The 246,793-nt window shown below is 40.5% G+C and overlaps 4 protein-coding genes across 9 annotated transcripts; 3 read left to right on the top strand and 1 right to left on the bottom strand.

The window, feature by feature from the left end:
- The first annotated feature begins 10,624 nt into the window (after positions 1 to 10,624).
- On the top strand, positions 10,625 to 70,521 carry USP28 (ubiquitin specific peptidase 28). Of its 5 annotated transcripts, none has more exons than XM_081063843.1 (26): positions 10,625 to 10,734; positions 28,834 to 28,911; positions 29,945 to 30,077; positions 34,694 to 34,799; positions 35,738 to 35,897; positions 41,015 to 41,101; positions 41,811 to 41,948; positions 42,887 to 42,960; positions 44,603 to 44,679; positions 46,478 to 46,626; positions 48,462 to 48,589; positions 51,058 to 51,153; positions 54,112 to 54,291; positions 56,225 to 56,445; positions 57,400 to 57,470; positions 58,849 to 59,077; positions 61,009 to 61,203; positions 62,032 to 62,171; positions 62,342 to 62,521; positions 63,545 to 63,640; positions 64,356 to 64,534; positions 64,650 to 64,728; positions 65,515 to 65,594; positions 66,149 to 66,272; positions 67,944 to 68,139; positions 69,124 to 70,521. In XM_081063843.1, exons 1-26 carry the CDS (start codon positions 10,678 to 10,680, stop codon positions 69,297 to 69,299), a joined length of 3,429 nt encoding a protein of 1,142 aa, XP_080919969.1. In that variant the 5' UTR covers positions 10,625 to 10,677; the 3' UTR covers positions 69,300 to 70,521. The 5 variants fall into 5 exon arrangements, with proteins under 5 accessions (XP_080919969.1, XP_080919971.1, XP_080919970.1 ...); XM_081063844.1 differs by lacking the exon at positions 10,625 to 10,734 and adding an exon at positions 26,576 to 26,663; XM_081063845.1 differs by lacking the exons at positions 62,342 to 62,521; positions 63,545 to 63,640 and having other exon boundaries at positions 10,627 to 10,734.
- A 12,817-nt stretch (positions 70,522 to 83,338) lies between these two features.
- CLDN25 (claudin 25) lies at positions 83,339 to 84,028 on the bottom strand (the record flags this gene model as incomplete). Its single annotated transcript, XM_081062784.1, is given in 3 exon segments — positions 83,339 to 83,760; positions 83,763 to 83,964; positions 83,966 to 84,028. Coding segments are annotated over 3 exon segments (687 nt in total).
- A 4,376-nt stretch (positions 84,029 to 88,404) lies between these two features.
- Positions 88,405 to 129,217, top strand: ZW10 (zw10 kinetochore protein). Of its 2 annotated transcripts, none has more exons than XR_013994201.1 (16): positions 88,405 to 88,601; positions 90,303 to 90,437; positions 95,863 to 95,964; positions 96,161 to 96,238; positions 96,640 to 96,799; positions 98,240 to 98,392; positions 98,797 to 98,988; positions 106,908 to 107,071; positions 107,649 to 107,831; positions 108,492 to 108,730; positions 110,952 to 111,023; positions 119,226 to 119,395; positions 120,707 to 120,837; positions 124,468 to 124,599; positions 125,447 to 125,600; positions 128,613 to 129,217. XR_013994201.1 is itself a non-coding variant. In XM_081062858.1 (16 exons), the coding sequence occupies exons 1-16, from the start codon at positions 88,497 to 88,499 to the stop codon at positions 128,731 to 128,733; spliced, it is 2,340 nt and encodes a 779-aa protein (XP_080918984.1). In that variant the 5' UTR covers positions 88,405 to 88,496; the 3' UTR covers positions 128,734 to 129,217. The 2 variants fall into 2 exon arrangements, 1 of the variants encoding a protein (XP_080918984.1); XM_081062858.1 differs by having other exon boundaries at positions 125,398 to 125,600.
- Positions 129,218 to 142,776: 13,559 nt separating this feature from the next.
- TMPRSS5 (transmembrane serine protease 5) lies at positions 142,777 to 164,230 on the top strand (the record flags this gene model as incomplete). Its single annotated transcript, XM_081062743.1, is given in 18 exon segments — positions 142,777 to 142,786; positions 146,756 to 146,817; positions 154,065 to 154,122; positions 154,125 to 154,181; positions 154,534 to 154,632; positions 155,078 to 155,200; positions 156,293 to 156,428; positions 156,784 to 156,897; positions 158,395 to 158,438; positions 159,211 to 159,373; positions 160,367 to 160,545; positions 162,124 to 162,222; positions 162,674 to 162,758; positions 162,760 to 162,814; positions 163,035 to 163,083; positions 163,086 to 163,130; positions 163,133 to 163,252; positions 164,130 to 164,230. Coding segments are annotated over 18 exon segments (1,599 nt in total).
- Positions 164,231 to 246,793: the final 82,563 nt, after the last annotated feature.

Raw genomic sequence — 246,793 nt, 5'->3', positions numbered from 1 at the left:
CATAAAGTAAAGACGTGCCAAATGAATGACGGGGACGTGCTAAAAGGACATAGGAATCAGCTTGAAGGGGCTCACACTTGCCAAGTCTGAGACAATTCAAGTGTCAAAATCAATAATGATGATGAAGAATTATAACCTACTAAATAAAATAGTAATCCACAAGTCCATCCTGACTTAAATAAATAAATTAGTGGGAAGAAGGGAAGGCTTTCCCTTAAATTAGAATGCTGACTAATACACGGAGAAGGAATGATGGAATCCTCATACTAATAATTTACTCAAGGAACATCAATGGGTGGTAAAAACTAGTTGGTGAAAGTTTGACGAGGAACAGGACATTTACACAAGATACTTATTATTTACAAAGACTGGAAAGAAACCTTTCGTTGGGCAAATCTGGCAGTCAGTACCTTCATCAAATTGTAAGAATTACCGTCACCTCGCATGGGGGTTGTGCGCCATGAGGTAGGGGGATGCAGAAGACACAGCAGCACTTCCATATCGTCTTGCCAAAAATTCATAACTTGAACCTATCCAGAAGGAAACACCAGACAACCCCATACTGTAGAACGTTCTACAAAATAGCAGACATGTGATCTTCAAAAGTATCAAAGTCATGAAAGTCAAAGACTGAGAAACTACATCAAATAAAAGCAGATTAATGAGACATGACAAATCCATGCAAGTGTGATCCTGGATTGATCCTTTCATTATAAAGAACATTTCGGGGAGAATTGGTGAAACTCAAATGGAGTCTGTGGATGAGATATCCAGATTTTGATTGAATTGAGAATATATAAAAGAATGTCTTTGTTCTTAAGAGTAAGACACTAAGTACCTCACAGATAAAGGGGCATCATGTTGGCAACTTACTCTCAAATGGTTGGCAGGGAGTGGGGGGAGGGGGAGTTCTTTCTACTCTTCTTCCAGTTTTGCTGTAAGTTTGAAAATATTTCAGAAGAAAAAAAATGAAATGCAACCTGGTAGAGGAATTATGATACAAAGTTATAGAAAGTTGGCCGGCCGGGTGGCGCAGGCGGTTAGAGCTCCATGCTCCTAACTCCGAAGGCTGCCGGTTCGATTCCCACATGGGCCAGTGGGCTCTCAACCAAAAAAAAAAAAAAAAAAAAAAAATGAAAGGATCAATTTAAGTAATAATAAAGTATAAAAAATAAAAAAAAAATGTTATAGAAAGTTTACTGGAGAAATATTCTTTAGAGATATTCACCTCTAAAGTTATTTATCTGGTTGCCAGATAAATGGGGCTTCATCAAGAGAGATCACAGAGTCCCAGCACTTCACATCAGTTCTCCAAATTGTCAGCTTCTACTTAAGAGATGATTAGGACAACAGAAAGGCAAGCTGCAGGCAGCGTATTTATGTATGTAGCACTTTTTATGGGAAGGGAACACAGAAACTTGCCTTTTATGCAAAGGTTTAGTGAGATGATCGACATTATATTCTTGCCCTGCATTTTAGTAAGCCATGACTCTACATCAAACCTTCTGGGACATGTTTCCCCTCCCTTTGCTTCTCACTTTCTCAGATACCCATCTGTTACTGGAAGGCCATTACTAATGACGTGTAATGTGGGTACATTAGGACCTCCATTAGCTAATTTAACAACAGTCTGGTGATCCTGCCTATTATAGCTCTTTATTGGCTGATGAATTTTGCCAAGATGGGAAAGGTTTTATGTGAGTGACTTGTCTTCAGAGTAATTTATATATACAGATGTGTCCTGATCTTTCCTTGGTCACCCTACCCTGTTCCACCAGGCAGCTTAGATCTTTCTTTTTCCAATTTTACTATCCTATCTGGTTTTAGTTTGTTTACTCAGTACTTTTCAATTTAGTTTCTGTCCTCTGCTCAACCTTTAATTTTTCATTGAAACTGTTGCTTCTCACTCCTTAAACACAGCACTTTTTATTCACGTTGTTTCTTATAATGCATTCGTCAAGGATTTTATCCCCTTTACATATCTCTTTAGGAAGGATGAGTATATGGGGTTGAGGAGAAACCCCACTCAGGCCCTTTAAGCAGATCAGTGCGTTTAAATAAAAAATTGGAATTGTCAGGGGCTAAGCATTCAGGCTTCTTCAATATCAACTGAGAAAAAGAAAGACTTGTTAATCTGAGGTTTGAATCTGCCATTCTTTGGCATCCATTCAGGACAGGGCTATCAATAAGAGAGTACCTATAAACATGCTTCTTTTAGATATCCCCTCTCCACATACTTATGAGCCCTTGCACTTTGTTTCTCCATTGTTTCCAAGTAAGATATGACATCTCTTAGATGGAGCAGTGTCTTTTGGAGGAAGCAAGGGGAGAGCGTTTATTATGCAAATATAATAAGGAAGTGTTTATTATGCAAACAGCAACTGAGTTATGTGTCCTTTAAGACTACTAAATAGTTTTTAATTACTGCTATATCAGTAAATCCTATAAATATGCAAATGCAATTAGTTCACAAAATAGGCCTTTAAATATCTTTATTCCTGTCCAGCAAAGTTCTTTGAAGTTAATCGCCAACTCTCTTTGTTAGCTCCCTTGGCAGTCATGCTAAAATTGACAGGAATTTTGACAGATGTATATATTCAGAGGGAACCAAATTTTCTGAGCACATCTGGTCAGGCTGGAAAAGAAAGGCAGAAATGGACACTCTAGCCAACTCAAATATTTAATGAGGAGAATCCCATGTGAAATTTCTTTTCCTCCATAGCACTGTCCTCTGAAATAAATAACAAGATAACCACTGGGGCACCACTTTAAGTTCAAAGCCACATTCAACATTTGATTTTCTTCTGGCTCAGAATTTCACTTTTTAATAATAATGCACATTTTTCTGGTCCCTAAAAAATAATAATAAACAAAGGAATGGAGTCTCCCATGATTCTGGCCCTCATGGTTTACATGACATGTTTTCTATGGGAAGCCACAGAGCACAGGTGCTCAGGTTCCAGGCTTTAGACTTAGACACAACTCATTCCCTCCCAGATAAGTGCTAGAAGGCCTTGGTCAAATTGCTTACTGTTTCTAAGCCTTAGTTTTCACATCTGTGTAAAGGGTACCATAGGCTCTGTTTAGTTTTCTATGGCTGCATAACAAGCTACCACACACTTTGTAGCTTAAAACAAAACTCAAGTAAGAGCTCACAGGTCTGTAGGTGAGAAGCCCAGGCACAGCATGGGTAGATTCTCTGCTGAGGGTCTCACAAGGCAGAAATCATGTTGGTGAACTGGAGTTGGCTCTTACTGTGCCAGAAGGGCCAACTGTATACATCCCTTCCCAATTGTGTTCAGTGACATCAGATTATAAGCTTGGAATCAGCCATGACAGGAGTATTTGCCACCTGGAAATCAGCAAACGTTTGACATTAGGGCCCCTTCCACCAGCTGTCACTAAACATTTACCGGTGCACCACACCCCTGAACATACAGGGACTTGTGGATACCTCCATGATAGCACTTATTCAAGTGTATTATGACTATTTGTTTACTTTCCGATCTCTTCTAGAATTTTGTGAGTTCCTTGAAGATAGAGCACTGTAACTTGTTCATCTTTGTATCTGCAGCTCAGAGCTTGGTACCTGGTGACTGCTCATTAATGTCTGAGAAGAATAGAAGGCAGAGAGGGAAGGAATAATTAACACATGGGCAGAAAACAATTTTGGTTTTTGCAAGATGACAGCAAGAAGGGTCTAGCTTTTTCACAACCACATCCAATACGCGTTCCTTTCATCACCTATGTCACAAAGGCTGGGTGAGAATGACAACTTGGGTTCACACTGCTTTTATTTGGTTTGCTCCAGAACCAGGTAGCAAGCAGTCTGAAGGATAAGCCTAGGACACAGATACAGGTAGTTCATGCCTCTCTTTCTCTCAGAGAGTGCCTAAAATTCAGGGATCTTGGAGTTACCAGGAGTGAGATGTACCCCTTAAAGCCAGAGGAACATAGAACTATGGACTTACTGCTTCTGTTTATGCCGTCAACTACAACAGTTCCAGGAAAGTGCTCAGGCTGCAAGGCAAGGTAGATAGTCTTACTCAGTAAACAATGCTGTCCAGACTTCCTGCGCAGATTGTGGGCCTTGAAGTCCTGCTGTGCCAGCACTGGGGAATCTCCTCTGAGCTGTGGCTCATTGTGAGGCCCAGGCCTTTTCCATTAGGCCCCTTAGGAGTTTTCTATGGTGAGGCCTGAATACTGTCAATCATAGCAGCCAATAAGATATTCTGGTTCAGGTCTAAATTTCTGGATATTTCCATCTCTGCTATGGACTCAAGACGGGCAAGGGCTTTGATCTTTTAGAGCTTGTTTTATTCATTCATTCATTCATCCACTCACCATGTGGGGAGTTGTGGTAGACATCATGGATAAATAAAGATAAGAAAGCTCAAGGAACTTGGGGCGGAGGTGATAGATAGGAAACACTTAGAATACAATGAGATAAATGCCAGCAGGTGAGTGAACTGGGGAAGATACAGGTAAAAGAAAAAGAGCCCAGACTTGGGATGGGGTGAGGAGAAGCTTTTCACAAACGGCATTTATACTGGGTAAAGACAGTCAGCTAGCTGAGGAGAGGGAGAATGGAGCTCCCAGAAGAAGGAATAGCATGTGAAAAGGGAAGATAGTGAGATGAGAGAGCATGTACCTTCCAGCAGGCTGGCAAGCCTCATTTTGTAAAATTGGAGTGGCGGTGCAGATAATTCCATATTCACATGAGTTGAGTGGATTAACAAGTTCATGTTACAAAGTGTTGAGGGGAAATAAAATAGAAAAGTGAAATATTGTATAAGTGTGTATAAGTGCTGTGATTATAAAGCTGTCTCCAAATGGTCTGTAGCAATTGTTCTAAAATGCACAACAGCTGTATTTGTCCTCTTTCTGCCATTGCTGAAATTTACACTGTCATTGCTGCAGAATGAAGGCTTGGCACTAATAATAGGTTGGCTGACTATGGCTAGAGTGTGGCAGACTTCTAGTTAGAGCCCTTAAAGACTGCAAGCAGAGGAGTAGGAAAATGGAAAGCTCAGTGGAAACCAAAGTGAATGTAATCAGAGCGCCACTTTGTGGCAGCTGTCACATCTGCAGCCCCAGGAAACCTATTTCACATTTTATTGTGCACTTTTACGTGACTTGAAAGTCATGTGGAGCCTCTATTCATGTCACCACTCTTTTTTCTTTGCTCTAAATATCCCTCCTTAGGTTCCCCAACACCAATTCACACCAACCAGTCTAATTTATTTCTACTCTGCATACAACTGGCTACAAATTCCTCTCTGCTTACTTTCTTACTCTGGTTCCTCCAAACTCTTTGTCCGTAGGAGTGCCCAAGTTTCCCAGTAACTCAGTGACTTCTTAATGGGTAACTTCGCTACTCTCTTCCTAAAGTGTGAATCGATAAAGCCTTGACTGTCCACCTCTGAAAAGTTATAATAGTATTACTTAAAGCCATATAGAATTTTAATATTAGACAAAAAGAATAAAGTTTCATAAAGTTTACTGTCTTAGACTGGGTTTTTCTGAAGCATATCTGAGATAAGGATTTGTGTACAAGTGTTTACTATATAAGTACTCACAAAAGAAATAGCTAAGGAAAAGGGGTCATTTTAGCCTGATCCTACAGGGAAACTTGACAGTGAAAGCTACACTAGTAGCTTATTCATTAGTAAAGGAGTCTGGTTGTTGTACTGTCACTCACTCCTTCCACTCATTGGCTATGGGCCAGGGGGCAGAGGTTGCAGGTAATGAGCTCCCAGGCACTTCCTGCTCTTTTCTTGGGAAGGCAAAGCTTCGATAGCCCAAGGGAAGTCTCTGACAAAAGTTCTAGGCGTGGGCCTTTGGAAGCAATATAACACAGAGAAGCCTAGAGAAGGGAGCACAGAAACAGTAAAGGGGCATCTGAAAAGATCTGGGAAGACCACTGAAGGTTTCCACTGCAGAGACAGCAAAGATTTATGGGAGACACTAAGTTTCTTATTTCTCTAGAAGGCAGTTACTTTCTAAAGAACATGATGATCAATGTTTTCAGAACCTAATCATACAGAAATACATATGATATATATATCATATATATATATATATATGTGATCCAGAAATACAGTGACCACCTTGGTGACTCCCTGAGACCCCACCTCACCAAGCTTGCAAACCCCATGAGGCTCTCTTAGGGGCTGAACCTAATGGGAGCTGGCAGGCGGCAGCAGGCCTGTGGTGTCCCGGCTTTTTGTGGAGCTACCACAGGATAGCTGGTGGCAGCTGTCCCTGGTTCATGGTGTGGCTTCTCCCACATACCATGTTTCCCCAAAAATAAGAATAAAATAAGACCATGTTTCCCCAAAAATAAGACTGGACAATCAGCTCTAATACATCTTTTGGAGCAAAGATTAATATAAGACCCGGTCTTATAATAAAATAAGACCGGGTCTTATATAGTATAATATAATATAACATAATATAATATATATAAGTAGAGTCTTATATTAATTTTTGCTCCAAAAGACGCATTAGAACTGATTGTCCTGCTAGGTCTTATTTTTGGGGAAACACAGTAACTCCAGGTCAAGCACAGGGAGCAACCAACCACAGATTGCTTTGTAGTTCCTACCAGGTACTCCCTGCCCCGTCATAGGCAGTGGCTGACCTAGATCTGCACTGGAGCCTCTCTCAAGAGGCCCCAGAACCAACATACTTGGAGGTCGACTTCAGACCACAGCAGAGAACAACTCAATTAGCCCCACAAGTGGCACACTCAAAGAGCAGTCTCAGGCATCAGAGTATGCTGGGGCAAATTCCGCTCAGTGGGGTAAGTCCCTGGCACAGCAGCCTGTAAGCTGTGGACATCGCCAAACCCCACAGCCAGTCAATCCCTCACACTGATGTACCAATAGTAATCAAGTCTCAACTATAACAGGAAGGCACACACAATCCACACAAGGGACACACGAGGTCACCCAGTACAGGTTACCAGGGAGACTGTGCCGCTGGGCCACACAGGAACCTAGTACATAAGGCCACCCAGCAAGACTGGGAGACATAGCAGATCTACCTATATATAGAAACAAACACAGAGAGACAGACAAAATGAGGAAACAAAGAAACACATCCCAAATGAAAGAATGGGAGAAACCCCCCACAAACACACACATAAAAGAACTAAATAAAATGGAGGCAAGCAACCTACCACATACAGAGTTCAAAACAATGGTTACAAGGAAGCTCAAAGAACTTAGTGAGAACTTCAACAAAGAGATAGCAAGCACAAAAGGGGACATAGAAACCATAAAAAAGAACCAGTCTGAAGTGAAAAATACAATAACTGAAATAAAGAATGCACTAGAATCACCAGCAGACTAGGTGAAACAGAAGATCGAATCAGTGATTTGGAAGATAAGGTAGCAGAAAACACCCAATCAGAATAGCAAAAAGGAAAAAAAGAACTTTTAAAAAATGAGGATAGTTTTAGAGACCTCTGGGACAACATTAAATGCAACAACATTAGCATCATGGGGATACCAAAAGGAGAAGAGAGAGGACAAGGGATTGAGAACCTATTTGAAGAAGTAATGACGGAAAACTTTCCTAACCTGGTGAAAAAAAGATAGATAAGCCCAGGACACGCAGAGAGTCCCAAACAAGATGAATCCAAACAGGCCCATCAAAACACATTATACTTAAAATCGTAAGGGTTAAAGACAGAGAGAGAATCCTAAAGGCAGCAAGATAAAGGCAACTAGTTACTTATAAGGGAGTTCCAATGAGACTGTGAGCTGATTTCTCAACAGAAACTTTGCAGGTTGGAAGGGATTGGCACAAAATATTCAAAGTGATGAAAAGCAAGGACCTACAACTAAGGATACTCTATCCAACAAGGCTGCCATTTAAAATCAAAGGACAGATAAAGAGCTTCCCAGACAAGAAAAAGCTAAAGGAGTTCATCACCACCAAACCAGTATCACAAAGAATGTTAAAGAGACTTATTAAAGACAAAACAAAAAAAAATCAAAAATATACTCCTTAGATGTCTGAAGTACCCATTCCCTAATTGTGACAACCAAAAATGTCTCCTAAGAGACATTTTCTCTGGGCCACTGGCATATCCTTTTGTCAACACCGTCTGAATTGAAATGGGTAGAAAAGGCGAAAGATATATCATAGCTTTTGTAGTATGTTTAAATACCAAGAATGGTATCTTTTGATGAATAGAAATTCTTAATTTTAACATAATTAAAGTTATCAATCTTTTCTTTCATGGATTGTGCCTTTTGTGTCTGATTTAAGAAAGATCCCCTAACCCCACAGTACTGTATATGGTTCTCCAATAGTGTTTTACAATTTTTTTTTACTTTGCTTTTTAAACATTTAAGTATTTAACATACCTAAAATTGATTTCTGTTTATGATATAAGGTAAGAGTCCAAAATTAATTTTTTATATGTTTAACTACCTGTCTCGGCACTATTTATTAAAAGGCCATCCTCTCTCCAGTGGCCTATGACGCTGATCTGTTAAAAATCAAGTTTGCAGAAATGCGCTTATTTCTAGTCCTCTATTTTATTATTACCTTTTTATCTGGAAGCTAAAGTTATTTTCATCTTCTTATAAAAAGGAAATTGCATCCCAAGTGTTTAAGGCTTTCACGAATTCTTCAGAACTTATGATTTTAAGAGCTTTTCTTTCCTTTTTAGTGTTTCTATATTTCCTAGAGAAATAAAATGAAGGGGACACGAGGTTATTATTTTGAATACCAAAGTCAAATGAAAATGAACTCATTAACTTTATTGTAAATTGTTTCAATTCTCCACAAACCACATTTGTCTACAGTACAAATTTCAGAAAGGTTGGAAGCCCATTTATTTTTCAACTAGCAAAAAGAAAGCCTCTTCGAAACATTTTGTCAACATGTATAATTTAACCTATATATCTTCTAATTCTTTAATCTATGGGTTATATCAGAAATATCCATATTGTTTCCTCGATAGTAAGAAAGACCATTTTCCTAATTGCTGCGAAGCTGACCCTTAAGGATATTTCTGACTAGATCTTTCCTGGAAAGGATCCTATAGCGCAAACAACAGTCATACCTGTCAATCAGCCTCACCCATGAGCTTTCAAATCCAGTTGCTCTGAAGCCAGTGGCAAAAACTATTTATGGAGTGAAGCTCAGAAGAAATACAAGTATACATTTTTTCTTTTTCCTGTTTTCTGTTCCTAACACCTTCCCTTCCTTCTCAGTTGTCCCACACAAGCTCCACACAAGTACTTAATAACATTAAAATGGGATCATTTTATTATAATGCAAATTATGTTTTGGGTTTGAGGTACGTCAGAAGCAGAAATATAAATCAATTGACGCAGAAAATAACCTACTATTAAGACAAAAAGTTTTCTAGGAAAGGAAAATTAATTTCTTCTTTGGGAAAACACTCTGGAAACTATTCCTTTTTCAAACATGTCAATCATTTGCCATTGCTTCTTATTAATATCTTTTCCTGAATACTCTTGAAATGATTATCCACCATAATACTAATGCACTTATTCTGGAGCCTTCACGTATGGGTTTTAAAGAGGAATGAGAAGGGTGTCCTGTGGTGACAGCACGTGTTCCACGACACCTCCTTTTGATATTCGATCCCCAGGAAGCCTGCCAACTGACGGCCGAGTACCCACGTGGAGTGTTCATTCATGAAGCCCCTGGGGCCGGACGGGCGCCGCTCCCTGACCACGTGACGCCGAGGCTCTGGGCGTGAGGGCCCCTCCCCTCCCCCATCCCCCGCCCCTCCCCCACCCCCTCCCCCCCGCCCCCTCCCCTCCCCCCACCCCGCTCCCCGCGGTAGGCGCCTCCATCCTGGCAGCAGTGCAGTGCGTGGATGGGGGTGGACGTCTACCTGCACTGACTCGCAACCCTTTTCCTGAATGAATACTTTTTGGTGGCAAAATACCTAGTCCACACTGTTCAGTCGACACTGCCCTGCCCAGGGCACCACGCTGGGCATCGGTGAATAGAGATTCTGGTCTGTTTGGTTCCATTTAGCCCACTGCATGCAACCTCTGCCTCTCCTTTTCTAAAAAAAAAAAAAAAAAAAAGGTTATCGGTAATTTTTCGTGCCATTGGACTTGGAAATGGCTACACGACCAGGTAGGAAATGCTCTCTCACGTTGTCCCTGGACAAGGTCCCCAAATGGGGAGCACTTTTAACTCGTCCGTTGTAAGCTTGAGGCAGTGGTGCGTCCTAAACATGAAGAGATTTTAAACGCAGAGAGCGGACAACAAGACTCCGCGACGCCAACGTCCGCGGCCCCGCTAACTTCCCTAAGCGCCAATCGCGGGGCGCGCACCCGCCGCGCGAGGCGACGCGGACCGTTAGCTGCGGGCGGGGCTCGGATTACGTGGCGGACGCCGGGTCAGAGCCGGCTGTGCGCGGGAGCACGCAGAGCGCTCCGGCCCTCGGCGGCGCACCTTGCGTGCGCGCGCAGGCCGGGGGCGGGGCGTGTGGGCGGAGCCTGCGGCGCGCGCTGGGGTGGAGGCGGAGTCGGGGCGGCGGTGGGAGGCGGCGGTGGGAGGCGGGGGTGGGAGGCGGGGGTGGGGCCTCCTCCTCCTCCTCCTCCTCCTCCTCCGCCTGCGAGGCTGGGCCGGCGGCGGCTGGAGGACTGTGACCTGCGGAGGGGCGCTTCGGCCATGACTGCGGAGCTCCAGCAGGACGACGCAGCCGGAGCGGCGGATCGCCTCGGCTCGGTGGGCCCCGCGGCGGCGCTAGGAGCCGAGGGGCCGGGCTCCGCGCCCCGGAATGGGAGGGGGTGCGGGGCGGGAGTGGGAGCGGCGCGGGTCGCGGGCGGGCGGGCCTGCGGGCGGCCGGGGGCTGCGGAGGGCACGCGGGGCGCCAGGAGGCTGAGGGCGGCGAGGCTGGGTCGCGGCCATGGAGCTCGGGTCGCTGAAGTTGGAGGGAGGTTGGGTACTTTGGAAAACCAACTGTAAAGGGCCGGGCGGGGGGCTGTGTGCATCGGGGGTCTCGGAGAGGAGCGCTTCTGGGCCCGAACGGGCGAGAAACTTCCCGGAGCGGTGGCGGCGGTGGTCTTTGTTTTCGTTTTGAAATGCGTTTTAAGGCCGTGCTGCGTTCAAGGCTCTCACGCAGAGCGAAGTTATCTAATTCGAAGCCAGGGTTGATCAATTCCTTGTGCAAGACCCGGCGTCCTAGTTACTGCTTCCCGTCTTCCCCCAGCTCCTGTTTCTTTTTCTAAACCAGGGAGCAGCCTCCACTGGAAGTAGTGTAGTGATAGTGTTCATAGTAACCTCCATCCGTCTACGTCTTTTAAGGACCGGGGAGGAACAGCGCGATGAGTATTCGGGGTGCGGATAGTGATTTCCTATTCCTGTTGTTGAAGAAGATTGAACTCAATGGAAGGGTTTTTCTGGGCTAAGATGGTGAGCGTCAAAGAACACTGGTTGGGGAGAAAATGCAAAGGCTCACGTTGGTGAGAAGAAACTTGGGAAGCGGGCAATTTGAGAATGTTTTCTAATGTTACTCTGGAATGTTACAACTTCACGCAACCTTGTTACCCTTCAAGTACTGCGCTGTTTCAAGACAGAAGGGGAAATCTGTGCCGAGTATTCTAATCGAGTTCGGAGGTGAGGAATTTCATAAAAATATTTACAGTACAAAGCTGTCAGATACCTCCACGTGAGACACCTTTTATGCCCTTTTAGTCTTTTCGTGCGCTCAGGAGGCCAGTAGTGTATAAGGTAACACATTTTCTTTTAAAACTCCTTTGGTGAAAGATACCTCTGGGTCTGGGCTCTGAAATGAAAGTATGTGCTGAGTTCCAATGGAAATAGCATTGTTAGGTGTTCACCAATGCCTACCTATTGGAATCTGAGTCAGGATTTTCTGTTTCACAGATCAGTTCTCTTTGTTTTTAGGGCAGTGACTTGAAAAACAGGTGGAAATCTTAGTTTTGAGACAGTCCTGTTGATTTAGAGAAGAGACTATTTTAAGGGCGAGCAAGTCATATTTAAATTTGTCAAGACTGTCAGTTGAGACCACGTGCCTGTTAATCAGTGGCATCTTCATTTCCCTCTGCCACAGTTTGAGTAGTGACCCCTATCTCCGCGTTCTATTTGAGAGTTTGTATGTGAGGTGTTTGATGAGCACTTGTATATAAGTCATAGCTATTTTTGGAAAGCTTGGAATTCTGGTGGCTGTGGTTGGTTGGAATACCCTTATTCCTGGCGACCTGCGGAGTGATGACATTCACTGTTCTACCCAGTGATTCCATCCATACAGACAGATGATAAGCTTGGTATGCTCGGTAATGCTTTCCCTTTTTATTTTGCTAATGTAAAATGCTTGAAGTTAGCAAGCTAGGTTGAAGGAATCTTATTTGGGGAAAGTAACTTTCACATCTCAGAGGAAAGATTTTATTTTTTTAACATTTTTTTCTGTTACAGTTGACAGTCAATATTTTGTATTTCAGCTGTACAGACTGCAGTGATCCCCTGATTAGTATCCACCTGGCACTATACATAATTGTTGCAACACTATTGGCTATATTCTCTCTGCTGTACTTTACATCCCCCAGACTATTTTGTAACTACTAATCTGTAATATATTTTTTAAACATTTGAGTTGTCTATTTTATTTTTTTTATTTTTGGGAAAGGTGAACAGGACTTTTATTGGGGAACAGTGTGTACTTCCAGGACTTTTTCCAAGTCAAGTTGTTCTCCTTTCAGTCTTAGTTGTGGAGGGTGCAGCTCAGCTCCATGTCCAGTTGCCGTTGTTAGTTGCAGGGGGCACAGCCCACCATCCCTTGCAGGAGTCGAACCCGGCAACCTTGTGGTTGAGAGGCCACGCTCCAACCAACTGAGCCATCTGGCACTGGCCCATGTGGGAATCGAACCGTCAGCACGGAGCTCCAATCACCTGAGCCACTGGGCCGGCCCCTAATTTGTAATTTTTAATTTCTTCACCTTTTCACCCAGTTCCCTCCCACGACCACAACCATCAGTTTGTTCTCTGTATGAGTCTAGTTCTGTTCTGTTTATATTTGTTCTTTAGATTCCCATATAAGTGAGATCATATAGTATTAGTCTTTCTCAGTCTGAGTTATTTCAATTAGCAGAATACCCTCTACTCGAGGACCATCCATAGTGTTGCAAATGGTAAAATTTCATTCTTTTTTGTGGCTGAGTAATATTCCATTGTATGCATGTACCATGTCGTCTTTATCCAGTCATCTGTTGATGGGCTCTTGGGTTGGTTGCTTCCATCTCTTGGTTATTGTAAATAGTGCTGCAAATAGGGATGCATAGATCTTTTCGAATTAGTGTTTTGGATTTCTTTGGGGAAATATCCAGAAATGGAATTGCTGGGTAATAAGGTACTTCTATTTGTAATTTTGTGAGGACTCTCCAAACTTTTTTCCACAGTGACTGCACCAATTTGTAATCCCACTAACTGTGCATGAGTGTTCCCTGTGCTCCACATCCTCGCCAACACTTGTTTGTTGATTTATTGATGATGGCCATCCTGACCGGTGTGAGGCGACATCTCAGTGTGGTTTTCATTTGCATTTCTGCTGATTAGTGACGTTAAGCATCCTTTCATATGTCTATTGGCCGTGTGTATATCCGCAAGGGAAGATTTTAATAACTTCTTCCTCATCTTGCTAAGTTTCATGTTAGAATGGACTCTGTTTCTCTCTTTTGAATTCTCTGAAGCATTTTACATTTCCCTTAGGGGATGTTTAATTGTTCTAGTTGAGAAGAGCATTCCTCCCCTGACACTGAGAAGCTACTTAAAACCTAGAATGCTTCCCTGCCCCTATTGGTCAGGTTGTACATGAGACAGACAATCCTCGATCGCCTCCCAAGAGTTTTAGCGAGGGGAAAATGTAGTATCTTGAAATAATGTTCTCAGACTTAATCGAATCTAAAAGAGGACACTTTGTGATAATACTGAATCCCCTAAACTGCAGACTGATATTCAAATATCTAAAGAGATTACTTACTGACAAGTTTCTGTATTTTAATTAATTCTTGACTCAAATAGAAAAGGAGCAGCAAAATTTACTGTTATTGTAAAAACGAGCAGCAAGCATAAACAGCCTGAATTCAGGTTGGTTCTTATAAACTTGTCATCCTCGGCAGCTGTACTAGGGTTCATCACACGTTCTTTATGTCAACTGAAGCCCTATGAAAACCTGCCAGTTTCAGTGAAAATTTCATGTCCTTTTGCTTTCCCTTGATTTATTGGCTTTTCATTTCCTCTTTACCTTGTCTCATTAATTCTGATTAATTCTGAGAGGCTTCCACACCTCTCATGCCTCCTCGGCTACAAACAGTTTCTGCTTACACAATGAGTACAATATTTATAAAACACGGTGACAAATAATGCCCCAGCAGGCAAGATCTTTCCATATGTTTTGTTTCATCAAAGAAATTTGAAGCAATAAGCCAAATGAAGCAGATATTTTTTGAGGAAAATAATGATACTGATAGTAATAGTAGCTGACATTGAGCATGGATTGTGCTGTGTGCCAGACCCTGTGCTCAGAACTTAACATATGTTATCACAGTACTTATGACTGCTCCATGAAGCTTTCTTGTGAGAAGACTTATACTTGTTAAATAATTTGTCCAAGGTCACCCAGCTAGTAAACGGTATAGCGAGGATTGAACCTAGGTAATTCTGACTCCAAGAGCCAAAGATATCCCTGATCCTACTTCTTAGTTGATGGACTTTTCTGTTACTCCCTAGAGCTCTCCTAATGTTTTTGTTTTTTAATTATTTTTCAATTACAATTGATATTCAATATTATGTTACTTTCAGGTGTATAACATAGTGGTTAGACATTTATATAACTTACAAAGTGACCCCCCCCATAAGTCTTGTACCCATCTGACACCATGTATAGTTATTACATGTATGTATAGGGAATATTACAGTCCCTAAGCTATACTTTACATCTCTGTGGCTATTTTGTAACTACCACTTTGTACTTCTTTTTTTAAAATTTGAATACATTTTATTAACCCGATATATCCAAAATATCATTTCAACATGTCATTAGCGTAAAAATATAAATTAAATATTTTTCATTCTTTTAAAAAATATTTTGTCTTTGAAATCCAATGTGCATTTGCCCTTAAATAAGGTGACCAACCCAATTTGTACTTTTTAATCCCTTCACCTTTTTCATGTAGCCCCCTCTCCCCACGAACTCTCCTGATGTTTTAAACTTGAATCTTGCCTGCACTCTTTCTAAATACATAAAACTTTTCTACTTGACTGAGCTTGTTGACATCTAAACAGAGCTCTTTGTCTCATGGGTTTTTTATTTTTTATTTTTGTTTTTCCTCTTCAGCATCTCTTTTCCCAGTAGAGAGGTACCCTTCCCGTCTTCATTTCTTAGAGATGAATCTAGATGACTGATGTTTAGAGACCATTTTGTTTGTGCCTATTGAGGGAGGATGTTACTGGTATCTAGTGAGTGAAAGCCAGTAACGCTGTTAAACATCCTAGTATAGGATAGCCCCCCAAAACAGAGTTGTCTGGCCCAAAATGTCACTGCTGAGCTTGAGAAACCTGATCTAGATGATGTCTCTCTTGACTCGCCTAAATTATCTCATGTTTCCTTTATCCTAGCCTGATCCCCGAAACCTTCACTGTCTTCTGTTCCCTGGCGACTCAAAATGTGGTCCATGGACCAGCAGCATCCTTATCACCCAGGAGTTTGTTAGAAATGTAGAAATTTGCATGTGCTGGAGCCAGGTTGTACTGCCTCTCCAGTCGATTGTGTACATCTCTTTCCAACTTTGTTCGGTGAACTCATGATAGTTGAAATTGCCACAGTGGGAGTATTGATATCAGGGAAATAAGCAAGCTCTACAAATCATCACACCACTGTTTGGGCCTCCACCGTAGGCCTGTTGAATCAGAATCTGCCATTTGACAAGATTCCTGGGTGATAAACTTTGAGAAGCTCTGTCCTGCTCCACAGAATTCCCGTTGTCCATTCAACTATGAACACATGTCCCCAATTCTCAACCAAAATAACAACGAAAACCTCTTCTGCACTGTCCAGCTGTTGCCTTCTCCTCTTCCTTCCTTTTGTTTACTTTTTTGAATGTTTTTCTAAAGCATTTTTCCAGTTACAATGTAATTTCAATTCATTGTAGAAAACTTGGAAAACACAGACCCCAGCTAGATTAGCTCTTGGCTGATAGGAGGCACAGCTCCCAGGCCGAGGCAGGTTGGTTCCGAGATTCCACCATAGCTTGAGGTGGCAGCAATAGCCCATTTAGGTGCAGAAGCCCACTTAGGAGATGGCTGTGCGGACCGGTAAGAAGAGGGCTGATTGCCCAGAGGCCTACAGAGAGGCTGACCAGGTAACACAAGGTTAGATTGTAGGGCATTGAGTGGTTTTGTGTTACTAGCATTCCCTGGGCTGCCAGAGAAAGCCTTGCCAATAGTAGGCTTTTAGTATTTGTCCTAGCGAATGAAACGGATCTCTCAGAGGTGACCAGTGACGCACCACCTTACTACAAATCAAAAACTAGTAATTCTTTTTACATTCTCCCTTGTTAAGTTTACCTGAGTCCCATTCTTATGCTTTTATTTGTAATGGTTCCTCACTGCCACTTTTTTGTTGATACTTACTTTGGCGTTGGATTTTATTGCTACTTGTTAGCAACTGTTCTGCTTCTTCCTAAAAACTTCTGGTGTGTATTTTTTTCATCATTTGTCATAGTCTCATCACAATATTACTCATGCAATATTACTGCCCAGACAGAAGTACAGTGTAGGCCCTCATTATGAATTGACTACATAATTTTACAGTTTTCTTATGGAAATCAGCCTTACAAAAGGTGTTGAATTTATCTAATACAGCCTCTTCGTCTTACGAATGCAATAAGGGTTTTAGGCAGTTGATTTACTCTTCATCACGCAGCCTAAGGCTCAAGACCCTGGCCTCAGGCTTCAGTTCAGTGTCCTATTAATGCCCTTGATGCTACAGCTACCTTACTTCCTGAGTTCTCCTGTTTTGGCCCTGTATTCTGTGTTTTCTACCTTTCTTCTCTGCTATGGGCTAACCTGTTTGCTTTCTTGGCTGTTACTCTCCTTTTATTAACTGCTTCTCAAGTCTCATTTGTAATCTGCTACCCCTACAGTCTGCTTGCATACCTGCCTCTTCAGCTATAAACATTTCCTGCATAGCTATTTTCCCCACATTTTGACTAGGCATGGGGGTATATACTTCTAGTTATAGCATCAGCCATATGCCAATTACTGCCCCGAGCACTTTTCTGTACATTTCTAATATTTACAGGAATACTGCAAGGTATGAATTGTTATGTCTTATTACTGATGTGAAAAGTCAGACTCAGATATTAATACAGCTCATAAGGGCCTAGTATGAGATTTTAAACTGAAGTTTATTTACCTCCATGTTGCAGATGAGAAATCTGACTTACTCAAGACTAAATTCTAAGTAGTGGAGCTGGGACTTATAGCCATTTGACTTTTCTGCACTGCAATACATGCCTTTCTAAAACCAAGCTTTTTGACTACCATTTGACAATTTATGAAGCACTTTAACATAGGTTGTCAGTGAACCCATATAGCAACCCATGAAATAAAATTTAATGTGATTAGGAAGTAGAATTTGCAGAGTGACACAGGTGGTAAGTGGTAAAACCAAAACCATAACACAGATAATTTTCTCCTAGGATATCAGTATTTTTCCTACAACCTCTGGATAAGTTTCGTTGGACAGGCAGGTCACAATATTTTACATATATATAGCATTTTTCATTTTACTAACAATTCCTGTATGCACTACTTCATTTGATAGTTGCACAAGTACTGTCAAAGCTTCTGCAATACTTTTTTTTACAGATGTGGAAATTGATGCTAGGAAAGTTGCAGGTTGCCCAGAGGCTAATGTGTGGTAGAATCTGGGCTAAATAGCACTATTTCTACTATCTAGGCTTTCTGCGTAAAAAGGGAGGTCAAAATACCAGACATACAAAGCCATATCAAAGATTCGCACGAACAGGTGCTAGCAGCCTGCTACAAGATGGCTGGTAGTCAGTTTAAACTTGAGATATCCTAAACAGATATTTCCTTTTGCAATATTACTGCCCAGGTTAGTACTTTCCTTGTTTTCTTTTTTAGTGTGTGTGCGTGCGTGTACACATACATGCATGAACAAACACAAATCTCATGATTTGTATTCAGTTGAGGTGAAATTCATACAAAATTAACTTGTAGGATTCAGTGACATTTAGTATATTCACAACATTGCTTAACGACCACCTCTATCTAGTTCAAAAACATTTTCATCACCCCAAAAGAATACCGGTATCCACTAAGCAGTCACTCCCTGTTCCCCCAGCACCTGCCGGACAACACTGATCTGCTTTCTGTCCCTACATTTACCTATTCTGAATATTTCATATAAATGGAATCATATCATATGTGACCTTTTGTGTCTGGCTGTTTTCACCTTTTGTGTCTGGCTGTTTTCAAGATTCATCTAAGTTGTAGCATGTATCAGTACTTTATTTCTTTTAATGACTGAGTGATACTCCACTTTGTGTGCCTATTGTATTTTATCCATTTTTCCATTAAAGGACATTTGAGTTGTTTCCAACGTTTTGGCTGTTAAGAATAATGCCGCTGGCAACATTCATGTATAAGTCTTTGAGTACCTGTTTCCAGTTCCTTTGAGTATATACCTAGAAGTAGAATTGCTGGGTCATATGGTAATTCTATGTTTAACTTTTTGAGGAACTGCCAAACTGTTTTCCACAGCAGCTGTACCACCGATGCACAAGGATTCCAATTTCTCCATGTCCTCGCCAAACACTTGTTCTTTTCCATTTTTGTTTTTTTGTTTGTTTTATAATTGTCATCCTCATGTGTGTGAAGTGGTATCTCATTGTAGCTTTGATTCATATTTTCCTAATGGCTAATGTTGTTACGCAGCCATATGATTGTCAACCGTTTGCATATCTTTTGAGTCCTGTGTCCATTTGTGAATTGAATTTGTCTTTGGTTGTTTGAATTATAGGAGTTTTAATATAATCCGGATACTAGACCCTTATCAGATTTATGATTTGAAAATATTTTCTCCCATCCTGAAGGTTTTCACTTTACTTTCTTAATAATGTCCTTTGATGTACAAAAGTTTTTAAAAGTTTTTCTTTTGTTGCTTATGCTTTTGGTATCATATCTAAGAATCTATTTCCAAATCCAAGATCATGAAGATTTACCTCTGTTTTCTTCTAAGAATTTTATAGTAATTACCTCTTATATTTAGGTTCTTGATCCAGTTTGAGTTAGTTTTTGTGTGAGGTAAGGGGTACAACTTCATTCTTTTGCAAGTGGATATCTAGTCCTAGTACTGTTTTTTGAAGGGACTGTTTTTTTCCCTATCAAATGGTCTTGGTGCCTTTGTTGAATATCAGTTAACCATAGATATATGGGTTTTCCTGAACTCCCAATTCTGATTCATTGGTCTATATGTCTCCTTATGTTAGTACTACACTGTCATGGTTACTAGAGCTTTGTAGAAAGTTTTGAAATCAAGATGTATGAGTCCTTCAGCTTTGTTCTTTTTCCAGTATTGTTTGGACTGTTTGCAGTCCATTGAAATTCCCTATGAATTTGAGATTTAGCTTTTCCATTTTTGCACAAAAGGCTGTTAAAATTTTGACAGGGATTGCATTGAATTTGTTAGATCACATTGGGTAGTATTGCTATCTTAACAATATTCAGTTTTTGTGATGATTAATTTTGTGTCAACTTGGCTGGGCTATGAAGTGACCAGACATTTCATCAAACATTATTCTGGGTATGTGTGTGAGATTGTTCGTGGATGAGATTAACATTTGAATCTGTGGAGCGAATAAAGCAGGTTGCCATCCCGAATGACTGTGGATCTCATCCAATCAATTGAAGACCTGAATAGAAAAAACAGGCTGAGTAAGAGGAAACTTCACTTACCTGACTGCTGAGCTAGAACATCTGTTTTCTTCTGCCCTCAGACTGGAACTTACTCCATCAGCTCTCCTGATTCTTGGGCTTTCCAGCTTAGACTGGAGCTATACCAGTGGCTCTACTGGGTCTCCAGCTTGCCAACTACAGATCTAGGGACTTCTCAGCTTCCGTAATCACAAGAGCCAATTCCTGAAATCAATTTACCCACATCAAACAGAAAACTAGGAATACAGGGTTCCTTTACACACACACACACACACACACACACACACTGTTGGTTCTGTTTCTCTGGAGAACTCTAACTAATCCAGCCTTCCAATCCATGACCTGGATATCTTTCCATTTTTTTAGGTTTCCTTTAAGTTCTTTCTCAACATTTTGTACTTTTCAGTGTACAAGTCTGTCATCTCCTTGGTTAAATTTATTCCTAGGCATTTCATTCTTTTGGATATTATTATAAATGAAATTGTTTTCTTTATTTTCAGATGGTTCATTACTACTTTATAGAAATACAACTGATTTTCACACATTGATCTTGTTTTCTGCAACTTTGCTGAATGTGTTTATTAACTCTAGTTACTCTTTTTGTAGATGTTTTTGGATTTAAATGGCATGTCATCTGTGAATAGAGATAGTTTTACTTTTTCTTTTCCAATTTGATGCCTTTTCTTTTTCTTGCCTAATTGCCCTGGCTAGAACTTACAATACAGTGTTGAATAGCCTTGATGGAAGTGGGCATCGTTGTTTTGTTCCTGGTTGTAGTGGGAAAGCTTTCACTCTTTCACCATTGAGAATGATGTCAGCGGTGAGTTTTTAATAAAGACCCTTTATCATATTGATGAAATTCCATTGTACTCTGTATTTTTTTACTGTTTTTATCATGAAAAGCAGTTGAGTTTTGACAAATGCTTTTTCTACATCAGTAACAATGGTCATGTTTCCCCCCCACCCCTGCCCCACCTGTTCATTCTCTTACTGTATTAACATTGGTTCGTTTTTTTACTGATTCTCTTTTATGTCATTGGCAATAGCATTTTTAGGCATCCATTTTGACATATTTGTCTAAGCTTTATCTCTTCATTCTTTAGATGTTCAGAGTATATCCTGCCTTTTCATTTCTCCTACCAGCGTCCCACCTCTCATCACACCTGGTTTATTTAGTAGTCGTGTAACTAGTTAAGCTTTCCTTAGTCTTATCCCACTTTGATCTGTTTGTTAACATGTTAACATGCTAGATTAATCCCCTTAAAGTACTACCCCGCCCCAGAATTTCTTCCCTGCTGAGGAACCTGTAATGATTTTTCATTGTTCATCAGATCACATCTAAACTCATCCCGACATGTTGAACCTTTCCTAATCCAATCCCACATCACCTCTCGGTCTCTGTTATTAATAAAAAAGAGACTCTATACACTACAGCCCACCTAATAATACTAACTAAAAATTTTACTATAATTAGATTTCTAAAACTACAAGCATGTAAATTTGACTTCTTATATCTTGCCCAATATTTTCCTAGTTTCTCAATTACCCTTAGCAGAATATTCCTAAAAATGACATTTTCTTTAATTTTTGAAGATGCATTCTATATGACCTTATTGTAACAGTTTCGCAACCCAATTTGTGTTTGGTTCGGGCATGTAGTCAAAGAAGTGAAAAGATACTGTCTTAAAGTGTTCTAAAGGAAGAAGAAAAAAAGCAAAATGCAGGGCAGTGTTCATGTGCATAGACCATTTCTGGAGAGATGTATCAGAAACTATTAATAGTGGTTAATCCTGGGAAATGGGAGTAGGATGGGAAGAAGAGGGAAATTTCCCTTTCATTTTATATCATTTGGTACTGTCGGAATTTCATACACAGTGCATTTGAGATAAAAAGAGGTAAAAAGCTAAAAGCGAATAATTATTAGCTCCTTTTTTTCCTTTTAATTCCAGTTTAAAGCTCTCTATACCATGTAAGAGTGGCTAAATTTTAAAAACTTATAAAGTTTTTTAAAAACATTAGACCAGTTGATCAACTGAAACAGTAATTTTCATCACATACCTAATTTTTGTATCATTAAAATAAGTTATCAAGTAGCCTATTTCAGGGGATTTAGTTGTATTCATGAAAAAACTGCTGTTTGTCATTTTTAGAGAGTCATATGCTCAAGGCACTGTTAAAAAAATTTTAACTTCCAGAGCTGAAAGTGTTTCTAAACCAAAGGGTTTATTTTGCTATTGCTAGCAAACAAACAAACAAAAAACTAGAAGAAGAAAAAGAAGACAGGTGTTGGGGCATGGCGTCTGAACCACAACTGCGTAGCTAGGTAGGAAAGACATGTCTGTTGTTCCAAGTTTTACAAGCGGTTTTATACACCAAGTGGTGGAGGAGGGGAGAAAGACATAAGCTGTTCTGAAAATACTTACATTAGCTGTAGTCAGAGGGGATGGGAGAAGGTGAATCGGCTAATTCTGGGGTAAGTGCAGCAGGTCCTGCAAAGAAGTGTTCCCTCCTGTGGACTGGTCGTGGGCAGGCTGGAAAGTTCATGTGCACATGAGATGCGGAGACTCCTGGGTTCTATGGCGCCTGCCTATTCTCTCTTTTGGATAATCGAGGAAATAGACACCTGGAAATCAATCCTAAATTCCAACAGATATACAGGAATGTGAGCAGCCTTTTATCAGAGCTGGTGCACAGGTATGAACAGGCTAAGTGTTCTGTCTCTTTTACTCTGGCCTGCTGTAATTTTAATTGAGATCATCTCAGAATTTTTTTCTTGTCAGCATGTTAGGTTTCTGTTTTATGAGTAAATGGGACCAACATAGAGTTGTTGCTGGAAGAAAGACTGAAAAAGCACCAGGGCTGTATGGACTGTTCTTGTTTTCTGGAAATTGGAAAGGTTGGTGGCAGTCAGAATTCGTTAAAATCCCATTGTCCAAACTGGATTTCTGGAGTTGCTGCTATATATTTTCTTTGACTCCTGAAGTCAAAGAAACAAAAGAACAAGACAAACAAATTATTATGTTGTTTTTCTTGGGGACATAAGTTTTATTTTACAATTGGAAAACCAGATTTTAATTTTGGAGGGAATTTTATTGGGCATACCATGGTAGTTCTTTGGAGTACATAAAGAAACTTTTATCAGTTATTTACTTAAGCTCCTGGTTCCAGTTCTAAACTGGGTGTTCTAAAGATAAAACTCTAAATTAATAATCTCACAAATTTGCTGTATCTGATCAAAGAGAGTATTAATAAGTTGCAGCAGGATTAGGCCAGCTATTGTTTATTACAAAAACTTGATAGCTTAATGTTTTATTGTCTGTATGATCCTGCTTACTGCTCTTTATGAGCTGAGTTATTGTCTTTGCTATAAGGAAACCTCAGCACTGAGAAGCAGGCTGGATTGCACCAAAACTAAGTAGCTGAGGTCAGAAAGCTTGAGTTCCTTCTTTCTAGAGATTTAGGTGTGCCTCTTTTCTTCACTGCCTCTGGGCAAGAAAAGAGAGGACTGTTTTATGAAAACAATGAATTTAGCTAAGGAAGTGCAAACCTGTTGGCTCTTGTCAGTTACTTTGCTTGATTATGACTGGAGCACAGGCTTTGTCTTGTCTCATGTTGGGTGTGTACTGTGTATACATAGCATAGTTAAACAAAGTTAATATTGAAATCAGCTTCCTGGGAAGTTCCAGGAGAAACTATGAGTTAGCAGTACAGTAGGACCCTAATGAGCTTAGTTTGCCTGTTAACTGTAAAATTAACATGTAATGTATAGTGCTTATTAGGATTTGGGTTGTAGGTACCATTTCAGAAGTTAGGTTTAGCTAAATATAAGACTATGTCATGTCATAGCAGTTGTTCATGTGTCAACAGTGTAGCTTAATCCTTGTGAAATTTGTTGTTCATACTCTTACTAGTTGTCTTGGATTTATCTTTTAATTCAAAATATTTGATGACAAAATAGGTTTTTTACACCTTAGCTTCTAATTCCCAATGAAGATAATGATTCTTACCTTTTAGGGTTATAAGGATTACATGTGTGTGAAGCACCTAAGGTTCCTGGCACAAAGAATGGGTTCAGTAATGTTAGAATTGTTAAGAGCACTGTCCTACGGGTAATTCAAATTAGGTAGCGTGTTGTATAATTCTGGCCTTTATGGAGGCAAGAATTTCACATTTAAAACAATTAGAGAACCACATGATGAGAAATGCCAGGTAAAGACAGCCAGATAGTTTAATTCATTCACAAGCTCATTCGTTCTCTCAACTTAGAAGATTAGAAAGGGGAGAGAATAGTAAGGACCAGAGATCTTGGGAACAACTTTAAGGAAGAGACAAGATGAATATAACCCTTGACTGTATGTTGGCATTCCATGGCTAAACAAATGTAGGAGGTATTACTAAAGATAATAGAAGTAACACTTCAAGGCATGAGAGAATGAGTTTGTGATGTAAGGAATTGTGAAGCAGACAAGGTCGAGCAGGTTACGGGTAGAATCAGGTCATGGTCTTTGAATAGCAAGATGAGGAATTTGGATTTGAATTAGCATGTAGAACATTGTTCTTAGAGGTGCACAAAGTGATTTTATAAAGTTGTCATTTCTGCCCATAGCTTTTAAAAAAGAGAAAAAGTCTAATACCCAAAATATACAAGGAACTCATGAAGCTCAACAACAAAAAAACAAACAATCCAATTAAAAAATGAGCAAAGGACCTGAAGAGACATTTCTCCAAAGAGGACATAAAAATGGCAAATAGACATATGAAAAAATGCTCAATATCACTAATCATCAGAGAAATGCAAATAAAAACCACAATGAGATATCACCTCACCCCAGTTAGAATGGCTATCATCAACAAGACAAATAGTAACAAGTGTTGGAGAGGCTGTGGAGAAAAAGGAACCCTCATACACTGTTGGTGGGAATGCAGACTGGTGCAGCCGCTATGGAAGGCAGTGTGGAGGTTCCTCAAAAAATTATGGATAGAATTACCATATGACCCAGCAATCCCTCTCCTGGGTATCTACTCAAAAAATTTGAAAACATTTATACATAAAGACACATGTGCTCCAATGTTCGTTGCAGCTTTGTTTACGGTGGCCAAGACATGGAAACAACCAATGTCCTTTGATAGTAGATGAATAGATAATGTGGTATATATACACAATGGAATACTATTCTGCCATAAGAAAAGATGAAAATAAGACCATTTGCGACAACATGGATGGATCTTGAGAGTATGATGCTAAGCGAAATAAGTTAGAAAAAGTAGAGAACTATATGATTTCACTGATATGTGGTATATAAACCATAAACAACAAAGAACAAGACAAACAAATGAGAAACAAAAACTCATAGACACAGACAATATTTTAGTGGTTACCAGAGGGTAAGGGGGGGGGCGTGGTAGATGAGTGTAAGGGGGATCAAATATATGGTGATGGAAGGAGAACTGACTCTGGGTGGTGAACACACAATGTGATATATAGATGATGTATTACAGAATTGTACACCCAAAATCTGTGTAACATTACTAGTAATTGTCACCCAATTAACTTTAAAAAAAAAAGGGAAAAAATAAGAGTTTATTTTCCTTTCCTGAGTGTATTATTCTAGATGCATTGATGTGCACTGCTACCTATTATAAAATGGAGAAATGAGAGTGGGGATTTAATCCACAGCCAAATGTAATGATTAGTAAATTATTTAATATTTGTATACTGTATTTCATTAATTGCATTTGTTCGGCATTCTAAAATCTCTGAAATTGAGATGCTCCTTACATTTACTGTCATTCAGGTAGCAGATGTGATGTACTTATTATCTGCACGTGTATGGGCATGGTCATAGCTATTTCTACTGTCATGACAGTTGAGATATATACACTGATTACCACACGGTTAGTTTACTTGTCATTTAAAATGTCTTTACACATTTAAAAAGATTTCAACATTTAAATAAAGACTCAACATCTAAATAAAAAAAAACTGTATGAAGAAAGGCATAGAAATATAATCACAGGATATTGATTTGATTTTTTATGTTTCACATTTTCTTGCAAAGATACAATCAAGTGCTTTATGGGACCTAAGAAAGGAAGATGCCATAGATACAATAAGTTTTGTTACTGAGAAACATGCAGAAGAATTGCCTAACATGCCAGGCGGGCAGTTCACCTGGAAGCAGGGGAAATTGCTTATTTCTCAACATAAATAAGTTTTAGAGCTACAAAAAGCTGGTGTGGTGGATTCATATGTGTCTGGTAGGACTGTCATGAAGGCATTGTGTCATTGATTAAGTGGCAACTATTTTTCTCCCGAGTGGTGCATAAAATAATGCTTTTTATTACTGATGGCAGCTTAGATTCAGCCAATATAGTATTTACCTCAAATAAAGTATTTTCCTGATGATAACTTGTGTAGAACTGATTGTACTATTAAGTAATCAAAGATGTGTTTATATAAAGGCAGGCAAAAAATAGGAAAGTTTCTACTAAGGTGCAAAAGTCAAGGTCAAAATATAAGAATAAAATCTTTGTATTGTTTTGCATTAAATAGGTATTCTTGCCTGTTTTCTTTGTCTTCTCAGATACAGCATGGCATAGAGGTTAGAGTGCAGACTCTGGAGTCAGGCAGCTTGGGGTCAGATCTCAGCTCCGCCCCTTACTAGCAATAACCTTGTGTAAGTTACTTAACCTCTCTGTGCCTCCGTTTTCTGTCAGATGGGTATAATATCTATCTCAGGTTTGTGGTGAGGGTTAAATCAGTTAATACATGTGAAGTGTTTAGAAGAACACCTAGCTAAAAGTGAGCGTGTTCTTTTTTTTTTTACTGGGAATATTTTCTGTGAACCATAAGTATCAGTTGCTATACAGAGTAATTTGAGGTAAAGACGTGATTATCTAACCCATCGTTACCTTCTTGGCTCCAGTTTAAGTTTCATATGCTTCTCATTTCTCCCTTCCAATTATTTCACCTTTTTTGGGAGTATATTGATTTTGAATTTTTAGAAAATTACGTGTGATTGAGAGCTATTAGATTTACATGCTTTTACACAACAAAATCAAATGGAATTAGAATGAGTTTGCAGAAAACTTTTTAATATTTTATTTTTCTAAAGATCCCCTGCTTTGTGTTTCCGGCATTTGCCAAGGCTAACGGAACACCTGCTAGTCTGGTAGTCACTCTCCCAGTGCACAGTGACTTCCTTTGACAAGACTCAGGGCCTCAAAGACTGCTGGTCTCAGCAGGGTTGCGTTCCGTTTCTAGCCTATGACTGTAGCCTGTAACTAGAACAGAAAGAGCGTGCAGGGATGTTTCAGTTAGTTATTTCTAGTTGCATGATACGTAAGTGTTGCACTGGGACCTCAGCTGTTGAAGAACATAGGATACTGTTTCTATTACAGCTGGCAGTGAATGTCGACTGCCTCTTGGGGACATACTACTAACTAAAAGATAGTTAATGGTGAAGCATTAAGGATTGAATCGGGCTTAATTCTTGGATAACCTTAGGAACGGTATAAATTAGATTTCTTCTCACTGAATTAAATTTGAAGTATTTTGTGTTCAATATCCATCTAAATGATCACTATGTCTTCAGTTAGGCCAACCAATTGTTTAAATTGAGCTTACTTGTAAATAACTGTTTTGTGTTAACTTTTGTCTTTGTGCGAAACAGGATAAAATGTTCCAGTGAAGATGTTAAGGCTAAAAAGGGGTTGTAAACTGATCTTGTGGTAGCTGGAATTTACAAGATAGATTTTTTTCATGATTCAGATCAATAAAGAGAAAACATTCCATAGTTTATTCCCCCTGGAATTTTATTTATAATTCAGAAAGTTCTCCCTTTAGCTATAATTCATTTTAAGCAATCAAACCTAAAATTTTAAATATTCTGTTGGTAGGATCATTTGTTAATTACGTGATTGGAAACTTATTGTCAGTGAAAAATGACACACAAATGGCATGTGCAGTGAAGCTTAAAATAGCACATCTTCACATCCATGCAAATTCCCTGGACTCCTTACGTACTGTTTGTTCACAGCAAGAAAAACCTGAGGCTCTTGAAACGTCCTTAAGGCTAGAATAGTACATTTAAATGTTTTATATACCTATAGTTTTACTGTTTTTTCATATTTCTTCCACAAGTGCCAAAAGCATTTTCCACGAGTAAGCTTTTAAAAGAGTAAGATTTGGCATTTCAGAATGTGTGTGACAGTGTTGGGGCTGGGGAGACTTTCCCCGTACCCCTTTAGTCCTTCTGGCTGGTGGAATCATTCAAACGACATAGAGCAGATTAACAGGAGAAAATCAAATTTTAATATGTATTCACTGGGAATTCACATAGGGATGAGAATTCCAAAGACAGGCAAAATGAAGTATGTATGTCATTTTGGACGAAGAAAGGAAGAGAGTCTGGGATTTCAAAGGGGAAATAGGGAATTAAATAGGCATTTCATAGGTAGACCAGAAAATGGCAAACACATTCTTGCTGGGGGACTCAGAAACAATGAGACACACTTGATTCACATGTTAAGGTTCCCTTCCTGAAGCAGGGTTTTCTATCTGAATCTCTGAGCAGGAATGGGGGAGATAACCTTTCCTAATTTTGTTAGGCTTTAATTGTCTTCAGATCAAAATAATCTGCATGGTAGAGTGGCACATTCTAGGGAGATTCGACTGCCTCTATAGTCAATACCTTGTTGCTTAGAGGTTGTCAGTTCTTGAAAGTAAAAAATGCAGGTCTCAGGCCTGGTTATCCAAGATGCTTATACTTACTCTTCAGATGTATCCAAGTTTACTTTCTGATTGACATATATCTGTATGTTTTTCTGTTTGTTTCTCAAATATAGAGCTGCCAAATGCTGTTAAATCAGCTGAGAGAAATCACAGGCATTCAGGACCCTTCCTTCCTTCATGAGGCTCTGAAGGTTAGTTTCAAGGCTTCTGTTACTCACCAGGCTTTAATACAGTTATCCGCATCAGGTTGTGTCAATTCAAGTTATTGTCATGCCTATGAAAATGAAAGTGCATAGAGGGATGGAGGTTCTACAGGTTAAATGACTCATGTTCAACATGTAAATTAGAAGGGCAGGAAGTTGGGGATCAGGAGACTCGCAGTGCAGGGAACCGACCGGGTAGAAGAGGTTTAAGAAACTTACCAACCAGTTGCGTTGTACAGACTTTATATAGACCCTGACTCAAACAAACAAACTGAAAAATATTTGAGTCACGAAAGTCTGAAATGGTTATTCGATATTTTAAAAACTTGTTACTTTTGATATGTAGTAATAGCATTGTGGGTTGTATTTTTTAAAAGATACATTCTGAAATGTTGATTGATGAACTGGTAAGATGCTCAGGATTTACTTCAAAATATCTGGAAAGAGTGTAGGCAGAAGAGATAAAACAAGATTGACTTGATAATTGTCGAAGCTGAATGATGGGTACATGGGGTTCAATTATACATTCCCTTTATTGTTGTAAATGTTGTAAAGTTTTCTTAATAAAAATTAGAAACAACAGAAGTATGGTCACCACTACAGAATATGGTAACTGCTTGACATTTTTTACTGTAGAGGCTGACTTCATCTAGAATCTCTGTGTTAATTGCTAGCCCCCTTTTGGATACATCATGCCTCAGGTATGCTGAAATCAGGAATAGTAACATCCAAAGCAGTGAGAACAAATCTCCAGCAAGATTTCATTTTTGTTTGCATGTTATAGTAAATCAGGGCATAGCAACTCCCTTCCTGTACCTAGGAGTTTGATACATGCTCTCAGCGTAATAGACTAACTATTCTGCATCATACTCCTTTTTTCTACTTTCTATCCTAGAATTATGCCTAGACTTACTCGATATGTCACCAGGGTAGTAAGGAGTTATAACCAAAAAACTCACTCACTACTTATTTTAAATGTAATGCTTTACTTTTGAAATTTCTTATTTTTGCCTCTCCTTAGGCCAGTAATGGTGACATCACCCTGGCAGTCAATCTTCTCACTGATGAAAGAGTTAAGGAGCCCAATCAAGACACTGTTGCTACAGAACCATCTGAGGTAGAGGGGAGTGCTGCCAACAAAGAAATATTAGCAAGTAGGTATATCCTGTCTTCGTCCTGCTCGGAACTAACAAAAAATAAGAGATGAGTGTGTGTGTTTCCTATCAATTCCGTCAATCCTTTGGAAATAATGGTAATGATAGCTAATTATTGAACCGTTACTATGTGTACAATTCTAAGCACTTGCATGGATTCATTCATCCATTTATTCATTCAGCATTTACTTAATGAGCACCTACTAAGTACCAAACAGTCTTTTAGGCACTGGAGGTGAACAAAAGAAACAAGAATCCCTGCTTTCATTTGGCTTATTTTTTCGTGCAGAGATGAACAAATAAATAAATTACATAGGATATTAGAACATAAGTGCCATGGAGAAAAGTAGAGAATGAAATAAAAGACATGAAAAAGGAGTTCTGAGGATTGGATTTTAAATAGGATAGGCCTTTGAGAAGGGTTGAAGAAGTCATTTGAGGCCTTAACATGAGAGTATACACTGGCTTGCTTAAGGAGCAGCAAGGAGGCCAGAACTGAGGTTTGGTGAGTGAGGAGGGCAGTAAGAGAAGAGGCCGCAGAGGGAACAGGAGGCAGATCATAGGGAGCCTTCACAGGAGTTGGCTTTTACTCTGAGTTAGGTGGCTAGCCATTAGAGAGTTTGGAGGAGAGGAATGATGTAAACTGGTTTTCATTTTCTAAGGATCATTCTGATAACTACGTTGGAAACCAAATGTAGGGGAATGGGTAGTGAGTGTGGGTGAGAGCAGGGAGGCCAGGACCAGTCAGGAGGCTATTGATGTTGGCATGGCCAGGATGTAGTGGGGGAGGGGTGAGAAGCGCTTGCTACCTACCGTGTTGCCCCGAAAATAAGACCTAGCAGGACCATCAGCTCTAATGCGTCCTTTGGAGCAAAAATTAATATAAGACCCATTCTTATTTTAATATAACAAAACCGGGTATAATATAATAAATATAATATGATATAATATGATATAATATGATACCGGGTCTTATATAATATTAGACTGGGTCTTATATTAATTTTTGCTTCAAAAGACGCATTAGAGCTGATGGTCTGGCTAGGTCTTATTTGCGGGGAAACATGGTATATAGGATTTGCTTACAGAAGAGATAAGCGTTGTGAAAGAAAGGGGAGTTAAAGGTGACTCCAGGTTTTTTTTGTTTCCCTAAGCGGCTGAAAGAATGGGGTTGCACTTAACTGACATGGAAATAACTGCAGATGGAGCAAATTTTGGGTAGAAGATGAAGAGATCGGTTTTGGCAATATTAAATTTGAGATGCCTGCTAGACATTCAGGTGGTGTGTCAAAAAGGCAGTGGCGAGCCACCCTAGGCTGGAGATAGATAAAACTTGGAATTATAAACCTGTAAATGGTATGTAAAGTTACGAGATTAAATGAACTCTTCAAGAGAGTGGGTGTAGAGAAGAGAAAAGTTTCGGTGACTAAGCAGTGGGTGCTCCCAATGTGGAGAGTGGCTCCTCCTGGGGAGATGAAGAGTGTCCAGGGAGTCGGAGGAAGATCAGAAGAACCAAGAGAGTGATACTCTGCTTCCAGGAGAAGGGAACCGTCAGTCGGGTCAGATGGTGTTAATGCATATTTGGGCTGTTTGCAATTTTGAGAGATTCTCAATGATGCTGGTATGAATATTCTTGTATATGTCTTTGGAACACATAGTGACTTTTTTCAGTCAACTTTTTTTTTTTTCCGGAGACTTACCACGTTGAAAGTTATAACTGTAGTTCTTTTATTTTCACTGGTGTATAGTATTTCATGGTCTGAATATACCAGTTTATGTATTTATTGACTTTGGGGTTGTTTCAGATTTTTTTGCTATGATAAGCAAGGCTGCTGAGGGCTATTTTGATTCATGTAACTTGTGCATGGCTAAGGATGTTGAGCATCTTTTCATGTGCTTATTGGCCATCTGTATATCTTCTTTGGAGAAATGTCTATCAAAATTCTTTGCCCATTTTATTTTATTTTTATTAATTTATTTTTTTTAAGGAGGGCGCAGCTCACAGTGGCCCATGCAGGGATTAAACCAGCAACCTTGGTATTATTAGCACCATGCTCTAACTAACTGAGCTAACCGGCCACCCCCTCTTTGCCCATTTTAAATATTGGGTTATTTGTCTTTTCATTATTTAGTTGAGTTCTTTAGATACTCTGTATATAGGTCCGTTACCAGATACATGATTTGCAAAAATTTTTTCCCATTCTATGAGTTGTGTTTTCACTTTCTTGATGGTGTCCTTTGAAGCCCAAAGGTTTTTCATTTTTATATCAAATTATCTATTTTTTGATTGTTTGTGCTTTGTACCATGTTTCCCCCAAAATAAGACCTAGCCAACGATCAGCTCTCATGTGTCTTTTTGAGCAAAAATTAATGTAAGACCCGGTCTTATTTTACTATAAAACCGGGTCTTATATTATATAATATAAGACCGGGTATAATATAATATAATATAATTAATGTAATATAATATAATAATACCGGGTCTCATATAATATATAATATAAGACCCAGTCTTATATAATATTATGTAAGATTATATAATCTTATATAATATATGTTATGTATATTTTTATATAATATATTATATAATATTTATATATATTGTAATTATATATAATATAATTACAATTATGTATAAAACAATACTACATAATATTATATAATATTATATTAATTTTTGCTCCAAAAGACGCATTAGAGCTGATGGTCTGGCTAGGTCTTTTTTTCAGGGAAACATGCTATATCATCTGTAAGATGCCATTGCTTAATCCAAGGTCACAAAGATTTACACCTGTGTTTTCATCTACGAGTTTTGTAGTTTAGCTCTTATCATGAGTGCTTGATCCACTGTAAGTTCATTTTTGTTCATTTTGGAAGTTAAAAGTCATTCTTTGCGTGTGAATATCCAGTTTGTTCCAGCAACATTTGTTGAAAAGATGTTCTTTCCCTGTTGCATTTTCTTGGTCCCTGTGGTGAAAACCACTTGACCATAAATATGAGGGCTTATTGCTGGACTCTCCGTTCTGTGTGTTTGTCCTCATGTCACTAGTACACAGTCTTGATTACCACAGTTTTGTATCTTTTTTATTTTTTTATTTTTAAATTCAATGCTCTTTATTGTTTACATATAGAAATTCACTTAACTTTTTGTACGTTGATCTTTTATCTAACCACATTTTATTAATTATAACTTTTTTTAAAGATTATTTTGTCACTTCTAGGTGATAATTACCTGAATTATGACAGCTTTGTTATTTTCCAATTCTTATATTTAATATATATTTTTTAATTTTTAAAAAAATTTTTATTGGGAAGTATTGGGGAACAGTGTGTTTCTCCAGGGCCCATGAGCTGCAAATACTTGTCCTTCAATCTAGTTGTGGAAGGTATGGCTCTGCTCCAAGTCCAGTCGCCATTTTCAGTCTTTAGTTGCAAGAGGCACAGCCCACCATCCCATGTGGGAATTGAACCGGCAACCTTGTTGTTGAGAGCTCACACTCTAACCAACTGAGCCATCCGGCAGCCCCTCCGGAAGCTAATCTAGTTGTGGAGAGCGCAGCTCACTGGCCCATGTGGGAATCGAACCGGCAACCCTGTCGTTCAGAGCTCGAGCTATAAGCAACTGAGCCATCCAGCCGCCCCCTAGAAAAATATTTTTATATTGCATTGACCAGAATTTTCAGAACCATAGTGAATAAAAGCCCTGATAGTAGACATCTTTGTCGCAGTCTTGCTTTTAGAAGAAATGTGTTTAGCATTTCAGCGTTAAGTATAAAGTTTGCTGTGGGCTTTTCATGAATACTCATTCTCAGCCTAAAAATATTCTCTCTTCCTAATTGGCCTGGAATTTTTATTCCTGAATAGAGATTGAAAGTTATCAAATACCTTTTCAATTAGCAATAATCGCGCCTCGGATAAACCTCATTGGCTACGATACTGCCACTGCGCAAAGCTCAAATACCTTTTCTGTATCTATTGAGATTATCGTTTTTCCTTTAACTGTTAAGATAGTGAACTGTACAAATCTATTTTCTAATGTTAATTCAATATTTCATTCCTGTAGTGAACTCAACTTGGTCTTAACATTGTTTAAGTTTTTTTGCATCTGTGATCATGTGTGAGTTTGTCATTTGCCCTTTCTCTTAACTGTTTTTGATTGGTTTGAGATATTCAGAGTGATATTGACCGCATCAAATGAGTTGAGGAGCATGTCCTCTATCCTCTAGAATAGTTTGTGTGAGATAGATCGAAAAGATCCATTCTTTGAATGTGCAGTATTTAGCCGATGTTTTACAGTGATAAGTAAAGAGATTATAAATATGTAACCTACAGATATTTTTGACTCTGGAATAAGACTGCAAAAGAAAGTATTTGATTCATTGCCTTTTAGCAGCTTTTCACGACTGTACTATTAGCTAATCTTAAGGTTACAATAGCTGTAAGGTATTCATTTTATGCTGACATAGCGTTATAAAATTGTTGGTAAACAGATGAGGCATTGTAGTGAAAGGTAGGGAGTGTATCTAGTTTTGTGAATGCTTTTACTGTTTTTCCTGCAATATAGACTGAAAGACAGTGTTTCCTGCATGTAGACTAATTTTTAATTTATCTTATAGAAGTAATTGACCTTACTCATGATAACAAAGATGATCTCCAGGCTGCCATTGCTTTGAGTCTACTGGAGTCCCCCAAAGTTCAAGCTGATGGAAGAGATCTTAACAGGTTATTGATTTAATTTATAGTCTCTGCTCCTCACCTTAGTGTGTAGGTCAAAGGCAATAGCTCTGTGAATGCCACTGAGGAACAATTCTCCCAAGCTTCTTGAACTGCACCTCAATGAAATTTCTTTTAGGAAAAAATGGAAATTCACATGACCTTACTTACTCTGGATCACTTTTGAAAAAGCCAGAATTATCACAAGTGTCTTATTGCAGCCTGTGGCTTCTTGAGTAGAAGCCTGCAGGTATTGTAGGTCATAATTGCTAATTGATGGGGGGAAACCCACCCTAGTGCAAGTATCCAATAAATTTGTATGCCCTTTTTAAACTTCGAGCTTTTGTAAACTTTGAGGGTTATGTTGGCTATTTAAAAATTAAATTATGACTCAACTACCCTGTCTCAGAAGAGAATAGGGAATATATTTTTTAAATTGGTACTAATTTGGTGATTGTCTAGAATTGTCCATAAATACCCAGGTCCAATGGTAGCCTATCAGTTTCCGGACATATTCATTCCCTCATACTGTTGAGTTATTTCTTTCAGGGAAACACAGGGCCGTGGTTTGTGTGCTAGAGTTTGGAGGCTCTTATCTTTAGCAGGGTGTCTCTCTTGCCTCCTTCAACGACACGGTCTGAGCTAGAGCACTGTTGTTGAAATCCAAAATTTTTAATATGGTAGCCATAAGTAGTATTGATCTCGACTCAGTTCCATCATGGACCTTATTGGTAATAATGTCTGTTATGAAAGGATTAACATCTCTTTGTTTAAATCATACTTTTCACTTACGCTGTAATCTTATAGTTACTATAGAGCCAGTAATTACATAGTAAATGGTTTCTCTGGCATTTTGAATTACTTATGAAAGGTTACCAGCATCCTCCGTATAGTATATTGTCTTTTAACTTTTTCTTTTTTTCATGTGTGGTGTTGGTACAATACAGGATGCAGGAGGCAACCTCTGCAGAAACTAAGCGCTCAAAGAGAAAACGCTGTGAAGTCTGGGGAGAAAATCCCAATCCCAACGACTGGAGGCGAGTTGATGGTTGGCCAGTTGGGCTGAAAAATGTTGGCAATACATGTTGGTTTAGTGCTGTTATTCAGGTATGATATTTTTAAAAGACAACTGTGTCTTCTGCAAACAATTTTGGAATTTATTAAACTGAAATGTGAGAAACAGATCTTTAAAAAAAATGGACACAGATATATAAAACTGGGGAGTTTTCCCCATGGCATTATTGTGTTTTGGTGCTTTCTTATGTATTGGATTTAGATCTGGTGTCTACATTGGGCAATACTAAAACAAAATCTTCTGTGGTTGTAAATATGTTGAGTAAGTGTTTTGGATCAGCATTTAGTGAATACTGTATTATAGCAAAGCAAGAGTTAACAAGGAGAAATCAGTTGTTGGGAGACTTTCATAGATATCCAGGCAGGCAGTGATGGTGGCCTGGAATAGAGAAGTGGCGTAAGCCATGGAAAGAGAGAAGTAAAAGCTTGTAGAGGCAATTAGGAGATCAAATCTACAGGATTTAGTGAGTGACTAGATTCAGGATCTACACATTCAAGAGAGAGCTGAGAAAGGCTCCCAGGGTTTCTCGTGTAAGTAGCCAGGTGGATGATGGTGCCATTTGACACTGGAGGAGTCTGTGTGTTTTGAGTGTTAAGAGTGGGATTTCAGTTCAGTTGTACACATGCTGAGTTTGAGGTGCCACGTAGAGATACCTATATAAATCTGTAGTTCAGTAAAGAGATCTGGGCTGCTGGTAATTCTGGGAATGATAACAGATGGTGATAAAGCAAAGGGCGTGGATAAATTCTCCTAGAGAGAGAGTTGCCACTAGAAGTGTCTCCAGGCATTAAACCTAACATGGCCATGATGCAGCACTTGATCCCGCCCCTGCAGTCTTCGCCATCATAGCACTTGACGTAATACCTGACTCAGCTCCTCAGCCAAACACGGAGTCCTCCTTTTCCACACACAATATCCGTGGATTCATTCAGTTTGCTTTGCACCTGGCATTGTTTTAGCACTGGGGAAACAGCAGTGAATAAAATGGCCCTGACTTTCATGGAGTTTACTTTTAAAATAGTGGAACAGACAGTAAACAAAATATGGATCAGGTGGTGATAAGTGTCATAAAGACAAATGACACTTACCTCTAGGTAAGAGGGCCTAGAGAGGGAAGGACTGTTGTTTACATAGCGGGGTTAGGTATGGCTTTTTAAATAAGATGGGCATTTGAGCAGAGGCGAGGAAATGAGCCATATAATTACACAAAGAATATTTCATGTAATTACATAAAGAACATTATAGACAGAGGGAACAGCAAGTAAAAAGACCTAGGTTCAGGAGCTTGCTTAATGAGTTGGGAAATAGCAAGAAGGCTGAAACTGAGTGATGGGGGAGAGGGTAGACAGACAGCAATGAGGTTAGAAAGGTCGTAGAGTGGGCTGGGGAGCTTGGGGTCATGATGAAGATTTAGAGATTATATATGAGACAAGAAAGTACTGGGAGCTTTGGAGCAGAGAATTGATATCCTGCTTCCTTTTTAAAGGGATCACTGGCATCTGTTGAGAATAGAATTTAGGAGAGTAATGTAGAATTAAGGACATCAGTCAGTTCTTTCCTAGAGAGAGATTGAGAACCATCCCTGGATTCACATACCTTTCAGCTTTCACTCCTATGACAGATACTGAAAAGAGTTAGCAGACAGAGAGGATAACTGAGTGAGGTTTCTGAGAAAGCCTGAGGGCAGAATATAGAACACACAGGGAGGGAATACCGTGTTTCCTCGAAAATAAGACCTAGCCGGACAATCAGCTCTAATGCGTCTTTTGGAGCAAAAATTAATATAAGACCCAGTTTTATTTAACTATAAATATAAGACCGGATATAACATCATATCACATCCATAACATAACGCGATATAATTAATATAATGTAATATAATACTGGCTCTTATATTAATTATTGTTCCAAAAGACGCATTAGAGTTGATTGTCCGGGTAGGTCTTATTTTCAGGGAAACACAGGAAAAGGGCAAAGGAGTAATAGGGGAAAGGAGAAGGAAGAAATGGTGACTGCAAGTTAAAGTTCATATAGTTCCTCTGTGAAATTAGCAGCCATTTTCTGACACAGTGTGGAGAAGGAATAGAATCAGATTTTAAATGGAGTGAAAGTTTAAAAGAGTTGTTGTAGACAGTGGGAAACCAGTTGGCACCAGAATACAATTGTAGGATTTCTAAAAATTTGAAGGTCTACTTGACCTTGAATGTATGGTGATATTAATGTGTTCTATTTCTGTTGGGACTTCCTCTTAACAGTTAAATGGAAAATTAAATTCACTCAGGTTGGAGGATTTCTGTACAATGAAAGGACAAAAGCACAGTTTGAGATTTTAATGAAGGATGGTTAAAGAGCATGGAGTCAAAAGTAGAGAGAAGGAAAAAATGAAGATAGGGGGCAGCTAATGTTAGGGAGAAAGGAAAGAAGTCAGTTCGTTTGGGTTTCTGGTGAAGTTAAAGAACAGATTTCCTGTGGGTAGTTGAACAAATAAGCCAGAAGACAGGTTATGGTTTAAGAGTGAGACTTTCTGAATTTGTGGTCTGAGAATTGGTGGTTTTTCAGGTGTTAACATACCTGGCTATAGTCTTGGATGTGGGTATAGAGATGGAATGGAGGAATACATCACTAGAGAAAAGATGTTCAGGAAGTCAAAGCGTCCCTGAGCTGAAGGGATGAACATGTGACCTTCAGCAAATACCAGTTGAACCCCTACTGTAGGTCTAGTACTGTTCTAGGCCCTTGAGAGATAGGAGTGAACAAAACCGAAACAGCCTAGCCATTATGGGCTTAAAATTCTTGTGAGGGAAGACAGATAAGGAACAATAAACTGAAAAACTAGTTAACTAAATAAATATGTATAATATGTTAGACTGTGATTGTACTAGAAAAAAGAGCAGGGTAGGGGAGATGAGAATTGCTGCAGGAGAGATGGGAGCAGATTGTAATATAAACTAGGATGTTAGGCCAGGGAGATGAGACTGGAGTAAATGCCAGAGACACAGGAGTTGAGGGAGTGAGCCAGGCAGCTATAGGGGAAGAACATTCCAGGGAGAGCAAACCACGGGTCAGTACCTTCCGATGGGAGTATTGTGTTCACAGGACGTCAAGGAGTTCTGAGGAGGCTGCAGTGCTAGGAGCAGAGCGGGGAGTCATTGGAGATGAGGCTGGAAAGGTAACTTGTCTTTTATTTGAGTGAGATGGAGAGTCGCTGAGGGTTTTGAGCAGAGGCGTGATGAACTCTCTGACCTGAATTTTAAATGGCTCACTCTGCCTACTGTGGGGGGAGTAGATGGAGTGGACAGGGTACAAGTGGAGAGACCTCCTGTGGAAGCTGTTGCAGTCATCCAGGTAAGAGGTGTTGGTAGCCTGGACTAAGCTGGGGGCTGTGGAAGTAGAGAGAGGTTAGATTCTTGCTTTCTTCTGAAGGCAGAGCTGCTGTTTCGTGGGTTGGGTGTTGACTAAAGTTACCTAGGAGGATGACAGGACTTGGGATGGTAAGAAGAGCCATTACCAACCGGATGTTAGTCTTCAGTGAGTCAGGGGCTTAATTTTGGTCGTTTTAGGAAGATAGAACAAGCTGCATGGCAAGTGGAGTGGTACAAGGGAAGTCCTGGGGGCAAGGAGACCACGTTCCGTGATCCAGGTGAGCAGTGTTGCGAGTTTAAGCCCCGCAGCTGATAGGGACTGATAGGGGGGAGGTGGTTATAAATAGCACTCCAGAGGCTGAGTCCAAGGGACTTCTTTCTTGTTGGATGTAGATGGTTAAGAAAGGAGAAGGATTAGAAGGTTATTCTGAAGGTCTAAACTTTGATGACTGGAGGAGAAGGATGTAATTAAATGATACAGAGAATAAAGAGAAGAAGCAGATGTTGAAGGATCATACCAATATTGGATAGGGAAATAGAGAGTTCACTTTTGTGGTTTTTAAGAATAATGACACCTTTGGGGCAAGCTCGATTTTGGAGTGGAGTGATGTGACTGAGAATGTAAAGGCATTTTTCTCATGGTAGAACAGAAATCCTGGAAAATGTAAGGGGGTGCTGAGCAGAGTAGGAATGCAACCAGGAGGAATGGCGATGTGTTAGGTAGACAGGTGAGGTGGAAAGAGAGGACAGTGGGCTGATACAGAGCTAAGCAATCTCTCTCTATCTCCAGCTAGAACTTTGGTATAACAGCGTGACTTGACTTGAAATTCCCTGTGCCACTGTACACTTACCCTAGTGGTCGAACTCGGTAAGGTGTGCGATCGGCTGAGGGAAGTTGCAGGCTTAGTGTCTGCCCAGGATGCTGCTTCAAGAGCTCCAGCTTGCAGGCGGGAGGGGCTTTCATCTGAGGAGTATGTTGGGATGAGAAGTTCTAGTCGTACCAGGGATTTCAAAATAAACCAGGAATTTTAAAGAAAACCAGGGATTTAAAAAACACACAACATTATCTTTCAAGAGATAATCATAGTGGGAAAATGTATGATTTCTAAAACAATGGAGTCCTCCCCAGTTCTGCCAGCAAGAAATACCTGCTGTTAAAAATTTTTAAGTATAATACTATTACAAAGAGTGGAGACTAGTAAACACCGCTGTTCTCACCACCCAGCTTTCTAACTGTAATAAATGTTACAAATCTCTGTACTATTGAGTCTCTGTTGTTACCTACCTGGTCACATCCTCCCTGCCCCTCAGATGTAACCACACATGTATATATCCCTAAACAATATGTAATATTGTTTATGTATAATTATACTTAATACGAATAATATAATACTGTATTTTTCTGCAACTTTTTTTCAAAATATATTTCTGAGATTTAGCTGTTGATACATGTAGCCCTTGATCGGTCATTTTCACTGCTGTGTAGCAGTCCCTTTTATGAAAACATTTTTTCTATAAAATTGTTTTAATGACTACATATAGTCTATTGTATAAACGTACTCAATCTGTTCCTCTTGTTAACCATTAGGTTGTCTCTAGGTTTTTCCGAAAAGAATGAACATTCTTTCAGCTACGTTTTTATGCATAGCCATTATTATTTCCTTAGACATAACAGAAGTACAATTACTGCATTGACAGTTATACGTACTTGTAAGGTAAAAGAAGTATTTTTTTGCTGCAGTTATTTTGAAAGAAAGGCTATGAATCCATTTCTTTCTCTATTTCAGTCTCTCTTTCAATTGCCTGAATTTCGAAGACTTGTTCTCAGCTATAGTCTGCCACAGAGTGTGCTTGAAAATTGTCCAAGTCACACAGTAAGTTGCTGTTGCGGAATCTTCACCGTTGTTTAGTCCTTTTTATCCCGAGAGGTTTCAAATGTTGGGTTAAAGCTGGTAACTGTGGTGCTCTTTTGCTTGTGCTAAATTGTTTTCATTTCCAAATGGCTCTTTTTCCTTTTTTTGTGACAAGAAATAAGGTTTTTCAAAAATGTAAAGTTAAGTAGGAGCAAAATTAGAAAAACAGTTTCAAGAAAGTGATGAGTCACCCTGTTGGCCTCAGCATGTCTGCGTCTGGGTGAGAGATTCCCTGTTCATCCTTCACTGCTCCATTGGCCACTCAGGCCAAGCGCTGTGGAATAGGTGGCCTCATGCTGGAGGCCTGCGCCTTCTTAGAAGAGGCTTTAGTCTGTGCTTGCCAAAGGACAGAACCTCCTGCCAGCCATCTAACCCTGCCCAGGATTTCACCTTGGTGATGCACTTGCCTAATAGCAGGGAGGACAGCAGCTTTAGAAAACAGACATTTGTGCCCTTCTGACAATATTCTGTCTCTGGTTTCTACATAGATACTCTTTCAGTAATATAAGTAATCCCCTGTACAGACCTTATCCGAGTACCTGTAACATAGTTTGAGACCTGCCCTGGTCTAGAGCTAGATAAATAGGGAGAGATCATTGGCAACTTTTCTCTTGATAGGTTCTAATTTTCCAAGTAAGAGGTTAAGTACACATTGCTGTCTCTTCTACAGGAAAAGAGAAATATCATGTTCATGCAAGAGCTTCAGTATTTGTTTGCTCTGATGATGGGATCAAATCGCAAATTTGTCGACCCTTCAGCAGCTCTGGACCTCTTAAAGGGAGCGTTCCGATCACCTGAGGAACAGCAGGTACAGGAAACCTGTTCTTCATGTTTTCCCTCACACTCTGCGGAGTTTGACATTATGCCTTGTTAGTACTACTGTGATGTGGCTTGATTTTAACTGTGTAATAAATGAACATGACTAAGCAGGACTGTGGATATCTGCCTTTGCCCTTTATAACGCCAAAGGACAGGTGATAAAAAGATAGAGTGTGAGTGAGTGAGTGAGTGTGTGTGTGTGTGTGTGTGTGTTCTGCGGGGGAGTCTGGCTTCCAGAGGGAAGGAGAAATAGTATTAGAAAGAACAGAATCATACAGAGGCTGCTGAAGTAGGAGGACATTGGAAAGTATCTCAGTGAATCCTAGCAAAGGGTCACTGAGAAAAGTTAAGTCCTTTGTCTGCACCTTTGTGTTGGGATGGCCCAGATAGAAAACTTATTTTTAAAGCTACCTATACCTGAGTTCAGCTCTTCTGAGAAATCTCTCTCTTCTAAATGTTGGTGCTTTCTTTTCCCTACCTCCTATTAAAAAACAAAGTTGTCACTATTAGTGGCATAATTTTTTTTTTCTCTATCTAAAGGTCATACAGTTCTACAAAATTCTAAAAACATTTCATAAAAACTTCCTTTCTCTATTCATAAATTGTAGAGGACTACAGTCTGTTCTTTGGACGTTTTTTTAAGGCCCTGCTGGAAGATTTTGTTAGTTTGTTACAAGCAGATGTGGCTGGAAGTGATAGAGTTCCAGTTTCCTCCTAACCACAACTTAGAGGTTGCCTGATGTGCCTTCTGTTTTATCTGTAGTTGCTGGGTTCCAGCATTCCTAGTATCTTCATGATGTTAGGCCCTCAAAAAGAAATCCTTTCATCGTAATAGAATCTTAGTCATTGGTGGGATAAAAGCAAATGTTCATTTCCCTAACTATAGTGTTGGCTCTAACTCTTGTGCCATTTGTACCTCTCTTATAGCAAGATGTGAGTGAATTCACACACAAGCTCCTGGATTGGCTAGAGGACGCGTTCCAGCTAGCTGTTAATGTTAAGTGAGTGTCGAGGATTTGTTTGTACATCCTTCTTACTCACAGTGGTCCAGTGAGAATTATAACATGGGAGAAAATGACTCGTCTCAAGTAGAAATTGCTGTTTTTTAGCAAATTTCATGGGGTAGCCCCTCAGATCTTTGTTGTGGTGTATCCCCATTGCCGATGGTTTTTCCCTCTGAGGATATAGATAATCATGTTAACGTACAATTTTTTACTAAAAGGGCCATAACTGTTAACTTTGTTAAGTCATAGTCTGTGCTGTAAAATGTATTAAAAGGTTAAATCAACCCTGGATGTGAACATGGGGGTATACTATTGCTACATTAAATTTAATCTAAGATGACTTATGAAGTCTAGAGCGTTAGAGAATAGCTTTTATTCCTGTCAGTCACGGACAGAAGTGAAATTCAGGTCAAAGAATACAAGTGTTCTTCATCTAATACAGGTGCTGAGAAATTTGTTTTCGAAATTGTTTTAATTATAGGTAGAAGAAATACATAAAACAGCTTTGCAAATAGCAACTTACATAGTTAATAATTTAAGATGTGCTTGAAGAAATAAACTACAGTTGAGCTTGAACAACACAGGTTTGAACTGCATGGGTCCAAATATATGTGGATATTTTTCCAGTAAATATATTGGAAAAATTTTTGGAGATTTGTCACAATTTGAAAAAGTTTGCAGACAAACTGCTTAGCGATGTAGCTTAGCGATATCAAACAAAAATTAAGAAATTATTTCATGAATATGTAAATTATATGCACATATTTTATAATTTTCTTTTTTTAATTAGTTTTAAGAATACTTTTTAAAAAATTTTTATTGGGGAATATTGGGGAACAGTGTGTTTCTCCAGGGCCTATCATTTCCAAGTCATTGTCCTTTAATCTAATTGTGTAGGGCACAGCTCACTGGCCCACGTGGGAATCGAACTGGCAACCCTGTTGTTCAGAGTTCGCGCTCTAACCAACTGAGCCATCCGGCCGCCCCCTCTTATGATTTTCTTAATGTTCCTTTTCTCTCGCTTACTTTATTGTAAAAATATAGTATATAAAACATATAACATACAAAATATGTGTTAACCTGACTATGTTATTGGTAAGGCTTCCCATCAGCAGTACGCTATTAGTATTTAAGTTTTTAGGGAATCGAAAGTTGTAGTAGATTTTCAACTAGAGGGAATCGGTGCCCATAATCCCCGCATTGTTCAATGGTTGACTGTATTTTAATTCCATTACCATTGTGCCATTGTTTATTTGCAGAACTGCACAAGAAGATTCACTGTTACCTCTATACTACTTCTAAACCTTTACAACATCCATCATTGGATATAGATGTATATATTCGGCGTATGCAAATTCATATGTTTTCTGCGTGTGTGACTCCCCTGTTAGATTTGGCCTCCTTAAGGCCAGGGATCATGCCTTATTTTCTTTGTGTCTTCAGAATTTAGCACAATGCTAGGCATATACTTACTTGTTCAATGAATGTTTGAACTGAAATAATCTGTTCCTTATTTTAGACCATACCTGCCTCTTTGGAGTTTGATGACAGTGTGCTGTGTTTGCTTATGACTGATGGTTGGGTTTTGTGTACTGCTAATCTGATTCAAATGATACAGAGTTGTCTTCTTTTTTAAAAGCAATCCCAGGAACAAATCTGAAAATCCAATGGTGCAGCTATTCTACGGTACTTTCCTCACTGAAGGGGTTCGTGAAGGTAAACTTTCTGTTCTAAATGTTAATGCTAGTCCTGTGACCAAATCTATGTTACTGTGTCCATTTGGGGAGGCTGTATAATGAAAAGCCTTGAGAGTAAGACAAATACAGGTCTGAATATTGGTTCTGCCTCTTAGTGTCTGTAATCGTGGGCAGACTATGTGAGCTCCTGGATCCTCAGTCTCTTCATCTGTAAAATGAGCCCAGTCTTTATCTGAGAGTTGTTATATTGTATAATTTTTGCACTGGCCAAATCTGATATTAATATCAGACATGCAGTGATGTTACTTAATTTTCTCTGAGTTTTTTCTAATGTAATATCTAATCTCAAAAGGTTTTATTGAATTAGATTGCCAAAACTGCTACAGGGGCATAAACTGCATGTTGGACACATACGAGGTGTGATTGAAAAATATGGTAAATGTTTACATTAAAAAATGTGTTACAGTAAAAGATACATTGCTATTAATCCCCCTCTCTTCGACCATACTTATCCCATCGTTCTTGCCACTTTCTGAAGCAGTTCTGGAAGTCCTCTTTTGTGAGAATCTTTACTTTATGCTCCATCATGACAACGCTCTGTGTCACACATAACTTCTGGTATGACAATTTCTGTCAAATAAAAACATTACGGTGTTGTCCTCATCCACCTTATTCACCGGATCTGGCACCATGTGACTTCTGGCTCTTCCCCAAAGTCGAAATGACCATGAAAGGTAAACGTTTTGAATTGATTCAGGCAGGACACTGAGGCAGCCACGACAGCACAACTAATGACACTCATGAAAGAGGACTTCCAGAACTGCTTCAGAAAGGGGCAAGAAGGATGGGATAAGTTTGTTTGAACTTATGGGAGTATTTTGAGGGGGATTAATGGCAATGTGTCTTTTACTGTAATAATATTTTTTAAAATTTAAACATTCACTGTATTTTTGGATCATACTTCGTAAGCTTTTTTCTAACTGGAGGATTTTCAACACATACAAATAGACCAATATAAAAACCCCATGAACTCAGCATCCATCAGCTCATGGCCAGTCATTGCCCATCTCATCCCTATGTACTTACTCCTCTGACATTTTTTTTAAAACCACCCAGTATCACTATCACTCAAAAAAAAAGTATTTCTTAATATCAAATATCTAGTCAGTATTCAAATTGTTAATTTGTTTTATAATTATGTATATGGAGGGAGAGTGTATTTATTTTTACAGTTTGTTTTAATAGGATCCAAATGTGTTTCATTTATGATTGGTTGATATGTCTTTTAAGTCTCTTTTCAAAATCTGTACTCTTCCCCGTCATTCTCTTTTCTTGAAGAGTGTGTGTGTGTGTGTGTGTGTGTGTGTGTGTGTGTGTGTGTGTGTATTTGAAGAAGCTGAATTATTGGTTTTCTAGTATTAGTATTCCCCATACTCTGAAATTTTGCTGTTTGTATATCCGTGATACAGTTTAACATGTTCCTCTCTACTCCTCTTTTTGTAAATTGGTAGTTGGAGCTAGAGTTTGACTGGATTCAGGTAAGGCTTCTTTTGACAAGACAAATTCACAGGTGGTGGGACAGTCTTGATTAGGAGGCATTTGATACCTGAATGATGTCTTCCTATTTGCAGTGTTAGCAGTTAATGATCAATCCTGGACTCACTGGCTCATTAAAAGTTGCCAAACAGGCTTATGTGCACTTCTAAACAGTTCTCAGGATGTTGCTGTATTAAGATACTGTCTCTGTGGTACCAGAAAAAAAGGCTTTAGATAGCATTAGTGATGTCTTTTAAAAAGCAATCTGTTTCTTTGTCTAGGAAAGCCCTTTTGTAACAATGAGACCTTCGGCCAGTATCCCCTTCAGGTAAATGGTTATCGCAACTTAGACGAATGTTTGGAAGGGGCCATGGTGGAGGGTGACATTGAGCTGCTTCCTTCCGATCATTCAGTGAAGTATGGACAAGAGGTGAGTTTGGGTATTTTTATTTGGTATGCCAGTGACAAAGCCAGTTAAGTAGGACTGAGCTTTTTTGGCAAATGGTTTTCCCATCCACATGTTAAATAACTTTACATTTAACAGAACTTGAACTAGTCTGAAGTTTCTCATGAGTTGATATGAGTTAGTGAGTCTTAGTATTTGATAAATAAATTCTTTACTAAAAGTATGAGTTTATCATATAAAGGTTGTATGCTGCTTCTGATGTTTTAAGTATGATCAAGTTTCTCTCTTTCTGTTGAAGCCTACCTGTACCTGAGTAGGGAGAACCCACTGCCTCCATATTTTCGGAGGGTAAAAGTACAGTGATTAACTCCTATGGTATGCCATTTAGAATATTTTCCCTATTATAGCATTTACTGTTTTCAATTGTAAATTTTGCCTTTGCTTTAAAATTTTTTTAATTTTATATTTATTTATTTATTTTTGTGGGTTGGAAAGAAAGGGGGAAGTTAAAGGGAGAGTAAGGGTAATTAATATCTCAAAATTTCAGCGGGGTTAAGAATTAGTGAGTTGCATTTGTAACATAATTGTCAGCACCACACAGCTCGGATTGTTCTCCTTTCACCATACATTTTGAGACAAAATTGTGGCTTCTCTGAATCCAACTCAATAATTGCTACAGGAGAAAGAAAAGATTTCTTGAATTAAAATAGGGAGCCTAACATGAGCCTTGTTGAAGTGCATTAGCGGTGGAGCAGGGTTGGAACTGAGAGAGAGTTACTGCCTCCCTAGCTTTTCAAGGAAAGTGCTAATTCCTGATTGGGAGGCATGACATCTGCACCATCTGTGCAGAGCTGATGCATGCTCTTAAAAAGAAGTGTTCATTAGCTACTTAGCCCTCTGGAGACTTTTATTCAAGGATGGGAACTCTTTATAAAATATTTATAAACAAAATCATTATGCTTGTTTAGATTTAGCCCTGAGTTAGTCAGACAAGCTATCTGGATTCACCTTGTGCCGACAAGGGTATGTGAAGGGAACATAGTTGTTTGTTGTATCTTTGGTAAAGGGAACATTTTAAGGCTGTTCGTGCAGACCTCTGGCATACAGGTGAATTGAACAGAAATGCCTTTCCTGGTTGAGCTTTTCCTCATCAGTGTTCAGTGACAGTTGAGATCTTTTGTATAAGTCAGGGCTTTCCTTTCTTGAAACTCAAGGTAACATTGTAAGTTCATTTGTCTGGGTCCCTTAGGAGACATCTGTAAATTCTTGGAATTTAGAGATTTTCTGAGAAACTTGAGAAGTCATAATCATGAGGCTATTTCAAGTTTCCTTTTTACATATAAAGGGGATTCAGATTATGTTAATAGACTATAAATAAATAGTATATAATATATACACACATTTTTGGGTTTTTTAGCTGATTCATGGAAACATTTGTCTCCTTAAGTTATACGCTGCTGAGATCATACTTTTTAATTCTTTGGTTAGGCTAGCCATTTTCTTCAGGTTTTGAATATCTTTTCAGTAGTGATGGCTTAATGTATGGGTTGTGTAGTTGCTTAGTGCAGTTCACATATTTAAGGCTGGTTATTTCTAAGGATGACATATGAGCAGAATATTGTTGACTGGCTCATAAATTTGGAGTATTGAGAAATGTTTAACCATATCCTCTAAGAGGGCATGATTCTAAGTGGTCATTTCCTTTAGGATTTAAGATTAAACGAAAGCTCTAGTATGAGTTTGATTTGAATATAAATCCTATACCAAAAAAAACAAATACGATGAGGAATATTTTGTATCTGTCTCTTGCCATATCCTAAAAATAACTTATTTCTTCTACATTTCTATTCCTGACATAGTGTTGGTTTACAAAGCTACCTCCAGTGTTGACCTTTGAACTCTCAAGATTTGAGTTCAATCAGTCCCTTGGTCAGCCAGAGAAAATTCACAATAAGCTGGAATTTCCTCAGATCATTTATATGGACAGGTGAGTTCTGTGGTTGATTGTCTTCTTGATGCATTGCAGAAGTGAGTCCATAGGTTGGTTGAAAAGTAATTGTGGTTTAAAAGGTTAAAAATAATTGCAAAATCCGCAGTTGCTTTTGAACCAACCTGATATATTGTGCACAGGAATTACCTGGAGGTCTTGATAATACACAAATTTGGATTCAGTGAATCTAGGTTGGGGCCAAGAGTTTGTATTTCTAAGAAACTCTCATGGTGATGTTAATGATGCTTCTGATCTCTGGACCATAATTTGAAAAGCTAGGCGTTAGGTGAAAGCCCTGCTAATTTGGGGGTGAAGATAGTATGTGGAGTAACCATAGTGTATTAATTCTTTCTAGTCCGGTTTATTGATGTATAGTTGATATACAAAAAAAAGTTACCATTCTTAGGTGTACAGCCATTGAGTTTTGACACATGTAGATAGCCTAGTAACCACCATCACAGCCAAGATACAGAATATTTCCATCACCCAGAAGGTTCCCTTCTGCCCCTTTGCAGTCCATCTCTTTTCCCCACTCCCAGGCCATGGCAACCACTTACTTGTTTTCTGGTCCATTAGTTACACATTTCTAGGACATCATAATTAATAACATTAATATTCAATATGTACCCTGTTGTGTCTTTTTTCATTTATGATTGATTTTGGGATTCATCCATGTTGTTGCATGTATTAGTGATTTGTTCCTTCATATATTGAGTAGTATTCCATTGCATGGATGTACCACAATATTTTTTTCCATTTGCCAGTTGATGGACATTTCAGATGAATCTACTTTCAGGCTATTATGAATAAAGTTGTTATGAACATTCACATAAAATTCTTGGTGTGGTTTTTAGTGCTTCTGGGTATAATACCCAGGAGTGACGTTTCTGGGTTGTATGAAAAATGTATGTTTAACTTTAAAAGAAATTTCCAAGGTGTTTTCTAAAGTGGTTGTATAATTTTGCATCCTACCAGTGTTGTCTGAGAGCTCCATTTGCTCCAAATCCTCGCCAATATGTAGGGTTAGCAGTCTTTCTAATTTTAGCTGTTATAGTAGATTTGTAGGAATACCTTTTTTTTCTTTTTATTTATATTTCTGTGATAACTATGTTGAGCATCTTTTCATGTACTTAACTAATGGTCATTTGTATATTTTCTTTGGTGAAGTGTCTGTTCAAACCTTTTGTCTACGTTTTAACTGGGTTGGTTGTATTCATACTGAGTTGTAAGAGTCCTTTATATATTTTAGATACAAATCCAAATATTTTCTGTCTATGCTGTCCCTATTTTCTTTCAGTGTTTTTAGAAAAGCAGGAGTTTTAGTTTTCATGAAGTGTAATGTATCAGTTTTTCTTTCATAGTTTGTATTTTTGTGTTCTGATTAAGAAATGTTTGCCAACCCAAGGTCACAAAGATTTTCTTCTATTTTTCCTTTCTAAAAAAATTGTAATTTGAACTCTTACATTCATGATTCATGCCTATGACCCATTTGGAGTTTATTTATAGTACCAGATAAAGTTTTTTGTTTTTTTTTTCTTCCGTAATAAAGGGGGAAAGAAGGCATGTGGATGTATTCTAGCACCATTTGTTGAAAAGACTCTTCTTTCCCCCATTGAATTAGCTCGGTATTTTTGTCAAAAATTAATTAAGCTTATATTTGTGGGTCTGTTTCTGTCTATTGTCTAATCTTATGCCAGTGCCACATTGTCTTGATTACTGTGGTTTTATTGTAAATCTTGATATCAGAGAGTGTAATTCCTCCAATTTTTCCTTTTTTCAAAATTATTTTGGCTATTCTCGTCCTTTGCATTTCCATAAAAATATTAGAATCAGCTTGTTAGTTTCTATTTAATAGCGATTGGGATTGTATTGAATCTGTAGATTAATTGGGGGAAATTGACATCTTAATTTTTACTTCTTTAATCCATTTACTTAAGTCTTTGAATTTCTATCAATTTTGTAATTTTTAGTGTACAAAGCTTGCACATATCTATTAATCCCTAAATTCATGTTTAATGTTATTGTAATCTTTTTTAATTCTATTTGTTCTTTATGAGTATACAGAAATGCAATGGATATTTTCCTCTTTTTTTAATTGACTTCGTATCTTTTGGCGTTGCTAAATTTGTTTATTAGTTCTGATGCATTTTTGTGGATGCCTTGAGATTTTCTATGTACATGACCATGCCATCTGTGACTAAAGGCAGTTCTACTTCTTCCTTTACTATCTGTATGCCTTGTATTTCTTTTATTTCTTTACTTTTTTTTTTTTTTTTAATGTCATTGCACTTCCTTTTCCTCCCTGGAGAAAGCTTTCAGTCTTTACCATTAAGTATGATGTTAGCTCTGTGTTTACATGGATGCCATTTGTCTGATTAAAGAAGTTTCCTTGTATCCCTAGTTTGCTGAGACTGTGTCATTAATGTTTTTAAATATAAATTGTGTTTGTGGGCTTATTTGCTTAGGTACATGTACAGGAGCAAAGAGCTTATTCGAAGTAAGAGAGAGTGTATTCGAAAGTTGAAGGCTGAAGTAAAAGTCCTACAGCAAAAACTGGAAAGGTGAGTCGTGCTTAGAAATATAAAAGAGTAGAACATTAAAATCAAATAATTTGCTTATATTTAAAATTAATTCAGAGTTAAGTATGAACTAATATGTTTTATAAAGTAGCTAAGAAAATTTTTCTAAGTGTGAAGGAGTCTTCACAATGAGCTAATTAATCATATTCATGGGCAGAGTAGTCCCAGGGGATTTAAGCGACCCTGAGTCACACAGTGTATTGGCAAGTGTATTGCAGAGAACCGAGGTACTGATTTTATAGCCCTTTACTTTTTCTACTCCCCTTGTCATCTTTTTCACAAACATGAGAAACGTAACTGTCACAGTACTCCAATCCCTTTGTCTTGGGAAAGCAGTTTCTGGAGTGTCTAGGAAAGGTAAAATAAAACAAAATAAAATAAAATAAACTACAATGCGATTCTACCTAGAGCACTGCTAACTGCTTAAAAGGGCTAATATTTCTGGTACATACAAAGTCCTTTGTCTTATGGGGAATCATTCTTTTTTGTTCATTTGTTTTGCACTGTTTCTGTGGAATCACCCTATGACTTCTAAGGAGGAGTCAATGTAATTTTTTTCTAGTCAAGATAGAGCCTGTTGATTTAGCATTTAAGAAGATTTCAGTAGATTTTTTCCCCCTTTATCTGCTTAACAATTTTGCTGCTACCACCACTCTACCTCTACCCACTTTGTTATAGGTCGTTAATTTCCCTGAGGCAACACTTTTCCATACCTTGCACCTATAGGTCCCCTCTCCCCCAGCGTCCTATCTCTCACTTAGGAGGAACTGGTCCAAAACATATGGTGATGGACCACCTATTTGTCTTAATATAGACTTAAACTGAGGATTGATTCCTAATATACTGTCCTGGAAGTGATTTACAGGACTCTACCTATAGTAGTATTTTACTTTTAGGGCTTTAGTGATACTTTGTAAGATTGGAAAGTTTTAAATGTATGATAGCTCAAAAATACTCAATTTACCAGTAACTAATAAAGCTTTCTGGCTTATGTAGATTTTAAGATAGTGTTTCGGAGCATTTTCAGTATGATATTGCTGTTTTTTTTCAATAAAATGACTTTTTAAATTTCAGATAATTTTCCCGGGGTAATTTTTTTAAAAAATTGCTTGTCTGTGTGTACTCCTGGGAAAATATACAAAAAATGATTAATGGACACTATTAGGTAGTAGAACTGAGATGGGGGTTGGCTGACTTTCATAGTTTGTTTTACACTTTTCGTATTTGACTTTTCCTATCAGGTACTTGTATTACTTTTATCATTTAAAAAAATTAAAAATGTTCACCATTTCTTCTCAGATATCTTAATATAATATTAAAAACAAGGTTTATTATGTACATTATAGATATCTTTTTTGAAACTACTTTTGCTCTGATTCTACTGAATTAATATAGGTGCTGCATTGTATGAAGTAGTTGGTCTAAAGGAATTCAGTAGAAGAACAGGAAAATGATTGTCATAAAATTGAAGATAAGTTTCTTAGAGAAGTCTTTTTCTGAAATTTTACATGAGTATCATTAAAATACAGCAAAGTTGGGAAGAGTTACGGATATAAAATGCTGGCTTAAAATCCTATGACAGATTATTGTCACATTGCTCATAAGAAAATGTTTCCTTTGGTCCAGGCCAGTCTTGTATTGACTAATTCTTTCAACAAACACTGAGGGTTTAAGAAGACACAATAACTACGTCTATGGGAGGGACGAAACTCAGTTTAGTTTGTGTAGTGTAGGAGTTCATGAGGGGAGATGTTCTTTCCAGCATTGGGGGGAATGGCATATTGAGGGAGATTTCATGAAGAAAGTAAATCTTGAAAGATTAAAATAGAGTAGTAGATAAGATAATAGCATCTGGAATTAAGGCAAGGAAATACATCTAAGGAATAGAACAGTTCTTTAAGGTTCTACTAACGTTACATATTCAACATCCTTTTCAATGAAGCTGTAAGTCTCTGTGACTTTGTTACGTACCCTCTAACATGGAGTTGACTTTGAGTTGTGCCATATTTATTTTCCACTAGTATTTTCATTTCATAATGTCCTTTTTAATATAGAAACAGACAATTATTATTCTTCCTAGTTCTATACCTATTTCTTTCTTTTCACTTTATTCAGAGAGGAAAATGTGGAGTGACTCTATCTTTTGTAAATGGAATCCCAGAATTATAGTTTACCTGTACCAACCAGTCAAACAGTTTAATTACTATTTAAACTGTTTACTATAGTGAACTATATAATTCATTAAAGTAAATCTTTTTACTGAGTCTAACATTCTAGTAACAGCAGAATATTGGATATTATTAAAATAATTTGTTAGTTACTTTTGGTTCCATATTTAAGATATTTATTATTTACTAATCCCAAAGAAATCTTTAATAATTTATGCCTGCCTATGCTATTGAATGAGTGTATGAATAATAGGGTACTTAGGACTCTGCAAAAGAAAAATTTGCCAGTTTTCTTAAACTCAGACTTTTATCAACATTTACTTCTCATTTTCAGCTTTCTTTCATTTTTCCTAATTGCAAAGTAGTTGATCTAAAAGACAGCAAGGGAAAAGCACTTGGGTACTAATTCACCAGCATTATTTTCAGATTTGAGTACTGGTAATATTGCTGTTTTTCTTTAAGAAGCAGAATTTATAACTAGGGCCTAAATGTGATACGATATCAAGAGGAAGCATAACTGACCTGACTTTGATTAGGAGCACATTTGAAATGTTTTCTGCCAGGTATTAAAATTTAGATTGTTAGAAATTTTTACTTTTGTAGTTATAGAATTTTGCCCTATAGATTGTTTGAGTAACATATTAGATATTATATAGTATTTAGGAATAAACCTTTCCATTGACTCTTCACACAATAACAGATCTTTTGTCAGCAAGCATCAAAATCCAAGACAGACATGGACAGTTAGAATAGCACTGTCTTTGCCTCATAGGTATGTGAAGTACGGCTCGGGCCCAGCTCGGTTCCCACTCCCGGACATGCTGAAATATGTTATTGAATTTGCTAGTACAAAACCTGCCTCAGAAAGCTCTACGTCTCAAAGTGACACGAGCATGACATTACCACTTTCTTCAGTGCACTGCCCGGTTTCTGACCTGACATCCAAGGAAAGGTAATAAAATATACGAATGTGTATGTATTTTTGGGGGGGGTTAATTTGAAATATGTGCCATCTTTCTATCTGTTCAACACTCACCCCATAGGAGCTCAAGGGCTGTGAACTCTGTCTTAAGGGGAGGATTTTGCCAGCCCCGGTTCCCACAAGTGCACTCATCTTGCCCACAGGGGGGCTGGGATTATTTCAGAGCCTTCTTGAACTGTCTGGAAGAGTTTTGGTGCTCCACCAGGGCTGCCCCGTTTTGAGCTAGCTGTAAGACAGCTGCCACTAAAGGCCTTTCTCAGAGGAAACCTCAGCCCTGCTTTCCCAAACGTCTTATTATCCTGTCTGCTGAAAAGTATGCATGACTAAGTAAACATCCAGGGAAGAGAGACTTATTCACAAACAGAAATTTTAAACATGAAAAGAACTGGCTAGAAATGGAAGCCCAGGTTAGAGGGGCTTATCTAGTGAAGAAACAGGGAGCCCTCTGATTCTGTTCTAGCTTAGCCCGCTGCACCGGCCATGTGGCCTGGAGGAACCACCAGGGCTATCTCAGATCAAATTTGTTGGGTGTGTCTTGACTGATAAAAACACTAGAACCCATAAAAAAAGGGTTAGCATTTTAAGTTTAAGGAACCCAACCATTTCTCCAACTCTAACCCCCCCCCCACACACACACACATACTAATATTGATTTATCCGTGTGTATGCATAGAAGTGCACATCTGGGTAGAACGTACCAAATGTTAAGGACGATTATCTCCAGAGGGTGGCACAGTAAGTCGGAGTGGGGGATTCTTTTCTGTTTATACTCTTCCTCTGGGTGTTTCATACAATGTTTTCATGCTTTTTGTGAAATATAAGTGGTTTTAGTTTTTAAAAAGTAGTTAGGCAGTCTGTTTAATCACATAATATAATACTGCATACCGCCTGATCTTACTGGATTTTAAAGTTACTGTGTGTGTGTGTGTGTGTGTGTGTGTGTGTGTGTGTGTGTTTTCTCTTCTGAGATTGAGATATTTGTTCTCTTGCTTATGTTGGGCTTATTTTTCCATATATGTGGGTCCTTTGGGAAGAGGTTTTCTCCATTATTTCGTATGTGTGAGAGAGCAGGTGGGAGGAGTAGGGACTTAGGGTTTCTTCTAAGTTGAAGCCAAAGGAAGTTTATGTTCTTCAGTTTTGGTGTGAAACAGAAACCTAAGTATAATTAGAAGCTTATATTCCTGCCGATTTGTCAATGTGCAGTTTGTTTGACAATAGTTAATTAGTAGATAAATTAACATTTACTTTACATGCTTTATTCTTAGTTAGTTTAGGGCAGTGGTGTAAATTACTTACCTGAGGCTCCTGCCTTTCCCTGGGTATTTAGCGAAGGAGTGATAGAGCTGGGATTGTCTGCCTATATGTCCTGCCCTCTGTTACTTTTCCAGGATGCTACCTAGTTTGTATTCCTTTGAGTTGGATGTTCAGATGATACTTCATTTTTCTTGTTCTGTATATTTTCTTCCTGGATTCATCTGTCTATCCTACTTTAGTCTGTTGCTTCTTGGAAACTCTATAGTTGATTCCTTGATTCTTCCATCCCAGTCTTCATGTTCTCTCTCCTCCCTTCTTCATGAGAGGCATTATAACAAGTCATTAGACAACATGAGCCATAGACTCAGGTAGATCTGGGTTTAATCCCTCTTCATCATTTGCTAGCTGAGTATGAATTTGGGTAAGTTTCTTAATTTTTCTAAATCTTAGGTTTGTAATTGAATAGTAGGGATAGTAATAGTATCTGTCTCATAAGCAAGTTTTTTTTAAATGAGATGATACATGTAAAGTAAATACCAACTTACAGTTGTACTTTTCCATATAGCAACTTGCTTTATAAAGTGCATTAATTTAGGCCACGGCACATTTTGGAAATTATCGTATTGACGTGATTTTTGTCTTCCTTCAGCGCAAGTAAAGAAAGCTCTTCTCAGGATGTTGAAAGTACTTTTTCTTCTTCTGAGGATTCTCTACACAAGATTAAGATGATGAATAATCCACTTCCATCTTCCCGGTCTTCCATGAAAATGCCTGAACACCCAGCTCCTCGAACAGTCACAGATGAGGAGATAACCTTTGTTAAGAGCTGTCTTCAGAGGTGGAGGAGTGAGATTGAACAAGATATACAAGGTTGGCTCTTTTAGAATTGGTTACTCTTTGCCTTTTCTGTTTGTTTGAATATTTGGAAGTTAGGCACCTTGGATATACTTCCTGTCCTTGCCATATACACTGTTGGATTTTGGGATGGGATTGTGACTTCTTTCATACTTTCAGTTCCTGCAAGATTGGATCACACACACTCCCATTATACAACTATGGAAAGATCCCTCCTAGGTTCCCTCCACAACATTTTAGGAAATTCCTCGATAGCTTAGGCACTCATGACCATCTTTGGGTAGGATTTTTCTGTATCTGCTGATTTTCTTTTTCCCTGCAGGTTATCTGAACTCTGGCTGCAGTTAACCCCTAAACTTAGAATTTATCTTTCCTGGATTTCCACTTTTGAAATTCTTTTCTATATGAAGTATGCTTTACTGAAGGTTAATGAGGCAGAGAATATTTGAGAAATACACACAATATAAAATTGAATTATTCAGCATTGTATTCTTAAAGGTCCTTTAGCCTCATGGTCATGGTCATGTTGCTCAGACTTTTCCTCCTCCCCTTTCTCCTTTTATCTGGGAGCAAAAAATAAAAATGAAAATCCAGATTCCTCCCAAGTTTTCATTCACAGAAGTTTAGCCCTGCCTTACTCTGCCACCTTCCTTCAGGTGCTGTCGCTGGGCAGTTTATTTTACACCCAAGTGACCCATTAAGATTTTTTTCTAAATAGGCTCTTTCTTCTTTAACAAATTTTGGTGCCAATTATGAGAGATAATTTTTTAAAATTTGAATGTAATTATATTAAACTAAAAGCCTTTATAACGTAAAGCTCTAGCTGATTTAAAACTATGTACTCCTTCATGGTTCATAGAGTGAAGTTGAAATCATCAGAACCCCAGATACAGATAAGAAATACTCTGCTTAGTTGGAGCAGCCTATGTGATATAGAAATCATTTTAACTAAGTATTTTTTTTTAACAGATTTAAAGAATTGTATTGCAAGCACTACCCAGACTATTGAGCAGATGTACTGTGATCCTCTCCTTCGTCAGGTAGAATGAAATTGAGGGGAAAGTAGTCAAGGCATGTTCTAATGTTGCTAACAGTAGATAGAAGAAGGATATTGGATAGTTTTCTTTCAAACTGAATGGAAACCTCCCTGAGATATAAGAGTAAATTAGGAAAAAAATAGGTCATGTTCTGTTTCTTTATTTTAGACTTAAAGTAATATATCTCTTGCTACCAATAGAACCCAAAATATATTTGGTTTGATTCTGCCACGTTGTTATTTCTTTGATATATTAGAAAGGTTCGCTGTCAAATATTAATAAAAATTTCTCATTCGATGGTAATTTAAGTAGTACAATGGGGAAAACCTGAACCAGGGGGCCGGTTACCTATCCTTTGTAAAGTGCCATGAGCTTTTGTTTAGCAGCATGCGGTCAAGCTTTATTTCTCTAATGACTCCAAAAGGGTGGTAGGCAGGGCAGAAATTCTTAATATCCACATAAATTTTTGTTTAGAATAACATTCTGGGGGGAAAGAGATTCCAGGTAGGGGCATGATCTCTTAGTGGCTTCCGTGTTAGTGGCTGGAGGAAAAGAGCTCTGTTTCCAGGGTTGCATGGAGGCACAGTTCTGTTGCATAACAGGATTGCATCATGTAAACTTTGGGTTTTCCCCATTTTCTCTTTTGTATTATTTCAAAAATGTCATCAGTGAAAACATGTCATGGTACTGATTAAATGTAACTTTAATTTGATTCTATGGCTGGCTTTTCCTTTTTCCACCCGTAGTTACTTAGCAATTAAGTATTGCTGTATTTTCTCAATATTGAAAAAAGAAATGCTTTTCCAATGTTGAAACAAACAAGTATGTGGTTAAAAGGGTCTGCACCCAGATAGGTGGATGATTACGCACAAGAAGAGATACAGGAACCATGTGACTGATTCATAGTGAAATATGCTAACTTAAATTTTGGTACCAAATAAAATAAGCATAGGACAAGATAGGCACTAAACTTGTTATAGGTCCCAAATATGGTAAACGTTTTCTTAACATGAATGGTCAAGGTGATTCTATTTTAGATCAACTGAGTTTGGAATTGGGAGGATAAATAGGTCTAGGTTGTCTTTAGTTTTAAATCTGTAATCGTAAGAGTGTAGAGTTGAATGAGGCCTCAAAGAGGTCGTTAGTTCAACTGTCTGGTTTTGGAGATTCAGGAACTGAGACATAGTTGGTAGCTTCCAAGGCTGTGATTTTGTTAGTTCATCTTAAACTCCGTAAGATGTTTTGATGTGAACCCTGTTATCAAACACATGTATAATTAGTTTTCTTATGTCTGGTAGTTGGGAATAATTTTGAATGTTAATACCCTAAACTTTGTCAGATTACTTTGCTGAATCTGAGGAATATGCCATCTGATTTGCAGGTGCCTTATCGTTTGCACGCAGTTCTTGTTCATGAAGGACAAGCAAATGCTGGACACTACTGGGCGTATATCTACAATCAACCCCGACAAGTCTGGCTCAAGTACAATGACATCTCTGTTACTGAATCTTCCTGGGAAGAACTTGAAAGAGATTCCTACGGAGGCCTGAGAAATGTTAGTGCTTACTGTCTGATGTACATTAACGACAAGCTACCCCACTTCAATGCAGGTAAAAATATCTTAGCAGAAGCCCGACATGGGGGGAAATCTGTCTTGCTCAGGGAAGGGGGAAAAGTCTTGCAGTGTCTAAAAGAATTTTAAACTACAATTTATTATAAAGTAATACTGCATTTTAAAAAATACAAACAGTACAAAAGAGAATAAAAAGGGAAAATGAGTTTGCTTTCCTGCTTTCATCCGTGAGCCCAACACGTATTCATTATTAGGTTTCTTACGTTGTCTTCAAGAAATGCTCTATGCAGATGCTAGATTTTATTTATTGACGTCTCTGTCTCACCCCATTTTTTCCCCAGATGGGCTATTTGTCCATTCTATTCTGCATCTTTTTCATTAATCTGTATCCTAGCAATCTCTATACTTTCATAAATAAAACCAACTCATTCTTTTCAACAACCACATAATAATCCCATTACATGGACTATGTATATAACTTATTAAACCAGCCTCCCATTGATAGACTCTTAAATTGTCTCTAGTTCTCTTTTTTAGTGACATTTTTGTACCCTTTGGAAAATAGCTAAATTTCACAAGTGGATTTGCCTGAATAATTCCATACTTCTCATAATACTACTACTGATGCGAAGCGCAGTCATACCATTTATATTGGTACTTTCCTCCTTACCGCATGCTTTCAAACTTTATTTCTCTGGCAGCAGAACTCTAAAAGGGAGGTAGGCAGAGTAGGAATTCTTACTATGCACATTTTCCAGCTGAGGTACTCTAATTGTTCGGCGTCATACAGCCAGTAAATAAATGGCAGGCCCTCGATTCAAATCCAGTTCTGACTCCAAATTCTGTGCTGTTTTCCATGTACATTATTCTCTCTTTCTTCCTTTCACATCTTCTCTGAGAGCTCTTATGGCCACCATTTCACATCTAAGATCATAGAAGGTGTTCTCATTTATTATTCAAACCTTACTGTGTTGCATAGGTAAGAAAACATGTACGGCATTTTGTCCAGGCAGCACGTTGTCTTTCTGATTTGCTAGTGAGGTTGGGGGACGGGGAGTGGAGAGAATGATCACTTAACAGTAATTGATTTTCATAATTGCATATTTGCAGTATGAAAGCAGGAACAGCCGCTTGTGGGAGTTACTGCACAAATGACTACTGGCTGGTGGTGGTATATAAGAGCCTTGATATTACATGTATTGCTCATTTTTATATGATAGAAACAAACAAGTGGAAACTGTCATTTGCTTAGTGAAAAGACTAGTGAATGGCAACCAGTAAGTGGATGTGGTGTTCTGCTGTAGGTTTTGTTTTATTTTGTTTTGGTCAAAACAAAAAAAGGGATAGAAATGAAATTTAATATGTCCTTGATATCCTGCCATTTTTAGTCATAGCTTTCAGTAAATCAGGTATTATTGACCATCTAGCTGTTGTATCAAATTGCTTTCTGATAGCACTTAATTGTGGGAAATTTGAGGCAGTATAAATGTCTTGGAATTCATCTCTAACTATCTTGAGATGGATATTTTTATCAGTGACAGGTACAGTGGTTACATTAACAAAACTATTTAGTTTGAAATTTCCATTGGATCTAATGATTTTCTGAATTTCCAAGAAATGTTTGGTGCATTCTTGCTACTTTGCCAGTGATTGGCCTCTATTCCAAGTTCTTACTATCATTCACTCATTCCTTTAAGAGAGAGATATTCAGTGCCTGCCCACCTACTAATACGCCAGGCACTGTTATTGGTGTGCTGTGACTGTTGGCCTTATATTATCAGTACATGGATGGATTACGTGTGCATGTATATATATATATATATTATATGAATATGAATACATATGTATGTATATATTTCTTATTAGGAGTAGTGTCTCTTTTCTTCCTTTCCAGAAAGGACCTTTTGGTTTCTTACGACCTTTTGCTGGATAGTACTCCATTTTAACTCCATTCTTGTTCTTTCTCAGAGGTAGCCCCAAATGAATCAGATCAGATGTTAGGAGAATTGGAAGCCCTGTCTGTTGAACTCAAGCATTACATTCAGGAAGATAACTGGAGGTTTGAACAGGAAGTAGAAGAGTGGGAAGAAGAGCAGTCTTGCAAAATCCCTCAAATGGAATCGTCCACCAACTCGTCCTCGCAGGATTTCTCTACATCACAAGGTATCCGAGACGGGCGTTTATGCCAGTGATCTAGCATTCATGCTGCACTCCGTCAGCCAGCCCTGTGAACTTCAGCAGACTGAGTGATGCTGCAGTCTGCAACTACAGTGTAGTTTGAATATAGTTGGTGTTGCACAGCCCGATGGACGACCTTGGGGCTTCACCATGTGATTCTGATGAGTGGAAGTAACAGCAGAGACTAGCTACCTGTACTTTTACTCTGCTTAGTTTTTGCTTATTTGCCGGGTTGCAGGAGGAACTATGATAGGATTAATAGGTAGACTTTATGGCAAAAAGTGATCTTCCACCAGGTCAGATAATATGGTAACGGAAGAAAACTAGACTTTGGATGGGGAGCACGTAATAGAGTACACAGATGTCAACTTATAATCGTGTACACCTGAAAACTTTATGGTGTTGTTAACAATGTTACTCCACTAAATTTAACTTAAAAAGAGTTTAGAATAGCCTTAATTATAATGCTATATACAAATACAAATGTGTCAAAACTCAAGAACTTTGAAAATATATATATTTGAAAGTTTCTCTAAAAAAGGTGATCTTCCTAACAGATGGTTGTTTATAGGATGTTTTCTTGGCATAAAGAAATATGACAAAGTTGGGAACATGTTAAATTTTACACGATCATCAATGGGTCGTTGCTGAAGTGGCCATTTCTTCAAGTCACAGTTTCTTGGGGAAACTTGCATAGATTTTTTTTTTAAAAGCTGTATATATTAAACTTTGTATCCAACCTGCTTGCCTTTTACAGAATGCTGTAGATGGTGCTTACCATCAGAGCTAATTCCTTTCTATAATTCCTAACAGAGCATTCAGCAGCCTCTTCTCATGGGGCTCGCTGCCTGGCATCTGAGCATGCTGTGATCGCCAAGGAGCAAACTGCCCAGGCGATTGCAAACACAGCACATGCCTATGAGAAGAGTGGTGTAGAAGCAGCCTTGAGTGAGGTGAGAATGACTTAAGAAGCGCAGATTCAAGAGGGCGGGTTTTCAGCAGTAACTGTTACAGTTTTCTCACGTTTCTATTATTCTGTGTCTCTGTTGCATTTAACCAATTCTTCTTTATTTCTCCTATTTTTTTCTTACTGGTTCTGTCCATTCTGCTGCCACACCTTAAGGAAGCTGAACCCAAGAAGCCCATGCCCCCGGAAACAAACCTTGCAGAGCAGTCAGAACAGCCCCAAAAGGCTAATGATGCAGAGTCTGCCGCCCAGCCTAATTCTGAGATCTCTGAAGTCGAGATTCCCAGTGTGGGAAGGATTCTGGTTAGATCTGATGCAGATGGATATGATGAGGAGGTACAGAGATGAGGGCAGGGTTTAGCTGTTTGTTGTCAGTCTTATATTCCCTTCTCGTGACTGATTATACTTTAAGGTGTTTGGCGATAGTTAATATTTCTTCACTGAAACAAGTGATAGACAAAAGGGCCTATCTGGTTTTTACCTCAGTTACTATTTTTAAAAAGGTAACCTTCTTCCCACTGTGCACTGCTCCCAGTATACTCGTATATCTACCAGGGGCCACTGTAGAGCCTAGATAGCTCAGAAAGGTAGAATTTAGTTCCTTTTTTGGTATTATGAATGAAAAATTGCCTTTTAAGTTAGGAGTCTTTGTAGTATTAGTCAGTTGTTTTTCCTCCAAGTGTAAAATTTTCAGTTGTCCAGTGAGCAAAACAAATGTAAATTGAAGTTTTTAATTATAAAGCTTTCTGAAGAAGCTGTAGAATCACAAGTTATTCATTGTGGATCTCCTTTACTGTTGTCACTGCACGTAAACAATTACGAATCCTCTCCCTCAGATTTCTTTGGTTTTTTTGCTGTGAGATATATTTTTTTTAAATCATTGAAGGTTTTCATTTTATAAAGTCAGGTTTGTGCACCCCGTAGCTTCTAGGCCATTTCAGATGTACCGCTCGTCTTAGTAAAAGTCCACAATGTTTGTACGTTTAAGGTACACAACCAAACCACAGAGCTAAAGAGAAATTCTCACCTCAAACACTTCCCCTCTAAGAGCTCCAATTTAACTTGATTCTTTAGCAGTGCCATAGTAGATATTTTTAGACATACATCTTTATCCTTCTGCTAAATCGCAGAGAACATATATGAATAGCTTGTCCTGGGCAGGGTCTTGACATTGTGTAGAGGGACAGGGGCTGTAAGTACGTATAGGAAGAGGCGTGGGAAACTTGACTTACAGTAGACGCTGGGCAAGGCATGCACTGCCACACTTCCCTTCAGAGTCTGCTCACCTGTCTTTCATGCAACCTGCTTCTGAACCTTTCTTCTCCTTTTTCTTTCTGTGTTTGTGCCCTCGTGTGGTAGGTGATGCTGAGCCCTGCTATGCAAGGGGTCATCCTGGCCATAGCTAAAGCCCGTCAGACCTTTGACCGAGATGGGTCTGAAGCAGGGCTTATTAAGGTATCTCTGTTTTTTAATTTATCTTCCTTGTACCACAGGTATCATAATAATGGGGCAATAATTCTATTAGATGGTTAAAAAAATGGGGTTACAAATACCTTTCATTGAAAGAAAGCATAAAACTCCCTTTCCTGTCCAATTAACGAATAAGCCGTCCCACCCTGCTGGTTGCCCCCTCCTCTGTTGGCACTAATGCATCTGTGGTGAACAGGGCTGTTCTGTGCCATACTCAGCCTGGAGTGCTTGTTGTTGTTTTTAAGAAATATCTATTAATAAGCTGTGACTGAGAGATTCATTGCCTTTGTAATTTGGGAGCCATAATATGAGAAAGTAGGCCATGCTTTTTTAAGGTGTTTGAATAAAATTTAAGGTACTTGAATAAATTGCATTTATGTGAATCTGTACAATTCACTTCCTTGGGACTCAAGGATATGCCTGAAATAATGAAAACTAAATATTTGTTTTTCTGAGAATTTTATGAAAAAAAATGTTTCTTACGAGTATAGTATGTCTTTGGTCCCAGAATTCTAGAGGAGTTTCATCCCTTATGTAATGCAAACAACTTAACAGATGCCATAGTTGCCTCTGTAATTCCTTAATAAGAAGGATTTCTTAGAAGTCGTCTTAGAGTTATGAAACCTCGGTCGCCTTAGCCATCAACTTCTATGTGCAGAAGCCCACAGTGCAGCCTGTTCTATAATTCTGTCTCCACTAGGCATTCCATGAAGAATACTCCAGGCTCTACCTACTTGCCAAAGACACCCCCACTCCTCACAGTGACCCTCGACTGCAGCATGTGCTTGTCTACTTTTTCCAAAATGAAGCACCCAAAAGGGTAGTAGAGCGGACCCTTCTGGAACAGTTTGCCGATAAAAATCTTAGCTATGATGAAAGGTGAGACGAGAATACTCAGGTGAACGCCCTCCTTCTGGGTCTGGTTTGACTAACTTCCCTAGTGGGGAAGCTGTGCACTGAGCTTTCCGTTGCTTTCTGAACTTTGTCCACACAGATCCATCAGTATTATGAAGGTGGCTCAAGCTAAACTGAAGGAGATTGGTCCAGATGACATGAATATGGAGGAGTACAAGGTGAAGTCTTTTCTTTCAATCTACAAAGCCACAACCATGAATTCCTGAGGCAAGACTGATAATTTTGTGTTATCACAGACTGAGTTGTTCCCTACCCCAGCTGACCACACCCCCCAAAAAAACCTGGGTAAATTATCTTTTCTTACCCTCAGAACAGCAGGTTACTTTATTCCATTCTTCTATTAGAATGAGTCAGTACTTCCAATAAAATTCTTAAACTCATGGGTTTGGTTTGTTTTACATAACATAGTTTTCTAATATTTCTGTAATAGAAATTAAATTTTTGTGCATTAAAATGCATCTGTAACTACAGATTTTCCAAAAAAGCATTGTTGCACATAAAACAATGTTAATATACTACCTATGGTGTGCCCACCACACTTACTGAGCTTGAGTATTGTCCTGTGTCATTGGAATGACCTTGTCCTTTTTATCTTTTCCACATCTGGATGGTTTCATCTGTACTTGAGAGGTCATTTGTTTAAACCGGAGCTGAATGACTTTGACATGGGTTTTGGAAGTTAAGATCATAAATTCTAAGCTCATATGAAATAAATATTTCTATACCTCAGTGGAAGGAACAGGACATTGAAAATTAAGATCAACAGTAGATGTTTATTCTAGATGTTGAATACATTTTTATCTCAAAGCTTTTGTGTTTGTCACTTTTGTGCCTGGCTATATGTGTTCAATAAATATTTGTATTGAGTTTAAAACTTACTGTGGTGGAAAGTGTAAAAATAGTTTATGTGGTCATAATCATTAATGGTAGTCATTTCTTTTCAGAAGTGGCATGAAGATTATAGTTTGTTTCGAAAGGTGTCCGTGTATCTCCTAACAGGCCTGGAACTCTATCAAAAAGGAAAGTATGTTGCCTTTTATGTCACTAAGATTCTTATTGGCCAGGACACTGTTATTTGTTGATGTGAGCTGAGGAATACTAAGAATCACAGCCATGCATCACCTCCCTTGTCACATGTGCCAGTGTGCCTCTACTTTTTCCAGTGTTGCATTTCAGTTTTGCTCTGAACATCACATGTGTTTTTTCATCCTTCCCATAATGGTAGATTTATTAGTAAAGAGACATAATGGCCCGATTTTCTTTGTGATAAATGAAGATAAATTCAGAGAATGAAATTTAGAGTTAGCGTGGACCTTAGTAAGCATCTAGTCCACTTCTTTGTTTTAGACTTAGGAAGAACTGAAGGCCAGGGGAGTCTTGGGTTTCTTGCCCAACTTATAGAAGAGCTGAGCCTGGCTACAGTCTGGCCTTCAGGCTTCTCCCAGTACCCGATGCTGCCTCCATCTTTAAGACTTTCCCATAAGCAGAGCCGTGTAAATATTTGTATTAGGGATAGTGAAGTCTAAAACCTGGGTTTTGGAGAGGAGCGCTCAGCTGTTGTTATCTACCATTTCTAAGGTACCAAGAGGCCCTTTCCTACCTGGTGTATGCCTACCAGAGCAACGCCGCTCTGCTGATGAAGGGGCCCCGACGGGGAGTGAAGGAATCAGTGATCGCTTTATACCGAAGAAAATGCCTTCTGGTTTGTACTGTTTGTAAAGCCTGACGATTTTTATTATTGTGTTGTCTTTACTTCTGCTCCAAGCCATGAAGAAATGTAACTTAAAGAGCAAAATAATCCCAAAGTTTAGCTTTCTCCAAGCTTTCAAGAGTAGTTTTACATTGAAACCAATTAAGTTAAAGTGAATATCATTCTTCAATCCCTGACAGAAGTTGGGATGAGAATCAGTTATCCTTTTTTTTGTGCCCTTTATGTATACCTACATTATTGCTTTTATCACATTGCTTTCCTACTAGATTGTGAGTTCCTTGAGCACAGATTTTCTTATTCAGCTGTTTTCCCTGTGTCTGGCACATAGTAAGCATATAATAAATGTGTGTTGAAGGAATGCAGTGCTTTTTCTGTGTTCCTTTCTGGATGAGAGTTTTAGTGACTTAAAAGAGACTCCAGTATTTGGTTTTTTTTTTTATAGGTATGAATGCCAAGAATTGGCCCTGCCATTCTGTTAATAACGTTATCATACACCACCTGTTTTCATATGGCAGCCACATGGAAATGCAGACCCATATACCCTCTTTCTACACAAAAGTTTAATTAAATAGGTGCTTGTTCTTCAGAAAACTACAAAGAGGGGGCCTTGCCCTCAGATTGTGTCCTTGTGTTTGTCTTCCCTGACACCCTGCAGAATTGCTCCTCACGGGGAGAGTCAGGTTAGCATTTCTACCACGGCCTTGTTTTTAATACCAAATGGAGGAGACTAAGACGTGACGTACAAGCATATTGACCTCAGGAGCTTTATTTTCTGATTTATACTTTGATTTCTGTGTCAGTTACAGGTGTGGCAAGGGACTTTGAAAAAAGAGCATTGTAGATTTGATGGATCTGAATTTTGTTAGAGTCAAACTTTTATTTTATTTTTTAATTTTATTGAGGAATATTAGTGTGTTTTTTCCAGGGCCCACCAGCTCCAAATCATTGTCCTTCAATCTAGTTGTGGAGGGCGCAGCTCAGCTCCAAGTCCAGTCTCTGTTTTCCATCTTTAGTTGCAGGGGGCGCAGCCCACCATCCCATGCGGGAATTGAACCAGCAACCTTGTTGAGAGCTCACGCTCTAACCAGCTGAGCCACCCGGCCACCCCCTGCTTTTATTTTTTAAACCTCCAAGTACAGATCACATTTTGAATGTCCCGCTCTGCTTGTACAGGTAGGCAGTAGTAGTGATTTAGTTTGTGTCCATCGCTGGTCTCTCCCCTCTGTGCATCAGAGTCATCAAGGGAGCTTTCACAGTTATACACAGGCCCCTCCCCAGACTCTTAAACCCAAACCTGGGCATCAGCATGTCTTGCAGCTGCTTGTGCTGCTCAGTGGAGATTGAGAACCATCGAATAGGCCTTTTGGTAGAAGCAGGTGTTAAGCATGACCTTGACTTGTAAGTTTAGCCCGGATGGGTCAGAGGTTTAACTGCATTAGAATCACCTTGGGAGCTTTTTACAAAATCCCAGTGCCTAGGTCACCTGCATACCAATTACATCAGCACGTCTGGAGTAATTGTTTTTAAAACAATTAGTTTTTAAAGGTCCTCCAGGCATTTCCAATGTGCAGTAAAGTTTGGGAACCGCTTGTTTAGTATCTTCTATAAAAAGGTATTTCTCTTTTTCAGACTGTTTTTTTCACTCTGCCTTTTTATCTGTAGGAGCTGAATGCCAAAGCTGCTTCCCTCTTTGAAACAAATGATGACCACTCTGTAACAGAGGGCATCAGTGTGATGAATGAATTGATCATTCCCTGCATTCACCTTATCATTAATAATGATATCTCCAAGGATGACCTGGATGCCATTGAGATCATGAGAAAACATTGGTGCTCTTACCTTGGGCAAGATATTGCAGGTATGTTGTGTTGAGCACTGCCAATAATTTCTAAGCCTCTCAGGAACTGTAGACATTACAGTGGTCTCACTCCATAGCACTGGTTGCCACAAATTTTTGAAGGGCTTATTGGAACCCCCTAGCATATAAATGAGTTAAAAGTACATCGGCTCCATTGAAACAAGGGATGGGAGCCTGGACCTCTGGGCCTCTTTCCTCCTTTGTGGCTGAAGCATCTTCACAGACAACCAGGACGTCCTGTTTGAAAACATCACTGCTCTCCAGAATGTCACACTTTTAGTGCTTTATCAACTGCCAGAACCTGAACTCTAATTTTATAGTTTAAACATCAACATCTATTTATGCAGCTTGATTACCTGATGGTGCCATAACTAAATTTTCCTCTGACTTGAAATTTCAAAATCATATTAACTCTGATGCCGTTGAGATTAATAGATTAGTAAATGAAGTGTTCTTGTTTTTCCAAATCATGTTGGAGAGGCAGCCTAAATTAGTTTTCTTTTTAGGTGAGTTTTATAGGCTTAAACAATTTGGTGTACATTCTAAATGAATGCTTTTAATGTCTTCAGATTTTATTGCGACCGTGTGTGATGCATGGCTTGATGCCATGTGCACACATTGGTATATTTGAATCATTTGAAAGAAAGCACCATTGTATTTAGGGTACAGAGTGCTACATCCACTTTCTCAAAGTTTAAAATGATTGATTAGAAGACCTGTCCATAATGAAGTGAATATATAGTGTTATTCTGCCACAGGTCAGATAGCTTAAAGCAATGACCTACAGCTGTGGTATATTTGGCAAGTAAGGTTTTGCTCCTGGTTTGGCCTGAAAGAATCATTTGTTGTTAGCTGTCAGAATAATTCTTTGGCCTTTAAGGTTGGGTAATGGGCTATATGGAGGGCTATATAGTTGCAGACTTACTAGTTTTTACTCAAAGATCTATTTAGCTGTATATGTAACCATCCATTTTCCCTCCACAGAAAATCTACAGCTGTGTTTAGGGGAGTTTCTGCCCAGACTTCTAGATCCTTCTGCAGAAATCATTGTCTTGAAGGAGCCTCCAACTATTCGACCCAATTCTCCCTATGACCTTTGTAGCCGATTTGCAGCTGTCATGGAGTCAATTCAAGGGGTTTCAACTGTGACAGTGAAATAAGCCCCACGTGTTCAAGGCCCATCCTGGTCTTTGGTTGCCTGCCTATTGCACAGATTTCTGTTGTCACAGTGTCTACCATGGGAAAGCAATTAGGTTAAAAAGTAAGATTCAGATCCAGACCCCAACCAGGCTTGTGTTTAACAAAGGATTGAAAATAAAATTGCATTTTTTAGGAATAGAATAATAAAAGCAATTTCACTAAAAAAAGGTAGGAACCAGTATACTAAGGTATCTAATTATGCCAGAAGAACTGAAATGACCTCTTGTACCTACAAGGATGCTTGGGCTTTTCTATGCCTTTTGCCACTTTTAAAATTATCCTTCAGGCATACATATTTTTGACAGTGGAATAGAAGGGTGTTGCATCAGAACCCTCACCAGATGAACAGCTACTAGTTATTTTATCAAATACAGATGACATGTAAAAATTCTTAACTGTAAGAGGTAAGAAATAAACCTTGCCTGGCTCTTGACAGGAGATGACAAAGTGGGTTGCTGATAAACCACCACCACCCTTTTACATATGGGTAGAACATAAGGTCATGTGGCTGAAAGACTCGGAAAAGTCAAAGGAAAGCTTGCCTTTCCTCTTTGTTTTCTCTCTTTTATTTTATATTTTTAAATAAACCAGAAAACCTCATGCTCAGTCCTGAGTGAAAGAAAGGAGAGCATTAAGGACTTTAAATGTAATAGCATTGTGAAACTTGACTACAAGTAATAGGGTTTTTTGTTTTGTTTTTCTAAATGAGGAAGCGTGTATATGTAAACTCTCGGGTGTCCTATACTAGAATGGTTGGCCCTTTTTTTAGTTGGGGACGGGGGCTTTGTTTTTTTTATTTAAGTATAGCTGGTATAAAATATTAGTTTCAGGTGTACAATATAGTGATTGATTTGACATTTATGTACTTTACGAAGTGATCACCACACTAAGTCTAGTAATCGTCTGTCACTGTGCAAACTGATCACAATATTATTGGCTGTTTTTCCCTTAGCCTTTTTGACCCATCCCCCACCCCCTTCCCTCTGAACAAAACAAAAACAGACTCATAGTAACAGATCACACTGATGGTTAAAGATCATGTTTTAATAGTTGTTAACCATTTAGGTAAAATTTTCTAACATTGGAAAATTTTCAAAAACAGATGTCTAAGGCTGCTGGCCCAAAAGAACATTTTGATACCCTCCCCCTTTTGCTTTGAAAAAATAAGGGATGTGGGTTTGTAAAAATAAAAAGAAATCTATATATATATATATATATATATATATATGTATAGGTAGTGAGAGAAATATCCCCTATTGACCATTTTTTTAAAAAGTTCCAGATTGGGTATTATGTTTCAATCAAAGTTTTTGATTAAGGAGGGAATCATGGGAGGGAAGAATGCTTGATAGAACTATGCAGATTTTATAAATGTGCAATAAAAGTATTTGTTTTACCTTTGGTGTCCAGAATGGCCTTTATTTAAATGTATATTTTCTATTTTGGAAATGGATGGACCCAGTAAGCATTTGTCATGTTTCAGTTTTTTAAAAGATAAAAGTAGATTAAAGAGTTGAGAAGTTTAATGGGGTGAAATAAGAGCAGGCAATGATCAGCTCTGGAGCAGTGCCTGATGACTGACAGCTTTGTATGTCGTTTGTTAGTTGCATTGCATGTAACTTCATCCACTTTCTAATTTGTCAAATTTAGAAGGAAAAAAATATATTTTTCTAAACTGAATTTCTTATATTTTGATTAAGTTAATGGTTTGTCCATCTTTTACAGATGTTCAGAGGTGCTTTTGTGTTTTAAAGCTCATTGCCAAGAATTATTTCATGGGAAATTGATCAATTTTCTTACCCAATGATTTCCTTTTACTGTTTAAAATTCTAAGTACCACCATTTACCTTTCACTGTGAAATCCCTGTCATTATTGAATACTGTACACAGTTACATTATTTCATTTAATGTAAACCCCTGGGTGATGATGGGGACTAGGATTTGTCCAAGGTCATAGATGTCCTGAGTAGTGGAGCCAGGACACTAACTCTCTGTGGTCTCACTTCACAGCCTGTGCTTTCAACAACTGCTCAGTTGTCGTTGGTTGTCTTGTAAAATCTTTTGCTTTATATCTTTCCACGTTAGTTATTTTCTGGTCAGCTACTGGGAATCTACAGTTGGCCAAGAACGGAACTGATGAACATTTGTTGTGTGCGGTGTTGAGCAGTTCATAAGCTGGGGACCCACTCAAACCACCAGGGGGAGTGCTGAGAAGTAATTTCTTTTTCCTTTTTAGCTGGCTGCCTTAGGCCCAGCCTGGTTTCTTACAGAGTCCACATACTCTCACGCTAAGAATGTTTTTTACATATTTAAAGGGTTGTGAAAAAATGATGAGGGGTAAGGAGGTGGGGAGAGGAGGGAGAGGAAGAAAATGCTGTGACCCTTACTTAAAATGATTGAAGCGTTTGGACTGGGTACTTGGCCAAATATAAATTTAGCATAAACTCCTTTGAGTACTGGGTTTAGACTTTCCATGGTCAACTAGAATTGCAGTCCTCTTCTGTTTGGGTTTGTTAGCTCTTTTAAGCACACTGCGGCATATAAACGTATTTACCCTACTTACTTCAAGAAAGGTGTGAAGAGAATACATGTAACAGAAGAATTTAAATAATGAACTAGAGGCTAGTATTGAATGACAGTCTGGGATGTAGCAGGGATAAGACAAGAGAGAATTTATTGTAGCTGTAGTTTATTTTCACTGCTCAGTTTATTGTATTTCATTGTATGAATATATCTTATTTAGTCCGCTAGTTGTCATTTGAGTTTCCAATTTTTGGCTACTACCCATAATGCTACCGGAACATTCATGTATTGTTTGACAATTAAGTTCGCGAACTCATCCTAGAAAAAGTGCCATGTACCTCATTGCTGAGCATCACTATGGTCACCTTCAAAGTACTCCCCTTGGGAAGCTATGCACTGATGCCAGTGCCTAGTCCACCCTTCAACGCAATTTTTTTTTAAAGATTTTATTGGGAAAGGGGAACAGGACTTTCTTGGGGAACAGTGTGTGCTTCGAGGACTTTTTTCCAAGTCAAGTTGTTGTCCTTTCAATCTTAGTTGTGGAGGGCGCAACTCAGCTCCCTGTCTAGTTGCTGTTGCTAATTGCAGGGGGCTCAGCCCACCATCCCTTGCGGGAGAACTGGCAACCTTGTGGTTGAGAGGACGCGCTCCAACCAACTGAGCCATCCGGGAGCTCAGCAGCAGCTCAGCTCAAGGTGCCGTGTTCAATCTTAGTTGCAGGGGGCGGAGCCCACCATCCCTTGCGGGAGTTGAGGAATTGAACTGGCAACCTTGTGGTTGAGAGCCCACTGGCCCATGTGGGAATCGAACCAGCAGCCTTCGGAGTTAGGAGCATGGAGCTCCAACCGCCTGAGCCACCGGGCCGGCCATCAAAGCAATTTTTTAACCCTTGCTAGAATGGCCATTAGAGCTGTCATATTACCCTTGATGTCCAGAGTGTCATCAAAATGTTTTCCTTTCAATGTTTCCTTGATCTTTGGGTAAAGAAAGAAGTCATTGGGGGCCAGATCAGGTGAGTAGGGAGGGTGTTCCAATACAGTTATTTGTTTACTGGCTAAAAACTCCCTCACAGACAGTGCCGAGTGAGCTGGTGCATTGTCGTGATGCAAGAGCCATGAACTGTTAGCTAAAAGTTCAGGTCATCTAACTGTTTCATGCAGCCTTTTCGGCACGTCCAAATAGTAAACTTGGTTAACTATTGTCCAGTTAACTTGGTTTGTCCAGTTGGTACAAATTAATGAATAATCCCTCTGATACCAAAAACTGTTAACGTTGTTGCAACAAGTTCACTAACTTAATTGTCAGACAGTTGTATCTCTTTTGATGCACACGAATGCATTTCTGTTGGTATATAACTATGAGTGGAATTACTGGTTCATAGGAATAGGTTGATATATTTTTATTGGGTACTGCCAAACAGCTTTCCAAAGCAATTATAACAATTTAAATGTCTACCAGCAGTTTATAAGAATTCCAGTTGTGCCATATTGTCAAGATTTGGTTTTGTCAGTATTTTTAATCTAGCCATTTTGGTAGTGTGGGATGATAATTGTTTTAATTTACACTTCTGGCGTGCTAGTGATGGTGAGCATCTCTATGGACTTAGTGGTCTTTGGCTATTCTTTTTTGTGAAATGCCTATTTAAGTCTTTTGCCTACATTTTTGTTGAATTTTCTTTTGCTTACTGATTTATGGAAACTTTTGGTTATATGCTTTACATATATGTTTTCCCACTCTGGTTTTTCACTCTTGATATCATTGATGAAAACAGATTTTTAATGTTAATGTAGTCCACCTTATCAGTCTTTTCCTTCATGGTTAGTGCTTAGTATGCCCTGTTGATGAAATTATTACCAAGGTCATGAATATATTCTGTATTCCAGCAGTTTTACTATTTTGCCTTTTATAATTGGCTAATTAATTCATACCATTTATTGAAAACATTGTTTTCTAGTGCTATGTCTTTGTCATAAATCGTATCTACATAGAGTCTGTTTCTGGGCACTTTTGTCTGCTCCATTGGCCTATTTGTCTACTTGTACCAATATCACACTCTCGTAACCAGTGTACCTTTTAAGTCTTGGTTTCCAGTACAATAAATTATCTAGTTTTGAACATCTTCAAGATTATTTTGGCTATTCTCGATCTTTTATATTTCAATATAAATTTTAGGATCAGTTTGTCATTTTCATACATGTACACACAGATCTTCAGGGATTTTGATTAGGTTTACAGTGAATAGATAATTTGGAGAGAATTAACATCTTCTGATCTATGAATATAGTATATCCTATTTATTTAGGTTTTCTTTAATTTCGGTGTACAGGTTTTCCATGTCTTCCATAAAATTTATTCCTGGATCTTTGATCTTTTGACTTTTGTTTTGTTTTGTCTTACTGGGGAAGGGGAACAGGACTTTATTGGGAACAGTGTGTGCTTCTGGGACTTTTGCAAGTCAAGTTGTTGTCCCTTCAATCTTAGTTGTGGAGGGTGCAGCTCAGCCCCAGGTCCAGTTGCCATTGTTAGTTGCAGGGGGAGCAGCCCACCATCCCTTGCGGGAGTCGAATAGTTGAACCGGAAACCTTGTGGTTGAGAACTTGCGCTCCAACCAACTGAGCCATCTGGCTACCCGGGAGCTGAGCGGTAGCTCATTGACTTCATTCTAATTGTGGAGGGCGCAGCTCCCTGGCCCATGTGGGAATTGAACCGGTAGCTCCATTGCCCAGAGCTTGCTCTCTAACCAACTGCGCCACCCGTCCGCCCGATGTTTTTTAAAAATTCCGTTTTTATTTGTTGCTCGTATCTAGAAACAAGTTGATTTTTTTATATCAACCCTATATTAATAAATTCACTTACTAATTCTAATAGTTTATCAGGTTTTTTTTAGATTTTCTGTATATACAATTATGTTATCTATGGATAACTTATATTTCTTTATTTCAAGTCCTTACTACATTCATTTTTTTTGCCTGATCACACTGACTCAGACTACTAGTACAATGCTAAATAGAAGTGATAGGTTTCCTTGTCTCCCAATTTTCGGAGGAAAACTTTTCAATATTTCACCATTAAGTATGATGTAGGCTTTTTGTAAATTCCATTTATTAGGTTAAAAAAAGATTTCTTCTGTTCCTAGTTTGTGAAGTTTTTTAGAAATTATGAATGGATGTTGAAATTTATTAAATCTATTGAAATAATTATGTGGGCCTTTTCCTTTATTCTGTTCATGTGTGAATTATATTTATTAACTTTAAATGTTAAACCAACCATGTATTGCCAGAATAAACTGAATTTGATCATGATATGATTTTTATATGTATATGGCATTTATTTTCACATTTTGTTTATGATTTTTGCATGTATATTTATGAAAGATTGGCCTTTAATTTTCTTGTAATGTCCTTGTCAAGGTTGGTATCAAGATTATTCCAGCTTTATTGCATGACTTCAAAAATGTTCTCTCATTTTCCATTCTCTGGCAGTGTTTGGATAAGAAAATTATTTCTTTTTATAAATTTCATTGGGAAATATTGGGGGACAGTGTGTTTCTCCAGGGCCCATCAGCTCCAAGTCGTTGTCCTACAATCTAGTTGTGGAGGGCGCAGCTCAGCTTCAAGTCCAGTCACCGTTTTCAATCTTAGTTGCAGGGGGCACAGCCCACCATCCCATGGGGGAATTGAACCAGCAACCCTGTTGTTCAGACCTCGCGCTCTAACCAACTGAGCCGTCCAGCCACCCGAGAATTATTTCTGAATGTCTGGAAGACTTCATCATTGAAACCATCTGAGCCTAGAACTGTTTGTTTTGTAGGAATGCTTTTGATTATGGATTTGCTTCTTTCATACAGGGTTTTCAGATTTTTTTTGGTTACTTCGTGTCAGTTTTGGAAAATTATTAGAAAATTGTCCATTTTATCTAAAATTTAAAATGTACTGGCAGAAAGTTTATAATAGCACCATGTATTGCTCACGTGCGAGTGTGTGTGTGTATGTGTGTGTAATGACTCGGATCTTAGTGATGTCCCCCTTTTCATTACTGATAGTGAGTGCCATGTATCTTCTTTTCTTTTTGATTATTATTTCCTGAGGTTTATTGGTCTTTGCATTTTGTTCGTGATTCTCTTTTGTAAGTTTTTTTTTTCAAAGCTCTTCAGCATTGGTTCTTAACCTTGGCCACCAACCAGAATGAGCTGTGTCACTTTTAAAAACACAGCTGCCTAGGCCTCAACCCTACTGATACTGCCTTGTTAGGTTTGGGGTGGGACCCTGATGCTTTTATGCTTAGAACCATCACAGGTGATTCTGATACACAGTCTGAAAAATACTTTTTCATAGAACTTTCATGCCTACTTAGAAAGTAGCTTTACGTTGTCATCAAAGCCCTGAATTCTATGGTTTCGTAAAATGTCTGTAGAACCTCCTTCAACGACAATTTACAGGCTTTCATGCTTTCTGAATCAATATGTTTTATTTTGGCACATTCCTCATGTTAACTTTGATGGAAATATAGAAAAATGTATTTTTTCTGTTTAACCTTTTCTTCAATTTCCATAAACACATCAGTTCCGTAAAGTTTGCTCACAGGCCCAATTTCTCAGCCATTTGGTCATTATTACTTTTCCCTGAACCTTTAAAAAAATCCTCCACATTCTTTTAATGAGCAATAAAGTAACATTAATCTACAAATCAGAGGAAGTGGCTTAAGAGCTATTTTAGGGCATTTCCATGTCTTCTCCTTTCAGCACTCTTGATTGCTACATTACCCATTAGGTTGTTGGCTGCTTATGATGGCCCCTCAACCTCCTTGTGTAGCAGTTTGGCCATTTATAGATAGGTGAATGGGACCTACAGAGAACCTGGTCACTAACCTCAAAATAAGTGAAGCCTGGATTTGTTCCTGCTACACGAAGATAAGAAACTGACCATAAACAATGAACAGAGATATTAACTTTGAGTAGAAGGAGGCTTGACTTGGAATTTAGGTGACTTGGAATTGGTAAGCTGGCACAAAAATGGCATCCAGGAACTGCCAGTAGTGAGATTTGAAAACTAAATGTGTGCTAGGCCTGTGTTAATCACATTCTGGACGGATGGCCAGCTTTCTATCTGGAGTCTTGATGGTGGGTTCAAGGTATCATTGCATACCAAAGTTGGTCTTCCCAAGTTAGCATTTAGATTTTAACAGCGAGGACAGAATCCGCAATGATGACCTGGAAGTAGCGTGGTCATTCACTAAAGTCATCTTGACTGTCCGTATTTAAGGAATAGCCAGATCTCATACATGAGTTAAACAGTTCTGCAGCTCTCCTGATTTATAAATCACTGCTGAATTAATATGTCTCAGGAAGATGTGGTTCATGGAAAGAGTATTGACATTGGAATCTGACAATCTGAGTTCAAATACTGACTGAACCTCTTTTTCTGGTCTATAAAACAGGAGACTATTTAACCTTGCAGGTATGTCTTCAGAGTTAAGGGAGACAGTAGGTGTAGCAATGACCTGGTGTGAAGTGGAGCTCCGGATACAGTTGTCATGGGGAAATCTGCCATGTGGCTTATAGGTGGCTTCTAAACAGTTAGGGCATAATGTAGATATCCAGGAGGTTATGGGCCTGTGGCAAGTGATGTGTCCACTTCAGCCAATCTGGAGGAGAGATGTTGAAGGGATAAGGTTTTATGATGGATAGAAAAATTACAGTATCTCCTACCTGATTGTTTACCTGTTTTAGACTTTTTTTTTTAAATCATTTTACTGAGTGGTCTAAACTTGATAGGATGCAATGCGTCAATAGCTTTTTTTTTGTTTCCACTGCTACCTTCCAATGTGATTTTCTGGATCTCCTCTCCTGCCCCTTGACAGTATCTCAGGAAGAGCTCAGCTTTATTGTAATGTTTCAGTATTAAAACAATAATTTTCACACATGATTGAGTCTGAACCAATCCAGATCAAAGGTTGACTCACTCACTCTTTTCGGTGCTTCTCCCCTCACCTTAGTTCAGGCCTCAGCCTGAAGTTCAGGGACCGGCAGTAAGGAAGGAGCCATAGGATGTTTTTTCACGCTCCCTGCTCCATTCCCCTCCTCACCCCCAACTTCTGGCAGCCCTGGGGTGGGGGTGGGGGTGTTTACAGAAGAAGGCAAAGGACGTTTACTTTTTAAAGAAACAGTTTTGTTTAACAGGCCCTCGAATAACATCACTTTTTTCAATATCATTTTGTTATAATGTTGGTGAGGTAGATGCTCTAGGAACTTAACTTGTTTTTATCAATTAGCCGATGGTAAAACTGGTTTCATTATATGTTGTTTCAACGCAGTTCTAAGAACCTATTGGCAACATTAAGTGAGGACTTAAATGTACTCCCTTGATTCTCAAATATCCTTCGTTATGACAAGAATGCAACTACAAGCTCATGTGTGGGACATTTTATGGGTTCTTCAGAGAACCCATACCTGTCCCCGATGTGGCTTTTGGACTCTGACTGAACTCTGACAGTCCCTCTTAGCTCCTGCCCTTGTCATTTACTCTTCCAGCAGTGCCCTGAGACGATGCCGCTCAGACTGCCTTCCCCAGCATCCATTTGGGTAGGGAAAGCTCACCATGCTTCCCAAGTACAAGGCAGAATGAAGGGGCTGCCGCCATGCTCCTCTCCAGCTAGTCCCCTGCTTCAGGCAGCTCCAGTGATGATGGTCAGGCACCCTTTTCTGTACCTCCACAACACAGAGCAGATTTTCCCAAGAACTTCCTTGGCCACCCTTCTGGTAGCAGCAGAGCTGAGGCAGCAGTTCACGGATCAGCAGGGGTGGGGTGTGTGTGTCAGATACCAGTCCTCCTGGGAATAACTCCCATCTGTAAGTGGTTCTCTTGAGGTCTATCTCCACCCCCATTCCTCACAGAAAAGGGTAGGGAACATCACAGTACTCCCAACTGTTATGAATGCCCTTTCAAGAATCCTTCCTAATGTAGCTCTGTGCTTCTCTTAGTAGGCTATTGTGTGCTAAGGCTGACCAGTTTGACCACTTCTTAGCAGCAATGTGTTGAGCCCCTCTCTTTAGACTATGGCTCATGTATCACCCAAGGTGACTTGGCTTTGAGGCTCTATTCAAAATTCTGGGCAATAAAATAGTCCATCCTACATCCATATATGTGGATGAGGTGGCAAGGAGAATGACTGGTTTAAAAAAAAATCTATGGATTAGTAGAGTAGAAAGTGGACTCAGCTTCTTTTAGTTCCATATTAGAGGCCAGTGACTGCAAAAATTTTCCTAACCCTTGAGTTTCTCATTGTTCCAACCCTGGCTGCTAAGACACATCTCCTGCCCAAAAGCCCGTTAAACCATTTCTGACTTCCCTTTCTCCCTCCCAAAATGTGTCTAGCCCATATTGGGGTACCATAGGACTTTTTCCCCAAGAACTAATCTCAGAGGCCCAGAAGGGTAACATGAGTATTTTAATAGGAACCTCCTGGAATGCCTTGTCTACTAATGGTGAAATTTTCAGACCCAAAGACAGGCTGGTGGAAAAGATAGCACTGAAAACATCAGATTCTAACTACATCGAATTTGATGAGTCTCTGAGTTATTTTCTTACAATGACGTGTACACAATAAAAGCTTTTGACTTGAAATATTGATTGATTGATGTCCCTTTCTGTTTCTAATACATCTGACAACACACCTCTCCATGTATAACCACAAGGAAGAAATGTTTTTCATGTTAGAGTAATTTGCCACAAATGGATGAGAAAGGGCTGGAGTTGAACCTAAAATTTAATTAGTTCTATTTTTATTTCTCATTATTTTCCCTACAAAACAGGTAGACAAAAACAATGGCCATTGTAGGTGAAAATCATCTTCTTTCTTAGACTTTCTAAAAGTAGATTTTGGCCAGAATGCAAATCACATTCTTTTCTGGGAATGACATAAATTGTTGGCCATTTAGGAATCAGTAAAGAGTGCCTGCCCCACCTCCATTTAAAAAATGCTTTTGTAACAAAAAACAAACAAAAAAATGCTTTTGTGTCCTTAAGGAGTATTAGGAAGACAGACTATTTTTCTGTTCTTTTTTTTTTCTCTTTTTTTTTCAGAGGAAGGCATAATCACATGCTGGTGAAAAATATCAGCACCTGCAAATGTGGGATTAGGATGAGAGGTATAAGCCACCCACAGGCACAGGTGAGCCACCTGGCAACAAAGACCCTGTTTAGAACTCAACAAAAGCACAAAGGACAAGATTATTCTTTGTAAGTCTTTGGTTTTTCCTCCTGTTTTGCTGCTAACGTTTTCCTTTGGTCTGGTGGATTGTCTTGGCAACCAATCTTCATGAAGCAACAGGATGGGGTGACAAAAGACTGCCATGGCATCAAAACCCAGGATTCAAGTCCTGACCAGCTACTTACTTGCCATGGACATGTTGCCTAAATTATCTGAATATCAATTTCCTCATTAGCAAAACAAATAATGTCTGTTATCTCAACATAAAAAAAGAATAGCTCAGGATACAGTACATAAATCTCTGTAAATAAAAATATGTGAAAGTTCCTTGTAAAGTCTTAAATCCTACCAGTTGTGTGATAGGGAAACTACACAGGAACAAGGTGTTAGGAAAGAGGAGGCAGGCTACTGCCACAGTCCCTGGGGAATGAGCTATTCCTGGCCCACATGCTTGGCTTCCTACGTTCTGACAATAGAGACAACTTCCTTAACCTGACCTACAGGCCCTGAAGTATCTGGCTCCTTCCTAACTCAGCAGCTTTGCTTTATACATTTTTCTCTTCCTACCTGGAACTGCTATCCATCCTTTGCTTTTAGCCAGTTATCACTTCCTTAGGGTATCTGTCCGTGACTCCCTGATAAGGCTAAATTCCTCCTATTGTGTAGTCACACAGCAACCTAGCAGTCTGTCCCCTCCAATCTTTCCTTAGGGAAAGGTGACCTTGCGGGATTGTCCCTTATTGGGGTTAAGTTTATGCTACCCTAAGTCTCCATGTTTGGTCCTTGTAAGCAGGGTCTGCAGTCAAAGATGGGGAAGATTTCTCACGGGAGAAACAACCTAAGCCAGACGGGACCCCCCTAGGACCCCCATGAGCTAATGTAAAGTTAGGAGGTAGCTGTGCCCCTTCTTCTGAGAAGCTGCTGACGCATGCCTCAACTATTGTCCTTTACCCTCAGGTGTAATGGACCCATTAGAACAATAGCATTTTGCCCCTCCTGTTTGGCTCATGGGATAATCTTATCTTGTGAGATTTATTCTCCCAGGGATTGTATGCACCACACCTTGGTCATTTGGGGGATGGTATGCATCGGTTGCTTTGGGACGATTATGGGATTTGGAATGAAGGATTATTGTGTGGTGTAAGAGTTTCGCAGACCCTGCCCCTAATCATGTGATCTCTGTTGTGAAAAATCAATAAATACCCAGACCGATTTGGGGCTCCAGTCCCTTGAGGCTATGAGTCCCTTGGTCCTCTGTGATTTAACTATATTTGAGTCTCTGTCTCTTTATGAGAGTTTAACCCTCGCTGCCTCCCTCGCCTTCCCACAGCTTGTGTTGTGCAGGACGCAACACTATTTCATGATCATACAGAACCATGTACCTTTTCAAGTTTGTAAAGTTTGTCAAGGTTACAATTTCCATTTATTTAAAGGACAGGGATAAATTTTGTCTTGCCATTTCATTCCTGGTTCCTAGCACAACGCCTGGCCCATGGAAGGTGCTCAATAAGTATTTAAGTGAGTGAATAAACGATCAGATCAATGGGTCCTTCTTGTAGACCCTGTGGGATCCAAGGATATCTCTTGGGTATTTAAGCCTCACCCCTGATTGAAACTTGGTCCAAAGACCTTTGAAACTTTACTGAGAAGTGGTAGTTTATAAAATGAGTGTTGGAACCAGAGAAAGCCAGAATACAACTTCGATGAAAACTGCCTTTTTATATTCAAATGTATTTACCTGTCATTTGGATTTGTGTATACCAAGTGGATATATGCAAAAGGACATACATAAAAGGGAAAGAAGCTTCTGGAGAAACTGTGACTCCTGGAGAACCCTACTCTGAGCAAGAAGGTAAACACTAAAAATGAAATGGCACCTGAACGGGCTTGTTTTCACAGGGAAAAATCAGTTTTCTAAGGAGGGAATTGACTTGGGTTACGCTGACAGACTTGTTTATTCTTGTGTTGAGGTATGTGTGTGTGTGTGTTTTCTTGCTTGAGCAAGGGCTATCTCAAGATGCCAGGGCTATGTCAGGGTTATTTTATCGTGAAGCACAAGGTGTCTGAGACAGCAGCGCAGTGTCAGAGCTAAGCTGGCAAAGCACAGAGCCCCTGTAGGGAGGGAGGAATCTCAGTTCTGCAAGCAATCCAGCAGGCCTCCAAACAGGGTGAAATCACCTATTTGGGGACATCAGAAGCCATCACCCTTAGTTGTTGTCCCCCTTAGTTGTGGGATTGTCAACAGGATTGATGGTGGCTGTTTTTCATCCAATTAAGGGAGTGGGGACAGATGGTAGTGACAGGAATAGGGTGGCGAGTGCAGGGTGGTGTCTGCTGACAGGATTATGAGCAAACATGAGGCTCCTTCTTGAGGACTTGCAGCAATGCCTGAGGAAGACCTGGGGTGGGGTAGTCAAGCAGAGGGCCTGCTGGTGCAAGTGGGGCAAGCAAAGGAACTTGGGTCATTGTGAAAGGGGCTACATTTGTAGCCACAGCCGGGGTAGGTCTGCTGACATTTGTGTTAAAAGTTATGGGGTTATAACATGATTTTGCATATGGTAAAAGACATTTCTGAGGAGCTTGTAATTCTCTCCACATGCATGCCCACATTGGCAGTTCTTGGGCACAGCCACTCTGAGGTTACCAATTGGGTCCTGGTTTGCCCAGGACTTCTCCAGTTTTCAAGCTAAAGCCAGGATGGTTGATGACCTTATCACTCTCTCACTCTATTTCTTACCTTCATGCCAGGGAGACAGAGCAGACCACTCAGAGTCTTATAATGTAGCAGAAACAAGAATATGTCTTCCCTTTGGGATAGTAAGAATCTACAGATGCATTGAAGGTTCCTATCCTAAGGTGCTATTCTGGGCCAATAATTCATTTTCATTTGCTAAGGCATATTCTTCAGTTTTTCTATCTATATAGACAGTGACTATTCACACTAGATTTTCTATATGGATGTAATTTTATATTTTCCTCAGTAATAAAAGAATAAAGTATATAATTAATGTTATGAGTTTAAAAGCATTTTATATAAATAAGATCTAAATCAGAGATACATGTTTGTTCGAAACGGTGCCTTGATTTTTCATTCCGAAATTAGGATCACCATATCACAAAGATTGTCAAATCCTTAACAAATAGGACAGTGACCACACCCCTCCCCCCAAAAAATGAGGCAAACAAATTCAGAGTGATGAAAGGTAGGGAAGAGAAAGGATTCTACTGACATCTCTTTATTCCAGAGACTGCTTGGCAGAAGCTAGTCCTAGATGACCAAGTTCCTAGATCTTGGTATTAGATGGAAAGAGCCATCAGACTCTTCTGCTGGAGCACAGGATGGTGGGGCTGTAGGACCAGCCATCTGAAGAGACAGCACATCTTCTTTTCCCAGGCAGGCTGAGAAGATGAGGAGTAACCCACTGAGGGCCAGGAAAGTACCAGCAGCCCAGCCCAGGTAGAAGGCATCTCCGAACTCCCACCGAGGCATAATCTCAGGAATGCTGTCATTCCAGAAGTCTTGGATTGTGGCATAGGCCACCCAGGAGACTGGAAAGAGGGTAGTGACTGAAGCTGATGCCTCCAAAGTCCCTCCCAGGACGCAAAGACGCCTCTTAAATACCCATCTGATCCTGTGAAACTGGCAGCAGTCAGACCCAAAACCAGAGAGCAGAAGCCCCAAAAGTCCTCGCTGTGGGAGACCACCATGAGGATGTGGGATACCTGGCACTCCCGAGGCAAAGATAAGGGGGACTCAAAGGCCTTGCACACAGTGGCAACTTCCTCTGGGTTCACACAGACCTCCCAAAGGACCATGATCCAGGTCTCCATTTCGTTCAGTTCCAGATTGAGAGTCTTCCACTGGGGCAGGGCAGTGGTGACACGTGAGCAGACCTAGGCCAAGGAGAGAGAGGAGCAGTGCCCTGAGCTGGGCTCTCCCACAGCAACTCCAGGCCATGGTTGCTCCCTCCACAGAGGCTGAAAGAAAAGGACAAGTGGCTCTGTGACTGGTTAGCAGGGACTACTTTTGGGGGCTGTTGAGTGGAAGATCTTTCACATTTGGAGAGGATTCCTGTTTCAGTTTTCTAGGCAGCAGCTGAGGCACGTGCCTGGAACTCAGCAATGTTTGGGTTACAGAGAGTACCCTAGATCATATGTGGGTGTGAAGTCTGGGGGAGGGTCCCAAGAGAGGCAAAAAACCAGGACAGTAAGCCATTAATACATATTTGATGAATAAATTCGTAAACTTAAAATCATTCTGTTTCAAGATGACAAGAATAATGTTCTGGGAATATATTATACATTGATGTCATCTCTCTAGAGGGCAACATAAATGACTTCACGGTTCAGACTTTTAAATATACGTATAACCTACCTCCAGGAACTTATCCTAATTTGTTGTGAATATATACAAAGATTTATGGAAATGTCCATTGAAATATTGTTATAATTGTACATTTTGGTGAATACTAGGCAACCATTTTAAAGTGATACAGAAGATATTTTAAAGACATGAAATATATTTTTGATGTGTTAAGTGAGAAAAGCATGTGACCAAAAAGTATATTGAGTATACAGAATACAATTTCACTTTCCTAAAAAGTGCATACATGTATATGTACATGTATATTTATGGGTATGTCCATATCTATATCTATATCTATCTATACACATATAACACAAAATGTTACCCATGGTTATTTTATTCAAAGAATTGTGGATTTTTAAAATTTCCTTATTTGTTTCTGTTTATATACAGAGGGTGCCAAAAACAATGTATACACATTTTAAGATAACATCTCTTAAAATGTGTATACATTTTTTTGGCGCCCCTGGTATTTTATAAATTTGTCATTTAGTATTTTTGTAAGCAGAACAAAAAGGAAAATTCCCCAATGCAAGGAACCCATCGTGACTCAGATTATACCTGGAGGGAAGGGCTCTGTCTCCAGCCTCCTGCTGCTGCTAAGACAGCAACCATAAACAGACAGTAGTCACATGAGCGTCCATCCCTATTTGTTGTTGCTGCTGAGAGGCAGGTTCTGACAGAAAGGAAAATAATTGGCGTTTACTGAGTGCAGCTAACTGCCAGACTTTGGTTAGATACTTTATCCTCAAGTAATTTCACACCACCTCTGTGACATACATGTTAGGTAACTTGCCAAAGTCTCCCAAATGGTAAGCAACAGATCCAACTCCTGACCCAGGCGGCATGGACTGTGACATTTCATGTTCTGGTCTTCAGACTGCAACAGTGATTCCTCCTGCACCGAGCCTGCACATTGGTGACACAGCACGCAGGGGAGGGTTAACCTTTATGGCAAAACACAGAAGCAAATTGGGATTTATTATATTGAAGACATAAACGTTGACCAATGTATTCCTTTCTTCATATTTTAACCTACTGATTACCCTATGGTACACTAGGAAATGAAAGCAGAGACGTGGAACAGTCAGCAAGGAGAAAGCAGTATCCTGATTATATCTGAATGATGCCTGTTGTGCGGGGCAGCCTGCGGGGTCTCTGTTCCCGCTCCCCACATAAGAACGCAGGACATGGTGAGGCCAAAAAGGAACACCCACGGAGCCATAGGTAGGGGAGTCATATCACTATGGTCTCACTGGAGGCTGGGTTTACACGACGTGCGACCTGCTATCCGCTTTGCTGCCAACCTACCGACTCTCCTCGACTCTCCTTACTCTCCTTCACTCTTCTCCACTCTCCTCGCTAGCTGCAACCCGCTGTCCTAACTGCAGTCCGTGCTTGCCAGCCACCATCTTCTTGCTAGCCCCCATTTTACTACTAGCGTAGCCATGGCAGTTATATTAGTGGCCAATGGCTCACTGGTTACAGCTGACGGCCAACCAGCCACAGCTGATGGCCATCTGATCACAGTTGATGGCCATCTACTACCCGAGCCAGCACCTTTTCTATGTGAGGCCGAGAGCCTGGAAACTGCTCTCCGGGGCTCTGTCCCCACAATGCCTCGACACCCAAGCCCCCTGATTAGATTATCAGTGGTGTGGGGGTGGAGGGAGGCAAGCAGGATCATCAGGAAAGCTCTTTTGTTCCCTGTGGTTTTATTATAGGAAAATTTCAAACATACAGAAGTAGAGCAAATGGTAGAAAGAAATCCCATGTCCTATCACCCAGCTTCAAAAATTATCTATCATACTAATCTTGTTTCATCCATACCCGCACCCACTCTCTGTTCCTTCCTTCATACTTTGATGCTCTTTCAAGTTGCAGGCTCCTTTTGCTCTTATAACAACCACATGTTCTATCAATACGATGGCAAAATATACATCCCTGGAAATGCTGTCTGCTTGTACTATATCCATCCAGATTTCTGTTTGATATTTTCCTCTTCCTTTTTTGCACGCAGCCTTTTCAGCACTTCCAAATAGTAAACTTGGTTAACTGTACAGTTGGTATAAATTCATAAGGAATAATCCCTCTGATATCAAAAAAGGTTAACAACAGCTTTACAACAAGTTCGTGAACTTGATTGTCGGACCTCATATTAATTTCTTTTTATTTATGTAAGTATTCATTCATGCCTGCATGCATCGATGGTCTATGTGTAGCAATCCCACTCCATTCCTGATGCTCTTCTCCTTCCTCAGCCTATCTCTGGCTCTCCCCTGTCTTTTCCTGGAACCTTGAGGAAGAGTCTTTAGCGTATCCTTGTGGCCTCTCTGCCCAGGGAGAGGCGGAGCTTCTGTAGTTGTGTTTGTGGGCATACATAGATCCCAACACTTCAACCTCAATGTGGTACCTCCTTCCAGTCTCAGTTCAGATTTCTTTCTACTGTGAAACCTCCCTGATTCAGTCAGACTAGGTGCTCCTCCTCCTCTGCCCTTTGTACATTCCTCTGAGGTGGATTAAGCTTCACAGGCCTCTTCCAAGGCCTACATCTAATTTTGTATTTGTTATTATATATTCTTTTCCTTAAAGAGTCCTCCTCCTCCCAACAACTGTATAAGATTTAGGTCCCACAAAATCTAGATCCATCTCTCATTTGCCTCCAAAATAGTAATGATCATATTTTTCTGGGATTATTTATTCACTATTTTTGGATTACTTATTTAATATTTTTGGATTCCCAGCCTAACAGTATCTGTCACATACTAGTTGCTCAATAAATACATAATACAGGAATTCTGTCTGCAGGTTCTTTCTCGCTGGGCGTTTATTTTTAGTAGCATTTAGAATTCAAAGTGAGGCTGACAGTTCTACCAAACAAAAGCTGACTTGGTTTTCCAGGGAGAGGAGCGTCCTAAGATGATGTTATGGCTGTCCTTTGTGCTTTCTGTGTCAACCCAGTTTAATTTCCTTTGCTCAGGTCACAGGAAACTGCCCTTGCCTCATTGGGATAAGCATATTGTTCCACAGACACTTAAAACTAACAAAGATCTTAGGGTCGTTATCTACTTGGAGGCAATCTTCACAAAATACCATTTTAAAAAATTAATGATAACATTTTAATTAAAGTAGTGCATGTTTATTGCAGAAAAATAGAAAAACACAGGGAAGAGAATAATACCTACGTCCACCACTCACAGAGATAGTTTGGTGTACGTCCTTTACCTCTGTATATGTATCTATAGCCTTTTTTTTTTAAAAAAGGAATATCATACTATGTATTATGAACATCTTTCAGTATGTAACATTTAAATAATGAGAATTTTAAAAAGCTTTTGATAAAATTGATTTGTATTCTGATAGGAAGTGCTGAGTATGTTGTTCTACTTCCCACAGTACTAATGTGATTTATACCTGCGTAATATAAATATGCAATATATTACATAGATGTAATATATGTATATTTATATGTACAGACATACTAAATACGTATGCAATGTATGTACATAGGTGTAATATAAGCTATGCACTAGAAAAGGAGTGCAATTATAGGCAGACGTTTATTTGTAATGTGGTGCCGCACTTCGTTGCACAACTCGAGGGCACTATTCATTTAGACTCTGATGGCCGATGCGGCCCACGAGTGACTATTTAACGAAAAAATCATCAAGCTGGACTCGTCGCGTCTTCTGCTAGCCACATTTCACAGCCAAGCGTTTTGAAATGTAAAAAGGTTCCGTTAGGATTGGTCATTAGGTAAAAACATTTCATTTATTCTAGTGAAAAACGGACGAGAAGAGACAGGGTATCTGAAAACTGCAAAGTAGGAACACGCGTCTCCCAGTTTGCCAACGACGCGACGCCGCGGAAATTCCAGGATATGAGGGTCGCAGTGCCTGCTGGGAGTTGTAGTGCAGCCGTCGCCTTCCGTGCGGCGGTCTCGCCCCGCGAGACTTTACTTCCCGGCAGGCCGCGCGCCAGGGCTGCCGGCGGGACCCGAGCTGCCGCGCGGGCCCCTGAGGAGTGAGTGGCCCTGGGAGCGTTGCAAGCCGTCGTGGCGATGGCCTCGTTCGTGACGAAAGTCCTGGCACCGTCGGGGAGTCTGGAGAAGGAGGATCTGGGCACTCAGATCAGCCACCTTACGTGGCGGGTGGAGGAGATCAAGGTACAGGTGGGGCTGACCGCGAGGGACGCAGGGTCGTGTGTGACGGGACGGAGAAGACAGAGGGACGGGGGCACGCAGAGTGGACGCGAGCGGAGTCACGCGTGGGGTTGGGTGGGAGGTCTGGTTGAGGAGGGAGTTTGCGGGGCGCGCGCCGGGCGGGGGCCTGGGGGGGGTCTGGGCGGCGTGCGGTGCGGCCCCGCGGGCGGGGTCCCGGGCGGAGGCCGCGGGGCCGGCGCGGGGTTGGCGGGCGGCGTGCCCGGGGGGGACGGGAGGCCGCGGCCCTCCCCTGAGTGCTCAGCTCCTGCGCCCGCGCCTCTGGCGGTTGTTGGCGGAGCAGTAGCTTCGGGAGGGTGGCAGCGTTCTGCCCCCGACGTTTTGTGGTTAAGGTCCGTGAGGACGTGCGTGACACTCCTCTCCACCCCAGGCCCGGGAGGGGCGGGAGGCGCAGCACGCGTGGGCGGCCCTGCCGAGGCCCCGCCCGTCCCGAGGCGGGTACCGCCTGGCCGGCGCGCGCCCCCCTCTTCGCTGCCCGCGTTTCCAGTTCGGTGTATTAGGCAAAAAAAAATAAAATAAAGTTCGGTGTGCTGCAGCCTCTGGGTTTAAGTTCCGGCGGCGTGCCGTGAGGGCGCAGCCCCGTGTCACGTGACGGAAACGCTTCCTTACCGTTAAGTGCTTCTGTCACTGGCGTTGCTGCTTTGCCGCGACTGCGGACTTTCCCACCACGATCTGTACCATCCAAAGAGGCCGATGCAGCTACATTCGCGGGGCTCCCACGCGTTCTGGACCCAACGTAGCCTTCCTTGCGCGACTCGTTTCTTTTCCCCACTCGAATCTTCGGCCAACTGAAATTTACTTTTGATACTCCAAGCAGGCTCACTTTCTTTTTTAAAGTTCCCAGATTTTGCTTATAGTGCCATTTTCCCATCTTTTACTGTCGTGTTTTTACCCATCTTTGCAAGTTCAACATCAAATGTAGTTTCTGCAGGAAAGAGACCGTCATTTTTCCCGAAGGCAGAGGGGATCTCTCGCTCGGTTGTGCGCCTGCAGGACATTCATTCTGTTGCCGTATCACATACCTGCATTCTGGTTACTTAAGTGGGTCCTGTCTTGCCTACCTCGAAGGAATTTATTTGTGGGCGAGCATACTTTATTTTTGGGTCTTCCAAAGCATTGATTAATTCAGTGTACACTATTCAATAATTTCTTTATTGAATTATTTTGAATTAAAAGAGATGATGAAACTCATCGATTTAGGGTTATAAGATTAGGCCTTAACATTTTATAAGCAAGAAGCTAGAAATCCATAAATTGATCGAGGTGTACAGATTACGGATTTAAATTATCCATTTGCTTTCTTTTCTATTAGGTATAGGATTCAAATCGATGGCTATAGTCTGGCCTGATATATCAATATGAGATTTTTATGGCTCCACCTTTCTCTTTTCCAGTGTTTGTACCACTTCTGGTCACTGTTGGGATTTGGTGATCATTGTCTTCTTGTGTCCTAATAATGTTATGGGACGTTTAATGGTGGGAAAAATGTGTTTTTCATGAAACCCATTGGCTTGGAGGGAAATTGAATGGGTGTGGGTAACTGTCAAGAAGGCTCCAACATGGAAAATGCCTAATGGAAGACAAGCTGTATATTTTTAAGAGAGTTCCCCACTGATCTCATTGTAATTTTTCTGTCTTACATTGTAGGGTGAGGTGTGCAGTATGATAAGCAAGAAGTATAGTGAATTCCTGCCTAGCATGCAAAGTGCACAGGACCTGGTTACCCAAGTGGATAAGCTATCTCATGACATTGACCAGCTGAAATCCACGATAGAGAATGAGGTAAGAATAGCTTGTTATATTGGGTAGGTTTGTAGGGAGGCAGTTCAGCTTCCTGATTCTTAAGACATTTCAGTTCTGTTCAACTTTTTAAGGCCTCACTTTTCCTTTGGTAAGTGGAAGTTGAATTAGATGATTTTAGGGTGACTTTAAAATAGACATAGTTTCCAAAAATGTAATTTAAACTATTTCTTTTTTATGGTAAAACATTTTTTTAGCTATAATGAAATCTTGCATTTGAATAGCACTTTATAAATTTTTAAAAAATAATCTCAGTGTTTTATTTTATTGTCTTCATAATAAAATAAAAACAGATGAAGCTTAGAACTGGATCATCTGGTCTTTTCTTTTGTCACCTTTTAGTATAAAATGTTTGTATCTGTTAATGGCCATCATTCTCTTATATCTGCAGCTGGCCTCAACACATTCAGTCTTTAGCACAATCTTTGTCTTTTGGCCTTCTTCTGGAAAATGGTCTCAGTTTGCCAGTGACAACCATTCTACTTCCCGTCATAAAGTTAATTTCCTTTGGACACACAGAGAATCTGGGCCATTTTGTACTGTGTGACTTTGTGGAACTAGTGCTTGCTATACTTCTTATGGAAAATCTGGCGGGTTTCTGGGGTGCTGTCATCACAATAAGAAATAAGCCAATCTGGAAACAGAAAATACCTGCTTTATAAATTTAAAAATGTTTTTCACATATATTTATCTCACCAAGATTTTTCACTTCCAGTTTCCTTTTAGGAACAATAAGACAGTTGAAAGAAGTCAAGCTGATATTGGAGGTTTAAACAAAGTTTAATCTTAGATTTCTTCTATATCTGTTTCTAAATTATTACTCAGGGCTCATTGATACCTGGAATCAAGATGTTGAGGTATTCTCAAGGTCCTTAAAGAAAGACACCAAATCTCTTCTCTTTGTGAAAGTTACTAAAGAAGGAAAGTGAACAAATGTGTTTTCAAAACTTTTATATAAAGCTTGAATCACAAGTGGGGAAACCACTGATTTACCCAGAAAATCTATTTAACAGCCAATTTACCAAAGATTCTGATTAGAGGTTTTAACAAAAATAAATCTGTTACTCTACAACTCTGGCACAGTTCAAATAATATTTTCAGTGTGTATATGTTTGATCAGTGAGTCAACTGTGCACTCTTAAACTGTACTGTTAGAAATGAAGTGTTTAGAACAAGAAAGTGGTGGGCTACATATCTTTTGCTGGCCAGACTATGGCTGGCAAGATTTATTCACTTCTGGTTGTTACATGTTGAAAGATGGCTGGTCTACTTGAGAAGGTCCAGACTTGAATACTGTACCTTCTGAAGAACAATGAAAGAAACAAGATTTGAAGCCCTGTTGTACTAGAGAAAGATTCAAATTTATTGCTAGAGAATGGGGATTAGATTCACTAGGTGGATATTATAAAGGGGTTTATTCAGTCATTTGGTATATTTATTGAACATCTAGAAGTTGCCAGGCTGTGATAATTGCAGAACTGGACAGTTTTTATTTCAAAATGCAAATCTCTCATGCCTGTTATAGATGAGTAAAATAGTGTGATACATATTAAACAGGAATAATCCCAGTTAAAGAGAGTGGATGTAGCTAAGTATGGTTTCCTGGAGGAAATAGTGTCCAAATCAAAACCTGAAGTGATAGGTGATTAGGCAAAAGAGGAAGGAAGATTGTTTTAGGTCGACAGAGGGGAAAGCATTGCAAAGGCGTGGAAGTAATGGAGAGATGACACTTTTGGAGAGTTGCAGGTGTTCCGTAGACTATGTTTGGAGAGTGGTGGGAAGGCAGGTGAGGTGAGATTAGAAAGGTAAGCAAGGACTTACATGTCAGTTTAAGTAATATGGATATAGTCTTGATGGTGCTGTAGAAGCCATGGAGGATTTTAAATAAGAGAGTGACATCAGATTTGAATTTTAGGAATCCCATTTTACTTGCAGTTTAAGAAAAGGACATGAGGGAAATGAAAGGCAGTTAAAGCACAAGGAGGCAGAAGGAATCAGACCAGACAGGTTGGTGACCTGCTCTAAAGTCAGTGGCAATGGAGATGGAGAAAAGTGGATGAATCCTAGTGACATTTAAGAGATAGGATCTTTGGGACTTGATGCAGGGAATCAAGGATAACTGGGAACTCGGTCATTGATGTGTGTTTCATTGAGGTAGAGAACCTAGAGAAGGAGTAGGTTTTTGTAGGGGAAATGATTTTAAATATGGGGTGCCTACGGGGTATCCAAATGGAGCTGCGCTGTTGAATTGTATTAAGATGAAGCTAGACTATTGTAAAGGAAATGGGGATGCTGAGAGTAAGACAGATAGATATTGAGAGCTAGGGAATGAGTAAACTTGAGTACAGTGGCTCAGACTAAATACATATTTTGTAATTGTAGTATTGGCTAGCAGGTTGATTCTACAACCTAGGGCCTACTACTCTAGTATAGTCTGTGTCAAGTACTGTGAAGGGGATCTGAGCGTTTACCCTACTTTCAAGTCAGCAAGATAACCTGCCACAGTTTCACGATTCTATTAGAAGACATGAAACCCTGTGGGTGAGAGAGGAAGGGCAGTTTATTATTCACAGCAGTAGCCAGAGTATGAGCATTTTTGTACAGTGCCCCGAGCCCCAGTTCTTAAAGGGCAGTGTGCAGTGGATTGCATTATAGAAGAGAACTGAGTTTAGGGGACCTGACTCTCTTACAATGAGTAGTAAGCATATTGGTTTTTTTGCTTTAGTGGAAAACACCATCTCTGTTTTCTAAGCTGTTTACTACTACACAAACATCCTTGAAAAGATAGTTCAGAACTAAAGACAGCCATTGTTTCACTTGCAAGACAGTGCAGAAATGTGAGAGACCCCTAAAGAATTGATAGTTTGCACAGTTGGCAACGCCTAGTGTCTTGTTAGAAATGGAGGCTCTCAGGTTCCATCCCAGACCTACTGAATCAGAATCTGCATTTTAATAAGATTCACCAAATGTTATGTATGTTACAGTTTGAAAAGCACTGCTCTAGGATTTTGTTGTTGTTTGCCTGGTTGAAGTTGGTCTCTCCCCATGTCCAGATTATAGCTGGATGTTAAGACAAAGAGGGGGCACAGAGGAGGCACATCTATTTTCTATTTTTCCTTTTAATTAAAGTTTATTGGGGTGACAATGGCTAGTAAAGTTACATAGGTTTCAGGTGTACAATTCTGTATTACGTCATCTATAAATCCCATTGTGTGTTCACCACCCAGAGTCAGTTCTCCTTCCATCACCATGTATTTGACCCCCCTTACCCTCATCTACCAGCCACCTTCTCCCTTGCTTTCTTTATAACCACTAAACTATTGTCTGTGTCAATGAGTTTTTGTTTGTTTGTTTGTTTTTAATTTTATTGGGGAATATTGGGTAACAGTGTTGTTTCTCCAGGGCCCATAAGCTCCAAGTCATCCTTCTATCTAGTTGTAGAGGGCGCAGCTCAGCCCCAAGTCCAGTTGCTGTCCTCAATCTTAGTTGCAGGGGGCGCAGCCCACCATCCCATGTGGGAATTGAACGGGCAACCGTGTTGTTGAGAGCTTGTGCTCTAACCAACTGAGCCATCCGGCCGCCCCTCCAGAAGCTCAGCAGCAGCTGGTTGTCTTCATCTAGTTGTGGTGGCCCATGTGGGGATCGAACTGGCAATCCTGTTGTTTAGAGCTCGCACTCTAACCAACTGGGCCACCCATGCACCCCGAGTTTTTGTTCCTTTATTTGTTTGTCTTGTTCCCTTGTTGCTTTCACTTCTGTATCCCACATATCAGTGAAATCATACAGTTCTCCACTTTCTGTCTCACTTACTTCGCTTAGCATAATAAATCTCAAGATCTATCCATGTTGTCGCAAATGGCACTGTTTCATCCTTTCTTATGCACATCTATTTTATTAGGATTCAGACTTGGAAATGGTGCACATCACTTCTGCTTCTTTTCCCGTGGTGAGACCTGAAACACGTGGTCACATCCAGTTGTGAGGGGTGCTAGAACATAGGCTAGTTGGGTAGCTCAGTGCTATTACTGTGGGAAAGTGGGAGAACGGACTTTAATGAACCGTTTGCACAGCGCTCCGTCCATGTACATGTTTGGAGGTTAGGAAAACGATGTGGACTTGAGATAGCAGCACTTAGAAATTGAAGCTGTGGGAATGGCTGAGGTTGCCAGAGTGTATCGAGCAGGATTTCTCAAGCTAGGCACTGTTGATATTTGGAGCTGGATAATTCTTTGTTGTGGGTCTGTCCTGTACATTGTAAGATGTTCAGCAGTATCCCTGACCTCTACTCACTAGGTGCCAGAACTTCAGTTGTGACAAGCCAAAATGTCTGCAGACATTGCCAAATGTCCCTTGATGGGGGTGGGGCAAAAAAGTTTATTTTTTGAAAGCGACTGTTTAGAGTAAGAAGAGGGACAGGGAGAAAGAAATATCAATATATATAAAGTAGTCAGAGGGAAAATGAAGCTCCCAAAAGAAAATGAAAAGGAATGAACAAAGAAAAGGAGGAAAATCAGTAAGGAATGGTGTCATAGAACTAAGGAAAGGGCAGTAACAGTATCCTGACAAATAGTTAAATGTTGATAATTTATGCTTTGGATTTAGCAATAAGGAATTGATTGGTGGTTTTGGCACCAACTGTATTGAAATAGTTTTGGTGGAATGGTGGGGGTAGAAACCAGATCGTAGAGTTATAGAGTGAATAAGGTGAGAAGGTAAAGACAGTGAGTCTGGATCACTCTTGCAAGAAACGTGTTTGTGAGAGGGAGGAGAGAAGTAAGTTAGCAAGCAGTAGGGTGGTTGCTGAGGTGGGGGAAAGTTTTTCTTAAACATGGGGGAAATTTTGACATATTTAAATCTGTTGGGACGAGTCATGCTTTAGTAGGTGTTCAATCAGTGTATAGTTCATGAATGAAGAATGAAATAGGGAGGGTAAAAGGGCACAGAGAAGAAGAAATAATTGATAATGCAAAGTCCCTGAAAAGGTGGGACAGAATGGGAGGTGGAGTCTGACTCAAGAAAATTTTTCTAATAGTTAAAGCTATACTATTGTAGAATGAATTAGTAATGAGGAAACCCATCTAGTAATCCAGGTGGATGAACTCTCTTATGAAAGATAACTGCTTAAACTAAGAGTAGATGGCGACAGGAGGATATTATGTTGATGGGAATGAGCATTCCTGCATAGGATAAGGGTTTGGATTAAGTGGACCACTTAAGGTCTATTCGAGCTACTATGTTCTGTGATTTTTATCCCAAGCTTAACCAGCATTTAAATTTCAACATGAGTTATATTCACCTAATAAAGCTTATTGATTAGCTTTAAAGTTTTTAAATACCTATTTTTAATGTTTTGTTTCTTAGATGTTATATAGCTTAAAAGTGTACTTGTCTTCGATGTATGAATTAGGTCCGCCAGGATCTTCATGTATCAACTGCTGAATTTACAGACTTGAAGCAACAGTTGGAAAGAGACTCAGTAGTCCTAAGTTTGCTTAAACAGCTACAAGAGGTCAGTAAATTCAAATCAAACTTTAATGTTTTGGTATTGAGGAAGTTACTATTTTTTTTTCAGTTGATCTCATTATTAAATGTGTATCCCCTGACTATATAGTATTTTTTCATATTTTAAAAACAAACAAGCAGACAGACTTGAAATTATAGGATGTATAAAATAAAATACCTAATGATTATACTTACCATTTCAGTTTTCTGCAGCTATTGAAGAATATAATTGTGCATTAGCAGAGAAGAAGTATGTCACTGCTGCTCAGCGTCTAGAAGAGGTATTAAACACTCTCTCCAAAGCATGAGCAATCAGTACTATTCTTGTTTTTAGTAAATTTTGTGTTCCATGTGTTCTTATCATTATACAAATACCGGGGGTGCAACACACACACAAAAAATGTATACAAGTGGACACTTTGGTCAACATTGCTCAAGCAGTAGTTCACCGTAATCAGAAGTTTCTGGATGCTGATAGTAACCACTGTGAGCACCTCTTGTAATTGCAGAAGTCAAACGTGACTTTGTATTCATCTTTTGTTATCGGTATATATTGAATATTACAATTTTAATACAGTTTTCCTTTCTTAAAATGTGTATAAATTTTTTGGTCACCCTCCATATATTCTGGTTGCCCTGAGTCCAGATGGAATGTTTAACAGTGATTCCGTTTCACTACCAGGCACAGAAATGCTTGAAGTTATTGAAATCCAGAAAATGCTTTGATTTAAAAATGTTGAAATCTCTCAGCATGGAGCTCACAATACAGAAACAGAACATCCTGTATCACCTTGGAGAAGAGTGGCAGAAGCTGATTGTATGGAAGTTCCCACCCTCAAAAGGTGCTGCTGACCTCAGGTGGACTGCTTTGCTTAATCTGCCTGAACCAATTTGGCCTCTGAATACTTTGTAAATACTTCATACGTATTGGTAGATGAGAAGGTTTCATTTATTAATCTCTCAAGTCTTTATTAACTTCTCATATTAAGCAAAGTACTTGTTAGGACCAACTCATCTGGGTCTTTAAAGTGTTCTTACTTTACTTACCTTATATCTCTATTTCTGTCCCTTTCACTAGGAAGGAGCAAAGAAGAGGGAAGATGATTGGGTGGGTGGGGTCTACATGATGAGGGTATGGCAGAGGAGGTGCCATCCCCTCCTCTGCCACACAATTTCCACTGCCTTGTAGGATATACCCGTTCCCAACAGCCTTAATCCTGAAGTTTTTCTTGACTAGAAAGCTTAAAGAAGCTGTTCAACCATTCTCTCTCTTGCTGAGGAAAGAAGGCAGGGGATCAGGGAAACGGGTTTGACTCAATTTTTTTCAGTCCTTGGGGAAAAATGGTGACAAAATCATCAGATGGGGGCACTTTGCTAGATTAAAATGTAGTATAACTCTGGCCCTGGCATTTATTTATACTACTTGGCTTTCAGTCCCTCTGCCCACCTCTTGGTGTGAGCCCTCTTCGATGTCTTGTTTACACAAAGTGAAACCTCTGAGGGTATTTTTAAGTGATATGCCATTAAACCTGGTATATTTTCCCACGTTGAATCTTGAAATTTAGTCTTTTTCAGACACTTCACAGGCTCTCCTTGTTCCCTCTCCTATGTCCACTTTGGCTTCCAAATATATATATGTGTGTTCTCTCTCTCTCTCTCAAGAAATACCTTTCTTTCAAGAAATATTTCAAGAAATATTTCAATATTTTCAAGAAATATTTTCAAGAAATATTTCTTTATCAAGAAATACCATTTTCCCTGAAAACAATGTGTCTTTTGGAGCAAAACTTAATATAAGTCCCGGTCTTATTTTTGGGGAAACACTGTAATCTAGTAAATTTTAGATTCTTTTTCCAAGTAGACTGTAAAATTAAGATGGCAGGTGTGTTCTTTGTTATAACATACCCTTCCTGCTAAACTTGTTTGGCAGGCTATTCTCTTTGCTTGGTAAGAAAGAACAAAGAAGAGGAGGTCTTAAGTGAAGCTATGATCTCACTTTTCATTCCTTGCCTTCATTCAGTCGTTCAATACATATTTAATAAACATTTATTGTATGTGCATTGTCTTGCTTTTGCACTTTGTTTCATTATTTGAACATACTAAAACCCCTCTTTTAAAGTGATGTTAAGGATATGTGTATCATAATTAATATTTGAAAGCATTAGAACTGTATTGTAATAAAACAACATGTTCAGGAATATCAGTAGAGAACTGCCCTGAAGAATATAAGTGGAAACATCTTATATTGCTGTGATAGCTGATGTTTTCCCCCTTTTTCTTAGATACCAGCAACTTGGAATCTTGCCTACTAACAGAACTTCATTTATACACTGAACAATCTCAAAACGAAGAGAAGACCCCTGTGCCACCAACTAGTTCTATCCTCTTGGCATTTTCTGTTCTTGGGGAGCTACATGCCAAGCTTAAATCATTTGGTAAGACACACTACTTTGTTTCATTTATATGAAATCTCAGAAGGTCCAGTGTTAAAGGAGTATCGATGATGGATTGTAGGAGTTGACCTCATTCTTCAAATGGAATTGTCATACATATTAGCCTTCATACTGAGGGCTTAGATATTTTCTTCTCTCTGTTTTCTTTGTTTTTTCTTCTTTAAACTAACTGCTGCAATTTATTTTATCTGATTTTGAATAATTTAAATAAAAATCTGTAGAGAACCTGGGAAACTTTAGTGGGAAAACCTGCAGTGCATAATGTGTGGTGTGTAATGTCCTGATATATGTGTTTTTGTTGTTAGACTCAAAGATAGTTTTTTGACATGCTTTTATTTAAAAGTTTCTTCTAGTGATTTTTGATGCGTGTTCATATAATTTTTCAGGTCAGCTGCTGCTGAAGTATATCCTTATGCCTCTGGTATCTTGTCCCTCCCTTTCTGCTGTGATAGAAAACCAGCCTAACATCATTATCATTCGGTTTGAATCTGTGATGACTGACTTAGAACATCCATCGCCATCTGAAGTTTTTGTAAAACTCAGATTGGTACTGGAAGTGCTCCAGAAACAACTTCTAGGTATGTACCTCCAAGGCAATGCTTTTATATTTTGAAAAGTCATTATGGTTTTTGAAAGTATTAATGTCCACAATCTGAGTGAATGGAGATCAGAGGTGAGTAGATTATGCCTGGGAACAAAGTAATTAATCTTCTTACTTCTTGTTCTACTTTGGCAAGTAGGATTATCATTGGTACCCCAGATTCTGTATTTGTAATATTCAGTTGAATTCTACAATGCTCTGGGCTCACTTGACTTCTAGTAACATCACATTTTGCAACTCTGGCTTTAATTATAGGAGAAGCAGAAATGAACCGAGAACTGTTTTACGTATTTCGTATTTCTGTGGGAAAATCCCTTAACTTGACAGAAACAAACTAGATTTAACATAGGAAATTAATTACATGCCAGCTCAAACTATTGGTTAGGTCTTCATATATTCACATTTGAAATAGCCAGTTTCTGTGTTGCTTGAATTATTTTTTTGGTTGTCATACTATTAAAAATAAAGTTTCTTCTGGTGTTTTCTTTTTCATTATTATTGTTCAAGTTTATTGGGGTGACAATTGTTAGCCAAGTTGCATAGATTTAAGGTGTGCAATTCTGTATTGCATCATCTGTATCTCACATTGTGTCTTCACCGCCCAGAGTCAGTTCTCTTTCCATCACCATATATTTGATCCCCTTTACTCTCATCTACCATCCCCCTCTCCCTTTCTTCTGGTGTTCTAATACTGGTTTTTTTAGTCTGTTTGACTTACCTTCTTTTTTGCCTTTCTCAGTTACCGTATTGAATAGTCAGATCAAGCATTCTTGCTGTGAAGAAAATAAAAAAATCTTTGCTATTGTTTATATGCCTTCCTGGCACTCGTATAGTTTATTTAGGGAACAAATATGCAAGGAATTCTTTCTAGTTTTGACAGTAGCAGAGAAGAAAAAAATCTTAAGACCTGGATAAATTGCAAAAATTCACAGTAGTTTTCTTGTTTCTTCTCTAAGGGAGATAATACACTTTTGTTTTTATTAGATATAAGTAGACTTATAAACAAAATATCCAAGGATTGGAAGGAACCAGAGATGTGATTCAATCCAAATATCTCTGTGCTTGAATCTCTATAACTCTCCCATCAATTGGCCTTATAACCAACCTAAGCACCATTAGTGAGAGGGAACTCATTTCCTCTTGAGGCATTTCATCTTATCTCTGGGCAACTGATTACTATGAAGTTTTTGTTTGTTTTTTAAAAATCAGATTTCCTTTCTATATTAAATACGATTACCAAAATCCTCATTTTGCAAATTATATCTTTAGGGTAGTTGTTTAAAAAGTTTGTTTAAAACATATTCTGTAATATCTGCTTTATTGATGCTATTTCTACTATGTGGAGCTATATAGGGCAAATCTATTGCCTATTACACTTGATAGACTTTCAAATTCTTAACAGTAGCTGTTATTATTTCCCCTACATTTTGCCACCAGTATAAACATCATTAGGTTTTTTTTGAGTGACATAGTTTTAAGGTCCCCTTATCTTCATTGATGTTCTATGAACATATTCCATTTCTTCTGTACTCCTCTTGTTAAAGCATAGTGTTTAAAACAAAACAAGTATTCTAGGTCTACTCTAAACCAAGTCGGAATAGTGTGGAGCATTCATGCCCGCATTCTCAGTTTCGTATGTTGCATAGTATAGCCAAGTGCCATTATGACACAATGAACTCACTGAGCTTACTGTAAACAGAAATCTTGTCCTACTCAGTGCAAACCGCTGCTTTACCGTCTTACACTGTACTTGATTTTTTTTTTTTTTTGGAATTAACATTAATCCTTGTTAAATTTTACTCAGTACAGTTTTGCAATGTGTTTACTGTTTTTTCTACTTCATTTGAGTGCTTAATTGATAACCATGTTTTCTTATACTTTAAGTCAGTGATGATACTGTTTCCTGGGATAGGGCCAGAAAGGCGGGGGCCAGAGGGTGTCTTGGAGAATTCCAGTAGAAAATACTTTCAGTTTGACACGGTTCATTAAATTAATTAGTACTCAACCCATTATTTTATTTGTTAGTTTTCTTAGTACCTAGGATGTTTAGAGCAGAAGACAACTTAGTGTTGCTAGGTGCTCTTCTAATCTCTTTATGTATTTAGGCTTTCGTTTCTTTTTTACCATTTATTCGTCCCCTTTTGGCTCAGATCATTGTTTTTGGCAAAGAAGAGGATGGCAAAGAAGGAGTTTAGGAATTCTGTGTTCTCTTTGATATCCACCAATCAACATTCCCTTGCTTTATCTTCTTGATCTAAGTAGAACCTGAAAATCATGTTAACTCTAGTTCTTTTTGGAATCCTCTACTTTCTTTGGCTTTTAATTATTCTGAAACTATATAAAGGCTTTTGCCTTTCCTCTTATGTTTAATACATATTTTTTTATCCCAAGTTTTCTTTATTATTAAGCATTTTATACCAACAACAAAGGAGCTTTTAAAAGAAGAGAATGAAAATTATTTTATAAAGAATTTGACAAAATGTGTGAAAACCCTTAAAATTTATCCATTAAACCAGAATTTCAACTTCTAGGATTCTGTCCTAAAGAAAAATTATTTGTTTAATAAATGGTTTTAAATACATAAAACCATTTATTTATGTATGAGGATGTTCATCACAATGTTACTTATAATGCCGAAATACTGGAAAGTAGAATCCTAGAAGTTTCCTGGTTTCAACATATTAATTGGGAGAGGGACACAATTCAGTCCACATGATGTATGTGCGCATAAGAGTGCTTGTGTGTGTATTTGGCAAATTCATATGAGGTCGGACAATTAAGCTTCGCAAACTCATCCTAGAAAAAGTGCTACATACCTTACTGCTGAATATCACTACGATCACCTTCGAAGCACTCCCCTTGGGAAGCCATGCACTGACGCCAGTGCCTAGTCCACCCTTCAAAGCAATTTTGGAACTCTTTCTGGAATGGCCATCAGAGCTGTCGTCGTATTACCTTTGATGTCCTGAATGTCATCAAAATGTCTTCCTTTCAATATTTCCTTTATCTTTGGGTAAAGAAAGAAGTCATTGGGGGCCAGATCAGGTGAGTAGGGAGGGTGTTCCAATACAGTTATTTGTTTACTGGCTAAAAACTCCCTCACAGACAGTGCCGTGTGAGCTGGGGCATTGTCGTGTTGCAAGAGCCATGAATTGTTGGCGAAAAGTTCAGGTCATATAACTTTTTCACGCAGCCTTTTCAGCACTTCCAAATAGTAAACTTGGTTAACTGTCCAGTTGATGCAAATTCATAATGCATAATACCTCTGGTATCAAAAAAGGTTAGCAACATTGTTGCAACGACTTCACGAACTTAATTATCAGACCTCGTATATACCTGGGGTGCCAAAAAAGTGTATACACATTTTAAGAGATGTTAACACTTTGGTCAACGTTGTTCAAGTAGTAGTTCACTGTAATCAGAAGTGTTTGGATGCTGATGGTAACCACTTTGAGCACCTCTTGTAACTAATGATGTCAAACATGACTTATATTCATCTTTTGTTATTGGTATTTATTAATGCAGTTTTTTTCCTTTCTTAAAATGTGTATACATTTTTTTGGCACCCTCTGTAAGTATGAATCTAAGGGAGGAATACCAACCAAACTTAAAATTCGCAAGGAAAGAAAGGATCAGCTTGTGGGTATGGAGAGGGCAAATTTGGATTTTTTTTTACCTCTATAAACCTTAATGGTGTTGGTCTTGTAACAACAAGCATGTTTTGCTGTTGCCATGAATGCTTTTCTGGAAAGTATAAGTTACTAAAATTTACCAAGAAGCAGAAACTCTGAACATATAATTGTAGAAGAAATGTGAAAGACTTGGCACTAAAAAGGCGACCATCAGGCACCAATGGCTAAATTCTATATGTTCTTCAAATTACAGATAATTCTTTGTTGATCAAGCTCTTTGGTCGATAGAAAAAGATGAAAGGTACCCTAATTAATTTTTTAAAGACCAGCATAAACTTAATACCAAAATATAATATAGCTTACTCACAGAGAAAACTTTATAGTAGGATTTTACCTTTGACTTATAAATGCAAACATAAAAAAAAAAATCCAATAGTACCTTTAAAAAGGACATATTGTGACCACTCCATCTAGGAGTGCAAAGATGGTTCAGCATAAGAAAGCAATCAGACAGTTCCTTCTCAGCATATTGTTACGTCATTAGATGTGGGAAATATGACAAAATTTAGTGCACTTTACTAGTAAAAAACTAAGCAAAATAGAAATGTAATACTTTTTGGTAGTTTGAAATGTTTATGATATAATCTTAAATGAAAAAAAGGATAAAAAAATGCTTTTTATGGTGTGATCACACCAATGTATTATACTTATCTTTTTCTTCTCTGGTATGTATGCATATATCCATTCAATAAATCTTTATAGAGCAAGACACTACCACCTGCTATAGCGTTTGACTAAGATGATGCCTGCATTTCAGTTTATTGTCTACATCGGTATTGTCTAAAAGAAATAAAATGCGAGCTACATAATGTAATTTGAACTTTTCTAGTGGCCACATTAAAAAGAGTTAAATGAAAGTTGAACTTATATTTAATAATATATTTAGCCCAACATATACAAAATTTCATTTCAATATATGTAATCAATATAAAAATTATTAATGAGATATTTTACATTCCTTTATTATACAGACTCTTCCAATTGGTGAATATTTTGTACTTACAGTATATCTCAATTCAGATGCAAATTTTCCCTGGAAATACTTGATCTGTATTTAGACTGTCATAAAATTTACTGTTGAAAAAGTAGGTTCCATACCCAAGTTGTTTCAAACACACACTGAAAAGTTTTCCAATAGCTGTATTGAGTACCAAAAATTTATGAGTACCTACATGAACATTGATTGGTATTATGAAAAGATTTACTTTCAACATAAATTCTTGCATCTGTCTAGCGAGGTCACAAATGAACTTTCCTTGGAACTTCACATTTAGCTTGTTCATATGCAGTGTGATCTCAGGAGCAAACAAAGTACTTTACCACTTATCATGTCTGATTATTGAATATTTGGTGAGCATTACTTTTGTTGCAAGAAAATCTTGAAGATAACGGTACAGTAAATTTTTGTAAAACTCTTCCAGACTCACCTAATGAGCCTTGGCAAAGAACATAAGATCATCATATTTATTGCCTTCTATTTTTTTCAACAGCTCAATAAATCAGTGATAATTCATAGTGTTTGCAAGTATATATACTGAATGATTTTAACACCTGTATTCATGACACTTCATAGTGTTTGTTTCAAGAAAAAACTTAATATGTATTATGTAGTGGAGATAACCAATAAGGGGATCATTAGTCTCTTGCTTTAAAATTCCTATAAATCCATTTGTTTTACCTAACGTATCTTTTGAATGCTGTTGTGATAGAAATGACTTTTCTATATCCAGCTGAAATTATTCTTTGTCATATAATCATGGAATTTTTAAGATTACAGAATATGTTACAAGTTTGATGTTTTAGGCAGTGAACTGACAATATTTCTTTGTAAATTTGGAGGTCCTTTTAGATAAAATATACTTAAAGAATTTAAAGCTAAAAGAAAGTATGTGCAATTTTTCTAAAATTGAATCAATTGATCTTTGTTATTTATTGTTAGAAAGATTTAGTCTTCTATAGTGAAGGTCTTTCACATTTTTAAAAATGTCTTTTTCTCATAATTTTATAACAAAGTTTTCATAACTGAAATAATAATTTCTTTCACCATCTCTCTATCTAAAAGTGTGTGTGTGTGTGTGTGTGTGTGTGTGTGTGTGTGTGTGTGTCTGTCTGTACAAGAATCCAGGTGGCTGGCCGAAGTTATAAGCTCAGGTCCTGTTAAAATCACATTTTTAGTTAGACATTTAATTGTGATTTCAGGTGACTAATTTTGTCCTTTCTTTTTTAAGAGGACACTTATAAATAAAAACTTAATAAATTCTCAACAAGTGTGCTGAAAATGTCTCTTAATATTGTTTATGTTCTAAAAAGCTTTTGCATAGCAAGCAAGCAGGTTTTTTGTTTTGCTGTTTTAGCAAATTGCAGCTGCCTTTTATTGTGAAATTTGTTACGTATTTTCTTCCAGTCTGTCTTTCCTTTACTGTTGCAGCAGTTCTACTAGCTTCTGCATCTTATGATTCTGCATCAATAGTGTACCTTAATTTTAAATTTAGAAGTCTGGCAATAGTTGTTTTCCTCAACTAGAAAAATAATTATTAAAAGAATAAGTATTTCAATTTAACTACCTTTTACAGTTTATATAGCTATCACTAAACTTGTGCTGTGTGCATTAAATATTCAGATAAACACATTACAGTGTTGCACTGGTGCACAGAACAAAACATCATTCTAATGGAATGAATCTGCTTATACTAACTAGATTGGAAATACTAGGAGTGATGTATGTGCCTAACAGGAGGACTACAGTACAGCATAATAGCTTACGTGACTCAGTGCTTAAAGTGAAATAGTTCAATATCGAAACAACAAGGCCGTGTTTAATGGAAAAGTATTTTACACTACTTTCTCTCTCTCTTTTTTTTTCAGTTTAAAATTTTTATTCAAAAGGGTCCCATGTACCCTGAAGGGTGAATCCAATTTTCTTCAATGTTAACATCTTGTGTAACTATACTACAACTACTGTGTTTCCCCGAAAATAAGACCTAGCCGGACCATCAACTCTAATGCGTCTTTTGGAGCAAAAATTAATATAAGATCCGGCCTTATTTTAATGAAAGACCCGGTATAATAAAATTTATGTAACTACCACTACAATCAAGTTACAGAACTATTCTATCACCGCAAAGCTCCCTGAGCTACCCTTTATAACTACACACCCTTGCTTCCATTATTAAACTTAGGCTCAATTTAATTAAAAATTAAAAAAATTTACTTGCGCCGTCATACTAGCCACATTTCAAGTGCTCGGTAGCAAATTGTGGCTTGTGTCTATCATCCTGAACAGTGTTGGGCTATACTTTAGATATTGTAAAGTATCTCAAGGCTCTAAGATAATATACTCACTTTCTTTTAAGGTTCTTATCCTCTAAGGTCTTCTTGGTGAATTAGAACTAGGTTAAAAATAGCTGGTTCCTTTTATGGTTACTCTTCCCGCTACATTGGTCACTGATTCTTAACAATTAATTCATTAATAGTAGTATATTCTAAATATAATTCCCTCAAAATGTGTTGGAAAAAACTACCATTGGGCATACCATAGAAGAGGTATTGAGTATTCTTTTTTTTTTTTTTTTTCCATTAAATTTATTGGGGTGACAATTGTTAGTAAATTTACATAGATTTCAGGTGTACAATTCTGTATTACATCGTCTATAAATCCCATTGTGTGTTCACCACCCAGAGTCAGTTCTCCTTCCATCACCATATGTTTGATCCCCTTTACCCTCAGTATTGAGTATTCTGTTTGCTAGACTAGATATGCTATAATGTAGGGTGTTTATTGATATTTTACTTAGGATAAACACTCAATGCCCAAGCAGAGATGAAAAAGTGTGTTTATTCATTATTAGAGAACCTGCGGTTTTATTCTGAACAGTTTCAACGTGGTATGCAGAACATTTGAGTGCTTGTCATATAATCAGATCAGTAGATTCGTAGTAGATGATTATAGTGTAGATGGCTTAATACCTTCTTGTTACACAGTACAGGCTGTAGTATAGTGCAAATGATTCATTTGAGCAGTGAAAATAATACTAATTGTATGTCATGCTTTGTTCCATGCAATCAGTTGAGATAGCTGTAGAATTATCTGTGCTGTTTTCTTCCCCATTATCTTAAAATTAAAGAATTCTAGAAACCTAGGGAACTTGAGAATAATCCATACTGTGAATGCTTTCTTGTTTAAAACTTTTTCTTTTGAATTCAGATTTGCCGCTTGATACTGATCTAAAAAAGGAAAAAACATCTAAGATCGTATTGGCTGAGATGCTTGGTGACATGATCTGGGAGGAATTGTCTGAGTGCCTCATTAAAAACTGTTTGGTTTATTCTATCCCAACAAATAGCAGCAAATTACAGCAGTATGAAGAGGTAAGAGCAGAGATACCATAGAAGCTTTAAAGAGACTGTGGGTTCCTATTGGTGTCTCTCTCTTTTTTTTTTTTAAGAAAGATCTTTTGTTCTTCAGTGACATCTTTAAGAAAATTATTAATAAGGAATAGAAGCAAATTCCCTATAACTTCCTTTTTCTTCCGGCTTCCTACTATTTGATTGGGAAGTATCTTTTCTTATTAAATATATTTTCTTTATTAAGATACTTTTGAAAAGCAATTGTTCTTTTATTTGTACTTATATTAGCTATAGTAGTTATCATGTGACACTTTTTTGTTTCTTTTTAGTGTTTCCTTGAACACTAAAAAAATATGTATATGTATTTTAAAGGTCTTTGCACTTTTACTCAGTAGAGTCAGAAATTTCTGTTTAAGATACTCTTCCTAATGAATTTAAGGCTAGAAAAATGTATATTATCTTTATACCTAATAATTGATGGTTTGTTGTAAAACTTAATGACCAGCTGGTCCTTGTTATTTTCTATACATTGGATTTGAAATTTTAATATTGAAATGTAATAATATGTATATTATTCTTTTCTTTTTGCTTTTCTCAGATTATACAATCCACTGAAGAATTTGAAAATGCTTTAAAGGAGATGAGGTTTTTAAAAGGAGATACTACTGATTTGCTGAAATATGCCCGTAACATCAATTCTCATTTTGCTAACAAGAAGTGTCAGGATGTGATTGTGGCAGCTAGAAACCTAATGACCTCTGAAATTCACAACACTGTGAAGGTATTGCAGTTATAGTATATTAGATTGTATTTGGGAAGCAGCTCATGTCTGAGATGAAAATGGTGGAGTAGAAGAGAGCATGACAACATGGATGGATCTTGAGAGTATAATGCTATGCGAAATAAGTCAGACAGAAAAAGCAGAGAACCCTATGATTTCACTGATATGTGGTATATAAACCAAAAACAACAAAAGAACAAGGCAAACAAATGAGAAACAAAAACTCATAGACACAGATAATAGTTTAGTGGTTACCAGAGGGTAAGGAGGGCTAGGGTTGGAAGATGAGTGCAAGGGGGATCAAATATATGGTGATGGAAGGAGAACTGACTCTGGGTGGTGAACACACAATGGGATTTATAGATGATGTAATACAGAATTGTACATTGAAATCTATGTAATTTTACTAACAATTGTCACCCAAATAAATTTTAATAAAAAAAATGTACAGAAGAATTGGAAGAATGGTACAGCTTACTTCTTGTGATATGCTCTCAGTCCAAGTTTGAACAGTCATTAAAATACTCAGATCTTTTAATTATCCTGTAGAACCACAGCTTTATCATCATGTAAGCAACCAATATCTTATTTTTCACAGTGTGCTTGCATTTGGATTATTCTGAAGATAGTGCATATTCTGTTTCTTTGTTTGACTCTTAGATTACTCCTGATTCTAAGATAAGTGTGCCTGACTTACCTCGCCCTGATGAGCATGACAAGCTACAAATACAGAAAATGTCCACAACTCAGTACAATGAAGTGGTGAATTTACAGCCTGAAAATACACTGGACCAGCATTCCTTTGCTTTGCCCCCGTGCCACATCAGTGAGTCTGTAAAGAAATTAATGGAACTCGCCTATCAGACTTTATTAGAGGCAACAACCAGCAGCGATCAGTGGTAAGAGTTCTGAATTTGAAAATGGCAATGACTTGCTTAAATGCCTATCTAAACGGACATTTAGTAAGAAAATTAGCTGGAATTCGTTGGGTTTTCTTATCCCATTAGTTAATATTTTTTTCTAGAAAGTCAGTGCAGCACAGAGATACATATTGATAATTAAGTTTTATTTACAACAACATAACCTTACATTTCAGTTTCATCCTTTTACATGAGAAAATGGAGGTCCACAGAGGTTAATAGACTTTGTCAAAAGTTAGGGTAAAAATTATCATTGATGTTTTCAGACTAGCAGTCTAGTGTTCTTTCCTTTCATTTTGACCAAGTAGGAATTTTACAACAAGGTGTAAGAAATAGAAGCATGTATATGGATGGACAGATAAGTTATTTTGATGTTAAAAATTATTACTTTTTAACAAAAAGCTTTTAAATTTTTGTTTAATTTATACTTTTTATTTGAATTGAATGATATTATATGAGAAAGCACATATAAAGAATTTAGAATGCTACCTGGAAAATGATTAATACTCAAATGTTTATTATTGATCGCAGTGGTAATATTGGGAGTGATAGTTGTACCAACTGCTCCAGCCTGCTCTGGCCTTTTAATTTAACTTAACATTTATTTTACCTTGTAAAATCCAGGCCCTAATTAATTTCCATTTTAAATGCTTATTTTTTAAAGCCATAATAGTTTGTTGGGTAGCCAGAGGTTGAAAGAAAAGACTGGAATGTACCAAAGATCTGATTTCACCCTTCCAGGATGATTTCTTCCAATCTGCACTTGTATAAAGGGTACTCCAAACTCTGTTTCACAGCTCATACTGAATCTCTTTTTGTAAGCATCTTCCCTACTCCTAGACTAAATTAAAGAGAAAATGGCAGGCTGTAGCCCAAGTTGGCTGTAGAACAGATTTACAAAAGCCGCTTTAGTTTGTATCTATTGTAGCAATTTTTTACTTCTCATCCTCATAGTAGAAAACAATTGCAGTTAGGGCTGGACTTAATCAAGTTGCATCTTTAGATGGGCTTCCAAACTTTTAGTTTTTATGTCCATATATAAACAAACCCGTCTATTTTATTCAGCCCTAGAAAGAACATGTTTACCAAGGTACTTCTGTGACTTTAATGAATCATTATATTCCCAAGCCCATCCACTTTTAAATATAAGTAGGAAGAAGTACATATGTAAAAAAAATCATGTACTCCACTGGCAGAATAAATATAGAAGTGACTATTTCTTCACATGACATTCACTTGAAATATACCCGATCAGAAGTTAGGGGTGCAAGGCAATATTTTCTAAATTTTTTTGGGAACTCAGAACACCAACAATATTTTTACATACTGAATGTCTATGGACAGTCTTTCACTAAAATAAATAGTTTTTAACAGGACAAACAAAAACACAACTACAGTATAATAAACCCTTCTATATTATTAAACCTCAAAAAATAAGATATGTAGCAAAAATAAAATGAAATAATTTAATCAGGTATCGTAGTAATCAAGTCGTAACAGAGTTTTGGGGTATAGTAACCATAACTTATTTTTCTAAATATTTGTGGAACTCCTGTGACTTATTCAGGGTACATAGTTTAAGATATTCTTATGTAGAAGTAAGCTACACCTTGTATTTGCTCTTTCTAAGTGCATTATAATATTATCTTAAGGTATTCTATGGGCAGATATAAAGGACAAAAAAACTTGAGGTTAGATTCTATTCTAGAAATGTTGATTCATCTCCTTGCATTGGGGTAAGAAGGAGAAAAGGTGAAAGCTGAAAGTCAGGCTGATTCTAAAAGAACCAAGTGAATGCCTTTATTGATATTTTGCCCTTTGCAGAGTGCGTCAGTAGTAGGGTAACATTTGCTTGAGGCTTAGCTCCGTTTGTTACTAAAGGGATACTCTTACTAAAGGGATACTCTGGGTCGGGCAGAACACAAATTGATAAATGGAAAAAAGGCTTTGGGTTGAATGCTGCTATTCTTAAAATTATTAGTGGATCCAGGTTTTTAGGACTGCAATCTAGTTAGAAAATACTGGTGGAGAATATATTTCCACCATAGATTAATGGTGTTTTCAGCAGTGACCAAGCCAGGTATTCTCTCCACTGTCGATTTAACTGCTGACTCTCACTCACTTAGGGTGCACTAGTTTGAATTTTTTTCTCATTTCCAGTATACCTTATGCATTTCTGTTGACACTGTTTTCTTTTTAGTGCTGTTCAACTTTTCTACTCAGTGAGGAATATCTTCCATTTGTTCCATGATGTTGTACCAACATATCATAAGTAAGTGCTACTGTACCTGATTTCTGTGTAATATTATACATCTAAAATGTTAGTAAGTCCAGTTAAAACCAGTAATCTTACATTCCCACTAAAGACATTTTAGTTACTAAAATTTACAGTAAAATGCAGTAAACCATTTAAAACGTGTTTGGAAGACACAGGTCATTTATTAATTAATAAGGGTCCTGTAATTTTACAGTATAGTGGGTAATGCAAATTTAAAAACTCAAAAGAGCTTTACCCTGGTTTCGATGGTAGGTATTTTCAGAACTGCCTCATTTTACTTGGTTACAAAACAAAAAGGCCATTGTTCCGTATTGCTATATAGTAAACATACCACATTTTCTCTTGGCATTTATAGATTTGTAAACTTAATACCACAGGAGATTGTCATTTAACTGTCGAATATTAGCAGCCACTATTCCAGCTATCTTATGAGGTCTGACAATTAAGTTCATGAACTTGCCACCGTGCGCTTACATTGGCAGCACTGTACAAACAGCTCGGTAAGGTTTCATAACCTTGGTTTATCAGTGTCTCACAGCTGTGGTCGTATGGCAGTGTCTTGCTGAGTGGTGTTCATTATTGTTACTGCATGTTTTTGTGTGTTGTCGCAAGGTTGTCTGAGCTTGAATTAGAGCAACGAACAAACATTAAATTTCTTGTTAAACTTGGCAAGAGTGGACGTGAAATTAGGGACATGTTAATCCAAGTTTATGGAGATAATGCCATGAAGAAAAGGGCAGTGTACAAAGACTGAACGTTTTCATGAGGGGAGAGAACGCGTCACTAATGAAGAGAGGTCAGGGTGGCCAGTAACGAGCAGAACTGATGAAAACATTGCAAAAATTTGTCAAATTCTGTGTCAAAATTTGTCGGCTGACTAAGAAGCATAGCAGACCAAGTAAACTGATAGAGAAACAGGAAAATCGTTTTATTTTTTTTTTTATTAGTTTAGTGGATGATAATTGTTAGTAAAGTTACATAGATTTCAGGTGTACAGCTGAAATTAGATAAAAGATACAACATTCATTTATGAATAAAACACTTAATAAAATAGGTATAGAAGGAAAATACCTTTATTTTGCCGATAGTTTCTTTTGCTGCGCAGAAGCTTTTAAGTTTGATATAGTCCCATTTGTTTATTTTAGCTTTTACTTCCCTCACCTTTGCAGTCAAATTCATAAAGTGCTCTTTGAACCCAAGGTTCATAAGTTTATTTAGTACCTATGTTTTCTTCTATGCAGTTTATTGCGTCAGGTCTTATGCTTAAGTCCATTTTGAATTAATTTTGGCACATGGTGTCCAGTTTCATTCTTTTGCACATGGCTTTCCAGTTCTCCCAGCCCCATTTATTGAAGAGGTTGTCTTTCCTCTATTGTATGTTTTTTGCTTCTTTGTCAAAAATTATCTGTTCATATTTATGTGGGTTTATTTCTGGGTTCTCAGTTCTATTCCATTGGTCTGTGTATCTATTTTCCTGCCAATACCATGCTGTTTGATTATTGTAGCCCTGTAGTACAAGCTAAAGTCAGGGAGTGTGATACCTCCAGCATTGTTCTTTTTCCTTAGGATTGCTTTGGCTATATGGGGTCTTTTGTGGTTCCAAACAAATCTGATGATTTTTTGCTCTACCTCTTTAAAAAATTCCATTGGGATTTTGATGGGATTTGCATTAAATCTGTATATTGCTTTGGGTAATATGGCCATTTTAACTATGTTGATTCTTCCAATCCATGAGCACAGAATGTCTTTCCATTTCTTTGTATCTTCTTTGATTTCTTTTAAAAATGTCTCATAGTTTTCAGCATATAGGTTTTTCACATCCTTGGTTGAGTTTATTTCTAGGTATTTTATTATTTTTGTTGCAATTGCAAACGGAATTTTTTTTAAATTTCTTTTTCTGATTTCATTGTTAGTATATAGGAATGCAATGGACTTTTGTACGTTGATTTTGCAGCTGACATCTTCACTGTATTCGTTTATTGTTTCTAATAGCTTTTTTTGTGGAGTTTTTAGGGTTTTCTATATATAGCATCAGGTCATCTGCAAAGAGTGACAATTTAACTTCTTGATTCCCAGTTTGGATGCCTTTTATTTCTTTCTCTTGCCTGATTGCTCTGGTGAGGACTTTCAACACTATGTTGAAAAGCAGAGGTGATAGGGGACAGCTCTGTCGTATTCCTGAACGTAGAGCAAAGGACTGCAGTTTTTCACTGTTAATTATGAAATTAGCTGAGGATTTGTCACATATGGCCTTTAATATGTTAAGGTATTTTCCTTCTATACTTATTTTGTTAAGTGTTTTAATCATAAATGGATGTTGTATCTTGTCAAATGCTTTTTCTGCATCAATTGATATAATCATATGATTTTTGTCCTTTATTTTGTTTATGTGATGTATCACATTGATGGATTTGTGTATGTTGAACCATCCTTTTGCTCCTGGGATGAACCCCACTTGATCGTGATGAATAATCTTTATAATGTATTGTTGCATTTGATTTGCTAGAATTTTGTTTAGGAGTTTTGCATCTGTATTCATCAGAAATACTGGTCTGTAGTTTCTTTTTTTGTGTGTTATCCTTACCAGATTTTGGTATCAGGTAATGTTGGCCTCATAAAATGAGTTAGGGAGTATTGTGCCTTCTTCAATTTTTTGGAAGAGTTTGAGTAGGACAGGTATTAGATCCTCTTTGAAGGTTTGGTAGAATTCACTAGTGAAGCCATTTGGTCCTGGACTTTTGCTTTTGGGAACATTTCGGATGACTGATTCAATTTCCTTACTGGTGATCGGTCTATTTAGAGTTTATGGTTCTTTGTGATTCAGCCTAGGAAGGCTATGTTTCTAAGAGCTTGTCCATTTCTTCTAGGTTATTGAATTTGGTGGCATATAGTCCTTCGTAGTGTTCTTGGATGATCCTTTGTATTTCTGTGGTGTCCGTGATAACTTCCCCTTTTTCATTTCTGATTTTGTTAATTAGTGTCTTGTCTCTTTTTATCTGAGTGAGTCTAGCCAAGCGTTTGTCGATTTTATTAATCTTTTCAAAAAACGAGCTCTTTGTCACATTAAATTTTTCTATTGTCTTTTTGTTCTCTATTTCGTTTAGTTCTGCTCTGGTTTTTATTATTTCCTTTTTTCTGCTGACCTTGGGTTTCATTTATTCTTTTTTTTCTAGTTCTTTAAGGTGTGACGTTATTTATCTTTCATTTTTCTTCTTTATTGAGATAGGCCTGTAATGGTATAATAGGTATAGGTACAGGATAAGTATAGGTATAGGATAGGTATAAATTTCCCTCTTAAAACTGCTTTTGCTGCAAACTGCTTCCCAAAATTTTGGTAGGGTGTATTTTCATTCTCATTTGTTTCTATGTATCCTTTCATCTCTCCCCTTATTTCTTCTTTGACCAGGTCATTCTTTAAAAGTGTGTTGTTTTACCTCCACGTTTTTGTGGTTTTCCCTGCTTTGTTTTTGCAGTTGATACCCAATTTCGAAGCCTTCTGATTAGAGAATATGCTTGGCATGATTTCAATCTTCTTAAATTTGCTGAGGCTAGTTTTGTATCCCAATATATGGTGTATCCTTGAGAATGTTCCATGTATAGTAGAAAAAAATGTGTAGTCTGATGTTTTAGGATGAAGTGCTCTATAAATGTCAATTATGTCCATTTCATATAATGTGTCATTTAGGGCTGCTATTTTTTTATTTATTTTCTGTTTAGATGATCTATCCATAGCTGTCAATGATGTATTTAGGTCCCCTAGTATAATTGTGTTTTGGTCAATTTCTCCCTTTAGTTCTGTTAGCAGTTGCTTGGTATATTTCGGTGCTCCCTGATTGGGGGCATAAATATTGATGACTGTTACGTCTTCTTGTTGTATAGTCCCCTTTACCATTATGAAATGTCCATCTTTGTCTCTTGTTATTTTTTTCATCCTGAAGTCTGTTTCATATGATATCATCATGGCTACACCTGATTTTCTTTGGGTACCATGTGCTTGGAGTGTCAATTTCCACCCTTTCACTTTGAGTCTATGCTTGTCCTTGTAGCTGAGATGTGTCTCTTAGAGGCAGCATATGGTTGGGTTTGGTTTTTTGATCCAATGTGCTAGTCTGTGCTTTTTTATTGGTGAGTTCAGTCCATTTACATTTAGGGTGATTATTGATATGTGAGGTTTTCCTATCATTCTATCTTTGGTTTTCTGGTAAAACTGTGTCTCCATTGTCTCTTTGCCTTTTTGCTGTTGTCTGTTAGTTCTGTGTGGTGGTATTCTATGATTTTTTTCCCCTATGTTTCTTCTTTTATTACATTAGGTATTTCAGTTCTGGATTTTTTTTTTTGTAGTGGTTACCATTAAGTTTATGTAAAAGAAAGTTTCGTATGTAGAGTACTCCATTTTCTTCATCATGCTTACTTTCTTCATTCCCATATTTCCATTTGGGCCTTACTCTTCCGCTTTTATGTATTGGTTGTCACAAATTATCCCTATTTATGCTGGTCGAATAGCCTCCTTCAGTATTTGGTGTAGTGCAGGTCATGTATTAGAAAATTCCCTCAGCTTCTGTATGTCTGGAAAGGTCTTTATTCCTCCTTCATATCTAAAGGATATCTTTGCTGGATGTATTTTTCTTGGCTCACAGTTTCTCTCTTTCAGTAGTTTGAATGTTTTATTCCACTTTCTCTTGGCTTGTAGAGTTTCTGCTGAAAAATCTGATGATAATCCAATGGGCTTTCCTTTGTAGGTTATCATCTTCTTTTCCCTGGCTGCCTTGAGGATTCTTTCTTTGTCGTTGATTTTTGACAGCTTCTATACAATATGCCTTGGAGAAGGCCTGTTGGGTTGAGGTAATTAGGTATTCTGTTTGCTTCTTGGATTCTAGTATCCAGTTCGTTTCACAAGTGTGGGAAGTTTTCATCAACAATTTGTTTGAATATACTCTCTGTTCCCTTCTCCCTTTCTTCCCCTTCTGGTATGCCCATTATTCTTATATTGCTCTTTCTGATAGTTCTGAAAGTTCTTGTAGAGTTCTTTCATTTCTTTTAAGTCTCAAGTATCTTTCTTTTTCCATCCGTGTCATTTCCATATTTCTATCTTCAATGTCATTGATTATTTCTTCCATTTGGTCCAACTCTATTATCTAAGCTGGCTATTTCATTCTTCATTTCTTCTGTTGAGTTCTTAATCTCCAGAAATTCCAACCAAGTAATGCAGTCAGTTACATCAGCAGCCAATTGTTCAACCAGGTACAGCCAACGGCCCACCACCACCAAAGTCAGCACCCCCCATAGAGCCTGGAATCTGCTCTCTGGGACTGTGTCCCCACAGTGCCTGTTAGTCTTGCCTGTCTGCTGCGCAGGGAGTCCATTGTGGAATTACAGTTGTTCAATTTGTTGTAAATTCCAGGGAAGATTTCAAGAGGCTCACTTCATGCCGCCATTTTTATGACATCACTCCCAGTTAGGAAAATCTTAACTGAAAATATTGGCATGAGAAAGGTGTGTGCAAAAATGGTCCTGAAGGAGCTTACTGATGACCAAAAGCAAAGGAGAGTTGAAGTTTGCCAAGTTTTTTGGAGAAGCAAGACGATGTGTTGAACTGTGTGATCACTGGTGATGAAACATGGGTGTACCAATACGACCCTGAAACAAAGCATCAAAGTACACAGTGGAAGTCAGCCAATTCTCCATGACCAAAAAAGTTTTGTCCAAATCAAGAATTAAAACTATGTTGGTAACCTTTTTTGATATCAGAGGGATTATTCATTATGAATTTGTACCAACTGGACAAATAGTTAACCAAATTTAGTATCTGGAAGTGCTGAAAAGCCTGTGAGAAAAAGTTAGATGAAAACAACCTGAACTCTCCGCCTAGAATTCATGGCTCTTGCATCACGACAATGCACCAGGTCACACAGCACTATGAGAGAGTTTTCAGCCAGTAAACAAATAACTGTATTGGAACACCCTCCCTAATCACCTGATCTGGCCCCCAATGACTTCTTTCTTTACCCAAACATAAAGGAACTATTGAAAGAAGACATTTTGATGACATTCAGGACATCCAAGGATAATAACAACAACTCTGATGGCCATTCCAGAAAGAGTTCCAAAATTGCTCTGGTGTTGGTGCATAGCTTCCCAAGGTGACCATAGTGATATTCAGTAATGAGCTATGTAGCACTTTTTCTAGGATGAGTTCACAAACTTAATTGTCAGACTCATAGACTGTTTTTACTTAAAGTCTTGGATTTTGAAAGTTTCTTTTAATGTTAATCTGAAAAGTTACTCATACTTTAAGCCTCCAGAAGTTCTCTGTTATGCACATTAAGTGTTTTGGATTTTTTATGAATGTTTTAAATAATATTTCAACAAAGCTATTCCTTAGTCAAGGACTCTGGTTTCAAAGAAAAAAATCAGTTTATTATTTGTAATATTTTTAGTTTAGATTTTTGAACTATTGAGATGTTTTTAAATAGGACCACCTGTTATTTTTGTTATAAAAGAGAACTTATTTATTGTGAACCTTATTATTTTTGTTTATGTTTTCTTTGCTGTTTAAAATTTTTATTGCACTTTCTCCTTAGTCAGGTAAAGAAAAAGAGAAAACATCTTTGTTCAGCTAATAGCCATGTCCTCGGAGATTCAGACACAGTGGCTTAGCAGTTCCATGCTTAGAAACATTTTTCACACTGGTGTGAACTTAGCTTTATGTGTATGGTCTTGGAACTTAGCTTTTTGTGTGTGGTCTTGGAACTTTGTGCTGGACAAATGGTTTACACACTTCAGTGTGCATCAGAATCACCAGGAAGCCATGTTAAAATACAGATTGCCAGATCCTGTACCCAGGATTTCTTGATTCAGTAAGACTGGGATAAAGTCTGAAATTTTAAATTTCCAGGTTATGTTGATGTTACTTGTCAGGGGACCACACTTTGAGAACCACTGTCTCAGATTCCGGTTCTCAGCTTTTGCAGTATTTTAGAATCTCTTATTGGAGCTTTAAGAATATATATATGTATATACACACACGTATATACGTACGTGTGTGTGTGTGTGTGTGTGTGTGTGTGTGTGTGTGTGTATTATATATCCTTAAATCCTACCCCTAGAGATACTGATTTATAGGTCTGGTGTAAGACCCACGCCATCTGTGGTTTTTTAAAGCCATACACATTATTCTGATGTGTAGCCCAAAATGAGGACCACTGTCTTAGATTATTAATTTCTGACTTTGTATATTCTAGCCAGACGTTAATTAAATCAGCGAACTAGGAAGCATTCATTATATGAATGACAACTGGTGGATACATAACAGAAGTAAAAGACAGGATCTCATTCCAAGCGGAGTAGGGAGACTAGTATGTGTGTAAGATTTAGAGCAGCAATTTTTAGTCTTATATGAAAACCACAATCACCTTGGAAAATTTAAAAAAATACGGATAACTTGGCTTCAGTCAGAGGTTGTGATTTAATTTGTTTGGGGTGACGTCTAAACATATATTTTAAATTTCCCAGGTGACTCTAAATTAGTGAATTAGGAAATAGTTAAGTGCTTCATTATATAAGTGAAATAGGAATTTGGAGAAAGAGGAAGTGCATCTGTATTTCCACAGATTTATCAGTGTTAAATTTCAAGGGATTTATTACCTATAGCTATGCTAGGTTTCCAATTAGAATTGACACAAGTAAACATCTTAATTGCCTTACTCTTTCTTTTTTTTTAATTTATTGGGGTGACAATTGTTAGTAAAATTACCTAGATTTCAGGTGTACAATTCTGTATTACATCATCCATAAATGCCATTGTGTGTTCACCACCCAGAGTCAGTTCTCCTTCCATCACCACATATTTGATCCCTTTTACCCTCATCTCCCACCCCTCGCCCGCCTTACTCTTTCTTTTAATCACTGGGATAGTTTTATAGGAAAAGATCACATTTAGGCAGAACAACCTCACTCTGATTGAATGGGAGTGGGAATGATGGGTTAATATCTTGTTATGTACAGCATTTATACAGCTGTATAGCAGGCAATGATTAAAGCCTAGAAATAATTAGAAGAGTAGTAACTTTTCATCAACCCCAACTTCAGTAACAGGTGATTTCTTTCTTTTATTTATTTATTTATTTATTTATTTATTTATTTATTTATTTATTTATTTGTGATTTCTTTCTTTTTCTACCCCTTTTCCTGTACTAGGGAGAATCTTCAAAAACTGCCCCAGTTGGCTGCCATTCACCACAACAACTGTATGTACATCGCTCATCACTTGCTGACCCTTGGGCATCAGTTCAGATCACGTCTTGCCCCCATTCTTTGTGATGGCACCACTACTTTTGTTGATCTTGTACCTGGCTTCCGGAGACTTGGTAACTGACGCCTTAGATTTATTAAAGCATATTGATTCTCCAGCTTCTCAGCCTGGTATCTTTGTAATTTGTGAATGAGGCGATTAGAAATTAGGTGGTGGTCCTGAGCTATATTGGAAAGTGGGAGGGCATTTAATTTGCAAGTGTTCCCAGTTATTTAATTTTATAAAGTTAATGCCTTCTTTGTGGAAGCATTACTTTTTTATGACATGATTTCATGGTACGTTAAACTTCCAAACTGCATTGCTGGTGCAGTGAATTCACCAAATCAGAGTTATGTCAGTAGAATGACAAATAATATGATTTGTATTGTGACAGTTCTGTTACAATTGTTGGTAAGAGCTTACCAATGCCAGTGCTTATTGTTTTGCAAAACCTCAAGATTGTTCTCCCTCTTCTACCTCCCTTAGCTTCACTTGGGATTTTTTAAAATAAAAAAAACTGTGGGGTAAATCAATATGTTTACTGTAACAGCCTAAGAAAAGCAGAGAATCTATATGATTCACTTGAGTTTTCAATTCCTGACTTCATTAGGTGGTATAAATCTGTCAGGAAAATACGTAGCTGCTGCTTCTCTATGAGTAATTTTTCTTATTTGATTCTGGACAAACTATTGGGAAAGACATTATTTTGAGGGTGGGTTTTGAGGAACTAGCTAATATACCGTGTTTCCCCAAAAATAAGACCTAGCCGGGCCATCAGCTCTAATGCGTCTTTCGGAGCAAAAATTAATGTAAGACTCAGTCTTATATTATTATGTAAGACCCGGTCTTATATTAAAATAAGACTGGGTCTCATATTAATTTTTGCTCCAAAAGACGCATTAGAGCTGATGGTCCAGCCAGGTCTTATTTTCGGGGAAACACGGTATTAGAAGTGATTCTTTATAGTAAGCTTAGGGCAGCTTTATGATGTTACCTAGCTAGCGTTTTCAAGTAGGCTGAAGAAATACATGGTACATGCTTCTCTTTCACCTTCTATTTGCAGTGTGTAACTGAACAACTTTTAGAATTCTTTTTTTTTTTTTTTTAATTAATTTTATTGGGGTGACAATTGTTAGTAAATTTACATAGATTTCAGGTGTACAATTCTGTATTACATCGTCTATAAATCCCATTGTGTGATCACCACCCAGAGTCAGTTCTCCTTCCATCACCATATATTTGATCCCCTTTACCCTCATCACCCACCCCCCACCCCCTTACCCTCTGGTAACCACTAAACTATTGTCTGTGTCTATGAGTTTTTGTTTCTCATTTGTTTGTCTTGTTCTTAACTTTTAGAATTCTTTATTCTAATTTCTCATCATAGGGACAGAGTGTTTTTTGGCCCAAATGCGGGCACAGAAAAGAGCACTTCTGGAAAGATTATCAAGTGCTCGGAACTTTTCAAACATGGACGATGAAGAGAACTATTCTGCAGCAAGTAAAGCAGTTCGTCAGGTGGGAGGTTGTTGTTAGTTCTGGAATTTGAACTCTATCTTTAAATGCTCCCCCCCTCTTTTTTAAGCAGCAAAGAATATGTACAGGTAGATTAGTTGATTCCCCACAACACCCCATTGAAAAATCTGGATACCTTTTACAGTCATATTTGTGACCTTTCCCTTCCCAACAGGAAGCTACCTTTCCCTTACCCCAATCGTGTGACTACCGTGTTTCCCCGAAAATAAGACCTAGCCAGACAATCAGCTCTAATGCGTCTTTTGGAGCAAAAATTAATATAAGACCCGGTATATTATATTATATTATATTATATTATATTATATTATATTAATATCATATCATATATCACAGCATACATTTATTATATTTATATTTATATTATATTAGACAGGACCTTATAGTAAAATAAGACCGGGTCTTCTTTTTTTTTTAAATTTATTGGGGTGACAATTGTGAGTGAAATTACGTAGATTTCAGGTGTACAATTCTGTATTACATCATCTATAAATCCCACTGTGTGTTCACCACCCAGTGTCAGTTCTCCTTCCATCACCATATATTTGATCCCCCTTACCCTCATCTCCCTCCCCCTACCTCCCTTACCCTCTGGTAACCACTAAACTATGTGTCTATGAGTTTTTGTTTCTCATTTGTTTGTCTTGTTCTTTTCTTGTTTTTGCATCAGTATTCATCAGAGATATAGGTCTGTAGTTTTCTTTCTTTGTGTTATCCTTACCAGGTTTTGGTATCAGTGTAATGTTGGCCTCATAAAATGAGTTAGGAAGTACTAACTCTTCTTCAATTTTTTGGAAGAGTTTGAGCAGGATTGGTATTAGATCCTCTTTGAAGGTTTGATAGAATTCACTAGTGAAGCCATCTGGTTCCGGACTTTTGCTTTTGGGAAGGTTTTGGATGACTGATTCAATTTCGTTACTGGTGATCGGTCTGTTTAAATTTTCCAGTTCTTCATGGTTCAGCCTTGGAAGGCTATATGTTTCTAAGAACTTGTCCATTTCTTCTAGGTTATTGGATTTGGTTTCATGTAGTCCTTCATAGTGTTCTTGGATGATCCTTTGTATTTCTGTGGTGTCCGTGGTAACGTCCCCTTTTTCATTTCTGATTTTGTTAATTAGTGTCTTCTCTCTTTTTATCTTAGTGAGTCTAGCCAAGGGTTTGTCAATTTTGTTAATCTTTTCAAAGAACCAGCTCTTTGTCACATTAATTTTTTCTATTGTCTTTTTGTTCTCTATTTCATTTAGTTCTGCTCTGATTTTTGTTATTTCCTTTCTTCTGCTGACCTTGGGTTTCACTTGTTCTTCTTTTTCTAGTTCTGTAAGGTGTAACATGAGGTTATTTATTTGGGATTTTTCTTGTTTCTTGAGATAGGCCTTTAATGATATAAATTTCCCTCTTAAAACTGCTTTCGCTGAATCCCAAAAATTTTGGTAGGATGTATTTTCATTCTCATTTGTTTCTATGTATCTTTTGATCTCTCCTCTAATTTCTTCTTTGACCCAGTCGTTCTTTAAAAGTGTGTTGTTTAATCTCCATATATTTGTTTTTTCCTGCATTTTTTTCGCAGTTGATATCCAATTTTAAAGCCTTGTGATCAGAGAATATGCTTGGTATGATTTCAATCTTCTTAATTTTCCTGAGGCTGATTTTATGTCCCGATATATGGTCTATCCTTGAGAATGTTCCATGTATACTAGAAAAACATGTAGAGTCTGATGTTTTAGGAAAAAGTGCTCTATATATGTCAATTATGTCCATTTCATCTAATGTGTCATTTAGGGCTGCTATTTCGGTATTTATTTTCTGTTTGGATGATCTATCCATAGCTGTCAGTGATGTATTTAAGTCCCCTAGTATAATTGTGTTTTGGTCAATTTCTCCCTTTAGTTCTGTTAGCAGTTGCTTGGTATATTTTGGTGCTCCCTGATTGGGGACATAAATATTGATGACTGTTACGTCTTCTTGTTGTATAGTCCCCTTTACCATTATGAAATGTCCATCTTTGTCTCTTGTTATCTTTTTCATCCTGAAGTCTGTTTCATATGATATCATTATGGCTACACCTGATTTTCTCTGGATACCATTTGCTTGCAGTGCCAATTTCCACCTTTTCACTTTGAGTCTATGCTTGTCCTTGTAGCTGAGATGTCTCTCTTGGAGACAGCATATGGTTGGGTTAGTTTTCTGATCCAATCTGCTACTCTGTGCCTTTTTATTGGTGAGTTCAGTCCATTTATACTTAGGGTGAATTATTGATACGTGAGGATTTCCTGACATTCTATCTTTAGTTTTCTGGTAAAGCTGTGTCTCCGTTATTTCTTTGCCTTTTTGTTGTTGTCTATTATTTCTGTGTGGTGGTATTCTATGATGTTTCCCTCTGTTTCTTCTTTTATTTCAGTATATATTTCAGTTCTGGATTATTTTTGAGTGGTTACCCTTAAGTTTATGTAAAAGAAAGTTTGATGTTTAGAGTATTCCATTTTCTTCAGCATGCTTACTTTCTCCATTCCCATATTCTGGTTCAGGCCTTTACTCTCCCCCTTTTTATGTTGCCACAAATTGTCCCTGTTGATGGTGGTCGAATAGCCTCCTTTAATATTTCTTGTATGCAGGTCGTGTATTAGAAAATTCCCTCAGCTTCTGTATGTCTGGAAAGGTCTTTATTCCTCCTTCATATCTAAAGGATATCTTTGCTGGATATATTATTCTTGGCTCATAATTTCTCTCTTTCAATAGTTTAAATATTTGGTTCCACTCCCTCCTGGTTTGTAGAGTTTCTGCTGAAAAATCTGATGATAATCTAATGGGCTTTGCTTTGTAGGTTACCGTCTTCTTTTCCCTGGCTGCCTTAAGGATTCTTTCTTTGTCGTTGATTTTAGACAGCTTCAATACAATGTGCCTTGAAGAAGGCCTGTTGGGATTGAGGTAATTAGGTGTTCTTTTTGCTTCTTAGATTTGAGGATCGAGTTCTGTCCACAAATTTGGGAAGTTCTCATCAACAATTTGTTTGAATATATTCTCTGTTCCTTTCTCTCTTTCTTCTCCTTCTGGTATGCCCATTGTTCTTATATTGCTCTTTCTGATGGAGTCAGAAAGTTCTTGTAGAGTTCTTTCATTTCTTTTAAGTCTCAAGTCTCTTTCTTCTTCCATCTGTGTAATTTCCAGGTTTCTATCTTCGATGTCACTGGTTCTTTCCTCCATCTAAGACCGGGTCTTATATTAATTTTTTCTCCAAAAAACGCATTAGATCTGATTGTCTGGCTAGGTCTTATTTTCGGGGAAACACAGTAGTCATTAATAAACCTGTCATAGCAAATATTTAACCCATGAACTTGGGTTTGGGAAATTTGAAATACTAGCTTCCATTTTAATGCCCCTCTCTCCTACGTGATTTATCTTTTTACTATAGTTTTTCCAGTCTCAAGATAAGTCTACTTTTCATCTAGCAGTGGTGTCACTAAGGTTTAATATCAAGAAACACGTATTCTTGATTACTTTACGTCACCTTTATATAATGCCTCTCCTCCCATGAACACACAAATGATAAATGTAAATTTGGAAAGCAGAAGTTGCAACAATCTCTCTTCCGTGTAAATAGCTGTATTCTTCTGACAGGTCCTGCATCAACTAAAGAGACTTGGAACTGTGTGGCAGGATGTCCTGCCAGTGAATATATATTGCAAGGCTATGGGGACTTTACTTAATACTGCAATTTCTGAGATCATTGGCAGAATCACTGCCCTAGAGGTAAGAGCCATTAGATGCCTCAGCACACTTGAGATGCAATTCTTGTTCCAGATTCTCACTTTCCTAAAAAAGTGTTAAAGTCTCATTTTCAGTTAATACAGATGGTAGAAGAAATTGTTCATGTTTCATGTCTAACTCATTGTACTGGTTTTTTGTTTGTTAAGTTTTGTCTTAATTCTGTCCTCCTGGAGACTTACTAATCTCTATCTTTTATGTCTATATAAGAAAGTAGGATTACACCACTTGTCCATTTAGCATCTGTGTAAATTATGAATGAGGAGGTAGGAAACTGTAGTCCTGAGGTGGACAGTAAAGTATGAAGTCATATATTTATTTAATTTGCAAGTGAACTAAGTTTAATTTAGTAAAGTGAAATGCAGCCTTGTGCAGGCACCACTTTCCCAACACACTCCTGCAGTTGGGATTATATATGTGATAGTGCAAATGTCATCTGGACTTTGCCAACTCATGCCTCTAAAGCACACATTGGCAAACCCTTATTTGTAATAACATCCACTGCTTTGCAGCAAGTTGTGTTATGTTCCTCTGGAGAAATGGGCTCTTTAATGCAGGCAAACTAACTTACTGACAATCTGTTGAAACACATTTTGTGTCATTCTTGCTTTAAAAGTATTGCCAGAGAGCTAATGAAATCTAGTATCTAGTAGTAAGGAGTGCTGGTTGGAAAACATCTTGATGTGGCTGACCCCCTGAACAGCATGCACCAAAGAAATGCCCTTTCCTTACTACGAAGCTGGCCCAATTCTGTTCTTTTGTGTTCGCTTTGTGCAAAACCAGGACATCTCTACTGAAGATGGTGATAGATTGTATTCCTTATGCAAAACAGTGATGGATGAGGGACCCCAAGTATTTGCACCTCTGTGTGAAGAAAACAAGAACAAGAAATATCAAGAAGAGGTTCCAGTCTATGTGCCAAAATGGATGCCGTTCAAAGAATTGATGATAATATTACAGGCCAGCCTGCAAGACATTGGGGATCGGTGGGTATAACCCTTCCATAGAGGTGTTTATCTCTTCACAGCTACAGAGAGTGTTAGTGCTTTTCTCTGTTTCTTTTTGTGTGTATATGTGTGGGGCAGAGATTATAAGTTTTTTTTCAATTACAGTTGACATACAATATTATATTAATTTCAGGTGTATAACACAGTGATTAGACATTTATATATCTTACAAAGTGAGCACCCCGGTAACTCTTGTACCCATTTGACACCATACATAGTTACTGTAATTTCCTTCTGTTTCTTAGTGTTACTCAGGAAAGAGTTTCATATTGAATAGCAGTAGCTTGGGCCTTTGCATTGTCTCATATGTGGGTCTCGTTACAGCTTTCTCGTATTTGTTGACTACTTCATGCTTCATATTATTTTGGTCTTGAACATGTTGTTTGGGCATGCTATACAAACGATCTTCCATTTGTAAGAAGTACAACCTTCTGGAACCTAGATGGAAATTGTTGCCCATTTTAACCAACAGCAGATGCATTTTAGCATTGGCTTTGACACGTTCATGGAGAAGTGAATTTTATTTGTATTATTCAGCCTCAAACCATTGTTTAACTAGCAGTTTTTCTGCAAGGAGTACAGTAGGTTTAGAGATTAAGCACCATACATGTGGAAGGGACTCATCTTTTCTGAAATGTAGTGGATGATGTTTTCTCTGAACACCATCAGTTGATGTTGCTACGCCCAGTAGTTGTGTGCTGTCTACATTGTGTCATACTGAGTGTGCGGAGATCATTGCTACTGGACAACGCAGAATACATGTGGGTTAGTTACATACCCATGGATGCTTTTATTCTTGTCTTGGTAGATTATTAACAAGTATGCATACCTTGCATAGGGAGCTCCCTGAATAGGCCTTAAGGTCCCTCTTCGTCCCTATAGCTACTTGTTTATCTGCTTTAGCTTGGTTTAATTACAGATTTCAGTTATATTAGACCGGCCATCCTAGATGTATCTGAATCGTTCTCAGCAAATACTGTCCATTCTAAAACACTGTAAATGATTTCTACTTGAACAAAATCACATCAAAATACCTTCAACTATATTTAGTACACAATTTGATTTATTTGTTACTTACAAATCCTTACTGGGTAATAAGATTTTTTTAGGTAAGACTCCAGAGGGCCGCAGGTGAGAATTTTTCTTTCTGCTGTTCAAGGGTCCTCTTACAGCCTAAAAATGATCATTAATTCCTTGCTATGAGAAAAATTATAATACTGGTGTATCTTAGCTTCTTTTTTTCTGCCCCAAAGATTATTTTTCTCCCAGAGATTTTAGTAAATATAAGAATAATAATTAATTGAGAAAAGTATTTTACCAAAGAAATCACCTCTAGTCATATAATAATAGTTTAAACTTTTTAAAATGATAAAGTCTGTATGTATATATGAAGGAGTACAGTATGTATAATGTGTACTTACAGTTTAAAGAAAAAGTAAATATTTGTGTACCTATTACCCAACTGAAGAAAAATTTTACCATACCTTTGAAGACCCTTCATGCCCCTTTCCAAATGCTCCGCACCAGAGGTAACCACTACCTTAACTTTGTGTCGTATCCTTGCCTTTCTTCATAGTTATACCACATTTGCATATATCCCTAAACAATATGAAAGTTTAGAATTGCCTGTTTTTGAACTTTCTGTAAGTGGAATCTTCTGTAACTTGCTTTGTTTTGTTCAGTATTATGTTTTTGAAATTCATTCATGGTGGTTCATTTTCACGGCTGTATCATATTCCATTATACAAATATTTCATAATTTATTTATCTTGTCGCTTCACCTTTTTACCAGTATTTGGTATTATCAGACTTTAAACGTTTTGCTAATCTAATTGGTGTAAAATGGTAGCTCATTGTCATTTTAATTTACATTTTCCTAAATTCTAATGACATTGAGCATCTTTTTATTGATCATTCATTCTTCTCCTATTGTAAAATTCCTGTTCATAGTTTTCTCTCTTTATTCTACTGAGTTGTTTGTGATTTCATTATTGATTCATGGGAGTTGTCTATGTATTTTTTTACACCAATCCTTTGTCAGTTAAAATTTGTTGGCTGTGGCTCTTTTTAAAGTAATTACAGATCCCACTACTCTATATAACATGAGGATGTGGTCTTAATTGTCAAGTTCAAGCGGGACTTAGTGAGTATACAATAAGGAAGAGTAGTCTTATCTTCCTAACGTGGTCTCTTCATCTGTCTGTGCCGATACCAAAATGCAGCCAAGAAGCAGAAAAAGTCAAAGAGATTGAGTGGTGGATACATAAAGAAGGGGAAGGATGACAAGATTCGTTTCGTTTTATTTCCATTTAAAGCAACTACGAGGTGTGACAATTAAGTGTGTGAACTCATCCTAGGAAAAGTGCTATATAGCTCATTGCTGAATGTCATTATGGTCACCTTTGAAGTACATCACTTGGGAAGCTATGCACTCACGCCAGCGCCTTAGTCTACCCTTCAAAGTAATTTTGGAACTCTTTTTTTTCTGGAAAGGCCATCAGAGCTGTCGTCATATTACCCTTGATGTTCTGAATGTCATTAAAATGTCTTCCTTTCAGTAGTTCTTTATGTTTGGGTAAAGAAAGAAGTCATTGGGGGCCAGCTCAGGTGAGTAGGGAGGGTGTTCCACTACAGTTACTTGTTTACTGGCTAAAAACTCCCTCACAGTCAGTGCTGTGTGAGCGCGTACATTGTCGTGATGCAAGAGCCATGAACTGTTGGCGAAAAATTCAGGTCGTTTTTGTCTACCTTTAACACGCGGCCTTTTCAGCACTTTCAAATAGTAAACTTGGTTAACTATTTGTCCAGTTGTTACAAATTCATAATGAATAATCCCTCTGATACCAAAAAAGATTAGCAACATCGTTGCAACAAGTTTGCGGACTTAATTGTCAGACCTTGTAAGTATTTGGGATCAAATGAGCTATTTTTAAATCTTTCTTACACTTCAGAGACATAATCGAAAATAGAATTTTATCTTTTATTTTACAGGTGGGCAGATGGAAAAGGGCCTTTGGCAGCTGCATTCTCTTCCAGTGAAGTAAAAGCTTTAATTCGTGCCTTGTTCCAGAACACAGAAAGAAGAGCAGCTGCCCTTGCTAAGATTAAATAGCTCCACCTTCCTAAAAAAAGCAATGTCTTGACTATGTGGATTTTTCTCTTGCCGTAATTACTCCTTTAGAGACTTCTTGGAATCACCCGTTGGTTTTGGTGAACCAATATATCATGGAAGTCTTATTTCACCTGAGAACACCTTATCTCCTGGCCTGTCTGAGGCCATGCTGAAGAACTGGATGTTGAGATGTCAAGTGAAGCACCTTAGTGTGTTGACTTTCTAGCCACCATCTCTTGATCAGAAACTGTAGAGCAGTGTTATTTCATGCTGCCTCCACAGCCCTCTGGGAACTGTATCCATTGTATATGTCAGCCCTGGCCTTGGATCAAGGAATCCAGGAGATTCCAAGAGTCAGGGTAAAGAATTTGTAAGCAAATGCGATATATATTTTTTGGGGGTAGGGGAACCATATTTGTCCTTGCCGGAATTAAGAAGACTTCCATTAAGATTTTTGTCCAATAAATAATGCTTTTAAGGGTGAGTGTCTTTAATAATAACATGGAAGCTTTGAACAAGAGACCAGGTTTTCTTATCTTCTATGCCATTCTTTTTATTGACATTTATGATCCTCACAGAACTGACTGACTTATCGTCTTTATTCATAATACCATTTGATAATTTCTCAGAATCCCTAGGACTCCTAGGACTTTCAGTATAAATTTTTGGTATTTTTGCTATTTCATCTAAATTCTTTTCTTGGTTGAATTATTTTTTCTTCCTTTTCTAGCTCCACTGTACCTTACCAAATAGCAAAGGTTTTAAATTGCCAGTTTACGTAAGCCTGTATGTGCCATGAGGCACTAACTCTGGGCTCTGTCCTTTCTTGGTGGACATAAGTAATCCTTCAACTCAACTTACTGTATTTTTAACTCTTTACAGCCATTGGAAGTATATATTATGTTAAGGCTATTCTGGGTCTCTAGGGCTCTGGATTGTATCTCTTCATACTGAAATATGGTTTCCTCTTGAAAAGAGGATAAATGGTGTGAGCTTTATGTGCTTTTGAGGAAGGTGCTGTCGAGGAAGTTTTCAGTATAGTGGGCATGTTTCCCTAGGTCTCCCCTTCCCCCCCTTGCAGATCCCTGGCACACACAGGACAAACTGTTTTTCCTCCTGCCTTCAGGTGTTCTGCCTTCACTCTTTCTTTCTTAGTTCTGGCTTAACCCCTAGTCATTCTGGTTGCTTAGTTTTTCTTTTACATATTTAGGGATTAAAGAAGAATGATTAACAAAGAAGACTGGTTTTCTTTTTATAGCAGAACTCAGCTCTGGTTAATGACAAGCTAGTTGTACTCGACGTGTCCTACTATGAGAACTCACAGAAAAAATAGCTGCCTGAACCAACTTGAGGTTTTTGAGAACAAAGAAGATGTCTTTCTTGAGATAGGAGGAAGGGGCCATTTTCACAGGTGAAGAAAATACCTGTTTTTGAAAATTCAATTTCACGTATCGTTCTCTCAGCGATTGAGAGGATGGGGAACTAAGGACAACTGAAATAAATATATCACAGGACTGTTACACAGATCAGATTTCTTTTGTTCACAAAAGCTATTCCTGTAGCTCGACAGGTACAGCAATTTGGGGGTGGGATCTCTTAGAACTGAAAAGCATACTCCTCACTGCTTCCTTCCCTCCAGGAGCACAGAAAGCCGTGTTATAGTTCTTCTGAGACTGTGTAGACTACGTCCTCAGGACTATCCCCTAATAAATAGTTTGAATACCGTGGCACACAGGATGGACATATTCCATCCTTCCCTGGCCAAGGCAGTCGGTAACTGATGATTACGTGGGTGTTCATTCTGGTTAGGGATGAGCCATCTGATTGAGCATGTGGGAGTTGGGTCGGGCAGCTCTACAGGGACCTTGAAGGTACCTGTTCTGATTGGGAACTGGAGGTGGAATGGGCATAGAACCTTCTTCCTTAGATTGTGTAGATTACTGGAGGATACTGTAAGAGGCTTGACTCATTTAGTAGATGGGTCAGCCAACTAGAAGGAACCTCTTCCCAAATAACAATCAGGACTATACAAATGACTTTGAGAAATGAAATTCAAGAAAGGTTCCCCAAGATTTTAGTTTTGGGTAAAAAAGGCAAGGCCGCAAACAAATCTGTAAGGTGGCTTGATAGTGACTCTTGTTACTGTGTGGCTCCTGAATTGTTGGTGACATGTTCGATGGTCAATTTTCTCTCTAAAATGGAGATCCTCCAGATGGCACTCTTTCCTCAGGACTCGGAGCATCACAAGGCATGTAGGCCTGGTCTGTGGAAATAGAAGCCAGGGATCCTGTCCATTGTACTTGGGCTGAGGTTCTGGCCGTGGTCAGCCCAGGAAAGTCATGCAGACTCTCCTCTGAACACCACTATGCTGGAAGCCGCACTGTGTTGCTGAACAATCGCTAGTGAGCAGATGAAAGGGCAGATCTCTGGTTAGTTAAAGGAGGTGGGGGTGACCCCCTTCCCACGCCTGTGCAGACGTTCGCCATCACTTCAGGCACTGATTCCCAGCCTTTCGCAGGGCTTCTTTTGTTCATCTGATTTTCCACAATTGTGTCTGTCTGAATGGTACACACACACACACACAAACACACCCCTCTGGGATATTTTTGTCATAAGAACATTGGCCCAAAGAAGTAGTTTGTGAACCTCCACAGCTCCTTTGTATAGGAGGAACTTCTCAGTGAATGGAGGTAACTAAATGCAGGGAGGGATAAGGTTATTAGAAATTGCCTTACGTACAAGAAGTCTTTGCACAAAGTAGTCTCTTTAAAATGGGGTTTTGATGCCTACATTCTAACTAATCATAGACCTGATTTTGAACATTTGTTTAGTGACATGCATAACTTTTTCCTAAAAATGTATTTTGCTGAAGCTTAAAATTTCCTGAAAGCTGTGAAGCCCCCGTTTTGAGAAATTTTTCAGTTATCATATGGTTTAGATAGAAATTTCTCACTTTGTCATGAGTTCGGTTAAGAATTTTGTGATGTCACATGATAGAACTGGAGATAGCCTTAGATGTTCCAAAATCAAGTATTTTAAATGTGCTTAGAGGGGGGCAGTAATTCTGATGAGCTATGTACAAGTTCTTCACTCCTCCTCAGAAATCACCTCCCCTAGATTTCTTGTGTAGTGCGAGAGTGGGGTGGGAGTGGATGGGTCTTAGCTCCTCCAGCTATTGAAGAAGACACAGGTACCAAAGCCCAGGACACCTACCTGTGCCCTTGTCTCAGCCTGATAAGCAGTTTAAAATCTTCCTATATTCATTCCACTCATATTTATTGGCTGCCGGGCATGGCTGCAGTCACTGAATAACCCCCAGCCCCCAAACAAAAATCCCCTGTCCCTCTTGTGATTTAAATTCTGGTGACAGGTCATAAACATAAAATAAGTAAATTAGATAGTATGCGTAAAGATTTTAAGTGTTATGGAAAAAATAAATGTTTGTTTCTACTGGAGTTCCAGAAATGGGAGAAAGGAGTGAGCTGCCATTCTGAATAGGATATCTGGGTACAGACAACTCTGAGCAGACAAGTCCTTGCAAAGCTCTAAGGTGGGAGGATTATGCCTGGTGAACTCAAGGAATAACAGGGCAGGAGGAAAAGAGACTAGAGTAGTAACAGGAGAGGAGGGGGCAAAATTGTGTAGGCCATTGCAAGGATATATTGTTTTAAACCGAGTGCAATGGGAAACTTTTAGTAGCTTAAAAAAGAAAGGAAACATAAATGAATAAATAGCATGCTGAACCCGCATGTACCCATCACCCGACTTCATCAGTTATACAGCCAGGCTTGTTTCAGCTCTGCCTCCTCTCTCCTTTCTGCAAACACTGGAACGTTGAAGCCCGTGTCAGACAGCATATCATTTTAAACCCAGGGCTCATTCCTATGAAAAGTCTCTGAATTTTGTTTCTTTTGAAGCTTTCTTTTTTTGCATCCTTTCAGCTCTCGTCATTCCCCCTCTCCTCTGTCTGCAGGAGTTGTCCTCTAGCTGCCAGCCTCCCTCCCTGTTTCTTCAACCTCAATTCTCCACTCACGCTCACCCTGTAATCACTCTACTACCATTCCCTGGACACTGGGTGTTAAATAACAGACGTCTCAAGTGCAGTTGACAGCTGACCACCACATCCTAGCTACTTGCTCCATCTAATTCAATCCCATAGTTTCTGCGTGCTCAGAAGGGGCCCCCAAAAGACTTTCTTCATGCTGACTGTTTCATTAGAGAGGATCTCTGCCCCCTTAGAACCAGATTCTCCTGGGTTTCTTTCACAGAAAATTCCAGTAGTCATGGTGACTTAGCCCTAGCTCTTTGGTCCTAAGACTGGCTTGATTTAAGGCAGGACACCCCCCTGCCCTAAGGACTATCTGGGTGGAGTGGTGTTGGGGGTATGGAGCGCCCCGCTGCCTTCTGTCTCCCACATTCTCTGATTTCTAAAATGCTGCTTTGAAAGAATATGAATTGTTTTCATTTGCATGAAGGGCTCCATTTATGCTTGATTACCATGCAGTATGATAAAAATTACGCATAACATTAAATATGTCAGATTAATTTTGTTATAAATTTCATTTAATTTCAATAATAAGCTCTGTTCCTAAATGCAAAGTCTTAATAGTTTGTCATTTCTGTGTCTACACTATTATTGCTTAAAGCTAAAAAAATTTAGGACTTCTTGATCACCAACCATCTATTTCATAATCTGTTGTAGGACCTTTTAAATTAACTTCAGTTGTATGGTCTGAAGTAGCAGTAGACCTTTTACCCCCTTCTTGAAAATTGGGACGCTGGCTCATCTCAAAAACTATGTAACATGGTTTTGTGATTATATCTACAGTTTCTTTTATTTTTAAGTCCCATGGATATACTTCATCTAAGTCACGGGTGTCCAAACTGCGGCCCGCGGGCCAACTGCAGCCCGCAATCCATTGTTAATTGGCCCGCAGCAAATTCCAAAAATAGATTTAGTTTACTTAAATAAACCAGGTGAGGCAATACGTACTTCACCTCGAGTGAGTGGCCCAGCTGTTTGTGTATTTTACCACATATGTCCCTTGGTAAAAAACGTTGAAAAAAGTTTGGACACCCCTGGTTTCTAAGTCTATAATTGTGAACTCTTGGAACCTAGGTTTTCTTTTTCTACCTTTTCACCTAACCTATCTTAGACTTCATTTTCCTCTCAGCCATGTTTGTTCAGTCCTTTCCAGGTTGAAGATAATTCTCCTTGACACAGAACACGGAAGCAAAATAGTGTTTGAGTTGTTCAGCTTTCTTTCTGTCATTTTTTAAACATCACATTGTCAACTTTAAGTATAGCCCAACTCTTGCTTCTTTTCTTTCACGGACTATACTCCCTCCCCACCCCACCCCAAAACCTCTGGAAATAATGTTTTTCATAAACTTCAGCATGTTCTGGGCTTTGATCTTCCTGACACTATTTTTTTTTTTCATGTCCAGGCCGTCCTTACTTACTTATGAAGGACCTGTTTGTTTTTGGTGGTTTCCATTTGCAGCTACACACCGATTTTTTTGTTGTAGCATCATGTTGTATTATATGGTCAGATTTTCATTTTGAGCTGCCCCTCTCTACCTCCACTTTTATTCATAGAGTGATGTCTTTTAAAGTCTATGTCTGTAGGACAATTTCTGACATTTTTCTGTGCTCCTTGAAATATGCTTTCTGAAAGCCGGGGCCTGTGCCTAGGCCAAATCATTTCTTCCTGGCCTATTCTGAAATTTGCAGTTGTTCTCTAACTGATGTTTTGGATAAAAAATTCCCCTCTTTGCTTCTTTGACTTTTTGAAAAGCAATTATTATCTAGGCAATTAAAAAGCACACTGGCCATGCTATTTTTTAGCAGAGTGAGAACTCCAGCAGATTTATAGACAGCTGAAATCCCCTACATCCCTGTGTCAATTTCTTGTTCGTTTTAGGAAAAGAATCAGCCACCTATTCCACCTGGCTGGGGGAAGCTGTAGTAAATGCACGTGGCAGGCAGTATTTCTAATCCTTTTTCTGTTCCTCTTTACCCCAAGTGCCTGGTTGTCTGATGTTTACTTTATCAACCTGTGACAATTTAACTTGGGATCCCTGAGAACTCAATAGACCCTTCACTTTCTGGGCTTTGTTTGTATTTTACAACTTTCTGCCAGAAAAGCAGTAAGAAGGAAAAAGTAGTTCAGTCAGAGGAGAAGCAGACCTATATGACGACTCTTTCTTATAAAAAAGTCACGGTCTCATTAAGAAGTAATATTCCATGAAGCATAGACAATAAAGACCTTTTTTTGATTTGCACTAAAGAGTATTTCTTCTTGGAGTTTACTTTGGAGTGGAAGAAAGGCGTTAAAAGAAGCCCCTAGTTCAGTTCTCTGTTTTTGTGTTTTATCTTGGGAAAGATTAGGAGCTGTGGGGATGAAAAAGGAAGGGAAGGAAGAGTGGAAGGGACCTATTCTGAACCTTTGGAGGATCGTTGCAGTGGCCCGCTGATCTAGCTGGACTTGGATGAGAGGAAGGGCAGATGAGGCGGGGTTGGAGGGGTGAAGTGCCCGCATGGGTTGTGCAGTCACACTGACCTGGGTTTCATACTCAAGCCTGCATTTGCTCAGCTCTGTGCCCTTGGACAAGTCAGTCATTCTCAACTCAGAATCTTTATTTATTAAATGGAAATAATATAACCGATCTCATGGGGCTGTTGAGAGGATGAAATAGATCATCTATGGAAAACACCCAGCAAGAGCCTGACACAGAGTCGTGATCGCAGACATGTTAACTCCAGTGCTCAGCGCAGTGCACACGATCCAGTTTAATTACGTAGGCAGTTCTCCAACTCAGCTGGAATTCTTTGAGGGCAGGGATGGTATCTAATGCTTTTCTTGATATGGAGCTGGGCAGAGTAAGCTTAATAAATAACCATGGGCTGATTGGAGGTCAGCCCCACACAATGTGTGGCAACGTGGCCCAAATAAAGAGAACAGGGCCACCTTTGTGGCATGAGCAAACATGGGAAGGATTTGATTTGGATCCTTGGAGCGTGGCTTCACTGAACTGTGTGTGGATATTTGTATTTATGTATATGTGTAAAAGCCTGTTTGTGGAGAATTTATACTGCCTGGAGGCACAAACTACCTCTAGTTCTTGTTCTCAGGCCTCTGTAGCACTAACTGAAGCCCTGATCGTGTCCCTGAAGCCCAGCCAAATTCTATAGGGCTTCTGAACCTGTAACGATCACACCATCCCAGTGCACTGGGAGTTTAGCATATTTGATTCACATTTGAATTCTCTGAAAGTCAATCTTCAGCTCTGATAGGGCAGCTTTGATTAAACGGATGGGCAGTTAACCGAAACATCCAATTTCCCACTAATTCTGGACAAATAGAGCTTTATTATATGACATTATTATTGTTACTGGAGGTGGATTTCTATTTGATTTTATTGTGATGATTATTGTTTTGGGGTGGAGGTGGGAGGGTTAGGTAACAATTCTTGTTTGTTTGTTTGTTTTAACCAGGCACCAAAAAAGACAGTTTTTCTCAAAGTCTATATGGCTGTCTCCAGGAGTGAGCACGACAGCAAAGTGGTTAGAGGCAGGTCCTGGGGGCTGTTGAATGAACTCTCCCCTACTGGCCTACGTCTGGCAGGAGAAACAGGCGAGGGACTTCTGAGCAGAAAGCTGAAGTCTCCAGTCAGAGACAGAATGAGCAAATGTGTGAGAAATTCAATGGGGCAGAAAGAAGTGAGAAGGAACAGATTCATCATAATGTTCGCAGAATCCCTAGAGGGTGTGGTAATCAGGCTAATGTTCACTTTGTACTTAATTTACAAAAACGACGTGTACTCATCATTAATATTCGGTAGGTGGTCAGAATTTATACTGGCGACAATGCCTCGTTGCTGAGGGACGGTGTGCAACCTGGATCTGTATAAGCCAAAGCTGCATGTTTTCACATTAACTGTAGGAACCCTCCTTTGAGGAAGATGCTATTGTCTCTATGTTACAGATGAGAAATCAAGGCACAGATAGCTTAAGTGCCTAAGGACACACCGTAGGTAGTACAAAGTGAGGGATACAACCCAAGTTTGTTGAATTCAGGAGTCTTCCTGCTTCTCATATGTCTCCAGGTGTATTGGTTGGCCCGGGCTACTGTAGCCACGCACCAGATACTGTGTGGTTTAAACAACAGATGTTTCATCTCACAGTTCTGGAGGCTAGAAGTGCAAAATTAAAGTGTTGGCAGATTGGTACCTTCTGAGGGCTGTTGATGTAGGAGATTTTTGAGTGAGTGCCAGGATCGTGTCTCGTGAGACCGAAGAATGGAAGCACAGACCAGGGAGAGGCAAGGGGTTGTAAAAGAAGATAGTTTATTGAAAGCAAAGGGTCAGAGCTCCTGAGCGGGAGGGGCTCCCGAATGGGATGTCCCCTGACTGAGGCAAGAGCTCTTACTCTTATACCTTCCCTTGTCTATTTGGGGAAGGGGTGCTGGTGCCTTTTAATGGAATTCATCTATCAGGTTTGTTCTGTTTGCCCATCCTGAGGGATTAGCAAAATAACCATTCCTATCTATCAGATCTGCTCTGTTTGTCGGTCCAAAAGGGATTTATGGGATAATTTATTAACCTCAAGGCACTGTTACATTTTGTCCTGGAGTGAAGGAGTTATCTCAGAACCTGAAGTTTCAGGATATGGCTGTCTTTGTTTATTCCACCAGGAACTCTTGTCTGCCTAACAACATGCTGACTAACCTGTCTCACTGTGAGGGAATGATTTGTTTTAGGCCTCTCTTCTTGGCCTGTAGATGACCATCTTCTCTCTGTGTTTTTTGCATCTCTCTGTGTGTGTCTCTGTCCAAGTTCCCCCTTTTTAAAGGACACCAGTCGTATTGGATTGGGGCCCACGCTAATAACCTTCTTTTAACTTGACTACCTCTGTAATGACCTATATCCAAACAAGGTCACATTCTGAGGTACTGGAGTCAGGATTTCAACAAATGAATTTTATTTTTTTGCAGGTGTGGTGGTGGTGGTGGGGGGACACAATTCAACCCACAATATCAGACAGCTCTCCCACAGGTCACACACTAACAGCTGAGCTGTAGACCCTTTGTTTACAGTAACGGGACTTTTTATTTATTTTTATTTATTTTTATTTTTATGTTCGTATTTATTTATTATTTTTTTTAAATTAAATTTATTGGGGTGACAATTGTTAGTAAATTTACATAGATTTCAGGTGTACAATTCTGTATTACATCATCTATAAATCCCATTGTGTGTTCACCACCCAGAGTCAGTTCTCCTTCCATCACCATATATTTGATCCCCCTTACCCTCATCACCCACCCCCCACCCCCCTTACCCTCCGGTAACCACTAAACTATTGTCTGTGTCTATGAGTTTTTGTTTCTCATTTGTTTGTCTTGTTCTTTTGTTGTTTTTGGTTTATATACCACATATCAGTGAAATCATAGGGTTCTCTGCTTTTTCTGTCTGACTTGTTTCACTTAGCATTATACTCTCAAGATCCATCCATGTTGTCACAAATGCTCCTATATCATCTTTTCTTAATGCCGAATAGTATTCCATTGTGTATATATACCACAACTTCTTTATCCATTCATCTATCGAAGGACATTTTGGTTGTTTCCATGTCTTGGCCACCAATGTTCATTGCAGCTTTGTTTACGGGACTTTTTCTATTGCCCCTTATTGTCTTTGTCCACTTTATTTAATCTGTTAACTGACAGCCATGAACATAGTTCCCTTCTGAGTGGGCCTGCTCACTGGAGTGAGCTTCAGGTCAGTAAAGCACTCAGTGGGCTCTAATTTAATTAGCCAAGTTACTGCGGCAGCTGCCCCGTAGCTCTGGTTCGCAGACTGGCAGAGAACGGAGAGGAGACTGGCAGAGCTCACTGTTGATTCCAGGCACCCCTGATGTAGCCCCAGGCCCTAGGAACTTTGCTGCTGTTCTGGCAGGAAAAACCAGGGAAGCGGAAGTAGCATTTGGGATTTTCTACTCTGGATGTGTGGTTTAAATTTTAGGGGGAACCAGAATAAAACTCAAGGCTCTGCAGTTTCATTCCCCTCTTTCCTCATCTTGCCGCATATTTAGTCAGTTCTCGCCCATAATTTAAAATTGCCTTCCTGAAAATCTTCATGACAAAAGCTTCATATCCCGATCCTGGATTTGTCTTCCCGCTGCTTCCACCCACCCATCCAAGCTGCCATGTTTCCTCAAACCTCTGGGTCTTGCCCACCTCAACCCTGGTCCTAGGCCTGCCTCTCACTTCATAGGGTACTGACCTTGTAAGTCTTCGTTGGTCTCCCCAGGTCTGTGGGACACAGGCCCTGAAATGGGGAGAGAGCTCTGGATTTAAAGTCAGAAAACCCAGCTTTTCTTTTTTTCTTGCCACTGTCCCTTGGGCCACCGTTATGAACTTGGGCAAACCCTTTAGCTCCTCTGCTCTCAGTGTGGTCACTAATCAATTGGAGATAGAAATCCCTCCCTTACTGGTCTTGAAGACAGAATAAACGTCCAAGGAGCTATCTTCACACTAGCTGATATGAAAACAAAGAAAACTGCTTATGTTGTATTTACCATATGTCATATATCACTGGGGTCACTTTCTGTCTATACTCTCCGTGTGTGTCTGAGTTGGACTGTGAATTCCAAGACAGCAGAGAATGTTGTACATGCTCCACCCTGCACTGTATGTAATTAGGCATTAATGGGCTGTGGATGATTGATTAAAGCCAGTCTAGGAGAAGAAAGAAAAGACCAATGGGTGACAAAGTGGGTATCAAAGAAGGTTGCACATGGAGAGAGGGACTTGTTCTCTCTGAGGTACAAAGGTTTTACAGTCATGTCAGTCGTTAAACGTTGATTTACAGTGTTAGACAGCTATTGCTGACCTGGAGCAGATGTTTAGGAAATTATTAGTCATCCACCACGTGATTGATATATTTGGCTGCTCCTTTGCATCTTAATGAAAGCAGATGAAAAATGCCCTTTGTGTCGAATAGTGACTCACCACGTGGGGAATTTTCCTCACAGTCCACATTCGCCTATTTCATAAGTTTCAGTCTTTAGATATAAATTTGAAAGGTCCCCAAAGTAAACGGCTTTTAAACAAAGTAAAAAAAGAGAAAGGGGTTGTTTAACAAAAATGAACAATTTGGGAGTCACTCTTATTTATAGTATGTAAGTTATAAACTTCATATTTTATCTCTGAGCTTGACAAATCATTCAGAAACAATGGATGGTTCTTTGTAAGCTTAGAAATCATTTCCTAGAATACAACTTCGGTCGTTTTTTTGTCTGAAGAGTTGAACAAGGGAGGCCTTATTTCCCTTTCCTCCTGGGAATGCCGGGCTCCTGTGTGGGGAGGGGACAGCTGCTTCTCTGTCCCTCCCACTCTTTCTGGCAGCCCCACTGGCTGATGCCGGGAAAGTACAGTGCAGGGACAGAATGGGACTATTTTTATTGATTGATTGACTGATTGATTGATTGACTGATTGATTGATTGATTTGAGGACTATGATAGGCTGGTTACTGGGCAAGGTGCTAGGAATGACGTTCCGAAAACGAGCCACTCATTCTGGATGTGGGGAATTAGAGAAGTTTTGCGATGGGTTGGTAGTTGAACTGTATCCTGAAGTCCCAGTAGTTTTCTAATTAGGAAAATGTGAGGAAAGGCCGATCTAGGCTGAGACCCAGCCTCAGCAAAGGCATGGGTGTAGGAGTGGTAGCTACTTGAGGGAGAGTCTAGGGCTTTGATTGTAGTTGGCATGTAGGGCACAGGGAAGAAAAGGATTCAATGAAACAAGAGGCCAAAAGATTAGTTTGAGATTGTATCATAAAGTGCATTGAAGAATTTGAATTTGCTCCCGTGGACAATGGGGAGTCAGTGGAGTTTAATATAAGGAGGAGAGTGACCTGATCTGACCTTTTTTAGGCAGCAACCCTGGTAGCCACGTGGAGGATGAATTGTGTCGGGGAGAGAAGGGAGGCAGGGAGATTTTTTAGAAGGCAAGGGACGATGGGAGTTTGAATGAAGGCAGTGGGGTGGAACTTTCCTGACTGGGCGGATTGGTGGAGGGGAGGAAATAAAACAGACTGGCAGCTGTACATATTGATTGTTTGAACAAACTTTTACTGAGCACTTATCACATGCCAGACATTCTGCAGCTCGCTCTGCTCTCACTATGTCCCACGTGAAGGGGCTAAAGAGGCCTACACGGTGTAGGGGGGCTATCAGGAGTTTGGGGGACAGTAGAGGGACATTTAACTGCGGTCTTAAATGATGGTAGCAAGCTGATTATGTCCCTGGGCTGCTTTTTAAAATGGTTGCCACTGCTGTGGGAGTAAGGACTGGTCTTGACCTTGGCTCTAAAGGCTCTGCCTAATCTGGCCCACTCATTGCTCCAGCTTCTGCTCACATCATGTTTTCTTAGCTCTGGTTTATTTCAGTCCTTTGCGGGGCACCACAATTTCTCCTACCACCTTGTTGCTTTTGCCTGGAGAGCTCTGGCCTCTCCCGGGTCCCAGCTGAATCATCTCTTCCTTGGAAAAGCCTTCCCTGAGTCTTCAGACTCAGTCATATCTCTGTTACATGCTCTCATTAGCACCTTGTACCTCGTCTCATAACACTTTTTCAGGGCTATTAATGTGCACCCTTATGTGTTCCTTTGATTCATGTGTGTCCCGTCCCAGTTTAGTCTGGTTTGCTCAGCATTGTAGCTTCAGTTTGCACGTACTATGTGCCTGGTACATAGTACATTCTCAAAAAATATATATATTGGCTGATTGATGGACTCAAATAATTAATTAGTTAAAGGGGAAGGGCATTTTTGGAACAGGGAACAGCATGAACAAAGCTTCAGTAGTTTCTGGAGATATTCTAGGAATACCAGGTGACTGACTTATTGGAGGGGAGCTGAAGAAGAGGAAAAAAGATGAAGTTAAAAAGGTATGTTGGGTAAACTTGGAAATAACCTTCTGTGCCATGTTTAGACACCATGGGTGCATGTTAGATGCTCCCATCACATAAAACTGGTCTTCCCTCATCAGAGACTGCACTCTAATTATTGGCTTGACGAAGCTCCTTGAGGGCAGAGGCTCTGCCTAACTTATTCATTAATGTAACTCCAGAATCTAGAACAGTGCCTGGCATATGGTAGGAACCAACAAACATTGAATGAATAAATGAGCAAATAAATGAATGCTTTTATCGTGGGAGCTATGGGGAGCCATATATGGTTTTTAATATACTCTAGGATATGTTCCTTTGGCAGCAGAAAAGAGAAAGGTCCATTTGATATTTATTTTATCCTTCCGTATTGATAGTTGAGTGTCTGGATTTGCTTAAAAGGAATGAAAGTACAGTCTGATTAGAATGGAATGGACTGGAGGCAGATCGATTGGGCAGCTGTGGGCAGTAATTCTGGGTTAGAGTGGTGGAGTGGCTGTGGGGCCGGAAGAGGGGGTAAATCTGACAGATATCCAATGTGAATGACTGGATGGCAGATGAGGAGTTGGGAGCAAACATGTCTCCAAAATATTCACGATTTCTGTTTGCCAAGAAAAGGTCAAAGTTCTTGCTAATGGGGTCTTGGTGGGGAGAGGAAGTAGGAGTGAGGGGCGAAGACTGCATGGGAACCACCTCCAGGCCCTTCAGGATCCTTCTGGGGAGGCTGCCCTCCACACCTGCTTAGATGTTTCCTGTTCCGGACTTGGTCAGAACAAAAAGACAAAAGAGAGTGCTGAGAAGGCCATATGCTAATGAATAAGCAGCTCGTTACCATGTGACACCACACCTTTTTAATTTTCCTCCTAAATACACTTTTATCCATTTCTTTGTATTTAAAGCAAGCAAAATGGCACCAGACACTGGGTTTTCTTCACTTCTTGTTCATACACAGTGATGGTCTGCAATAAGTTAGCTGGATCTAGCATTTCCCTAGTTTTCACTCATTAAAGCTTCTCTCTTATTAGACTTAGGAGTCGTTCTTCTTTTTATTTTTTTTTAATTGAGGAAAACCCACTTTTCAGACGACTGGATGGAAAGAGGTATGTAGTTGGGCCCCATTAGGCTGTGGGATGGCAGTAGAGGGTCTGGCAGCTTGAACTAACTCCAATGGGGTTATTCAAACTGAACTGGGAGGGGTGGGTTGTTTGAGGGAACCTGGGGATTTTGTAGACGCAGGTGGATGGTGCTACAGATCGAGACTACCTGAGAATGAGGGGCACATTGCGCATAGAGATGAAGCCAAAGAAGGGAATGCCGTGAGAATGGTGTGGAATTGTCCAGAATCCTGATCTTGCATCTCAGCCCATGCACACTTCATCACCTCCATCTGGATCACCAACCTTTCCTCTCCGGGAGACAAAGAGAGAGTCATTTCGGGGACTATCTAAGCAAGTCTGAAGTCCATAGCGCAGGCAGCCAGGAAGAGAAGCTCCTGGGCATGCTACATCCATAAACAAGGGCTGGAGCTGTCACCCACTGGCAGACTGGAAGGGAAGGTCATGAGCAGGATGGAACTCTGTAGGCACTGGCCGGAGCTGTGGTCCACAGGGGGAGGTTCTTCTCTCTGAGCCTGCCTGTTCCGTGAATACATGACGTGAGGCACGTGTGGTAGAAGTGGGCAAAGGCCCTGGACCAAATGTCAGGAGACCTGGGCTTGGAGGGCCCCCAATGTCCTGTGGCATACTCACCTTTCAGGGCCTCAGTTATCTCTGCTCAGAGGAGAGGAGGTAGATTCAATGGTTCTTTCAACATACTTTATAACGTTGAGAATTTTCTATAACGAACTTGGATATTTCCATTTGGGTGAAGGAGAAAGACAACAGTGTCATCTGTCCAAAGGCGCCAGGATCTATCTGAAAGACAGTTGAGAAAGGCCCTTGTTGTTTTGGGAGTAATGACTGAGCAAGGAGACAAAACAAGACAAGGCTCATGAGTCAAGACTCATCCAGGGTCCCGGAGAGTCAGGGAGTGGTCAGTGGGGATGGGACAGGGAGCAGAGCCAGGCTACATCTGAATCACCAGGGTGAACAAACAGACCTCAGGGTCCCCATTCAGAGGGTTTAGGATTTCAGTTGTTTTCAGATAGGGCACTGGCAGATGGGAAGGGAAGGGCGCAAAATCTAAGAAGGCATCACATTTACGGTATTGAAGGGCCGACCCTCCAATTGCTAGTGAGTGTCTCCTTAAAGTATTCTGTGCAAACCTAGGAAATGGCCAGGACTACCCAGAATAACTTACCTCGGAAGGAGTAGCAGAGAGAAAGAGAAGAAAGACTTCTTAGATAGCCAGGCAGAGAAGGATGGCCAGAAAGAGGCCGGCATCAGTTTAATCTAGAATCCACTTTTTAAAAAAATCAGCTTTATTAAGGTATAATTGACAAACAAAATTTTAAAGTATTTAAAGTGCACACTGTGATGATTTGATATCTGTATGTATTGTGAAAGAATTCCTCCCCTGACCACCTCACATATAATATCTTTTTTTTGATGAGAACATTTAAGTCTATTCTCTTACCAAATTTCAATTACACATTACAATTACACATTACAGTGTTATGAACTATAGTCATTGTGTGATAACTTACATGAGTTATAAGACGAATAAAATGCTCAGACCTTATTCATTTTATGACAGAAAGTTTGTACGCGTTTACCAACCTCTTTCTAATTCCCCCAGCCCCTGGCAATTACTTTTTTACTCTGTTTCTATGATTTTGACTTTTTATTTAGATCCCACATGTAAGTGATATGACGCAGTATTTGTCTTTCTCTCTCTGGCTTACGTCACTTAGCATAATGCCTTCAAGTTCCATTCATGTCACAAATGAAAGCATTTTCTTCTTTCTCATGGCTGAATAATATTCGTGTGTGTGTGTGTGTGTGTGTGTGTGTGTGTGTGTGTGTGAGTCACATCTTCATTATCCATGCATCCATTGATGAACACTTAAGTTGTTTCTATGTCTTGGCTATTGTGGATGATGCTGCAATGAGTGTGGCAGTATAGGTATCTCTTCAATATCCTGTTTTCTTTGAATATGCACCCAGAAGTGAGATTGCTGGATCATAAGGTAGTTTTACTTTTAATTATTTGAGGCACCTCTATACTGTTTTTCACAGGGGCTGCACCGCTTTAACATTCCCACCGACAGTGCTCAAGAGTTCTCTTTACTCCACATTCTTGCCAACATTTATCATCTCTTGTATGTATGATGATCGCCATTCTAACAGGTGTGAGGTGATATCTCAATGTGGTATTGACTTGCATTTCCCTGATCAGTGATGTTGAGCACCTTTTCACGTACTGTATGTCTTCTTCAGAAAAATATCTGTTCAGATCCTCTGCCCGTTTTTAATTGGATTTTTTTGCCCATTTTTAAATTGGATTTTTTTTGCTATTGGTTGTATACATAGTTTGTGTATTAAACCCTTATCAGATATATGATTTGCCAATATTTTCTCCCTTTTCATCTTCTTGATAGTTTCCTTTGTTGTGCAGAAGCTTTTTAGTTTGATGTAGTCCCACTTGTTTATTTTTACTTTTGTTGCTTTTGCTTGTAGTGTTAAATCCAAAAAGTCATTGCCAAGACTGATGTCAAGATGCTTATTTTCTATGTTTTCTTCTAGGAGTTCTGCAGTTTCAGGTCTTAAATGTACGTTTTTAATCCATTTTGAGTTGATTTTTGTGTATGGTGTAAAATAGAGGTCTAGTTTTATTCTTTTGCATGTGGTTGTCCAGTTTTCATAATACCATTTATTGAAGAGAGTATACTTTCCTCATTGCATATTCTTGGCTCCTTTGTCATAAATTAATTGGCCATGGGTTTATTTCTGGGCTCTCTATTCTACTTCATGGATCTAAGTGTATTTTTTTAATTCCAATATCATACTGTTTTGATTACTATAGCTTTGTAATATAGTTTGAAGTCAGGGAGTGTGATGCTTCAGCTTTGTTCTTCTTACTCAAGATTGCTTTGGCTATTTGGGGTATTTTGTGATTCTACACAAACTTTAAGATTGTTTCATTCTATTTCTGTGAAAAATGCCATTGAAATTTTGATAGGGATTACACTGACTCTGGAGATTGCTTTGGGTGGTATGGACATTTTAACAATATTAATTCTTCCAATCCACAAGCACAGAAATATTATTTGTGTCTTCAATTTTTTCATCAGTGTACAGGACTTTTACCTTCTTGGTTAAACTTATTCCTAGTTATTTTAATTTTTTTGATGCAATTGTAAATGGGATTGTTTTCTTAATTTCTCTTTCTGATACTTTGTTGTTAGTGTATAGAAGTACAACAGATTTTTGTGCATTGATTTTGTATCCCGCAACGTCACTGAATTTGTTTATTAGTTTTAACTGTGTGTGTGTGTGTGTGTGTGTGTGTGTGTAGTCTTAGGGGTTTCTATATGTAATATCATATCATCTGCAAATAGTGACAGTTTTGTTTCTTCCTTTCCAATTTGGATGCCTTTTATTTCTTTTTCTTGCCCAATTGCTGTGATTAGGACTTCCAATACTATGTTGAATAAAAGTGGTAAAGGTGGGCACCCTTGTCTTGTTTCTAATCTTAGTGGAAAAGCTTTTAGCTTTTCACTGTTGAGTATGATACTAGCTGTGGTCTGTCGTTTTCTTCAATAAACACTTCCCATATGGCTGTCAGCCTTTGGTTAATTTCCCGAGTTCTAAAAAAGTTGATTCTGACCTTTTTTTTTTTGCCTTTTCTTCACTGCTTTTATGGAGGAGAGCATTTTTGGAGGTCTTTACTCTGCCATTTTCACTGACATCCTCTCTAATGTATTTGAAAAGCCCTTCTATGTGATTGCCTTCTTGTTCTCAAAACTTATCAAATGTCTCCTCCATTGTGAAGTGTTCTCTGGGTCATCTGGGCAAAGGAGTCAGCTCTTTCTTTATTCTCCTAGACCTCTGTGTTTGTGCCTCTGTTATTACACTTTTCACTTTTCGAAAAGAACAATTATTTATATCTGTTCTCGTGTCTCCTCCCAGCCTGCCAGTTCCTAGCCTGTGACTTATTCATTCCCCATGTCCAGGCTAGTTCTGGACACACAGTAAGTTTCCGATTTGTGGGCTGTAGAGTATTGTCCTAGGAGACCTCATAGCATAGTCTAGGGTTTCTCGGCTCCAGCCGCCATTTCTCTCCTCTGGCTTCTATGATTCATAGCCAACCTCTGTCTCTTCATTGTCTTCTGAGGAAAGCTCTGTGTGATGATCATAAGTTCAGAGTTGACATACTGAATTTATGAGGAAAATAGGGAGCAAAAAGTAAAAATAAAGCATATGTGGGTGACTGATAATAATAATAACAGCAGCTAATATTTACTGAATAGAATCTGTGCTAGATACCAGACTGAGAGCTTTATTTACTTTTAAGTATCTTGCATTAAACAATTTATTTTAAAAATAAATTATTTATTTTCCAATTACAGTTGACATACAATATTACATTAGTTTCAGGCATACAACATAATGATTAGATATTTATATGCCTTATGAAGTGATCACACCATGACTAAGACCTTTATATTCAATATCTCATTTAATTCCAACATCAACCCAATGAGGTAGATACTATGATTCTAACTTTACAGGTGAGGTTGAATAAGGGAAGTGACAGAACTGGGATTGAATGAAGGCCTGATTCCAAAGCCCATGTTCTTTTTCTTCTTTTTCTTTTTTTTCGGTGGAAAGAAAAGCAGGTTTATGCAGAATGCCAGTATTCTGGGAGGATCGTGGACTCCTGTCCAAAGCCCACCTCCAAAGCTAATATTCTTAACTGTCCCACCTGAGGGATCTATGAGAAACATTTAGAGGAGGAGCCACACCAGCCTTTCCCTTCCCTGGGACCTGTTCTGCCTCCTTGGCTAAAGAGATATGGCTCCCAGGTGTGTTCAGCCCATCATGGGCTCAGCTGAGCCACCTTGGGCTTTGAAACAACATAACACTAAGGGCTCCTAGTTACTATAACTAGCCCCTAGGGTACCTGGGCCAAGAGGCCCTATTTCCATGGCATTGGGGTGACAGGTGTAGCCCTGAGGAGATAAGTGACAAAGATCACTTATCATCATCGCAATTCCAACATGGTGACAACCCCAGACTGCTGAGAAAGCTAACTCACACAGAGGCAAGATATAATCCAGAGGGCTCAGAAACATTTCAACAAATGCTAATATCAGTCTCTTCAACACAGCCCTGTCAGCAGGAAGAGGGAATTGTGCTAGCATGCATGGGGCACACTTTTTGGCACAAGGGACCTGGTTGCTAAGCAACAGTAGCTGGCCTCCCATCCTCCCTGTAATCTTTTTCTGTTTCTAAGCTTCTAGTTAGGAGATAGGAGAAGCTGATGTTGCCCAGCCCAGCCCAGCTCCTGGCCCCCTTTCCTGCAACAAGGGGTCTATTCATGGTTTCTGAGCAGAGTTCATTGTCTCTCTTGCGTGTGTCTGTGTGCATGTGTGGAGGGGAATGAAGGGAGGGGCCATGTGTGAACTAGGGAGACCTCAACCTCCAGCCAAGCTGCCCAGGCTATTTAGTCAATGCTGATCCCAGAACAGGAGCAGAACCCTTCCTAGCAGACCCTGAAGCTTTACATTGGTGCCACTGACCCCTATGGTAAGGCTGTATACCTCTCCACCATCCCTGATCCAGCCTCTCTCTCTTTCTACTGCCCGCCCCATGCTTGGGATTCTTGGCTGGTGGGAAGGGCCTCCTCAGGCAAGTCTGGTGCAGTGGCTAGAGCCTAGAGGGACCCCTGTGTGGCCAACCTCCTGGTGTTGTTTTCCCCAGGAGCTGACTTTTATTCTCCTCTCTTTCCCCCTTACACCTAATCAAGGGCTTTGCAAATCATCATAACACTGAACTCCTACTCAAAAGGAGGACCAAGAATTCTGTTACCATTAAAGACCATTTTCCGGGGTACCATACCAGCTTCAACAAGTGGGGATTGAGGTGTGGTAGTACCTGAGGTGAGGCCAGTTTGTCCCGAGGCTGAACTGAAAGAAACTCAAGCTCCTTTGATACTGAGACAAGAGGAAATGATGGGCAGGCCCTAGAATTCTCTTTAGATCAAGCTGTGTTGACAGAGAAAAGTGGTGTGGAGGGGAGATGGAGCTCATTCAACTTTATGTGCTTTGTTTAATTTACTAGATTATAAGTTCCTTGAAGACAGAATCCATAGCTTAAACATATTTCTTCTTCTTATTCCTAACATTTGCATTGTACTTTATTAAATCCTTTTAATCATATAATCTTGTTTAGCCAGCCTTCCTTCCTTCCTTCCTTCCTTCCTTCCTTCCTTCCTTCCTTCCTTCCTTCCTTCCTTCCTTCCTTTCGATGTACATGTACTGAATTCCCACTTTGTGCTAGGCCCTGAGCTAGGCCCTGGGATGCCTGGACCAGTGAGAAAGGAAAGAGAGAGAAGTAAACAAGCATAATAAAGGGCCACAACAGGTGCTACTTATTTGTTGAAGAAAGCTTCTTGGAAGAGTGACATCTAACCTGATTCATTCCCCCCCTTTTATTATTATTTTATATTAATTTCAGGTGTACAGCATAGTGGTTAGACATTTATATAATTTAAGAAGTGATCCCCCTGACTAGTTTAGCACTCACCTGTCACTATAATAGTTATTACCATATTATTGACCATATTCCCTATACTTTATTTTACATACCCTTGACTATTTTGCCCCTCAAACTCCCTGCTATCTATCACCTTGATAATTCTAGTACCAATCAGGTACCATATATAGTTTTTACCATATTATTGACTATAGTCCTTATGCTATACCCTACATCCCCATGACTACTTTGTAATAACCAATTTAAACTTCTTATATCCATCCTTCTTTTCATCCGGCCCCCAGCCTCCCTCCCATCTGGCAACCATCAAAATGTTCTCAGTATCTATGACTTTGTTTCTGTTTTGTTTGTTTGTTAATTTTGTTCTTTAGATTCCACATATAAGTGAAATCTCATTGCATTAGTCTTTCTCTGTCTGGTATACTCCATCAGCACAATACCCTGCAGGTCCATCCATGCTGCTGCAGATGGCAAGACCCATTCCCTTCCACAGCCGAGCAATATTCCATTGTACATATATGTACCACCTCCTCTTTATCCATTCTCCCATTGATGGACACCCAGGCTGCCTCCACATCTTGGCCATTGTAAACAATGCCGCAATGAACATATGGATACACATGTACCCTCAAAGTAGTGTTTTGGTTTCTTCTGATAAATGCCCAGAAGTGGGATTACTGGGTCCTTCGTTGCCTTTTGTTATAGCCTTTATTTTAAAGTCTATTTTGTCTTGTATAAGTATTGCTACTCGAGCTTTTGTTTCGTTTTTTTGTTTGTTTGTTTCCATTTTTATGAACTATCTTATTACATCCCTTTACTTTCAGTCTGTGTGTCTTTCAATCTAAAGTGAGTCTCTTGTAGGCAGCCTATGTAAGGGTCTTGTTTTCTTATCCATTCAGCCACCCTATCTTTTGATTGGAGCATTTAATCCATTTTCATTGAAAGTAATTTTTGATAAATATGTGGTCATTGCCATTTTGTTATTCATATAATTGGTCCTTTTCTTCTTCTTCTTCCTCTTCTTCCTCTTCTTCCTCTTCTTCCACTCCTTCTCCTCCTTCTCCTCCTTCTCCTCCTTCTTCTTCTTCTTTGTCTTCTTCTTCCTCTAACATTCCTTGTAATATTGGTTTGGTGATGATAAACTCCTTTAGCTTCTTCTTGTCTGGGAAGCTCTTTATCTGTCCTTTGATTTTAAATGATAGCCTTGGTTACCATTTTCAGTAGTCTTGGTTGTAAGTCCTTGCTTTTCATCACTTTGCATATTTCCTGCCAATCCATTCTTGCCTACAATGTTTCTGTTGACAAATCAGCTGACAATCTTATGGGAGTTCCCCTTTAAGTAGTTATTTCTTTTGTTGTTTTTAGGGTTCTCTCTTTGTCTCTAACTTTGGGATTTTAATAATAATGTGTTTTGGTGTGGGCCTGTTTGGGTTCATCTTGTTTGGGACTCTGCACTTCCTGGGCTTGTATGTTTATTTTCTTTACTGGTTAGACAAGTTTTCAGTCATTATTTCTTCAGCTCGGTTCTCAATCCCTTGCTTTCTCTCCTCTTTTTCTGGTACCCCTATGATGTGAATGTTATTACTCTTGATGTTGTCCCAGTGGTCTCTTAAACTGTCCTCATTTTTTTTTTTTGGTTCTTTTTTTCTTTTTGTTGTTCTGATTGGCTGTTTTCCAAATTGCTGATTTGATCCTTTGCTTTATCTAGTCTGCTGGTGATATTTTCTTCATTTCAGTTATTGTATTCATTACTTCTGACTGGTTATTTTTTATGGGTTCTATATTGTTTTTATGCTTCCTATCTCTTTGTTGAAGTTCTCACTAAGTTCCTTGAACATCCTTATAACCATTCTTTTGAACCCTGTATCTGGTAGGTTACTTGCCTCCATTTCATTCAGTTCTTCCTCTGAAGTTTTCTCTTGTTCTTTCATTTGAGAAGTATTTCTTTGTTTCCTCATTCTGGCTGTCTCTCTGTGTTTGTTTCTATGTATCAGGAGATCTGCTATGTTCTCTCAGTTTTAGCCAGGAGGCCTTCTGTAGTAGGTACCTTGTGAGGCCCAATGGCACAGTCTCCCTGGTCACCTGTGCTGGGATTTCCAGGAATGTCCCTTGTGTGGGTTGTGTGTGCCCTCTTGTTATAATTGACACTTGATTGCTGTGGGTGGGATTGACTCTCAGGCTTACTGGCGATGGTGTTTGACCATGTCCATATCTTATGGGTTGCTGTGTGTGTGTGTTGGGGGGGGCTTACCTCACAGAGCAGGATTCACTCCAGTGGGCTCTGGTGCCTGCTGAGACCACCCTTTTAGTGTGCCACTTGTGGAGCTAATTGAGTGGTGCTCTACTGTGGTCTGCAGCTGACCTCCAGGTATGTTGGTCCTGGGGTCTCTTGGGAAGGGCTCTGGTAGAGGCTCTGGTCAGCCACTGCTTGTGGCAGGGCAGGGACTACCTGGTAGGAGCTACAAAGCAATCTGTGGTTGGTTGTTCCCTGTGCTGGATATGGGGGCACATCGGAGAGGCCATGAAGTGAGGTGTGAACGAAGGACTGCTGCACTAGTACCAGCTCTGGGGTAGTTTTGTAAAATGCCCAGGGCACCCCAAGTCCTGCTGAAACCCACTGGCTCCTGTAAGGTTCAGCCACTGATAGAATCAGGGGTGGTCCAGGAGTTGGGTCAGGCGGGATCTCAGTGAGCAAACTTACCAGACCAATTCAGAGTCAGATTTGGCCATAGGTGTGAGGGGAGGGCTCAACACAGGAAAGATGGCACCTGCCTGTCAGCTGCATGGGAGGAGGACTCCTCATAGGGAAAGTGGCTCCTGTCTGTCCAGTCCTTACCCTGCAGCCACACAATTCTGTCTCTTCCTGTATCTCTCTGACCAGCCACTTCACATCACTGTCCCTTTGCCAGAGCCCAGGGTGAAGGTTTGCAAGCGAGTGAATCTGTGTGCTGGTCCTTTAAGAGGAGTCTGTGTCTTGGCCCTTTAAGCTGTTTTTCCTGCAGCCTTCTGTCCCATGAAATCCCCACTGTTTTTCACAGCCAGTTGTGGGGGCTCTTCTTCCCGGCACCATTATTCCAGGCTAGTGAGCCTGGTGTGGAATGGGCTCCTTTACTCCTCCAGGGGGAACCTCTAATGCAGAGATATCTCTCCTCATTCTCAACTGCCACAGAGGTGTGGGGCCAGTCTCTCCACCCCTCCTACCAGTCTCAACGTGGCTTCTTTTTTATATTCTTAGTTATAAGACTTCTGTTCAGCTAGACTTCAGATGGTTCTCTAGGTTAATTGTTTTGTAATTTAGTTATAATTTTAATGTGTTCACATGAGGAGGCAATCACAGTGTTTATTTACTCTGCCATCTTGGATCCTTGATCTAAGCTGATTCTAGGGTCGTAGGAGTCAGCTATGTGGTGTGAGGGTGGTGACATGGTCCAGCCTCATGGGAGCAATACTCTGTGGTATGAGAGGCTGTGAAGGTGCTGAGAACTTGCATGTGCTTTAATATGACCCTGAGCCCTGCTGTGGAGGAAGTTAGTGCTAGCAGGTAAGGATGGAAAGATGAGGAAGGGTGAGACCACAGAGGATGTTATGAACCATGCCAAAGATCTCTGGATTTATCCTGAAGGCTACAAAGATTCATCAGGTATTTTAAAGATGAGGCTAACTTGCTCATGTTTGCATTTCAGCAAGATTGCTCTGGCATAAAGAATAAATGGAGGGAGACAAGATACTTCAATGGGGAGACCACTTATTGGGAAGCAGTGCTTCTTACTTCTGTTTTAAAATTGAAGTTTGGAGAGATGGTGAGTTGTCAAGTTCACATAGTAGGCTGTAGACCTAGCTTTGAACTTCTAGTCCAGTGTTTTTTCCAAGATCATAGTTTCCATTACTTTTCTTCATGGCACATGGACTTCAGGCAAATGCATAACATGCTATTAACCCCTATACCTTTGCCTCTTCAATCCTCTTTTCCTGCAATGCCCACTGCCCACATATGTTAGATCCAACCCTAGCCGTCGAAGAGGGCCTGTCTCAGTGGCTACTTCTTCTAGGAGGTCTTTTTTGACCTTCCCGGTGAGAAGTAAGCTCTCCTTCTTCTGAATGCCAATGGTAGTTTAACTAAACTTTTGTTCTCTCACTTAACATGTGCTGCTTTGTTTACATGACTTATCTTCAGAACTCAAATTCAAATTCTCTGAGGCAATGGTGATAGAGGTTCCTATTAGTTTATTTTGAACTCCTAATAGTGTCCCCCATCAGGGTCTGTTCTCTTGGGCTAAATACTGTTTACTGAACGAATGGATAGGTGGTGCACTGGGGAGGGCCACTTCTTCTCTGAGATAGCAGGCAATAAAGAAAGGTGGGATCTTGAGGCCGGAGGAGGGAGGCTGAGGGACTCAGCAGATACCCTCCATGCTTGTGGGAGGAAAGGTCTGCGGGTGGTGAAGAGCGTGAACTTTGGAGTCAGCCCAATCTGGGTTTAAGTCTATGCCCTGACACTTACTGGCAGTGTGAGAGTAAGGTGGGTGGGGTTAGGTGCTTCAGGAGAGCAGAGATGACATGGAGGGGCATCTGTGGGAACACACAGGGAGTCTCCGAGATTATAAAAGGCGTGTAAATGGCTGTGAGAGCATGGCTGAGGTTAGAGAGTGAGGGCTTGTCGTGGGCTGTGACTTCTCTGCTTTGTGTGGGGATCTTGAGTGATTGTCAACTCTTTCCCCAGAGCCTGATGCTGGATGGCCAAGCCCCCATGGAGGCTCAGTATGCAGAGGAGGACCCAGGATATTCAGAGCAGAGCCAGAAGACCCACTGCAGAGGCCTGACGCCCAGCAGCAACCCAGTAGGGCAGACTGACCCATCGGGGGATGAGAGGGTGGGGGCAGTGAAGGGACAATCTTCCTACATTCCCCAGATTCTCTTCTTCCCTGATCCTCCTTGGGGCAGCCCCAAATGATTGGTGGTGAGAGGCCATCTTGCTATTCATGTGAGAACTGATTTTGCTCTCGGTTTTCCAGTTTGGGGATTGAGGGAGCTTTGTGGGCTTCAGGAGTCATGGGCCAGGGGAAGTGGGCAGGTGCAGCAGGGCAAACTCCTGCTGCAGCTCAGTGGCTGCCTGGTCCCATGGAGGTGCCTCAGGGTGTAGTGGCAGAGGTGAGAAGCACACCCAGACACTGCTCTACTGTCCCCTACAGTCTCTCCAGCGGGGCGTTGGTGTTCCAAGCGGTGGGGCTGTGTGGCGCTGGGAGCCCTGGGGCTGCTGGCTGGGACAAGTGTTGGCTCATGGCTTCTAGGTCAGTGCTGGGAGCCTTCAGTGGTCTGGGGAAGGACAAAGAACAAGACCTGGGGGCTGTTGGAAGGGAGAAGTGGGTGTGAGCCATTGTTAAAGACAGACGGACACGTGTCTTTCTCATCTTCACTGAGTGGACAAGGGAAGACAGAATGAAACTGCAGTTGGAGGGAGTTACACTCTACATGAGGACATTCTAGTCCTACAGTGAGAAGTGTAAGGTGCTGGAATGGGTAAATCAAGGAGGCCCTGGTCGAACTTTTTCTAGAGACAGACATAGAGACAGAGACACAGAGAGAGCACTGTGCTTCTCCTCAGTGAGATGGGGGTGGGGGACTGCTTAAGGCAGGGTGATTGATGAGAAGGCTGCTTTGGACTCCCTCTGCCGCAGGTGTCTTGTTCTGCGCTTTGTTTCCCTCCTATGAACTTCTTGTCCTTGTTCTCTGAAGTGCTGTATCTGTGGCCAGCTGCCTCGCAGCCCATTCCCTGGAGCTTGCAGGATGAGGACATGAATTTGAGCTGCTCAGAGGCCACCGGCGAGGAAGCCCTGCTCTCCTCACTTTCCAGAACAGGTGGGCCCCACCCCCAAGGCTACAAGACTCCCGCCCCAGCCTTGGGCCCCTTCACTGGACCCCACTTCTGGCTGGGAGCAGGAAGACCAAAATGAAGGGCTATGACTTTGCTGCCTCCCTCATGGGTCCTCTTCTCTGGTGTGACGGTGGAGACAAGGTCCAACCTCACAGAGCTGATCTCTGATTTGGGGCTTTTAACACTCTTTGGGGACAGTCTGGATCTCTAGCTGGGGCATGGCCAGGAGCCCAGGCTGTCAGGAGGGGTGGAAACTTGCCACTTGGGACAGAGTGAGCTAGCAGTGGAGGAGGAAGAGAAGCCAGGTGTGTGGGAAGACAGGGTGTGACCGGCATTCTTCGTCCAGTGTCCACCTGGACGGGCTAGGAACATCACGGTGCATTGTCACTCCCTTTCCCCAGCATCGTCCTCTCCTCTCCAGGTAGGAGTGGAGGATCAGGAGGTGTGATGCCAGGCGGGGGCTAGAATCGGTTAAAGAAGTGAGAATTAGCTTGGAGCCTGCCTTTTGCTAGCTGTGTGACTTTGGGCACATTACTTCTTTGAGCTTCCAGTTTCTTCTTTATAAAATGAAGATAAAAATATTTACCTCATGAAGTTGTAAGGGCAATACAATCTAATATATAAAAGAGCTTAGCACAGAGCCTGGAAAAAAACAGGCACTCCACAAATGGGAATCACTAGTATTTGTCACAAGTTTTGAAATCAGAGGAGATGGACTTACTCCTGGACCCATCATTCGGGTATTCTGTGATCTTAGGCAGGTCATTTAACCTCCATGCCTTCATTTTTCTTCTGCAGAATGGGGAGGATGGTAATACTCACCCCACAGGGCTGCTATGACAATGAGTGATGGGTCACATTTAAAAGCATTTGTGAAACGCTTTTCAGCCTTTAAAACCATTCAAGGCTGAAATGCTGCACAGACAGGGTTCTTTTGTCCTCAGAACTGGCTGGAAGCCCTGAGAAACAGGAAGCCTGATGCTGGGTTACCCACACACTATCATTAAGGACTTTTCAGGTCCCACAGTGGCCAGGTCCAGCTCAGGGGGAATGTGGCTTTCATGCGATGGTTTCAGTATCTTTCAGAATAAACACAGAGGACTTCTTGCTGGAAGTGCAGGTGAGGGCCCGGCCAGACTGGCTCCTGGTTTGCCATGAGGGCTGGAGCTCTGCCCTGGGGGTACGGATCTGCCGGAGCCTCGGGCATCTCAGGTAACTGGGACCAGACCTGGAGCCTGGGGAGGGTGGGAGCCTGGTGGCAAGGGAAGGGAAGTTGGAGATCTCTATCTGCCTGTCCCGTTCAAAGTGCTCAGGGAATGGCAAGAGGTCAGTTTGGTTATCTCCTGGCCTCTGGGCACAATGGTGCCCCAGCCGGTGTCTCTCCCTTGGGCATCTCTGCTTTTTAACAAACGTAAGTCAGACAATCACCAGAAGAGGTGATTGTCACAGGCTTACTCAGTCATTATCTTGGTGAAGTAGTTCATGCATGTTCCACTTATTAACCACCACCTCCCATACTGCAGTTTAAAGCTGATTTCCTCCTGTTTAATTCTCTTCTCCTGCCAAGACTCACTCACCACAAGGGAGTGAACCTGCCTGACATCAAGCTCAACAAATCCCAGGACTTTGCTCAGCACTCTCCCACATTGGGAGGGCTCCTGGAGGAGGCGTGGCAGCCCAGGTAGGGCTTCTGAGGAGGTCGAGTGGGATCCCTTTCTTTCTGGTGAGCATTCCAGCAAAAATCTCCCTGTCATAGGAGCCTGGTGGCGAGGACATCGGTGGCATAAGATAGGAGAACAAAGAGGATCATTTCCCAATCAGAAATTTCAAACTGAGTTCCATGAGCCTGCCTATCCAATTTTACATGCGTTATCTTACTTGCCCCTTGCAAGTAAGAACTGCTGGGTGGGTTCTTATTGTCACAGCATTTAACATGGTGCTCTTATTCCCACTTTCCAGGTGGGTTAACTGAGACTTGATGAGGCAAAGGGCCTTGTCCAAGGTCACAGAACTAATAAGCAGCCAAATTGAGTCTTAAAACCAGGCTCTTGTCTACAAACCAAGTGCTCTCTCACCCCTGCCACATTTTATTCGGATAATTCTGGTGTCTCTGGAAATGAGGCGGTTGACTTTTTCTGGCTAAGGACTGCTTGGAACCTGGAGACCCTCCAGAGAAGAGGGCTCTGGGATGGAGTAGGCCCTTTCTCAATCTGGGGGTGGGCAGGAGCTGAGAGGGTTTTTGCCTCTGCCTGGGCTTCCTCTAGCTGCCCAGCAGCTTCCTGGGTGGGCTGGCTGGGCTTCCCATCACCCACCTAAAGCCTTCTTATCCTTGTACCACTTTTTCCATCTGAACCATTCCCTCAGTCTCTTCCTGTCTAGCTCCTGTCCGCTGAGGGTCCACCATAGGAACATTGCTACAAACAGGGGAGGCTTGGAATGCTTCCCTGTCTTAGAGACCTAAACAGGCAAAGGGTCGTAGGGGTGGGACTGAGTCTGCCCGCAGAGCTGAGGGCTGTGGATTTGGGAATCTAGAAGAAACTAAAGATCCAGGCATCTGGCTATTGGCGGCAAGCGATGAGCGAAGAAAAAGAAGAGGGCTTTGGTCCAAAAGGAACTGAGGTTTATGCAGAGGAAGAGGAGGGGAAAGGAGAGCAAGGATGTGGATATACAGGGCCTGGCAAAGCGCGTGGGAGCAAGATTAGAGTAAGCATAGGTAGGAGCGTGTGCAAAAGTCCTGTTCACTCACCTCTCACTGATTCACTCCTCATGGGGGTCCACTGAACACATGTTTCCTCAGGGACCCTTAGTGGCAGCAGCCGGGTTTTCTCATTTATGAATACTGGTACCTGCCTCGCTTTCATTCCGTGTCACCAGTGCTTCTCTGTTTGCAGAGTGTGGGGCAAGGCCCCACATACTTGATTTATAACTTTGGCCCCTACCAAACTGCCCCTTGAGGGCCATGACGTCCGGCTGGTGTTTCCGGGCTGTCGGGCAGCACCTGTTGTCCTGGAGACCTGTTATGTGGAGGGGCCCAGGGGCGTGGGTGGGAGTGGGAAGCAGATGGCTATGGCTACATGAGCGGCTCCCTCCAACCCCATCCTCCCTCCATGCCCTCGGGTGGCTTCTCATTCGCGAGTGGGTCTCTGCCCAGCTGCTTGCTGGCACCTCTGTTTTGCAGGGTCGACTGCAGTTCTGGACAAATCGTTTCCCTCAAATGCTCTGGTGAGTCATGTGTTGAATCCAGGAAAGCAGCTGCGTGAGGAAGGAGTCTCTCCCCACCCCCACCTACTGCCCTATGTACAGAAGAGCCCCATAGCGAGGCTCAGCTGGGCCTGGCATGGGGTTCCTTGTCCATCTGCCCATCTGCTTGCTGGGCCCCTCCTTGCAGACTTAGTTCGGTCCAAACAGAGCCCTGTTTAAGTCTCTGTCATGTTCCCCACCAACCACTGAGTCTGTTTGCAGTCCACTGAACACATGTTTCGGATCTCTTTGCTTTACTACCTGACGCTACCTGCCTTGCCCTCAGACACTAACTGCCCCTTTCTTCTGGAGAGCCCCAAAGGTGGAATTATTTGTTACTGGTTATTAACCAGTTAGCAATTTCAGAAGATTTAAGGGGATGGTGAACTACGGGTCAAATGGTATTCAGTGCTGTTCCTCTCACCTGTCTTCCCTCGCATCTATCCATCTCTTCATTGGGGCTTCCGTATGTCCGTCCACACACCAAGACTTGGACCCCTCCTGTGGGACAGGCATTTGGTTGGGTATTGGGGCTCCATAGATAACACGACCATAGTCCCTGCTCTCATTGAGCTCCTGGCCTGATGGGGCCAGCAGATGTGTAACTGACATTTCTACTTTCCAGTGTTCCATCCTCAGGACCGGGAATAATAAATGAAAGCAACCCACACTGGGCCACACTTGCCGAGAGATAGGACTGTACTGATACCTGCCTCTCTTTCATTCTGTGTCACCAGTGCTTCTCTGTTTGCAGAGTGTGGGGCAAGGCCACTGGCTTCTCCGATAGTTGGCGGGCAGGCTGTGGCTCCTGGGCGCTGGCCCTGGCAGGCCAGCGTGGCCCTGGGCTCCTGGCACACGTGCGGGGGCTCTGTGCTGGCACCACACTGGGTGGTCACCGCTGCGCACTGCATGCACAGGCAAGTCTCGGGGGCTGCGGGGGCGGAGAGTGCCTCAGTCACATTTTCTGTTTGGCTGTTGGTTCCTCCTGTGTGAAATGTCCATGTCCAACTGTTTGCCTCCCCATGTCTGCTCCGAGTGGGCATGGTGGTGTGTGTATAGTAAAATTCTCCCTGTTCAGTGCTAAGAACAGCTCCACATGAATAGCAATAATCGTACAAATACTTTATATTGTTCAGGTTTTAGGTTTTTAAAATGCTTTCACACTCACGGCACTCTGTGCGTCTTAATGCTTATCACCACTGTAATTAAATCACTTCCATGTAATTGTTTGTTTAACGTCTTTCTTCCCCTTTAGACTGGAAGCTCTACGGGAGCAGGGACTCTCAGTCTTGTTTACCACTGAATCCCTTTGTCATTTTTCCACTGCTTTGTCCCCATGACCTAGAACAGTCCTGGAATACAGCAGGTGTTTAATAAATACTGGTTGGAGCAACGAAAGATGAAGGATGAGCAAATGAACTAGCTCTCTGGCCCTCTTCTCTTGGTGGTAAGCAGGGCAGATAGTGCGATCCTCATGTTACAGAGAGGAAACTGAGGCTGGGAGAGGTGAAATGAGTCCCCACGGTTACATATAGTATGTAGAGAGACAGGACTGATGGAAATCTTTTTGACTCGACTTAAGAGTTATGGTGTCACACAAGAGCCTTCGATGTTCGTTGTAAAATTTGGAGGGAGGCTCTGCAGGAGGGAAAGGGGATGGCTGCAGGAGACCCATAGTATCTCACTTCTCTATCCATCTCTACTTGAGCATTTATTAAGCACCTACGGCATGTTCATTGTCTTGCCAGTTGTGGGGGGACACTAACAGGCATGGGTTCTGGGAGCTTACTGCCTGTGATGGGGCCTCCCACTAACGGGCTCTCTGGCCAGCTTCCTCTACCCACCACCTCACTTAATGTCAAGGTCTTCTGCCCCTCCTCCCTTGGACTCAGCACGGCTCCTGTGTGCAGTTTCAGGCTGTCCCCTCTGTCCAGCTGGCGGGTCCATGTGGGGCTGGTCAGCCACAGAATGGTCAGGCCACACCAGGGGGCTGTGGTGGAGAGGATCATCCCCCACCCTCTCTACAGCACCCAGAATCACGACTACGAGGTCGCCCTCCTGCAGCTCCGGACACCACTCAACTTCTCAGGTGAGGCACTGTCCCTGAGCCGGAAAGTGGTCCTGTGGTGCAAGAGGAGCAGGCATTGGGAGGGCGGAGAGGAGAGCTGACGTCTGAGGCTTCCTCCAAGGGCTGTGAACTGTAAAGCAGTCAGGCCATTTGGTGACTGTAGTGAACGTCGGCATCAGCCGGACCGGAAGTTGCACCAGCTCTTCTACTTGCTCTTTTGGGGACAATGTTCTGGCCCTCTTCACAGCTGGGCTGCAGGCAGGATTTGCCTCGAGGTCCCAAGCTGAGCTTCGCAGTTACTCCATCTACCAACAGCCCCTTCATGCTGGTCCCCAGGCTGGTCTCGCGTCTCAGCTACCTCGTGGCATGTTATAGTTAATAGGATTTCTTTTATTTTTCCAAATATTCTTTGACTGAATCCTGACAGGTAGATGAGGCAAGTATATACAGATAAGGACACCGAATTCAGTGAGGGAAGTGACTCTTTTTAAGTTCATGCGGCAAACAGTTCCTGAGCCTGGTGTGCTGATTCCAGGCCAGGGCTTCTCCTCCATGCATCTGTCCTGGAAGAGCAACTCCTCAACACTCACAAACACATGCACGCTCCCCTGTAAATGCATACACTCACAGAAACTCACACAAGCACGTGCAATGCGCACATAAGTACGCATGTACACTCACTCTCATGCCCACACACTCACACTGTACACACTCGTGTCCACACATTCACACTCATATGCAGCACTCCTCCCTCCTATTGCAACCTGTAGCCTTGGATTTCCTGAACAAGTTGCTCTGTGCTGTTCACAAATTTTTATAATATATGGGTACTCTCTGAATTGTTAATATTTCTAAATTGACTTAAATATATTTAAAAGGGAATTTTAAGTTACAACCTAACTGGAGAACCCATATTACTTATAGTAAATAGATAACCACAAAAGCACACAGAATGAAAACAAAACAGTGTTCTGCTGCTAGCCAGGTGCTGTCCTCTGCAGAACTGCTGTGTGCGGGGCCTGCTCTCGCCGTGTTAAATGGAGGTTGACGGGCATTAAGGGAGGTAGAGAGGGGCACCAGCTGGAGCTTTCTCCTCGATGTGGTTAGAGGGACTGAAAGAGAATGGAAAAGGAACTGCTCTCTCCCCAAGCGAATGACATGTCTGTGTCTTACCTAAGAACATGTGTAGGCTCCACCTGTGGGACTGTCACACACTTTTGGAAACAATGCCCCAAGAGGGACCAAACACCCTGGGGAAAATCCAAAATGAGTCTTCATTAGGAGAAGTTGAATACAAAGGCCCAGAAGGAATTTCCATTCTGCCTCAGTCTCCATGTGGGGGGTGTGCAGCATGTACTCTGCCCAACTTAGAGGGAGCCATGCACGTTGCAGTTTACACACTGTCCTCTGTGTGAGTGGAGACCCCCAGAGTGGTACAGTGCACAACCTGCACAGCCGTACAGGAAGATTGGCGGGTGGAGACCAAGAACCAGGACTGTTAGAGAAAGAGGCCAAGGGGATCTGCCAGCCCTGCTCTTCACCCAGGCTGGGGGGCAGAAGCCGAGCCTGAGTGGGGCCCAGGACCATGCCTCTCCCCAGACACTGTGGGCGCTGTGTGCTTGCCGGCCGAGGAGCAGGATTTTCCAAGGGGTTCGCAGTGCTGGGTGTCTGGCTGGGGCCACACCGACCCCAGCCACAGTGAGTCACCTCCCAGGGCTCTGGGTGCAAAAGGGGTGTGGGGATGTGGGCAGGTATCCTTCCCAAGGTGAGGTATCTCCACCTCTCCTGGCCACACGGCAGTGCCAGCCCCCTTTTCCTCTGGCATCATCCTTGGACAGGCCTAGGGGCCCCAGTCTCCCCTGTCCGGGTCTTTCTGAGAGAATAGCCCCTGAGTTTCCCCTAAACCCAGGCCCTTTACTTTTGTTCCCCTTGTCCCAGGAATGTATTTAGGGTGTATGTGCGAGTTCCACTCCTCCACTTCGCTCCCAGCCCCCAAGTCTGAAAGACCCTTGTCCCCTTGCCCAGCTCCCACCCTATGCTCCCCTTTCTGAGTCTCTGTCTCTGGAGCCTCTAACTTTTTCCCCCATTGCTGCTCTGCCTGTCTGAGCCTTGCTTTATGTCCTTCCATCTCCGTGTCTGCCTCTCGCAGCCCACAGCTCAGACACACTACAGGACACGGTGGTACCACTGCTTAGCACCCAGCTCTGCAACAGCTCTTGCATATACAGCGGAGCCCCCCCGGCCCATGCTGTGTGACGGCTACCTGGACAGGAGGGCCGATGCCTGCCAGGTGTGGGGGGGGGGCTGTGGTGGAGGGGGGGGCAAGGGTCCTGCTGTGGTTGGGCCCCTGGTCTGAGCAGCCTCGCTAGGAGGGGTGAGGCAAGATGGGAACCATGCTGGGCCCAGGAGGAGCCTGGAAGGCAGCGTCTGCTCTCCAGGAAGGTCCGGCGCCCCTCCACCTGGAAGGACTAACTGCCTATTTCTCTGGTTTCTGTGCCTGGATTCCTCAGGGGGATGGTGGAGGCCCCCTGGTGTGCCCAGATGGGGGCATGTGGCACCTTGGGGGGTGGTCAGCTGGGGCCGAGGCTGCGCAGAGCCCCTCCACCCCGTGTCTTCGCCAAGGTTGCTGAGTTTCTGGACTGGATCCACCACACGGCAGGGGTGAGTGGGTGCCGGGGTGGGGAAAGCAGGTTTGTCAAGGACCTGTCCTCCGGGGTGGGGAAAGCAGGTTTGTCAAGGACCTGTCCTCCGGAAACTGACCCGTACCCTTCAGGCCTGGGCCGTGCTGGGGGCTGGGGAGGGGCTAGGGTCTGTTCCCAGATTGGGAGGAAGCAGAGTGATACATAGCCATTCGATTGCTATCCATTTAAGCCCTGACTGGGGAAGCGCAGGCCTGAGTCTGTACTGCAGCCCGGGTCTGCCGTTTGCTGTGTGACCTTTGGCAAGGTCCTAACTTGGTAAAGTTCGCTGCCAGCCAGTAGGCATCATGGCTCCCTGACATGCCATTGAGATGATTCAGTGGGCTAAGGCCTGCACGCTGCTAGGCGAAGCCTGAGTGACCCTGGGTTATTGTGGGTTTCCTTACGCCCAGCACTCCCCGGGTTACTAACGCCCACCTTCCGGGCACGATGGAGAGAGCTCGGCAGTTAGCAATTTGGGTTTGGCAACTCATGAATTCTTGTGTGACCCCATCTGTTCAGTGGGACGGCCAAGTGAGCTAATGTGTATAAAACATGTTGCTTGTATCAAGCACGTTACAAACGCTGATCTTGAGAAGGAAAAGCATCTTTCTGCAAGGTTGGGCATGGGGTGGGGGCAGGTAATAAACTTTAGGGTTTATAGGGGACATATGCACCCATCTTCTCATTCAAACCTTACAAAAAAACCTAGAGAAGCAGATCTTTTTAGCCCCATTTGAGAGATGTGTAAATGAAAGTTCTAAAGGGGTAAGTGATTTCCTAAAATGACATTGACGGCTGATGCGCGGTGGAGCCATCCTGTGGCTCCAGCTCCTTCCTCTTCCTGCTCAGGAATTCCTCCCTTAGTCCTGTTGTTCCCTCCGCCTCACTGCATAGCAGCCTCATGTTTCCTGCGGTCCCTGGCAGGTCCACTAAATGGAGAAGTAGCAGACCCTGATACAGAAGGCATGGATTCCTATCACTGCACAGAGACGGTCACCACGCTCGGGCCAGCCTCCGGGCCGTAGGGCCTCTCCCCTCAGGCCCTGATTTTCAGTCCTTCTATCTCATCAGAGAGCCTCAATGACAACAGCGGGGCTAGGGCAGGGGTGGAACCATGGGGGAGCTGATGGATGTGGGGGAGGAGGTGGAGAAGAAGAGGCTGCTGGGAGCAGCTGGGAGACTCTCCTTCTGCTCTCTCGCCTCCCCAGCCCCTGTGCCCATCTTTTGGGAGGATGCTCAGGGATACCCTGGACCTGCCTTCTCCCTGTGCTCTCAGGCAGGTGGTGGTGGTGGGGGGCAGGGGCAGTGCCTCCCTAGAGGAGCCCTTAGCTCTGGAGGCTCCCGGGGAGATGAGGTCAATGCTGGGCCAGCCCAGGGTAAGCCCATGGACTCAGGACCCTCTCCACTCTCCTGTTGTCGGTCTCACCTACTTCCTGTTCTGACCTAGCTCTGGCTGGCCCTGCCGGGGGAGGGGTGGGAGTGGGGAGTACTGTTAGAACTCTCTGGTTGGTGTTGGAGTAGCGTATGGTTTTAAATGACAATTCTGGGAACTGGTCCAAGGAGTTCTGTTATTAAAGTCTTGGTCCAGTTCTCTCCTCTCTCTCTCTCTCTCTCTCTCTCTCTTTCTCCTCTTTCTTACTCTCTCTCTCTCTCTCTCTCTCTCTCACATTAAGGGTAGAATTACAATTTTCCTCTCATACATGTTTCTTAAAGCTCTGGCACCCACCCATCGAGTCACTAAGATGCCACAAGTCTGAGAAACACTTAAGTCAATGCCCTCTTAGGAACAGTCTGGCTTCCTCCCCACAGCACCTATCTCTCTTTCTTAGCTCTTAGCTCTTGTTTCAAAACTGGGCCTTCTAACTTGGGGAGATTTCTTTTTGCGGTTACACCAGGTTAGCACTTTTCTGTTAAATTTTTCTCCGACTCTCCTTTTTAGCAATTAAAATGCAATTGGCATCTTGTTTCTAAAAACTGCCATGAATTTTTTTGTGTTGCTTACCCAAGGAAATGCAATTAGCATTTAGCTATTGCTTTCTCGTGAGTTTTTCAGCATTTTTTTAAGGGGCAGTACAAATGAAAATTCATTCCTAGAGGGTCTGCTCCCTTTGCATAAAGAGCACTAAAAAATAAGGGCCTCAATTTACTGTCACTTTGTTACCAGGGGAAGAGGTTGCTGGGGGTCGGCCGTCAAACTGCACAGGCAGCATGGGAGAGGCCCTGGCAGGGCAAACAGCCGCACCCTGGGTTGGGAAAGACCAGCCCTCCAGCCTCCACCCTGAGAGTAGCACTGACCACTCCATTCTGGAAAGTGCCACATCAAAAGGCAGTTTCAGGGCAGCTGATTCCCCTGGGCAGGGAGGAGTTACCAGCAAACCCATCATCTGATCTTTTTTGTGTTTCTGATGTCAACCATAAGCATTTGCTTATTTAAAAGGAGGTTTTTATTTGTCACAGTCATTATGACCAGTAACATCTGAGTACTACTTTAGAGTTTATCAACTCTTCTCACATGTGGTATCTCATTTAATTCTCATAATATCTGTGTAGTGAAGATATTATTATTGTGACCATTTTACAGGTAAGAAAATAAGTTCAGAAAGATTGAAGGACTTTCCAAGACCAGCCAGGTACTAAGTGCTGGAGCCAGGATGTGAACTGTAGGTCTTTGTATTCCAAATCCACAGCACTGTTTTTGCACGTGGATGAATGAGATGAGCCAATTTTGCACAAAAGTATAAGATTGGAAGGTACTTTACCACCTGCCTACAGTAATACTTTTTATAGGTGAGGTAACCGAAACCTGGAAAGTCAAGTGGCTCCTGCCAGAGACACTTAGGTAAGGTTCTTACAGATTTCCAGTTCTCCATGAGATGTGTGTGACTTAAACGTTAATAGTTCTGTAAACTGCACCTTAACTACCCGCCTTGAGGAAGGTTCCTAGGGAATGGCTGGCTGCTCCAGGCAGTGAGGCTGGACTCTCTTACACATTCCAAGGCCAGGAGATGGACAGGCGTAGTAGGCAGGCCCCTCTGCGGATTCCAGGACTCAGAGACTCCAGGGCAGAGCAGTCCAGGGTAATCTGCTAGAAGGTTTCCACCTAGAGCTGGTGCTGGCGTGGACCAAGCTGGGACTCACACAGAATGGAGGCTGTGCCTCCGCAGAAGAGCAGGTGGGCTCCAGAAGGGCAGGGGCTTCCACAGGGCTGGGCTGAGCTTCTGAGCTCCCTCCCTTGCAAGCGTCCTCAGGCTGAGGCCGCTGATAGGGGAGAGTCCCATTTGGGGCTCTAACCACTTGTGAAAGTGCTGCCCTGAGCTAGTGACAGCTTCCCTGGAGTTTGGTCTCCCACCTGTCCAATAAGGGATCTGCGTGAGGGGGTCTCCATGGGATCTGCCTTGTCAGGCCATTGCCTCTGGAGTCATCTATCTGCCCACAACTTCCAGTTGGCACTGTCATGGAGGGGAGCCTGTTCCCTGCGACAGATCCAAAGGAGAAAGCTTGCTCTGGTGCCTCAGGCCCTACCAGGACAGCTCTCACAAGCCTGCCTTCTGGGTGCCTGGGAGGCGGAGGCACCAGGCAAAAGATTCTAAAGCCATGCTCCCCCCCCACGCCCACCCATGTCCTCCTATCTAGTGTCTGTATCCTGGTGAAGGGTTTAAGGACAAGTCACACCCTTGACCTGGCACTGTTCTCAGCTGCTCCCCAGCTCCTTCCCCACACCCTGTGTGCGACCTCATGAGCCCCAGCCTCCTAAAACCAGTGAAGGAATTTCCTCCCTACTGCGAAGACCATGGACATTTTTCCTTCTGCCTATTGTCCCTTGACAGCTCCTAACCTGGCCACAGGACACCCTCTGCTCGCCAGCCTTTCCCCACACGTGAGGCCAAACAGTGAGGAGAATTTCAGCTATAGCATCACCATTAACAGGCAGCTTGGGTGCGAGCTGTCCTCTGTCCCTAGCCACGTGCCAGGCTAAGGCAAGGAGGATCCTTTCCCACAGCCCCTCAAGTGACCCCACCTTCCTCGTTTGCTCACAACTGTCGTCGTGCTAACACAGAAACCCCATGTCCCTGGAAACCCTGCAGTCCTGGGCAAACTCGGACAGTAGGTCACACAGCCCATTGCCTCTCTTCTGTATTAAAGGAACTCTGTGAAATCCAATGCCTATTGGCCTCCGTCCGTCGTCCTTCAGTCTCACTGGGCTGAAAGGCAGCCTTCCCTGGTGACCCAGAATTGGAGGACGAGAGAGTTTCTGGGAATTCTTGAAGGCTGGACTGTTTTCCAGAAGTGCTGCCTTGGCTTTGGGGCCCTTAGAGCGAGAGCAGGTTTTCCTGCAGGGCCCGCAGCTGACCTTGCTGCCCCTCACCTTTCCCACGGTGGCTCCTCAGATGGGAGCCAGGGCAGGCATACCTCATTTTTCCCAATGGTTTGAACATACTGCTTTGGCCTTCCCAAACTCCAAATTCCTGCAGTTTGGAGGAGGCAGGAGGATGAGGCAGATGTAGTGTTGCTCCACGAATATTCATTTCCCGTTTTCCCCAGGTCTCATTGATTTCTGGTCCCCAGAGTCTGGTATGGGACTCACTATGTGACAGGTGCTCACTGAGCCCCTTCAGGAGGAAGAGAAGGGGGGCTGCTGCCCCATGGAGCTGGGCAGGTTTCTTCTCCTGACCTCTACCTTCTGGAGGGGATCAGAGAGGAGCAAAGAAGAGACTGCCAGACTGCTAGAGCCCACAGGGATTTTGTGGGGTTTGTTTTTCTTCAGCACTGTCTGCAGAAGTGAAGGTATGAATAAAAGAGTAAGGAAGATTTACCGTTCCCACAGCTTGGCAGCAGCCCTGTATTTGTACAGCGGACCCAGGACAGGAGGGGCCAGAGTGGGTGGAGGCGACGCTGGGACTTAGGGAGAAAAGCAGACCCTTGACAGTCTTTCTGCAAGGACTCAGGGGTCGCGCTGAAGGTGAGGCTGGGAGGGTGTATTTAGATCAACTCTCTAACCACCAGGGACCAGAGCATCTCCTCCACTCTCCCACCTTCCCCCTGCATAAGCCTTTGGCAGGCAGCTTGGGTCCAAGAATCTCTAAACGCGGGTGCATGTGGGAGGCCTGACAGAGTGTGCTGCCAATGGGTCTCCCAAAGGAAAGGGCCCCAGGCTGGGCTTGTTTGTCACTCACGGTCCTGATAATGGGCACAATCAAGAAATGACTTTTATCATGGCCTGGGCTGGTGCTGGGACTTGGAACCTTTCAGCTGAAAGTGACCTTGGACATGATTCAGCGTTAACTCTGCACGTATGCCAAGGCTGTATGAGCCATTTCTTGCTGACACTGTACTGTTCCTCAGGCCACCAAAAGATAGGCCACTTTTTGGAGAGTCAGTCCTAATCGGTGAAGGCTGGTGGTGGGAAGTTGTAGAAAAGAGGAAAGTCTGAGAAACTGGGGGTGGGCTCTGGGAGCTGATATGATCCACATTGTGTGTACGTCTGTGTGTTCGTGTCTGAGCGTGTGTATATGCTTGTTTGCATGTGTGTGTCTGTGAATGTCTGCATGTGTATTTGAAAGTGTGTATCTGTGCATGTCTACACATATGTATCTGTGTATTTGTATGTGTTGTATGTGTGTGTATTTGTATGTATACTTGTATCTGTGTATGTGTATTTGTATGTATATTTGTGTGTGTGTTTTCTGTGGGAAACTTGAGGGGTCTGAGGGAAGAGGAGAAACGTCAGGAGTCTTGGATAAGGTTGTATGGAATTTCTCCCCTGAAGAGGCAGGTCTGGCTAGGATTCTGGCCAGTTTCCACATAGAAGGCCCCCATCACCTTTAGCTGCCCCCTTCATGGACAATGTTGAGAAATTGTCACGCAGAGTACTATACTTCTTTCTCACCAAAAGTGCCCTCATTCTTTGAGGAGACTACAGTAGTCCTGCCCCCTACACACACACACACACACACACACACACACACACTCAAACACTCACATCCTCACACATCGCCTCAACACTTTGCCCTGGAAAGCATGCTCATAGATTACTAGGAAGAATTAATCATGATGGTCATATATAAGTGATACACACCAGTAGCAGCATTAGTAGTGATAGTACCAGTAGTAGTGTGTGCATTCGTGTGTGTGTGCACGCACGTGTGTGTGGTCATTTCCTACAAGGGCTTCTGAATCTTAAGTCACTGTCTCCAGACTGTTTCCTCCAGTCCCCCTTTAACATTGTGGGGTTTGGGCCAGGAGCGTGGGTGAAAGCCACACAACATATGTCTAAATAGTTAAAAGCAACACATCAAACCAGCAAATTGTTAAATTAAAAATGTGCTCTCCTCTTGCCATGACAAATATTTCTCCTTAAGGATGTGGAAACCCAGATTCAAATGTAGAGTGCTTGAATCCTGGCTTCTGTGCCGGAATGCGGCAGAATGGGTTGAGCCAGCTTATGGCTACGGTTTCTTCCCACCCCTGTTCCGTCCCCTGCAACACAGAGCCTGTGGACAGCCATGTGGACACTCAGCCTGCTTAGATTAGGCCTCAGGGAAAGAGGCCTGTGAGCTCTTGAATTCCAGGGTCTAAAGAGGGGCTCAGGGGTTCTGAGTAAGAACATGACCTCAGCGCTGTGAGCTTCTCCCCTTAGGGATGGTCCAGTGAAAGAGGGCCAGAACATCAGGGCTGAGGCTGGGCTGAGGCAAGCGAGGACACACTGTCAGGATCACACAAGGCAGGTTGGCTGCTGCCTCTTCCTGGTCTTGGTCTCACAGGATAGGGTCCTCTAAAATGGGTGGCCCAGGGCAGGCACACTTCTCTTGTCTGGTCTTCATGGGAGTTGAAATTTACTCCTGCCCATCAAGCGAGACAGAGGTAAGATGACAGAAGTAGACTCTCTCTCCTGTGTACCCCCACTCCTCCAAAGTCCTGTAAAGCACCCCTGGCCACGTTTCAGGGAGCTCCATTTCCAATCAGCCCAGCCCCCATGGCAATTCCTGGGCTCATGCTCAGTGGAAACATACCCAGAGTGATTCATTATGATTCCCAATCATGTAGCGTCTCAGAAATTAACTGAGATAAACACAGAGGAAAAACTCTAGTGTACCAAAAGATTATTCTCCAGGACAACTGCACAGAACAGAGTTCAATAAAAACTAAGGTGAGTCAAAGCTAATTATGAAAATGGATTAGTAGGGTCAAGGAACGGCTGTGGGAGAGGAGCTGGGATATGAATCCATAGGCATTTTGGAGAGATCTGGAGTAAATTTGTTATGGATGGAATTGTGTCCCCCCAAAATGCATGTGTTGAAGCCCTAACCTCCAATGTGACTATATTTGGAGACAGCGCCATTAGGAAGGTAATTATGGTTGAATGAAGTCGTAATCCCTTCAGACTGGTATACCTATAAAAAGACAGAGATACCAGAGCGCACTCTCTCTCTCTCTTTCTCCATGCATGCAGAAAAGCAATGTGAAGATATAGCAAAAGGCAGCCATCTGCAAGCCAGTAGGGAAATCTACACCAGGAACGGACTGATGGTGGTGGCACTCTGACCTTGGGCTTGCAGGCTCCAGAACTGTGAGAAACAGATTTTTGCTGTTTAAGCCACCCAGTCTGTGGTATTCTGTTATGGCAGCCCTAGCATACTAATATAAAATTAAATTACCAGAGAGGGTGCTCATAAAGCACTAGAATGAATGCAAGAACAAGTGCAGGGCGATCTGGTGTGAAGCCTGTTCCTCAGGTGCTCATTGCACCATGTGTGGGAGGCATTTAGGAGAGGGTGGGTGGGGAGGAGAGAAGAGCACTGGGCCAGGAGCTTGAAGCCTAGGGGGTAATCTGGCCTCCATTGCTAGTTAATGAGCCCAGCTGTCACTGGAGTTTGCTGTTTCTCTTTTCTCCTCTATGGAATAGAACTGATAATATATGTCCTGCTGTGGGAACAGAGCCAGGAGTGCAGTTTCCAGGCTCTCGGCCTCACGTGGAAAGGTGCTGGCTCAGGTAGTAAATGGCCATCAACTGTGATTGGATGGCCATCAGCTGTGGCTAGTTGGCCGTCAGCTGTAACCAGTGAGTCATTGGCCACTACTATAACTGCCATGGCTACTCTAACAGCAAAATAGGGGCTACCAAGAAGATGGTGGGTGGCAAGTGTGGATTACAGTTAGGCTGGCGGGTTACGGACAGTGTGGCTCCTGCTTCCTGTGTCTCCACCAGCCTTCAGCGAGACTATAGTGGTATGACTCCCCTATCTATGGCTCTGTGCGTGTTCCTTTTTAGCCTCACCATATCCTGCATTCTTATGTGGGAAGCGGGACCAGAGACCCTGCATGACACCCCATGTGACACTTGTCTTTTCAGAACAGTCTCCATGGAAGACCCAGTCCTGCGGGATCTCTCCTAGTGGCCTCTCACCATCCCTTCCTTCCTCCCTCCTGTCCTTTCTTCCCAGTTTCTTCTCTCCCTGCTCGCCACCCTCCTTTCCTTCTTTGTAACTAAACACTTTTTGTGTGCCCGAATGTACAGATAAGTATCTCTATTACAGCAGGAGTTTGCCGTCACCTGGGGGAACTTAGAGACACACACCCATCACTTCAGTACAGGCCCAGATATAAGGTGCAATGGGAGCACCAATAAGGCACGAGTCTGGTCACAGAGATTCTGCTTGAGTTAGGCCTTGACTGATGAATGCCAGAACTGAGTTGGAACTGCAGGGGAGGGGCTGGGGCTGGGAGGAGAAGAGAGAACGAGGGCATTTTGGCCAGAGGAACAGCATAAAATACCTGAAATTCCCTGGGAAATAGCACATCATTTTTTGCAAGTAGTACTGTGATTGTGGACCTGGAGCAGGGTGTGCCGACAGTGAATATGTGGGAACCACGCCAAGGAGTCCTCACTCGGTCTTATGGGAAATGGGAAGGAGCCATTGAAAGCATCAAAGCAGGGAGAGCCACAGTCATATTTAATGAGAGTATGTGAGTGTACAATGGAGAGATTGTTCTGGGAGAGGCGCGCAGGTGGGCTTTCAGGGGCACTGGCCGACCATCATTGCCATTAATGTAGGATTTCAAACTTCTTTTAAAGACAAAAACTTTATTTAGAACCCTTAAATATATGAGATGAAAGCAATGTTTTATTAATTTGCCTTTATTTTATAATTCCAAATTGGCAATATCTGCTTAGGATGAAATCAGTGTGAATGATGTCGTTTTGATGATCATAGGAAATTGGTCATGGGCTATGCGTCAAATGACTGAGGAACATTAGCTTCAGGACCCAGTTTATTTCCAGATTTTCATTTTGGTTGCATAGTGCTAAGAAATCTTGACTTACACAGGTAAGTAGTTGCTAATAGCAATGGATTTTTCACAGCTTGACTTTTTTTTTTAAATTTATTTATTGGGGTGACAATTGTTAATGAAATTACATAGATTTCAGGTGTACAATTCTGTATTACATCATCTATAAATCCCATTGTGTGTTCACCACCCAGAGTCAGTTCTCCTTCCATCACCATATATTTGATCCCCCTTACCCTCATCACCCACCCTCCACCCCCTTACCCTCTGGTAACCACTAAACTATTGTCTGTGTCTATGAGTTTTTGTTTCTCATTTGTTTGTCTTGTTTTTGGTTTATATACCACATATCAGTGAAATCATGGGGTTCTCTGCTTTTTCTGTCTGACTTATTTCGCTTAGCATTGTACTCTCAAGATCCATCCATGTTGTCACAAATGTTCCTATATCATCTTTCCTTAACGCCAAATAGTATTCCATTGTGTATATATACCACAACTTCTTTATCCATTCATTTATTGAAGGACATTTTGGTTGTTTCCATGACTTGGCCACCGTAAACAAAGCTGCAATGAACATTGGAGCACACGTGTCTTTATGTATATATGATTTCAAATTCTTTGGGTAGCTTGACTTTTAATCTCAGGACACCCTTTAATTAAAAAGGGAAAATTTCATTTAGAGGCCCATATATAAATTAATTAATTTCATATCCTAAGTTAATGGGCTGGAGGTCTCCATACACCCAAATTGGGTATATACCACATTATCATTATGATTTAGATTGTCAACGTATGTCTTAGCTTAGGCTACCATAACAAAATACTATAGACTAGGTGGCTTAAAAAACAGAAATTTATTTTCTCACAGTTTTGGAGGCTAGAAAGTCCCAAGATCAAGGTCTAGCAGGTTTTTGGTGAGAACTGTGTTCCTGGTGTGCATGTGACTGCCATCTCACAGGGTCCTCACATGATGGAGAGAGAGAGAGAGAGCTCTGCCCTCTTTTCCTCTTCTTATAAGAACCACCCTCATGACCTCATCTAAACCTAATTACCTCCCAAAGGCTTCATCTCCAAATACCGTAACGCTGGGGGGTAAGGATTCAACATATGGATTTTGGGGGAACACAAATATTCAGTCTATAACAGTTACATAGCACCAAGAAATCCTGATTTGTACAGTTAAGTAGTTGCAAATGGCAATACATGTTTCATAGTTTGACTTTTAGTCTCAGGACACTCTCTAAATTAAAAAGGAAAAAGTAGATTCAGGATCTTATGTAAAGTGAATTATTTTGGCATCCTAAATAAATGGGCAGGTGGTTTCCATGTACCCAAATTAAGTATATAACACATTTTCATCATGGCTTAGAAGACTAAAATATATTTTAAACAAAATTTAAATAAAATATTTGAGAAACCCCAAGCCGCATATGGAAACTGAAGATACGCGAGATTATTGCTAACCTGACAGTGAAGGGTATTATGTGATTTATTTATGTTGGTCGTTCACTGGGGGACAGCAGCTGACCCTCACCATGGCCAAAGTTGGACAGTTAGGGCTGCATTAATACTTCTTCAGTGTGGGTCTTGAGAGACACTTCTTTCTAAGCTGGCGGGAGTGGGAGGTGGGGTGGCTACATTGGGCTCACCCTTTCTACAGAGAGCATGTGGAATTTATATAAACTCAGTACCTGTCTGATCTATGATTTGTGGGCATTGAAAATGCCAGGATATCACATCCATCTGGAAACTCCTTCCTGCGTATGCTTATGGAGCTTCCATGAAACACAAAAGTTCACCAAGAGGAGACTGGTAGCAGCCACTTTTACTGAGCACCTACTGTATTCTGGGCACTGTTTTATGCACTTTGTATGTACCAACACTTTTAATCTTTGCAGCTACCCTATGCGATGATTGCTATGATTAGCTCCATTTTACAGATGAGGAAACTGAGGCACAAAGAGGTTAAGCATCTTGCCCCAAATCACACAGCCAGTGAGTGGCAGAGCTGGGATTTGAATCCACAGTCTGGTTTTAGGTCATGCATGTCTAATCACTATGCTCTCTTGTGCCTCTTGAAGGTAAGAATTCACATTAGACCCTGGAGATCAAATACCTTTTAATTGGGAATGAACATTGCATTTGCCCCTTATTTTCCCCAGTAATGCCCCCACTGCTAGTCATAGAATGTGGGACTTCTGAAAATGCTAAAAATGGGGTTTCAGTAAAAATTGTGCAATATGCAGCATAAGTGGGGAGTGGAACTTAACATTTATGTAACTTTTTTTTCCAAGTCAAGTTGTTGTCCTTTCAATCTTAGTTGTGGAGGGTGCCATTCTGCTTCAAGTTGTTGTCCTTTCAGTCTTAGTTGTGGAGGGTGCAGCTCAGCTCCAGGTCCAGTTGCCATTACTAGTTGCAGGAGGCGCAGCCCACCATCCGTTACGGGAGTCGAACCGGCAACCTTGTGGTTGAGAGGACGCACTCCAACCAACTAAGACATCGGAAGGCAGCTCAGCTCAAGGTGCCGTGTTCAATCTTAGTTGCAGGGGGCGCTGCCTACCATCCCTTGCGGGACTCGAGGAATTGAACTGGCAACCTTGTGTTTGAGAGCCCACTGGCCCATGTGGGGATTGAACTGGCAGCCTTCGGAGTTAGGAGCATAGAGCTCTAAGTGCCTGAGCCACCGGGCTGGCCCCCCATTTATGTAACTTTTTTGACATGTACTCTCTGGAGCTGGGCTTGAGCCACCCATGGTCAGGATTCATGAGACTTTCAGGTACCATAGGCAGGTCTGTGAGCCAAGAAGCCGCTGTTTTTTCAATTGCAGGATCCAAGGTACCAAGAGGGTAGGACAGACCCAGTACAGAAAGGGTGGTGGGAATGCTGAGGCTGGGGGTGAGCTGTGGTCCTGGCTCCTGAATCCTTCTCAGATTCACCCTTTTCTGGCATTGGTCTTTTCAAATAAAGGGAAGCAGCCCATTAAACCTCCACTGGATGTAGGAGGTTGAAAAGTGAGAGAGGAGACTGGGATGAAAATGAACTGGCAATGCAGCTACGTTGATAGGAAACAGCAGGATAGGGGCAGCCACTGCAAACCAGTCTATTAACAGAAGGCCCCAAGAGGACAGGCTGGATTTTCTTAAGAACCGAATGCTAAGCTGAGCCAACTGAGTAAATACAGGCATGTCAGTCAGGGCCTGGAAGATTGGCAGGAGCACATTCTCTAGAATCAAGTCATGGTCAGGGTGGCAACTGACCGATTTGCCGGGTCTCAGAGTAGCCACTACCCTTTGAAGTTGAAAAGAGTTTATTTCAGGATTAGCAGAAGCAATCTTCTGCTGGGAGCAATTTTATGGAGCTTGTCATCACTGGTGTTCATAACAGAGAATGAAAATATCATCAAGGAAGGATTTAATAAGATCTTGGAAAGTGGAGAGCAAAAGGGCTATTAAGGGGAGGTGCAGCGAGTGTGCCTGGCTCCTGGCATCAGCAGCCTCCCACCCGTGGTACCACTGCACACCCAAGCGAACACGAGTCGTGATTGCCAAGTGGCGCTTTCGGGCTTCTGCTCAGGCTCCCCAGGACATGCTCATGCATCTAGCCCAGAGACCTTGAACTCCTTACTTGTAACCCACAAAACTCAAGCCATTAGCTCCCCGGGATCTTGCCCAGCTCAGGCCAGTTGATGAGTAAGGAGTGGTCCCAACCTAACCAGGGCTCTTGGAATGGGTGTGCGGCCCCTTTCCATGTGGCCAAACCATTGGCCCTACTCAGAGGAGCAGCAGGGGAACCAGAACTTTTGGGCCACTTCCTTTGTATCCAGGAACTGAGCCAGGTGTGTCAGCTCGGTGGGCTGTCAATCTTTACAAAAAACCCTGTGAAGGGGTAGTCTATTCTTCTTTGTGTAAACGGGGAAATCCTGAGGCTCAGAGAGGTTAAGTAATACACATATGCCCAAGTTCACACAAGTAGTGAGGGGGAGAGACACGGTTCAAGCACACATTTTTTCAGGCTCCAAAGTCTGTGCTCTTTGCACTACCCCTGCCTCCTGAGCAGAAAAGAGGCTCGTCGCTTTCCCTGAACCAAAGAACAGGTGCCACAGTGTCTTCCAGCAGGGCCCAGGCTGAACTGTTCCCCATAGGAATTCTGGTCCTGACCTTGGGCAACTTATTTGACCTTTCTGAGCCTTAGTTTCCAACATGGATAAAGTAGGAACAACACATTCTACTTACCTTTGCAGGGGTGTGAATATAAGATGAAAGCAAATGTGTGGAAGCACTTTGTCATTGTCAAGGACGCCTCTGGTGGTAGAACAATCGGTGTTTAATCACCCCGAGTTCACTCCTCTTCCTTATTATGCAGCCTGGAGATTGCTGAGAGAATATGATTCCCAAACATTCTGCGCTTCAACTGATGAAGATCTCACTATTCAGCCAAGATGAAAGTAATTTACAATTCCTTTTAGAGTCTGCTTGTAGTGGGGAAGAATGGGAAAAAACCCACCTATGAGGCCAATCTTTGTGTACAGGGAAGGAAGCCACGCGGCTTTTGTTCCCTAGCTAGCCCATTTCTCGCCTCGTGGGTGTGTGGAGGGTGTCACACTAAAATTGCCACTGCCTTAAAACACTTCCTGCTCGAAAGAGTCTTCATCCTTCCTCAGCACACCCCTTTCCTGCTACCTATCCCACAGGCCTGTTCCCTGCTGCCTGTGAGGGACAGAAAAACAATCTGATCAACACCTCCCCTCCTCCTGCCGTGGGTACCTCAGAGACAGAACCGCTTTTCCTGTGCTGTTCCTCTTTGTCTTTTCTGTGAGTACCCACTGAATATCTGCTATGTGCCAGGCACGTGCAGGAGGCAGGAGGACAGGGATAAATGAATTGCTACCTGTTCTAATTTCATTTTCAAATGTTTTGACATCCAGCATTGCTGACCCAATACTTAATGACTTTTCTGATTGGTGATGGTATTAATGACTGTGGCTTTTTTGATATTGTGTAATAAAATATGCCATTTGAAAAATCTACCTAATTCAGTAAACCAATATTTTCCAAATAACCAGGACATGATGTTACAGAATCATGCATGGATAAAAGACACAGTTAAAGTACTGATAGGCCAAGGGATTTTAATGTAAGAGTATGAAAAGTTCACTGATATGGTTTCAGGCTCTATATTGCAACTAACCTTTAAGAATCTATGTCTTCTTGAGTTTTGATGAAGTATCAGAAAAGTATCTGCAATTATCTGGAAGGATATATTCCCATTTTTTTCAACTAGGCTGTATTTTCTGCATATGTATCAACCAAAACAACATCACGATAGACTGCATGCTGAAGCAGATACGAGAATCTGTCTTCTATTAAGCTGACACTAAAATTTTTTACGTTGGAAAATGTAGTTCTTTTTCATCAAAATGTTTATGATATAGTGGGTTTATTGTTATTTTCAAATGAATTAATTTTTTTAGAATTAGAAAATTTGGTAGATATTAATAAATATAAGCCACTTAAACAGAAGTTCTCTGTGGCCCCAAGTAATTTTTAAGCACATTGAGATGCACATGGCAGCTTGTACGCCATGCTGGAGATCCATGGGGGTGGATTCCCTCTGTCAGAGGCCAGTTATTATGCGATCAGCTGCTAGTCTGGTGTAAAGTCATTGTCATGAGTACCCATTCAACAGGTCATGGACAGGTAACTGTCCCTTAGAAGGAGCTGTTGGAACAGCAGGCACCGTGAGCAGCATACTGGATGATTTCAGCTCATCCTTTACATGCTGACTGTCTTTGAAGCTGGAGTCCTTTTGGGCTAACTTGGTCCTTTCCCTAACACCATGTCAAACCTCAAAGCCTTGATGCCTTAGAGGTTCAATTAGAACATGGGTGTGTTTTCACCATGGGGGTATGAGTTCCTCGAAGGTAGGGACTTGTTCATCTTTGTGCCCCCAAGCTAGGAATATGGAGGCAAAGAAACACACATGGCTCCTGCTCTCATGGAGTTTAGAGGCTGGTGAGGAAATCTTAAACATAGTATTGCACACATAATTATGTAATTGTGAACCATGGAGGAAAAGTACAGGGGACCACAAGAGAATAAAATGGAAGAACCGAATTTAGATTAGGGTGGCTAAAGAAGGCCTCTGATAATGAGAATTATTTAAGCTAAGACTTGAAGGATAGCTAGTTACCAAGGAATTAGCATGGGCACACCTAGGCCAGTGTCCTCTTCTAGGCACAAGTATGGCATATGCCAAAACACTGGGAATGTTTGAGGGCTGTGACTGGTGAAGAGGGATGAAAGAGTAATGTGGCCTGGAAGGAGGTCTGAGGTAGTCAGCTTCCAGAACACGAAAGGTCTTATGGACCTTCTCAGAGATTGGGATATTTGTCCTTTTCCTCAGTGCAAGTTTTAAGCAGGGAATAATATAAACATGTTTGGTTTTGGATTGTTCATTCTAGTTACTGGGGAGAAGAATAGGCTAAAAGGGGACAAATGTGGGAGTTGAGAGACTACTTTGGGGTCTACTTGAGAGATGATAGTGGCCTGAGCTAGGGTCATGGCAGTGAAGGAGGGAAGAAGATGGACTGAGATATAATTTGGAGATAGAATATTCTGGGCTTGGTGAAAGTATGGATCAAGTGGGGGGTGGGGTGAGGGAGAAGAAGGTGCCAAAGATATATCCTGCGTTTCTATCTTAACTAATGGAGAATGGGGATGTCATTCTTAAGACGGGAAGATGGTGGGAAGAGCAGATCTGAGGGGAAGAGCAAGCATTCTGATTGGGACTTGCTGGGCACGAGGTACCTAGAAAGCAGAGAAGGGGCTGGAAGTCAGATTCTGGGAGTCAGAATACATACGGCTGAAATGTTCCTGGTATGGGGTGGGCTCTGCTTCAGTAGACACTGGTGGTCTGTTCCCTTGGTGGGACTTCGTGGGTTGCTTCCTTGTATGGACTGAGAGTTTCTCCAGAAGCAACTCCAGAGCTATGGGGAAGGCTTGGAAGGGGCTGGCAGTTGAGGCTGGGCTAGACTACCACACTCCTCTAGGAGGCTCTGGGTATCCTGTACGGTGACCTCTGAGACCAAAATGGGAGAAGGGAGCTTGGATAGACCCACTGGACCTAACTATAACATTGCTAAAATGAAATGGGTCAGCATCCCCAGTTCTGCTGAGCAGTGAGGTAGACACCCTCGATCTTCTACAGCATATCAGATACTGTGTGTTTTCAGAAATCCCAGCTGAAGCCTGAGTATTGCTACACAAACACCTTGAGTCAAAATGCAAGGGAAGAAAAATAAGTCTGAAGCTCTGGTAGAGTGGCTGAGACCAAAAGAACAAGAGAGAGAGAGCTGGCAAAATATCAAAGTAAAGCCAGGTTTCTTCTGAGACTCCGGGCTACTTCCAAATGCAGTAATTAAATATCTGGAGAAGCAGGGAATTTGTCCTGGGCTAAGGTTGTGATGAAAAGTCCCCTCGGACAGAGGCACTCTTACTTAACTCTTTTCTACATGTTTCTGCCACTGGATAAGGGAGTACATAGCTTAGACTGGTGGTCACAACCCCCAAACCCACACTAGCCCCAAAGAGAAGACTGTGTGTGTGTGTGTGTGTGTGTGTGTGTGTGTGTGTGTGTGTGTGTGTTGGGGGGTGGTGAGGAGGTTTGGAGTATGGCATGCAGGGATTTTAGCTGAAACAGAGATGCTGGTCTGAGGTGCTTAAAGTCTTTAACCTTTCACATGTAAATGGGCCATGTTTATTGCTATATACTCAGCCTAGTGCTGGCTGGCTCAGGCAGCTAGTACTTGGTAAATATTTGTAGCATTGTACTGTGAACTGCTTCATGGGAATAATGTAGAGGGGATACAATATCCCAGGCTGGGAGGAGAAAGAATCTTCATGGGGCCAGCAGCAGAGGAGGCTGGAATTTTACCAGAGGGCTTGAGGAAAGCAAGGCTATCAGGGGGAAAAACGGGAGAGAGGACGCCTGGACAGACTGGCAGGATAAGTGCTGACAATGGAGAGCAGAGAAAAGGTTGACAGATTCCTGATGGACATGAAAATGCAGGGGGCAGACGGATGTTCTGGAAGGCCTTCTGCAGGCCAGAAGGGGAACCGGACAGAGAAGTTCCCAGGCCTAGGCTCCTTTGCCTGCCAGGTCCTTGGACGGAGGCCTCAAAACCATAGTGGAGACTGCACCCTAAGCTGGTAATTTTGCCATCAGGGCCACTCAGCAAACCAGGGTTCTATAGATATCCCCAAATATCTCTGATGTCATGTCATTCTTCAATTCAGTGGCTCCCCAATTCTTGTAGCTTTAAGTCTCACCTTCATTAATTCAACCACCTATCCATGTACTCACTAATTAATTTTAAAAACCTCTACACATTGAGTGCATTCAATATACCAGGCACATGCCAATTACAAGGGTTAAAGTGGGACAGTCATTCTCAGAGTGTGGTCCCGGGACCAGCTGTGTCAGCATCATGTGATGTATTAATTATCTAAGGCTGCCTGACAAATTACCCCTACATGTAGTGGCCTACAATAACCATTTATCATCCCTCAGAGATTCTATTGGTTCTGGATTAAGGTCTATGATGAAGTAGCAATCAAAATATTGAAAGCTTGACTCGGACTGGAGGATCTGCTTCCAAGGTTGCCCACTCTCATGGCGGGCAAGTTGGTGCTGGTTGTTGGTGGGAGGCTTCAGTTCCAACCCATGTGCACCTTTCCACAAGGCTGTTTGTCCTCACAACATGGCATCTGGCTTCCCTTGAGTGAACAATCCAAGAGAATAAGTGGAAAGCTATAATTTCTTTTATAACTTAGTCTTGGAAGTTACAGACTATCACTCCCACAATACTCTATTGGTCATACAACTCAACTCGCTTCAATGTGGGAGGACACCCCACAAGGGGTTTACCAGGAAACAGGAATCACCAATGCCATTTGTGAGACTGGGAACTTATAGAAAGGAAAATTCTCAGGCCTATTCCAAGACCTACTGAATCAGACATTCTGGGAGAGGAGCCCTACAATCGGTGTTCTAATAAGTCCTCCCGGTGATTCTGATGTACAATATCTGGAGACTATGAAATAGTTGCTCAAGTTGTTCATAGCCTAGCTTAAATTACTAGGCAACCATGAAACAATGCTGTAGCAAAACACATGGGAGAGGTCAGGGGAGGTTTCCTAATCTGGTGTTTAAGATTTGCTTAAGCTAAGCTCCTCTGATCCTTCCTGTCATACCTTATTCATTTCTCTCCTACTTGGGCCCTCTGCTGTAGTCTGATCTCTTTCCTGTCCCCAGTGCCCCTCATTGTGCTTATTCTCTGTCCTGTGGAATGAGCTGTTATGGATGTAACAGCATCTGGCATGATGCCTGACACATAATAGTTACTCAATAAACGTCTCTTGCTTCCATTTCTCTCGTCTTGCATTTCACATTTGGAAAACTGAGCTCCTGTGCCCTTCACTTAAAGTTTACAATAACAAATTCTAAACTTTCTTCAGGGCCTAATGAAGGGTTCCGCTTCCATGAAGCATCTTAGACTTCATCTCCGCTAGTTTCTTCCTTCCCTGAATCTCTGAGCACTTAGAATGTGACTCATGCAGCCTAAACTTTGATTCTATGGATGCATTTTGTCCTTTACTTTTTTCCCTAAGAGTCACCATTTATGACAATCTTTGAAGCTATTACCACTATCTGAAATTGCTTTGCTTATTATTGTTTTCTAGCCACTTCCTGTCACCACCACCTATGCTGTAGCCCTTACCTCCACCAATAAGCTTAAATCACCACTCCTCCCACCGAGGGCCCCTGAGAGAAAACAGCCTCCAAGGTCAAATATCTCCAACTTGGTTTTCTTACCTACTGAGCTCCTACAATGTGCATGGCCCCAAGGTAGGTCCTAGAGTATAAGAGAGAGTTCCTTTTAAATACTATTACCTGTGGAGCCTTCACACCTTAGGGTAGGCACCTCATGTAGCTGAAAGACTACAGAGCAAAAGGCCTGCTGGATTCCTGGCTTTTCCAGCTACCAGTGGGGTAATCCTGGACAAGTCCTTTTCATTGATTTAAACTTTAGTTTTCTCATCTATGAAATGGTGCTCATAGCCACGCACATCTGAAGGGTCATAAATAACTAAATAAAGAATAGATATGACAGATACAATGGAATATAACTTAGCCATTAAAAAGAATAAAATCTTGCCATCTGGGACAACATGGATGGACCTAGAGGGTATTGTGCTGAGTGGAGTAAGTCAGACAGAGGAAGATAAATTTCATGATTTCGTGTATAAGTGGAATCTAAGGAAAAAAATACACAAACAAATGAAACAGAAACAAATTCATAAATAAAGAGAACATTTTGATGGTTGCCAGATGGGAAGTAGGTCGGGGGTGGGTGAAGAAAAGGAAAGGGATTAAGAAGTACAAATTGGTAGTTACAAAATAGTCATGGGGATGTAAAGTATAGCATAAGGAATATATGTAGTTAATAATGTTGTAAAAACTGTGTATGGTGTCAGATGGGTACTAGATCTAATGGGGTGATAGATGGGAGGAGTGTTGGGGGCAGGGTGAGAGGTGAAGGGATTAAGAAATAAAAATTGGAAGTTACAAAGCCGGCCCGGTGGCTCAGGTGATTGGAGCTCCATGCTCCTAATTCCAAAGGCTGCCGGATCGATTCCCACATGGGCCAGTGGGCTCTCAACCACAAGGTTGCTGGTTCAACTCCTCGAGTCCCGTAAGGGATGGTGGGCAGCGCCCCCTGCAACTAGTAATGGCAACTGGACCTGGAGCTGAGCTGCGCCCTCCACAACTAAGATTGAAAGGACAACAACTTGAGTTGGAAAAGTCCCAGAAGTACACACTGTTCCCCAATAAAGTCCTGTTCCCCTTCTCCCCCCCCCAAAAAAAATTGGAAGTTACAAAACAGTCAATGGGATGTAAAGTGAAGCACAGGGAATATAATCAATAATATGATAATAACTAAGTATAGTGTCTGTCGGGTGGGTTTAGTTAAGGGGATCACTTCATAAATTATATAAATGTCTAACCACTATGCTGTACACATGAAATTAATATGAAAAAACATTGAATATCAAAACCAAAAAAAATTTTAAGAATAGGTATGACAGGATTAAACCATAAAGTTGCCGAGGAAATGAAGGCTAATGCTTACGAGTTATCAGTTATTTAACACTTAGTTACTACGCAGTAGGATCTGGGTGCTGGATATGAAATGGTGAAGAGGTCCCTTAAACTTTGTAGGGTTAGCAGGAAGAACAAGGCAGAGCAGATAGGCCTTTTTGAAGAAGGGGACAGAGACTGTGTGAGGCTGGGAGGAGGGAATGGGACCCTGAGGAGGTTGTTGCCAGCGCCTGTAAGGGCAGTCGCTATACTTCAGTTTCTTCCTGAAAGTCAGTGGGACATTAACCCCTCTGCAGGGCCCTACGTCCCTGCATGGTACTTGTGACGCGAGTGGGGAACAAAGTCCTGTCACACAGGTTCACATAGAGTGACTAACAGCTTTATTTGGGAGCCAATGTCCCTCCAGAGGCCAATGCTCTGGTAAGCACAGAAAGTTATACAGAATAGAATAGAACTTAATAACGAACCAAGTCCAGAGTCAATCGAGGTGGTGAAGGTCCCTGGTCCGGGAGAGGCGACTGGGCCCACGTCGGGTCTGAGGCAAGCTGGTCTTGCAAGGAGAGCTTCGGAGAGTCCCCGTGTGGGGGCTTGCCACTCGCAGAGGCCTCTGTCAGATAGTGTCTCATCCAGAGGCTCGTGGAGGGTCTTAGCCGAGTGCCCAGACTGCTCACAGCATCGCTCTGGAGTTCTGCTTTTGTCTTCTTTTCCTTGGACTTGTTTACTTCTTAGGTGGTAACCAGAAGTTGTTTGCCATGAGTTTTTTTTACCTCTGAGGTGATAACCAGAAGTTGTTTAGGTGAAGGTGCTTATCACTCAATTTTGTTATGCTCAGTTTCACACAAAAACATGTTTTTTACTTCACTCTTATCAGTCTCACACATGTGCAGCCATAATGCTGTCCCTACTAGTAAACAACTTGTTTTGCAAACCTCAATCCAAAATATATAATACATTTTGTATGCTCTGTACAGGTGGGTGGACAGGCTGTAGATGTGGATGGGGCCAGTTCACAGGTCCTTTGTCTTCCTTTTCTTCATGCCCTAAGGAGCCCAGTGCAGTCCTCACTTTTGCTGTAGCACATTGCTGCCTGTGTCTTCCCAGTGGGCTGGGGCCAGGGAGAGAAGGCAACGGGGGTGGGGGAGTGGGGGTTAGTGGGGGTGGGGGTCAAGAGTGTCTCTGTGGATTCCTCTGAGCTTGGCTTCTTGTGGAAGAGGCCCCTTAGAGAGCCATGCCCCAGTGGCCATTATTTTTCCCCTGGGGCCATCTCTCAGTCCATATCCTCCTTTTTATTTTTAAAATGTGGCAGCTGAACTGTGACTCAGTATTCCCAGATTGTTTTCATTACTAAAAGCAGGTGCATTCTAATGGTCTCTAGGACTAATTCCCCTGTACAGCTGGCTTCACTGCAGATGAAAACATGCTTCACAACATCATTTGAAAAGCCAGCATAGAAAGGGCAACGGTTGTGGGGTGTAAAGAAGAGCTGCTTTGATGGGGATTTGTTTGAGGGTGGCCATGCCCCAGTGGTTAGCTTCTGGTAAGCTGCGTTTGGCCCTCTCTTGCTACGTGATGCTATTGGGGTCCCTCTTTGGGGTCCCTCTGGCCTGCTTCAGAAGGCAAGCAGACTGCTTACCTTCAGAGAAGATGACAAGCAGGTGTAGCGGAAAGATCATCGAAGTGGAGTTGGAGACTGCATATTGTCCCAGCCCTGTCACTAGCTAGCCAGTGGTGTTGGTCAAATCACAGAGCCACCTTGGGCCTTACGTTCTCATCTCTCAGATGAGTGGGGAGAATGAGGGTGATCTCTAAAGTCCCTTCCTGCCCTCATGGTCTGGGATTACAGAAGGAGCCTCCAAACTTGTTTTGGACCCTGTGGTTTTATGAATTCTGCCTCGTTCCTCCTCAATACCACCTCAGTATGGCAGTATTCCCCCAGAAAGGATTCGGTATAGCACAAAAGATAAGAGATGGATATTATACTACTAATTCCTGGCAGCCTACACATAATGCTTTATGTCCTACTTCTTTAAGAAAAATTAAAATGAAACACCATAAAAGCAACTTCTGGGAACTGTCCAATCCCAGATTTCATGGCTAGTCTAAATTTGGGTTTGTGTCAATGCCCAAGCTTAAATTGCCATCTCTGCTGCCAGTGCCTCTGTATAAGGTAATAGTGTCCACTACCAATTATCCCTGAAATAGTTTGTCTTTGGTCATTTAGGAATTTAACTCCATTTATCAAATACCTACTGAGCTTTTATCATGGGTAAAAACCTATCATGTAGGCAACAAAAAGGACAGAACATTCTCTTCTTTGGGGTCATAATTTTATAGAAAGTGTATTTTATATAATCATATGCTTGAGCATCTTAAGGTCTTAGCCCATTGCCTTCATAAAAACAGTAATGACTAGAGACATCATCAAAATGGCGGCGTGAGGTGAGCCTCTGTAAAGCTTCCCTGGAATTTACAACGAATCGAACAGTGCCTCCACAAAGGACTCCCTGCACAGCAGCCAGGCAAGACGAAGAGGCCCACTACTGAATTCACCTAAAGGTGGGCGAATCGCGTGAGCGGGGGAGGAGGGAAGGGAGAAGTGCGGAGACAGAGCAACACGGGCGCAGGACGCAGACCTAGCTCTGTGCTCCGAGCTCGCTGCATCCCGGAACTACCGCAGCTGCGGGAGAGGGAAGGACTCGGACTGCTAGGGCTCCGCTTACGGCCCACAGGGCTGAGGGGGCAGCATATAACACGGATGAACCCAACTCTTACGGCAGAGACCTTGAAGCAAAGACTGAGGGAAGAAGGCTGAAATCGGTGGTTTAAGCCCTCACTGCCGAGCAAAGAACGGAAGCCTTAGGCACGGAGACTAGCCGCCCCCGCCCTATCCTCCCAGAGCTCACCCCACCCCCACCGGCCTGGTGCTAGAAGCAGAACAGTAGCAGTGTCAGATCAAAAGAACACAATATTTGCAGTTCTGAGAACTGTGGTCCGCAGACACAGATTCCCAGCCCAACTAGTTCTGGCAAAGGGGAGGGAGCTGTGGAAGCAGGACTGGCTGTGGTGGTGGTCGCCGCCATTGCTCTGGGCCACCTCTCACAACTCACCCCGCCCCTGGCCCCACCTATCTGGGCGGATCCCTGCAGGAGTAAGCAGAACTGAAACATAGGGGCTCTGAATCTGGTGCAGGAAGAGCTTTGGAACTTCAAAAGCTCTCTGCATACCCACACGGACACTGCGCCCTGTGACCCAGGCAAACTGTTAACAGAAGAGAAGCCCATCTCCTAGGGAGTCCCCCCATTGTGTGAGAAGCTGGAATAATGCAGAGAAAACATAGCACTATCGTGTGAGAGAAAAAAAAGGCTGCAGTCGGAGAGAAAATAAAACATTCTACCAACACCTACTGGAAAACAAAAGAAAGACCTTTTCCTATCAAACTGTTGCAGAAGCCACTCCTGTAGATGTCTAGGAAGAGAAATAATAAATCAGCAATTGCCATGAATAACCAAGGCAACAAGACAGCTCAGAAAGAAAGTGAAAAGTCTCCAGAAAAGGAACTTAAAAATATGGAAATATGTGACTTAAATGACAGAGAATTCAAGATTGCAGTTCTGAAAAAACTCAATGAGATGCAAGAAAACACAGAAAGGCAGTTTAATAAACTCAGAAACACAATAAAAGAACAACATGAGCATTTTATGAAAAAGACTGAAATTTTAAAAAAGAACCAAATAGAATTTCTGGATATTAAGAGCTCAATAGAGAAATCAAGAATGAAATAACCAGATTAGGTAGTAGAGGTGATCAGATAGAGGAAAGAATCAGTGACATCAAAGATAGAAACCTGGAAATTATACAGATGGAAGAAGAAAGAGACTTGAGACTTAAAAGAAATGAAAGAACTCTACAAGAACTTTCTGACTCCATCAGAAAGAGCAATATAAGAATAATGGGCATACCAAAAGGAGAAGAAAGAGAGACGGGAACAGAGAATATATTCAAACAAATTGTTGATGAGAACTTCCCAAACTTGTGGACAGAGTTTGGATCCTCGAATCCAAGAAGCAAATAGAACACCTAATTACTTCAATTCCAACAGGCCTTCTTCAAGGCACATTGTATTGAAGCTGTCTAAAATCAACGCCAAAGAAAGAATCCTCAAGGCAGCCAGGGAAAAGAAAACGGTAACCTACAAAGGAAAGCCCATTATATTATCATCAGATTTCTCAGCAGAAACTCTACAAACTAGGAGGGAGTGGAACCAAATATTCAAACTATTGAAAGAGAGAAATTATGAGCCAAGAATAATATATCCAGCAAAGATATCCTTTAGGTATGAAGGAGGAATAAAGACCTTTCCAGACATACAGAAGCTGAGGGAATTTTCTAATACACAATCTGCACTATAAGAAATACTAAAGGAGGCTATTCAACCACCATCTACAGGGACAATTTGTGGCAACCAAAACATAAAAAGGGGGAGAGTAAAGGCCTGAACCGGAATATAGGAATGGAGAAAGTAAGTGTGTTGAAGAAAACGGAATACTCTAAATATCAAACTTTCTTTTACATAAACTTAAGGGTAACCACTCAAAAAAAATCCAGAACTGAAATATATACTGTAATAAAAGAAGAAACAGAGGGAAACATCATATTATACCACTACACAGAAATAATAGACCACAACAAAAAGGCAAAAAAACAATGGAGACACAGACTTACCAGAAAATGAAAGATAGAATGACAGGAAATCCTCACATACAAATAATCACCCTAAACATAAATGGACTGAACTCACCAATAAAAAGGCACAGAGTAGCAGATTGGATCAAAAAACTAAACCCAACCATATGCTGTCTCCAAGAGACACATCTCAGCTACAAGGACAAGCATAGACTCAAAGTGAAAGGGTGGAAATTGACACTCCAAGCAAATGGTACCCAGAGAAAATCAGGTGTAGCCATAATGATATCAGATGAAACAGACTTCAGGGTGAAAAAGATAACAAGAGACAAAGATAGACATTTCATAATGGTAAAGGGAACTATACAACAAGAAGACATATCAGTCATCAATATTTATGCCCCCAATCAGGGAGCAGCGAAATATACCAAGCAATTACTAACAGAACTAAAGGGAGAAATTGACCAAAACACAATTATACTAGGGGACTTAAATACATCATTGACAGCTATGGATAGATCATCCAAACAGAAGATAAATAACGAAATCGCAGCCCTAAATGACACATTAGATGAAATGGACATAATTGACACATATAGAGCACTTCATCCTAAAACGTCAGACTATACATTCTTTTCGAGTGTACGTGGAACATTCTCAAGGATAGACCATATATTGGGACATAAAATCAGCCTCAGCAAATTTAAGACGATTGAAATCATACCAAGCATATTCTCTGATCACAAGGCTTTGAAATTGGATGTCAACTGCAAAAAGAAAGCAGGAAAAAACACAAATACATGGAGATTAAACAACATACTTTTAAAGAATGACTGGGTCAAAGAAGAAATTAGAGGAGAGATCAAAAGATACATAGAAACAAATGACAATGAGAATACATCCTACCAAAATTTTGGGGATGCAGCGAAACCACTTTTAAGAGGGAAATTTATTCATTACAGGCCTATCTCAAGAAACAAGAAAAATCCCAAATAAATAACCTCATGTTACACCTTAAAGAACTAGAAAAAGAAGAACAAGTGAAACCCAAGGTCAGCAGCAGAAAGGAAATAAGAAAAATCAGAGCAGAATTAAATGAAATAGAGAACAAATAGACAATAGAAAAAATTAATGTGAAAAAGAGCTGGTTCTTTGAAAAAAAATTAACAAAATCGAGAAACCCTTGGCTAGACTCACTAAGATAAAAAGAGCGAAGACACTAATTAACAAAATTAGAAATGAAAAAGAGGACGTTATCACGGACACCACAGAAATACAAAGGATCATGCAAGAATACTGTGAAGGACTATATGCCACCAAATTCAATAACCTAGAAAAAATGGACAAGTTCCTAGAAACATATAGCCTTCCAAGGCTGAATGAACCATGAAGAACTGGAAAATCTAAACAGACCGATCACCAGTAACGAAATTGAATCAGTCATCCAAAACCTTCCCAAAAGCAAAACTCCTGGACCAGATGACTTCACTAGTGAATTCTACCAAACCTTTAAACAGGATCTAATACCAATCCTGCTCAAACTCTTCCAAAAAATTGAAGAAGAGTTAGTACTTCCTAACTCATTTTATGAGGCCAACATTACCCTGATACCAAAACCTGGTAAGGACAACACAAAAAAAGAAAACTACAGACCTATATCTCTGATGAATACTGATGCAAAAATCCTTAAGAAAATTCTAGCAAAATACAACAATACATTAAAAAGATTATTCACCACGACCATTGGGGTTCATCCCCAGGGCACAAGGATGGTTCAACATCCGCAAATCCATCAATGTGATACATCACATAAACAAAATAAAGGACAAAAATCATATGATTATATCAATTGATGCAGAAAAAGCATTTGACAAGATACAACATCCATTTATGATTAAAACACAATAAAATAGGTAGAGAAGGAAAATACCTTAACATAATAAAGGCCATATATGACAAGCCATCAGCTAATCTCATAATTAACGGTGGAAAACTGAAGCCCTTTGCTATACGTTCAGGAACACGACAGGGCTGTCCCCTATCACCTCTGCTTTTCGACATAGTGTTGGAAGTCCTCGCCAGAGCCATCAGGCAAGAGAAAGAAATAACAGGCATCCAAATTGGGAATGAAGAAGTTAAATTATCACTCTTTGCAGATGACATGATGCTATATATAGAAAACCCTAAAGACTCCACCAAAAAGCTGTTAGAAACAATCAACAAATACAGTCAAGTTTCTGGCTACAAAATCAACGTACAAAAGTCCATTGCATTCCTATATACTAACAATGAAATCTCAGAAAAAGAAATACAAAAAACAATTCACTTTGCAATTGCAGCGAAAAGAATAAAATATCTAGGAATAAACTTAACCAAAAATGTGAAGGATTTATATGCTGAAAACTATAAGACAGTTTTGAAAGAAATTGAAGAAGACACAAAGAAATGGAAAGCCATTCCGTGCTCATGGATTGGAAGAATCAACATAGTTAAAATGGCCATATTACCCAAAGCAAAATGCAGATTTAATGCAATCCCCATCAAAATCCCAATGGCATTTTTTAAAGAAATAGAACAAAAAATCATCAGATTTGTTTGGAACCACAAAAGACCCCGAATAGCCTAAGCAATCTTAAGAATAAAGAACAATGCTGACGGTATCACACTGCCTGACTTTAGCTTGTACTACAGGGCTACAATAATCAAAACAGCATGGTATTGGCAGAAAAACACTTAGGCCAATGGAATAGAATTGAGAACCCAGAAATAAAACCACATAAATATGGACAGATAATTTTTGACAAAGATGCTAAAAACATACAATGGAAGAAAGATAGCCTCTTCAATAAATGGTGCTGGTAGACTTGGATAGCCACGTGCAGAAGAATGAAACTGGACTGCTATCTGTCACCATGTACCAAAATTAATTCAAAATGGATCAAAGACTTAAGCATAAGACCTGACACAATAAACTGCATAGAAGAAAACGTAGGTACTAAACTTATGGACTTTGGGTTCAAAGAGCATTTTATGAATTTGACTCCAAAGGCAATGGAAGTAAAAGCTGAAATAAACGAATGGGACTATATGAAACTTAAAAGCTTCTGCACAGCAAAAGAAACCATTGACAAAATAAAGAGGCAACCAACTTAATGGGAGAAGATTTTTGCAAACAGGGCCTCCGATAAGGGGCTAATATCCAAAATATACAAGGAACTCATGAAGCTCAACAACAAAAAAACAAACCACCCAATTGAAAAATGGACAGAGGACCTGAAGAGACATTTCTCCAAAGAGGACATACAAATGGCAAATAGACATATGAAAAAATGCTCAACATCACTAATCATCAGAGAAATGCAAATAAAAACCACAGTGAGATATCACCTCACCCCAGTTAGAATGGCTATCATCAACAAGAAAAATAGTAACAAGTGTTGGAGAGGCTGTGGAAAAAAAGGAACCCTCATACACTGTTGGTGGGAATGCAGACTGGTGCAGCTGTTATGGAAGGCAGTGTGGAGATTCCTCAAAAAATTACGAATAGAATTACCATATGACCCAGCAATCCCTCTCCTGGGTATCTACCCAAAGAATTTGAAATCATTTATACATAAAGACACGTGTGCTCCAATATTCATTGCAGCTTTGTTTGCGGTGGCCAAGATATGGAAACAACCAAAATGTCCTTCGATAGATGAATGGATGAAGTCATGGTATATATACACTATGGAATACGGCGGTAAGAAAAGATGATATAGGAACATTTGTGACAACATGGATGGATCTTGAGAGTATAATGCTAAGCGAAATAAGTTAGACAGAAAAAGCAGAGAACCCTATGAGTTCACTGATATGTGGTATATAAAGCAAAAACAACAAAAGAACAAGACAAACAAATGAGAAACAAAAACTCATAGACACAGACAATAGTTTAGTCGTTACCAGAGGGCAACGGGGGAGGAGGGTGTAGTAGATGAGGGTAGAGGGGTCAAATATATGGTGATGGAAGGAGAACTGACTCTGGGTGGTGAACACACAATGGGATTTATAGATGATGTAATACAGAATTGTACACCTGAAATCTATGTAATTTCACTAATAATTGTCACCCCAATAAATTTAAAAAAGCAGTAATGACTCATTTTTTTTAGTTAATGCAAAAGTATATGCTAGGCGTCATGCTAAGCACTTCATAGGTATTTTCTCAATTCATTTTCATAACAATCCTATTGTAGAGATATGGAAACTGAGGCCCAGAGACCTTAAATAATTTGCCAAAGTCATATATCCAGTAATGACAGAATAGGGACTCAAACTAGGTCTGCCTGCCTCTAAAACCCATGAATTTATCATATGAAGTCTGCTTTGTATCAAGTTGACAATCCAGAAATACTGGTTGAGTAATTGAGTAAGTGCTTGAAAGAATAAATAAATGGAAGAACTGTGGAGTAGACCCTGAATGGCTGGAGTCTCAGGCTTCCCTCTTTATCTTATTGAATAGGGCCCTATAGTGGGTTGGGCCCTTTGCAGTTCTAGCCTGCTCTTGCCTCATAAAGGACCCAACCCCCACTCCCAGCACATATTGACCCATATCTGCTTTTTTATTTGAGTGGAGCCTCTGCTTTAAGTCAAGCAGATAATTTCTTTTCATTTTGTCTTCACTCCCACCTCTACCCCAAGCCTACTTCCAGTTACTCTATTACACAGTCCATTTCCTGGTCTGAGATCCTGAGATACCCTGGGTTACATCCTCAGAGTTATTCACTTTTCTCCTTTCCAGATGCCCTGAATGAGACCAGCCAGAGGAGCAGGGAGGCGGTCTGATTTATGGCTGTCCGCCCCCTCTTGCCGCCCTTGTCCACTCTCAGAAGCTCTGCCAAGCTCAGGAGAGAGACCCAGGATCTGGGAGTCAGTAGCCAGTGGCAGCCCTTCCATCGGGCCCTCCAAATTCATGGCCACGGTTGTGGGGAGACCTGCCAGGAGTCCCCTGGTGTCAGCCCCTGAAAATTCTATAAGGAGAGGAATGCCACCAAGGGCTGCCCAGGAAGTCTGGGAACCCGTCACAGGCCATGCCGCAAAAGTAAGGACTGGCCTCAGCCATTCTTGCCCTTTCTTATTCATGCTACTTTTATGTCAGGAGCCCAGTTCTTTCTGACCTTGCCTCAGGAAAAGCTGAAAGTCTCCTTCCCACTGAAATGCGGAGGCTGTCTTAGAGATGGGATGAAGGTGTGGGGAAAAACAGAGTGCAAGCTCGTCCAAGGGATAATGTGGTAGCACGGAATTAGGATACATCTCCCAGAGGATGAGTGGCGCCTCCTGGCGTCCTGGAATTGCACATTGACCCACGCAAGTGGGTCAACCACGGAAGAGAAGGCAAGAGGGAATCTGATTTATTGAGATCTTGATACTGTGAGCTAGGGCTGTACTAGGGTCTTTATACAGTCTATCCTTTGACTGTCACAATTATCTTCCGAGTTGGGTTTGATTACTCCCATCTTACAGATGAGGAAACTGAGACTCAGAGAGGCTAAGTAACTGAACTGTATTCTCACAGCAAGTGGTGCGGCTGGAATTTGAACCCAAATGTATCTGACTTCTAAGCTCATGTGGCTTCCTCAGGAGGGGGTGTTTCCCACATGGCACTTTTCATTCCTTGTATGGTATGGCCCCCTTTGCTTCCCTTCTTCCTGGCTGCCTCCCTGCAACTGGGTCAGACTGATGCTTCTGTAGTTAAAAGGTGAATCTCATGTATATGTGTGTGTGTTTACAAGTGTGCTCACATACAGCACACTTGTACAGTGCGGAAGGATGAGAGGAGGAGGAAGGCTTTTCATCCTCAGATTTGTGACCTCTGCACCAATGTGGGGTCTGTGGGCTCTGCAGAGAAGCCTCATCCCCACCACACCACCAGCTCCAGTTGCTGTCCAACGTCTTCCTCTTCACCAACTTCAGACTGCCCCAGGGCTTGGGGGTGGGGTTTGCTGCTGTGTTGCAGCTTCTAGTCTCTTTCTCCAAGGAGGATAATTGCAGACAAATTCACGTGTGGAGCAGTAGCGAAACCAACTTTATTTTACTCAGTTCCCCCTTATTCTATGTGTTAAAAAGCTTTAGGGGAAAAAAAGTCTCTTCCAGAAAATTACACCCTGCGTCTTCCTTTCTGCTGCTCTTAGGAAGTCATTTAAGATGGAAATTAGAGCCCATTATTGCACATTTAATTACCCACCAAATGAATGGCATATTTAATGGAAATGGCAAAATTCTCCAACATGTGTAAGATTTCTAGTTCATGCATTTCCAGACATGTTGTAAAATAATTCATTAACTAGAAATGTGTGTTGCGGAGACAGTCTCAGAGGAAAAGCAGGGCCAGGGAATGGGGCCAAGTATGGATGAGCCAATTAGCACATGCCTGTCCCTGGGGATTTAAGTAACATAGCATTTTCTCCTAATGTGCTCTGAGGTACAAGCACCCTCACGAGAGGTGGGACATGACAGCCAGCATTGAGGCCACAAGGGCCAGGACACACTGGTCTTACAGTGTGCAGCTGAGTGGGGAGAGGAGGGTAGGGCCAGCATACCTCCAGCCCGTTCCCCACCCTCAGGTTCCCATAGCACCCCCCCTTTGCAGCCCCAGGCAACATGCAGAAGCAGCTGTTGGGTGGGTGGGGGAGGAGAGCTTCAGAAATGGCTGGGACAAGGAAATGGTCTCTGTGGCAGATATTGGGGAGCAGACTCTGTCACCCCTCTCCTCACCAATGCTCTAGCTGTGTCCTCTCTTGCTTTGGCTCCAGGCTATTGTTATATATTAGGGATATTTGCTCATTCACTCAGTCAGTCAACATTTATGGAACATCTGCTATTTGTGGAAAATCTGTTTGTTAATTCAACCATGCACACAATCAACCTTCTTATTAAATGCCTATTATTCATTCATTTCTTTATCCACTCACTTGTTTTAAGCAATGAACTAACCAGCCAACATATATCGAATGCCTAAGGATTCACTTACTCCTACAACCAATTAGAAACAAAGTACCTACTGTTTGATCACCCATCCATCTATCCACCCATCCAATCAACCAACAAACCAACCAATATTTATTAAACACTAAATCCTATTCATTCATTAAATCTACAAACATCTATTGAGTACCTGCTTTATACCAGGCATTGTGTAGACACTAAGGAAACAAAGATCAAGACACAGGTCCTGCCTTCAAGGAGTTTAGAATCAAGTAACAATATTAATAGCTAACATTTATTTAGCATGTAATGTATCAGCCCAGCACTGTTCTAAATGCTTTACATATATTAACTCATTTGTTGGCATAGGTACCGGGAAGAAACAGCTAGAGACGTTAAATAGATTTCTCAATGTTACACAGCTTTTGAGTGAAAGACTTTCAGGGTGTGAACCCAGGCAGACAGATTAGAGAGGGTGAGCTTTTAACCCTATGGGAGGAGAAAGAGAAGAATTGGCTCTGCCTGGAGGAGACAGAGGAGACAGGCAATTGACCTGGATCTTATCGAAGGCATAGGAGTCTGTGAGCTAGGGAAAGGAAGGAGAGGCATTTTGAACTAGACAATGTTGGAAATTGGGGAATGGAAAGACATGTAAGACATAGTTTCTACTCTCTATGATCTTTCAATCGAACAGGGGAAGTAATACACAGGCATAGATAACTTCACCACAAGGAATGGAGGGGATGGTGTGTGATGACTCATACAAGGGGTACAAACAAAATTTGTAGCAGCAGAAGGAAAGAAGAATTCTTCCAGTTGGAGGGGATCAGAGATGCCATCATGGAGGAGACAGAGCTTAAGACAAGCCTTGAATGGAGGCTGAGTAGGATCTCCTAAAACAGAGATGGTGCTGAGGAGAATATTTCAGCAAGTGAAATGGCACAGGAAGACACAATAGGCTAGAAAACAAGTGGTGCCATTTCAGGCTCAAGAATGTGAGTTGTGAGGGAAGATGAGTCTTGGAAGATGATGTAGGTTGTGAAGGGACTTGAGTGGTCATCTAGAGAGAATAGGCTTTGTTTAGTAGGCAGTGGAGAGCCGCTCGAAATGTTTGAAGGAGGAGTGTGCTAGTTATTCTCTGTCCCCTTGTTTGTATGTGTAAGGAGAAGGAATCCCACAGCCTGCATCACCCAGCTCCCTCACTGGCCAGCTTCTGGTTAAGGTTCAGTGCCGGGGCTCTGGTAGTGGGTCTGAGTGTGGGAGGTAAAAGAGGTCAGGAAACAACTTCACTGCTCTGTCCTGCTGGTCATGGCTGTGTCCCTATTTATTTTTAACATTTACTCTAAGTAATTCTAATGTTCAGGTAGGCCTGGGAATCATTGATCTATACTGTTTACAAATCACCTTCTCATTTAATCTTGTAATTGAAAATTTTTCTTAACCATATTTTACAGTTAAGAAAACTAAGGCTCAGAAGGGTGGTGCTATGTTCAATGTCACCAACTTTTAAGCAGAATAGCTGTGATTAAAATCCACATTTCTGATTCTATATTCAGCTTCTTGGGAGAACCAGAACCAAGTTAGAAGACTTTTGTAATAATGGAGTCATCATGATATTTTCTCAAACTTGTTTCCTCTAATCTTTGCATTGCCAAATATTGCCTATTTATTCTCTAACGTCCATCTTAACAAGCATCTGCTCCATACAGCCCTCCATGGTTTCCCCCAGCTAATCGTAACCTCATAATCCTGTGGCAACATCTGGTTTGGATATGCATGTCTTCTATCTCCATTTGTCTCTAAACTTTTAAAAATAAGGAGTATGGAATAGTGGTTAATGCATGACTTCTAGAATGTTTGATCTCTTGAATTCAATAATCTCACTCATCCCCTCACTAACCCTCGTATTTTATCATCAGCTAGATGACGGATGACTTCATTTATGAAACTCCCAGACCTTATTCTCCAATCACATTCTCATCTCTCCTTGTTTATCACTCACTGTTTGTAGATTCCTTGTTCGTAATTGCTCAATAAATATTAGCTATTTTCTTATTAAGGCGAGTAGGAGGAAGATGAGTCAGTCGGGTAGACAGAGATAATTCCTGGGGGGAAGAAGAGCCCTGAAGGTGGGGTTTATTATACCTTATGTCAAGTGGGGCCAGGAACAGACATGATTGCATATCTATTTTGTGCCTGGTACTTAATGACACTACCTAGTTTGATCTTCACAACAACATACTATGAATTTGCATGTCTTTTTATTTTACTGAAATAAATTAAGTTAGAGAGGTAAAGTAAAATTCTCTAGGTCCCTCAACCTGTGGTGCGAAGTCAAGGCTTGAACTCACACGTGTATGACTGTGGAGCCCTTACCCTATCTGTCATGCTCTTGGCCATTGATGTAGGAGTGCTGAGATGAAGAACCCAAGGCACAGAGACCACTGCAGGACAACAGGGTCTCAGGACCCAAGCTGTGCCCTCTCTGCTCCTGCTCCCCGCTGATTTCCCCAAAAGGCCCCAAGTAATGACTCAGCTGGGAGCTGTGCAGCCCCACCTTCCAGACCTAGTAGGAGAGACTTCTGAGGTAGATAATGGCTTTTTAAATGTAATTTAACTTAATGCATCCTGTATTATTACTAATGTAAGCCCCATTGTGTATGTATCCAAGGCAGCTGATTATAGAAATTTTCATAAAGAAAATGTCTGAGCAGAGGCAGCTGAAACTTTTCTGAACCAATGGGATGGGGTTTAAGCCATCTGGCCAGTGGCTGGCACTGATGGCCCCAGTGACTGTAGCTGCGCTTCCAGGCTTCCAGGAAAAGCTCAGGAAGAGGGGCCCCATTATCCCTTCAGGAGTGGCACAGAGACTTGTGCTGAGGACCCCCCTGTTACCATGTCTCCCCACCCCATAGCCCATCACGGTGGAATAAGGCTAACATCTCCATGCGATTTCTGTATGCACATGGGCCGAATTCTTCACATTAATATAAAAACATCTCAGAAGAAAGAAAAAAGAAACACTTGCAATATTCTTCAGACTAAGTGATTAGAGGGGGCTTGTAACAAATTGTTTGCATCTGAGTGAGTTAAGTCACAATTCAACCCTCATCCGGTTGGTATACAAAGAAAATGCTTAAATACACTCAAATAGGGGTTCTAGGAGTACTTAACTTCCTTCCAATTTCTGACATTAATCTCCCCTCCTCTCCATCCCACACCAAAGCTGTCAGTGAGGGGTTCCACTGGGTTCTCTGCAGGGAGCCATCCTCCCTCCTCTTCTCTGTCAGTGAAGCCACACTTCAACACTGCTGCTCTCCAGGCAGGGTTCAGGACCTGCACTCTGGAGGCAAGTGTGGGACCCACTTCCCAGGAAAGTGTCTGCCTCATTACGTCTCATCTGTAGCCCCGAGCACCTTTGCAATTTCTGAGGGCCACAAAATGAATCTCAAAGCAGCTTCTTGAAGGGGAACCTCTCTATGTCCTGAGGATGAACACACAGCATGGAAACAGCACTGGGTCTTGGGTTTTAGCCTTTGCTTTGCCAACCCTGACCTTCTGAAGCTAGGGAATCAGAAGTTCAACAAAACACCACAGCCTTCATCGATTTTAGGTTGTAGTTTTTCTTCAGACCCTGCTGTGATATCCAAGACTTTCCATTTATCATCACTCCATCAATCCATCAATCTGTTCATCTTTCTATCCATCTGGCCTTATACTTTTCCCAAATTAGTCGAAAATGTCAGCTTCAAGAGAGTCCAAACTGTGATGAGGACTGCAAGGCTCTTGAGCCCAACCTCCGTCGCCCCTCCAGCTTTGTTTCTCCCGACCCTCTGCTTCACAGTCCATACACCCTGTTGAACTGGCCACACTCTCACCTCCCAGCTGTGGCACATGTTACTCCTCCTACCTCACACTTTCTCTACTTTGACTCTTCCACTAGGTCCATCTTCCACTCATCCTTCAGTATTCAGCTGAGATGTCACTTTCTCCAGGAAGCCATCCTTATAGCCCCCGCTGTCGCCCATGTCTAGGTAAATGTCCCCTCTCATCGTGTTTTCTTAGCATCATGAGTTTACTTCATGAGTACACCTGTCACTCTGTAATGAGTGTCATCTCAAGTTGGATAGGTCTGTTCGTGGTCCATGTCCCTGGGTTTTAGCCCAGGGGCAGGAAGCTGGTGGCTGTGGTTGATGCTCTTCTCTACTTTTAGGTGGCTGAAACCTCTCACGGAGTCATCCTGATCAGTGGGTCTCCCAAAAACAGGCAGCTTCTATTCATGAAGAAATATTGATCACAGATCAATGTTGATCTGCGGTTGGTCCTGGGTATCATAGGGGTTAGCGGGTTAGGGCCTAGGGGAGTTGATGGTTAATTTCATGTATCAGCTTGACTGTGCTAAGGGACGCCCAGACAACTACTAACACATTGTTTATGGATGTGTCTGTGAGGGTGTCTCTGGAAGAGATTAGAATTTGAATCAGTAGACTGAGTCAAGAGGGTCGCCCTCAGCAATGTGGGTGGGCACCATCCAATCCATTGAGGGCCTGAATGAGGACAAAAATGTGGAGGAAGAGTGAATTTGCTTTTTTTGCTTGAGCTGAGACATCCACCTTCTCCTGCCTCTAACGTCAGTGCTGTGGTTCTCAGGCTTTCAGACTGAGACCAGGATATACATTCTTTGGCCCTGATTGTTAGGCCTTCAGACTCAGACTGAATTACACCAGCAGCTTCTCTGGTTTCCCAGCTTGCCGACAGTAGGTTGTGGGTTTTCTCAGCCTCCATACCTGCATGATCCAATTCCTGTAACAAATCTCCTCTTATGTATATCTGTATAGATCCCATTGGTTCTGTTTCTCTGGAGAACCCTGACTAATACAGGGGGATTGATATATTTCCTGTTGTGCATCAGTTGGGTCCGGCATCATGGCCAGTCTAGCCCTCTGAGCTCTGCCTTTACTTGGGGTGGAGAGAGTTATCAGAGAGCCCTAATTAGCCATTCCAAAACTTTAGCTTTCCTTCTTCACGAGAAGGACCGTGAAAGTGGGAAATTCCAGGGGAAGTATTTTGGGTGGGATTGTGGAGATAGAGGCAGGAAATCCCACTGTCTGATGGCCTGTGTTTGCTGGTGAATGTACTGTCATTACATGTTTCAGGGCCTTGAAGCTTATCTTCCCTGTTCAGGTGGAATTTCAAAGACTTTTGGAGCAGAGCATCCTGGGACAGAAGCAAGAACATGTCACACATTTTTATGGCAGAGTCATCCCTGGAATTTTAATTACCTTATCTTCACACTATTATATATTTACATATCCTAATGATGAAATTACACATTTCAATTAGTATGTAATTATGAGTTCTATTACTTAAAGAAAAATACTTGGAGATAATTACACAATTATGAAGTACAATCGGAAAATGATATATAATTAAATTTAGAGAAGCTTTTGAAACATTCCTCATACCCTCCCACTCCACCCTCCTGTACAAATGATTTCTTGTATTTATTCTCTCTCCTTTTTCTCTTTTTCAAGTACAAATGAAGCCCAGTCCAGTCCAGTGTGAACAAAGGGTAGATATTCCCCAGGAGGGTTCAGACACGTTGTATCTTCGGGATGCAAGCCCTTATGGTATCTTGGAGGTTTAGGGACAACTCTTGACTTTGGAAGCTCTTTCTGAGGTTGTGGAATCATAGGGACATTATTCAGGCCATAGTTGTCCAGTCTTCTTTCCTATGCCCTGCTGTAGGAGTGCAGAATGGGAGGCAGGAAGGGGGGACGTAGCCATACCAGCGGCTGGGAATGTTGCAGGAGGATTTTTGTCTGTGACAAGAAACAGTTATGGGACGTCATTTTTCACATGGCTGCAGCAGTTTACCATTTTGAAAACATTTTCACTTTTCCCAACTCAGTCAATTCTCAGCCCTATCTGATGAAGCAGGAAGATAGGGCAAGTGTTCTTGTTTCCCTTTTGGAACTCCTTCTTCCTTTAATCTCCATCTCTCCACACTCTTGGGTTTTGTCTTTTGTTCTCTGATTTCCCTTCTCAGTCTTCTCTATTGCTTCTTTTTATACTTGGCTTACAGATTAAATTTTATTGCTCTTCAGAGTTCCATCCTGTCTCCTTTGTCTCTTTTTGGCAATTCAAATGGTTGGAAGGAGCAGGTGAGATGAGGTTGGGTGGTAGCAGGGAAGGCAGCCAGACGGTGCTAAGAACCCATGGTGGCAGAGACTGGCCGCTGTACACACCCATTTTCATTCCTCTGGGGTACAAGCTTAGTGTGTCTTTCCCAGACTTCCCTACAGCTTTGTGTGTCATGTAACTCTGGGCAAAAATAAGGTACCCTACTTCCAGGCATGGATAATAAAACTCCCTCTCAGTCTTCCACTTTCTCTTCCAGTATCTGCTGGCTGAATGTGGATGTCCAGGATTACATTCAAAGTCAGTTTGAAGAAGGCAGGGACCCTCCCATATCTAGAGTGGAACACTTATATCACTCTCCTCTTACTACTAGTTAGAGTATGAGCAAGAAAAATTTTATTTTATTAAATCAGTGAGATTTCTAGGTTTATCTGTTATAGCAGCTGCTTGTAAATTAAAACAGCCTTACTAATATGATATGCAACCCAAATCCTAATACTTGTTTGGTTTACTTTGTCTGTTCATTTATTATACTTTTTCAATTCCACATTTAAGTGACTAATACTCATATGATATTTGTCTTTGTCTGTCCAACCTATTTCACTTAGCACAATACCCTCTATATCCACCCATGTTGTTGCAAATGGTGATTTCATTCCTATTTATGGCCGAGTAATATTCCATCATATATATGTACCACTTCTTCTTTATCCATTCATCTTTAGATTGGAGCATTTAATCCATTTACATTTAAAGTAATCATTGATAAGTATGTGGTTACTGCCATTTTATTGTTTTCTGATTGTTTTGGTAGTTCTTCTCTGTTCCTTTTTTTATTCTCTTGCTCTCTTCTCTTGTATGTTGATGACTTCCTGTAGTGTTGTGTTTGGATACCTTTCTCTTTATTTTTTATCTATTATACATATTTGGTCTGTGGTCATTATGTGCTTCATATATAACAAGCTATGTTTATAGCAGTCTATTTTAAGTTGATGGTTGCTTAGGTTTGAACACATTCTACAGTCAATACCAGTTTTAGTCACCCTCACCTCATTCATGTTTTTGTCATTATTAATTACTTCTTTTGTGTGTGTTTGTGTGTGTGTGGTTGTGTGTGTGTATCCCTTAATCTACCGTTGTAATTACACATGATCTTCCTACTTTTGTCTTTTAATCTTTGTACTAGTGTTAGTGTTGGTTGAGTCATTGCTTTTATTATGTGTTTGCCTTTGTCAGTGAGACTTTTTTCCTTTGCTGGTTGAATAGCCTCCTTCAGTGTTTTTTGTAGTGCAGGTCGTGTGTTAGAAAATTCCCTCAGCTTCTGTGTGTCTGGAAAGGTCTTTATTCCTCCTTCATATCTAAAGGAGATCTTTGCTGGATATATTGTTCTTGGCTCATAATTTCTCTCTTTCAATAGTTTGAATATTTGATTGCACTCCCTCCTGGCTGTAGAGTTTCTGCTGAAAAATCTGATGATAATTTAATGGGCTTTGTTTTGCAGGTTACCGTCTTCTTTTCCTTGGCTGCCTTGAGGATTCTGTCTTTGTCGTTAATTTTTGACATCTTCAAAACAATGTGCCTTGAAGAAGGCTGTTGGGGTTGAGGTAATTAGATGTTCTATTTGCTTCTTGGATTCAAAATCCAGTTCTTTCCACAAGTTTGGGAAGTTCTTGTCGACTATTTGTTTGAATATACTCTCTGTTCCCTTCTCTCTTTCTTCTCTTTCTGGTATGCTCATTATTCTTATATTGCTCTTTCTGATGGAGTCAGAAAGTTCTTGTAGAGTTCTTTCATTTAAGTCTCAAGTCTCTTTCTTCTTCCTTCCCTGTCATTTCCAGATTTCTATCTTCAGTGTCATGATTCTTTCCTCCATCTTGTCAACTCTACTACCAAAGCTGGCTATTTCATTCTTCATTTCTTTTATTGAGTTCTTAATCTCCAGAAATTCTATTTGGTTCTTTTGTAACATTTCAATCTCTTTGGTAAAATGTTCATTTTGTTCTTTGATTGTGTTTCTGAGTTCATTAAACTGCCTGTCTGTGTTTTCTTGCATTTCATTGAGTTTTTTAAGAACTGCAATCTTGAATTCTCTGTCATTTAAGTCACCTATTTCCACGTCTTTAAGTTCATTTTCTGCAGACTTTTCATTTTCTTTCTGGGATGTCTTCTGACCTTGGTTATTCATGGCAATTAGTAATTTATTATTTTTTTTCCTAGACATCTACAGAAGTGGGTTCTGCAACAGGTTGATAGAAAGTGGTCTTTCTTTTGTTTTCCAGTAGGTGTTGGTAGAATGTTTTATTTTCTCTCTGACTGCAGCCTTTTATTCTCTCTCACACTGTAGCATTATATTTTCTCTGCACTATTCTGGCTTCTCACAAAATGGGGGAATTCCCTGGAAGGTGGGCTTCTCCTCTGTGAACAGTTTGCTTGGGTCATAGTGCACCGCCTCCGTGGGGGCATGTGGAGAGCTTCTGATGTTCCAAAGCTCTTCCTGCCCCAGATTCAGAGCCCATGTGCTTCAGCAGCTCTGTTTACTCCTGCACGGATCCACCCAGATAGGTGGGGACAGGAGTGTGGTGGGTTGTGAGAGGTGGCCCAGAGTAATGGTGACGACCACCACCACAGCCAGTTCTGCTACCACAGCTCCCTCCCCTTTGCCAGAACTAGTTGGGCTGCAAGTCCGTGTCTGTGGACCACAGTTCTCAGAACTGCAAATATTCTGTTATTTTGATCTGTCACTGCTACTGTTCTGCTTCTAGCACTGGGCTGGTGGGGGCGGGGCGAGCTCTGGGAGGGTGGGGAGAGGTCGGTTAGTCTCAGTGCCTAAAGGCTTCAGTTCTCTGCTTGGCAATGAAGGCTTAAACCACCATTTTTAGCCTTCTTCCCTCAGTCTTTGCTCCGAGGTCTCTGCCATGAGCGTTGGGTTCAGCCATGTTATATGCTGCCCCCTTAGCCCTGTGGGCCATAAGCGGAGCCCTCGCAATCCAAGTTCTTCCCTCTCCCACAGCTGTGGTAGTTCCGGGAGGCAGCGAGCTCGGAGCATTGAGCTAGGACTGTGTCCTGCACCCAGGTGGCCCCATCTTTGTACTTCTCCCTTTCCTCCTCCCCACTTGTGCAATTTGCTCACCTTTAGGTGATTTCAGTAGTGTGCCTCTTAGCTTTTCCTGTCTGCTGTGCAGGGAGTTTTTTGTGGAGTTATAGTTGTTCAATTTGTTGTAAATTCCAGGGGAGATTTCAAGAGGCTCACTTCATGCTACTAGTTTTATGAGAAATTTAATGTTTGTTCATTACCCTAATTCAAGCTCAGGCATTCTCATGATGGCACACAAAAACAGGCAACAGTAATGAACGGCACTCAGCAAGACACCATCACACGTTGACAGGAACACAGCTGTGAGACACTGATATATGAAGGTTATGAAACCTTACCAAGCTGTTTGTACAGTGCTACCATTGTAAGCACATGGTGGCAAATTCTCAAACTTAATTGTCTGACCTTGTACACACAATTACTTTTGCAAATTTAGTTAGTAGGAGAGGCAGGGCTGGAACCCAAATCTTATGTCTTTCTGCTGTGTCACACCTCTTTCACTTCACCTCCTCCCAGCTTCCTCACCTGTCAAGTGGTAATGATAATAATACGTTTCCTTTTCCACCTCATTTGATTTGTGAAGAAGATCCAATATGATGGTGATAAAATTTTGCAAACTATAAAGCTCTGTGTTAATGTGAGTTGTTGTTATATCTATACATGTGTTTCTAAGGAGCTATATTTAACATCTCTTTTTTCTTTTTTGCCTAAAATCAGGCATCTCAAAAAAATAAATAAAAATAAAATAAAATAAAATAAAATCAGGCATCTCTTAAAGTCACTCATCCTTCAGGGGTCCTGAATTGCTCAAGAAGATGCCGTTGCCCTGATGGGGATCAAGGGTCTTTGGTTGCATCCTGATTCTTCTTCACACCTAAGGCATAGATCATTCCTAGTTAAGTGGATCATTTGCCTTCATTTGGAGGGCTGTAGTCCCCTCTTTACTCTTCTTTTGCCACTGTGTGCGCCTCCAAGCCTTTCCATCTCTCCTTCAGGCTAAATGATCCTGTAACCCCAATTCCAGATTTTTGCCATGAGGGTGAAGCCCCACCAATGCTGATACCTGCTGGAAATTGCCCACAAAATCCTAACCAGGATGCAATCTAAAGCAGTCTTCCCATAATATTCTCTCCCCTTCTCAGTCCCAGGGTAGAAACCCCTCTAAGCTCAGAGGCAGGGCCCTGCCTTTACCTAGATAGCAGAGCAAGCTGCAGGCAGGCCCTGCAGGAAAGGTGTCAACTGCATAGATAGGCAGCCATGCTTCAGACTATGTGCTTTCTAGGCATACCCTAGAGCAATGCCAGTAGCCTCACTTTGGCTATGTGCTGACTGAGGGTGAGAGAGATGGTTTGGTCCCTGTGGGTTTAGGGTGTTGGTGATGGAACAGTGTGACTCTTGTCATCTTTTATACACAGAGACTCAACCTTATCTGATGGGGTTCAGTTGGCTGAAAAACAATGGAAAGTTTAACATAGGCTCAGCCTAGGGTCAATAAAGAGGGAGCCTGGTTTGTGAGCAACATCACTCCTTCTCTCCAGGGAAGACTGATGGCCTGGCTGTTCCCTGACATTGGAGGATGGGAGGGCATTTCCTTCAAATGTGGATTTTAGGGAGCCTTGGACCCCGCAGGCCTAAAGCTTGCTTCCCATAATGACAGCCATATAAAGGGACTCCTCTCATCTTAAGTCTCCTACCTCCTGTTTATTTTTTTAACTTTTATTTTTTCCAAGTTACCTCAACAGCAGTAGTGAGTGTGTCAACGATAACAAAGAGCTCAAGGTCAAGATCCTGCTCCGAAGAGAAATGATTCTAAATTGCAGATCTGATGATGTCATTTGTTTCCCACTTCCATTTTGTTCCTCTCTCCCATGTAAGACTATCCAGATACCTTTAGGAGAATATCCAGACTCCTTAAAGCACCTATAAACCACTACCCACATGCTGCTTCCTTTTCCAGTCTCATCTCTCACTACCATCCCCTCCCACCTTTCTGTTCTAGCTAAACTGAACTTCTTTCAATATCATAGAATATGGCAACTCTCTTTGTCACTCCCAGGTGTTAGGGAAAGCAGTCTGGAACACTCATTCACCCCCCTTTCCGGGCCAGTTCCTTGTCTTCCTTTATTCTCAGTTTAGATGAGACTTCCTTCTGGGCTTGGGTGTTAGGTCTTCTTTCTTCTTCATGCATGCTCAACACCTCAACTTTTGTGTCTCTAAGAAAATTTATCAGATGTTTTATGATCACAAATGTGCTTATTTATTTCCCCATGAAAACAGTTCTAGAAAAGACTGCTGAACCCCTCACTGCTGAATGAATGAATGGATGAATGAATGAATGAATGAATGAAAACCTGACAAGTCTGGAGTTATCTGGGCTTTTGAGAGACCCAAGTGGTGGTGACTGCTAACATCTGACTTCTTAGTAGGGTGGTTGGTGGTTCTTAAATTCCACCCCCCTTTCCTCTGCCATCAGGCTACAATCTCTCCTCACACACAGAGCCATTGTGCCGCTGGAGGGAACTCCAGCCTCTTCAGGGGTTCTGAAATTGAGTATTTTTGTTTCGCCTCTCAGTATTTGTGAAAGCAAGGCACCTCTGGGGAAAGGATTGCTTGTAGCATCAGAATAATGGCTTGCAGAGACTCCCCCAGGCAGGCTTATACCAAAACACTTTATTTCCCTTCCCCTCATTTAATATTTTTCTGCTTCCTACCAGTTGATAAAATCTTTTGAGCTCTGCTGCAGACTCTTTGGGGAGAGTGGCGCTGTTTCATCCTTAAGGTTTACCTGCCGGCCAAGCTTCTGAGCAGGGAGGGTGTGGGCTAGAGTGACCTCTCAGGGCTGGCTCTGAACTCATTGTCCTTCTGCTGGGGTGACAGTGACACAGCTGTTCCTCTGAACACATTTGAAAAAGAAAACGCTGTTGACAATCTGGTGAAGACTAAGGTGACAGGCCATTGAGGAAGTTTCAAAGCCAGCCTATGAAGGAGGGAAGGAAGGTAGGATGGCATAGGATGACACTTATTTGAAGCAATTGATCCCCAGAAGCCCACAGTGCTGGCTTTGCCCATGGACTTGTTCTTCAGGATCTCAAACTAGCTGTTTTGGCCCCAAGCTTCCACTGGCAGCAGGGTGATCATGTGATTGGTTTTGAACTGAACAGTCTGGTATTTGAACTTAATGTCTGGTGTAAAAAATACCCAAACATGTACAGGTTGGTCTGCCTTTTTTCCCAATTAAGTATGGATTTTATTATGGCATGGCAATGTGACTTCAGTATACACAACCAGTGTCTTTGAATGCAAAATATAAGCTATGGTAGTAATGGTTGCCAGTTTACTCTCCATTCTGTCTTTTTGGTTTGGTATACACATTTTTATCAAGCATGCCTAGTATTTATTTTTCTTTGAAAACCATCGGTCACTTATAACAAGGGAAGCACAGAAACCCTACAGCAAGCTCTTTCTCATCATACTCCCTTCTTGGCTGGTAATGTGATGTGATTAATTCTAAATGTTAATATTTGGAGCCAAGCTTTTGTGTTGCTTTGTTAAGAATGCTAGAGTCCTCTATGTGTCTTAGTTAAACAGTAATAAGGTTAATTATTGGTGGGAAACAGAAGCTGAATAAAGGAGTAAAGAATCCTGCTCTGACTTCTTCAGAGGGGAGGGAAGAACTCTAGGATTAGGAATAAGTGAGGAGTCCTGCCTAGAGGCAAAGACCTCTAAGAGGTGGCAAAGATTTTTGGTTGAAAAGATGAGTGAGAACAGCCTTGGATAGAGCCCTTTAATGGCAGGAAAATAGGACAAACTAGGCTTGGACTGAGAAGAGAAGAAAAATATCCTGAGCAGAAAAGTGAGGACCGGATGAAGGTCTTGCAATAGAGATGGTGGTTCCCAGGCTGACCAACTGCAACTCTATGGCTAGAATTTAGGGACCTTCAAGGTCAAACTATATGCCTCCCCCACTTCCACACACACACACACACCCAGGAGGAAACAGAGGCCTAGAGAGTTGAAGTGATCAGCCTGAAGTCACATAGCTAATTAGTAAAGGTCAACAGAAAGCTAACTATCTCTATGGGGTTGCACGTAAGGGTGAGTGAGAGGGTGGTTTAAAGGAAGCCTCAAAGAGTGACAGTTTGTTTGGTGGAGAATGCCCAGGCAGGCAGAAGGGGAGCAAGGCTTTCAGGATGATAAAATGTGTTGTTTCCTTTCAACATGCTGGCTTCTGTTAAGTTCTGAGGTTTTCTAGAAAAGATAAAGACTTTTTTTTTTTTTTTTTTTTTTTTTTTTTACCGCTGGTGGCAACTTGGAAAATTTTCTTTAGTAGGTCAAATTAAGGAACTCTGCAGGGAAGAATAAAATGACTTCACAAGATGGGATCAGGAGGTCATAGGAATGGCGGCAGCGCGATGGACTTTTTGAGTTTTCCTCTGGATCTTATCACAAACGGGACATCTATAAGCCATCAAAGGACACTGCTCATCATGCAGAACAGCTAAGAGACTTATGCAAGGATTACTTGAAGGTGGGCAAATTGGACGAACAGGGGAATTGGGAACGGAGCGGAGTGGAGACACAGCCACATCCGCGGCTCTGGAGACCCGGCTGGCATCTGCGGGGGTGGAAGCACGGCCAGCATCTGCAGCTGCAGAGAAGCAGGGGATCCCAGGATGGAACAGAGACCACAAAAGCCAGGAGGTGGGCTCTTTCCCTGCATCCCACAGCTGATCTCTCCCTCCGAGGGAGCAGCATATCCAGCATTTGAGGCAGTAACCTCAGCTGAGACCTCCAGCTGGGCCCTAGGTAGGACACAAACTCCATACCTGGGCCCCTTCCCCCACTCTCCCAATCCTATCCCCGCCCTTCCAAAGACTTAAACTGGCCCCTAAACTGAGGAGTAGTGTCAGATTACAGAGGAGCTGTAGTGCTCAGGCTCTAGGAAGACCGACTGTGCAGCTCTGACACAGGGAAAAGGCTGAGAAGAGTGTGATTTTTGCTGGGCTAGGAGAGAAGAGACCCCTCCATCCCCAACCCCCACCCTTTTTGGCCTGCCTAGGGCAGGACAATTACAACTGTGGAGGCACTCCCAGGGATCGGCAGTAGGCGGTAGATGCAGCTCTGGGCTTTCAGCAGCTCAGAAATCTGCCATCCGCCAGATACACACACACACACACACACACACACACACACACACACACACGGAAGAAGTGCCCTAAGACTCAGGAGAACTGGGCACAGGGCTGGTGGTGCTACTCTCAGTGCGCATGTGTGCAGGCAAGGGCAGAAACTGCACTGACTTTGTAAAAACAGCTAACATCATACTCAATGATGAAAAGCTAAAACCATTCCCCCTAAGATCAGGAACAAGACAAGGTTGCCCACTTTTTCCACTTCAATTCAACATAGTGCTGGAAGTTCTAGCCACAGCAATCAGACAAGAAACAGAAATAAAAAGCATCCAATCAGTAAGGAGAAAGTAAGATTGTCATTATATGCAGATGATATGATACTATATAGAGAGAACCCTAAAGACTCCACCAAGAAACTATCAGAGCTGATAGATGAATTTAGTAAAGTAGAAGGATACAAAATTAATATTCAGAAATAAGTTGCATTTGTATATACCAATAATAAAACATCAGAAGGAGAAATTAAAAAAAAAAAAACAGTCCCATTTACAATTGCTCCAAAGACTATAAAATACCTGGGAATAAATTTAACCAAAGAAGTAAAAGATCTGTACTCAGAAAATTATAAGACACCGAAGAAAGAAATGAAAGAAGATACAAATAGATAGAAACACATCCCATGTTCATGGGTTGGAAAAATTAATATAGTTAAAATGTCCATACTGCCTAAGGCAATATACATATTCAACACAATTCCTATCAAACTACCAAGGACATTTTTCACAGAAATAGAACATATAATCCTACAATTTATATGGGACCATAAAAGACCCCGGATAGCCTCAGCAATCATGAGAAATAAGAACAAAGTGGGAGGTATAACGATACCTGACATCAAATTATACTACAAGTCTACAGTAATCAAAACAGCATGGTACTGGCATAAGAACAGACACATAGATCAATGGAACAGAATAGAGAGTCCAGAAATAAATCCATGCCTATATGTTCATTTAATCTATGACAATGGAAGCAAGAATGTACGGTGGGTTAAAGACAGTCTATTCAATAAATGGTGCTGGGAAACCTGGACAGACACATGCCAAAAAATGAAGCCGGACCACCTCCTTACACCATATACAAGAGACATTTCTCCAAAGAGGACATACAAATGGCAAATAGACATATGAAAAAATGCTCAACATCACTAATCATCAGAGAAATGCAAATAAAAACCACAGTGAGATATCACCTCACCCCAGTTAGGATGGCTATCATCAACAAGACAAATAGTAACAAGTGTTGGAGAGGCTGTGGAGAAAAAGGAACCCTCATACTGTTGGTGGGAATGCAGACTGGTGCGGCCGTTATGGAAGGCAGTGTGGAGGTTCCTCAAAAAATTACGAATAGAATTACCATATGACTCAGCAATCCCTCTTCTGGGTATCTACCCAAAAAATCTGAAAACATTTATCCATAAAAACACTTTGTTTACGGTGGCCAAGACATGGAAACAACCAAAATATCCTTCAATAGATGAATCGATAAAGAAGTTGTGGTATATATACACGATGGAATGCTATTCAGCAGTAAGAAAAGATGATATAAGAACATTTGTGACAACATGGATGGATCTTGAGAGTATAATTCTAAGCAAAATAAGTCAGACAGAAAAGCAGAGAACCCTATGATTTCACTGATATGTGGTATATAAACCAAAAACAACAAAAGAACAAGACAAACCAATGAGAAACAAAAACTCATAGACACAGACAATAGTTTAGTGGTTACCAGAGGGTAAGGGGGTGGGGGGAGGGAGATGAGGGTAAGGGGGACGAAATATATGGTGATTGTAGGAGAACTGACTCTGGGTGGTGAACACACATGGGATTTATAGATGATGTAATACAGAATTGTACACCTGAAATCTTGTAATTTCACTAACAATTGTCACCCCAATAAATTAAAAAAAAAGAATTATTACAAGTAAAATAAAGTGACTCCAGCCCATTTAAATGAAAAAAAAAAAATTCAAAATGGATTAAAGACTTAAATGTAAAATCTGAAACCATAAAATTCGTAGAAGAAAATAAAGGAAGAAACTTTACAGACATTACCCGGAGTAAGATTTTTACTGATATATCCCCTCACACGAGGGAAGTAAGAGGAAAAAGAAACATGTGGGATTACATCAAACTAAAAATTTTTTTCACAGCAAAGGAAACCATCAATAAAACAAAAAGGGATCCTACTGAATGGGAAAAGATATTTGCCAATGACATATCCGATAAAGGGTTAATATCACAAATTTATAAAAAAACTCACTCAACTCAACTCCAAAAAAACAACCAACTCAATTAAAAAATGGGCAGAAGACATGAAGAGATATTTTTCTAAAAAGGACATACAGATGGCAAACAGACATATGAAAAAATGCTCAACCTCACTAACCATCAGAGAAATGCAAATAAAAACCACAATGAGATACCACCTTACCCCAGTCAAAATGGCTATCATGGATAAATCAACAAACAACAAGTGTTGGCGTGGATGTGGAGAAAACGGAACCCTTGTGCATTGTTAGTGGGATTGCAGATTGGTGCAGCCACTATGGAAAACAGTACAGAGATATCTCAAAAATCTGAAAATGGAACATCCTTATGATCCAGTAATTCCACTCCTAGGTATCTATCTGGAGAAATCCAAAAGTCTAATTCAAAAAAATTTATGCACTCCTATGTTTATTGCAGAGTTATTCACAATAGCCAAGACATGGAAACAACCGAAATGCCCATCGATAGACAACTGGATTAAGAAACTGTGGTAGATTTATACAATGGAGTATTATGCAGCCATAAAGAAGAAAGAAATCTTACCATTTGCAACAACATGGTAAGAGACCTAGAGAACATTATGTTGAGTGAAATAAGTCAGACAGAGAAAGACAAGTACTATATGATCTCACTTATGTGTGGAATCTAAAGAAAAGGATAAATGAATGAACTAATCAGAAAACAGTTCCAGAGACATAGAGGAAAAACGGAGGGTTGCTAGATGGGAGGTGGTGGGGACAAGGGGGAAGGTGAGGGGATTAGAAAGCACAATCAGTAACCACAAGATGGCCATGGGGATACGAAAGTCAATTTGGGGAATGTAATCAATAATGTAAAGATTTTGTAGGATATCTGATGGACACTTGTCTCTTTAGGAAGACCACCTCAGGGATGATGTAGATACCTGATCACTGCACTGCACACCTGAAGCTGAAGCTGAACAATAATGAATGTCAACTACACGTTTTTATATATATATGTATGTGTATATATATATATGTATATATGTATATATGTATATGTATACACATATGTATGTATATATATACACACATATGTATATATATGTATGTATATATATGTGTATATATATGTATACACTTACAAGAAGCGGAGTACAGCATTAGAAATAGAGACAGTGGAAATGTAATGGCTCTGTGTGATGTCAGAGGGGTAGTGGATGGGGGGAGGGGGGTTGACACAGTGTGAGGGATATAAATGATAAATGTCTAAGTATTACTTTGTTTTGTGCACATGAAACTAAAAAAAAGTAAATTAATTAAAAAAGATGAGATCAGGATACATTTAGACATAGGTTTATACAGATTACATCCCTAACTCTCATAATGTATGTCAGAAGGTGTAGTGGGTTGAATGGTGGCCCCCAAAAGATTTGTCTATGTTCTAAATCCTGGAACCTGTGAATTTGATCTTAGTTGGAAAATATCATCTTTGCAGATGTTATTAACTTAAGGATCTCAAGATGAGATCATCCTGAATTTAGGATGGGCCTTAAATGCAATGACAAGTGTCCTTAGTAGAGGAAGGAGGGGGAGAGTTGAGTCACAGGTACAGCAGAAAAGGCCATGTAAAGTCAGGGGCAGAGATTAAAGGGATGTTACCATAAGCTAAGAAATACTTAGAGTCATCAGAAGCTGGAAGAGGCAGGGAAGGATGTTCTTCTAGAACCTTCAGAGGGAGCATGGTCCTCTTGATAATTTGATTTCAAACATCTGGCCTCCAGAACTATGATAGAATAAATTTCTGTTGTCATAGCCACAAGTTTCTTATGGCAGTCCTAGGAAATTAATAGAGGAGGTAACCTACTATTTTCTCTGTTTCTTCTGCAGCCTTAACTTCTTTCCATTATCTGTGTGCTTCAGCACCACCCAGTCTAAATTGGACTGTTTCTGACCATCTAGATTTTCTGGAGTAAAGATCCAGCACCTCAGGTGGCAGCTATGGATAGTGGTTAAGAGTACAGGTTCTGAAGTCACATCATGTCATCTTGGGCAAGTTATTTATTCCTATGCCTTGATTTTCCCATATGTAAAATGGGAAATTTTACTTAATTTCATAGAGAGTTGGTGAGGGTTGAAGACACTTATATATTTAGAATCTCTATTTAGACTTTTTTGAAGTGCTCAGTCCCCATTTTCCATATTCCTTGAGTCCAGATGCTGGACAGGCTGTTTCAATAGAGCGATCTGACATTCTAAGAGCAAAGGGCCATGGGTGCCTATCTTTTTTATTGAAGCTCCTTACAAAACCACTGGGAGGCCTAATAATTATGCAAAACTGGGTAATTATGCAAATCTTATTTAAGATGCTGAGAAAGGGGGAGCATTACCTTGACAGAGTCTCAGTAGTGGCTCCAAATGGGGAAGTTAGTGGGCTTTTGTGATAGGGTAGTTTTAGGGGAGAAGCTGGTGAGGTCTGGGCAATGATTGATCAGAATTTGCACACCAAGTGAATTGCTGGGCTAGTCAGTGGTCTTGTCTCTGGAACTTGAGTTCATATGGAATTACTGAATCATTACTAGTATGGGTTACTAAATCATTTCCCCCATAATCTTATTATTGAGACTATGAGTCTGTATGAGCTGGTGTTAAAATATTTTGATCTTAGTTTGCAAAACATGGTTTTATATAATTAATCTATTTTGCAAGTCATAGTATGGTTTGCAGTTTGTGGTTTTCGTTTTATTTCTTACTTCTGAAGATAGGAGAATTTGATTTTCAAAGAGCTGCCTCTGCTTTGATTTGCTCTGGGAAGAAATCCCTAATGGGAGCAAGATTGAATGCTTGTTTCCACTGGAAACTTCACATTCACTGCCTCTGCATGCTCTACCAGAGAAAGCCCAAATCTTCTCTCTGAATTATGGACCTCCAAGGACCTGGCTCCCATCAGTGTTCCATTTCTGTTCATTTCATAACACAAACACTTCTACCACACACCATCCGCTACTATCCCTCACCGCCTCCCCTGGCATGGCTCACCCCCACCACCATCCCACCGTCTCAAACAGCACCACTTATTAAGCAAGCACTGTGTGCCGGAAACTGTGCTATATGATTTTGTTCAATTGCCTCTGTAGCTTTTGCCATGGATTAGAGATTCTCAATTAGAAAAATACTGATGGATCCTACTCCAGAAGCACTAAACCAGCAAGTTCTTGGATGAAGGCTCAGGAATCTGTATTTTTAAAATATTCCACAGGTGATTTTGTCGCATAGATAACATTCAAGAACCACAGACGTAAACAATATTATCCTTGTTTGACAGATGGCCCAGGGAGAGGGGATTAAAAATCGATTTCCTCTGTGATCCCAGGAATGGCTGTATCTAAAATAAATTTGGGAAATAATCTTAATGAATCAGTAAAAAAGCATTACTTCTGTTTAGCGACCTGTTTTTTATCTCAGTTTATACAGGAGAAAACTGAAGCCCAGAAAAGTTAGTGTCCAAGATCACACAGCTCACAAGGGCAGAGCCAGAATTCAGAAACAGATCTGCCTGATCCCATGTGCTGTGCTCTTTCCTGAATACCACAGTTGTCTCTAGGAAGTTTCTTTCAGGCTGGCCTAGGGGTTTCTTTGTTTTACAGACATACTGCTCATGTTTCTGCTTTGACAACAGTAGAAACATAGCTCCCCAACCAAAAATAACCTCTCTGCTATCTATCCTGGCCTATATGAGCACAGCATCTCATCATCACCACCCTCCTTCCTCCGCCAGCCGTTCCTCCCAACACTCCTGTTGGTGCCTTCTCCCTGGCAGCCAGGTTTAAGGCTTTATTTTTTTTCTCCTTCTTTTCCTCTATCCAGCCATACTTCTTGTCTATCTTCCCCTCCCCCCCAATATATTTCTTTCCTCTGTCTTTCTACAATCCCACTGCTATTGTTCCAAGACTTCATGCTCTCTGAATCTCTGTAAATCTCTGAAACTGGCCTTATTGATACCTCCAGTCTCTTCCCATATCATCTATTGTGAGGTAAGAGAAAAAAATGCATATATACATATATCTACAGCTACATTTACGTCTATATCTGTATCTAATCTGCCCCCAGTTCCTGACACAGAGCTCCTAAAACCCTTGTAAATTCCTAAGTGATAAGAGCACTAGAAGCGTCTTTGGTTCTAATGAGGTGACTCTGGTTGGGCTCCTGGATAGCTTCAGGATGGGGGCTGGTCACCAAAAACTCCAAGCCATAATTAGAAGCTTGGAACTTTCAGTCCCCCTCCCCCTCACTTCTCTAGAGTGGAGAGAGGGGCTGGAGATGGCTTTAATAATTGATCATGCCTACATAATGAAGCCTCCATAAAAATCCCAATAGTGTGGGGTTTAGAGAGCTTTTAGATTGGTGACAACATTCATATCCTGGAAGGGTAATGCACCCTCAGCTCCACAGGGACAGAAGCTGCTGCTCTAGACCTTGCCCTATGTATCTCTTCATCTGGCTGTTCATCTGTATCCTTTACCATATCCTTTAATAAACTGGTAAACATAAGAAAATGTTTCCCTGAGCTCTGTGAGCCACTCTAGAAAATTAATTACACCTGAGGCCGGGATACTTGGAACCTCTGATTTATAATGGGTCTGTTAGAAGAATAGATGAAGACCTGGCCTTGTGATTGGCATCTGAAATGGGTGGGTAGAGGCAGTCTTATGAGACCGAACCCTTAACCTGTGGAACCTAATGCTATCTCTAGGTAGATAGTTTCAGAATTGAGTTAAATTGTAGGATGTCCAACTGGTGGCACAGAGAACTGTTTGGTGGGGGAAACCCCCAACATCTGGTGTTAGAAGTATTGTGAGTATGGTAGTGGTGTGAAAGTAAAGGAGAAACTCAAGAGGAGAACTGGATTTTTCTCTACGCAGGAGGAAAGGACTGATGTTTTCCAATACATCTACCCTGCACTCAATAAAAGCTCCATCCTCCAAAAATACTTTTGTTGTCATTCTGGCTTTAAAATCCTATGATGGCCAAACTACTCATCCAAGGCCTTTCTGAAGGGGGCTCCACTGAGTCTACAGGTTCATTAAAAAGTAACAAATGGTAACAAATGTGTTTTTGTTTAAAAATTACTGCACAAACAAACAGCTAAGCAATTTGGACATTCCACTTGATATTTGGATTCTTACTGAAACTTTAATAAATTGCCTTCAACATAATGTCAGTGTTGATAAAAATCAGAGTGAATTTGGACCTAAACATTTGCTAATCATTTAACACAAACATTTCTAATATTTATTGACTTTCCTTTCTTAGAAATTTATTTCTATGTAATTATGATTTTTTGTAATGTTCAATAACCAGCACTCAGAAGTATTTTTATATGCATGCTTTGCTATTTTAAGAAATGTTTGCTTTCTACTTTGCAGTCTACTTGAGACAAGATTTCTAACCTAGCACAATTGTATCCAGTGAAGTATGTAAAATATGGGCATTAATTCTAATAGCAAATCTATTATCAGCATTCATATAAAACATAATCTGGCTGTTTCAGGAAGTGTCTAAATACTGAATATATCACTACCCTTTCCCCCAACTCTTGCAAGTAATTACTTGTTGGATTACATTGACAATTCTCTAACTTCAGATATGACTTTCATCTCTATTGTAATGTAGAATTCTAATTCACCAGTTGGAAACTATTTTATACACACAGTACAAAAAACAACATGACTTTAAACACTATGTTCTTGCAAAAGGCCATTCTGTGTGTTGGAGTGACCCTGAGTAATATACAAGAAATTATTTTCACTTATTCTTATCTCAAATGCTCAGAAAATCTCACCTTTTTGGCTTTTTGGGCTGGATTTCAGCTTGGACCATACGTTAGTCAGGGCTATCTAGCCACTCTAACTAACACTGGTCACTGTAACCACAAATCTCAATGGCTTATCCACATAAAAAGGTATGCTGATGGAGTTGGATTATGCCATTGAACAGTTCACTTCCAAGTGGTGACTCAGGGATACAGCCAGTCTCCTATTTTGTTGTTCTTCCAGGCTTTCAAATAGATGCAAAAGTGCATTTGGTAATATTCAACACTCTTTCAAGGTGGAAAACAAAAACAACAGCAGAAAAAACACCTTCTTAGTAGATTATTATTAGACAGGAGTGAGACAGGGATTTTCTTATCTGAACAAGGATTTTTCTAAAAGATCTACAGCAAACAATATGGTTAATGGTGAGATTATAGAAGTATTCCTATTAAAGACAGAAATAAGACAAGAACAATTATCAGTGATTCTATAGCCAATGCAATAAACTAAGAAAAAGACATAAGAGGTAAAATATTGGAAAGAAATATATAAACCTCTCCTTATTTCTAGATGACATGATTGTCCACATGAAAAATCCAAGAGAAATCTACAGAGTTAATAAAAATTTTAACATGTTTGTTGGATACCAAATCAACATGTAAATCAATAATATTTCTACATGAAACAATAGCCAATCAGAAACATAACTAGGAAAAAATCTCATTCACAATACCAAAGAAGCTATTAAGATATCTATATAAAAATCTATCAAGTTTTCTGTAAACAAAATATTTCCAAGGGAAGCCTTACTCTCTTTCACATTTTTTCCCTTGTCTTCTATCTTTCCTCACCCCTTTTTGTCTAGTGGTATGGTATGCAGTTACCTTCTCCCAGCTTACTTGGTCCCTGTTCCAGAACTAGGTCTAATAAACAGCTACTCAGAGTTCTCCTGCAGGTGATGGTGGTTGTCACAGATCGCCAGGACCTAGTATGAGGTTGTCTCTGGCCTCCCATGTCTCTGGGCTGTAGCTTACAAAGAGATGTACCCTTCAACAGGCATTTGTCAGTGACAGTTTATAGCCTCTTTTTTCCACCTAGGAGGGGAGCAGGGTGGCAAAATTCCTGGCTCCAGACCCCTGCTTTTTGTGAAGTAGTTTTTAAATTAAAAAAAAAAATTACTAATGTATTTTTTTAGTTACAGTTGGCATTCAATGTTACTTTATATTAGTTTCATGTGTACAGCATAGTGGTTAGACATTATATAATTCATGCAGACCCCCTTGATTAGTCTGGTACCCACCTGGCACTATGGTTGTTTCAATGTTATTGACTGTATTCTCTATGCTGTACTTTACATCCTCATGATTATTTTTGTAACTACCAATTTGTATTTTCTTAATCCCTTCACCTTTTTCACCCAGCTCCCCAACTTCCCTTTCCTCTAGCAACCATTAGTTTGTTCTCTGTATTTATAAATCGGTTTCTGTTTTGTTTGTTCATTTATTTTGTCCTTTAGATTCCACATATAAGTGAGATCATGAGGTATTTATCTTTTCCTGTCTGACTTATATCACTTAGCAAAATACCCTCTAGGTCCATCTATGTTGTTGCAGATGGCAAGATTTCACTCCTTTTTATGGCTGTGTAATCGTCCATTGTGTATATCCATTCACCACTTCTTTATCCATTCATCTATTGATCCCGCTTCCCACACAAGAATGTAGGATATGGAGAGGCCATAAAAGAACACCAACAGAGCCATGGATGGGGCTTCAGACCACTATATTCTCGCTGGCAGCTGGGTTAGTCACAGGAGGAAGCAGGAGCCACACGATCCGCAATCTGCTGTCTGCTTCTCTGCCAACCAACCAACAACCCCACTTGCTAGCTGCAATCCACACCTGCTAGCCCAGCCATGGCAGTTATATTAGTGGCTAATGGCTAACTGGTTACAGCTGATGGTCATCTACTACCTGAGCCATCACCTTTTCACGTGAGGTTGAGAGCCTGGCAACTGCTCTTCTGGCTCTGTCCCCACAGATACTTAGGTTGCTTCCATATCTTGGCTATTGTAAATAATGCTGCAATGAACATATGGGTGCACATGTCTTTTTGAATTTGTGTTTTGGGTTTCTTCAGATAAATACCCAGAAGTGGAATTACTGGTGTGGGGACAGAGTCCCCGAGAGCAGTTTCTAGGCTCTCGACCTCAAGTGGAAAGGTGATGACTCAGGTAGTAGATGGCCATCAGCTGTGAGTTGCTGGCTATCAGCTGTAACTAGTTAGCCATTAGCCACTAATATAGCTGCCGTGGCTACGTTAGCAAGTGGGGTTGGTTGGTTGTCAGAGAAGCGGACAGCGAATTGCGCATCATGTGGAGCCTGCTTCCTCTATCTCCAACCCAGCCACCAGTGAGAATATAGTGGTATGACTCCCCTATTTATGGCTCCATTGTTGTTCCTTTTGGCCTCACCATGTCGTGTGTTCTTGTGCCAGGAGCAGGAGCAGAGACCCTGCATGACAAATGGGTCCTTTTTTGTCTCTTGTTATAACCTTTTTTTCAAAGTGTATTTTGTTTGGGATAAGTGTTGCTACCCAGCCTTTTCTTTTCATTTCCATTTTCATGAAATATCTTTTTCTATCCCTTTACTTCAGTCTGTGTGTCTTTCGATCTGAAGTTAGTCTCTTTTAGAATCTTGTTTTCTTATCCATTCAGCCTCCCTATGTCTTTTTTTTTTTTTTTAAGATTTTATTGGGGAAGGGGAACAGGACTTTACTGGGGAACTTTTTTCCAAGTCAAGTTGTTGTCCTTTCAATCTTAGTTGTGGAGGGTGCCGTTCAGCTTCAAGTTGTCCTTTTAATTTAGTCTTAGTTTTGGAGGGCGCAGCCCAGCTCCAGGTCCAGTGGCTGTTGCTAGTTGCAGGGGGCACAGCCCACCATCCCTTGTGGGACTCGAGGGAATGAACTGGCAACCTTGTGGTTGAGAGCCCACTGGTCCATGTGGGAATTGAACCGGCAGCCTTCGGAGTTAGGAGCACGGAGCTCTAACCACCTGAGCCACCGGGCCGTCCACTCCCTATGTCTTTTGATTGGAGCATTTAATATTAAAGATGACATTTGTTGTTTCTGTATATGTTGTCTCCGTATCTTCATATGTATGGGTATTTCTGCCCAAACACTCTTCCTAACCTCTACTTGGCTTTCAAATCCACTGCTAGCATTACTACCTATCTCTCCATCCTTGCATTTCATGACAAGCACCAGCTGATGCCTGTGGTTAGTGAGAGCTCCCAATACCTTCCTTTTGCGAAGAATGCAGAGCCTAGATTCCTAGGAGCAGGGCATTCTCCTGTCTGGTCACCTAATCATTTGGTTACATCCAAGTTCTGCTGCATTTACCCAGTGCTCTTCTCTGTGTTTCCAAGAGACCAGTAAGCCTGCTCAGGGCAGATAAAATGAAATCTCCTAGTTTCAGGCTACAGGGGCCAATCTTCAGAGTGGTTCCTAAGACAATCACAGAGGCCTCATGATGGCCAGATGTCAGGAGTTTCTGCCCAACCACAGAAACGACCACAAAGGGACTCTTTTGTCCAGTTTCATTTTCTGAAGCTGCTGATACGTGGGTTCCAGGGAGTCTCTTCTGGGGACAGAGTCCCAGAGAGCAGTTTCCAGGCTCTCAGCCTCATGTAGAAAGGTGCTGGCTCTGTTATTAGATGGCTATCAGCTGTTATTGGTTAGCTATTGGCCACTAATACAACTGCTGTGGCTACGCTGGGGGGGTTGATTGGTTGGCAGAGAAGCGGGCGGCTGATTGAGGATAGCAAGACGGTTAGCAAGCAGATGACACATTGTGTGGATCCTACTTTCTGTGTCTTGTCCGGCTGCCAGCGAGATGGGTACAGGAAGACCCCTTGTTGGGGTATTGGCAGAAGTTTGCTTTTGTGACACGACCAGCTGCCGTTGAGAATATAGTGGTATGACTCCCTTATCTATGGCTCCGTGGGTGTTCCTTTTTGGCCTCCCCATATCCTGCGTTCTTGTGTGGGGAGCGGGAGCTGAGACCTGCATTACATCTCTCATGGGAGATTTCATGATAGCTTCTACAATCCCCACCAGAAGCTGGAGACTCTTGGCGCTCCTAGCCAGTCCAGATGCAAACGCTGCCAGGGCATTGGCATGATGACCAAGCTACTAGACGGTAACACCCTGTTGGAAGTATGGCGGCGATGGCGGCGACTGCTTCATTACTGCCATGCCTGGGCCAAGTCCATCGTGAGCTAACGGTCTCCGCAGCCAGGCTCACGTGCAGGCTCCATGTGCCATTCCTGCCCTGTGAGCACTACTGGGCCACTCCTCACCCCCACCCAACCCTGGCCCCCAACTGTGCACGTGCTCCTGCGCCGCCTGAGTGAAGTGTTTTAAGCCCTTTTATATAGAGGAGCTGAACTCCCAGCCTCCATTCCCTGTTCCTGGGCCCAGAACCTGGCAAGCTCATGCTCCATTCAGGTTCACGTTTTTGTTTGTACCCTGTTTCTGATCAATACAGATGCATATCTCATATTTGAGCCTGATGATGTAATTTTCTGTTTCCCTTTTTACTTCATTAGTATGTGTTTGGAACAGAGGAAGTTATCAAGCATGAACTCACTGCCCATCTTGACTGGAGATATTTCATTCCTTTACATGGAGAATAAAGGGAGGGAGAGGATGAGGAAAGATACACAGTTCATCTAAATGGTTAGCAAATAACACCAATTCATGTAAACACCTATTTTCAAAATCCCTTTGGGAAATGGGATAGATAAAAGTGAAGGGCAGCTCTGGAAGGAATGAAGATTGAAGACTTGGGAGATGGGGAAACAGGTGAAGAAGAAGGAAAAGAAAGCCTTGCTTATGAGCACCTGCTTCTCTTTGGGCTTCTTGAATTCTGTCCCTCTTCAGTGAAGGCAGGAACTCTTCTCTCATCCTTCCTGCTCTATTTCCTTACTCCTCTTTCTACCAAGAAAGGGAGGTGGAGGATTGTGATTTCTTTCCCCTCCTTTCCTCTTGGATTTTCACAAGGAAGACTCCCAAAGATGCTTCCAGGACTTGGCCAGACCTGTCCCTTTGTTCCTGAGTAACAGTCTGCATGTTGGGAAGCTGATGAGAAATTAAATTCTCAGAGCCCAGATCAAGGGCTTGCACTGATACACTCTCTTTTTCTCTTTTGGAGTATTTTTGAATACCTAATAGGTGCCCGGCTCAGAAAGCCTAAAGGAAAATTCATAGATAAGAAATGAAAAACGATGTTAAGCAGTCACTTAGTCCTTAAGAAATAATTGAAAATGGAGATTGATTCCCTCTGATTTTTAAACTCTTTCCAGCCTTCTTTCCTTTCTCTACACAGTTGTCAGTCTCTGAACCAAGAGTCAAGAGCTAAGGTCTCTGCTTATTCCCGGTTCCCTCATTTTAACTGTGAGGACCCTGGCTTTGTAGGCATCTCTGCTTTGAGTTCTGGTCATTTTCTGCTGAGGTCACCTGAGGAGGCCAGTGCTGTCATCACGGCCACCAGTCTGTGAGGGCCTGTCCTGGGGCTCCCGAAGGCAAATTGCAGATGCTTCTTCTATATTTAGGTCCTGGAATGTTACCCAGGAATGAGCCAGTGACCTGGAAGAGACAGCTCTCCCTCCAGTCTCTTTTTCTAACTCCCTCATTTCCCTTCATTGCTCTACCATAATTTCCCTCTATCTAGGGAATGAATTTCCCTCTAACTAGGATGAAATGACCCAGAGTTAACTGAGCTGGATCTTGATTTGGGGACACAGAGTACCATCCCAGGTACTTGCCAAGACTGTGGTTACCAAGACTGGTTTTAGGCATAACACAATAGACTGCTTGTTACATCAGAAGTCTCCAAAATTTTTCGCCATATTTTCCTATCAGTAAAATATTTTTGAGCATACATCCCAGTTTTTGTTTATTTACTCATATTCTATACATGCACATTTTACTGATATATATGTTATAAAGCTGAAACAGAAAATAGAAAATTTATAAATTGAGATAGTTCTAAAGGATCAGGAATTATCATATTCTTTTTTTTTTTTTTTTGGTACCACATAGATGTTCTGGCACATCCCACTGTGGAAATCGCTGCTCTACATAGTGAGATGAGAAAATGTCCTTTGGAGGCATATTTTGAGCTGCAGTGCTCACTATGTTGGTTTAAGGACTAATGGGAAGGTTTTTGTTAGTCAAAGTATTTCCTCTTTCCCTAATAAATAGGAATATCTGAAAATTATCTATCAGAGAAGTGATAACCTTTGGGTTGAGCGTTGCCCTCTCTCTGAGGTCTCTTAGAACACAAATCCTTCTGAAAAAAGTTGGGAGAAGAAGCATGTTATACTTCCAGTCCTTTGGGTCGATGCCTAAATACTTGCTTTCCTCAGAGCCTTGGCTGCCTGACTTAGTGCCTGGCACATAGGAAGAGCTCAGTGAGTCGTTGGTGAATGAGTGAATGCATGTGGAAAGGACACAGAAGAGAAAGACCAAGAAGAGCAAGAAAGAGAAAGGGTACTGTGAGATAGTGTGAATTTGAGTTTCTTCCTCTTCCTAATTTTGCTTGGACTGTGAGCAGTCATTCAGCACAGTGTGATTCCTCCCAGCACAGGGCTTCTCTTGCTCCGAAATCCTGTTTACCAGGACTGCAGGGGAGTTTGGAGCCCACCAGTTTGAGAATGGACACTCTACCATCTAGACACCTGGAAAGAGGCCCCTATCTGCCTTTCCCATAAGCTTAGCAGAGTCAGCATTCCATTTCTTGCCCCCTTCACTCTGCTTTTAGAGCAGCCTAAGATGAGGGGGAGAGGTGGGACCAATAAGGGATCTACCTCCTTCGGTATTGTCAGGACTTTTCTGTAGGCAATAGAAGGAGCCTTCTTTTCCCAGAGAAGTGATACATGTATTCTACGCATCCAGTCAGCTTTGGTCAGGTGTTTGTTTGTTTCTTTTTGACTCCCTCCACCCAAAACTAGGAAAGGATTTTCACAGATTGGATTAAAATTATAGACTGAGTAAGAGTATCCTTTCCCCTTTACTCTCTCAACACACCTAGATATAAAGGTATGTATAATATGTAAATACATGCACACGTGGGTGTGTGTTTCCATAAATAGCACCAATTTAATTTGAATTGCAATGAATTTATAGATTTACTTGGCAAAAATTGACATCTTTGCAATATTGAACTTCAACATTCAGGAAAATAGAATTGGTAGTTACGAAATAGTCATGGGGATGTGAAATACAGTATGGGGAATATAATCAATAATGGTGTACAGATTATGTACAGTGCCAGGTGGGTACTGGACTTAACAGGGGAATCACTTCACAGACTGTGTAGATGCCTCACCACTGTGCTATACACTTGAAGCTGATGTAGAATAATATTGAATGTCAACTATAATAATATATATATATATATATATTCATGGGATGTAAAGTACAGAATAGAGAATATTGTCAATGGTATTGTCACAGCTGTATATTATATCATGTCAGAGGGATAGTAGACTGGGAGAGGGGTTATCACTCTGTGAGGGGTATAAATGTCTAATCATTATGTTGTTTTGTAAACCTGAAACTAATATATATATACATATATATGTATATATATGTGTGTATATATATGTATATATATATGTAAAAGAGGAAAAATGAAAAATATTCAGGAAAATGGTATATTGCTATATCTCTCAAAATATTCAGGTCTTCTCCAATGTCTTTCAGTCATATTTTACAGTTATTTGGTTTAACCATTTATCTGTGTCAAGCTTGGATTGTTTCCCTTATATAATATAAGACCCGGTCTTATAGTAAAATAAGACCGGGTCTTATATTAATTTTTGCTCCAAAAGATGCATTAGAGCTGATTGTCCGTCTAGGTCTTATTTTGGGGGAAACATTTTGGTATGAGCATAGATGTACAAATACAAATACAATTAAAGTATCTACTTTCAGTGCTCTTGGGTATATACCTAGACGTGCAATTGTTGGATCATATGATAATCCTATCTTAACTTTTGAGGAAATGCCAAATGTTTTCTACAGCAGCGGCACCATTTTACATTCCCACCAGCAATCAACAAGATCCCAATTTCTTCACATTCTTGCCAACAGTGTTTTCCTTTTTTTTCTTTTATTTTTTTAGAATAACCATCCTAATGGGTGTGAACTGGTATCTTATTATGGTTTTGATTTCCTTTCCCTAATGGCTAGTGATGTGGTTTACTGTGTTTTTCAATTGTTTTTTGGTAGTTGGCATCCTTATGTTTCCAAATAAATTGTAGAATTATTTGTTAAACTTCTCAAAAACTTTAGCTGACATCTTAACTGGATTGCATTGATTTTATAGATTAATTTCAGAAAAAACTAGAGCTCTCATTTATTCATCATCTTCATATCTTATAAGCTTTAAAAAATTTAGTAGTTTTAAATTTGTCCTTAGAAACATGTGCATTCTTTATTAGCTATTTCCCAGATATGTTATATGTTTTGCTGTTATTGTGAATAATGTTTTATTTTCTATTTTCTAGATAGTTATTAGAGGTCTGCAGAAATGCTGATTTATGCAGATTAAGTTTGTATCCAGGCCCATTGCTGAACTCTTGTTAGATCTTATAATTTGTCTTTGGATTTATCGGTATTACTCATAGATGAGCACATAATTTGCAAACAATAGCAGTTTTATCACTTCTAGTCACTTCTTTCAATTTCTTGTTGTTGTTGCTATTGTTATTATTATAAGTCTTGTGTAGCATTAGCCAGAATACCCAGAAATGGTCATAGTAAGCAGTCTGTCTAATTTCTGATCTTTCCCACTAAGTATGATGCTTACTGTACATTTTGGGTATAGATCCCCTTTTTTTAAGTAATAAATTTTATTGTGGAATATTGGGGAACAGTGTATTTCTCCAGGGCCCATCCGTTCTAAGCCATTGTCCTTCAATCTAGCTGTGGAAGACGCAGCCAAGCTCCACGTCCAGTGGCTGTTTTCAATCTTTAGTTGCAGGGGGCGCAGCTCACCGTCCCATGGAGGAATTGAACTGGCAACCTTGTTGTTGAGAGCTCGCGCTCTAGCCAATTGATCCATGCAGACACTCTATAGATCCCTTTTTAAATTAAGGGAATTCTTTTTTTATTCCTAGTTTTCCTCAAGGATTTTATCATACATATATGTGGAATTTTATCAAATCTTTTTTAAAAAATCTATTGAGAAATCATTTGATTTCTGTCCTTTGATCTAGTGTATAAATTATATTCAATGATTCTATTGTCAAATGATCTTTAAATTACTGAGATAAACATTACTTAATCAGGGCCTATTCCTTTTTTCATATACATATATTTAATTTTATTGGGGAATATTGGGGAACAGTATGCTTCTCCAAGGCCCATCAGCTCCAACTCGTTGTCCTTCAATCTAGCCATGGAGGGCACAACTCAGTTCCAAGTCCAGTCGCTGTTTTCAATCTTAGTTGCAGGGGCACAGCCCACCATCCTATGTGAGAATTGAACCGGCAACCTTGTTGAGAGCTTGCGCTCTAACCAGCTGAGCCACCTGGATGCCCTCTTTTTTCATATTTTGTTGAATTTGGTTGGCTTATATTTTATTTAAGATTTTGGAATCTATAAGTGAAAAAGAGATGTCCTTTTATTTCTTCTATTCTTAGTAGGGTTTGGAATTAATCCAATACTAATCCAATATGAGTTGGGTAGTTTTTACTCTTTGTTTACTTTTCTTATTCTAGATAGGAATACCTTTTTTTTTGAAATATCATCTGTAAAAACAACTGATCTAGGGCTGATTTCTCTTCTTAGAGATAGGGATGTATGTCTTTTTTTGTTGTTAATGGCTTTGATTTCTTAGGGATTTGTTCACATTTTTAATTTTTTCTTGAGTCCGTTTTATATTTTTCTATAAATTTTGAATATTTAAATAAAATTGTATGTATTTTGTCTTAGTTTTATTTTATTAGTGAATAGTTACTCAATACTTTTTTTGTGTGACTATTTTAATCTCTTTGTGTCTTTATTTTTTTTAATTCTGAATTTTGTATATTTGTATCTTTTCCCACCTTGGTCAGCTTTTGATGGAGGCTAATACAACTTAGCAATATTTTCCAAGGTACTGCTTTTGGTTTGGTTATTTTTATCTATTTTGTAGTTGTTGCTGCTGTAGTCTAGTTGTTTATTGAACTCTGCCCCCCCATCCCCCTTTGTATTTGGTCTATTGTTCATTCTTTCAACTCAAATGAAAACCTCAGTTCATTTGTTTTCAATTGTTATTTTTTTCTGATAAATGTGTTCGGAGTTATAAATTTTATTCTTAAGGCTTCTTTAACTGTATTTCTTAAATTCTGGCATGTACTTTTCTTATTATGACTCAATTCCAAGTTTTTATCATTTCCTCAATATTTTCTTTCTTTTTTTTAAATTAAAGTTTTTTTGGGTGACAATTGTTGGTAAAGTTACATAGGTTTCAGGTGTGCAATTCCTGATGTAATACATCCTCTGTAAATCACATTGCGTGTTCACCACTCACAGTCAGTTCTCTTTCTATATATTTTCTTTTAACCCAAGGATTATTTAGTATTATGCCATTTATTTTCCAGATATACAGGGCTTTAAAGTTATTTTATTAATAATATATCATTCTAATCCATTGTGTTAAGATAATAATATGTATAATATTAATTTTTGGTGACTATATTGAGGCTCTTTTTGTGATCTGATAAATGGTAAGTTGTTTAAGTGTTCTATGTGTACTCAAAAAGTACTTTCTCCATTTATTGGTTGATGTAAAGTTCTTCCCACTTTCCATACGATTATTATTTCAAGTTTATAAATCATGCCTTTTGAATATTCTCTGCCATTGCTTATTATTTGTCTGCATGTTCTCTTGGGTGGTTGTAAAAAAGTTTCTAATGAAAATTTTTATGTTTCTCCCTGTAGTTATGCTGTTGCATTTTATATCCTGAAGCTATGTTTTTAAAGAGGTATATGTTCATAATTGTTAAATCATTCTGATTTTTTTTTCTTTTAAGAAACATCCCCCTCTATGATTCTTTGCCTTGAATTTAATTTTGTTTGATATTAAATTTGCACTCTAGTTTTATTTGGTTCAAAATTGCCTCATACTTTTTCCATCCTTTTATTTTTTACTGGTCACCTTTTATTTTAGGATATTCCTTTTAGAAAACATATTGCTGAATATTGCATTAAAAAAATTAAGAAACAACCTGTGAGTCTCTGTCTTTTGATTAGTTTAATCCACTAAAAACTGTACTGGTTTCCTAGAACTGCCATAACAAAGTACCACAACCTTGGTGGTTTAAAACAACAGAAATGTATTGTTTCAGTTCTGGTCGCTAGAAGCCTGAAATTGAGGTATGGGCAGGGCCTTGTTGCCTCTGAATCCTTTAGGAGAATCCTTCCTGGTCTTTTCCTACCTTCTGGTGGTTTACTGGTAATCTTTGGCATTTTTTGACTTGCTACTGGATTATTCTAATCTCTGCCTTGGTTATTTTTTTCTTCAACTCTTTCCTTTTTTTATTTCTTTTCTGGCCTTCTCCCTGTGTGTCTCTGTCTTCACATGGCTATCTTCTTATAAGGACACCAGTTATATTGGAATAGGGTCTCATCTTACTCCAGTATGACCTCATCTTAATTTAGCTAATTACATCTGCAACAAATCTATTTACAAATAAGGTTACATTCTGAGGCACTGGGATTTAGAGCTTCAATATATCTTTTTTGGGGGGGACACATTTCAATCTATAACATAAATTATGTGGTTAATTTTATGTCAGTTTATTTTTAGTGATCTTATTTCTAATGTATATATCTGATTTCTAATTATTATATTTTATTTTTCTCTGTTTCCTTTATTTCTTTATTATCTTGCATTGGATAGAATTTTCTTTAGCTGGTTTTAAAATCATGAATTCTGGTAGTTTTATTTAACTTACTAAAAATTATATTCATGCTTATTTTTCCTCAATTCCCCATCAACTTTCATTCTCTATAACAAAATAAGTGTACTCTCACCTTCTACTGGTCTCTCTTTGAAGCAACTGTGTTTTTCATCCACTGCTCACTAGTCCTGTTGGTATTACCTAAAGTTTAGTTGATTATGAATGTTTTTTATATTTTCTCTCTTTATCTCTTAATCTCTCTCTCTCTACTTCTCTTTCTCTGTTTTTTATACTAGAATTAATTTTCCTAAATTATTTATCCACTCTCATTTCATTTTTATCTCATAGCAGTCTCATGGATTTATTTCTTTTCTCTAAGAGTGTTTTCAAAAAAAGTTTTTTTGTGTTAACTTCCTTGGGCCTTTTATGCCTGAGATTGTTTTTGTGGCATATTTAAGTCTTTGGGGTTTTTTTTTTTTGTTGTTGTTGTTGAATATAATTTCTTGGTTTGACATTTGTTAACACTTTGAAAAAATTATGTATCTCTCTTTTAGCCTCTGTTGTAACTGTTGAGCAGAAGTTGGATGTCTTTCAGATTCTTATTCCTTCATGGATGATCATATCATTTTCTTAATAGCTTTTAGAGTTTTGCCTTTGTCTTCTTATTTTCAAGTATCTTTATGATGTGTCTAGATATAGGTTTTAGTATGTCTATCTTATCAGGTACTCCATGAACTCTTTCAGTTTGAAGTCTTTCATCTTTCTTAAATCCTAAAAAATCCTTGGTTATTTTTTTCTTCAACTCTTTCCTTTATTTATTTATTTATGTCTTTTCTTGAAGACTTCCTATTATATGGCAATGATACCTGTATTTTTATCCTCCATAGCTTCTAATTCTGTTATATTTTCTAACTCTTTATTTCTTCCCACTACCTTCTGGGAGAATCCATTATCTGATCACCTCGTTCACTTATCTCTGTTCCAGTGGAATCTATTTTTATTATTTATGTCATTAATTGAATTCTTTATTTCAATGATTAAGATTTTCATGTCCAGTGTTTTTTATTCTTTTTCTATAACTGCATTTTCTTAGTTCATCTTACCATTATCCTTCTTTTTCTTTATTTATTATGCTTATTGTAAATTATTAATGTACTTGTTTCATTAGTTCTAATTTATCTTGTATCAGTTGTACAGTGTGTTGTCTTTCTTTTACAGTGGTGATGCTTCTCAGGTGTCTGGTAGTTTTTGCCTGTGAATTCATATGCCCTGGCAGTATTAGCTCTCTTGTATTGAGTTATTACTAGTGAAGAGACCAAGAAATAGACCTCAGCATGAGCTGCTCCTGTTGGGTTAAGAAGGGAGTGGGAAAATGAGAGGCACACACCACCTGGGCTTGCCCTTCCCCCTTTCTAACTTCTCACCAGGGATACTGCTATTTGGGAGTAGGGCAGATTCCCAAGCACTACTGTTTTTTGAGGAATGTGTCTCCTGATTTGTAACTGGCAAACTTTTATTTGGAGGGTGTGGGGAGGAGAGAACTCTCAAGGCACTTGCTGTTTCCTGCTTTTTACCTCAGTGAGACTCGAGTGTTTCCTTGGCATTTCTTTCACTCATTCTGTGGTGTCCTCTGGAGCTGCTGTTTTTCTATCCTGTAGGGTCTGAGAGGCCATGATGTACCCAGGGCAACACAGAGCACAGCTCAAAAGCCCTCTGTGAACAGTGGTGCCTGACTCTTTTCTGCTCTTTCCTCCCCTCATTGGCTCATAATCACCCTTTGTCTCCCTAGGCTTCTTCACAGCCTTTACTTTGGTTCTTCAAATCAGTTCTTTTCCATTTACTTCTGAAATATCCCCAGGGTTGGAGGAAGAGGAAACCCACAGCCCGTTTTCAGCTCCACCTCTCCACTGACCGTACTCCCTTTTACTTCTGAGCTTTCTTACCCCACCTCCAGCGAAATGCTCACATCGTACAGTTGCCTCTTCAGGCAACAAGTCTGTATAACTGTGTCTTCCTTTGCTAAACTAGTTAATGCTCCTTCATCTACTTTCCATTTTCAGTAATATTCTAAACCTTCCAGTCTAGTATTGACTCCTCTCTAGTTCATATTATCCAGATACGTTTATACTGCTATTCTTCTGCTTTACTTTCACATTTGCAGGATTTTAGGAAGTAGAGAAATAGAAGCATTAGTCAACATCTCATGTTTAAACAGAAGTCCTCCAACAGAAAATATTTAGAGAATAAACAAACTGATTCTCAAGTTCATCTGGAAGAAAAAATGTGGACGAATAGTGGAGAAAATTTTAAAAGAGAAAGGACTTGATATATTACCACACACTATAGAGCTATAGGAAATAAAACACCATAGTATTGGCACAAGAAAAGAAAAATAGCTTATTATAATAAAATATAGATCTGAAAAGGAGATGCATATATGTATTTAGTTCATTAATAGGAATAAGCATTTCAAATCAGAAGGGAAAGGATGAACGATTCTATATCTATTGCTGGGACAACTAGCTATCTGTTTAAAAATAAAAATAATGTGGACCCCTGTTGTGGGTTGAATTGTATCTCCCCAAAAAACATGATGAATACCTAATACCTGGTACCGTGAATATGACTGTGGTTAATTTTGTTAATTTTATGTGTCAACTTGGTTAGGTTATGGTGCTCAATTTGTTGGTCAAACACTAATCTAGATGTTGGCTCTGAAGTTATTTTGTAGATTTGATGAACATTTACAGTAAGTTGACTTTAAGTAAAGTATATTACCTTCTGGGTGAGTGGGTCTCATTCAATCAATTGAAGGCCTAAAGAGCAAACACAGGTTTTGTGGAGGAGAAGAAATCCTATCTTACTCGCCAGCCTGCTGGCCTGTCCTATGGATTTTTGGCTTGAGACTACAACATCAACTCTTATCTGAATTTTCAACTTGCCATCCTGCTGCTCTACAGATTTTTGACTTGCCAGCATGCACACTTTCTAAACACGGTTACATTCTGTAATCTTAAGTAACCTGTAAACCTTCAAGCAATCACTTGAACCAATTCCTTAAAATAAATCTGTGTGTGTGTGTATGTGTGTGTGTAGCATAATGTATAATATATTACATATAAAATATTTAATATATATAATATTATATATAATATATTTGCTTCTGTTTCTCTGGAGAACCCTGACTAATGCAGTGACCTTATTTGGAAATAAGGTGTTTGCAGATGTAACCAAGTTAATATGAGGTCATTAATAATCCAATATGTATGCGTGGTGTTTTTATAAGAAGAGGAAAACTGCTAGAGACATAAAGGGAGAATGCCATGTGCCATGTGGGGTGTCATGTGGTGTCTCTGGTCCCGCTCCCCACATAAGAACGCAGGATATGGTTAGGCCAAAAAGGAACACCCACGGAGCCATAGATAGGGGAGTCAGACCAGTATAGTCTTGCTGGCAGCTGGAGACACAGGAAGTAGGAGTCACACTATCAGCAACCTGCCATCCACTTCTCTCTGCCAACTGACCTCACTTGCCTTCTCAGCCACCATCTTCTTGCTAGCCCCCATTTGCTGCTAGCATAGCCACAGCAGTTATATTAGTGGCCAATGGCTTACGGGTTACAGCTGACGGCCAACTAGCCACAGCTGATGGCCATCCAATCACAGTTGATGGCCATTTACTACCTGAGCCAGCACCCCTCCACGTGAGGCTGAGAGCCTGGAAACTGCACTCCTGGCTCTGTCCCCACACCATGTCATGACAAAGGCAGAGGTTGGAGTGACACAGCTGCAAACCAAGGAATGCCGAGGATTGCCAGCCACCACTGAAAACTGCAAGAGGCATGGGTGGATTCTACCCCTCTATCAGAGGGAGTGTGGCCCTGCCAACGTCTGGATTTTAGAATTGTATCTTCCAGAACTATGAGACAATAAAGTTTTGTTCCTTTATGATACCCAGTTTGTGGTACTTCGTTACAGCAGTGATAGGAAGCTAACACGTCCCTTTACCTAACGCTACATATAAAAATTCATTCCAGAGAAATTAAACAGGTAAGCATAAAAATCTGTACAACTATTTGAATAATATCTAAAATGTAGATTGCTTACTAAATCCAGGCATGGTGCTAAGTGTTTTACTTGGCAGGTTTTATCATTGTCTCTGTTTTGCTGGTGAGCAAGCTGGAATGGAGCCAGCAAGAGGCAGAGTCAAGATCTGAACCCTCACAGTCTGAATGCAGAATCTATAGAAAAAAATAAAATGTTGGCAACGGGAGAGCTCTGCTATGAAAGATAGAAAACCAAAAGCCAAAAGGAAGGAAAGTTGACAGCTTAACTACATGAAAGTTCAGCAATTCAGTATGACAAAGCACTGTAAACAACGTTAAGACAAGAGACAGAGAAAAAATATTTTCAATATATCTAATAAACAAAGGAAACAGCTACTATAAATCAAAGAAGGAAAATCAAATAGCCTAACAAACAATAACAAGAGCCATAAATAGATAAAAACAGAGAGAGAGAGCCAAAAAAATGTACACATATTTTAAGAAAGGAAAACTGTATTAAAATTGTAATACTCAACATGTACCAAAAACAAAAGATGAATACAAGTCATGTTTGACTTCTGTAATGTGACTTGAGCACACAAGAGGTGCTCAAAGTGGTTACCATCAGCATCCAGACACTTCTGATTACAGTGAATTACTGCTTGAGCAACATTGGCCAAAGGGTCCACTTGTATACTTTTTTGGCACTCCTGATGTGTGTGTGTATTTTATATATTTATATATATGTATATATACATATATACACACATATATGTATATATACATATATATATGTGTATATATATGTGTATATATATATATATATATATATATATATATATATATATAGCGAGAGAGAGAGAGAGAGAGAGGAATTTATTATAAGGAATTGGCTCATGTGATTATGGAGGCTAAGAAGTCCCAAGATTTTAGTTGGGGACCTGGATACCCAGGGTGGAAGCTTCATTTTGAGTCCAAAGGCCAGAGAACCAGGAGAGCTGATGGTGTAAGTTCGAGTCTGAAAGCTTGCATGCTGGATACCCAAGAAGAGCTGATTTTTCGGTTTGAGTCTGAATGCAGGAAAAGACCAGTATCCCAGTTCCTGCAGTCAGGCAGAAAAAGTTCCCTCTTACTCAGGCTTTTGTTCTCTTCACATCTTCAATTGATTGGATGAGGCTCATCCACATTAGGGAGAGCAATCTGATTTATTCATGCTACTGATTCAAATGTTAATCTCATCCAGAAACACCTTCATGATACACCCAGAATATCTGGGCACCCCATAGCCCAGGTGTTGACCATTAAATTCACCATTACAGCGTCAATGTGGCTACAGAGGATTGATATACATTCTATTCCCATATTTTCACTAAACATACCCCTGCGAAAACATATTTGGCTACCATCACGTAACTATGCCATGTGTAAGTCAAAAGCACTAGCATTCTCCATAAAAGGAAATAACACAGGGTATCATCAGTTATCACAGCAGATCTTGGTCCAGAATCTCTGGGTCATATGCATTCCATCTCTAATTTTCACTATCCCGTGTCTATATTCTGTAAACTATTTTGGCATGCTGGGGCCAGCTAGGATTTTTGTGAGATACTTATTAAACACAGCCATTATTCAAAATTAAATAATATACACTTACAACAAATTAATTATATTGGAAACAAAAGTAGTAAATACTCAAAACTCATTACTTCCTAGTTATTATACTATTATCTATGCTCTTAAAGTTATTTACATCTTGTATCTATGTGGTGGAAATACTGTAACATGATGTTCTACTGAGCATCTCTTCTCAGTTCTGTTCAATAATATGTTAGGAGGATGAAATCGTACACAGTGCAAATATTTATGCAACAAAAATGGGCAAACACTATAAACTAAAGCTTTCTTTTTGTGGGGTGATTTAAGAAAAAGTGATAGAAAAATGTCAATAATGACAATTAAACTTAAAAATGCATGTCTACAGCTATTCATTGTGAATAGCACAAAAATTGAGAAAACATTCCTTCAGTATTTGAAAAATATTATGATTCAGTGGTGGAGTTTTTATGCCATTGACCAATGAGTGGGGTCTGACATAGATCTTCATTGCTTTGCTTCCACGTTATTTGTTAACATAAATGAAAATATCAACCAACAGGGTGGCTGGTTAGCTCAGTTGGTTAGAGCACGGTGCTGGTAGCACCAAGGTTGTCGGTTTGATCCTCGCATGGGCCACTGTGAGCTGCACTCTCCTTAAAAAAAAAAAAAAAAGAAATCAGTCAATGTTTATGACAGAACTACACTAGTGCATCAACTTAAATCAGATTGGTAACAGATACGAGAGTTTGGCAAAAATCAATAAAATTATTCTGTGTGAATCAATTGGCTACACTCAATTTATAACTAAGATATTGTATATTTATTATTTGTAAATTGTGTGCAATGCGTTTTTAATCAGTAAAATTAATAATAAACTTATGTATGCTGTGATATTGTGATACATAATAAGAAATATATAGTATTTGGACTAATCCTATTTCTAGATTTCTAAAACCCTAAGTGATGTGAGCAACAAAAGCATCTTTTTTGTTATTAGTCTTTATATTTTTATTGTATTTATTTTTTATTTTTCAATTATAGTTGACATTCAATATTATATTAATTTCAGGTGTACAGAATAGTGATTAGACATTTATATAACTTAGGAAGTGATCTTCTCATAAGTCTGTATCCCTTGATACAAAGGTGTCTTTTGTTATGTTAATGAGATGGTTTTTGGCCTGAACTTAAGCTTGGTGACTGGTTTCCAGGAGAACCAACCACGTGATGAGAGGGTTGAAGCTTTCAGTTCCATGGTCCACTTGGCTGAACTCCCGGAAGTGGAAAGAGCTGAGGTTGGATCAATCACCAATTACCAATGATTTACTCAATCCTGCTTATGTAATACAGCATCCATAAAAACCCGAAAGGACAGGGTTCAGAAAGAGTCCAGGTTGGTGAATACCTGGAGATTCGGGGAGAGTAGTGCAGTAGGAGAGGGCCCTCCCCACATACCTTGCCCTATGTACCTCCCCCATCTGGCTGTACCTGAGTTATAATCTTTTATAACAAGCCTGTGTGGCTTACAATAATCTAGTAAGTGAAATGTTTCTCTGAAATCTGTGAGCCTGTCCAATAAATTAATCAAACTCAAGGAAGGGGTCATGAGAACTTCTGACTTATAGCCACTCAGCCAGAAGCACAGATGACAACCTAGACTTGCAACTGGCATCTGAAGTGGGATAGGGGAAGTCTTGTAGGACTGAGCCCTTAATGTGTAGCCCACGAGGGGGTCATTAGACCCTCCAATCAATAGCTGGAAGGTCAGAAGCCTACGTAAGAACCTGGACTTTTGATTAGCATATGAAACAGAGGGCAATCTTGTGGGACTGAACTCTTAACTAATGAAATCTGATACTAACTCTGGGTGGATAATGTCGATTGTGTTAAACGGTAGATCATCCAGCTGGTGTTGGAGAACTGCCTAGCGGGGGAGGGAGCCCCCCACGACTGAATTGGTGGCCAGAAGCTACTCGTATTTAGTGTATATATTTTGTTTTCTGGAAAGCTGGTTGTTTACATTTGCCAGGACATGAATGCCTGTGGATTAAATTATAATACTAACTACCAACAACAGGTCAATATGAATGAATCTTTCTCAAAATAAATAAAAAATTTAAATCCTCAAAACTTAGATACAAGATGATAGTATTTTTTTAAAGTTAAACAGTAATTTAAAAACACTTTTGAAGGAAAACATATACTAGTATAAACTAATGTCTATTCACATCCTTTAGTCACTTAAAAAAATTTTTTTTATTGTTGAGTTCTTTATGTATTCAGGACACTAGATCCTTAAGAGATTTGCAAATATTTTCTTTCGTCTTAGGTTGCATTTTCACTTCCTTGACGCCTTCACATTTGCCTCATCTTCTTTGAAACTTGAACTCAGAGCCTCCCTGGAAGGAGATTTACTCTTTAATCTGAGTTTCAGGGTTCAGGGCAATCCAAGAATCTCAGAAGGGAGGAAACAGTTAACCACTTAGTCTGAAGGAAGCAGCAGTTTTCAGATCAATGATAATTAATTAAACAAAAGTTCTGAATTCAATCAGGTGCAACTTTGGCAAAGATTACAGCCAGAGATGGGGAAATGCAGTGCCCTCAGGTCCCTGTGCTTCCTGTACATTAGAGTCCCATGACAGTGTCTATAGTACCTAGTATGGGCAGGTCTCTGGCAAGACAGCTCAGGCCAAGTGGTGCTGCCTCAGGAGCAGCAGAAGCCCCGGTGTGGCAGCAATAATGCTGCAGGCTGTATTTCCACCAAGAAAAGGGGACAACTTTCCTCTGCCCAAGCCTAGATAAGTCTGAAAGATCTGCAGCCATGGTTCTTTTTGTGTGATTTGCCTAAGAAGCTTTCCTGCTAAGTGAAATAAATCTACTTCCCATTGCAGATTGTGTGTTTTCACGCCTGCCAGTTTCTCCAGGGTAGGCAGGAGTTCTGGGAAGGTCTTTTCCTAAGAGATTATTTTGAAAACACCCAGAAAGAGCTGAGGGAGGGTAGAATTCTTTGGACAGTTCTGATGGGGTGCTGGATGGCCTTTTCATGGCCATGCTTCCGTTTTTTTCAAACATGCATTGAGCACCATGTGCCATCACATTTAATAGAGTAGATACACATTTATTGAACAAATGCGTGATTACTATTATAGTCCCCATTTTATGTATGAGGAAACTGAGGCTCAGAAAGGTTAAAATAACATGAACGCTAAATGGAAGAGCTAGCATTGTTTTTCCATAGAAAAGAATTGCTATTGTCACTTCAGTGGGAGGCCTGACCATCAGGCTGACTGCTGTGGTGTTTGACCATGTCCATATCTAATGGGCTGCTGCAAAAGGGGGGTAGCTTAACCCATGCAGTTGGATTTGCTCTAGTAGGCTCTTGTGCCTTCTGAGACCACTCTTTGAGTGTGACACTTATGGAGCTAATTGGGTGGTGCTGTGCTGTGGTCTGAAGCCAACCTCTAGGTATGTTGGTCTTGGAACCTCACGGGAGGGGCTTTGGTGCAGGCCCAGGTCAGGTACTTCCTGGGACTGGCCAGAGACTACCTAGTAGGAGCTACAGAGTGATCCTTGGTTGTCCGCTGCTTGTGCTGGACCTGGAGGCATATGGGAGAAGCCACACTGTAAACCAAGTACAGCTGCAGCCAGTAGCAGGCCAGAGTTAGCTCCACAACCTGGGATAGCTCCACAAAAAAGTCTAGGGCACCCTGAAGCCTGCCAGCTCTCATAAGGCTCAGCTACTGATAGAGCCTCATGTGGTACATGAGTTGAGTGAGGCGGAGTCCCAGGGAGTCACCAGAGTGGGGTGAGTGGTATTCACCATGTTAATGTAGATTCTGGTTTGGTGCCAGTGCTCAGCCTGGAGCTCTCAGCACAACGAGGACAACCACTGCTCACCTGGGGCCTGCAGACCCCCAAGAGTGGTCCAAGAAAGAGAGAAATGCAGGTGGGGCTGGCTGCTGGCCGAGATAGTGCCTCTGGCATTGTGCGAGTTAGGTGGGGCAGTGTCACAAGAAGTCACCAGTGTGGAGTGAGTGCAGGACAATGCAGATTCAGATTTGGCTGTGTGGGGAGGGCTCAACACGGAAAATAGTGACTGTCCCTCCATTCCTCTCCCTGAAGCCACACAACTCAGTCTCTCCCTGTATGTCTCTGATGCCTCCTGAGTAACCATCCCATAGCCCAGAGTGCCTATGAGCGAGTGAGTCTGTGCGTGGGCCCTTTGAGAGAATGTCTGGGTTTCCCACAGCCTTCAGTCTCAGCTGGCTGGTTGGAATCCCCAGTTTTTCACAGCCAGATGTTGGGGTCTCCTCTTCCCAGCACTGGTACTCTGGGCTGGGGACCCCAGTGTGGGGCTGGGATCCCTTGATCCTTCCAGGGGAACCTCCAAGGCAGAAATATCCCTGCTGACTGTCAACCACCAAATGCAGGTGTGGGACCAGCCTGTTTTGCCTCTTCACCCCTCCTATCAGTCTTGACATGGCTTCTTCCTTATACCTGTCGTTATAGGACTTCTATTCAGCTAGACTTCAGATGGTTCTACAGGTTGATTGTTTTATAATTTAGGTGTACTTTTAATATGGTTGTGGGAGGAGGCATGCAAATTGTTTATCCACTTTGCAATCTTGAATCCTGTCCTAATCTCTTCTTATAAGGAGGTCAGCCATATTGGATTAGGGCCCACCCTAATAACTACAATTTTGATTTAATTTCTTCTTTAAAGTCTCAATCTCCAAATACAGTCACATTATGAGGTACCAGGTGTTAGGGCTTCAACATATGAATTTTGGAGGAACACAATTCAGCCCATAGTAGGCACAAAGTTCCAGTTGATGGATGGAGTTCTGGCTTCCTGCACTGGACATCTTGCTGTCCTCAGTGAGATCACATTTTCTAGACCCTGGCCCTAGACTCAGAGTGATGGCTAAAAGTAGCCAGTGAGTGTGAGCCTCTTGCCACATAGGAGTCTCTCCGCTCAGGCTTCCCTAACACCTATCTGGAGAGATTCTGGCCCAGTGTTACATTCTAGCCTCTTGTCCATTTCTGTCTCTTTTCCAAAACTTTCACTCAGATGTTATATTACATAATAGATTATATAATATTAAAATAATACAATGGCTAACATTTACTGAAACTTACTATGTATTAGACTCTATGTTTATATATATTATTGAATTGCATTATTATACCCATTATACAGATGAGGAAACAAAGACTTGGAGAGTGGGGTGAGGCAAGGTCTCACTTGTCTAAAGCCACACAGCTAGTTTAAAAGACTTTGAAAATCACATCCATCACTATACAGATAAGGACATTTGGGGCTCAAAGGGCCTGTGCAGAGAGGACCAGGCCCCATCTTGAACAAAGGAACTCTGAATGTTGACAGAGGGGACTCCAGAGGAGTGGGGGCTTGAAGGGTCCTGAGTATTCCATTGGAATTTCCTCTGAAGATCTCTGTGGTTTCTAAATATGGTGCGTGAGTTTAATCAGGAAGAGATTAACTCTAGAGCTCAGGGCTCGGAGAGCAGAGAGAATGAGTGAGATTAATGGCAAACTCTCTTCTATATAGGGAGACTAATGGAACTCAGTACATGGCACTCTAAAAAGATATCACAAAGATAGAAAAGAGGTGGAGAAAGATCTCTAAGGTGACTCAGAGATAAAGAGGGTCTTGTGTCAGAACAGAATCTGAGATTGAAGAAATTTGACCATGGGTCTGGAAGATGTCCTTTGAAACTCAACAGAGGGATAGCAGAGGAAATGCTATTTTATACAATGGCTCAAAATGAGTGGAACTTATCACTGTGATTTTGTGCAAACTGAAAATATGTTGAAAGCCCTAGAATCTTAGACTTAGATGAATCTTCAGGACTTAATAAGAGGTCAGATAAATTATTTACGGGAGGTGATGCATTTGAAGGGAAAGTGCTCTGAAAGGGCTGTGAGGGGAAGGACCCCATTAATTCAACAAAAATGATCAAATGTACATATGAGAATCTGCTCTGATTTGAACTAGTTGTATATTGTTAGACAAGTAGCCTAAACCTCTCTAGGCTCAGTTTCCTCCTATGCAAATTGGGGATGTTAACTATATAATGTTTAAGGGCCCTCCCAATTTCAATATTCTTAGATTCTGTGGTCCATGGGTAGAGAGAGACAATCAGAATGGCCAGAATGACTGATAAAGGAGGTGAGTGGTGCCAGAATCAGCCTCCATGCGTTTTTCTTAGAGAATACCTTCCATGAGAGTACCTTCTACAAAGAATAACCATTGGGGTGATCATCAGTGACCTGAAACCATTTGGAAAGGACCATAGTATGACTTCGTATGTCATCTGTTATAGACCTATACAGTGATATAAATTGGAAGGCAAAATGGAAGGCCACTGGTGGAGTAAACAAACTTTAGAATAAGACAAATCTGGGTTTGAATCCCAGCTTGCCATTTATTCCTGATGTAATCTTTGAACAAATTATATAATTTTTCTGTGGTCAGATTCCTCACCAGTAAAACTGGGATAATAATACATTTCTCCCAGAGTTGATGGAATAAATAAATAAGATAATGTATATGAAGCACTCAGCACAGCTCCTGGCACGTTGTAAATCCTCATTACATTGTTATTTCATATTATTATTATTATTAGTTCATAGCAGGTATAGTGGAAAAAGGAGACAGTCGAGTTCAGCCAGGACAGGCTGTGTAATACTCCCTCACCAAGCTTGGCTTTCTGTCTGGATGATGATGTAGGTTTCCATGAAACTAGAATCTGAGGGCTGTCAAGTAGCAAGACAGTCATTTAACTAATTAATGGTCTAAGAAGTAGCTGAGAAGCTGAGATAGGCATTCTAGCACAGTGAACTTCCCGACTAATGCAAATAAATCTGCATGGCAATTGAAGTGTAATTACATTTTTTTTACTGAAATATTTATAAAGACCTTTTCTTCTTCAGTAGAGTTACATTTTAGCTCAAATGACTTTAAAGGAACAGCTGGGGGAATATTAAATGTTCTAATTAAGTAGTGCAATTAATATCAATTATGCAATTGACATCCACTGATCTACAGGAGATGTAGCTTGCAGAAAAAAATAAAAAACCGAACAGAGCTGTACTAGACCCGGGGACTGGTCCCTGTGTGGCTCCGCCTGGCCACTGATGCGATTCAGGGGAGTCTGAAGGTGAAATGTCCAGAGCTGGGGTGAGAACGGGCTCAGCTTAAGAGGCACAAGATTCAACATATCCAGAGGCCAATTTCAGACCAAACCAGAGTACTACCATGTTTGACCTACAAGTCACACACCCAGAGGGAATTCTCTCCAGGCACAAGAGCCCATAGACGCCAAACCACATTTAAGTGGTCAACCCTCATGCAGCAGAACACCCTGCGTGGGCAGAGCCAAGTCTCACAACTAGTCAGCCTAGGAGTTAACCCCACCTACTCACAAGCAAAAACAATTAAAGATCTTCTTTAACAGGACAATATACACAACACAAGAGTCACCGTTGGAGCACACGCAGAGGAGAAGAACGCAGTAGTGCAAGTCAAATATAAAGGACACATACTACATAAGATAACCCAGCAAGAACTAAGAAGTCTAGGGGATCTACCTAATACATCAAAGCAAACACAGAGAGTCAGCCAGAATGGGGAAACAAAAGAAACATGTCCCAAATAAAAGAACAGAAGAAACTTCCACAACTGGAACCAAATGAAGCAGAGCTAACCAACCTATCAGAGACAGAGTTCAGAGCACTGGTGATAAGAATGTTTAAGGAGCTTAGAGACGACATAAAGAAGGATGTAGAAACCATAATGAACAACCAGTTAGAACTAAAGAACACAATTACCGAAATTAAGAACTCACTTGAAGGAATTACCAGCAGGTTAGATGAAGCAGAGGATCGAATCAGTGACTTAGAAGACAAGTTAGCAGAGATCACTCAAACAGAACAACAGAAAGAAAAAAGAATAAAAAAACAATGAAGATGGTTTAAGAGACCTCTGGGATAACATCAAGCGCAACAACATGCGCATCATAGAAATACCAGAAGGTGAAGAGAGGAAGCAAGAGATTGAGAACATATTTGAAGTAATAATGTCCGAAAACTTCCGTAACCTGATGAGGAAACCAACATACAAGCCCGGGAAGTGCAGAGAGTTCCAACCAGGGTAAACCCTAACAGGTCCACACCAAGACACATTATAGTTAAAATGGCAAAGCTTAAAGACAAAGAGAGAATCCTAAAAGCAGCAAGAGAAAGACAGAGGGTTACATACAAGGGAACTCCCATAAGACTCTCAAATGACTTTTCTACAGAAACATTGAAGGCCAGGAGGGAGTGGCAGGAGATACTCAAAGTGATGGATCACAAAGGCCTACAATGTAGCTTGCTTAATCCAGCAAGGCTATCATTTAAAGTTGATGGAGAGATACAGAGCTTCCCAGAAAAGAATAAGCTAAAGGAATTTATTACCACCAAGCCAGCATTGCAAGAAATATTAAAAGGACTTCTGTAAACAGAAGAAAGATGAAAACAATCTAACTACAAATTTAGAAATGGCAATAACTATGTACCTATCAATAATCACTTTAAATGTAAACAGGTTAAATGCTCCAATCAAGAGACATAGGATGGCTGAGTGGATAAGAAAGCAAGACCCTTGTATATGCTGCATACAAGAGACTCACTTCAGATCAAAAGACACACACAGGCTGAAAGTGAAGGGTTGGAGTAAGATATTTCATGCAAATGGAAATGAGGAAAAAAGCTGGAGTTGCAATACTTATATCTGACAAAATAGACTTTAAAATGAAGAACATATTAAAAGATAAAGATGGGAACTATATAATAATAAAGGGATCGATCCAACAAGAGGATATAACCCTAGGAAACATCTATGCACCCAACATAGGAGCACCTAAAAATATAAAACAGGTGCTGACTGGCATAAAGACAGAGATCAACAGTAACACTATCATAGTAGGGGACTTCAACATACCTCTGACAACAAGGGACAGGTCTTCAAGACAGAAAATCAGTATGGAAACAACAACCTTAAATGACACATTGGACCACTTGGACCTAATTGATATTTTCAGAGCATTTCACCCCAATGCTGCGAAATACACCTTTTTCTCAAGTGCACATGCAACATTTTCCAAGATAGACCATATGTTAGGCCACAAAACAAGTCTTGGTAAATTTAAGAAAATTGAAATCATACCAATTGTCTTCTCTGATCACAGTGCTATGAAATTAGAAATGAACTACAGGAAAAAAAACTGGAAGACACACTAATTCATGGAGGCTGAAAAACTTATTACTAAATAATGAATGGGTCAAGCAGGAGATCAAGGAAGAAATCAAAAGATATCTTCAGACAAACGAAAATGAAAGCACGACGACCCAAAATCTATGGCATGCCGCGAAAGCAGTCCTAAGAGGGAAATTCATAGCATAGCAGGCCTACCTAAAGAAACAAGAAACATCACTAATCAACAGTTTATCTTCACACTTAAGGGATCTGGAAAAAGAACAGCAAAATGAGCCCAAAGGGAGCACAAGGAAGGAGATAGTAAAGATCAGAGCGGAAATAAATGAAATAGAAACCAGAAAAACAATACAAAAGATCAATGAATTCAAGAGTTGGTTTTTAGAGAAGATAAACAAAATTGACAAACCTTTAGCCAGACTCATCAAAAAAAAAAAAAAAGAGAGAGAGGACCCAAATTAATAAAATCAGAAATGAAACAGGAGAAGTGACAACAGACACTGCAGAAATACAAAAAATTTTAAGAAATTACTTTAAGCAACTACATGCCAACAAATTTGACAATCTGGAAGAAATGGACAATTTTCTAGAGGCGTATAACCTTCCAAGGCTAACTCAAGAAGAAACAGAAAACCGGAATAGACTGATTACCACCAGAGAAATAGAATCAGTAATCAACAACCTCTTAACAAACAAAAGCCCTGGACCAGAGGCTTTACAGGTGAATTTTACAAAATGTTCAAAAAAGAATTATCACCTATTCTCCTCAAGCTCTTCCAAAAAATCCAGAAGGAGGGAAGACTCCCAAACACTTTTTATGAAGCCACTATCACCCTGATCCCAAAATCAGACAAAGACACCACAAAAAAAGAAAACTACACGCTGATATCTCTAATGAACATAGATGCAAAAATCCTCAACAAAATATTAGTGAACAGAATTCAGCAATACGTTAAAAAGATCATACACCATGATCAAGTGGGATTCATGCCTGGTATGCAAGGGTAGTTCAACATCCGCAAATCAATTAATGTGATACACCACATTAACAAAATGGAAAATAAAAATCACATGATCATTTCAATAGATGCAGAAAAAGCATTTGATAAAATCCAGCAGCCATTTATGATAAAAACCCTTAAGAAAGTGGGAATAGAGGGATCACATCTCAACATAATAAAGGCCATATATGACAAACCCACAGCTAACATCATACTCAATGGGGAAAAGCTAAAATCATTCCCCCTAAGATCAGGAACAGGGCAAGATTGCCCACTATCTCCATTTCTATTCAACATAGTGCTGGAAGTTCTAGCCACAGCAATCAGACAAGAAAAAGAAATAAAAGGCATCCAAATTGGTAAGGAGGAAGTAAAATTATCATTATATGCAGATGATACGATACTATATATAGAGAACCCTAAAGACTCCACCAAGAAACTATTAGCGTGGATAGATTAATTTAGTAAAGTACCAGGATACAAAATTAATATTCAGAAATCAGTTTCATTTGATATACAATAATAAAATATCAGAAGGAGAAATTAAAAAAACAATCCCATTTACAATTGCTCCAAAGACTATAAAATACCTGGGAATAAATATAACCAAAGAAGTAAAAGATCTGTACTCAGAAAATTATAAGACACCGAAGAAAGAAATGAAAGATATAAATAGATGGAAACACATATCATGTTCATGGATAGGAAGAATTAATATAGTTAAAATGTCCATACTGCCTAAGGCAATATACATATTCCACGCAATTCCTATCAAACTACCAACGACGTTTTTCACAGAAATAGAACATATAATCCTACAATTTATATGGGACCATAAAAGACCCCAGATAGCCTCAGCAATCTTGAGAAATAAGAACAAAGTGGGAGGTATAACAATACCTGACTTCAAATTATACTACAAGGCTACAGTAATGAAAGCAGCATGGTACTGGCATAAAAACAGACACATAGATCAATGGAACAGAATAGAGAGTCCAGAAATAAATCCATGCCTATATGGCCATTTAATCTACAACAATGGAAGCAAGAATGTATGGTGAGGTAAAGACAGTCTATTCAATAAATGGTGCTGGGAAACCTGGACAGACACATGCAAAAAAATGAAACTGGACTACCTCCTTA

This window comes from Rhinolophus hipposideros (genome assembly GCF_964194185.1).
Source record: "Rhinolophus hipposideros genome assembly, chromosome: 10".
NCBI lineage: Eukaryota > Metazoa > Chordata > Mammalia > Chiroptera > Rhinolophidae > Rhinolophus > Rhinolophus hipposideros.
The sequence above is the reverse complement of the archived record's forward strand: the minus strand, read 5'-3'. Positions and strand labels throughout refer to the sequence as shown.

Coding starts and splice junctions, on each gene's coding strand:
- USP28 (XM_081063843.1), top strand. CDS start 10,678: ATGACTGCGGAGCTCCAGCAGGACGACGCAGCCGGAGCGGCGGATCGC. Junction 42,961..44,602: donor CAGCTAGCTGTTAATGTTAA/GTGAGTGTCGAG, acceptor CTTTTTTAAAAG/CAATCCCAGGAACAAATCTG. Junction 54,292..56,224: donor GACCTGACATCCAAGGAAAG/GTAATAAAATAT, acceptor GTCTTCCTTCAG/CGCAAGTAAAGAAAGCTCTT.
- ZW10 (XM_081062858.1), top strand. CDS start 88,497: ATGGCCTCGTTCGTGACGAAAGTCCTGGCACCGTCGGGGAGTCTGGAG. Junction 124,600..125,397: donor GCAGAATCACTGCCCTAGAG/GTAAGAGCCATT, acceptor GTGCAAAACCAG/GACATCTCTACTGAAGATGG. Junction 125,601..128,612: donor CTGCAAGACATTGGGGATCG/GTGGGTATAACC, acceptor TTTATTTTACAG/GTGGGCAGATGGAAAAGGGC.